Consider the following 205128-nt stretch of genomic DNA (forward strand, 5'->3'; position numbering starts at 1 on the left):
GGGATGTAAGAGGTGGAAAGGGATGAGAGGATGAGAGAAGAGACTCATTCTAGGGCACTATAATGAACTTAGTGGTTAGTGTCCGCCCTGATGTTGGAAGGTTGGGAGTTCGATCCCAAACCGAGCCATACCTGTAAAAAATAGGACCTGATGAATCCTCTACTTGGCACTCAGCATTAAGGGGATTGGGGGTAAGGCCCTGCGATAGACTAGCGTCCTGTCCAGGGAATGTACTTGTACATCAAGCTGCCTCACGCTACAGAAACAGGAGATAGGCTCCTGCTCCTATGAGCCATTCTGACTCTACATATTACTTCCTTATATAGGGCACTATATATTGAATAGGGTGCTATGGGATGTATCGCTAATCTCCTCTCTGTCTCTGGCACGTAGGACCTGGCCATGGGTACAGACGCTGAGGGGGAGAAGATCAAGGACCCCATGAGGGCCATCGTGCCCATCCTGCTGGATGCCAATGTCACCACGCACGACAAGATCCGTATCATCCTCCTTTACATCTTCCTCAAGAACGGTGAGATTGAGAGACGCTTGACCTTTAACCCTAACATTTACCCTAACCCTAGCTTCATGTCCACATCCCAGTTCAACCCTAGCCTCAAACACAACCTTAACCCTAACAACTGATCTAGGATCAGATTTTCTTGTTTATTCCTGAAGCTTATTTTAAACCCTACATACAAACGTAATGCAAGCTGTGCAAATTGGCAGTAGTTGCGTATCAATATACAAATTGGCAGTAGTTGCGTATCAATATACAAATTGGCAGTAGTTGCGTATCAATATACAAATTGGCAGTAGTTGCGTATCAATATACAAATTGGCAGTAGTTGCGTATCAATATACAAATGTGTGCAGCGGCGCAATTTGTAATTCATCCAACGATGCAGGATCTCCATTTTGCGTGGTAAACAAAGGGTATAAATGATGGTTTAATGGTAACCTATAAGAGCTTAACAACCTGTGGTGTGTTGTGGGGTAGGCATCACGGAGGAGAATCTGAACAAGCTCATCCAGCATGCTCAGATCCCACCTGAGGACAGTGAGATCATCACCAACATGGCCCACCTGGGTGTGCCCATCATCACAGATGTGAGTCAGCACTTCCACATTCTGTCTATCCAGCCTCCTCTTCCGTCCCTCCTGGAGCTGCAATCAAGGGCATAGATTCACCAACACCTTTTCAACACCTACTACATACCATATCTCTCCCCTGCCCATACTCTCTCTCTCTCTCTTTTTCTGCCTCTCTCTCTATCCCTTTGTTCTCTTCACCCCATGTTCCTCCTCCCTCCTCTAGTCCACCCTTCGCAGAGGAAAGAAGCTGGACAGGAAGGAACGTGTGAGTGCGCAGACCTATCAGCTGTCTCGCTGGACACCACTGGTCAAGGACATCATGGAGGTCAGTTACTGGACATTCACATAGTCTGTGTGTGTGTGTTTGTGTGTGTGGGTTTCTGGCCATCCCAGCTTGTCTTTAGTGTGTATTTTCTAACCGTTCTCTTGCTCTGCCTCTCTCCTTGTCATCCCTATAGGATGTTATTGAAGATAAGCTGGACACCAAGCACTACCCCTACATCTCTACCCGCTCCTCTGCCTCCTTCAGCAGCACTGCAGTCAGGTACACACACACACACACACACACACACACACACACACACACACACACACACACACACACACACACACACACACACACACACACACACACACACACACACACACACACACACACACACACACACACACACACACACACATCATTCTCTACCAACTGCATTGTTGATAAGCTCAATAAAAATGTTAATTGTATAGTGCTTTATGTAAGCAGAGCAGACATTGGCAGGGAAAAGAGCATCATTCTCTAGCCAACTGCATTGTTGATAAGCTCAGTTTTATAGAAGATAGTTATCATGCACACTACCTAGCTTACCACAGTTGTGGTACTGGGAGTTTGAATGTATTGCAGTATAGTCACTGCAATGTATTGCAGTATAGTCACTGGAATGTATTGCAGTATAGTAGCACTATTGAGATTACAAACAATGGAGGGTCGTAGATTAATAGTAATTTGAGCTCCGAGGGGGAGGGGAGATCAATACTCTGATTGGCTGTAGAAGAGAAAAAGGGCGGGACTAAGAGCAGTGAAACTAAACACATATTCTGTTACAGAGAAGAGGGCATTTAATGAAACAAACAGTACTGCAACAGAGGGCTCTGTTCAAATGTAATGCACAAAATAAGGAATAAGGTGCCATTTGGGACACAGCCAAGGTATCTGACCCTCACACTACTACCACAGGGAGAGAGGATTGATGGTGTTGTGGGCACTGGGGAATGATGAGAGGGTGCTGACACATTGACCCCTGCATCCTGCATATCCCTATCCCCTCTTGACCTTCATTGTGTGCGCATTGATCAGATCTGTGCTGCTGAGAATGTGAGCCACATCCACCAGTCATTTCCCCCTCCAATGTTATTGACTTATTGGGAAAGAAGCTCTGGGAATCCAAAGGCAGGCTCAGTTACATGAGCACATCCATGTGCGAGGTGTGGTGAAACACAGCCAAACACGCTCACACACACTGGTTGCAATCCAGACTGACTACATTACAGACGTTAGACTGTGCAGGGAGGCATCAGATTGCTATATCATATGATGTGGTTTGCTGATACATTATAACACTTGCGCATGACTCCCCCCTAGCTATTTTAAGATGAATGCACTAACTGTAAGTCACTCAGGATAAGAGGCTCTCCTAAATGACGAAATTGTAAATGTAATCCAGGCGTTGTGAGATCTGGCATATGTCTGCAATGTATTCGGCCTGGAAGGTGGCGGTGTGTGTTATTGACTCAGTTGGAGACAGACCCTGGAACAAAGACAGGTGGGTCAGATTAGCCAGGTCTCTCCAACTCTCTTCCTAGTTAGATAGACTCATTCCTAACCCAGTACAGCAGTGTTGAAATAGTAAGACTGTGATATTCCACCCTTGTGATTGTGCTTCTCCCTCCCTGGCAGTGCCCGTTATGGCCACTGGCACAAGAATAAGACCCCAGGCGAGTACCGCACCGGGCCGCGCGTCATGGTCTTCATCATCGGAGGCGCGTCCTTCAGCGAGATGCGCTCTGCCTACGAGGTCACGCAGGCCAACGGGAAGTGGGAGGCTATCATTGGTGAGTCTGACACCGGGGGGCGCCACTGGGCGCAGGCCGAGGGGGGATACGAGGGACTCCTCCGTAGGGAGTGTGACATTAGTGGTACATTAACACACGGATTCCTTTCATTTATGCAAGAATGAGGATTCATTTCAAATGGACACATAGCCCCTCCCTCTGGGTACTTGTAGGTCTGAAAAGTCTGGATAGGTAGCCACAATATGGTAATATGTCCACAATGCCCTCTGATAGGCTAGGTGGAATGGCTGATATCTAAACAATTCTTTTCAAGATCTACACAAGGTGCTTTAGGGATGGGGGCTAGGACGTAGATTGTGAAATGGGAGTCCTTCACTAACTGACTGACTCTCGTACATTAGCTACTTCTGTTTTGTCCTCATTCATTGTGGTCAGCACAGCAGAACATGAATACACATGTGTCTGCCATCATCAGTGCCAATGTAACTGTATTCTGTTCCCACTGTGTTGACCACAAGTGAATAAAGAAGAACGAAGCAGAGAAGTCATCCGGATAATCTTTCTCTCTTTTGAGCGTCTACCGCACTCGACCGTACTTCATGAACATTTTGACTCATCCACACACCAACATAGTTGACCTCAATTCGCTTTCTAACTCCCATACACCCACACCATGAATCCCAGTCAGTAAAGGTTAATTAAGCGTAAGCTTATGTCATGACCCTAGTTTGCCTATTGAAGCAATCAACACTTTTTTTTAGTGCTAGACTTAGTGCTAGACTTAGTGCTAGACTTAGTGCTAGACTTAGTGCTAGACTTAGTGCTAGACTTAGTGCTATATCTAGCAACTTAGATGGAGGAAAACGTTATGTTTCTGATGAACAATTACCTGGAATGCCACCTGTGATATGTTTAAACCCCTTTTGGGTGACATGTGTTCCCTGTTCATTGAATGTTGTCTGTCGAGTCAGCCAGTCCTAAGGGAGGGGGTGTCTCCTATGTTGTTTTTGCTGTGCTATGCTTTTGCTTTTGGATTCAGTCTTGTTCTGTCTAAAAACACTGTTGTCTTTGAATTGCAGCTACACCCTGTCTTTTTCTGTGCATCTGGGTTTCGTGTGTGTGTGCGTGTGCGTGTGTGTGTGTGTGTATGTCCAGTATGTGGGTGGTACTGTGCAGTGGTGTGTTTAACCCCTTCTTTTGGAGATGGCAAGGAAGGGGCAGAAGAGAGAAAGTGGCATGGGAGGCATGGCATGTGATGAGAAATGAGCGTGAAGCGCCCTCTGTTCCTCCACAGGTTCCACCCACACCATCACCCCCATCAAATTCTTAACGGACCTGCAGCACCCTGACTTCCGAGAGTCCACTAGGGTGTCCTTTGAGGAGCCAGACGCAGGCTCAGACGAGTGAGACAGACAGAGAGAGGGAGGGAGGGAGAGAGAAATCACACTCTGACAAAGTAAAGGCAGCTGCGCAAAGAAGCCCTTTCTGAACCCCCACAGCACAAGGGCTTTTTTCCCCTCCGTACTCCTCTTACTACACTCAGTACTGTTTAAACTCCGCCCCCCTACCCTCAGGGATGGCTGTCTGGTCCCTGGCTCACTGCATTTCCCAGTTACCTCAAGCTCCACCTCCTGCAGGCCAACACCCAATCACAGCGTGATACAGTGTGATACAGTGTGATTGGTGACCCCCACAGCCAATAGCGATTGGCCATGCCATGCTGCTGACCGATAGAATCGGCATGTGTTGCAGTATCTGTCTGTTGGGCCTTCAGGTAGTGAAGCCTGTGTGAGCTGGCCTTGCTACAGGGGTCCTGACCTCATCCCTGCTGCCCCTCTCCACCTCCACATCATCTCAGCTGGGTGGATTAAATCGCCCTCTCTGCCCTCAGGGCCCTCTCAGCCTGTTTCATACCCTACTTCCCAGAATTAATCCTTTTTTGGCGCAGATTTAATCTACCCCCGAGATCCATCTTTTTCTACTTTATTATTACGATCTAATTATTTTTTATAATTAACACCTTCAAGACAATCAACTTGATTTAGTGGTTTCTTACAGGATAGGTCCTTGAGTTGATGTTGGATTTCAAGAAAGGATTCTCGTTCTTTTCGTTCTCTCTTTTTTTCAACTTTCTCCCCCTCTCCTCCACTTCACGCTCTCTCAGTCCACCAGACATCACATGCATGCTTACATGGCCCACGAGTCATCTGCAGAGAACACCAATGTATGTCCCTACTGCTATCTCCACTCCCTCAGACACTGTGCTTCTCTGCAGACACTGACACTGGGAATGTAGCGATGTTCACTCGATATGCTTTAGCACCTAGAAAAGATGCCACACATCATAAAAAGACTTCACAATTTCCCCCCTCACTTTCTTTCGCATATAGCTCCATATTTCCCCCTAGCAACACCATATGTTGCCCATACAGCATAGTCAACCAATAGTAGACCAATATGGGTTTTGGGACATAAAGACAGGAATATAAAAGCACATCATAGGTCTACTTTTCGAACACCAATATGATCAATTACCACATCACTGCCTAATTTTGGGATTTTGTTTAATTAAGTAAGTAAGATTTTCCCCACACTGTCAAAGATATTTTCCTGCACACTTTGTTAAAGGGATAGTGTGAGATTCTGACAATGAAGTCATTTCTTTCTACTTCCCCAGAGTCAAATGAACTAGTGGATAGAATTTTTATGTCTTTGTGTCCAGTATGAAGGAAGTTAGAGGTAGTTTCGCAAGCCAATGCTAACTAATGTTAGCACAACGACTGGAAGTCAACAGGTACGCTAGCGGTATCCACAAGTTCATCTGACTCTGGGTAAGTAGAAAAACGGCTTAATTGCCAGTCTCGCACTGTCCCTTTAAGCTGTCTCCTGAGTGAGTTTTCCTCAACACATTAGCAAAGGACATCCATTTCGTTCTTGCTTATCTGCTAAAGCTATATCCTTTTCAAACAACTTTTGGTTTTATGGTTTTGGTGTTTTCTTAGTATCGATCACTGTGCAGTATGGACTCTTTACCACATACTGCCACATTCAATACTTCCAGCACAAAATGACCATTGTTTATTTACAAAAAAACAGTTTGTTTCTGTTATCTGGTATTTGGATATGTAGTGAGTGCAACATGTATCAAAGTGTTGTGTTTCTGGCCAGAGGCCTGCAAAGCTGTGTGTTTCAGACGCTGAGAGACAGGAGAGAACCAGGCAAGGCCAGTCCAAAGTTGATCTGTGACTAGTGCTCACCCCAACCCCACCCCACCCCACACTCCCTTACACCCATGATGCCTGCATCCCCATGGTGACCCAACTTAAGATGGACTTGCCTCTTCCTCTCCTGTCTCTGTCTATGCCTATTGATGCTGGGATAAACCACTCCTGATTGGCTGTCATGCCACAGCTAGAAAGGCCTAACTGCCAGGGCCAATTAGATTTACTGAACTTTAATTGAATTCTACCTAGCAACAGGTAAACCTATGCGTCTTCCTTGTTGAGCCAATATGACAGAAACATGCAGCTTTCCTTTAGAAACAAACCGATGAAGAATAACAATACTACTGATTAAACTGTTGAGTAGGTATGGGGAGTAAATCAAAACTTTGGTCCAGCGGTCTGCTTTATGAAGACCTTGGTTTGTCCAAGATGGAGGGTAAGCCATTGACACACTCAACATCTTAGTGACAAAGTGATAAACTAGATGGACAAATGTTTGGTTGACTCCAATCCTATACCTCCTGAGTTATACTGTGTCCGAAATGTGTCTTCAGCTATGAAAAAGTCAGCTCATTCATATTTTGGTGGTGCTGTTGTGTTTAGCTTTCAATTTCACATTTTCATTCACAAGCATAGGCAAAATTACTTCCCTGATGTCATCCAATCAGAGAACGGTTGGACTGAAATCTGCTTTTCTTTTTTTTGCAGCGTTTTGACCAGGTTTTTCATATTGCTGATGTTTGCATGCACTGTGATAAAAGCTTCTTAGGTCACATGCACAAGCTTACAGCTGGTTGGCTGCACTCTCCAATAGGTGTGGTCACAGGGTTCTACCACCAGTGCTTTGCAGCTCACAGAATCCTGCCTGCTCTGTGATGTCTGTGCATGTGCGTTTTTGGCAGGCAGTCCATTACCCCACCAATCTTCTTTCAAACTCTAAAAGGTGTGAATAGCCCACACATCGTATGATAACCAATAATGATAACCAATACATTCTCCAAATGCTGACTATCGACTATGATTTCAAGTTTTTTGGTTGTACGTATATGTTTATCTTATTTCCAACATTTTTTTTTTCTCAAGAATACAGTGGTTTCATCTAAGCATTCAGAGCAAGAGCTGAAAACACATTTTCCTAGCAGGCTTATGTTTGGGCAGCTCTAATATAATGCTCTGTCTGTGTGCTTCCTCTGCTGCGTATCTGTCCACCTCTCTAGGATCAACCCATGTCTTCACCCCCACCGCCCTCCTGGAACAGCTCAAGACCATGAACAAACCAGATGAGGAACCAGCAAGCTAAAACCACCCGACCCCATCTATCTCCTTTCCTCTACCCTACACATCCCCCAGTCATCCTCCCAGTCATCCTCCCAGTCATCCTTCATGAATTGTGGAAACATCTCATCTTGCACGAGAAGAATAAGAATATAAAACAATGATAGCATTGGTGAAAAAAATATATGTTGAAACAGAAGTAAAATCATGTTGCAAGTATTCTCATGTTTTACAATGGATGCAAATAGCAGAACCTACTTAAAAAATGTTTAAATATCAACTAAGGTCATTTGAAACTGAAAGTACCAAATGTAATATTGTATGCTATGAAACCTGCTAGAATGTGTAAAACGTAGAGGTTCTCTCTGTTTGTTCCCTCAGTTTATCTTATTGGTGTGATTTTTATTGGTAGTGGGTGGAGGAGGGATGCCTTACTGGAGTTGGTTGGCACTAGGAAAGTCAATGCAGTAAGATCATATCACTCAACATGCAATATAACTCATCCCTGTCCTATTAGGGGGAAGAATCCTAGCTGGTCAAGACATTTGTATCAGTAGCATACAGGGATGGAACCTAAGGATTTTGGGCACTGACCAGCCAGGCTAGAAGACCGCAATTTTTTACTAGTCCAAAATCTGTGCCATGCGATATTTGAAAATACAACATTTCACTAGCCGTTGGACTAGTTGGGCACATTTTCTACTAGCCCGGTCTGAAAAGTACTAGCCATAGGCTAGCAGGCTAGCTTAATTTCCATCCCTGGTAGCATGCCTGAACATTGTGTGGACTGTTACTGTATATCCTTTAGTATGGCAATACTGAGAACAAGCAACCCAAGAGATCCTTCAGTGCTACCTGTGAGTTAGACTAACAAACAGCCAAACTGACCCTAGGTCTGATGATAGAGAAAAACGGGACTCTGTAAATAGCTACAGAATGGTAGAAGCATCCTTCCTCCAGCCATAAGACTGGAACTATTTACTCACCACATCCTTTTCCTTTTCTCTGGAGAGATTTCACGGTTGAGTGTCAAAAGGCCATTGCTTGCAGATGTTTAAAGAATAATCATAAAGGGCCGATTTGTATTTCAGTATTGTATCCTGTCACATTGTAAGTCTTATCATTGGTTAGTATCAAAATGTTTAACCGGGTCATGCACTGAGTAGTGTGTTGTGTATATGCCATATGTTGATGTTTTAGTGTCCCACTGTTGACTGGTGATGTTTCTGACTGTGAAGTAGTAAAAGATTTCCTTTAAAAAATGCCAATGTGAAGTCACGTGTTTGTGATGTTTTAGCTGTAGCTGTAGTGGTCAACAGGGAAAATAATGAATATCTATATTTTGTTTGTCTGTCCGTTTTATCTTCTGGTACATTTGAACTCTTCCAATGGTGAATGGCTTTGCAAAGAAAATGTAACCCCAATATTTCTATCATTTTATTTCTCCATTTTTCCTCTCTATTGCCTGGCAAAACAGATTGTATATTGATAGCACTATGCGTTTTCTGTTATGCCAACAATTAATTTCATTTTTTCTATTATCAGTTGCTGTTGTAAAGGTTTCACTGTCTATTCAATTAATTTATATCCAAGTTATTTGTCAGAGGGAAGAAATATTAATAAATGAAACATAAGTCTGTCCTAAACCGGTTTAACTTATTGGGATTCTATATTTGCAAGTGTTGAAGCACAAACAAAAGTATACTTCATGTGTACCAATGTACTAAGGCTGTCTAATAAATTGGCTTCCATTACAAGGACAAAAGACTCATCACATTCTTTAGGCCAGGTAGCCATTTGATTATCTGTTCAGGAGTCTTATGGCTTGGGGGTAAAAAACTGTTGAGAAGCCTTTTTGTCCTAGATTTGGCACTCCGGTACCGCTTGCCATGCGGTAGTAGGGAGAACAATCTATGACTGGGGTGGCTGGGGTCTTTCACCATTTTTAGGGCCTTCCTCTGACACTGCCTGGTGTAGAGGTCCTGGATGGCAGGCAGCTTAGCCCCAGTGATGTGCTGGGCCGTACGCACTACCCTCTGTAGTGCCTTGCGGTCGGAGGCCGAGCAGTTGCCGTACCAGGCAGTGATGCAACCAGTCTGGATGCTCTCGATGTTGCAGCTGGAGAACCTTTTGAGGATCTCAGGACCCATTCCAAATCTTTTTAGTTTCCTGAGGGGGAATAGGCTTTGTCGTGTCCTCTTCACGACTGTCTTGGTGTGTTTGGACCATTCTAGTTTGTTGTTGATGTGGATACCAAGGAACTTGAAGCTCTCAACCTGCTCCACTACAGACCTGTCGTGGAGAATGGGGGCGTGCTCGGTCTTCCTTTTCCTGTAGTCCGCAATAATCTCATTAGTCTTGGTTACGTTGAGGGATAGGTTGTTATTCTGGCACCACCCGGCCAGGTCTCTGACTTCCTCCCTATAGGCTGTCTCATCCTTGTCTGTGATCAGGCCTACCACTGTTGTGTCGTCTGCAAACTTAATGATGGTGTTGAAGTCGTGCCTGGCCATGCATTCGTGGGTGAACAGGGAGTACAGGAGGGGACTGAGCATGCACCCCTGGGGAGCTCCAGTGTTATGGATCAGCGTGGCAGATGTGTTGCGACCTACCCTCACCATCTGGGCCGTCAGGAAGTCCAGGATCCAGTTGCAGAGGGTGTTCAGTCCCAGGATCCTTAGCTTAGTGATGAGCTTTGAGGGCACTATGGTGTAGAATGCTGAGCTGTAGTCAATGAATAGAATTCTCACGTAGGTGTTCCTTTTGTCCAGGTGGGAAAGGGCAGTGTGGAGTGCAATAGAGATTGCATCATCTGTGGACGGTATGCAAATTGGAGTGGGTCTAGGGTTTCTGGGATAATGGTGTTGATGTGAGCCATTACCAACCTTTCAAAGCACTTCATGGCTACAGACGTGAATGCTACACTTCTGTAGTCATTTAGACAGGTTGCCTTTGTGTTCTTGGGCACAGGGACTATGGTGGTCTGCTTGAAACATGTTGGTATTACAGACTTAATCAGGGACATGTTGAAAATGTCAGTGAAGACACCTGCCAGTTGGTCAGCACATGCCCAGAGCACACGTCCTGGTAATCCATCTGGGCCCACAGCCTTGTGTATGTTGACCTGTTTAACCTTTCTATGGTATATGGGACGCTAGCGTCCCATCTGGCCAACATCCACTGAGATTGCAGAGTGCCAAATTCAAATACAGAAATACTCATTATAAAAATTCAGAAAACAAAACATATTTTACATAGGTTTAAAGATGAACTTCTTGTGAATCCAACCACGGTGTCAGATTTAAAAAATGCTTTAAGGCGAAAGCATACCTTACGATTATTTGAGAACATAGCCCAGTTGACAAATTATTACAAACAGTAATAATTTTTGTTGTTTTTAGCCTAAATGATCTATAATATTACCAAATGGAGAGCGAGGGAGAGCTTTGTACGTGTATTTGTGTGTGGAGAACAGGTGATCTAGAATTTTTTTCCCTCTGGTTGCACATTTAACATGTTGATGGAAATTTGGTAGAACTGGTTTAAGTTTCCCTGCATTAAAGTCTCCGGCCACTAGGAGCGCCGCCTCTGGGTGAGTGGTTTCCTGTTTGCTTATTTCCTTTTACAGCTGACTGAGTGCGGTCTTAGTGCCAGCATCTGTCTGTGGTGGTAAATAAACAGCCACAAAAACGTATAGCCGGCTCCTGGCAAGTGTGTTAACTGAATTTATCACAATATACTCTTGTTTGGCGTAGAAAATCTGAGACTTCTGATTTCGTGACCAGCTGTTGGTACAAATATGCACAGACCGCCCCCCTCGTTTGTTCTATCTTGCAGCGTGTAGTCCCGCTGCTGAATATCCATGTCGCTCTTTCAGGCAATTCCGATGAAACGCTGGATATTACAGTTTTTAATGTCCCGTTGGTAGGATATTCGTGTCCTGATATCCAGAAGTTTATTGTCCAATGATTGCACGTTGGCGAGTAGTATTGACTGTCCGGCAGCTTCCAGTCGCTCTTTGGGTCCTGACCAGGCATCCGGCTCTTTGTCCTCTGTATCCAGAAGCTCTTCCTTTGTCAAATAACGTGTGATGTCGCTGTCCTGTCAGGTGTTTGGAGAATGTCTTGTGCGTCTTGTTTGTTGTAGAAAAAATCTGTCTAATCTGATGTGAGTGATCACTGTCCTGGTATCCAGAAGCTCTTTGTCTAATCCGAGGTGAGTGATCGCTGTCCTGATATCCAGAAGCTCTTTGTCTAATCCGATGTGAGTGATCGCTGTCCTGATATCCAGAAGCTCTTTGTCTAATCCGATGTGAGTGATCGCTGTCCTGATATCCAGAAGCTCTTTGTCTAATCCGAGGTGAGTGATCGCTGTCCTGATATCCAGAAGCTCTTTTCTGCCATAAGATACGGTTGCAGAAACATTGTGTACAAAATAAATGACAAATAACGCGAAAAAACCCACATAATAGCGCAATTGGTTGGGCGCCCGTAAAACTGCTGCCATTTCTTCCTGCGCCATTTCTTCCGGCGCCACGTTGTTTGTGATACAAATGATATTTTTGTGATACAACAGAGTTGTGCGGTGTCTCCACAACCCGTGTGTAATTGTTTTTGAACAGAAAAACTCTGCTTTGTATCAAAAGGGTTGTGTCAAATGCATAATACGTCAGCTGTACAACTTCAGTGTGTATGGGTCTCTGACAGTGTGACACTCAGGTGACTCATCCGTACCTGCAGTTCATGGCCAAGAGTAACAAGCTGGTTATAACCAACATCAGCCTTACTTAATAACAACTATTAGTACAACTTTTCAAACCATTAGAGACAGGTGCATACTGTAATGTACTCAGTATTACAAGAGAAATATAGAAAACGGTTTCAAGAATGTGACGCTATAAAGTGTTCTGTGTTCTGTCTTAACATCAACATTTATTTGGCTTCAAATCGGAACTACAAATGTTTTACTACAAAATATTTGAACAAAAATCATTTGATAATCAATCACAGTACAAAGGTACACCAGATACCAGAATCTAGATTTCCAAATCTGCATTTCTGAAATCCTATTGATGTGTATTTCTGAAATCTTATTTTTGTGTTCAATTTTTGGATAAAATATTTTCCTGATGTGTACAAGTTTACACTACAGTAACACTGACACCGATTAGTAACCTTATTAACTAAATATTACACACAATACACAAATGATCAAGAACAAAATACAAAACAAATAATTTAGAATCAATAAATTAGGGTAAACAAATGGAAGAAATCAATGTGTGAATAGTTCATCTCCTCACCTGAAGATCCATACCAGTCATTGCTCAAATGTAACACAACAAATGTAAAAAGAATATTCCAGGTTTCAAAGCAAATTAAACAAACAATGAGCATATGTCCGTTATTTTGAAACCTAAATCATTCATATATAAATTATTCAGATTCTAGTGCATTTCATGTGTAAGAGATGAATTTGTGTTGTTTCTATATGATACTTGAGATTGCAATATTGGCACTCCACCTTTGATCTAAAGCTAAAAAAGTAACCTGTAACCTGTATAAAGTAGAGTGTGTGTAGACCCTACCTTACTATCAGTGCTGAGCCACTGGGTGACGATCAAATAGTTCCAAAGAAGCCAGCGGCTTAATGACTGGGTTGAGGTCCTAGTATCGGTACCCAGGCTTCATGTTACTCCACATATCAAACTCTTACACCGAATATTAAGCGTACAGTACATAACGCCACATTTAGAGACATCTGTGTCCTCACAGTGGTTAGTCCAAAGACTTGCCTGGTTGTATTCATTAGTGCAAACCATAACAAAATGTTTTGCAACGGAAAACGGAAACAAGCATTTCTTATTGGACAAATCCAGGAAGTTCCTCCCCGTTTCAGTCAGTTTTCTTCTGCTTGGTGCCTAATAAATACGACCCTGGTGTATTTCTGGTCTGATCCATCTGTGCATGCAGGACTGTGACAGCGCCTTCTGGTGGAGAGCGCAGGTCAGCAGATGGAACGGCCAGATCCACCTCTGACCTGCTCACGACCCCAGAACCCAGAGGCCACACCCCCACTCAGAGACACATAGATGAACTGGGGGTGGGATTGAGCTGCCTTTATCACTTGGCTGGAGTAGTACCTGCAGGGAACAGGACAGATTCAGAACTACACTTACTTACTACTGCTCTTACTACATAGGGGGAGAAAGTGGAATGTTAAACAATGACGAAATCACGACAGAGACTTATGTGTGATTCAAATATTCACACTAATAAAACTATTAGAGGATTAATGCAAAACGTATGCACCTCCAGGATTACTCGTGTTGTCACCACTTAAGTGGTGTGTGTTGTGTGTGTGTGTGTGTGTGTGTGTGTGTGTGTGTGTGTGTGTGTGTGTGTGTGTGTGTGTGTGTGTGTGTGTGTGTGTGTGTGTGTGTGTGTGTGTGTGTGTGTGTGTGTGAGAGTGAGTGAAGGGTACTCACAGAACTGGTGGGCACACTGGCACACACTGGACCAGCGGCACACTGCCCAGCATGGAGGGGGCGGCGCTACAAAGAACATGCCTCTCACATCTCTGTGGGGATGTGGCCGGGTGCCTCTGTCTCTCTCTCTGTCCTTCGGTCTGCAAGTCAGAAATCAACACTGTTGTCAATTAAAATGACAAAGCGTTTATACACAACAGAAAACAGGAATTGAATAAAATCAAATACAATTGTATTTGTCACGCTTTGTAAACAACAGTTGTAGACTAACAGTGAAATGCTTACATACGGGCCATCCTACAATGCAAAGAAAAGAGAAATAGTAGAAAAAAACTTTTACATATTTGCCACATTACAGCCTTATTCTAAAATGGATTAAACAAAATGTCCCTCAGCAATCTACACACAATACCCATAATGACAAAGGAAAACACTTTTTTTTTTTGCTAATTTAATACTTTTTAAAACTGAAACATCACATTTACATAAGTACTCAGACCCTTTACTCAGTGCTTTGCTGAAGCACCTTTGGCAGTGATTACAGCCTTGAGTCTTATTGGGTATGACGCTACAAGTTTGGAACACCTGTATTTGGGGAGTTTCTCCCATTCTTCTCTGCAGATCCTCTCAGCTCTGTCAGGTTGGATGGGGAGCGTTGCTGCACAGCTATTTTCAGGTCTCTACAGAGATGTTCGATCAGGTTCAAGTCCGGGCTCTGGCTGGGCCACTCAAGGACATTCAGGCTCTGACTGGGCCACTCAAGGACATCCTGCGTTGTCTTAGCTGTGTGCTTAGGGGTTGTCCTGTTCGAGGTCCTGAGCACTCTGGAGCAGATTTTCATCAAGGATCTCTCTGTACTTTGCACTGTTCATCTTTCCCTAGATCATCTTTCCATAGATCTTCCCCTTGATCCTGTTTCCCAGTCCCTGCCGCTGAAAAACATCCCCACAGCATGATGCTGCCTCCCCATGCCTCACCGTAGGGATGGTGCCAGGTTTCCTCCAGATGTGACACTTGGCATTCAGGCCAAAGATATCAATCTTGGTTTCATCAGACCAGAGAATCTTGTTACTCATGGTCTGAGAGATCTTTAGGTGCCTTTTGGCAATCTCCAAGCAGGCTGTCATGTGCCTTTTACTGAAGAATGGCTTCCGTCTGGCCTGGTGGGTGGAGTGCTGCAGAGATGTATGGATTTCTGGAAGTTTCTCCCATCTCCAAAGAGAAACTCTGGAGCTCTTTCAGAGTGACCATTGGTTTCTTGGTCACCTCCCTGACCATGGCCCTTCTCCCCCGATGGCTCAGTTTGGCCAGGAGACCAGTTCTAGGAAGAGTCTTGATGGTTCCAAACTTGTTCCATTTAAGAATGATGGAGGCCACTGTGTTCCTGGTGACCTTCAATGCTGCAGACATTTTTTGGTACCCTTCCCCAGATCTGTGCCTCGACACAATCCTGTTTCATAGCAAAGGGTCTGAATACTGATGTAAATAAGGTATTTCTGTTGTTTATTTTTTATACATTTGCAGAAGATTCTAAAAACCTCTTTTCACTTTGTCATTATGGGTATGTAGATTTATAAGGGAATAATTGATTTAGTCTATTTTAGAATAAGGCTAACGTAACAAAATATGGAAAGGGGTCTGAATACTTTCCGAAAGCACTAGCTTGGGGGTAGAAGCTGTTCAGGGCCTTGTTGGTTCCAGACTTGGTGCATTGATACCGCTTGCCGTGCAGTAGCAGAGAGAACAGTTGATGACTTGGGTGGCTGGAGTCTTTAAACATTTTTAGGGCCTTCTTCTTCTGACACCGCCTGGTATAGAGGTCCTGGATGGCTGGGAGCTCGGCCCCAGTAATGTACAGGGCCATACACATTACCCTCTGTAGCGCCTTGTGGTCGGATGCCAAACAGTTGTCATACCAAGGGTTGATGCAGCCAGTCAAGATGCTCTCAATGGTGCCACTGTATAACGTTTTGAGGATCTTATGGCCCATGCCAAATCTTTTCAGCCTCCTGAGTTGGAAGAGGCATTGTCGTGCCCTCTTCACGACTGTGTTGATGTGTGTGGATCATGATAGTTCCTTAGTAATGTGAACCCTTAGGAACTTGCAGCTCTCGACCTGTTCCATAACAGCCCCGTTGATTTGGATGGAAGTGTACAAAGGCCCTCCATTTTGTGTAGTCCACGATCAGTTCCTTTGTCTTGCTGATGTTAAGGGAGAGGTTGTTATGCTGGCACCACACTGTCGGTGATCAGGCCTACCACCGTCGAGACGTCTGCAAACCTAATGATGGTGTTGAAATCATGCACAGTCACGCAGTCGTGGGTGAACAGGGAGTACAGCGTGGCGGTTGTGTTGTTGCCCTCCCTCACCACCTGGGGGCGGCCCATCAGGAAGTCCAGGATCCAGTTGCAGAGAGAGGTGTTTAATCCTAGGATCCTTAGCTTAGTGATGAGCTTGGAGGGCACTATGGTGTTGAATGCTGAGCTGAAGTCAATGAACAGCATTCTCATGTAGGTGATCCTTTTATGATGTTGGGAAAGGGAAGAGTGGAGAGCAATAGAGATTGCCTCATCTGTGGATCTGTTGGGGCGGTATGCGAATTGGAGTGGGTCCAGGGTGTCTGGGATGATGGTGCTGATGTGAGCCATGACCAGCCTTTCCAAGCATTTAATGGCTACAGATGTGGGTACTACAGTGTGTTCTTTGGCACAGTGACTATGGTGGTCTGCTTGAAACATGTAGGATTTACAGACTGGGTCAGGGAGAGGTTGAAAATGTCAGTGAATACACTTTCCAGCCGGTCAGCGTATGCTCTGAGTATGATTCGATCTTAGTCCTGTATTTGCCTGTTTGATGCTTTGTCAGAGGGCGTAGCAGGATTTATTGTCCCGCTCATTGAAAGCTCTAGACTTTAGCTCAGTGTGGATGTTGCCTGTAATCCATAGCTTCTGGTTGGGATATGTAGAGTTGAAGTCAGAAGTTAACATTCACTTAGGTTGGAGTCATTTAAAACTTGTTTTTCAACCACTCCACACATTTCTTGTTAACAAACTATAGCAAGTCGGTTAGGACATCTACTTTGTGCATGACACAAGTAATTTTTCCAACAATTGTTTACAGACAGACTATTTCACTTTTAATTCACAGTACCACAATTCCAGTGGGTCAGAAGTTTACATACACTAAGTTGACTGTGCCTTTAAACAGCTTGGAAAATTTATGAAAATGGTGTCATGGCTTTAGAAGCTTCTGATAGGCTAATTTACATAATTTGAGTCAATTGGAGGTGTATCTGTGGATGAATTTCAAGGTCTACCTTCAAACTCAGTGCCTCTTTGCTTGACTTCATGGGAAAAACAAAATAAATCAGCTAAGACCTCAGAAAAAAATGTGGACCTCCACTAGTCTGGTTCATCCTTGGGAGCAATTTCCAAACGCCTGAAGGTACCACGTTTATCTGTACAAGCAATAGTATGGAAGTATAAACACCATGGGACCACGCAGCCATTATACCGCTCAGGAAGGGGACACGTTCTGTCTCCTATAGATGAATGTACTTTGGTGCGAAAAGTGCAAATCAATCCCAGAACAACAGCAAAGGACCTTGTGAAGATGCTGGAGGAAACAGGTACAAAAGTATCTATATCCACAGTAAAACGTGTCCTATATCGACATAACCTGAAATGCCTCTCAACAAGGAAGAAGCCACTGCTCCAAAACCACCATAAAAAAACAGACTATGGTTTGCAACTGCACAACGATCGTACTTTTGTAGAAATGTCCTCTGGTCTGATGAAACTAAAATAGAACTGTTCGGCCATAATGACCATTGCTATGTTTGGAGGAAAAAGGGGGAGGCTTGCAAGCCAAAGAACACCATCCCAACAGTGAAGCATGGGGGTGGCAGCATCATGTTGTGGGGGTTCTTTGCTGCAGGAGGGACTGGTGCACTTCACAAAATAGATGGCCTCATGAGGGAGGAAAATTATGTGGATATATTGAAGCAACATCTCAATACGTCAGTCAGGAAGTTAAAGCTTGGTCACAAATGGGTCTTTCAAATGGACAATGACCTCAAGCATATTTCCAAAGTTGTGACAAAATGGCTCAAGGACAACAAAGTTAAGGTATTGGAGTGGCCATCACAAAGCCCTGACCTCAATCCTATAGAACATTTGTGGGCAAAACTTAAAAAGCGTGTGCGAGAAAGGAGGCCTACAAACCTGACTCAGTTACACCAGCTCTGTCAGGAGGAATGGGTCAAAATTCACCCAACTTAGCCCCTCTTCCTCTCTCTATCACCATCGCTCCTTCGCTGAGCAGAACTGAGAGAGGAGAGAAATCCAAAGGAACATTATAAAATCAATTAAAGAAGACAATGGGACCCTATTCCTTATATAGTATACTACTTTTGACCAGAGCCCTAAGGGACAGTAGAAATGGCAATGAACCTGTTTCAACAGTAACATGTGTATGATGAAATCTCACTTAAAAAACAAACAAATGGCCAACCTAATGCAATGTGTTGAGCTGAGGGGGTGTGTGTGGTCGTTCTGGGCTGAGGGGGAGCTCTGACAAGACTGGGAGGGTTGGTCTGTCTCAGACTGCCCTCTAGTCACACTTTCAGTCTGCTCACTTCCACTTTTAGAGACTGGATGGCTTCACTGGGACACATGTGCACACATGCACACACAAACAAACAAACACACACACACGAAGACAAAATTAAGACAAAGACTTCATCCAACTACCTATCACACACACACACACACACACACACACACACACACACACACACACACACACACACACACACACACACACACACACACACACACACACACACAGAGTAGAATGAGTACATATAAAGTGGGGATGCTCTGTCTACCTCACAACTCTGTTCAAACTCGATCAGTAATGGTACTTGTTCCAAATACTGTAGTTAGTAATATTGAAGTAATATCGACCACAAGTGTGTTATAGGTGTTAAAACGTATAATTGGCCCAGCTAACCAAATTGATTTGATATTCCAAGCCATACCATATGTGAGTCAACAAGCAGGGTCCACTCATGCAGTGTCACACCATGAGTCAACATTGGGTATGTATTTACCCCCGAGTCTCCACATTTACTAGCTTTCAAGTCTATAAAGAAATCAAATCACACATAATGTATAAATGACTCAGGTTGGTTGGCATTTCACTTGATGTATCAAACTCTACCTGCCCGTGGGAGGCCACACATTAGAAACACCAGCCAACACTGAATGATCCAGATATTTAGAATAAATATAAATATATAATACGTAATAAATATATGGCTCTGGTAGGATCCAATGCAATAACCCCTTTTCCCAGATAGAAGCAAGACGCCAACCAGCCAACACTCTCAGCATAAAAGGAAATTAAAAATCAAACGTCTAATAATTCCCCCTCCTAGATTCTGTTGGGAATTGGAAGAGCTGTCCCCATGGCAGTTTCGATAGATAGATAGATAGATAGAGAGAGCGAGAGAGAGAGAGAGAGAGAGAGAGAGAGAGAGAGACTCACTTGCGATTAGTCAACTGACCAGAGCTCAGGGCCCGAGGGGGATCGCCATGGTGATAGGGTGCAGTGGTGGAGTGGCTTGGCTGGTAGCAGTGCTGGGGATTGGGTGTTCAGGTGGAACGGTCACTCTGTCCCTTATCCTCCCCTGACACAGTGTGGACTGAGTAAAGATGGAGGAGAGATGGAGGAGAGAAGGAGGAGAGATGGTTTTAAAGGAGGGCAGGGGAGAGGTGGAGGATGAAATAAACAGACACTGATAAAGAAACAGCCAAACAGCTAGCGGCCTCCTTGCTTGATCTCAGGAGGGTACATGCTTCTGACACAGAGTAGACTGTGTAGTTACTAGACAGACAGATATTAGTGCCTCATTACACAATGTTTTCATGTGTTCTTAAGTAGGGTTAGAACCGGTTCAGGGAACAGAATCGAAAACCAGAAAATAACAAAATTATTTGAGGGATCTGAAGTGATCTATACTGTTCTAGAACAGAACCTTTCTTTTAAAAGAATGGGAATTGGTTAATAGCTTTATTTTATGTTTCAGGCATTTGTTTCCAGTCCCACAAAAATCCTAACAAAGCGCCTATGCAAAGCCCTCACTCCGTCACTCAAACTTATTCCAGCTGGATATCTTTGCCACTGGGTGTGTGTGTGTGTGTGTGTGTGTGTGTGTGTGTGTGTGTGTGTGTGTGTGTGTGTGTGTGTGTGTGTGTGTGTGTGTGTGTGTGTGTGTGTGTGTGTGTGTGTGTGTGTGTGTGTGTGTGTGTGTAGGCTACCTGCCCCTCCACACTGAAGCATAGGTTACTGTAGCCTCTTGAGAACGTTACATAGATTACTGTAGCCTCCTGACAACGTTACATAGATTACTGTAGCCTCTTGACAACGTTACATAGATTACTGTAGCCTCCTGACAACGTTACATAGATTACTGTAGCCTCCTGACAACGTTACATAGATTACTGTAGCCTCCTGACAACGTTACATAGATTACTGTAGCCTCCTGACAACGTTACATAGATTACTGTAGCCTCCTGACAACGTTACATAGATTATTGTAGCCTCCTGACAACGTTACATAGATTACTGTAGCCTCCTGACAACGTTACATAGATTACTGTAGCCTCTTGACAACGTTACGTAGATTACTGTAACCTCCTGACAACGTTACATAGATTACTGTAGCCTCCTGACAACGTTACAAGCATGATTCCGAAATTAGGGAGAAATGTTTAAAATAATGTATTAAGGATACCATAGTTATCACGTTTCACATTGGATTTATGAACTTTAACGTTTCACATTGGATTTATGAGCTACAAAAAGGTAAGACATGTTTTTAATTCTACTGCTCATCTGCACTACGGTCCAACGTTAAACCAACTCTGAAGTTCAAAGACATTCAAAGTTCCTCCATAGAAGCCCCTCCTCCGTAGGTATAATTCTGTGGGCCTAATTCAGATAATGCATGTCATAACAAGATGCCCAGCACTTCCTGGCAAGCTTCCTCCATCCTCTCTCGCTCTCTCGCTCTCCCGCAAAATGTCAGTTGCATCTTGCTACCTACACTGTGACTGGCAGCACAGTGTGTGTTTGTCTTTCATTATGATTAAAGTGCTGTTACGGCAAAATAAAATGTGCTCTTAACGGCTTTTCTATACAGATTCAATCGCTTACCAGCTCCATTGCAAGCTACTCTATCCACACTGATTGGTGAAGCAATTTTTAAAATGTTTTTTTAAATATATATTTATACATTTTTTTTATCCCCTTTTCTCTCAAATTTCGATCTTGTCTCATCGCTGCAACTCCCCAACGGGCTCGGTAGAGGAGAAGGACAAGTCATGAGTCCTCCAAAACATGACCGGCCAAACCGTGCTTCTTAACACCCACTCGCTTAACCCAGAAGCCAGCTGCACCAACGTGTTGGAGGAAACACTGTTCAACTGATGACCGAAGTCAGCCTGCAGGCGCCCGGCCCGCCACAAGGTGTTGCTAGAGCGTGATGAGCCAAGTAAAGCCCCCAAGGCCAAACCCTCCCCTAACCCGGATGACGCTGGGCCAATTGTGCGCCACTCTATGGGACTACCGGGCACTGCCTGGGAACGAACCGGGGGCTGTAGTGACGCGTCAAGCACCGCGATGCAGTGCCTTAGACTGCTGCGCCACTCGGGAGCCCATGGTTAAGTAATTTAATGTTGAGCTAAATGTAAAATGTTGATTTGCCAGTGGAATGAATGTAGCGTCCTTCTGACCTAGCATTGGCTATCTGAAAACACATAATAGAATTTAGAGTATTAAAAAAAGAATACAATTCAGGAGCTGGTAAGAGTTTATGATCAGCATTTAGAGGCAAAAGGTTGAAAAGGAACACAAAGGCACAATATAAACCAGAGCTTTTTCTTTGGTTCGAACCGGTTCAGAACTTTATTTCGCTGGTCGGAAAAGTGAAACTGAACAAAAAAAACAATGGTTCTGTTCAGAACAACACCATCGGGAAACAATTTGGGTTTCAACCACTGGTTCTAAGTCACTTCATGTAAGAACACATTTTGCAACATAACATATATATGATGGTTATAGACAGAACAGCATGGACTATGGTCATTGCCTTGTCCAAACTCACTGGTACCACTGCCAGCCCAGGGCTGGGGGAATATTGATGCTGAGGTTCTCAGTCCAGGTCTGGGGGAAGCTGGATGCTGAGGCCCCCCCTCCCCTAGTTCTCCCTGAAGACTCTCGTACCCACCTTGTGGTGCTGAGAGGAGAGCCTCCACTGTGCTCCAGCGAGGCGGGTCTCGGAGGTCTTTGTGAGGGGGAGGAGGAGGGGAGAGGGGGTGTGTGTTGGGGCTTCCCTGAGTTCTGCTCCTCTGGAACTGACAGGCTACACAGACTGGAGGGAGGAAGGGAACACAAAGACAGGAACACAAACTGATAAGATTACAAGGGAACCCATAAGCTGTCTGTTTAAAAGTAATGGCACAGGAGTAGATGGCTGCCATTTTACGGGTTCCTAACCAATTGTGCTATTGTGTGTGTTTTTCTGTGTTATTTGTAACTTATTTTGTACATAATGTTTCTGCCACCGTCTCTTATGACCGAAAAGAGCTTCTGAATATCAGGACAGTGACTACTCACCTCGTACTAGACAAAGATTCTTTCTTTACAGAGTCGGACGCGAAGGATTTACTTCAGACACCGGATAAGGCCCAAATCCCCGTCATTCGCTTGAAGAAGAGACAGAGATATCGGGGACATAGGTTGGGTTGCCTTGTAAGGATTCGCCTCTACCATCAGTCCTATTATCCAACGTGCAATCATTGGATAATAAAATGGATGAGGTTCGATCAAGACTAATCTACCAACAGGACATTAAAAACTGTAATATCTTATGTTTCACAGAGTTGTGGCTGAACGACGACATGGATAACATACAGCTGGTTGGGTTTTCTGTGCATCGACAAGATAGAACAGCTGCCTCCGGTAAGACAAGGGGTGGCTGTCTGTGTCTATTTGTAAATAACAGCTGGTGCACGGAATCGAATGTTTAGGAAGTCTCAAGGTTTTGCTCGTCTGAGGTAGAGCCTCCAGCCTCCAGTATTTATGCTGCAGTAGTTTGTGTCGGGGGGCTGGGGTCAGTTTGTTATATCTGGAGTACTTCTCCTGTCCTATTCGGTGTCCTGTGTGAATCTAAGTGTGCGTTCTCTAATTCTCTTCTTCTCTCTTTCTTTCTCTCTCTCGGAGGACCTGAGCCCTAGGACCATGCCCCAGGACTACCTGACATGATGACTCCTTGCTGTCCCCAGTCCACCTGGCCATGCTGCTGTTCCAGTTTCAACTGACCTGAGCCCTAGGACCATGCCCCAGGACTACCTGACATGATGACTCCTTGCTGTCCCCAGTCCACCTGGCCATGCTGCTGCTCCAGTTTCAACTTCCACACCTGACTGTGCTGCTGCTCCAGTTTCAACTGTTCTGCCTTATTATTATTCGACCATGCTGGTCATTTATGAACATTTGAACATCTTGGCCATGTTCTGTTATAATCTCCACCCGGCACAGTCAGAAGAGGACTGGCCACCCCACATAGCCTGGTTCCTCTCTAGGTTTCTTCCTAGGTTTTGGCCTTTCTAGGGAGTTTTTCCTAGCCACCGTGCTTCTACACCTGCATTGCTTGCTGTTTGGGGTTTTAGGCTGGGTTTCTGTACAGCACTTTCAGATATCAGCTGATGTACGAAGGGCTATATAAATACATTTGATTTGATTTGATTTGATTTAGAGTATCTCATGATAAGCTGTAGACCACACTATTTACCAAGAGAGTTTTCTATATTTTTCGTAGCTGTCTATTTACCACCACAAACCGATGCTGGCACTAAGACCACAGTCAATGAGCTGTATACATTCACAAGGCCAGACGGATTACTAGGACGTGTACTGACGTGTACGCACTGACCAACTGGCAAGTGTCTTCACTGACATTTTCAACCTGCCCCTGACCGAGTCTGTAATGTTTCAAGCAGACCACTATAGCCCCTACGCCCAAGAACACCAAAGCAACCTGCCTAAATGACTACCGACCCGTAACACTCACGTCTGTAGCCATGAAGTGCTTTAAAAAGCTGGCCATGGCTCACATCAACACTCTAATTTGCATACCGCCCCAACATGTCCACAGATGATGCAATCTCTATTGCACTCCAAACCGCCCTTTCCCACATGGATGAAAGGAACACCTACGTGAGAATGCTATTCATTGTCTACAGCTCAGCGTTCTACACCATAGTGCCCTCAAAGAACCATGGGACTAAACACCTCCTTCTGCAACTGGATCCTGGACTACCTGACGGGCCACACCTAGACACAACAATCCTCAAAACACAGGGGCCCCTCAGGGGTGCGTGCTCAGTCCCCTCCTGTACTCCCTGTTCAACCATGACTGCATGGTCAAGCACGACTCCAACACCATTATTAAGTTTGCCGATGACACAACAGTGGTAGGACAGCCTATAGGGAGGAGGTCAGAGACCTGGCAGTGCGGTGCCAGGATATCAACCTCTCCCTCAACCTGATCAAGACAAAGGAGATTATTGCGGACTACAGGAAAAGGATGGCTGAGCACGTGCCCATTCTCATCGACGGGGCTATACTGGAGCAGGTTGAGAGCTTCAAGTTCCTTGGGGTCCACAACACCAACGAACTATCATGGTCCAAACACATCAAGACAGTCGTGAAGAGGGCACGATAACGCCTATTCCCCCTCAGGAGAGTGAAAAGATTTGGCATGGGTCCTTAGATCTTCAAAATGTTCTACTGCTGCACCATCGAGAGCATCCTGGCTGGTTGCATCACCGCCTGGCATGGCAACTGCCCGGCCTCCGACCGCAAGGCACTACAAAGGGTTATGCGTACGGCCCAGTACATCACTGGGGCCAAGCTTCTTGCCATCCAGGAACTCTATACCAGGCTAGATGTTAGATGAATGCCCTAAAAATTGCCAAAGACTCCAGCCACCCTATTCATAGACTGTTTCCTCTGCTAGCACACGGAAAGTGGTACGCGCCATGTCTAGGTCCAAAAGGTATCTTAAAAGGTTTTACACCCAAGACTCCTGAACAGCTAATTAAATGGCTACCTGGACTATTTGCATTGACCCCCCTCATGTACCTACATGTACATATTACCTCAATTACCTGGACTAACCTGTGCCCCCTCACATTGACTCTGTACTGGTACCCCCTGTATATAGCCTCCACATTGACTCTGTACTGGTACCCCCTGTATATAGCCTCCACATTGACTCTGTACTGGTACCCCCTGTATATAGCCTCCACATTGACTCTGTACTGGTACCCTCTGTATATAGCCTCCACATTGACTCTGTACTGGTACCCCCTGTATATAGCCTCCACATTGACTCTGTACTGGTACCCCCTGTATATAGCCTGGTTAATGTTATTTTATTGTTGCCCTTTAATTATGAATTTTTTTTTATACTTCATTTTATTTTTGTATGTACTTTCTTAACACTTATTTTTCTTAAAACTGCATTGTTGGTTAAGGGCATGTAAGTGTGTGAGAGAGAGAGTGAGGAATGTGATGTGAGGTTCGGTGAGAATTACAGCCAAGTCACTGACTGGAGAGAGAGGGAAGGAGTAGGAGAGTAGCTCACCTCGCTGTGGCCATCTGGTGGAAGGGACTGGGTGCTGCAGGAGTCAGGTGACCCCTCTCAGAGCACACATCTCGGGTGAGATGATCCTATCCTATCCTATCACGCAGAGGGTTTGAGAGACAATTTACTGCTGGTTTAGAAGATATTGCTGAATTGTCAAGATAAATGAACATCATTCTTATTATTCAACATGATTTTTCATATGCATAGACCTATACACTTTTTCCTCACTTACTAGCTCTGACTTTACTGATTGATAGCTACTTTGAGGAAAAGTGTACTTACTATGCCTATGATATGTGGTTGTCCCACCTAGCTATGGATAAGAGTGTCAGTTAAATTACTAAAAAGTACAAATTCAGATATTTGTTGGTTGAACATGTTTTGGAAACAAGTTAGATGCAATTACATTGTGTTTTCAGTCATGAACAGGATATGGGTGGATAGTGTGCAAAAAGTAATGACATTTTTTCTTTCACAGCAGACACCAGGTAGGTGAATAAGTAGTCAAAAATGTAATGGAAGCTTGATCCAGTCTCTCAAGTAATTGACCTGAGATTACACTCTCCTGGTCCCAGGCTGCAGTTTGGAGCCCCTCCTCTCTGACGCAGTACTCTCCCCCAGACTGGTGAGCCTGCTGCCTCGAGACTTCCTGACCTCTGACCTCTTGCTGTCACTGGCAGACGAGCCATGAAATGCAGGGGATTGGCTGAGGTCTTTAGGGGAACAAAGAACTGATTTGCTGGTCCTTGGTCTTGCCAGTGGAATGAATGTAGCGTCCTTCTGACCTAGCATTGGCTATCTGAAAACACATAATAGAATTTAGAATATTAAAAAAAGAATACAATTCAGGAGCTGGTAAGAGTTTATGATCAGCATTTAGAGGCATTGATGTCCTGGGTCAAATTCATTTGTGCACAGTCAGCACACCGTAGCAAAAGGTTTGGAACGTAAAACGACAACAAGTTCAGATAGTCACTCTCTGTTTCAGCCAGTTTGCTTCCGTTTGGTTCAGTTTGGTTCCTAGTGAATACAACCCCAGTGCAGTGAGTTCAGACTCACCTCTGAGGGAGACATGTGTGGCCCTCCTCCCTCCTGGTCCCTGGGTGTGGTCCCTCTCTTGTCCCCTCACCGCCTGCATGTGTGGCTTCTTCTCCTGCATCAGGAAAGTCATGGTCTCCCTCTGTCAGATCCAGGTCTAGCAGTCTGTGCACCTCCCTGAAACTCTGGTAGCTGGAAGAGACAGAGCCTTTGGATGTGGTATTTACAAGCAAACTGATATTGACATTACTACTACATTGATCAATTGGCTGCTTTTGAATAGTTCTGTACTTCATATACAGACTAGACTTCTTTAAAGGATTCACCCAAATTACAAAATGACATATTTCCTTGCTCTGTAAGTGGTCTATGGACAAGGTAAGACAGCAATCCATGCTTTGGTTTTGTTTACCTCTGGCCACTGTCTCCAAATGGTAATTTTTTATAATTTTTGTCCATAAACAAATGCAAGTCCATATCCCAAATGTTTTGTTTTCCGAATCTCAAAGTGTCTAAAATTGATGGAGTCTTACTGGTACATCAGCAAGCTGAAGTCTCTCTCTACATGTTTGTGTTTGTGACTTAAAGGATCCCTCCACTCCCTCGCTCTCTCCGCTAGCCGAGCTAACCTCCACCCCCCAGACTCCCCAGGCAGAGGTAACACTGGTCTTTGGAGAGAGAGAGAAAGAGAGAGATAGTGAGAGAGAGAGAGAGAGAAAGAGAGATAGTGAGAGAAAGACAGAGAGATAGCGAGAAAGAGAAAGAGAGAGTAAGCAAGACAGAGGTTAACACTCTTTGAAAGGCAGGCCTCCATTCTGTAAGATAGTATAGTATAGAATAGTGAATAATCTAATGTAGTTTATTCAGTAGCTGTGTTGTCATGGTACCTCAGGGAGTGGCATGTGCTCACTGCACCCTTCTGGCATGGAGTAGGGGGTGGGGTAAGGCGGTAGAGTGGGAGGGGCCTCTGAGGTGGGTCGGTCCTGTTCAGTCTGCTCCACCTGCTCTTTGAGCTCCTCCAAGCGCATCCCACACTGGAATATACAGCCCTCCAACTCCCTATCACACACACACACAAAGACAAAACACATCCCACACTGGAATATACAGCCCTCCAACTCCCTATCACACACACACACAAAGACAAAACACATCCCACACTGGAATATACAGCCCTCCAACTCCCTATCACACACACACACAAAGACAAAACACATCCCACACTGGAATATACAGCCCTCCAACTCCCTATCACACACACACACAAAGACAAAACACATCCCACACTGGAATATACAGCCCTCCAACTCCCTATCACACACACACACAAAGACAAAACACATCCCACACTGGAATATACAGCCCTCCAACTCCCTATCACACACACACACAAAGACAAAACACATCCCACCATGGAATATACAGCCCTCCAACTCCCTATCACACACACACACAAAGACAAAACACATCCCACACTGGAATATACAGCCCTCCAACTCCCTATCACACACACACACAAAGACAAAACACATCCCACACTGGAATATACAGCCCTCCAACTCCCTATCACACACACACACAAAGACAAAACACAACGCACACTGGAATGTTCTCATTCCTACCATATGGAACAGCATGTTCTAATAGACCCTTTCTATAACAGTTTAAACACAGTATTGTAGATATCCTGCAGTGTGGTCTCACCTACCTGGGTCAGAGGGGCTCAGCCACTCTCTGCAGTTGGACTCTGTGTTCATCTTGTGCTGCTAGAAGCTAGGGGCAGAAAAGCTAAGGGATACATCACATCATTACTAATACAAAATGGTGGCTATTTAGCACTGGGAGATGCTCCTCTATTTGCAAGACTCAAGGGAGATAAATATCAGAACAATACCTTCATCTGCTCAAACGGTTTGAGTTTCCCTCTCCTCAGGAGCTCTTCAAATGTCTGCACCTGGTGGAGGAATGTGTCAGTCTGCTTTGAGAGAGCCCTCTCCAACTCCAGGGCCCAGGCTTCTCGAGGAAGAGGAGGCCGTTGAGGAGGGACGGACAGGGGAGATTCCACCAGGTCCTTTAGTGTGGAGAGAAAATAGGTTTGCACTAAAGGACAATTGAAACGTGTGAATTGTTGAATGATTTATTTATTAGGATCCCCATTAGCTGTTGCTCATGCAGCAGCTACTCTTGCTTGGATCCACACATGAGAGGCAGAATCAGCTGTCAATGGAGTGTAAGAACATATTTAGACAAAGCAATATCTGTGTCCCAAATTTTATTTGTGTCCCCAATGTTAGCCTTTTACCCATAGGGCTCTTTTCAAAAGTAGTACACTATAAAGGGATTAGGGTGCCATTTGGGATGCAGAGATCATTCAAAGATGACTGTTAGTACCTTGGTGGGCAGCCTGTTTTACCCAAATTACAAAATGACATATTTCCTTGCTCTGTAAGTGGTCTATGGACATTTTAGACACCTGTTTTCCTTCACTGTGTCATGAGGGGAAAAATCAATGCATGCGATTGTTCTATTGTGAACCGCAGAGTCACTTGACTGTATCCCACATGACAGGATGGGTCTATTTAGTGTTGGTCTAGTATTGGGGTTAGAGAGAAATGAAGATTCCTTGGGTTCTACCACCACAAACTCTGTTTGTTACTGTCTAATTCTTTCATTTGACCTACAATACCAATGTGGCTCTTCAGAGGTGCTGAGAATAGTCCAACAACAACAGAGGCTGGTGTTTCTTTTCAGTAGGTAGTGTATTGTGCATGCAGGGTGCCCTCTGAAATAAGCTGTGTACCAAATGGTATCCTATATCCTATAGTGCACCACTTTTGACCAGAGCCCTGAATGGGAATAGGGTGCATTTAGGATGTTTAAACAGACTATAATCATACAGTCCACTGGAGTAATCATAATCATACAGTCCACTTGACTGGCTGCATCACTGTTTGGTATAGAAACTGCCTGGCATTCGACCGCAATGCGCCGCGGCGGGTCATGCACACGGCCTAGTACATCACCCTTTTAGCACAAACTTTTGGACTCATCACATATGTTGCTACTTTTTACTATCTGTTACTTTATTCATAGTTACATGTGTATATCTACCTCAATTACCTCATACATCTGCACATCGACTCGGTACTAGTACTCCGTGTATAGTTATCATTACTCAATGTCTTTTAATATTAATTGTATGTTTACGTTTTACTTTTCTATTATTTCCTTTCTCTCTGCATTGTCGGGAAGGGCCCGTAAGCAAAGATTTCACTGTTAGTCTACATCTGTTGTTTATGAAGCATGTGACCAATACAATGTGATTTCATTTGAGGACTAAATATAACCCCTCTGTCTGCCAGACACAACACACACTACAGAGGGGATGGAGGGAGTGTTCAGTGTTACACTGATCTCAAGCTTAGCATTGGTCAGGGGCTGTGTGAATCAAGCGTCTGAGTAGCAGTGTCCCACCGTCCATGTCATCTTTTCATTGAGATCTAAAAGGCAGAACTGATCCTAGATCAGCACTGGGATGCTTGATCCATACAGCCCCTGGACCTTGAACAGAAAACTCTGTCTTTGTCCAATTGCTCAATGGAAGTTTTGTAGCACATACAGGTATTGTGACGACACATCTGTGTGCTGACAACTTGTAGACTTGTTTACGTGCTGCTGTGTGTTTTGTTGCTAACCTTACTTTGCTACCTGCCAACTTTACGGTTTTTACTTTTTAATTACAGTTTATATTTTTGTTTTTTCCCTTGGTCTACTTTTTTTCATTCAAATTTTTCACTCTGGATGCTTTATCTGGACGTGGTTTGTCAGGACCTCCACCAGCCGATGCTAAGTAGTAACATTAACATGATGCCTTCTAATTGCAGCCGCTGTACTCTGTTCTGGAGAACGATCGCCTTACGGCGAGGATAGCTGTGCTGCAAGCCCAACTTCAGACAGAATCGTTAGGCAAGGGTCATTTACGTGTAGGAAAGGATGAAATACCATCTGTGCCACCAGTAAGTACAGATAGTAGTAAAAATCCCCTCGCACAGTCCCCGCAGCCAGACAACTTTCTCATGGCTTCTGGAAGGAAATGCTATAGGAATGCTCAACCAGTGTCGCTCATTCAGCCGACAGAAACTTTGAACCGGTTCTCCCCATTAAGCAGCGAGTCGGAGTCAGAGGCCGAGCCTTCTCCTGTCTCTACTCCTCCCGTTACGGGGTCTGAGATGTCGGAGACTCCCACCATTAGCTGTGACAAATTGAAAACCCTAGTCATTGGCTACTCCATTACCCGCAGTATCAGACTTGAAACGAATCATCCAGCGATCATACACTATGTACCAGGAGGCAGGGCTACCGACGTTAAGGCTAATCTGAAGATGGTGCTGGCTAAAGCTAAAACTGGCGAGTGTAGAGAGTATAGAGATATTGTTATCCACGTCGGCACCAACGATGTCAGGATGAAACAGTCAGAGGTCACCAAGCACAACATAGCTTCAGCGTGTAAATCAGCTAGAAAGATGTGTCGGCATCGAGTAATTGTCTCTGGCCCCCTCTCAGTTAGGGGGAGTGATGAGCTCTACAGCAGTCTCACAACTCAATCGCTGGTTGAAAACTGTTTTCTGCCCCTCCCAAATTATAGAATTTGTAGATAATTGGCCCTCTTTCTGGGACTCACCCACTAACAGGACCAAGCCTGGCCTGTTGAGGAGTAACGGACTCCATCCTAGCTGGAGGGGTGCTCTCAGCTTATCTACGAACATAGACAGGGCTCTAACTCCCCTAGCTCCACAATGGAATAGGGTGCAAGCCTGCCAGCTTAGTGGAGTCTGCCACTAGCACAGTCAGTGTAGTCAGCTCAGCTATCCCCATTGAGACCATGTCTGTGCCTCGACCTAAGTTGGGCAAAACTAAACATGGCGGTGTTCGCCTTAGCAATTTCACTGGAATAAAGACCTCCTCCATTCCTGCCATTATTGAAAGAGATTCTGATACCTCACATCTCAAAATAGTGCCACTTAATGTTAGATCCCTCACTTCCAAGGCAGTTATAGTCAATGAACTAATCACTGATCATAATCTTGGGCGATTGGCCTGACTGGAACATGGCTTAAGCCTGATGAATTTACTGTGTTCAATGAGGCCTCACCTCCTGGTTACACTAGTGACCATATCCCCCGCGCATCCCACAAAGGCGGAGGTGTTGCAAACATTTATGATAGCAAATTTCAATTCGCCCCGATGTTTTCGTCTTTTGAGCTTCTAGTCATGAAATCTAAGCAGCCTACTCAATCACTTTCTATAGGTACTGTTTACAGGCCTCCTGGGCCATATACAGCGTTCCTCACTGAGTTTCCTGAATTCCTATCGGACCATGTAGTCATAGAAGATAATATTCACATTTTTGGTGACTTTAATATTCAATGGAAAAGTCCACAGACCCACTCCAAAAGGCTTTCGGAGCCATCATCGACTCAGTGGGTTTTGTCCAACATGTCTCCGGACCTACTCACTGCCACAGTCATACTCTGGACCTAGTTTTGTCCCATGGAAAACATTTTGTGGATCTTAATGTTTTTCCTCATAATCATAAACTATCAGACCACCATTTTATTACGTTTGCAATCGCAACAAATAATCTGCTCAGACCACAACCAAGGATCCCCAAAAGTTGTGCTATAAATTCTCGGACAACCCAAAGATTCCTTGATGCCCATCCAGACTCCTTCTGCCTACCCAAGGACATCAGAGTACAAAAATCAGTTAACCACCTAACCGAGGAACTCAATTTAACCTTGCGCAATACCCTAGATGCAGTCTCACCCTTAAAAACAAAAAACATCTGTCATAAGACACTAGCTCCCTGGTATACAGAAAATACCAGAGGCTCCGGACTGGAGACCGACGCTGGAGGCCCCGGCCTGGAGACCGTCGCTGGAGCCTTCGGACTGGAGACAGATTCATTTTCTACCCATCTTATTCTTTAATGCTGTGGGATAAATCAGGTGTTTCTTGGTGGGCTTAAACAAATCTACTGTGAAACAAAAGTGTAAGCCCACCAAGAAACACCTGATTTATCCCACAGCATTAATGAATAAGATGGGTAGAAAATGAATCTGTTTAAGTCATAAGTAAAGGCCTTTCAAAAAGAGGCTGTCATGATTGACAGTGGCACATATTTAACACGTATTGCTTGTTACAGAAGACTACTGTTGTACATTGAATATCCACTAGCAGATTTGTGTAGTATCTCCACTATATCTGTCATGTTACTGTGGTCTTTGTAAAAGTCAATGAACATGTGTGTAGATTATACACTTTTGATCCCCCCGGTGTACATGCACCGAACATCCATAGGCTGGAGCCACCTGGAAGCTCGGTGCATGTACATATAAAGACAACTAAATAGGAAACTCAACAGTGTGTTAGGCCGAGAAACATTATTTAGATGGTTGTTTTATTGGTTGTTGAAAGCTTGAAATGTACACAATGCGAAGGGACCTCAGTCAGAGACATACATACACACATTCCTGCTTCATAGATAACAACCCTAAGGGCAATAAAATAGGGGGTGTGGGGCCATTCTCTTTCAAATGTTCAAACACAGACCCGCCCCAGTTCAACCAGGTCCCTACACATCAATCATCATGACTACTTCAAAGGAATATACATCATTTCACACACCCTCTAAGGCGTGAGAACAGGAACAGGATGCCCTGACCGGATGCCCAAATATGGGCACTCCCTAGAGCACGTGATCACTTCCCGGAAATATATACATAATTTCACACTCCCTCTAAGGCGTAAGAACAGGAACAGGATGTCCTGCCCGGATGGCCAAATATGGGCATGCACACGTCATCCTGACATAGGGTCATAAATCATACGTTTGACGTGTGCCGTCTACTTTATTCTCTCTTGTGCGGGGTGCAGGCACAGGACGCACTGGGCTGTGCAGATGCACCAGAGACACATTGCGCAGAGCAGGCGCAGGATATCCTGGGGCGTAGAGACGTACTGCCGGCCAAATGCACTGAGCCGGCACCCTCCGACCTGGCTGGATGCCCACTCTAGCCCGGCCGATTCAGGAAGCTGGAAGGTAAGCGCACCGGGCTGGAGACACTGTGCACTCCACCGCATAACCGCATAACACGGTGCCTGACCAGCGCATAACACGGTGCCTGACCAGTATGACGCTCGCCACGGTAAGCTTGGGGAGTTGGCTCAGGTCTCCAACCTGACTCAACCAAACTCCCCGCTGCCTCTCGTGCCTGCTCTGTTGCCATGACTCCTGGTAGCGAAGTCATTCCTCCCTCGCTACTTCAGCCCATTTCCATGGCAGGGTCTTGTCCCCTGCCATAACCTCCTCCCATGTCCAAGATGTCCTCCATTCTCTCTTCTCCCGGGCCCAGGATCCCTGCTCCTCCTGGCCACGCTGCTTGGTCCTTTGGTGGTGGGTAGTTCTGTCACGGCCGTCAAAAGAAGTCGACCAAAGCGCAGCGTGGTGAGCGTACATTTTCCTTTTATTTAAAATGTTGCCAACAAAACAACAAACAACCAACCATGAAGCTTACAGAGTTATAGTTCCACTATCAAAAGTCAACTACCGAAACTGAAACGAGGGAAAAAGGGCTACCTAAGTATGATTCCCAATCAGAGACAACGATAGACAGCTATCCCTGATTGAGAACCATACCCGGCCAAAACATAGAAATAAAGAAACATAGAAAACAAAACATAGAATGCCCACCCAAATCACACCCTGACCAAATCAAAATAGAGACAAAAAAGGCTCTCTAAGGTCAGGGCATGACAGTCTCAAATAAAACTGTGAAGGACCTCTGCGTTACTCTGGACCCCGATCTCTCTTTTGGCGGACATATCAAGACTGTTTCAAGGACAGCTTTTTTCCGTCTACGTAACATTGCAAAAATCAGAAACCTTCTGTCCAAAAATGATGCAGGGATTTTAGGTTAGACTACTGCAATGCTCTTCTTTCCGGCTACCCAGGTAAAGCATTAAATAAACTTCAGTTAGTGCTAAACACGGCTGCTAGAATCTTGACTAGAACCCAAAAAGTGTATCAGTGCTATTACTCCAGTGCTAGCCTCTCTACACTGGCTTCCTTTTAAGGAAGGGGCTGATTTCACAGTTTTACTGATAACCTACAAAGCATTACATGGGCTTGCTGGTGCTCTTCCATGCTGTCCCTAGGAGGGGTGCGTCACTTGAGTGGGTTGAGTCACTGACGTGATCTTCCTGTCCGGGTTGGCACCCCGCCTTGGGTTGTGCCGTGGCGGAGATCTTTGTGGGCTATACTCAGCCTTGTCTCAGGATGGTAAGTTGGTGGTTGAAGATATCCCTCTAGTGGTGTGGGGGCTGTGCTTTGGCAAAGTGAGTGGGGCTATATCCTGCCTGTTTGGCCCTATCCGGGGGTATCGTCGGACGGGACCACAGTGTCTCCCGACCCCTCCTGCCTCCAGTATTTATGCTGCAGTAGTTTATGTGTCGGGGGGCTAGGCTCAGTCTGTTATATCTGGATTATTTCTCCTGTCTTATCCGGTGTCCGGTGTGAATTTAAGTATGCTCTTTCATTCTTTCTTTCTTTCTTTCTTTCTTTCTTTCTTTCTTTCTTTCTTTCTTTCTTTCTTTCTTTCTTTCTTTCTTTCTTTCTTTCTCTCTCTCTCTCTCTCCCTAGGACCATGCCTCAGGACTACCTGGCCTGATGACTCCTTGCTGTCCCCAGTCCACCTGGCCGTGCTGCTGCTCCAGTTTCAACTGTTCTGCCTGTGGCTATGGAACCTGACCTGTTCACCGGACGTGCTACCTGTCCCAGACCTGCTGTTTTCAACTCTCTAGAGACAGCAGGAGAGGTACGTGCTGACTCCTGAGGTGCTGACCTGTTGCACCCTTGACAACCTCTGTGATTATTATTATTTGACACTGCTGGTTATCTATGAACATTTTGGCCATGTTGTGTTATAATCTCCACCCGGCACAGCCAGAAGAGGACGGCCACCCCTCATAGCCTGGTTCCTCTCTAGGTTTCTTCCTAGGTTCTGGCATTTCTAGGGAGTTTTTCCTAGCCACCATGCTTCTACACCTGCATTGCTTGCTGTTTGGGGTTTTAGGCTGGGTTTCTGTACAGCACTTTGTGACATCAGCTGATGTAAGAAGGGCTTTATAAATATATTTGATTGATTGACACACACACACACACACACACACACACACACACACACACACTTATATAGACTGCCTTGGCTTCCAGGCGCATCTGATCAATTGTGTTCTCTGCCTCAGCATACTTGGTCAGCAGCCTGTTGTAGTCCTCCTAGAGAAAAGAGGGGGCAGGAAAGAGAGAGGAGGGAGGATAATAGTCAAGGCCGTGAGCTGGATAGAAAGTAGAGAAGCACTATTCTGAGCTAGACAATTGGAGTGTCAGCGTGTCAGCGTGTGGAAGGCACGGAAAGTTGTTTAGCCTTTGCGTCTGAGTATGTCAGAGTGCTTAGGAATCAGACTTAGTCTGAGTCTGTCAGAACGCTAAGGAATCAGAGTAAGTCTGAGCGTGTGAGAATGCTAAGGAATCAGAGTTAGTCTGAACGTGTGCCTGTGGTGTGGTCCTACTCTCTGTGTATGTACCTGCAGCTGCTGTACCAGAGTGCTGGCCTGTTGTGGGCATCTGAAGTCCTCTGGCACCGTGGAGTTTAGGGGCCTGTGGGGTCCATTGGGGGGTGAGGGGGTCCGTCTGTACTGCTCAGCAGCACCTCTCTCACTATGTCAGCAGTGGACTTGAAAACAAGTGCGGGCTCGACTGACAGAGACCTCTTTCTGGGGGAGTTTTTGCTCTTGGGGGGTGGAGGGTGTAGCCGCTTATGGGGAAGCGGACCCTGGGCTCTACCTTGGAGAAGTCTGGGGTGGGTCCCTCTCCTGGGGTGGGGTGGGCTGTCTCATCTTCCTCGGAGAGTGAGAGGCGGGTTGCCAGTAGTTAGTGCCTGACTCATCCTGTAGGCTCTCTTCACCCCCCTTGTTTCTCTATCTGAGTCGGTAAGATATCCCATGCTCAGGAAAGATGGCTGCTGGTTAAGGGGAGGTCCTAGGCTTGAGCTCCTCTCCCCCTGCCAATGAGGCCTGGGGGCATGGCTCATTTGGCTGCTGCGGGATTCCGGAAGGCTCTCTGTAAAGGTGGGTTCCTCCGGGAATGTCTCAGCTTCAATCCCGGGAGCATTAGCCAACTCCTCAGAGGAGAAGTGGAGGAGGTAAAGAAAGGTACAACCTCTGGGAGGGGAGGAGGGATACATGGGGGATGGACTGAGCAGGTCAGGTGGGAAAAGGGAGGAGAGGTCTTCAGACACACTCTCTACCAATCGTGTCCTCCCTCTGTTGTCACTCTCTACCAACCGTGTCCTCCCTCTGTTGTCACTCTCTACTAACCGTGTCCCCCCTCTGTTGTCGCTCTCTACCAATCGTGTCCTCCCTCTGTGGTCATTCTCTACAAACCGTGTCCTCCCTCTGTTGTCACTCTCTACTAACCGTGTCCCCCCTCTGTTGTCACCCTCTACCAATCGTGTCCCCTCTCTGTTGTCACTCTCTACCAATCGTGTCCTCCCTCTGTTGTCACTCTCTACCAACCGTGTCCCCCCTCTGTTTTCACTCTCTACCAATCGTGTCCTCCCTATGTTGTCACTTTGTTGTCACTCCCTCTGGGTCCAAGGCTCCAGAGTACCAGGGCAGATCATCCTCTCCATTCTCCACTCCCTCCTCTTCTCCCTCCTCCTCTTCTTCCCCCAGACCCACATTATGCAAGGCGTTCTCCAGTCCTATAATCCCATTCTCATCCATCTGGCTGTGGAAGTCCTCTTCTTCCTCTTCTTTCCTGTCCCCACCTTCCTTCTCATCCCCATCCCACCAGTCCACATCTGAGTCTATGGAGCTGTAGGGAGAGGGGTGTTGAGGAGCAGGGGTCCAGAACAGAACCCCTGCCCTGGTACTGCGCCCTCTGGTCTCCATCCTCTCTCTCTCTGGTTCTCTCTCTCAAGTCTGACCTCTAGCCATAGGCTGCTCTGGTGCTCCTCTGAAGCCCACCTCCCACAGCCATGGCTCAGAATCTAGCCTTCTGGACCTGGCTGTAGGTCTGTTCTTATGGAAAGCTTTGTCATGGGGGCACTGGATACCCTGAAGCCAAATGCAGTAATATTACAGGATTAGTGAGGGAAGCCTAACTCACTTTGCCCAGTACAACACATTTCAAATGCAAGCACACACATATTCACAGGTTGCATTATAAATGTCACCCTTTCCCCTACATTGGGCACTACTTTTGACCAAGGACTTTAGGGAATAGGGTGCCATTTGGGATGCTCCCACAGACACACGGTAATGCTGCGTACACACCAACATCTGGGGAAAGTCAAATGCAGCATTATACCACTGCATCCCTACTTCTCTGAAGACAGATGTGACTTCACTACACTGAAAACTGCAGGCCATCTTTGAGGCAGTAAGGCCGTCATTCAATCATTTGATGCAGAACACAGAGCTAATGAACTGTGATTAAAGAGCAAGGAAATGAACAGTCTGTCTTCATCCTCATACACAGCTGCTCCCTACTGTTAACATGGAAGCATCTTAATTAACAGATAATCATGTGTCACTCCTTCAGTATGCCCAATATTTCATGCTTACGTAGGAGGGCTTTTTCTCTCTCTCTCTTTTTAAACATTTTTTGGGGGTTAATGTTTGCTTTATTCAGAGACAGACTATAATATGGGGAGACAGATTAGAGAGAGACAAAGGGTGGGAACAGGGATTGAACCCCGGTCTCCCAAGTCTGTGTTTAGACCCCCAGACCATGTGGCCTGCACAAAAGAAGGGCTTTCATACAGGAGAGGGGAATGGGGATATTAATTCCTAAAGGTAATCTTAGAAGAAATAAAGATCCATGTTTCAGTTAAACTATGCAAATTATGAAGATCAATTGACTTATCAAATTTAATTGCTCAGTTATGAGAGATATTGCATAGGGCTATTTAGGCTAGCAATGGGAACACATCTGGGGTTTATATCAAGATAAAATTATTTTTTGATGTCATGGAGTCTTTGACTGTCACCATAGCAACAGACAACACCAAACCCTGCCTTACTGAGCTCGGAGAACAACAGGCCTCAAAGCTGCACTTCTTATCTCTACCTTCAGCCAATCAGCATTCACACAGCATTGACTCATGGACAACAAAAAAAGCATGGAGAGAAGACAAATGAGAAGTTTCTGGGGGTTTGAGTGTGAAGCAGCTATAGACTCATCTGTATGAGTGACACGTACCTCCTCACCATACTGGAGTGCACTTTCATGCACTTCAAAATACCTCACACAAGAATATAAACATTCTACCTGTGAATGTGTTGTAGGACAAAGAATGGAACAGAATCTATTAGGATAACAAATCAGTTTTGCAAGACACAAAGATCCAGAAGTGTTTGAAGAATATATTGTTACAAACAATATGTCTAACAATAAGCAACATCTAAAAGTGTAGTTTAGAGATATGAATATTCAGATGTTGTATGTTGAATAAATGTGAAAATGTGCATTTCAGAATCTAGACATACTCCATATTTGAGAAAACACTATAATAGGGTCTTACAGGAGGCATGTATAGGTCTAAAAATGGCCTAAAATGGCCAATTTCATCATGATTTAAAAAAAATGGTTTGTGATACCAATGTAAAAAGCATGTTAAGCATCCTTCCTCTCAATGAAATTGCTATGTGAGATTTGCCAGAACAATCTGAGATGCCAGCAGACTCATATAGCCCCTCTGGCCTCATTTCATAAGCATATGTATGGAGAGTCTCTCTCCACAGAGGAGAAGAGGCAGCTGGGCTGACGCAGCATGAGACAACTGAGACAACTGGGAAAACACAAGCACTTCAGGCAGATAAACAACTTCGGGGCATTTTTCAATGCTAATTTCAGATCCGGGACATAGTTCATTAGTGAATATCAGACTTATTTTGATGTAGCCTAGATCGGATGCATACAAAATAAACAGCTTATCTTAAGTAGGACTATAAATTGAAACTGTAGGATCATATCTTTGATACATTGATTAGGCTAGTCTGCACATCTTCATTCGTCAATAGAGCAATATAGCCATTCTGTTGATTGTAAAGCATAAAGAATGTGGACTCACCTGTGGCTTAAATCCAAGCGACGTGTCCATACGGCCCTGAAACCATACTCCAAGATTTTATGTGGTCAGGCTGGGGTATTAAACCATGCAAGGTTTACCTACAGCTCACAGACAGACAGGGCTGATCTGTTGAGCACACCCACTAGTACCTCTCCACAAGAGCCGCATAGAGCCACACTGACATCTAGGCCACTCCTTGGGGTGCCAGGGGAGCTGTCTCTCTTTGAGACTGGGATGACGGGAGCTGCCAAGCTAGGCTAATTAACACCCCTGCCAGCTAGGCTCTCCGCGATGACAGACTCCCAGCCCTCCCTCCCAAAGCTGACAGACATCAACGGAGCCAAAAGCAACACATTTCAGTTTTGTTAGGCTGAAGACGAGAATTCTGATGATTCTATGAATCTATTTGAAGCCTCAGGATATCACTCAAGCTGAGAGAGAGCCCAGTCCAGTGAATATTAGCTAAGATGACCTGCTAAATATCTAAGCAACATAGGCTAATCTTCTTACGAGGCAAGGGGGAGAGATAAGGATGTGCAGACAGTCACAGAGCAGAATTTGTTGGGTGCTCATGCTAGGAGAATGACAAACAGGCCTGGGCCTAGTGCTGTGAATAATGCTCAAAGTTTTAACTTAGCAAAACCAAAGTTAGGGGACCACAGTAGTTTAGGTGACTAATACCAGGTCAACTTATTACAAAATTCCCAAGTCTCCAAACTGCCTACCCACAAGATTTTCCATCCTGACAACATGCTATATCAGTTAGTCAAGGTTGATCAATGTTTAGTGAGACGAGGACAACAGTCCCACTGATGCAGTGAAATTAGGAGAAACATTACAGGGTGTCAGTGGTTCCTTGACTCCACTGGGGTAAAGCACACAGAGGCCGCCCAAGAGAGCCCATCAGACTTGTCAATTGTTCACACTTGTGTAGTAACATTGTAAAATGACTATGTAACAACAAAGTAATATATAGATACTACTAATGTACAGTATGACATTTTTACATAACATTTTAGGAATAGCTTTGCATAGCACAATGGAGTTGGGAGGTTTTATCACACAAACACACACACACACACACACACACACACACACACACACACACACACACACACACACACACACACACACACACACACACACACACACACACACACACACACACACACACACACACACACACACACACACACACACACACACATGAACACTACAGATTCTAAACTTACCTTGTGCTTCTTAGGTTATATCATCCAAGGCAGTCATAGCAGGAATTCAGAGAGACAGTGAAATTGCAGCATCGGCAGACTTAAAAGTAGCAGGCCTTAGTTGCCTTGAGAACTGCATACAAAAAAAGACTCACCCCAATGTCACCAAGCGACCATGCGGTGCATGGCAAAACATGACTTCACTCAATGCCACCTGAGTAAACAAAAAGACTGAGCTATAGCTAGGTTCAGTTTCAATTCAGTCAGTGACCATAGCAAAGAGTATACATTTTTATCTTAAAACCTGTGCTATAATATCTACATCTATTCTGCCTATTTATCTATTCTTTCTCGGGCATGAACGCACTCTCCAAGTCGCTCCAAGTCCCGAAAAATCACTATTTGAATTCCCATCACTCTCTATTTTAAATGTCTAGTCATAACTTATTAAAAGTAGATTACAGATAATTCATGGTTAACGCAAATGAACTGGGTTGTAAATACCTGATCGTGGACAATAATGTAAATCTATCAGGAAAAAGGTGAAAGAGTATTGTTGGATAATTCTTCCGTTCTCGTGGCATGGCACAGATTTTCAAAGCTAAATGTTAGCAAGAAACCAAACAATAGAGAGAAGTACCGATTGGTTCGCTAGGGGGCAGGACTTTCTGACTGGTTTTTCCCAAAATAAAAATGTGCAGTAAATGCATATGAAAATGTAGACATAATAATATAAGTGCTCCTCCTGTGAGTCAGAGATCAAATGCTTCTCTCTATAGCCTCCCGGATAGATATAATCAGTATATTATAATAATTATCAGAATTATGTATCAACACCAATGATGTGTATGGGTTAATACATATCATTCATTGATTATGACTCAAATGATAAAGGGGGAAATAAAACTGTTCAGTATCACTTCATCAACATGAGGTCGGCATTTTCTTATATTTTCAATGCCATGTATTATTGTTCCTCTAGATGGCACCCTTAGATGAATTACTGCAGAAACGTTCTGTGTCTGTTGTGTCTCTTATTCTACATATAAAACATTAGCAATTATTTTCCACATGAATGAAAACACCCATTATTCCCACACATTATGTGTATTAGTAAGGTTTGACTCCAAAAGACTGCTGATCTAAGATCAGGACCCGTAATCATAAAGCATCTCAGAGTGGGAGTGCTGATCTAAGATCAGGACCCGTAATCATAAAGCATCTCAGAGTGGGACTGCTGATCTAAGATCAGGACCCGTAATCATAAAGCATCTCAGAGTGGGACTGCTGATCTAAGATCATGACCCGTAATCATAAAGCATCTCAGAGTGGGACTGCTGATCTAAGATCAGGACCCGTAATCATAAAGCATCTCAGAGTGGGACGGCTGATCTAAGATCAGGACCCGTAATCATAAAGCGTCTGTCTCAGAGTTGGAGAGCTGATCTAAGATCAGGACCCGTACTCATAAAGCTTTATCTTGGCCAGGTCGCAGTTTCAAATGAGAACTTGTTCTCAACTAGCCTACCTGGTTAAATAAAGGGGAAATAAATAATAACAATTCAGAGTAGGAGTGATACTGAATGCTAAGGGGAGCTGGGGGTCTCCTTGCCCCCCAGCAGCCAAATTGAACGCTATTGTGACGTTTTATTGATAACAACCTGTAAGTAGCACAGGTTCATGTGTTTACTACATGGCCAAAAGTATGTGGACATCCCTTAAAATTAGTGTATCCGGCTATTTCAGCCACACCTGTTGCTGACAGGTGTATAAAATTGAGCACACAGCCATGCATTCTCCATACACAAACACTGGCAGTAGAATGGCCCGTAAATGAAGAGCTCAGTGACATTGAATGTGGAACCGCCATAGGATGCCACCTTTTCAGCAAGTCAGTTCGTCAAATTTCTGCCATGCTAGAGCTGTCCCGGTCAACTGTAACTGCTGTTATTGTGATGTGGAAACATCTAGCAGCAACAACAGTTCAGCCTCGAAGTGGTAGGCCACACAAGCTCACAGACCGGGACTGCCAAGTGCTGAAGCACGTAGCACGTAGCACGTAAAAATGGTCTGTCCTCAGTTGCAACACTCACTACCGAGTTCTAAACTGCCTCTGGACACAACATCAGCACAAGAACTATTCGACGGGAGATTCATTAAATAAGTTTCCATGTCCAAGCAGCCAAACACAAGTCTAAAATCACCATGCGCAATGCCAAGTGTCTGCTGGAGTGGTGTAAAGCTCACCGTTCTCGCCTAGAATGTGTGTATGTGATAAATCACACTCCACCATCTGGCAGTCTGACGAACAAATCTGGGTTTTGTGGATGCTAGGAGAACGCTGCCTGCCCGAATGCATAGTGCCAACTGTAAAGTTTGGTGGAGGAGGAATAATGGTCTGGGGCTTGGTTCAGGTTAGGCCCCTTAGTTCCAGTGAAGGAAAAACCTTAAAGCTGCAGCATACAATGACGTTCTAGACAATTCTATGTTTTCAACTTTGTGACAACAGTTTGGGGAAGGCCCTTTCCTGTTTCAGCATGACAATGCCCTTGTGCTCAAAGCAAGGTCCATACAGAAATGGTTTGTTGAGATCAGTGTGGAAGAACTTGACTGCTATACACAGTACCCTGACCTCAACCCCATCGAACACCTTCGGGATGAATTGGAACACTGACTGCAAGCCAGGCCTAATCACCCAACATCAGGGCTTGACCTCACTAATGCTCTTGTGGTTGAATGGAACCAAGTCCCCGCAGCAATGTTCCAACATCTACTGGAAAGCCTTCCCAGAAGAGAGGAGGCTGTTATAGCAGCAAAGGGGGGACCAATTTCATAATAACCCCATGATTTTGGAATGAGATGTTCATCTAGCAGGTGTCCACATAATTTTGACCATGTAGTGAATGAGCAGAGGGGAGAGATACATTAGAATGACCAGTCTACGGCTGCATCCAAAATGACAACCTATTCCCTACACAGTGCATTCGGAAAGAATTTAGATGCCTTCCCCACATTTTGTTATGTTACATTCTTATTCTAAAATGGATTAAATACTGTTTTTTCCTCATCCATCTACACACAATACCCCATAATGACAAAGCGAAAACAGGTTTTAAGAAATGTGTGAAAATGTATAAAAAATAAATAACAGAAATACCTTATTTACATAAGTATTTAGACCCTTTGCTATGAGACTCGAAATTGAGCTCAGGTGCATCCGGTTTCCATTGATCATCCCTGAGATGTTTCTACAATTTGATTGGAGTCCACCTGTGGTAAATTCAATTGATTGGACATGATTTGGAAAGGCACACACCTGTCTATATAAAGGTCCCACAGTTGACAGTGAATGTCAGAGTTAAACCAAGTCATGAGATCGAAGGAATTGTCCGTAGAGCTCCGAGACAGGATTGTGTCGAGGAACAGATCTGGGGAAGGGTACCAAAAAATCTATTCAACACTGAAGGTCCCCAAGAACACAGTGGCCTCCATCATTCTTAAATGGAAGAAGTTTGGAACCACCAAGACTCTTCCTAAAGCTGGCCGCCCAGCCAAACTGAGCAATCGGGTGAAAAGGGCCTTGGTCAGGGAGGTGACCAAGAACCCGATGGTCACTCTGACAGAGCTCCAAAGTTCCTCTGTGGAGATGGGAGAACCTTCCAGAAGGACAACCATCTCTGCAGCACTCCACCAATCAGGATCAGGAGTGGCCAGATGGAAGTCACTCCTCAGTAAAAGGCACATAACAGCCCGCTTGGTGTTTGCCAAAAGGCACCTACAGGACCCTCAGACCATGAGAAACAAGATTTTCTGGTCTGATTGAAACCAATATTGAACTCTTTGGCCTGAATGCCAAGCGTCACATCTGGAGGAAACCTGGCACCATCCCTACGGTGAGGCATGGTGTTGGCAGGATCATGCTGCAGGGATGTTTTTCAGCGGCAGAGACTGGGAGACTAGTTAGGATCGAGTGAAAGATGAACGGAGCAAAGTACAGAGAGATCCTTGATGAATACCTGCTCCAGAGCGCTCAGGACCTCAAACTTGGGTGAAGGTTCAACGACCCTAAGCACGCATCCAAGACAACTCAGGAGTGGCTTCGGGATAAGTGTCCTTTGTTGGCCCAGCCAGAGCCAGGACTAGAACCAGATCGAACATCTCTGGAGAGACCTGAAAATCGCTTTGCAGCAACGCTCCTCAACCAACCTGACAGAGTGTGAGAGGATCTGCAGAGAAGAATGGGAGAAACTTTCCAAATACAGGTGTGCCAAGCTTGTAGCATCATACCCAAGGAGACTCAAGGCTGTAATCGCTGCCAATGGTGCCTCAACAAAGTACTGAGTAAAGGGTCTGAATACTTATGTAAATGTGATATTTCCAAATTGCAAAAAATGTCTAAACCTGTATGTTTTGTCATTATGTGTTATTGTGTGTAAATTGATGAGAGGAAAAAACGATTTAATACATTTTAGAATAAGGCTATAGCGTAACAAAATGTGGGAAAAGTCAAAGGGTCTGAATACTTTCTGAATGCACTGTATATAGTGCACTGATTTTGACCAGCACCTTACAGGCCCTGGTCAGAAGTAGTGCACTATATAGTGAGCAGGGTGCCATTTGGGACAGAGCCCACATCTGTGTTGTTTCCAAGTCCATGCCACAAGACAGGACACCTGCCTCTCCATCATATTCGCTGATTAATCACCCTGTCATTGGATTGGACTGATTCCTTTCATCATCTCTTCCCCTCTGAATTACTCTGTAATATGGGTTAAAGAGAAAGCCAGACTGTTATTAACATCAGATCCAGGGGCAGTAATAATAAGTAATCCCAATACATTTTTTTTTTTTAACTTTATTGAATTCCTCAAAGCCTGATATGACGTGGGGAGACAATTACGTTGGATGCTTGGGCATGGTTGAATGGCTTGGCATCAGAGTAGACAACTGACTGTATGTCTATAATATAATCACATTTATGTGGTGTAGTTAATGTGTTACTAAGATTGTTTGGGACATTTCAAGACATGTTATCAGTGTTTGAAAGAGTCCCTGTGTGTGGAGTCATGCCTGAGTCAGTGTGTGTGGAGTCATGCCTGAGTCAGTGTGTGTGGAGTCATGCCTGAGTCAGTGTGTGTGGAGTCATGCCTGAGTCAGTGTGTGCAAAAAGAAAGTTCACTGTAGACATTACGCAACGTCTCAGAGCATGTTAGAAGCAGAACGTGGATTGACCAGTGTGTGAGTATTTGTTTTTGTGTAATGTGTGTGTGTGCCTTTCCCTCTCTCCTGCATCGGGTCAACCTGTGTAATGTGTGTGTGTGTGTGTGCCTTTCCCTCCCCCCTGCATCAGGTCAACCTCTTTTGCTCTCTGATCCTTGCTCTGCATTCTCTGCCTATCTCCAGTGCAACAACGTAGAAACAACGTTAGACACAGTACACCTTCCTCTCATCCCTCTCTCTGAAAGGCTGTCTGTGTCATATGCACAGTGTAAAGATACGGCTCAGAGAACAAAGCCACCATTTCTGAAGCTATGTAATTCCTCCCAGATAGCAGTGTTTAATAGTGACTGCCTTGTGGATAGGAGTAGGACACACTCACACACTCCCACACACACACTGAATGTTAAGCATTTGAGGTGGCATTGGCAGGGAAAAGGGCAGTCTTCTCATGATTGTGTCTCATACCCTAAGTATGCATACAGAATACTATTGCATCCCAAATGGCACCCTATTCTCTATATAGTGCACTTCATTTTACCAGAGCCCTATCGGTCCTGGTCAAAAGTAGTGCACCATAAGAAAAGGGTGTCATTTGGGATGCTGCATAAATATACAATGATTGAAATGATGGAAAATCTCTATTATCTGAATGGGGTGAACAAAGCACTTGTATGTTAATGGGCATCAAGAGAAACCTGACTTAAACTTGATGGTTATTGTTGCTACATCAATAACTTCTATCTGTCCCTTTCTCTGTCTGTCGTTCTCTCTCTCTCTCTGTCTCTCTCTCTCTGTCCGCTATAATGCTAAAACTCCCCTGAATGGCACATGTACCGCTTCACTCTCTCTCCCCCTCCCTCGCACACCCCCTCTCCCCCCAGAGAGGAAACAAATAATCCCCCACTACTGCACTTCTCAGTTCTTTCATTGGTCTCTCTCTCGCTCGTGCTCTCTCTGTGTCTCTCTGTGTCTCTCTGTCTGTCTCTCTGTCTCTCTGTGTCTCTGTGTCTCTCTGTCTGTCTCTCTGTCTCTCTGTGTCTCTCTGTCTGTCTGTCTCTCTGTGTCTCTCTGTGTCTCTCTGTCTCTCTGTGTCTCTCTGTCTGTCTGTGTCTCTCTGTCTGTCTCTCTGTCTCTCTGTGTCTCTCTGTCTGTCTCTCTGTCTCTCTGTCTCTCTGTCTGTCTCTCTGTCTCTCTGTGTCTCTCTGTCTGTCTCTCTGTCTCTCTGTGTCTCTCTGTCTGTCTTTCTCTCTGTGTCTCTCTGTGTCTCTGTGTCTCTCTGTCTGTCTCTCTGTCTGTGTCTCTCTGTGTCTCTCTGTCTGTCTTTCTCTCTGTGTCTCTCTGTGTCTCTCTGTCTCTCTGTGTCTCTCTGTCTGTCTTTCTCTCTGTGTCTCTCTGTGTCTCTCCGCCTCTCTCTATTTCTCTTTTCCTCTTCCTGATTGCCATGACTTGCTCCTCATTCCTGTTCAATTATTGGATAAAGTGCTTCTTCAAGTTCTTAGCATCATCTCTCCATCAATCCACAGTGACTTCTGCCTGTTTGTGTGCTTGTGTGGTAAGATGGCATGCCTGTGTGTGTGTGTGCTGGGCCACATGTGTTCTGGGAGTGTGTATCGGAGAGAGCTTCTGCAGCAGTTTCCTTTCCCAAATGCCTCATTACTACCTCTCAGTAATTACTATGTGACGCAGGCCCCTGCAAGCCCCTTGTGTAAACACAAATAGTACGGCTGACTAGCACTGCCAGAGAGGGCAATTAAAACACAATCATCTCCATTACTCTTCACTTGGGGACACATTTGCAGAAAAGGGACCTAACAGTACACTTTGAAGAATTCTACTTTTTAAGCATGTAAGATAGTAGGTTTCTATAATTCATAGATTTTCTTTATGTATATATTGTATAGTATCTATATTTGTACATTTACAAAAACAAACTGTCATTGGAAAATGGTGTTTCCTCCTGCCTCTTCCATCTGCTGGATGGAAGGCTGGCTTGCGTCCCACCTTATTCCCTATTTAGTGCACTACTATTTACCAGGGCACATAGGGTTCTGGTCAAAGGTAGTGCGCTATATTGGAATAGGGTGCTATTTGCGACACAGCCTGTGTCTCTTGCGTGTGCTGTTAGTCTCTCAGACTGACGCAGGTTAGTAGACACTGACCGCTAACTGACCACTAACGGACCGCTTCAGGAGCATATCTTCTGCCAGAGCTCTAGTGCTGATGGAGTCATTGTCCAATTGTCCATTTGAGATCCACAGGATGAAGCCACTAGCCAACACAGAAAGAGTGACAGTACATGAGATTGCCATAAACACATAAAATAAGGTGTCCAGAGAGATGACTGCTGCAGGGAGTATCCTAAAAACCAAGGTCACAAGGATGGTGAAAGTCCATGAAAATCAGAACTTCTCAACTTAGAGTGCAACTGTGTCCGTGTCTTGTTTTGGGGCTAAAGCTGGAGGATGTTGAGGATGGTGAGGCCAGATAAAGGTTGGTAGATGAACCCATGTACAGAACAGTGTGTAGGACTATGCCGCTTTGCCCCCACAGCCACCCCCTGTCCTCTCCAGCTCTGTAGCCCCTGTCCCTCCTTCCTCCATGATAAGAGTCTCTCTCTCCTTCACTTCTTCCTTTCCTTCCTCCTACAGTGCCACGTTGAACTCTGTGACCAGGAAGTCCACGTGTTCTCTCTCTTTGGTCTTGAAAGCCTCAGCGATGAGGCGCGCTGCGTCCCTGTGCTCCCGGCCCCTCAGGGAAACCCCGTTTACCTCCAGGATTACCTGACCCACCTGCAGCTGCCCGCAGTTGTGTGCCGAACCGCCCCTCTGAGAGAGAGAGGGAGAGAGAGAGAGAGAGACCTAGAACATTTATTTGTGATAAAGAGAGCACAAACAGACGACAAACACTCGTTGGCACATCGTCACTGTTACAATTACTAATAAACCAGGAAGCAAAAGGACCTTTGTGATCTCATCTCTCACCACTGTTCCAGTCCCTCAGCTCAAATCAAATCAAATTGTATTTGTCACATGTTTTGTAAACAACAGGTGTAGACTAACAGTGAAATGTTTACTTACGGGTCCTTCCCAACAATGCACAGAGAAAAATAGAAGAAAAAAACTCGAAAAAATTATAACACGATGAATAAATACACAATGAGTAACAATAACTTGGCAATATACACGGGGTACCAGTACTGTGTTGATGTGCAGGGGTACGAATGTATGGGGGTAGATATATACATATAGGTAGCCATCTCATTTGGAACGTTCACATGGACTGTGATGACCTGAGACTAAAGATACTACAAGAGTAAAACCAAAGATACTGGTAACTAACCCAAGATATATCACCGGCATCGTTTCCAATGAGAGCAAATTAAGCATAGTGGGCAAAACAAGCGAGCAGGTGGGCAAAGCCAAGCACGAGCTAGCAAGATCCTAGCTAGCAAGATCCTAGATGCTATCCTAGCCTTATTTTAGCATGTATTTGCATATTTCCGTTAGGGAACGCCTTCTCTGTGAAGGCCTTCTCCTTCTTAACAACACCATTTTTTGCAATTTTGGCAAAGGGTCAAGCCTACAAAACTTTGACTCTATTCGTAACAGACTGTAGTTTTGGGAACTGAAAACTGTATTGAGATCGAATGTTTCATTGATGAGAAGAATGTCAGCCAAGTTTCATCTAGCTCCATCTTCTCCCAGTTTTATTTTATTAATTTTTTATATCAAAAGTCAAAAGGCCTCCTGCGGGGCTGGGATTCATTTTTATTTTGTACAAAATATATATAAATATAGGACAAAACACACATCACGACAAGAGAGACAACACTACATAAAGAGAGATCTAAGACAGCAACACATGACAACACAGCATGGTAGCAACACAACATAACAACAACATGGTAGCAACACAACATGGTAGCAGCACAAAACATGGTACAGACATTATTGGGCACAGACAACAGCACAAAGGGCAAGAAGGTAGTGACAACAATACATCTGGCAAAGCAGCCACAACTGTCCGTAAGAGTGTCCATGATTGAGTCTTTGAATGAAGAGATTGAGATAAAACTGTCCAGTTTGAGTGTTTGTTGCAGCTCATTCCAGTCGCTAACTGAAAAGAGGAGAGACCCAGGGATGTGTGTACTTTGGGGACCTATAACAGAATGTGACTGGCAGAACGGGTGTTGTATGTGGAGGGTGAAGGCTGCAGTAGGTATCTCAGATAGGGGGGAGTGAGGCCTAAGAGGGTTTTTATAAATAATCATCAACCAGTGGGCCTTGCGACGGGTATACAGAGATGACCAGTTTACAGGAGTATAGAGTGCAGGGATGTGTCCTATAAGGAGCATTGGTGGCAAATCTGATGGCCGAATGGTAAAGAACATCTAGCCGCACGAGAGCACTCTTACCTGTCGATCGATAAATTACGTCTCCGTAATTTAGCATGGGTAGGATGCTCATCTGAATCAGGGTTAGTTGGCAACTGGGGTGAAAGAGGAGCGATTACGATAGAGGAAACCTTATCTAGATTTAACTTTAGTCTTCAGCTTTGATATGTGCTGAGAGAAGGACAGTGTACCGTCTAACCATACTCCCAAGTACTTGTATGAGCTCTAAACCCTCAGAGGTAGTAATCACACTTGTGGGGAGAAGGGCATTCTTCTTACCAAACCACATGACCTTTGTTTTTGGAGGTTTTCAGAACAAGGTTAAGGGTAGAGAAAGCTTGTTGGACACTAAGAAAGCTTTGTTGTAGAGCATTTAACACAAATGAGCCAGCTGAGTATAAGATTGTATCATCTGTATAAATGGATGAGAGAGCTTCCTTTTGCCCGAGCTATGTTGTTGATGCACTATATTTGGTTCTAAACGGATGCTTCAGATTTCTACATCTTGACAGACATCAAGCTAAACTAAATTTACTACTTACTATAAGACTATGTTGGTGCTGTTTAGACCCAGGGAGCATCTATTGAAGATTTGATGCAAAAGTATATGATCCTGAATTAAATGAATCTGTTAGGAATTGTGAATGGTTGTGAATACTTTATTTGTGTATTAGTGTGAGTATGGTGTGAGTAAGTAATCATTCAGGAAGAGCCAGAAACATAGGGCTCTATTTTAACAAACCTAATGCAATGGTAAATCTAAGCGCAGGAGGTAGCGTTATAGGTTGAGGATCATGTCAGAAATATTTATGCTATTTTCACTATCACAATTATCGGCAAAAAACTTGGTGGCATTGAGCAAAAGGTCAGGGTTCTGATGAATAAAAAAGTTGTGTGTGTGTAGAGGCTTGGCCCCTCACTGGCCAATCAAAACATGCACAATGGTGAAATATGTGGTTGCTTCAAGTTGTGTATTTATTGCCTTGGAATCAACTCCAATTCCGATGTTAGTCCGTTAGAGTTTGTTAAATGGCTTACTGGAACGTAATAACAAAATGTAGACCTGTCTTTGCTAAATTTGTTGCCCCATTTGCAGTCCACATTGTTCTAACTAATTGTATGGCTTTAACAGCACTCACACTGATACAGGGGCTAGGCCTAATGTACATTGTATTATAGCTGAGCATGGACATGGCAAATATTGAAAATAAGCTAGATTAAATGAATTATTGATGAGGTGTAAAAATAGAACAAATAATTCTAATCAAATACTAAACGAAACAACTTGTTTTAAATAGGCTATGTCACACTTACTGGCACCATCATTTCTCCCCGCGGGCATATAGTATTAAAACAATGTAAACAATGTAGCTGGATAAAGATCCACTATAAAGAGAAAGGGAGAATGTCCACTCACTGTCATACTGCTCCCAAATAGGCCTGTGTTTTCAGAACATAATCGGAACTATTTTACAGATCAGATCGTATTCACACATCTTCAGAAGTTGCATTCCAAGCGCACCACAGACGTTGTCACGATAAAACCAGGAAGGTGAATCATTCTATGTTTGGTTATAATAGAACTAAACGGAAAAATAAGCAATCTATTCTTAAAAACCCCCAGCAATAAATAAATGTAAAATGTAATGAATGATATCATGAAATCACCAACATTAAAAAGACACACATTGCTGTTGAACCAACCTTCATTATAGTAGGCCTAAGGGAAGGCTTCGGTTTTCAACATATGAAACGGAAAACTAGCCATTTTTACAGGTTGCAGATAACTTCTAATTACGAGGTTCCCCGGTATCTTTCGTTTCATGATGGGCATGGACATGTAGCCTACATCATGGCGGGGGTTTAACGTACATCAAAAACGGGACCTGTATGGCTAAAATAATGTGGGCCTGCCTACAATGCATAGATAACAAGAGAACACAGCTTTGGTGATGATATTTTAACAAAGCTTTGGTGATGACATTTTAAAAACCCTTTGGTGATGACATTTTAATAAAGTTTTGGTGATGACATTTTAAAAACGCTTTGGTGATGACATTTTAAAAACGCTTTGGTGATGATATTTTAATAAAGCTTTGGTGATGACATTTTAAAAACCCTTTGGTGATGACATTTTAATAAAGTTTTGGTGATGACATTTTAAAAACGCTTTGGTGATGACATTTTAAAAACGCTTTGGTGATGATATTTTAATAAAGCTTTGGTGATGACATTTTAAAAACCCTTTGGTGATGACATTTTAATAAAGTTTTGGTGATGACATTTTAAAAACGCTTTGGTGATGACATTTTAAAAACGCTTTGGTGATGATATTTTAATAAAGCTTTGGTGATTAAGATTTACTTCCAAGCGGTCTCAGGAGGCAAACCCTTTATCAACAGTATTGACTACTCCGCGATTGCATTGGGCATCAAAAGCCTTCATTGAAATTGAAACCTCCCATGCCTGTCTGTCACTCGCTCGATTGCCTGTCTCTCTCTCTCTCTCTCTCTCTTCCTCCCCTACCTCCCCTTCTCTGCAAACTTTCTCAGTCTAAATCCCCTTTATTATTATGTACCATCTTCTCTTCCATCTCTCTGTATATCTCTCTCCCCTTCCTAGCTCCCTATCTCCCTCCCTCCATTGCTCTCTTTGATTTTGAATATGCTGATTTCACGGTCAGAGCCTTTGTCGCTCCGCTCGCAATCAGCGGCTCTTTTATTTTTCATTAGCCTCTCACCAAAGCATATTTTGAGCGGGAGGGCTTTCAGTGGTTCTCTGAACTCCACAGAACAGCACAGCTCCCTTCCCAGCCCTCCTCTCTCCTCACTCTTTAGGTTAATCAAAAGAGACACAAACAGACCTGAACAGAGCAGAGCTACAGCCAGGTACGGTGGTATTACCCTCAGTTCAGCCAACCCTTTATTTCACATAACAGTCACTGCTCTCAGTGGATGTACTCCTTCAGGTAAAGGGAGAGAACATGATCAACTCTTATCCTCTTGATTAAACAAATGAAAGGGTGCTTGGAACCCAAAAAACACATTTAATGTACTCTTACAGTTAGACATTCATGTAAAGCACCTGGCAAGGGTAAAGGGCAATATTTACCTGAGCTGGACTTGAACTAGCCACACCCACGGACGTCTAACCTTAGTCACGACATCACAGGGTTGATTTTTGACCCTATTGCCATGGCTACTGTAATATTTAAATGTAAACCCCTAATTGTTTGCAGGGGTTTTTCACAAGCATACCATTAAAACACGGAACATGCTGCATAAATAATGGGGCCGGGGGAGATGGCTGCCGGGGGAGATGGCTGCCGTTTTACGGGCTCCTAACCAATTGTGTGTGTTTTTTTGTATTATTTGTAAATGATTTTGTACCTAATGTTGCTGCCACTGTCTCTTTTGACAGAAAAGAGGCTCTGAAAAGTCAGAACAGCGATTGCTCACCTCATACTGGACAAAGATTTGTATTTAACAAGTCGGACGCAATGTCATTGGCATGAAGAAGAGACGGCGATAATATATCGGGTAGATAGAACAGCTGCCTCCGGTAAGTCTGTGTCTATTTGTTACTAACAGCTGATGCACAAACTCTAATATTAAGGAAGTCTCAAGGTTTTGCTCGCCTGAGTATCTCATGATAAGCTGTAGACCACACTATTTACCAAGAGAGTTTTCATCTATATTTTTCGTAGCTGTCTATTTACCACCACAAACCTATGCTGGCATTAAGACTGCACTCAACGAGCTGTATAAGGCCATAAGCAAACAAAAAAATGCTCATCCAGAGACGGTGCTCCTAGTGGCCGGGGACTTTAATGCAAGGAAACTTAAATCTGTTTTACCTAGTTTCTACCAGCATGTGCAACCAGAGGGAAAAACTCTAGACCACCTTTACTCCATACACAGACACGAGTACAAAGCTCTCCCTCGCCCTCCATTTGGCAAATCTGACCATAACTATATCCTCCTGATTCCTCTTACAAGCAAAAGTTAAAGCAGGAAGTACCAGTGACTCGTTCATTACGGAAGTGGTCAGATGACGCAGATACTAAGCTACAGGACTGTTTTGCTAGCACAGACTGGAATATGTTCCGCAATTCTTCCGATGGCATTGAGGGGTACACCACATCAGTCACAGGTTTCATCAATAAGTGCATCGATGACCTCGTCCCCATAGTGACCGTACGTACATACCTCAACCAGAAGCCATGGATTACAGGCAACATCCGCACAGAGCTAAATGATAGAGCTGCCGCATTCAAGGAGCGGGACTCTAATCAGGAAGCTTTTAAGAAATCCCGCTATGCAATCAGACGAACATCAAACAGGTAAAGCGTCAATAATGAGATTGAATCCTACGTTCGCCTGATGTGGCAGGGCTTGCAAACTATTACAGACTAAAAAGGGAAGCACAGCCGTGAGCTGCCCAGTGACACAAACCTACCAGATGAGCTAAATGACTTCTATGCACGCTTTGAGGAAAGCAACACTGAAGCATGAGAGCACCAGCTGTACTTGATGACTGTGTGATCACGCTCTCCATAGACAATGTGAGTAAGACCTTTAAACAGGTCAACATTCACAAAGCTGCAGGGCCAGACAGATTACCAGGACATGTACTCTGGGCATGCGCTGACCAACTGGCAAGTGTCTTCACTGACATTTTCAACCTGTCCCTGACCGAGTCTGTAATACCAACATGTTTCAAGCAGGCCACCATAGTCCCTGCCCAAGAACACCAAGGTAACCTGCCTAAATGACTACCGACCCATAGCATTCACGTCTGTAGCCATGAAGTGGTTTGAAAGGCTGGTCATGGCTCACATCAACACCATTATCCCAGAAACCCTAGACCCACTCCAATTTGCTTACCGCCCCAACAGATCCACAGATGACGCAATCTCTATTGCACTCCACATTGCCCTTTTCCACATGGACAAAAGGAACACCTATATGAGAATGCTATTCATTGACTACAGCTCAGCGTTCAACACCATAGAGCCTTCAAAGATCATCACTAAGCTAAGGACCCTGGGACTAAATACCTCCCTCTGCAACTGGATCCTGGACTTCCTAGCGGGCTACCCCCGGTAGTAAGGGTAGGTAACAACACATCTGCCACACTGATGCTCAACACGGGGGCCCCCCAGGGGTTTATGCTCAGTCCCATCCTGTATTCCCTGTTCACCCATGACTGCATTGCCATGCATGACTCCAACACCTTCCTTAAGTTTGCCGATGACACAACAGTGGTAGGCCTGATCACTGGCAATGATGACACAGCCTATAGGGAGGAGGTCAGAGACCTGGCAGTGTGGTGCCAGGACAACAACCTCTCCCTCAACGTGATCAAGACAAAGGAGATGATCGTGGACTACATCGACGGGGCTGTAGTGGAGCAGGTTGAGAGCTTCAAGTTCCTTGGTGTCCACATCACCAATGAACTATCATGGTCCAAACACACCAAGACAGTCGTGAAGAGGGCATGACAACACCTATTCCCCTCAGGAGAGTGAAAAGATTTGGCATGGGTCCTCAGACCCTCAAAAAGTTCCACAGCTGCATCATTGAGAGCATCTGGTTGCATCACCGCCTAGTATGGCGCATGTACGCGGCGCATGTGACAAATAAAATGTATAATTGCTTAGCATTGTCTCATTGTCTCAGGCCCTCTGAGTGTCAGAGCCCTGCTATAGAGTCTATTCTGAAGGTTATAATCATCCCTGGTAAATCTGCCAGTCCTCTGGAGTGGAGGAACAATGGCATGGCAGCCAGGGATCTCAGTTTGAGTTCTCTTCCAGTGTGAAACCACAGACTTATCTGACAGAGGCTGTGTTGTGTAGCCATGTGTGGAAGAGGAGGCGGCACGGGCCAATGACAGTGCAGAGTTGCAGAACACAGAGTACCATGGCTAGATCAATTCTGACAGGTGCAGGATATTGTCTGGCAAGCTGTCATTTCGGAGATGACTTGAAAAGGGAGGGGTGAGAGGGGTGAGGGGCATGAGGGTTTATTCTAGGCTGTTTGAGACCCACCTGTATTGTGACGATACGTGGCAGGGGCTGGCGAGTGTTGGCACCCCCTTCGATGGCGATGCCCAGGGTGCTGGCACTCTTTGCCACCCTCACCAGTGTGGAGGTACGCTCCAAGAGACCCGGCTGCAGAGAGAGAGAGATAGAGAAGAGAGGGGGCATAATATAACTCAGCTTTTTACTCAAATATTCACCCTGGAGACCCATGAGCTCTTTTCTTTTGCACCTTTGTTACACATTGGTCCACCCATAAAGGTAGGAACCAATCAACAATTTTCCCACCACCTAACCACTAATCAGCAATAAGCATAAAGGGACAGGCAGAGGAAACAAGAGACCTCTAGCGCAGTATGAGATGAGATGGAAGTGATTGAATAGATGAGAAATCATTGAAAAGACAAAAATGTATCAATGAGCAAAGAAAGAAAACTGTGTGTACATAAAGAAAGAATAAAACAGAAAGAAGTTAGGACAGTTAGGATTGAGAACAAGCTTCAGATAGAGTGAGCAGTGACAGAGGACAACCCAGCTCTGTTTGTCTGTTTCTCTTCTTGTAATCCCTCCCTTTCAGCTCCATCCATCCATTCATCCATCCATACATCTCCCTCTTTCTGTGTCGTCTTTCTCCCCGCTGGTGTGTCCTCCTCACCGGTTTGGCGGTGCTGTCCCCACGTGCCCCCTTGGGGTCTCGTGGGGGGCGTGTGTGGGGACTGCTTTCCCTGCTGAGTCGCCCCGACTCGCTAATGTCCACCCCGCTGTCCTCGCTCAGTGTCTGTCCACTGTCTGACAGCTGGGACAGGGTGGCACCTTGGAGGGGATGGGTGCAGAAGGTTAGAGACTGGCACAGGGACACACTCAGGCAGAAATACATACACCCATGATTACACATAAACATGCACTTCCTCTTATTTGTGTAACCAATCCTTCACGTCCAAATCTGGTCTCGTGGTTTTCGGAGTCCAACTCTAGCTTTTCCTCCAACCTACTCCCTCCATGCCTCTTACCTCGTGACTGGGGCAGGGACCGCACCTTGTTGACGTCAGACTCTGCATTGGGCCTGTGGACCTCCACCATGACAAAGTGCTGTTTGTTGGAGCCAGAGGAGGCCTTGTCCGGGCTGTGTGGAAGGAGAGGGGGTGTGGATGGGGCAGGGAGTGGAGGGGGAGGGGGTAGATATGGGGAGGGGGTGGCAGGTTTGGTGGTCTTAATAGATGACTGGACTCTAGGGAAGGGGCCTATGGCGTGCTTGTTGACCATGGAACACTTGGAAGTTGCCATCTCCTTCTTAAGGGGGACAGAGGGGTCCCTCTTATGGGGGACGGAGGGGTCCCTCTTATGGGGGACGGAGAAATCCTTTTGGAGGTGGACCTTGGGTGAGCAGGGGGACCCTTGGTTCCCCCTCTGGTCCTTGGGTGGGTTATGGGCAGGGGCGGTGAAGTAGAGTCCAGAATAGGAGGATTCGGAGGAAGGGCGTTTTTTGACCTGGTCTCGTCTGCTGAGATGCCTCTGCAGCCCTGGGGGGGGTGGGGGGTTGAAGGTGGGGGGAGATTCGGATGTGGAATGCACCTCATCCTAAGATAAGAGGAGAACAAACAGATCACATTCCTTTCATCCCACAAAACACTCATATACTACAGCACATCTCTGGAATCTCCTCATTCCACACACACACACACACACACTACCAATTATCACGCCTCAGAATTCAACACAACTCATTCAGTTAGGCCAGGATTCAGTTGAGCCCCACAGCTAAACATGGTCTTTGTGTAACCTCAGGTTACACCTTCCCAGTCCGCTGTGTCCCCGGCAACAAGCTCTCCCCTCCAACCAAAACCAACTGAGAAATGAACAATGAAAACAGCAACAGGAGCGGGGAGAGAATGAATGAAGTGATTCATGGGTTTAAAAATAGCAAGAGAAAGCAATCAAAACCAACACAAATATGTTCTGGCTGAATGGAGTTGAGGTGTTTTTAAGACTCTTCAGGTCTTTGCTTTCTGTGTCCCACATTACATCGCCTTGGAACCAACACAGCCTCCTGTCGACATCGGTTACCGTTGCTCTGGTAACTGTGGTAGGTATTCTTGTTTGTGTTTGTGTGTTTCTGATTAGAGCTTTTACCTCAGGTGTCAGACAGAGAGCAAGTTCCTCCTTAGTAAGGAGGGAGGAGGAGGAAGAGGAAGCGGAGGAAAAATGTATGCTATCCTCTAACTCTAAACAGACTCCTCCACAGGAAAGAAAGAAATAGGCTATAAGAGTTCAAACTGCATATTCGTTGCTTCCTCTTCTTGTCGCTCTTTCATTTCCAGCTTGTTGTTTTTTCCCTCCATCCCTTCCTCCAACCTCTGCTCTGTCCATCTTTATGAGGTTATGGTTCTGGGCCTGACTGCGGGGCTCACCAGAGAGACGTCAGACAGTACATCCAGACTCTCTTGAGACTCCTCCCCATTACTGTCCACCATACTGTCATTCTGAGAGAGAGAGAGAGAGAGAGAGAGAGAGGAGGGAAAATAGGGGGGAGACGAGGGTAGAAAGAGAAGAGAGAGAGAGAGGAGGGAGAGAGAGAGAGACAGCGAGAGAGAGGGAGGTTACGTGAACAGCTGCTTATTTATCCTAAAGCAAATGTGGAGTCCAAATTGCATTTCATAGGAGTTGTTTCATCTCTAAGAGGGAGGAAAAATAACTCAATATCGTTCTAAATATACTAATCATTCTAAATAAATGTAAATCTACATTGTAATCTCAACGTTTGGAATGCAATACTACAGGTGGGTACTCGTCACACACACACAAACACAAATGCACACACAAACATTTCTCTATACACACTCACACACACTTTCACTCTCACTCTAAAAACACACACAAGCACTCACTCCATAATTTTATAACCACTCACACATAATATGCACATACATTTATATTGACTCTACACACCCACACACCCACTCACATGCAAGCTGCTGTTCTCTGTATTGGAACGGACTTTTAAAATATTTCCTGCATATAGTATGCTTACTTACTTACTTACTTTATTGTCTATTTCATATTTCTTATTCTTATTTCTTGTGTGTTTTTTCTAGTAATACATTGTCATTGATGAATGCATTGTTGGGTTTTGAGTTTGCAAGAAAGGCATTTCACTGTACTTGTGCATTTGACATCAAAACTTAAAATCTGAAACTTGAACACACACCTCTAAATCTCTATATTACACCTTTCAATCTCAAAGTTTGGAATGCAATACTACAGTGGGTACTCAGCACTCACACAAGGTGCACAGAAACCCAATATATCTGCATGGTGCAGGATGAACTGTTGTTCACTGTTGATTGTTTAGTGAGTTCAGACCCTTCATTAAACTCTGCCTGTACCAAAACAAAAGCCCCATAATTTCAGTCTAATTAAACGCTCACTGACAGCACGGGGAGTACTTACGGGCAATTCATTTACTGCAATACAGGGGCACAACTTTCACTGGGAATGGCGGGGACATGACCAAATGACAAATTGCATTTTTGTCTCCCCTGGTTTTATCATTGCACTGTGATAACAAAAGCGGCAATGGTGTGCTTTAGGACCATGCGGACGCCTCAGAGTCCGCATGGCAATTCCAGCCAGCTGGATTTAGGACCGCGTGGACACCACAGAGCGTGCAGACAGGCTGTGTGAAGGCAAAGCTTCTGAAAGGCACAGTGCTGCTGTCTCTGTGTGTGTTACGCTTTTTCTCAGAGAAGTAAAAACAAGCAGAGCAGAAACTGGATACTCTTTATTTGACTGATGTAGCTGGCAAGGTAACTGCTATTTTAAATATTTATTCCCAGTGTTGAGCTAGTAGTGTAACTGACATGTAACGTTAGCTACAGTAATAATTCATCCCCCTCAAATGAAGTTCTGTCTGAAGAGAATGAACTAGCTAGCTAGTAGCAACCACAGCCAGTTCAGCTCTAGTCTCTAGCTATTTGTCAGGTAGCTGTATCTAACAGCTGTTGAGTGTATGAAATGTTTTATCGACTTTTTGTCCAGTTTCAACAGAAGTAAATTAACTTGGCTAGTTTTCATCAGTTGATGTACCATTACTATTAGAGATTGCCAAAAGTTGGTTAGCGTTAACTAACTAACTCAATAACTTTAGCTATTATTTTGCCTCAATCACACTAGACCTGAATCAAACAATGACACCAGTGGCCAAATGATTAAAGTCCGATATTCTGAAGTTTTTTGCCAGCACAATGTGAGTTTTTATTAGAGTCAGTTTAGCAATGTAAGGTTATTGATCTGCCAGTGTCCCTAGCTAATTCTCTACTTTTCACACTGACATGGTATAAGAAGTTGGTATAATACTATGCTCATCATGTCTTAGCAGGATCAGATGGTGACAGGTTCAGACAGCCAGGGAAGACCAGTCTGTGGTGGTGCTGAGGTGATCTTTTGCAGATGCAACACTTTATTCACTCTGTGCAGCAAACACTGGACAAGCCAGAAGCTTCAAAGATTGAAACAATTTTAAGACAGTCTGACAAACCTCAAATTGATTTCCAAACGGTATCAAAGGTTGATAAATTTAATCCCAGTAAAACTTCCCTGTTTTTCATCACATTCCCAGTGGGTCACAAGTTTACATAGACTCTACTATTTGGTAGCATTGCCTTTAAATTGTTTGACTTGGGTCAAAAGTTTCGGGTAGCCTTCCACAAGCTTCCCACAATAAGTTGGGGGAATTTTGCCCCATTCCTTTGGACAGAGCTGGTGTAACTGAGTTAGGTTTGTAGGCTTCCTTGCTCGCACACGCTTTTTCAGTTCTGCCCACAAATCTTCTATGGTATTGAGGTCAGGGCTTTGTGATGGCCACTCCAATACCTTGACTTTGTTGTCCTTAAGCCATATTGACACAACTTTAGAAGTATGCTTGAGGTCATTGTCCATTTGGAAGACCCATTTGCGACCAAGCTTTAACTTCCTGACTGATGTCTTGAGATGTTGCTTCAATATATCCACATCGTTTTCCACCCTCATGATGCCATCTATTTGTGAAGTGCACCAGTCCCTCCTACAGAAAAGCACCCTCACAACATGATGCTGCCACTCCCGTGCTTCACGGTTGGGATGGTGTTCTTCGGCTTGCAAGCCTCCCCCTTTTCCTCCAAACATAACAATTCATCATTATGGCAAAACAGCTCTATTTTTGTTTCATCAGACCAGAGGACATTTCTCCAAAATGTACGATCTTTGTCCCCTTGTGCAGTTGCAAACCGCAGTCTGGCTTTTTTATGGTGGCTTTGGAGCAGTGGCTTTTTCCTTGCTAAGCAGCCTTTCAGGTTATGTCGATATAGGACTCATTTTACTGTGGATATAGATAATTTTGTACCTGTGTCCTCCAGCATCTTCACAAGGTCTTCTGCTGTTATTCTGGGATTGATTTGCAGTTTTTGCACACAAAGTACGTTCAAATCAAAATCAAATCAAATCAAATTTTATTTGTCACATACACATGGTTAGCAGATGTTAATGCGAGTGTAGCGAAATGCTTGTGCTTCTAGTTCCGACAATGCAGTAATAACGAGCAAGTAATCTAACTAACAATTCCAAAAAAAAAAAAAACTACTGTCTTATACACAGTGTAAGGGGATAAAGAATATGTACATAAGGATATATGAATGAGTGATGGTACAGAGCAGCATAGGCAAGATACAGTAGATGATATCGAGTACAGTATATACATATGAGATAAGTATGTAAACCAAGTGGCATAGTTAAAGTGGCTAGTGATACATGTATTACATAAGGATGCAGTCGATGATATAGAGTACAGTATCAACGTATGCATATGAGATGAACAATGTAGGGTAAGTAACATTATATAAGGTAGCATTGTTTAAAGTGGCTAGTGATATATTTACATAATTTCCCATCAATTCCCATGATTAAAGTGGCTGGAGTAGAGTCAGTGTCATTGACAGTATGTTGGCAGTAGCCACTCAATGTTAGTGGTGGCTGTTTAACAGTCTGATGGCCTTGAGATAGAAGCTGTTTTTCAGTCTCTCGGTCCCAGCTTTGATGCACCTGTACTGACCTCGCCTTCTGGATGACAGCGGGGTGAACAGGCAGTGGCTCGGGTGGTTGATGTCCTTGATGATCTTTATGGCCTTCCTGTAGCATCGGGTGGTGTAGGTGTCCTGGAGGGCAGGTAGTTTGCCCCGGTGATGCGTTGTGCAGACCTCACTACCCTCTGGAGAGCCTTACGGTTGAGGGCGGTGCAGTTGCCATACCAGGCGGTGATACAGCCCGCCAGGATGCTCTCGATTGTGCATCTGTAGAAGTTTGTGAGTGCTTTTGGTGACAAGCCGAATTTCTTCAGCCTCCTGAGGTTGAAGAGGCGCTGCTGCGCCTTCCTCACGATGCTGTCTGTGTGAGTGGACCAATTCAGTTTGTCTGTGATGTGTATGCCGAGGAACTTAAAACTTGCTACCCTCTCCACTACTGTTCCATCGATGTGGATGGGGGTGTTCCCTCTGCTGTTTCCTGAAGTCCACAATCATCTCCTTAGTTTTGTTGACGTTGAGTGTGAGGTTATTTTCCTGACACCACACTCCGAGGGCCCTCACCTCCTCTCTGTAGGCCGTCTCATTGTTGGTAATCAAGCCTACCACTGTTGTGTCGTCCGCAAACTTGATGATTGAGTTGGAGGCGTGCATGGCCACGCAGTCGTGGGTGAACAGGGAGTACAGGAGGGGGCTCAGAACGCACCCTTGTGGGGCCCCAGTGTTGAGGATCAGCGGGGAGGAGATGTTGTTGCCTACCCTCACCACCTGGGGGCGGCCCGTCAGGAAGTCCAGTACCCAGTTGCACAGGGCGGGGTCGAGACCCAGGGTCTCGAGCTTGATGACGAGCTTGGAGGGTACTATGGTGTTGAATGCCGAGCTGTAGTCGATGAACAGCATTCTCACATAGGTATTCCTCTTGTCCAGATGGGTTAGGGCAGTGTGCAGTGTGGTTGAGATTGCATCGTCTGTGGACCTATTTGGGCGGTAAGCAAATTGGAGTGGGTCAAGGGTGTCAGGTAGGGTGGAGGTGATATGGTCCTTGACTAGTCTCTCAAAGCACTTCATGATGACGGATGTGAGTGCTACGGGCGGTAGTCGTTTAGCTCAGTTACCTTAGCTTTCTTGGGAACAGGAACAATGGTGGCCCTCTTGAAGCATGTGGGAACAGCAGACTGGTATAGGGATTGGTTGAATATGTCCGTAAACACACCGGCCAGCTGGTCTGCGCATGCTCTGAGGGCGCGGCTGGGGATGCCGTCTGGGCCTGCAGCCTTGCGAGGGTTAACACGTTTAAATGTCTTACTCACTTCGGCTGCAGTGAAGGAGAGACCGCATGATTCCGTTGCAGGCCGTGTCAGTGGCACTGTATTGTCCTCAAAGCGGGCAAAAAGTTATTTAGTCTGCCTGGGAGCAAGACATCCTGGTCCGTGACTGGGCTGGGTTTCTTCCTGTAGTCCGTGATTGACTGTAGACCCTGCCACATACCTCTTGTGTCTGAGCCGTTGAATTGAGATTCTACTTTGTCTCTGTACTGGCGCTTAGCTTGTTTGATAGCCTTGCGGAGGGAATAGCTGCACTGTTTGTATTCAGTCATGTTACCAGACACCTTGCCCTGATTAAAAGCAGTGGTTCGTGCCTTCAGTTTCACACGTTCATCTCTAGGAGACAGAACGCGTCTCCTTCCTGAGCGGTATGACGGCTGCGTGGTCCCATGGTGGATATACTTGCGTACTATTGTTTGCACAGATGAACGTGGTACTTTCAGGCGTTTGGAAATTGCTCACAAGGATGAACCAGACTTTTGGAAGTCTACAATTTTTTTTCAAAGTTCTTGCTGATATCTTTTGATCTCCCATGATTTCAAGCAAAGAGGCACTGAGTTTGAAGGTAGTCCTTGAAATACATCCACAGGTACACCTCCAATTGACTCAAATTCTGTCAATTAGCCTATCAGAAGGATTCTAAAGCCATGACATCATTTTCTGGAATTTTCCAAGCTGTTTAAAGGCACAGTCAACTTAGTGTATGTAAACTTCTGACCCACTGGAAAAGTGATACAGTGAATTATAAGTGAAATAATCTGTCTGTAAACAATTGCTGGAAAACTTACTTGTGTCATGCAGAAAGTAGATGTCCTGACCGATTTGCCAAAACTATAGTTTGTTAAGAAGAAATTTGTGGAGTGGTTGAAAAGCAAATTTGAATGACTCCAACCTAAGTGTATGTCATCTTCCGACTTCAACTGTATTTGCATGTTATGATTTTGTGAAGGCTGGCTGAATTCTGTCAGTGTGTTCTTTTATCTCAGCATGTCTATAGATTGTTATGATTTTGTGAAGGCTGGCTGAATTCTGTCAGTGTGTTGTTTTATCTCAGCATGTCTATAGATTGTTATGATTTTGTGAAGGCTGGCTGAATTCTGTCAGTGTGTTATTTTATCTCAGCATGTCTATAGATTGTTATGATTTTGTGAAGGCTGGCTGAATTCTGTCAGTGTGTTATTTTATCTCAGCATGTCTATAGATTGTTATGATTTTGTGAAGGCTGGCTGAATTCTGTCAGTGTGTTATTTTATCTTGTCTATCTGGCTGAATTCTGTCAGTGTGTTATTTTATCTCATGTCTATAGATTGTTATGATTTTGTGAAGGCTGGCTGAATTCTGTCAGTGTGTTATTTTATCTCAGCATGTCTATAGATTGTTATGATTTTGTGAAGGCTGGCTGAATTCTGTCAGTGTGTTATTTTATCTCATGTCTATAGATTCTCCCTTCTCCTTGTTTTTGTTTGCTTGGAAATATTGATACTGAAGAACGTTTTCAGAAGAAACTGTGTAACTTAGCGGCTAAGAAATGCATTGCCATTATCCTCCCTCAATGTCTCAATGGATGACAGAATTATCAAGTTATCTATCACTAGATTTGATTTATTACGAGATTAAAGGGATACTGTGTAACTTTCAAAAGGTCTGGGTGCCTTATATGGAATACTGTATTACAAAAGGGGTCAGGTTCAGACAGTCTAGCAGCCACAAATATATGTTTTTTTTTTCATGGCATACGAGACACCTGTCTGATTTATGCCTGTCTCAGTGGACTAATCCAATAAGAAGGCCACATGGTCTAAGAATATGGGGATTGTGGCTCAGATGCACAAGACACGTCTCTCTCCAGAATGCGTTATCTCCCTCCATTTTGTGGGTATTCATTGTTTCATAACTTTATTGTGTGCATTGTTTGCTGTGTCTATTAATTCCCCATTACATAAGGAACCAGTTTGGACACACCTACTCATTCAAGTTTTTTTTTGTTTTTACTATTTTGTGAAGACATCAATACTATAAAATAACACGTATGGAATCATGTAGTAACCAAAAAAGTGTTAAACAAATCCAAATATATTTAATATTTGAGATTCTTCAATGTAGCAACCCTTTGCCTTGATGACAGCTTTGCACACTCTTGGCATTCTCTCAACCAGCTCCACCTGGAATGCTTTTCCAACAGTCTTGAAGGAGTCTTGAAGGAGTTCCCACATATGCTGAGCACTTGTTGGCTGCTTATCCCAAACCATCTCAATTGGTTTGAGGTCAGGGGATTGTGGAGGCCAGGTCATCTGATGCTGCACTCAATCACTCTCCTTCTTGGTCAAATAGCCCTTATACAGCCTGTAGGTGTGTTGGGTCAATGACCGGTTGAAAAACAAATTATAGTCCCACTAAGCGCCAGATGGGATGTCGTATCGCTGCAGAATGCTGTGGTAGCCATGCTGGTTAAGTGTGCCTTGAATTCTAAATATATCACAGACACTCACAAGTAATAGCCTAAATTTAATATGAATTCCCATAATTTCTCATCTGAAATGTGTGTTGCTGTAGGTTACGATATTTTCTGTTAATGCATTCAATATATTATTACAGTTATTTACCGTTCTCCTTGTCAAATTGGACATGTGTTTAGCAGAACTCACAATCTATGATACACTTTTGAGAAATACGTTTTTGTTTATTTCATTCCATTTCTATGTTTGTCAATTTATTGGTCGTCTTTTGTTTGAAATGCTCCTGTCAATGTTGAGTCAGGACGCACACCTGATTACGCATTTAGTAGTGAACTAGTCAACCTGGCCTGCACGCAAATATAGGCCTACAAATGTGCCCATTTTGGGATGTCTGATAGTATTTCTGATTGCCGTTACTCACCAACACTAATGAGCTGTGGAGCTTCTCAAAGTATTTTTTCTTCACCACAAACAACAAGTAAACAAAGTATGGTTTTAGAATCAATTGAGAATGACAATAGTTCCTCAAAGTATTATAACAATATTTCCAGCTCTCTCCTTTTCGATAACCACTTGGCGTGAAAGGGAAAAATGTAATGCTCTGATCCAATGGAAACGTCATAAAATACCTGATTACTTCTTATCCCTTGCACAAATAGCCTACAGTGGTGTCTGTCCTGAGCTCACTGGTGCGCAAAACTCTGAGGATGCAGACTGGGTTCTGAGGATGCAGAGCCTGGGTTCGAGCCCAGGCTCTGTCGCAGCCGGCCGTGACCGGGAGGTCCATGTGGCGACGCACCATTATCCTAGCGTCGTCCGGGATAGGGAGGGTTTGGCCGGTTGGGATATCCTTGTCTCAACATGCAATAGCGACTCCTGTGGTGGGCCAGGTGCAGTGCGCGCTGACCAGGTCGCTCGGCGTACTGTGTTTCCTCTGACACATTGGTGCAGCTGGCTTCCGGGTTGGATGCGTGCTGTGTTAAGAAGTAGTGTGGCTTGGTTGGGTTGTGTTTCAGAGGACGCATGACTCTCGACCTTCATCTCTCCGAGCCCGTACAGGAGTTGTAGTGATGAGACAAGACAGTAACGACCGACAATTGGATCCCACGAAATTGGGGAGAAAAAGGGGGTAAAAAAAGGTAAGGATAAATTGGCACTCCAAATAAAAAAGATTGCAGATTACCGGCAACTTCAGGAGCGTAAAGGCAGAATCTGCAAAGGCCAGCAGCAGGAGCATCGGGAACAGGTTTTTTTCTTCTGGTCAGGCTATCTTTCTCTCTGGCTCCCTCTTGAGTCATTTGTGTGTCTTAAATATTTAATAAAACAGCATGCTTAAAGCCTCAGACAAGTTCAGTACATATACTCAAGATGATTTTATCAGAACACATAGGGTTTGTCTATATATAGAAAAATACAAGTTTTCAAATTTCGACTGATTGATTGTTCGAAAGAAAAGACTACTCTTGGTCGACCAAGATGTTTTTTATATGTCGTCGACAGCCCTAGTAGAAATGCAGGAAATTAGCTTTAAATGGCCCAAAACATTCTGAGGGACCCCCAGACCCACCACCAGATTATATCCACCCCACTTCTGAAACCAAAGTTGCGCCCCAGCTGCAATAGTTGTTACTTAGTATGTGTGTGTACTGAGAGGAAGCTGTTTATTTGTGTGTGTGTGTGTGTGTGTGTGTGTGTGTGTGTGTGTGTGTGTGTGTGTGTGTGTGTGTGTGTGTGTGTGTGTGTGTGTGACAGAGAGAGAGAGAGAGAAATTACATTTTAATGGCATCGGACCGAGGCTCTGCATCTGTCCTCGTGCTCCTAGACCTTAGTGCTGCTTTTGATACCATCGATCACCACATTCTTTTGGAGAGATTGGAAACCCAAATTGGTCTACACGGACAAGTTCTGGCCTGGTTTAGATCTTATCTGTCGGAAAGATATCAGTTTGTCTGATCTCTCTTTTGAAGAACATATCAAGACCATTTCAAGGACAGCTTTTTTCCATCTACGTAATATTGCAAAAATCAGAAACTTTCTGTCCAAAAATGATGCAGAAAAATTAATCCATGCTTTTGTCACTTCTAGGTTAGACTACTGCAATGCTCTACTTTCCGGCTACCCGGATAAAGCACTAAATAATCTTCAGTTAGTACTAAATACGGCTGCTCGAATTCTGACTAGAACCAAAAAATTTGATCATATTACTCCAGTGCTAGCCTCTCTACACTGGCTTCCTGTCAAAGCAAGGGCTGATTTCAAGGTTTTACTGCTAACCTACAAAGCATTACATGGGCTTGCTCCTACCTATCTCTCTGATTTGGTCCTGCCGTACATACCTACACATACGCTACGGTCACAAGACGCAGGCCTCCTAATTGTCCCTAGAATTTCTAAGCAAACAGCTGGAGGCAGGGCTTTCTCCTATAGAGCTCCATTTTTATGGAACGGTCTGCCTACCCGTGTCAGAGACGCAAACTTGGTCTCAACCTTTAAGTCCTTACTGAAGACTTATCTCTTTAGTGGGTCATATGATTGAGTGTAGTCTGGCCCAGGAGTGGGAAGGTGAACGGAAAGGCTCTGGAGCAACGAACCGCCCTTGCTGTCTCTGCCTGGCCGGTTCCCCTCTTCCCACTGGGATTCTCTGCCTCTAACCCTATTACAGGGGCTGAGTCACTGGCTTACTGGGGCTCTCTCTTGCCGTCCCTGGAAGGGGTGTGTCACCTGAGTGGGTTGATTCACTGATGTGGTCATCCTGTCTGGGATGGCGCCCCCCCTTGGGTTGTGCCATGGCGGAGTTCTTTGTGGGCTATACTCAGCCTTGTCTCAGGATGGTAAGTTGGTGGTTGAAGATATCCCTCTAGTGGTGTGGGGGCTGTGCTTTGGCAAAGTGGGTGGGGTTATATCCTTCCTGTTTGGCCCTGTCTGGGGTGTCCTCGGATGGGGCCACAGTGTCTCCTGACCCCTCCTGTCTCAGCCTCCAGTATTTATGCTGCAGTAGTTAATGTGTCGGGGGCTAGGGTCAGTTTGTTATATCTGGAGTACCTCTCCTGTCCTATTCGGTGTCCTGTGTGAATCTAAGTGTGCGTTCTCTAATTCTCTCTTTCTCTCTCTCTCTCTCTCTCTCTCTCTCGGAGGACCTGAGCCCTAGGACCATGCCCCAGGACTACCTGACATGATGACTCCTTGCTGTCCCCAGTCCACCTGACCATGCTGCTGCTCCAGTTTGAACTGTTCTGCCTTATTATTATACGACCATACTGGTCATTTATGAACATTTGAACATCTTGGCCATGTTCTGTTATAATCTCCACCCGGCACAGCCAGAAGAGGACTGGCCACCCCACATAGCCTGGTTCCTCTCTAGGTTTCTTCCTAGGTTTTGGCCTTTCTAGGGAGTTTTTCCTAGCCACCGTGCTTCTACACCTGCATTGCTTGCTGTTTGAGGTTTTAGGCTGGGTTTCTGTACAGCACTTTGAGATATCAGCTGATGTACGAAGGGCTATATAAATAAATTTGATTTGATTTGAGAGAGAGAGAGAGAGAGAGAGAGAGAGGTAGAGAGTGAGTGTGTGTGTGTGTGTGTGTGTGTGTGCATGTGTGACAGAGAGAGAGGTAGAGAGAGAGAGTGTTTGTGTGTGCACACATGTAATCAGCTGTAAGTGTGTCTGTGTTTGCATGTGTTTGGGTATGTGACTGTACACCATACTGTGTCTAGTTGATAAATCCACATTTTCTGATCCCCAACTAAAACCATCCCACCTCTCTAATCTCTCCAAAACAGCGGCATTCAACTGTGACTCCAAAACAACAACAACTATAAGCAGGGGCACAGCCCAGACCCCCCCACCACCAAGACACACACACACACTCACACACACACACACCTGGTCATACCATCCAGGGGCCATGCTGAGACAGAGATAGAGATGTGACTTGTGAGTGTGTGAAGGTCTGGCATGGTCCATCGTGTACTATGTATGGTAAGCCTGCTGCAGCTTTTCTCAACTGTCAGCTTGTTCTCTGAGTCAGAGAATATTGAGTGTGTGTGTGCATGTGTTTACGTGTGCCTCTGAGTGTGTGTGTGTAACGTCAACGTAAGTGTACGTAAGTCTCCTCCTCCAGGAGGAGACACATCAATAGTGGACAGGACAGCAGCAGCTAAGTCTGGCTGTCTGAAATTACTCCTGTTGAAACAACAGCCACTACCAAGCACCAGCACACATTTTAGGACAGAAGACACTAGTGATGCACAGGTCGATTCATAACCCGCAGTACACTCACTTATACAGTGGCTTGCAAAAGTATTCACCCCCCGCATTTTTCCTATTTTGTTGCCTTACAATCTGGAATTAAAATATACTTTTCTGAGGTTGTGTATCATTTGGTTTACACAACATGCAAAATATTTTTTCTTATGAAACAAACTAGAAATAAGACAAAAACAACAGAAAACTTGAGCGTGCATAACTATTCACCCAAACAAAGTCAATACTTTGTAGAGCCACCTTTTGCAGCAATTACAGCTGCAAGTCTCTTGGGGTATGTCTCTATCAGCATGGCACATCTAGACACTGGGATTTTTGTCCATTATTCAAGGCAAAACTGCTCCAGCTCCTTCAAGTAGGATGGGTTCCGCTGGTGTACAGCATTCTTTAAGTCATACCACAGATTCTCAATTGGATTGAGGTCTGGGCTTTGACTAGGCCATTCCAAGACATTTATACGTTTCCCCTTAAACCACTCGAGTGTTGCTTAAGCAGTATGCTTAGGGTCATTGTCCTGCTGGAAGGTGAACCTCCGTCCCAGTCTCAAATCTCTGGAAGATTGAAACAGGTTTCCCTCAAGAATTTCCCTGTATTTAGCTCCATCCATCATTCCTTTAATTCTGACCAGTTTCCCAGTCCCTGCCGATGGACAAACATCCCCACAGCATGATGCTGCCACCACCATGCTTCACTGTGGGGATGTTATTCTTGGGGTGATGAGAGGTGTTGGGTTTTTGCCAGACATAGCATTTTCCTTGATGGCCAAAAAGCTCAATTTTAGTCTCATCTGACCAGAGTACTTTCTTCCATATGTTTGGGGAGTCTCCAACATGCCTTTTGGCAAACACCAAATGTGTTTGCTTATTTTTTTCTTTAAGCAATGGCTTTTTTCTGGCCACTCTTCCGTAAAGCCCAGCTCTGTGGAATGTACGGCTTAAACTGGTCCTATGGACATATACTCCCCTCTCCACTGTGGAGCTTTGCAGCTCATTCAGGGTTATCTTTGGTCTCTTTGTTGCCTCTCTGAACTTCTTGATGCACCCATCCCGTTAGCAGGATCATTTTCGTCAACATCCGCTGAATTGCAGAGCGCCAAATTCAAATTAAATTACTAAAAATATTTAATTTTCATGAAATCACAAGTGCAACATAGCAAAACACAGCTTAGCTTGTTGTTAACCCACCTGGCGTGTCAGATTTCCAAAAAGCTTTTCGGCGAAAGCATACCAAGCGTATATGTAAGGACATCTCTCTCAGCAGACAAAACATTACAAACAGCTAGCAGCCAAGTTGATTGGTCACGAAAGTCAGAAAAGCAATAAAATGAATCAATTACCTTTGATGATCTTTGGATGTTTGCACTCACGAGGCTCACAATTACACAATAAATGTTCCTTTTGTTCCATAAAGATGATTTTTATATCCAAAATACATCCATTTGGTTGGTGCGTTATGTTCAGAAATCCACAAGCTCGAGCGGTCATGACCAGGCAGACGAAAATTCCAAATAGTATCCGTAAGGTTTGTAGAAACATGTCAAACATTTTTATAATCGAACCTCAGGTTGTTTTTACAATATACACTGCTCAAAAAAATAAAGGGAACACTTAAACAACACAATGTAACTCCAAGTCAATCACACTTCTGTGAAATCAAACTGTCCACTTAGGAAGCAACACTGATTGACAATACATTTCACATGCTGTTGGGCAAATGGAATTAGCAAGACACCCCAAATAAAGGAGTGGTTCTGCAGGTGGTGACCACAGACCACTTCTCAGTTCCTATGCTTCCTGGCTGATGTTGTGGTCACTTTTGAATGCTGGTGGTGCTTTCACTCTAGTGGTAGCATGAGATGTAGTCTACAACCCACACAAGTGGCTCAGGTAGTGCAGCTCATCCAGGATGGCACATCAATGCCAGCTATGGCAGGAAGGTTTGCTGTGTCTGTCAGTGTAGTGTCCAGAGCATGGAGGCGCTACCAGGAGACAGGCCAGTACATCAGGATACGTGGAGGAGGCCGTAGGTTGGCAACAACCCAGCAGCAGGACCGCTACCTCTGCCTTTGTGCAAGGAGGAGCAGGAGGAGCACTGCCAGAGCCCTGCAAAATGACCTCCAGAAGGCCACAAATGTGTATGTGTCTGCTCAAACGGTCAGAAACAGACTCCATGAAGGTGGTATGAGGGCCCGACGTCCACAGATGGGGGTTGTGCTTACAGCCCAACATCGTGCAGGACGTTTGACATTTGCCAGAGAACACCAAGATTGACAAATTCGCCACTGGCGCCCTGTGCTCTTCACAGATGAAAGCAGGTTCACAATGAGCACATGTGACAGACGTGACAGAGTCTGGAGACGCCGTGGAGAACGTTCTGCAACATCCTCCAGCATGACCGGTTTGGTGGTGGGTCAGTCATGGTATGGGGTGGCATTTCTTTGGGGGGCCGCACAGGCCTCCATGTGCTCGCCAGAGGTAGCCTGACTGCCATTAGGTACCGAGATGAGATCCTCAGACCCCTTGTGAGACCATATGTTGGTGCGGTTGGCCCTGGGTTCCTCCTAAGGCAAGACAATGCTAGACCTCATGTAGCTGGAGTGTGTCAGCAGTTCCTGCAAGAGGAAGGCATTGATGCTATGGACTGGCCTGCCCGTTCCCCAGACCTGAATCCAATTGAGCACATCTGGGACATCATGTCTCGCTCCATCCACCAACGCTCCATTGCACCACAGACTGTCCAGGAGTTGGCAGATGCTTTAGTCCAGGTCTGGGAGGAGATCCCTCAGGAGACCATCCGCCACCTCATCAGGAGCATGCCCAGGCGTTGTAGCGAGGTCATACAGGCACGTGGAGGCCACACACACTTACTGAGCCTCATTTTGACTTGTTTTAAGGACATTACATACAAGTTGGATCAGCCTGTAGTGGTTTTCCACTTTAATTTTGAGTGTGACTCCAATTCCAGACCTCCATGGGTTGATAAATTTGATTTCCATTGATCATTTTTGTGTGATTTTGTTGTCAGCACATTCAACTATGTAAAGAAAAAAGTATTTAATAAGAATATTTCATTCATTCAGATCTAGGATGTGTTATTTTAGTGTTCCCTTTAGTTTTTTGAGCAGTGTATTATCGATAATATTTCAACCGGACTGTACCTTCTTCAATAGGAGAGTGAGATAAAATGTCTGCTCCAAACTGTTGCGCATGCAAAACGCTGCTGGCACCCAGCCATACAATGACGTCATCTTTCTCGCTCATTTTTCAAAACAAAAGCCTAAAACTATGTCTAAAGACTGTTCACAAGATATGGAAGCCATAGTAAAAGGAATCTGGTTCAAATCAAATCAAATCAAATTTTATTTGTCACATACACATGGTTAGCAGATGTTAATGCGAGTGTAGCGAAATGCTTGTGCTTCTAGTTCCGACAATGCAGTAATAACGAGCAAGTAATCTAACTAACAATTCCAAAAAAACTACTGTCTTATACACAGTGTAAGGGGATAAAGAATATGTACATAAGGATATATGAATGAGTGATGGTACAGAGCAGCATAGGCAAGATACAGTAGATGATATCGAGTACAGTATATACATATAAGATAAGTATGTAAACCAAGTGGCATAGTTAAAGTGGCTAGTGATACATGTATTACATAAGGATGCAGTCGATGATATAGAGTACAGTATCAACGTATGCATATGAGATGAACAATGTAGGGTAAGTAACATTATATAAGGTAGCATTGTTTAAAGTGGCTAGTGATATATTTACATCATTTCCCATCAATTCCCATGATTAAAGTGGCTGGAGTAGAGTCAGTGTCATTGACAGTGTGTTGGCAGTAGCCACTCAATGTTAGTGGTGGCTGTTTAACAGTCTGATGGCCTTGAGATAGAAGCTGTTTTTCAGTCTCTCGGTCCCAGCTTTGATGCACCTGTACTGACCTCGCCTTCTGGATGACAGCGGGGTGAACAGGCAGTGGCTCGGGTGGTTGATGTCCTTGATGATCTTTATGGCCTTCCTGTAGCATCGGGTGGTGTAGGTGTCCTGGAGGGCAGGTAGTTTGCCCCCGGTGATGCGTTGTGCAGACCTCACTACCCTCTGGAGAGCCTTACGGTTGAGGGCGGTGCAGTTGCCATACCAGGCGGTGATACAGCCCGCCAGGATGCTCTCGATTGTGCATCTGTAGAAGTTTGTGAGTGCTTTTGGTGACAAGCCGAATTTCTTCAGCCTCCTGAGGTTGAAGAGGCGCTGCTGCGCCTTCCTCACGATGCTGTCTGTGTGAGTGGACCAATTCAGTTTGTCTGTGATGTGTATGCCGAGGAACTTAAAATTTGCTACCCTCTCCACTACTGTTCCATCGATGTGGATGGGGGGGTGTTCCCTCTGCTGTTTCCTGAAGTCCACAATCATCTCCTTAGTTTTGTTGACGTTGAGTGTGAGGTTATTTTCCTGACACCACACCCCGAGGGCCCTCACCTCCTCCCTGTAGGCCGTCTCGTCGTTGTTGGTAATCAAGCCTACCACTGTTGTGTCGTCCGCAAACTTGATGATTGAGTTGGAGGCGTGCATGGCCACGCAGTCGTGGGTGAACAGGGAGTACAGGAGAGGGCTCAGAACGCACCCTTGTGGGGCCCCAGTGTTGAGGATCAGCGGGGAGGAGATGTTGTTGCCTACCCTCACCACCTGGGGCGGCCCGTCAGGAAGTCCAGTACCCAGTTGCACAGGGCGGGGTCGAGACCCAGGGTCTCGAGCTTGATGACGAGCTTGGAGGGTACTATGGTGTTGAATGCCGAGCTGTAGTCGATGAACAGCATTCTCACATAGGTATTCCTCTTGTCCAGATGAGTTAGGGCAGTGTGCAGTGTGGTTGAGATTGCATCGTCTGTGGACCTATTTGGGCGGTAAGCAAATTGGAGTGGGTCAAGGGTGTCAGGTAGGGTGGAGGTGATATGGTCCTTGACTAGTCTCTCAAAGCACTTCATGATGACGGATGTGAGTGCTACGGGGCGGTAGTCGTTTAGCTCAGTTACCTTAGCTTTCTTGGGAACAGGAACAATGGTGGCCCTCTTGAAGCATGTGGGAACAGCAGACTGGTATAGGGATTGATTGAATATGTCCGTAAACACACCGGCCAGCTGGTCTGCGCATGCTCTGAGGGCGCGGCTGGGGATGCCGTCTGGGCCTGCAGCCTTGCGAGGGTTAACACGTTTAAATGTCTTACTCACTTCGGCTGCAGTGAAGGAGAGACCGCATGTTTCCGTTGCAGGCCGTGTCAGTGGCACTGTATTGTCCTCAAAGCGGGCAAAAAAGTTATTTAGTCTGCCTGGGAGCAAGACATCCTGGTCCGTGACTGGGCTGGGTTAATATCCCTTTAAATGGAGCGAAGGCAGGCAATGGAACAGAGAGCTTTAAGGAAAAACAGCACTTCCGGGTGGAGTTTCCTCAGGTTTTCGCCTGCAATATCAGTTCTGTTATACAATATTTTGACAGTTTTGGAAACTTTAGAGTGTTTTCTATCCTAATTATATGCATATTCTAGATTCTGGGCCTGAGAAATAGGCAGTTTCATTTGGGTACGTGTTTCATCCAAACATCAAAATACTGCCCCCTACACTCAACAGGTTAATGCCCTCCTTGCCTGGTCTGTAAGTTTTGGTGGGTGGCCCTCTCTTTGCAGGTTTGTCGTGGTGCCATATTCTTTCAATTTTTTAATAATGGATTTAATGGTGCTCCGTGGGATGTTCAAAGTTTCTGATATTTTTTTATAACCCAACCCTGGTCTGTCCTTCACCAGAACTTTGTCCCTGACCTGTTTGGAGTGCTCCTTGGTCTTCATGGTGTCGCTTCCTTGGTGGTGCCCCTTGTTTATTGGTGTTGCATACTCTGGGGCCTTTCAGAACAGGTGTCTATATACTGAGATCATGTGACAGATTGCACAAAGGTGGACTTTAGTTAACTAATTGTGTGACTTCTGAAGATAATTGGTCGCACCAGATATTATTTAGGGGCTTCATAGCAAAGGGGGTGAATGCATATTCACGCACAACTTTTCCGTAATTTTTTTTCATTTCATTTCACCAATTTGGACAATTTTGTGTATGTCCATTACATGAAATCCAAATAAAAATCCATTAAATTACAGATTGTAATGCAACAAAATAGGATAAACGCCAAGGGGGATGAATACTTTTGCAAGGCACTGTATCTGCGGGGCGGGCGGGTTTAGTGTCATGATATATTGTGTGGATGAAGGGCAGCTGGGTGGCTTATCATTCTTGTCCAATTTCTAGGCTACGTCGAGGTTTACCGTTCATTATTTTTAAGCTATCTGGCATTATTTGTGCGGAACTGTATGTGCACGAAATAGTCTACACGCCAAAGGCTTTAGGGAATGTGCAGAAACAATAAGGACAATCTCTTAGTTCAATTCAATAAGAGAAAAGTTGCAGAATGGAGAGTTGAAAATAAAGAGAAGGGAAGGACAGAGAAGTAATGTTTGGGAAAGATTTAGTGAAGTGTTAAAAGAGGGTGATGGCAGTGCTGGCTATGTTATTTGTGATTAGGGTAACCACATTTAAAATACCCAATTGTGGCACAACAGGATGATTTTGCGTAACATTTGCAGGACAGCGTAGCCTACATGAAAAAAATAATTTGGCATAACATTTGGTTGTTATGTAGAATACTATTTAATAATTATGTGATCTTCCAAGACTTTGACTCATCTTTGATCTAACTTTAGCCTACTAAAGGAGCACGACTGTGAGATGTGGAGGAGCTACTCTCAAAGCACTCCGGACTTCTGATGTTGGCTGCACCGAATTGAACTGCACTCAGCATACTCTTTTTGCCTCACACAAAAGTTGGTGATGCACAAACGAGAGACGTGTGACCATTTTATGAAAATCTGGGAATATTCTGGGTGGTCTCTGGGAATGTAAAAACAGCTAGGAAGGGAGACTTTTCAAACGGGATTGAGTGAAGTAGCAGCAAATATTTTAAATGAGCACCCGATGAATATGGAGAGCCCCACAAGTTTGACGAAATGACCTTTCAGTCTGATAGGGATATTTACTTACATTTCTAGCTCTTCATCAGAAGCATTTTTTTTATTTTTACCAGTTTTTTCACACCAATTTTGTGATATCCAATTGGAAGTTACAGTCTTGTCCCATCCCTGCAACTCCCGTACGGACTTGGGAGAGGCGAAGGTCGAGAGCCATGTGTCCTCCGAAACACGACCCTGCCAAGCCGCACTGCTTCTTGACACACTGCTCGCTTAACCCAAAAGTCAGCCGCATCAATGTGTCTGAAGAAACACAGTACAACTGCTGACCGAAGTCTCCCGGTCGCGGCCGGCTGCGCCTCAGCCTGGGATTGAACCCGGGTCTGTAGTGACGCCGCTAGTTCTGCGATGCTGTGCCTTAGACTGCTCCGCCACTCGCGGCCACTGTTTGGCCTACTGTCCTCTTCAAATGTTAGTGGAATTCTGGCCGAAAGGAGCGGGATACAGAATGATCATAGGGGAAGTAACACGTGAGGTAAATGAGATTTGAGGGTGAGGAGGAGGGGAAGGGGGGACTAGTCTTTCAGTTTTTGCGATGACCTGTACTGCCTGCGTCTGAGTGATTGAAGCGGGGAGAACAGGACATGGTTTGGGTGGATGGGGTCCCTGATGATATTCTTGGCCTTCCTGCAACACCCGGCAGACAGTGTGCAACCAATGGTGCATTCGGCTGCACATATCACACTCTGTCAGGCTGCATCACAGTCTGGTACGGCAACTCCACCGCGGCGGTGGAGTTGCCGTACCAGACTGTGATGCAGCCTGACAGTACGCTCTCAATGGTGCACCTGTAGAACACTGTGAGGGCCCCTGTGGACAGGCCGCATTTCTTCAGCCTCCTGAGTTTGAAGACTCACTGGTTCTTCCTGAAGTCCACAATCGGCTCTTTTGTTTTGCTAATGTTGAGGAACAGGTTGTTTACCTGGCATCAGGCCGTCAGAGTGCCTACCTCCTCCTTGTAGGCTGTCTTGTCATTGTTGGTGATCAGACCTACTATTGGCGTGTCATCAGCAAACTTGATGGTGGAGTTGGAACTGTGTGAGGCCACACAGTCGTGGGTATATAGGAAATACAGGAAAGGACTGAGGCGCACCCTTGTGGGGCACTTGTGTTGATAATTCGTGTTGAGGAGGTAATGTTGCCTACCTTCATTACCTGGGGGCTGCCCATCAGGAAGTTTAGGACCCAGTTGCATAGGGAGGAGTTCTGACCCAGGGCTGTGAGCTTTGTGATGACTTTGTAGGGCACTATGGTATTGAAGGCCGAGCTGTAGTCAATGAACAGTATCCTCACATATGCATTTCTTTTGTCCGGGTGGGTAAGGACAGTGTGCAGTGCAATGGCGATTGCGTCGTCTGTGGATCTGTCAGGGCGGTAGGTGAATTGGAGAGGGTCTAGTGTGTCGGGGAGGGAGGAGGTGATATGGTCTTTGACTAGCCTCTCAAAGTATTTCATGATGACGGAAGTGAGTTCTACTGGTCGGCATTCATTCAGTTCAGTTATTTCCCTTTCTTGGGTACAGGGATGATAGTGGACATCTTCAAACAGTTGTATAGAGGCCTGAGAGGCCTGTATAGAGGCCTGTATAGAGGTATAGAGGCCTGAGCTAGGGAGAGATGAAAAACGTTAGAGAACACGACAGCCAGCTGGTCTGCACATGCTCTGAGTGTACAGCTCAAGATGCCACTTGGGCCAGCAAACATTAACACGTTTGAATAACTTATATACGTCCTCAGTGGAGACTGAGTGTGTAGCTCACGTTGTAACGGGGCTTTCCTCTGCAGCGCAGGGTCATTGTTCACGAATCTTGAGAAAAAGGTATTTAGCTCGTCCGGTATGGTGGCGTTGGTGACAGTGATGTGGCTGGCTTTCTTTTTGTAATCTGTGATCGTTAGGAGCCCCTGCCACACATGCCTTTTGTCCGACCCGCTGAATTGCTCCTCCACTTTGTCTCTATACTTGTGTTTCGACATCTTGATTGATCTGCGTAAGTCATATTTGTACTGTTTAACCAAATTATTGTCCCCAGTCACCTTGCCCTGTTCATAAGCAGCATCTTTCTCTTTCAGTTTTCCTACAAGGCTCCTATCAATCTACGGTTTTTGATTTGGGTACGTTTTGAAAGATACTATCTTTATCACGTCATCTATGCATTTTTTTATGAATCCAGTGACTGTCGGCGTATTCATTGAGATTATCTCCAGAGGCAACCTGGAACATATTCCAGTCCACGTGATCAAAGCAGTCTTGGAGCGTGAATTCCGATTGGTTGAACCAATGCTGTATAGACCTAACCACCGGAACTTCCCTCGAGTCTTTGTTTGTAGGTGGGGAGAAGCAAGATGGAGTCATGGTTGGATTTTCCAAAAGGAGGATGGGAGTGGGCCTTATACCCATATCGAAAAGGTGTGTAGCAGTTGTCAAGAGTTGAATTTCTGCAAGTTAGACAGTCAATGTGTTGGTAATAATTTGGGAGCACTGTTCTCAAATTACTTTTCTTAAAGTACCCTGGGAATGCGGTCTCCAGTTTGTTCAGTGTCCAATGAAGATCTTTGAGAATCTTTTTGGTGTTGGTTTGGGGTGGGATGTACACAGCGATAATCCCAGTGAACTCCCTCGGAAGGTGAAAAGGATGACATTTTATGACCAAGTATTCCAAGTTCGCGGAGCAGAAACCTGTAAGTTCCTGTATGTTTCCGCCGTCGCACCATGTGTTGTTGGTCATAACTCAGAGTCCCCAACCCTTGCACTTGCCAGAGAGCTCCCGCTTCCTATCTGCTTGAAAAACTGTAAAACCCACTGGTTGTATATAATCCATCTGGATGTCGGAGGAAAGCCAAGTCTCAGAAAAATAGAGTATGTTGCAGAACCTGATGTCCCTCTTGAAGGGGATCATCGCGAGTTCATAAAGTTTTGTCATTAATGACTGAACATTAACGAGTAGTATGCTCGTTAATGGAGGGCGGGATGCCCAGTGTCTTATTCTCACTAAGACCTTGCCACGTCTGCCTCTCCGTAAGCATCTTCGCAACCTAAACTCTCCGATAGGACTCCCAAGCAGATCGGCTCCTTGCCGAAGAAGCTAGTCCATTGTTCTGCATTCTCAGGGAATTCGGGAAGGTAGGATAGATGGTGAGTACCCATACACTTTTAGACGTCACTGCAGAATACCCACCACATGCATATGAACACATACTCAGCTGAGTTCTTACAAGACCTGAATTTATTATAATATTCAAGACATCAATAAAGCAGTAGAACAAATATCACAATATCGGAAGATAACCTCAACTAAAATAAATCAATGTAGGCTAAAGCAGAAAACATATGAGAATATATAGTCCTTCTTCCTATGTGAAAATATGAAGTACATATTCAGATTAACTTCACAGTACAGAACAAGTTTATAAAGGAAAAATAAGTTCCTAACTTAGTTTTCAAAACCTCCCACAATGACTCTCCCCATGTCAAGTCCATTTAACTCCTGACAGTCAATGTCTTGCTCAAAGCAATAAGCGGGCCTGTGGCTGTGACGTTTAGCCTCCTTCTAACTGTTCTGAAGACTCTGGCTGTAGTGCTTATTTTTCACTTTATCCACTTTAGCCTTGTCTACAATGCTTACTGCCACTAAATGTGCCTTTGTTCGGGCATCTTCAAAAACCTTTTTGTTGTTGTTGTTTTTTATGTTGGAGGCAGAGGATGTTATTGTACATTCCACCCACTCGTTTGCTAGTTTAATCCATCCAGTCTTTTCTAGACCCAAGCTCCCTGCATTTTTTCATGTTGTAGAGCCCAGCTTTGGATTTTGCATGACATGCCAGGGGTTAATAGGTTTGCTTGTTCTTGAACTGAGCCTCCGTCCGGTGGATGCAAAAGTACATTTTGATTCTGAAACAGGAGTGGAGAAATAGGATTCATTTCTTTCAGCATCTTGAGCAAATACGTATGTGCAGTTAGAACCTCTACAGACGGCATCCCCAGCCGCGCCCTTAGAGCATGCGCAGACCAGCTGGCCGGTGTGTTTACGGACATATTCAATCAATCCCTATACCAGTCTGCTGTTCCCACATGCTTCAAGAGGGCCACCATTGTTCCTGTTCCCAAGAAAGCTAAGGTAACTGAGCTAAACGACTACCGCCCCGTAGCACTCACTTCCGTCATCATGAAGTGCTTTGAGAGACTAGTCAAGGACCATATCACCTCCACCCTACCTGACACCCTAGACCCACTCCAATTTGCTTACCGCCCAAATAGGTCCACAGACGATGCAATCTCAACCACACTGCACACTGCCCTAACCCATCTGGACAAGAGGAATACCTATGTGAGAATGCTGTTCATCGACTACAGCTCGGCATTCAACACCATAGTACCCTCCAAGCTCGTCATCAAGCTCGAGACCCTGGGTCTCGACCCTGCCCTGTGCAACTGGGTACTGGACTTCCTGACGGGCCGCCCCCAGGTGGTGAGGGTAGGCAACAACATCTCCACCCCGCTGATCCTCAACACTGGGGCCCCACAAGGGTGCGTTCTGAGCCCTCTCCTGTACTCCCTGTTCACCCACGACTGCGTGGCCACGCACGCCTCCAACCCAATCATCAAGTTTGCGGACGACACAACAGTGGTAGGCTTGATTACCTACAACGACGAGACGGCCTACAGGGAGGAGGTGAGGGCCCTCGGAGTGTGGTGTCAGGAAAATAACCTCACACTCAACGTCAACAAAACTAAGGAGATGATTGTGGACTTCAGGAAACAGCAGAGGGAACACCCCCCTATCCACATCGATGGAACAGTAGTGGAGAGGGTAGGAAGTTTTAAGTTCCTCGGCATACACATCACAGACAAACTGAATTGGTCCACTCACACAGACAGCATCGTGAAGAAGGCGCAGCAGCGCCTCTTCAACCTCAGGAGGCTGAAGAAATTCGGCTTGTCACCAAAAGCACTCACAAACTTCTACAGATGCACAATCGAGAGCATCCTGGCGGGCTGTATCACCGCCTGGTACGGCAACTGCTCCGCCCACAACCGTAAGGCTCTCCAGAGGGTAGTGAGGTCTGCACAACGCATCACCGGGGCAAACTACCTGCCCTCCAGGACACCTACACCACCCGATGCTACAGGAAGGCCATAAAGATCATCAAGGACAACAACCACCCGAGCCACTGCCTGTTCACCCCGCTATCATCCAGAAGGCGAGGTCAGTACAGGTGCATCAAAGCTGGGACCGAGAGACTGAAAAACAGCTTTTATCTCAAGGCCATCAGACTGTTAAACAGCCACCACTAACATTGAGTGGCTGCTGCCAACACACTGACACTGACTCAACTCCAGCCATTTTAATAATGGGAATTGATGGGAAATGATGTAAAATATATCCCTAGCCACTTTAAACAATGCTACCTAATATAATGTTACATACCCTACATTATTCATCTCATATGCATACGTATATACTGTACTCTATATCATCTACTGCATCCTTATGTAATACATGTATCACTAGCCACTTTAACTATGCCACTTTGTTTACATACTCATCTCATATGTATATACTGTACTCGATACCATCTACTGTATCTTGCCTATGCTGCTCTGTACCATCACTCATTCATATATCTTTATGTACATATTCTTTATCCCCTTACACTGCGTATAAGACAGTAGTTTTGAAATTGTTAGTTAGATTACTTGTTGGTTATTACTGCATTGTCGGAACTAGAAGCACAAGCATTTCGCTACACTCGCATTAACATCTGCTAACCATGTGTATGTGACAAATAAAATTTGATTTGATTTGATTTGATTTATCTTTATCAGCATCATAAAAGATTATAGTATTTCAACCATATAAAATATGCATCCAAGCTGAACTGAAATCATATCAGAAACATATTGGATCATTTTCACAGCTTTCTATTTCCTTACAACTGGTCAAACATTCTTTCCCTTTTTTTGGTCCCTAAAGGTCTTTACTCCATGAAGGAAGCAGAAACAGAGACAACTTTACAGATGTCAACTATATTGAAGCATTTATTTCATTCTAGCCATTTATGACATTATTCTGGTGAACAAGGGTTTATTTAGTCTTCCTGGGCAACATATAGCCTAGAAGCTTCATGTATCTAATTATAGACAATGTGACTAACAAATTAAGGTCGGGAATAGGAGAGTCACCAGGCCACTAGCACACTGCATGACAATGTGTGTGTATGCACTGTGAATAGGGAAACACACACACATGCATGCAAGCACACACCCACATGCAGGCTCATGTACACCGAATGCACACACACACACACACACACACACACACACACACACACACACACACACACACACACACACACACACACACACACACACACACACAAATACACACACACAAATACATAGAAATGTTCAAAAAGACAGTCACACTTGGATATAAGTACAAGACACAAACCAGCAGAGGAAATTACTTGCATTGGCTTTATGCAACCTGATAAGTGAATGCGGACTAAAGCACTCCAAACAGTATTGACTTCAAACATAAAAGCAGAACATCACTGCAAACGGATGCAAAAGAAGAGTATTGGCAACAACTTCTACCTCCATCATATCTATCAACCACAGCAGTCTTTCCTGTGGGGTTGAAAAGGGAGGGGGAGTCGGGTTAAACGGAAGAAGTTCCTAGATAAATAAGTCTCTTTCATCTGTAGTGGAGGATTTACACCCTTTCCAACTCAGCAGGGACACAATGCTCTTATCCCTGTCTACATCCCAAATGGCACTCTATTCCCTATTTAGTGCACTACTTTTGACCAGGATCCTTATGGCTCTTGTCAAAAGTAGTGCGCTATATAGGGAATAGAGTGGTATTTGGGACGTAGCCCCTCTGTCCTCACAATCCCCTGTCCTTGCCCCATGCAGGGCTGGTCATTCTGAGGAACGTCGTCTTTAACGGCTCTATTCTCTACAACTCATCAAACAGGGACAACTTCCAAGAGGTCTGCTTCGAGGCATCAGTGACAACTGGGAAAGATGAATGACTCAGACTTTCACAGAAAGTCATACAGACAGGTAGGCAGACAAGACAGACAGACAGACATAGAGATAGAGAGCGAGAGAGACAGACAGACAGAGAGTGGGTCCACTCCAACCCAGTCGCCCTACCCGTGCAGAACTGAGGGTGGTGGAGGTCATGTAGCTCGTTGACGAGGAGGCCAGGGTATCTGGGTAGGAGACCATAGAGATGGAGTCTGAGTGGAGAGCGGCCGCACAGGCACTCCCCTGCCGAGCCTCCAAAGCCTGGATCTCGTGGCGCAGCACCATCCCATCGAAACGCTCCAGATCCTGGGGAGTTACCAGGCCACGCACCTCTGATAGCAGGGCGAACTGAGAGGAAGGGTGGGGAAGGGGAGGGAGACAGGGTTCAAGAGTTATATGGAGCTATAACAGGCATCAGTCTAAAACATGCATTAGGAGACTATGGGGAATGCAGAATGCAACCGAAGAACACTGTAAAGCACTTTGTGAATTGTGAATTCAATACATTTGATAAATCATTGCTTTATATGAGGTGGAGGGCTATGGCATAGACAGAAAGACAAGCAGCTTTATAATATAATGGGTAAAAACAGAAGTCTGAACATCCACAAAAGCCTTAACATAAATCATCGAAAGTCTCACAAAACTTGTCATCCAAGTGATGGATGTACAGAGAAAAGGCAAATAATCACCATAAGCACTACGAAGTGAGAGAACACAAGAACCCAATACATAATGCACCTCACACCAACTAATACACACACACGCACGCACACACACACACGCGCACACACACACACGCACGCACGCACGCACACACACATCCTCCTCCCACATCTCCCCATACACACTTTCACTCCTCACCTTGGCATGTGTGTTGAGCAGTTCAAACAGGGCCAAGACCAGCTGCTCCACCCCTATATGTCCGTCTTGGTACTCCTCCACGTAGTAGCCCATGGTCTGCCTCTCTGTCTCTGTCAGCAGGTGGCGGGCCTGTTCCTCCAGCATGGCTCTGCTCTGGTTCACCAGGCTGGACAGGGTCACCTGGGAGCCAGCCATACCCTTATAGAACACCATCTGGAGGGGGAGAGGGGGGGAGAAAGAAGGGACAAGGGAAAGGGGTTAAGGAGGAGGGTTGAAAAAGCAAGAGGAAAATGTGTGTGTGTGTGTGAGGAGGAGGGTCAGAAGGTGGTGAGAAGTTGGTGACACAGAGGTGAGGGGGAGGAGTGTGTCAGGAAGGAAATTATAAATGAGAAACAAAGGGACAGAAAAAGAACAGAGAGAGAGAGAGAGAGAGAGAGAGAGAGAGAAATCATATGTACATGTACATGCCCATGCATTAGCCATTCCTCATCATTCATCCATCCAACCCACAGCTGGCATGGAGGGCCCTTAGGCTCTTGGCTCTCATCACAAACACAGAACCACGGCCCACTGTGTGACAGCCCTTTTCTGTGCCAGCTCAGCCAATCCAAACAATTTACAGAGTGATGGCATCACGGCACTTGAGAAACAGATGAGAATTGTACTCTGCGTTCACACACACACACACACACACACACACACACACACACACACACACACACACACACACACACACACACACACACACACACACACACACACACTCTCTCCTCACTCTTCCTTGCCCTCTCTTTCCCCCGCTCTGTGCTCCTCTCTTTCTTTCTCTCTTTATCTCCTCGCTAGCAGCTTTCCTTGAATTAGCTCCATATTTAAAGACACTTCAAAGTCACCAGCCACGAGGCTGTTTAAGAGAGAAGGAGAAAAAGAGAGCGAGATAGAGGTAAAGAAAGAGAAAGAGACAGAGAGAGGCGGTACGGAAGGAAAGAAAGAGAGAGGAGGGAAGGAGAGAGAGAGGAGCACCACAACCTCCTCACCTCAGCCTCCTCATCCTAAACTCTTAAACACTCTCATTAGTCTGTGTTAGCCATCAGGTCTGGGGAACGAGGTGTTGCAGCCTGCGCCAAACATAAGTCCCTACCCCAAGGTGAATCTGCACACTAATCAACTCTATTACATGCATTTAGATGAAGAATCCTACGGACAAGGGCACATTTATGTATCCCAAATAGCACCCTATTCCCTATAGAGCCGTGGTCAAAAGTAGTGCACTATATAGGGAATAGGGTGTCGTTTGAGAGGGTGTGATTTGAGTTCAAAACTACAAGGTGTAAGAAAAACCAATCCATGTGATAGACGTTAGGACACTGCTGGTGCCAACGATAATTTAATTACTTAATTCAGATAAATTAATTACAGCACTAAAGTATGCTCTCTAGAGATTAGCTTCTGAGACCCGGGGTCTAGCCTGTAGCTCATGTTAAAATCTCTAAAAGTCTAGATCATTTAGCTATTTGATTTTGAATTTTCGGACCCCTGTAGGTATCCCCCTCAAAAATGTATTATAAGGAATAAGGCTTGGAAGTGTCTGCCGCTGTCCTATTTTTGGCACACGTATTTAACTCCCTTTTTTTGTTGGCACAAAACTACCGTCTTACCTCCATTCATTTTTTTAACCCGTACCAGGTTACATTTAGACGAGTCCAATGACACTTGTGGGGGTCGTAGCATGTTTGTGAGAGTCTCATCTTTTCATAGAATGGTTATATTAGTTAGTAGGCAGATGTTAGTTAGTAACCAATTTTCGGGATGTCTGCTGGTCTGACAAACACCGCTGTAGCTCTGCCACTTTACACCGCAGGTGCAGAAGGCCGATGTAGGCAGATGTGGTGGGTGGAGACGCAGCCCATGCAAAAAGATATCTCTAACTTAAACTGCCATTTTTTATGAGGATTTTTTTATGATGTTAATAAGATAGACGCATGGGCGCATCAAAAGAGTCTTATTTAAACTAAGACCCATTTATAGTCCTATCCACTATTACAATGGCCAGTGTGCTGCTGGATTCTGTCTGTGCCTGCATCTTAAATGGGACACAGCCTGGGTCTTTGGCAATTCTAAGTGTGCACTCTGCCAGATAAGATGACTGTACACTTTATCAAAGGCACCAACTACAAGCACCACTGACCACATTCCAATCAATACACAGAGAAAGGGATAGGATCAAAACAAAACAAGACAAGACAAGACAAAGAGATGGACACCACACAAGACAAGAGAGATATGCTCTCATCTCCTCACTGCTTACGGGTCAAATTCACACCACACTGCACTGTCTGGCACTCTGTTGTAAATCAATGTTAAAGATCAGTGTAGATCAATCCACTTTGATAGTAGGATCAAAGTTCCTACATACTAAAACTTCATGACACTTCTACGAAAAGTACTGGATGGGGGAAAGCAATATACCGGTAGTGGAGTCCTGTGTCCACCAAATTAATTTGACCTTTCACCTGGCAGATCAGTGAGAACTAAGAAATGGACTTAGAAAAAAGGGTTCCAAACGGGTTCTTCGGCTGTCCCCATAGTAGAATCCATTTTGGTTCCAGGTAGAACCCTTTTTGGATCCTCTGGGGAAAGGGTTCTACATGGAACCCAGTAGGGTTCTACCTGGAACCAAAAAGGGTTCTTTAAAGGGTTCTCCTATGGGGACAGCCGAAGAACCCTTTAAGGTTCTAGATAGCGCTTTTTTTTTCTAAAAGTGTAACATTAGAACACGGGAATTATTTATCATTAGGAAACCAGTGTGAAGGATGCATCATTAAAAAACCTGTGTGAAGGATGCATCATTAAGAAACCCGTGTGAAGGATGCATCATTAAGAAACCAGTGTGAAGGATGCATCATTAGGAAACCTGTGTGAAGGATGCATCATTAGGAAACCAGTGTGCTTGGTGTATTTTTCTGCCTGTCCTAGCCTAGCCACTAGCCAGTCTGTCACAGTACAAAGTGTGTGAGGGCACACACAGCCACCACCTTGCCACCAGTCCCTAGTGAGAATTACAAATCTCTCTGTTTCCTCCTCTCTCTCTTTCTCTGTTTTTAGAGAAAAGGATAACATTATCTTCCACAGGGGAAAGAAAACAAGACAAGGTCGCAGCTCAGGTACTGAGAAAGACAGAGGTAGAGGATGAGGAGGAAGAGTAGTGGATAGTGGAGTGATTTCACCAGCGTAAGAAAGATGAGGTGGGCAAGATTGGTTGTGAGTGACCTTGGAAGACCTATATCCAGGTATTAAACCCATCCCTACAGAGAGTGGGACCCAGCAGACACGTATGTAGTGGAATGGCATCAGGCCCAGGGAAACATATTCCTTAGTCTAGCCTCGTTAAACCACACTATATGTTTCCACCTCTTCCAATTTCACCAAATGTCGTTGAGAAGCCGAAACAGTTGATGTACAGTAAAAGCCTCTGAAAATGATATTATTTTTTATTGCGGCTGACAGTCTACAGCTAGAGCTAGGCAGTTATCACATTCATAACACTAGGCATTTTAGCTGTTAGGAGGCCATTAGTGGATTGAATGACATCCATCTTTCCCACAGCATGCTGCCTGCTGATTGAATCACATTACCGGACCGCAGTGCTCCTTATTCAGATGGAGAAATTAATGAACAATAGTTTCATAACAATAACCATCAAGCTAATGTACTGGACTGGAGAGTCTCGGACCCTCTGCTAAACCATGCAGAAGCAAACTCTTCTGCATCCCAAATGGCACCCTATTCCTTCTGTAGAACACTACTTTTGATCAGGGGCCATAGGGCTCTGGTCAAAAGTAGTGCACTATTTAGTGAATAAGGTGTTATTTGGAACACATCCCATCTCACTCTTCATCCACCTACACACATCACTGACCACCACAGACAGCCTGGTCTCATAGACTAGACGTAACATAGTAAATGTGGGATGCTCAAATTAGTATGATATGTTACGTTTGGTATGGTTGCATAAGACAGAAGGTTACTTATTGCAAAAATGTAGGGTGGTTAGTCGGGGTGGATGGGTAGGCATATAACGCAAACATCTAGCAACCCAAAGGTTGCTCATTCGCATTTCATCATGGACAACTTTAGCATTTTAGCTAATTAGTTACTTTGCAACAAAAAATACAAATTATATTGTCACATACACTGGATAGGTGAGGTGAAAGGGTAGCCATAGTAGTAGAGCGCTCCTGGAGCAAATTAGGGTTAAGTGCCTTGCTCAAGGGCACATCAGCAGGTTTTTCACCTTGTTGGCTTGGGTATTCAAACCAGTGACCTTTTGGTTACAGGCCAAACACCCTTCCCTTTACCCTAACCCTTTAACCTTTACCCTAACCTTAACCTATAACCCTAACCCCTAGCCTAGCTAAAATTAGCCACCTAGATAATGTTGGCCACGGCAAATTGAATTCTTAACCTACAGTAGCAAATGTATGATGTGGCCAGGATGTACTTTTACTATGTTACATCTACCCCTGAGTCTGGGTTGCCACAGAAGTAAATCGACCTCCAGCATACAGCAATTAAGCCGTAGATTCTACTTCAGGGGAGGGATGAGCTCTTACCTAGCTATATAGAGAGGCAACTTATCTGTGTGACTGTCTGTGGAGGAGCAGTGAGGGAAAGGGCCATCAGAGGCTGGGGCCCTGGAGCCACACAATGTTTACATCCTGGTACTAAACACACAGGGACTTGTGACCGCTATTGAATCCTGGGGGATGGTGGGGGTTTGGGGGTGGGGGGTCTGGGAGTGGGTGTGTGTTTGTGTTTGCGTGTGTCCCACTATTCCATGAAAATGGAAAAATCCATTGAGCCCTCCTCTCCACTGATTGTGTGAGGTTCTCCGATCGATGGAAACGGAGAGAATAGCGTTTAAATGTGTATCCACCTCTATAACCTCATTGTGAAACCAGATTTATTTGTTATTCTTTAGACAAGGTTTCTTTGGGGGGAAAGCTATTAGCCAATAATAGCCCTGTCAAAATCAATTAGAGTCTATGCATAGCCACTGATTGGGCTATCTCTTCCATTCACCATTAAAATGAAAGTAGTCGTATGTTAGATCCTTTGCTATGAGACGTTTGTTGTGCTGAACACACATTTTTACTCGATGTCATGGTGCAAGTGGGGTCACGTCACAAACTATTTCATTCTGCAGTGCGACCAACTCATAATTAATTAGCTTATCGGCCCATTCTGGCCTTTGGCTGTAATTAAAAAGAGTGTGACTGCTGTGATGGACTAAATCAAGATGAAGGACAGAGAATGGCTAGCAGCCATAGCCATAGCTAGTCTTGTTAAATATAATCATCTGGCTGTATTTTCACAGCTGAAATGAGTTGGGAGCTGAGAACAGTTGATACTGTGCGAGTGTTCCTCTCTGTTCATATTGAACATTTTTGAAGCTGTTGCACAGTGTATTAAGAGCGTCTTCCCAGCTGACTCAGCCAACAACTCTCAGTCTGCAGCTCTATTCTGCCTTGCATCTATTACAGCCAGCTCTGGGGCTTGGCAGCTCGCTTGGGTAAACTTTAAAGACTTTTTGAAACTCTTCCTTCGCCAGAATTGCTACTAACTCTCCTTTTAATCTCTTTCTCTCATTCCCTCTTTCTCCCTCTCCCCCCCTCTCTCTGTGGAGAGTTCCCTGTTTTTGTTAACTTCAAAAGAAAGATTTTTCAAATGCATTGAGGAACTATTGTAATTCTCAATGGTTGTAAAAACAGACTTTGTTCCTTGCTGTTCGAGGTGAAGAAAAAATTATTTTGAGAAGCTCCACAGGTCATTAGTGGTGGTGCGTTAAGCCAATCAGAAATACTATCAGATCTCCAAGTGGGCACATTTATATGCCTACATTTGCGCAGGCCAGGTAGCCTATAGGACTACTTCTATGCGTGCGGGTCCTGACTCAGCATTAACAGGAGCACTCCAAACAAAAGACAATCACCAAATTGACAAATCTCGTAAATGGAAGGAAATAAACCAAAATTTGTTTCTCACAAGTGTAGCATAGGTTGTGCACTCTGCTAACAATGTGCCCACTCCAACAATGAGAACAGGAAGACTGGAATAATAATATTGAATGCATTAAAATAAATTACTGTAACCAAAGTAACAAACATTGTAGATTAGAAATTATAGGAATTTACGGTAAATGTGCTACTGGTGATATACAGTGCATTCAGGAAAGTATTCAGACCCCTTGACTTTTTCCACATGTTGTTACATTACAGCCTTATCCTAAAATTGATTAAATCGTTTTTCCCCCCTAATCAATCTACACACAATACCCCATAATGACAAATCAAAAACTGTTTTTTAGACATTTTTGCAAATGTATTTTTTTTAACAACCTGAAATATCACATTTACATAAGTAGTCAGACCCTTTACTCAGTACTTTGTTGAAGCACCTCTGGCAGCTATAACAGGCTTGAGGCTTCTTGGGTATGACGCTACAAGCTTGACACACCTGTATTAGGGGAGTCTCTCCCATTTTTCTCTGCAGATCCTCTCAAGCTCTGTCAGGTTGGATGTGGAGTGTCACTGCACAGCTATCTCCAGACATGTATGATCGGGTTCAGGTCTGGGCTCTGGCTGGGCCACTCAAGGACTTTCAGAGACGTGCCCTTCTCCCCCGATTGCTCAGTTTGGCCAGGCGGCCAATCTTGGTGGTTCCAAACTTCTTCCATTTAAGAGTAATGGAGGCCACTGTGTTCTTGGGGACCTTCAATGCTGCAGAAATGTTTTGGTACCCTTCTCCAGATCTATGTCTCGACACAATCCTGTCTCAGAGCTCTACGAACAATTCCTTCGACCTCATGGCTTGGTTTTTGCTCTGACATGCACTGTCAACTGTGGGACCTTATATAGACAGGTGTGTGCCTCGGCCATGGAAGCCACACACAAGCTTGAGATCACCATGCATAATACCAAGCTTCGGCTGGAGTGGTGTAAAGCTCGGCGACATTGGAGTCTAGAGCAGTGGAAACGCCTTCTCTGGACAGCTGGTAGTCCAAATCTGGGTTTGGCGGATGCCCGGAAAACGCTACCTGCCCCAATACATAGTGCCAACTATAAAGTTTGGTGAAGGAGGAATAATTGTCTGGGGCTTTTTTTCGCTGTTCAGGCTAGGCCCCTTATTTCCAGTGAAGGGAAATCTTAATGCTACAGCATACAATGACATTCTAGACGATTCTATGCTTCCAACTTTGTGGCAACAGTTTGGGGAAGGCTTTCCTGTTTCAGCATGACAATGCCCCCATGCACAAAGCGAAGTCCATAAAGAAATGGATTGTCAAGATCGTTGTGGATGAACTTGACTGGTCTGCACAGAGCCCTGACCTCAACCCCATCGAACACCTTTGAGATGAATTGAAACGCAGACTGCAAGCCAGGCCTAATTGCCCAACATCAGTACTCGACCTCACTAATGCTCTTGTGGCTGAATGGAAGCAAGTCCCTGCATGTTCCAACTCCTACAGTAGTGAAAAGCCTTCCCAGAAGAGTAGAGGCTGTTACAGCAGCAAAGGAGGGGACCAAATCCATATTAATGCCCATGATTTTGGAATAAGATGTCGACGAGCAGGTGTCCACATACTTTTGGTCATGTAGTGTATTTATTCCAGGCCAGTTTAAATTCCATCTAACTTTGTAATAAAATAAATGGCCTGCTCTCCAACTTTATTTGGAATGTAAATACCTCAATAATCTAATTGACTGTTTTACACTTCCCCTATCAAGCTGGAGGTGTTAGACTGCCTCATTTGAAGATGTATTACTGGGCTGCAAAACTGCATTCACCTTAACAATGGACAGCAGACTATCCTTGTGCATCAAGGAGTATCAAAGCCAGAAATGTAATATCTTATGATACCTTATGATCTCAAATATATTCACTACTTCGGGTCCAAGGTGTTGAGTTATAGAACAGACAATCCATTGATTCTCAATTACATTCATATTTGGGAAAATGTACATCAATTCATGCAGTGGAAAGAACCATTATCGCACCCCTATTTGGAATAACCCCATTTTACCTCCAAGTCCTGGTTCCAAAGTGGCAGCATGAATTTTGAGCATGTGTACTATGATGGCTCTCTACTGTCATTCGATCATTTACAAGAAAGATTTGGATTATCCAAGGCCGATCTCTTTAAGTTCTTACAGCTCAGAAATTCAATCATATTCAATCGCTTCAACAGAATCTAGATGAATCAAAGGCGTCTAGCATAGAACAAATACTGAAAGACGCTGCTAAGTTATTTGCCAAGTTATATCAAGGGCTGATTGAAGTACCTGATAGTTCAGAACCTATGAGGAAAAGATAGGAGACAGATCTAAAGGAAGGAATTATTCTCTAAAGGAGAACCCTTGGTCACAGATACAGTGCCTTGCGAAAGTATTCGGCCCCCTTGAACTTTGCGACCTTTTGCCACATTTCAGGCTTCAAACATAAAGATATAAAACTGTATTTTTTTGTGAAGAATCAACAACAAGTGGGACACAATCATGAAGTGGAACGACATTTATTGGATATTTCAAACTTTTTTAACAAATCAAAAACTGAAAAATTGTGCGTGCAAAATTATTCAGCCCCTTTACTTTCAGTGCAGCAAACTCTCTCCAGAAGTTCAGTGAGGATCTCTGAATGATCCAATGTTGACCTAAATGACTAATGATGATAAATACAATCCACCTGTGTGTAATCAAGTCTCCATATAAATGCACCTGCACTGTGATAGTCTCAGAGGTCCGTTAAAAGCGCAGAGAGCATCATGAAGAACAAGGAACACACCAGGCAGGTCCGAGATACTGTTGTGAAGAAGTTTAAAGCCGGATTTGGATACAAAAAGATTTCCCAAGCTTTAAACATCCCAAGGAGCACTGTGCAAGCGATAATATTGAAATGGAAGGAGTATCAGACCACTGCAAATCTACCAAGACCTGGTCGTACCTCTAAACTTTCAGCTCATACAAGGAGAAGACTGATCAGAGATGCAGCCAAGAGGCCCATGATCACTCTGGATGAACTGCAGAGATCTACAGCTGAGGTGGGAGACTCTGTCCATAGGACAACAATCAGTCGTATATTGCACAAATCTGGCCTTTATGGAAGAGTGGCAAGAAGAAAGCCATTTCTTAAAGATATCCATAAAAAGTGTCGTTTAAAGTTTGCCACGAGCCACCTGGGAGACACACCAAACATGTGGAAGAAGGTGCTCTGGTCAGATGAAACCAAAATTGAACTTTTTGGCAACAATGCAAAACGTTATGTTTGGCGTAAAAGCAACACAGCTCATCACCCTGAATACACCATCCCCACTGTCAAACATGGTGGTGGCAACATCATGGTTTGGGCCTGCTTTTCTTCAGCAGGGACAGGGAAGATGGTTAAAATTGATGGGAAGATGGATGGAGCCAAATACAGGACCATTCTGGACCATTCTGATGGAGTCTGCAAAAGACCTGAGACTGGGACGGAGATTTGTCTTCCAACAAGACAATGATCCAAAACATAAAGCAAAATCTACAATGGAAATGGTTCAGAAATAAACATATCCAGGTGTTAGAATGGCCAAGTCAAAGTCCAGACCTGAATCCAATCGAGAATCTGTGGAAAGAACTGAAAACTGCTGTTCACAAATGCTCTCCATCCAACCTTACTGAGCTCGAGCTGTTTTGCAAGGAGGAATGGGAAACAATTTCGGTCTCTCGATGTGCAAAACTGATAGAGACATACCCCAAGCGACTTACAGCTGTAATCGCAGCAAAAGGTGGCGCTACAAAGTATTAACTTAAGGGGGCTGAATAATTTTGCACGCCCAATTTTTCAGTTTTTGATTTGTTAAAAAAGTTTGAAATATCCAATAAATGTCGTTCCACTTCATGATTGTGTCCCACTTGTTGTTGATTCTTCACAAAAAAATACAGTTTTATATCTTTATGTTTGAAGCCTGAAATGTGGCAAAGGGTCGCAAAGTTCAAGGGGACCGAATACTTTCGCAAGGCACTGTATGTGAAAAATGCTTACACCTACTCCTACAACCTAAACGACTGCAATTTAAGATAACTCATAGGACTTACTACACTCCTGTCAGAAAGCATGTAATACTTATTTGACAGAATTTGTAAACCATACAATATGTGGACCATCTCAAAGAATGTATACTGTATGATTGTGGCCAAGTTCGGGCATGTTATTGTATGTTCTGTATTGTTGTATACATGTCTTGTTTCTGTGTTTTATTGTTTCTGTTTGTGAATGTCTGTTAAATTTGGATACATTTAAAAAAAAAATGTTAAAGAATGATTGTTTTATAAACCAATTCAGTAATCCTCACAAAATCTCATCAGGTTGATGAGTAATTCGTTTGGATTGTTTATAGGGATCTAGGAAATCAAAGGAAATACACCCAGTGATGCCTTTTTCAAGAGATAGTAGCCTCTCCTCTCCTCTCCTCTCCTCTCCTCTCCTCTCTCTCCTCTCCTCTCCTCTCCTCTCCTCTCCTCTCCTCTCCTCTATTTTCCTTTCTCCTTCTTCTAAGCGATTATAAAGGACTGTCCTGTCCCAGTATCTGGCTGCTCATGCAGGGTATCACTTTAATGGAAGGGTCTTCTTGTGCATATTAACATAAAGGGATTGCACAGCAGCTCATAAAGCTCATTGATCCGCTAAGTCACCTTGTGAAGGAACGTGTTCGTCCTACAAGATCACTCTGGCACAAGCACTTGTGTGCGCACACACATATACACACACACACACAATTCAGTCCCATTCAAAATCCTATTTTAGCTAACCTCTAACCCTAACCTGTACCCTTGGCCTAAAACACACACACACACACACACACACACACACACACACACACACACACACACACACACACACACACACACACACACACACACACACACACACACACACACACACACACACACAGCACACCCACACAACCCCTAACCCTAACCCTAACCCTTTGGGGCTAAAGACACATAGTTCTCTACAAAGATAGCTGTATAAGAGCTCTACAAGGTGAGATGACTGACTTTGCACACACAAGGATTGTGTCATGGTTTATCAGTGTAGACACAGTAACACCTTTTTGGAAGTCTACCCAATGCCCCGCTCCTCTACATCTCCCTGTGGACCCAAAGACACGACCTAGCTATGTCAATGGCGAGGAGCAGCACGTCAAGAGATGTGTAAACGATGGGGATCTCTACCTGTCGCTTCCTCCCCTCTTCTTTCCTTGCTGTCCTTCTTTTTGGCAGATTTTGTCTCTCCCAACTCTCCACCTGTCTCCTTTCCATCTAAAAAAAAACTTCCGCTGCACTGAAGACAGGGCCAAAGTCAAAACCAAAGGCAAAATGAGCATCAGTGAGAGAAGACCTTGTAACTAAAGACTCTCTCTACAGTACAAGCATACTGGGACATCATCTTCAGATAAAGCAATGTGGGCTAGGTCTACATGAGGGTGCTAATTTAAAAAACTCACAAGAGCTCTGACCGATACATAAAGCTTATCAAAGAACAGTTATACTATCAAGAGCAGTGTTTTAAAAAAAATGTATTTCCTTTATTTCACCAGGTAGGACAGTTGAGAACAAGTTCTCATATAAAACTGCGACCTGGCCAAGATAAAGCAAAGCAGTGCGACAAAAAACAACAACACAGAGTTACATGTGGGATAAACAAACATACAGTCAATAACACAATAGAAAAATCTATATACAGTGTGTGCAAATGGGGTAAGGAGGTAAGGAATAAATAGGCCGTAGTAGCAAAGTAATTACAATTTAGCAAATTAACACTGGGGTGATAGACGTGCAGATGATGATGTGCAAGTAGAAATAGTGGTGTGCAAAAGAGCAAAAAAAAAGTAAACAAAAACAATATGGGGATGAGGTAGGTATTTTCAATGCATTTGCAAACATTTCTAAAAAAACGTTTTGCTTAAGTAGATTGAGAACATCTTTTTTTAAAAGAATTTAAAATAAGGCTAACGTAAGAAAATGTGGAAAAAGTCATGGGGTTTGAATAATTTCTGAATGCACATAGTTAGTTGGATGGGCTATTTACAGATGGGCTGTGTACAGCTGCAGTGATCGGTAAGCTGCTCAGATAGCTGATGATTAAAGTTAGTGAGGAAGATATAAGTCTCCAACTTCAGCGATTTTTGCAATCCGTTCCAGTCATTGGCAGCAGAGAACTGGAAGGAAAGGAGGTGTTGGCTCTGGGGATGACCAGTGAGATATACCTGCTGGAGCGTGTGCTACGGGTGGCTGTTGCTATGCTGACCAGTGAGCTGAGATAAGGCAGAGCTTTACCTAGCAAAGACTTATGGATGACCTGGAGCCAGTGGGTTTGGCGACGAATATGTAGCAAGGGCCAGCCGATGAGAGCATACAGGTCGCAGTGGTGGGTGGTATATGGGGCTTTGGTGACAAAACGGATGGCACTGTGATCAAAACAGATGGCACTAGGGTGGCAGGGTAGCCTAGTGGTTCGAGCGTTGGACTAGTAACTGGAAGCTTGCAAGTTCAAATCCCCGAGCTGACAAGGTACAAATCTGTTCTGCCCCTGAACAAGCAGTTAACCCATTGTTCCTAGGCCATCATTGAAAATAAGAATTTGTTCTTTAACTGACTTGCCTAGTTAAATAAAGGTAAAATAAAATAAGTAAAACTGCTCCAGTTTGCTGAATAGAGTGTTGGAGGCTATTTTGTAAATGACATCGCCGAAGTCAAGGATCAGTAGGATAGTCAGTTTTACGAGGGTATGTTTGGCAGCGTGAGTGAAGGAGGTTTTGTCGCGCAATAGGAAGCCGATTCTATATTTAATTTTGGATTGGAGATGCTTAATATGAGTCTGCCAGGACAGTTTACAGTCTAGCCAGACACCTAGGTATTTGTAATTGTTCACATATTCTAAGTCAGAACCGTCCAGAGTAGTGATGCTAGTTGGGTGGGCGGGTGCGGGCAGCGATCCGGTGAAGAGCATGCATTTAGTTTTACAAGCATTTAAGAGCAGTTGGAGGTCATGTAAGGAGTGTTGTATGGCATTGAAGCTCGTTTGGGGGTTTGTTAACACAGTGTCAAAAGAAGGGCCAGATGTATACAGAATGGTATTGTCTGCATAGAGGTGAATCACCCGCAGCAAGAGCGACATCATTGAGATAAACAGAGAAAATAGTCTGCCCGAGAATTGAACCCTGTGGTACCCCCATAGAGACTGCCAGAGGTCTGGACAAGGCAGACCTCAGGCAAGGCAGTTATTTCAGTCATTTGAGAAATCAAAGCTGTTGAGTCTGCCGATAAGAATACGGTGATAAACAGAGTCAGAAGCCTTGGCCAGATCGATGAAGACGGCTGCACAGTGCTGTCTTTTATCGATGATGGTTATGATACCGTTTAGTACCTTGGGCATGGCTGAGGTGCACCCGTTACCAGCTCGGAAGCCGGATTGCACAGCGGAGAAGGAACGGTGGGATTCGAAATGGCCAGTGATCTTTGTTATCTTGGCTTTCGAAGACTTTAGAAAGGCAGAGCAGGATGGATATAGGTCTGTAACAGTTTGGGTCTAGAGTGTCACCGGCTTTGAAGAGGGGGATGACCGCGGCAGCTTTCCAATCTTTAGGACTCTCGGACCATACGAAAGAGAGGTTGAACAGACGAGTAATAGGGGTTGCAACAACGGATGGTGTTAGAAAGAGAGGGTCCAGATTATCTAGCCCAGCTAATTTGTACGGGTCCAGGTTTTGCAGCTCTTTCAGAACATCAGCTATCTGGATTTGGGTGAAGGAGAAGCTGGGGAGGCTTCGGCAAGTAGCTGCGGGGGGTGCAGAGCTGTTGGTCAGGGTTGGGGTAGCAAGGAGGAAAGCATGGCCAGCCGTTGAGAAATGCTTATTGAAATTCTCGATTATCGTGGATTTATCGATGGTGACAGTGTTTCCTAGCCTCAGTGCAGTGGGCAGCTGGGAGGTGCTGCTCTTATTCTTCATGGGCTTTACAGTGTCCCAGAACTTTTTGGAGTTAGAGCAACCGGATGCAAATGTCTGTTTGAAAAAGCTAGCCTTTTCTTTACAAACTAGCAGTGTGTATTGGTTCCTGACTTCCCTGAAAAGTCGCATATCACAGGGACTATTCGATGCTAGTGCAGTACGCCACAGGATGTTTTTGTGCTGGTCGAGGGCAGTCAGGTCTGGAGTGAACCAAGGGCTATATCTGTTCTTAGTTCTTTTTGAAAGGGGCATGCTTATTTAATATGGTGAGGAAATTACTTTTAAAGAACAACCAGGCATCCTCTACTGACGGGATGAGGTCAATATCCTTCCAGGATATCCGGGCCAGGTCAATTAGAAAGGCCTGCTTGCAGAAGTGTATCAGGGAGTTTTTGACAGTGATGAGGGGTGGTCGTTTGACCGCAGACCCATAACGGATGCAGGCAGTGATTGCTGAGATCCTGATTGAAAAGAGCAGAGGTGTATTTGGAGGGCAAGTTGGTCAGGATAATATCTATGAAGGTGCCCATGTTTACGGATTTAGGGTTGTACCTGGTGGGTTCCTTGATAATTTGTGGGAGATTGAGGGCATCTAGTTTAGATTGTAGGACGGCCAGGGTGTTAAGCATATCCCAGTTTAGGTCACCTAACAGAACAAACTCTGAAGATAGATGGGGGGCAATCAATTCACATATGGTGTCCAGGGCACAGCTGGGGGCTGAGAGGGGTCTGTAAGAGGTGGCAACAGAGAGAGACTTATTTCTGGAGAGATTAATTTTTTTAATTAGAAGCTCGAACTGTGTGGGGATAGACCTAGGAAGTATGACAGAACTTTGCAGGCTATCTCTGCAGTAGATTGCAACTCCTCCCCCTTTGGCAGTTCTATCTTGACGGAAAATGTTGTAGTTGGGGATGGAAATTTCAGATTTTTTGGTGGCCTTCCTAAAACAGGATTCAGACACGGTAAGGACATCAGGGTTGGTGGAGTGTGCTAAAGCAGTGAGTAAAACAAACTTAGGGAGGAGGCTTCTGATGTTAACATGCATGAAACCAAGGCTTTTACAGTTGCAGAAGTCAACAAATGAGAGCGCCTGGGGACACACAGGGCCTGGGTTAACACTACATCACCCGATACACAGAGGAGGAATAGGATGAGGGTACGGCTAAAGACTATCAGAACTGGTCATCTAGTGTGTTGGGAACAGAGAATAAAAGGAGCAGATTTCTGTGCGTGGTAGGATAGATTTGGGTCATAATGTACAGACAATGGGTATGGTAGGGTGCAGGTACAGTGGAGGTAAACCTAGGCATTGAGTGACGATAAGAGAGGTTGCATCTCTGGAGGCACTAGTTATGCTAGGCGAGGACACCACATGTGTGGGAGGTGGGACAAAATAGCTATCTAAGGCATGTTTTGTTGGGACTAGGGGCTCCGCAGTCAAATAAAACAATGATAACTACCCTAAACAACAGTATACAAGGCATATTGACATTAGAGAGGGACATTAAGCGAGGCAGAAAGCAATCACAGGTGTTGATTGGGAGAGCTAGCTAAGACAACAATGGGTCGACAACAACAGCTAAACAGCTAAGACAACAACAACAGGTAAAAAGGTGATGAATGGGCAGAGAGGGTCAGTTAACTACACACAGGGCCTGAGTTCAAGGCTGGGGCTGACAGATAAACAAAATAAACAAAATGGAGTATTGTGATTAATGAACAGTGCAGCAGGCATCAGCTATGTAGCAAAGTGATCATAGATAGTCGTTACTACGCTAGCTGGGAGATGCGCCTGGCTTGAGGCTAACTGGTGCTAGCTTTGGGACAAGGGCGTCACCGTCGGCAGACCAGTCGTGATGGATCGGCGGGGCTTCGTGTCGACAAAGGGTCCAGGCAAAAGAGGTGTTGTAGCTGGCGTAAGTTTGTTTGCTAGCAGGGATATGCGCCTGGCTTGAGGCTAACTGGTGCTAGCTTCGGGACAAGGGCGTTAGTCACTATAGCCACTCCGGTGCGTCCGGTGCAAAGGTCCAGAGCTTATGGCAGGAATCCGGTGATGTAGTGGCTTCTAGTCGTGTTAGGGAAGAGTCCGGGAGGCATCAGCTGTGTTGCTAAGTGATCATAGGGTCCACTGAGCAAGCCGGGAGATGGGCCTGGCTCAAGGCTAGCATTGAGGCTGGGCCACTCGGTAGCAGCTAGCTAGCTGCGATGATCCGGAGTAATGGTCCAGAGCTTACGGCAGGAATCCGGTGATGTAGTGGAGAAAAGCAGTCCGATATGCTCAGGGTTGATATCGCGCTGTGCAGACTGGCAGGTATTATACAGGCTAAAAGAGGCTGGTGTCTGAGCTAAAGGTAAAGGCCGCTAGCAGTGGCTAACAATGACTAAATAGCTAGTAGCTAATTAGCTGGTTAGCTGCTGATAGCTAGCTTCTGATGGGGGATCTAGCTATAAGGTCTAAAAATAGCAGATCCTTATCACATTGGGTGAGGTGGGTTGCCGGAAGGTATATTTAATTTAAAAATGGGGAAAGATATTTAAATAAATTTAAATATATACATATTTTTTATTTTATTTTAAATAACATTTACACGGGACAACAACAAACACGTCCGCATTGGCTACGCTATCTTGTGCGGGTTCCTTCTTTTTTTCTCAAGTGGGTGAAGTAAAATACCCTCATTTGTCTTCATGATGACCACTAAATAGGGTATAATATATTATAAAATGGGTAGTTTTGGTCCTGGATACTGATTGGCTGAAAGGTGTGGTATATCAGACATTATAAACTTGTTGGTTCGAGCCCTGAATGCTGATTGGCTGACAGCCGTGGTATATCAGACCGTATACCACGAGTATGACAAAACATGTATTTATACTGCTCTAATTATGCTGGTAACCAGTTTATTATAGCAATAAGGCACCTCGGGGGTTTCTGGTATGTGGCCGAAATACCACGGCTAAGGCCTGTATCCAGGCACTCCGCGTTGCATCGTGCGTAAGAACAGCCCTTAGCCGTGGTATGTTGGCCATATACCACACCCCCCAGGCCTTATTGCTTACATTTAACACAGGTATGATGCAAAAATGCTTGTTTACTGTTCTATTAGAGTTAAACACCAGTTTATAATGGCAATAAGGCACCTCAGGGGTTTGTGATCTAAGGCTAATATATCACGGCTAAGGGATGTACTGTATCTAGGCTGTACTCCGCTTTGCGTTGTGTCTAAGAACAGTTGTTAGCCATCGTATATTGACCAATGTACCGCACCCCCCCAGGCCTTATTGCTTAAATATGAGTTTATATTACAAGTAAAAGTACAATCTCTGCATGTTCCTGTAAAGTTTAGCTCAGGTCCAGGGCATTGTGTGTGGTTTACTAACGTTGACAAGTATCCACAAGATGCAGTTAAGGCCTTGCACCAGAGCTATGTAAAGTTCAGCTCCATCTCCTCAGGCCAAGTTCTCTGTAATTGTCAATAACAGCAAACTGGGGGTTCTGGGGGTTCTCCCAGCCTGACCTAAGCCTGGCCTCTCGCCCTGCTGATGCCCTCACACCCAATAACACCGGTGGCGACCGCATGACATGGACGACATGCCAGCGTCCCTCTGCTTCTCTACATGCTGGCATGATGCAGCGCTGTCACAGATGTGGATAGGGATGACGAGAGAGTTGGAGAGAGCAGATATGATCACAGCACATACAAATGCAAATAGAGACATACGCACACAGTCTTTTACAGCTAACCTTGTGGGGACACACAATTCAGTCCCATTTAAAATCCTATTATCCCTAACCCTAAACCTAAACCTAACCCTAACCCATACTCTTACACTAACCTTAACCCATACGCTAACCTGTTAGGGATCCCAAGTAGCGCAGCGGTCTAAGGCACTGCATCACAGTGCTAGAGGCGTCCCTACAGACACAGGTTCGATCCCAGGCTGTATCACAACCGGCCGTGATCGGGAGTCCCTTAGGGTGGCACACAATTGGCCCAGCGTCGTCCGGGTTAGGGGAGGGTTTGGCAGGGGTAGGCCGTCATTGTAAATAAGAATTAGTTCTTAACTAATTTAAATAAAAGTTAAATAACCTGAACCCAAACCCCAAAACTAACCCTAGCTCCTGACACTTAACGTAATTCTAACTTTAACCCTAAACCACCTCGAAATAGCATTTTACCTTGTGGGGACTAACAAAATGTCCCCAGTTGGTCAAATTTTTGTTCATTTACTATTCTTGTGGGGACTTCTGGTCACCATAAGAATAGTTAAACATGTCCACTGGCAGGCCAGGGACACACGTATAAGACTGATGATGTCATAGGCAGATCTCTGTGTGGAGGTTGGCCTTACCCTTCCTGACGCTCCTTGGTCCATGGACAAGCTGTAGGATAAACAGATAAACAGAACACATTATTACACTGTCCTCATGACAGCTCCCTCCAGACACACACGTGTCACTGGTAGCATGTTGTCATTACCTCTCCGCTCTGACAATATGTGGACACACACACACACAGGCAGGCAGACCGCCAGATGTTAGAGTGATGTACTGTCCTGGTATAAAAACAGCTACCTTGCAGTTATTTTTCTCTCTCTGTGGTGTGTGACCAGCTCTCCAAAGCTCTCTTAATCAGGCGTACTGCATTACAGCTAATGACACTGAGCTGGAGCAGAACACCACACGCACGCGCACACACTCACGTATCTCATTGCCCCGGAGTGACACTAAATAAACTGGCACGCCTGGAAAAGCATTTGAAATGGAAATGTATGGAAACCTTGTATGTGGGTCATTCATCTATTCAACTGCACACATGCATACAGATTACATCTACAGAGCAGACAGAACAGATGAAGAAGTATCTATCCTCACAATGGAGAGAAGGCCAATATCTCTGTCTTTATGAGAGTAATTCTAGCTTCTCGTAGCAATCTAAGCAGCCAACAACATAATTACTGATTCAAAGCATGTCGTTGGGGTCAGTAAAGGGAGAGATGTGGTAAAATCAAAGATGCCCTCTTGAAATGAAACATTAAATCAGGCACAAATTCAATTAGCGAGCTTTACTTTTAAACACCATCACCATCTCCCTCACCATCTCTCACCCCTCCCTCATCCTCAACCCACCCCCTCCCTCATCCCAACCCTCACTCTCCCTCTCCCTCACCCTCTCCCACCCCTTCCCTCTCCTTCCCCCTCTCTCTCTCTTACCCAGCCACACTGCCGCTGGCAGAGCTCTCAGCGATTTGGGAGCTGGCAATCCACTTGGTCTCCCCCACTACTGTCCTGGCATGTGGCAAGCGCCCCACGTCCTTCACAGTCATTATCAGGTGGCGCGATGACTTGAGCACGCGCACCGCCTCGTCATGGGGGATACCCAGGAAGCTGCACCCGTTCACCTCCAGGATCTGGTCGCCCACCTGGGGTGCGGGGAGGGCACAGAGAGGAAGGAATGGTGGGCGGACTGGCATGGGCATGGGCAGACACTGGGTCACAGTACATGAGTCAGAGGTCACACAGTAGGGGCCAGAGAGGTAGAGATGAGGTAGAGTACAGACGAGAGTGAAAGTAACAAACACAGTTGGGGTTAGATTGGTAGATTGATCCGTGCTGAGTTCCAGTGGGAGGTAGATCCTGTTTAGATGTGAGGTCACAGGGTCAGAGGTATTTCTTACTCCTGGTAAGACTGAGAGGTACTCCCTCTATTGAGAGTGCTTCTAGATGCTAATGCAGACAACTCTGCCTATGGATGTGTATCTCCATCTGTAGGGCTCCATAACCATAACCCTAGGTCTTTCTGCACTCCCCTTGTGGACTCTTACAGTATCTTACCTTGGACCTTAGCAATATGGATCACTAGGCTGACCTCTGATCATCTACAATATTATTATGTGTTAACTGATATAGCACTGTGAACTGTATAGATAAATCACATATGCAGCAGCTAGTGACAGACTACATTAAACAGAGACCAGACAGACTGGCCTTTCAGGGATGGCTAACACTGACCTTTATAAAGTTAGCTAGCTGCAACAAGACCAGGGCCTGTATTCATTAAATGTATCACTAACACAGAGAGGCTGCTGCCTACATACAGACTTGAAAGAATTGGCAACTCTAATAAATGGATCACTAGTCACTTTATAAATGCCACTTTAATAATGATATTTACATATTTGTATTACTCCCACATACTGTATTTTATACCATGTATTGAATCTTGCCTATGCCGCTCGGTCACTGCTCATCCATATATTTATATGTCACACCCTGATCTGTTTCACCTGCCTTTGTGATTGTCTTCACCCCCCTCCAGGTGTCGCCCATCTTCCCCATTATCCCCTGTGTATTTATACCTGTGTTCTCTGTTTGTCTGTTGCCAGTTCGTTTTGTTCATTCAGACCGACCAGCGGTTTCCCCCTTGCTTCTGTCCTATCTATAGTGCCTGTTTCCTAGTTTTCCCAGTTTTGACCTTCCTGCTTAACCTGACCCTGAGCCTGCCTGTCGTCCTGTAACTTTGCATGCCCGTGTTCGATTTAATAAACCTTTGTTACTTCGACATTGTCTGCACCTGGGTCTTACCTTCAAACCTGAAATTATGTACATATTCTTATTCCATCCCTTTAGTATTTGTATGTATTAGTTAGTTGTTGTGGAATTGTTCGATTACTTGTTGATATTGCTGCACTGTCAGAATTAGAAGCACAAGCATTTCGCTACACTCGCAATAACATCTGCTAACCATGTGTACGTGACAAATAACATTTTATTTGAGAAGGAGCGCTGATCTAGGATCAGTTTAGCCTTTTAGAACATAATGCATAAGATTATATGGACAGGGGGACCTGATCCTAGATGGGCACTTCTACTCTGAGATGCTTTATGAATATGGGCCCAGTACTGTTCCTGCCAGAGATTAAGCCAATTTCATCCCCATTCTTTCAAAGCATGTCGTTGGGGTCAATAAAGGGAGCGGTGTGGTAAAATCAAAGACTTGTGCACCCCCACACCCCCTCACACCCTCCTTCACCATTAGTTTTGCATTTAGAGTTTAATTTGGTGTTTAGCAATTCATCATTATTTCCAGATGTCAGCTGTTCTCACATGGGTTGTTATAATTTATTTCACTGAGCTTAGTCAACCAAATCGCACCAACAACAACTTCAGTAATCCCTCAAAAGATATTTAGTGTATTCAGTGACTGGTATTGAGGTATTATGGGAGTGAGAGTCCCTTGCCATTTGTCCTCTCTATTTCTCTCATACACTCACACACACCCAGAAGAGTCTCTGATCATGCTGAGTCACCACAGAGGCGCCAACTGACAGTGATGGTGTGCTGCATCTCCTGCTGTTGTCATAAAGTTGGCACTGAGTTGGCACCCCCCCACCCCTCCTCTCCTCCATCCCTCCTTCCTTATTATAATTTCATTAGGGGGCTTAGAGAAGCTGGCAAAGAAGGTACTGCTTCCTCATAGCACATGCGCGCGAGTGCACACACATGCACACACACAGATCAATGCGCTGCGTCAAATCCAAGTGTGGGCAAGCCGCCAGGGAGCATCCTGGGTAATTAACCAGCAGCGACGCTGGCTGGACCAATGATAATTATATTTACAAATGAGAGGCCAATCAATGTGGAGATGAATAATAAGCGACTGTGTTTTCTGGAAATTCGACTCAGGCTACAGATGAGTACAACTGGATCGATGAAACACAGCCCATTGTTTTCCCCACACACCTTTCTATCGCAACTCTCACATATCCATTGATTCCTCATCTCGCTCTATGTCTTCATTGTTCTCTTTCTTTCTCTCTGTCTCACTTTCTCAGCTTGTGTGCCAACACCTCCACAAGAAAGCAACAACTCAAATCACAACTACAGAAACAGCCTTGGAAGCCAATCAGATCCCAACCAGATCTACAGTTCAGGGGGGAATGGAGCCTGTAAAGCTTTTGGGGTACTGCAGTGGTGGCTATTGGACTGAATGGAAAGCTATCAAACACATACCATTTCTTTATTCCATTGTAGCCACTACAATGAAATGTTCCTCCTATATCTCCACCCACCATCCACCACTAGATAACTGTTATATCACAGTGGCTCTCTGACCAATACACAACCTGTATGATCTAAATCAGGATCTTGATGAAGGCATGGCATGTTAAGTGAATCAGATGGGAGAGAGAGTTGAAAGCTGACCAGAGCTGATCTCATAGCAGTAAGAACAGGTTGAGCTACAATATAAAAAACACACCCAACACAGTGACTCTGTGGGGTTAGAGAGCATGTCTCAGGTGAGGAGAGCTGAACAGACATCGTATTAGATCCCCTTTTAAGTGTCTTTCTTCCCTACACTGTGTGCATGTCACAAAAGGCACGCTATTCCCTATATAGTGCACTACTTTTGACCAGGGCTGACCAGTAGTGCACTATAGAAGTAATAGTGTTGCTTTTGGAGAGCATCCTGTATTAGTTTGATCTGGCCCACTGTCTTGAATCCCATTGACATTACACTGGTTGGGGTGGGTCAGTAATGTACTATGTGGCGAAGGGGAGCGGTATTCAAACATTTTCAGCAGTGACCCAATTTTTTACGCCAGATCTTCTGGGGACGCCACTTTTTCTTGTGACAGCAGCCCACCACAAATCTTTTGACACAACCTTAACATCTGTACAATTAGATTTTTAAATCAACAAATGACCTTCAAAATAAATGTGTAAAGAAAACGTTGGTAAAAAAATCAATATATGTATATATACAGTAAAACTAAATTCCTGACATTTAATCAGAGTAAAAATTCCCTGTCTTAGGTCAGTTAGGATCACCACTTTATTTTAATTGTGCAACATTTGCCAATTATTCTCTTCAGAATTCTTCAAGCTCAGTCAAATTGGATGTTGATCATGACTAGACAACCATTTTCAGGTCTTGCCATAGATTTTCAAGTAGATTTAAGAAAAAAATGTTACTCGTCACTCAGGAACATTCACTGTCTTCTTGGTAAGCAACCCCAGTGTAGATTTGGCCTTGTGTTTTAGGTTGTTGTCCTGTTGAAAAGTGAATTAATCTCCCTGTCTGGTGGAAAGCAGACTGAACTAGGTTTTCCTCTAGGAATTTGACTGTGCTTAGCTCCATTCCATTTTTTTTAAAATCCTGGAAAACAGCCATCCTGAACATGATTTTTGAATGACTACACTACCGGTCCAAAGTTTTAGAACACCTACTCATTCAAGAGTTTTTCTTTATTTAACAGGCACACCTGTTAATTGAAATGCATTTCAGGTGACTACCTCATGATGCTGGTTGAGAGAATGCCAAGAGTGTGCAAAAGTGTCATCAAGGCAAAGGGTGGCTATTTGAAGAATCTCAAATATAAAATATATTTTGATTTGTGTAACACTTTTTGGGTTAGTTCAATACTCCATGTGTTATTTCATAGTGTTGATGTCTTCACTATTATTCTACAATGTAGAAAATAGTAAAAATAAAGAAAAACCCTTGAATGAGTAGGTGTTCTAAAACTTTGGACCGGTGGTGTACCTCATCTCTGTACCCCACACATGCAATTATCTGTAAGGTCCCTCAGTCGAGCAGTGAATTTCAACTACAGATTCAACCATAAAGACCAGGCAGGTTTTCCAATGCCTTGCAAGGAAGGGCACCTATTAGTAGATGGGTAAAAATGAATTAGAAGACATTGAATATCCCTTTGAGCATGGTGAAGTTATTAATTACACTTTGGATGGTGTATCAATACACTCAGTCACTACAAAGATAAAGTTACCGGGGAGGAAGGAACATTTCCCCTTGAGGCCAATGGTGGCTTTAAAACAGTTAGAGTTTAGGCTTTGACAGGGGCAAACTGAGGATGGATCAACAACATTGTAGTTAGTCCACAATACTTACCTAAATTACAAAGTGAAAAGAAGGAAGCCTGTACAGAATATCACATATTCCAAAACATGCATCCTGTTTGCAACAAGGCAATAAAGTAATTCTGCAAAAAATGTGGTCAGGCAATTACCTTTTTGTCCTGAATACAAAGTGTTATGTTTGGAGAAAATCCAATCCAATACGTTACTGAGTACCACTTTCCATATTTTTAAGCATAGTGGTAGCTGCATCATGTTATGGGTATGTTTATAATCGCTAAGCAGTATTATTACAAACGGAGTGAGTCCATGCAACTTATTATGTGACACATTTTTACTGCTGAACTTGCCATTGACTCAAGATATTTCAGCTTTTCATTGTGTATTAATTTATAAATATTTCGAAAAAACATAATTCCACTTTGACATTATGGGGTATTGTGTGTAGGCCAGTGACAGAAAATCTCAATTGAATCCATTTTAAATTCAAGTTGTAAATTACAACAAAATGTGGAAAAAGTCAAGGGGTGTGAATACTTTCTGAAGGCATGGTAAATTTAACATTTTGGCAAGCCCACTGTAGTTCCGGTGTCACGACTTCCACCGAAGTCGGCCCTCTCCTTGTTCGGGCGGCGTTTGGCGGTCGACGTCACCGGCTTTCTAGCCATCGCCGCTCCATTTTTCATTTATCCATTTGTTTTGTCTTGTTTCCTGCACACCTGGTTTTCATTCCCCAATCACACTACATGTATTTATTCCTCTGTTCCCCCTCATGTCTTTGTGTGAGATTGTTTTGTGTTATGTATGTGTTGAAGCGCTTTACTGGTATGCATTTATTCTGTGTTTTATTTCACGGGGTATGTTATTGTGTTTATACTATATTATTGTGACTGTTTGCGCGTTTGCACTTTTGCATTGGCTGGAGGTTTTGACACAGTGCGTCCGTCTCTTGGTTTCTCCTGCCTCAATAAAGTGTGCGCCTGTTCACAACTCTCTTCTCTCTTGCACCTGACTCCGCTCCCAGTACGCACGCCATTGACATCCGGGTCATTGACATCCCGACTTTGAATACCACTGGTGTAAGGGGAAGATTGCTTTACTGTGAGATGGGAGAAGGGGATGAGGAGATGTGAGATAAAATGATCCCAAGACAGTGATCCCTATACAGTCAGACACTCTCTATTCCCATTTTGTGGATTGAAGTGTCTTCACTTCGTTGTGCCTCTCTGGGCCTCAGTGTTGCTGTCTTTTTCGGTATCAACTCGCTCTTTTTATGTCTCTTTTACTGTATCTCTCTCTCTCTCATTGCCTTCATCTGTCTCTGTCTCTCCCTCTCTATCTCCTTCTCTCATCCCTCTACAGTACAGTAGAAGGGTCCAGGCTGTGACAGAGAAGCGTTTGGCATTTGGCCACCCACCTCTGTTCCTCTACACTCGGACAGCCGTGACATTTCGCTCTTGTCTGTTCTCCACTGAAGGGAAAAGAAGAATAGGGAAAAGATTAGATATAGACTGGCGCCGTGCCCATTTGTCCAACTCTGCTCTATGAAATGTAGCATTTGTCTTTTAAAACAGGATTCCCTAAGTGAAGAAAGGCAGCATTTGTCTTTTAAAACAGGATTCCCTAAGTGAAGAAATGTAGCATTTGTCTTTTAAAACAGGATTCCCTAAGTGAAGAAATGCAGCATTTGTCTTTTAAAACAGGATTCCCTAAGTGAAGGAAGGCAGCATTTGTCTTTTAAAACAGGATTCCCTAAGTGAAGGAAGGCAGCAGGGGGGTTGTGGAAATAGGGAGGTGTATGTCTGTTCCAAAAAGAGAGAGAGATGCCTAGATCGTGCCAGACTCCTGAGAAAAGACAACTGAGATGTCAGACTTTTACTGGATGGTGTTAAACTTTTATAAAGTATCTCTCTCTCTCTCTCTCTCTCTCTCTCTCTCTGACACCACTCTCCTCCCTCTATCTTCTGTCCCTCCTCATTATAATTCCATTTGAGGGCTCAGTAGTGCTGAGCGATTACAGCTTTTTGAAGTATTACAAAATAATCACGGTTTTCGATTTCGGTTTTTATAAAATATTTTTACATTAAATGCACTATGCATTATGTGATTTGAATGATTTCCATGATAGTAGTGACTGCTCATTACTGCTTATCACTAATTTACCATAATTTATTCACATTACTTTACTTTAATACACTATTTCAGTTATTGTGTATGTTACATTTGTTTTACGCCTATATAGGGCTACTGCCTATGCTGTCTGACAAAATCACTATTTTAGTAATTCTTGAAAGTAAATAAGGCATACTTTTATGGCTGCTGAATACCAATTATCAATCTTAGACCATGTATTTTCAGATAGAGATACCTCACGAAGCAACTGCTCTCTATCCCTCTTGATCGCGCGTTCTTCGGCCTCTTCTCTCAGTCTCAGAATGGACAAATAGGTGTGCTTTGGATTATGGTAATTGTAGTTAATTACTATGTTTTCTGCGCTAAATTATGTGGAGTATTGGCCTGTTGGAAACTACAACTCCTTACTACATCGCACAGTTCGGGCTTGATCTGATTTATCTGTAGAGATTTATCAGTCAATTAGATGTTTAAAAAACGGAAAATAACTAACAAATTTCTGTTAAGTATTCAGCACTAGGGCTCAGAGAAGCTGGCATGGGAAGTTAGTACTGCTTCGTGTACACACACACAGGGCTCAGAGAAGCTGGCATGGGAAGTTAGTACTGCTTCGTGTACACACACACAGGGCTCAGAGAAGCTGGCATGGGAAGTTAGTACTGCTTCGTGTACACACACACAGGGCTCAGAGAAGCTGGCATGGGAAGTTAGTACTGCTTCGTGTACACACACACACACACACACACACACACACACACACACACACACACACACACACACAATGTGCTGAGTTTGATCAGAGCGTGGCCAAGCCGTCAGGGAGCATCCTGAGTAATTAACCAGCAGCGACGCTGGACCAATGACAATGTTATTTACAAACGAGAGGCTAAGTTTCAATGTCACAAGCACAAGTACAGTGAAATGCCTTTCTTGCTAGCTCTAACCTCAACAATGCAGTAATCAATAACAATGTAATACTAAAAATAACAAGGTAGAACAAAAACACACAAGATATAAAAATAAGAACAACACAAAGTAAGTGGGCATACTACATACAGGGTCAGTTCCAGTACCATATATATATATAATGTGCAGGAATACTGGATCGATAGAGGTAGATATGTACAGGGGAAAGGTGACTAGGCAACAGGATATGATAAACAGAGTAGTAGCAGCGTATCTGATGATTGTATGTGAGTGGGTGTGTGTAGAGTTAGTATACATTTATGTGCATATGTGTGTGTGATAAAGTGATGTGATGGAGTGTTTGTGTGTTGGAGTGTCAGTGTGCATAATGTGAAGGGCCCTGTAAGTGTGCCTAGAGACAGTGAAAAAATAACAATAAAATACAAAGGTCAACTCAGATAGTCCTGTAACCATTTTGTTAGCCATTTAGTAGTCTTATGGCATGGAGATATAGGCTGTTCAGGAGCCTGTTGGTGTCAGACTTGATGCACCGGTACCCCTTGCCAATCAAAAGCAGAGAGAACATTCAATGGCTTGAGTCTTTAACAATTTTCCGGGCCTTCCTTTCACACCGCTTGATATAGAGGTCCTGGATGGCAGGGAGCTCGGCCCCAGTGATGTACTGGGCTGTACGCCCCATCAATTGTAGCACCATGCGATCGAGGGCAGTGCTATTGCCATACCACGCAGTGATGCAGCCAGTCAAGATGCTCTCAATGGTACAGCTGTATAACTTTTTGAAGATTTGAAGGCCGATGCCAAACCTTTTCAACCTCCTGAGGGGGAAGAGGCACTATCGCACCTTCTTCACGATTGAATGGAGGTGTGTGGACCATTTAAATTCTTAGTGATTTGGACACCGAGGAACTTGTAGCTCTTGACCCGCTCCACTGCAGCCCCGTCGATGTGGATGGGGGAGTGTTCAGCCCCCCATTTCCTGCAGTCCACGATCAGCTCCTTGGTCTTACTAACGTTGAAGGAGAAGTTGTTGTTCCGCCCCACAATGCCACGTCACTGATCTCCTCCCTGCAGGAGGGGACTAAATCCCTGTGGGGCCCCTGTGTTGAGGGTCAGCATGGTGGATGTGATGTTGCCTACCCTCACCACCTGGGGTCGGACCATCAGGAAGTCCAGGATCCAGCTGCAGAGGGAGGTGTTCAGACCAAGGCTCCTAAGCTTGGTGACGAGCTTGGAGGGGACAATGGTGTTGAAAGCTGAGCTGTAGTCAATGAACAGCATTCTTACATAGGTATTCCTCTTATTTGGGTGGGTGAGGGCAGTGTGGGGTGCAATTCAGATTGCGTCGTCTTTGGATCTGCTGTGGCGGTATGCAAAATGGAGTGGGTCTAGAGTGTCTGGGATGATGGAGTTGATGTGTTTTTTATTTAACCTTTATTTAACCAGGCAAGTCAGTTAAGAACAAATTCTTATTTTCAATGACAGGGTTAACTGCCTGTTCAGGGGCAGAACGACAGATTTGTACCTTGTCAGCTGGGGGGTTTGAACTTGCAACCTTCCGGTTACTAGTCCAATGCTATAACCACTAGGCTACCCTGCCGATGTGTGCCATAATCAGCCTCTCAAAGGACTTAATGATTACCACAGATGTGAGTGCTACAGTGTGGTGGTCACTGTGATATGAAGCCATACATGCTGACCATACCACCCGGGTTGTGTGATTGAGCATTGCAAAATAGATTTACATACACTATATATACACAAAAGTATGTGGCCACCCCTTCAAATTAGTGGATTCGGCTATTTCAGCCACACCGTTGCTGACAGGTGTGTACATTTGAGCACACAGCCATACATTTGAGCACACAGCCATACAATCTACATAAACATACATTGGCAGTAGAATGGCTGTATTGAAGAGCTCCGTGACTTTCAACGTGGCACCGTCATAGGATGCCACCTTTCCAACAAGTCAGTTTGTCATATTTCTGCCCTGCTAGAGCTGTCCCGGTCAACCGTAAGTGCTGTTATTGTGAAGTGGAAACGTCTAGGAGCAACAAAGGCTCAGCCGTGAAGTGGTAGGCCACACAAGCTCACAGAACGGGACTGCCGAGTGCTGAAATCGTCTGTCCTCGGTTGCAACACTTACCGAGTTCTAAACTGCCTCTGGAAGCAACATCAGCACAAGAACTGTTTGTCGGGAGCTTCATGAAATGGGTTTCCATGGCTGAGCAGCCACACACAAGCCTAGCTCACCATGCGCAATGCCAAGTGTAGGCTGGAGTGGTGTAAAGCCTGCCGCCATTAGACTCTGGAGCAGTGGAAATGCGTTCTTTGGAGTGATGACTCAAGCATCGCCAACTGGCAATCTGAGGGACAAATCGTGGTTTGGTGGATGTCAGGGGAACGCTATTTAACCCAATGCATAGTGGCAACTGTAAAGTTTGGTGGAGGAGGAATAATGTCTGAGGCTGTATTTCATGGTTTGGCCTAGGACCCTTAGCCTTCCCAGAAGAGTGGATGCTGTTATAGCAGCAAAGGAGGGACCAACTCCATATTAATGCCCATGATTTTGGAATGAGATGTTCAACGAGCAGGTGTCCACATACATTTTATCCAAACTACTCGAGAGTGTCTGCATAGCCAGGCTCTAAAACATAACTTGGTTCTAGTCCCTCCTCTCCCATCTCCTCATTGGTTTTTAGGAGCAATTACTGTACCCAGGTGGGTGATGAAAGATGAACTGAGGTCCACACTCCAGTCCAGTTGGTGGCGGTAATGCACCTTACAGTTGGTTGCCAACAGCCATATAAAGTCCACAGAAGAAGAAGAAGCAGACTGAAGGAGGAGAGATCACTAGAAAGAAACAAGGTTTCTGCTTTTATCTGTGGATTAATTGTCGGAGTAGAGAACACATGATTGTGTAAAATGTGTACTTATTGTACATGTTCCTGACCTCAGCCGTAGCCTCAGGATTGTTTGCAATAGCTCTGTGTGTGATGGCCCTGTCCTTTAGTTTAGCACCAACCTCAGTGTTCATCCAGGGCTTTTGATTGGGGAAGCAGAGAACCTTCACCGCGGGGACAACGTCCCCGATGCATTTGCAAATGAAGTCAGTGACGGAGGTGGTTAGCTCGTCGATGTTATCCGCAGTCCTGAAAGTCCTGAAACATATTCCAATCAGCGCTAGCAAAGCAGTCCTGTAGCATAATCTCTGATTCTGGAGACCATTTCTCAACAGAGCGAGTCACGGGTAATTCCTGTTTGAGCTTCTGCTTGTAAACAGGAAGCATTTGTACAGAGTCATGATTTGATTTGCCGAATGGAGGATGAGGGAGGGCCTTGTATTCCAATTGGCTCCTTCATCCCCTCTCCTCCCCCTGTAACTATTCCCTAGGTCATTGCTGTAATTGAAAATGTGTTCTCGGTCAATTTACCTAGTAAAATGATTAAGTTTTCCTGCTTGGTTATCTTGTACAGTTTGTTAAGTGCCAGCTTGTTATTTTACTTGTCCTGGGGTTGAATGTATAGAACAGTCACTATAATAGCTGAAAATTCACTCGGGAGGTAAGAGTTGGCATTTAACCATCAGGTATTCCGACACTTCCACCACGCTCAAGTCAGCACACCAGTTATTGTTGATGAACAGGCAAACCTCCTCCCCCCTCTATTTCCTCGACTCCACTGTCGGCTCAGTGAATGGAGAATCCATCGAGTTGGATAGTCATGGGGGGTATCTTGTCCGAGTGCCATGTTTCAGAAAAATAGAGAATATTGCAGTTTCGACAGTCCCATTGGTAGTTAATCTGCGATCGGAGATCATCCATCTTATCATCAAGTGGCCAGTAGAATGGAGTAAAGAGGTGTCCGGGTCTCCCTTCGCCTTAATCTTAGCAGGATCTCCCCTCGCCTTAATCTTAGCAGGATCTCACCTCGCCTTAATCTTACCAGGATCTCCCCTCGCCTTAATCTTACCAGGATCTCCCCTCGCCTTAATCTTACCAGGATCTCCCCTCGCCTTAATCTTACCAGGATCTCCCCTCGCCTTAATCTTACCAGGATCTCACCTAGCCTTAATCTTACCAGGATCTCACCTAGCCTTAATCTTACCAGGATCTCCCCTCGCCTTAATCTTACCAGGATCTCCCCTCGCCTTAATCTTACCAGGATCTCCCTCGCCTTAATCTTACCAGGATCTCCCCTCGCCTTAATCTTACCAGGATCTCACCTAGCCTTAATCTTACCAGGATCTCACCTAGCCTTAATCTTACCAGGATCTCCCCTCGCCTTAATCTTACCAGGATCTCCCCTTGCCTTAATCTTACCAGGATCTCCCCTCGCCTTAATCTTACCAGGATCTCCCCTCGCCTTAATCTTACCAGGATCTCCCCTCGCCTTAATCTTACCAGGATCTCCCCTTAATCTTACCAGGATCTCCCCTCGCCTTAATCTTACCAGGATCTCCCCGCCTTAATCTTACCAGGATCTCCCCTTAATCTTACCAGGATCTCCCCTCGCCTTAATCTTACCAGGATCTCCCCTCGCCTTAATCTTACCAGGATCTCCCCTTGCCTTAATATTACCAGGATCTCCCCTTGCCTTAATCTTACCAGGATCTCCCCTCGCCTTAATATTACCAGGATCTCCCCTCACCTTAATCTTACCAGGATCTCCCCTCGCCTTAATCTTCCGAGGATCTCTCCTCTTGCCTCTGTAATGTCAGTGTTTCCATTTGGGTAGCCCAAAAATTGGGTTGAAATGACAAAAAGAGCTCAGGGAAGATGAGTCGAGGTCGAAGCCAGAATTGAGGTAATTAACTGACGATCTGATGTTCAAAAGTTCTTGATAGCAGATATAGTGAGAAAAAAATGTAGAATAAACGATAAAAGAATCACAAAATATCCATCCAGTACGGTGCCATCTTTCGGCCAATCAATGTGGAGATGAATAATAAGCGACTGTGTTTTCTGAAATATGACTAAGGCTACAAATGAGTACAACTGGATCGCCATTCATAGCCATGAAACACAGCCCATCGATTCCTCATCTCTCTCCATGTCTTTCTTGTTCTCTTTCTTTCTCTTTGTCTCACTTTCTCAGCTTGTGTGACAACACAAGCGAGTAAACTCCCAATGCCTTCCATTCCTCTTGCTAACGTGCAATCATTAGAAAATAAAATTGATGACCTACTATTAAGATTATGCTACCAAAGGGTAGATAAAAACTGTAACATCTTCACCAAGACGTGGCTGAACGAAGAAACAGACAATATAGAGCTTCCATGCACCAGCAGAACAGAGACGCTGCCTCTGGTAAGACGAGGGGTGGGGGTGTGTGTATTTCTGTCAATAACAGCTGGTGTGCAATGTCTAATATTAAAGAAGTCTTGAGGTATTGCTCGCCTGAGGTAGAGAACCTTAAGATAAGCTGTTGTCCACACTATCTACAAAGCGAGTTCTCATCTGTATTATTCATAGCCGTCTATTTACCACCACAAAGCAAAGCTGGCACTAAGACCACCCTCAACCAACTCTATGAGGTCATAAGCAAAGAAGAAAATGCTCACCCTGAAGCGGCTCTCCTAGTGGCCGGGGACTTTAATGCAGGCAAACTTAAATCAGTTTTACTAAATTTTTACCAGCATGTCTACTAGCTATTTGTTTGTTACCTACAGTTGAAGTCGGAAGTATACATACACTTAAGTTGGAGTCCACAAATTTCTTGTTAACAAACTATAGTTTTGGCAAGTCAGTTAGGACATCTACTTTGTGCATGACACTATTAATTTTTCCAACAATTGTTTACAGACAGATTATTTCACTTATAATTCACTGTATCACAATTCCAGTGGGTCAGAAGTTTAAATACACTAAGTTGACTGTGACTTTAAACAGCTTGGAAAATTCCAGAAAATGATGTCATGGCTTTAGAAGCTTCTGATGGGCTAATTGACATCATTTTAGTCAATTGGAGGTGTACCTGTGGATGTATTTCAAGGCCTACCTTCAAACTCAGTGCCTCTTTGCTTGACATCATGGGAAAATCAAAAGAAATCAGCCAAGACCTCAGATTTTTTTTAAATCTCCACAAGTTTGGTTCATCCTTGGGAGCAATTTCCAAACCCCTGAAGGTACCACGTTCATCTGTACAAACAATAGTAAACAAGTATAAACACCATGGGACCAAGCAGCCGTCATACCGCTCAGGAAGGAGACGCATTCTGTCTCCTAGAGATGAACATACTTCGGTGTGAAAAGTGCAAATCTATCCCAGAACAACAGCAAAGGACCTTGTGAAGATGCTGGAGGAAACAGGTACAAAAGTATCTATATCCACAGTAAAACGAGTCCTATATCGACATAACCTGAAAGGCTCCTCAGCAAGGTTGAAGCCACTGCTCCAAAACCACCATACAAAAGCCAGACTACGGTTTGCAACTGCACATGGGGACAAAGATCGTACTTTTGTAACTGCACATGGGGACAAAGATTGTACTTCTTGGTGAAATTTTCTCTGGTCTGATGAAACAAAAATAGAACTGTTTGGCCATAATGACCATCGTTATGTTTGGAGGAAAAAGGGGTAGGCTGCAAAGCCGAAGAACACCATCCCAACCGTGAAGCACGGGGTGGCAGCATCATATTGTGAGGGTTCTTTGCTGCAGGAGGGACGAGTGCACTTCACAAAATAGATGGCATCATGAGGGAGGAAAATTACATGGGTAAATTGAAGCAACATCTCAAGACATCAGTCAGGAAGTCAAAGCTTGGTCGCAAATGGGTCTTCCAAATGGACAATGACCCCAAGCATTCTTCCAAAGTTGTGGCAAAATGGCTTAAGGACAACAAAGTCAAGGTATTGGAGTGGCCATCACAACTCCCTGACCTCACACCTATAGACAATTTGTGGGCAGAACTAAAAAAGCGTGTGTGAGCAAGGAGGCCTACAAACCTGACTCAGTTACACCAGCTCTGTCATGAGGAATGAGCCAAAATTCACCCAACTTATTGTGGGAAGCTTGTGGAAGGCTACCTGAAACGTTTGACCCAAGTTAAACAAATTAAACACAATGCTACCAAATACTATTTGAGTGTATATAAACTTCTGACCCACTGGGAATGTGATGAAAGAAATACAAGCTGAAATAACTATTATTCTGACATTTCATATTCTTAAAATAAAGTGGTGATCCTAACTGACCTAAGGCGGGGAATTTTTATTAGGATTAAATGTCAGGAATTGTGAAAAACTGAGTTTAAATGTATTTGGCTAAGGTGTATGTAAACTTACGACTTCAACTGTAAGTATTCACACCCCGAAGTAAATACTTTGTAGGAGCACCTTTGGCAGCAATTACAGCTGTGTCTTTCTGGGTAAATTGCTAAGATTTTCCACACCTGGATTGTGCAACATTTGCAACATTTTTCAAATTCTGTCAAATTGGTTATTGATCATTGCTAGACAACCTTTTTCAGGTCTTGCCAAAGATTTTCAAGTAGATTTGAGTCAAAACTGTAACTCGGCCATTCAGGAACACTCACTGTGTTCTTGGTAAGCAACTTCAGTGTAGATTTAGCCTTGTGTTTTAGGTTATTGTCCTGCTAAAAGGTGAATTAATCTCCCTGTCTGGTGTAAAGCAGACTGCATTAAATTTTCCTCTAAGATTTTGTCTGTGCTTAGCTCCATTATGTTTATTTTTTATCCTGAAAAACACTCCAATCCTTACCGATAACAGGCATACCCATAACATGATGCAGCCACCATTATGCTTGAAAATATGGAGAGTGGTACTCGGTAATTTGTTATATTGGACTTGCTCCAAACATAACACTTTGTATTCAGGACAGAAAGGTAATTGCTTTGTCAAATGTTTTGCAGTATTACTTTATTGCCTTTTTGCAAACAGTATGCATGTTTTGGAATATTTGTATTCTGTACAGGCTTCATTCTTTTCACTCTGTTAATTAGTTTAATATTGTGGAGTAAATACAATGTTGTTGATCCATCCTCAGTTTTCTCCTATTACAGACAGGCCTTTAAACTCTGTAACTGTTTTAAAGTCACTATTGGCCTCGTGATGAAATCCCTGAGTGGTTTCCTTCCTCGCCAGCAACTGAGTTAGGAAGGAAGACTGTATCTTTGTAGTAACTGGGTGTATTGATACACCATCCAAAGTGTAATGAATAACTAGCTTTTACATTTTTTACCCATGTACCAATAGGTGCCCTTCTTTGCGAGGCATTGGAAAACCTCCATGGTCTTTGTGGTTGAATCTGTGTTTGAAATCCACTGCTCGACTGATGGACCTTGCAGTACATATAATTGTATGTGTGGGGTACAAAGATGAGGTAGTCGTTCAAAGATCATGTTAAACACTATTATTGCACACAGAGTCCATGCTACTTAGTATGTGACTTGTTAAGCACATTTTTACTCCTAAACATATTTACAGTAGGCTTGCTATAACAAAGGGGTTGAATACTTATTGACTCAAGACATTTCAGCTTTTCATTTTAAAATATTTTGGAGAAAAAAAAAAAAACATAATTCCACTAAAATTATGGGCTATAGTGTGTAGGCCAGTGACAAAACATCTCGTTGTAATCCATTTTAAATTCAGGCTGTAACCCAACAAAATGTAGAAAAAGTCAAGGGGTGTGAATTGTTTCTGAAGGCACCATCAGCAAAATTGTATTTACACATAAAATAAATTTTTATTCAAAGCAACTTAGTCATGCGGGCATACATTTTACATATGTGTGGTCCTGGGAATCGAATCCAATACCCTGACAGTACAAGAGCCATGCTCTACCAACTGAGCTACAAAGGACCACAAAGGACTTTCTGTGTATGCATTCTTGTTGACTCACAGATGAACAAAAGTGTTTTGATTGATTACTGCTCGTGATAAAGTGGCGTTCTACAAACTAAAATGGTTCCAACAGGGCTTTTGCTCCCTTGCACACAGTGCTTTATATTTGGATGGATTAAGGAACAAAATTTCAATTTGGTTGTTGGGAGGCTTTCCATCCGTCGTGATAATTGATCGTTCTGCTGAATGGTCGGGAAAAAAATTAGTGTGTTCAGCTTGGCTCTCAGTCCGACTCCGCACTCTGTTTTAGTACACTAGTTCCTCTTAAATGGCCTCTGTGGAAGTCTATAGCATTGTTTGTGTGACTCATCTAAGGAAAGGTTTAATTTAGTCATTTATGTTGAGTCAGCCTTTGTTGATTATGTTGAATCTCTTTTGTCTAATTTGTTAAGTAGTGGTGATCTCCTTTGTATGATCGGCAGTGCATTTGTTCAATTCAGTTTAACACCATCCAGTAAAAGTCTGACATCTCAGTTGTCTTTTCTCAGGAGTCTGGCACGATCTAGGCATCCCTCTCTCTCTCTTTTTGGAACAGACATACACCTCCCTATTTCCCCAAACCCCCTGCTGCCTTCCTTCACTTAGGGAATCCTGTTTTAAAAGACAAATGCTGCCTTTCTTCACTTAGGGAATCCTGTTTTAAAAGACAAATGCTGCCTTCCTTCACTTAGGGAATCCTGTTTTAAAAGACAAATGCTGCAATTCATAGAGCAGAGTGGGCACGGCGCCAGTCTATATCTAATCTTTCCCTATTCTTCTTTTCCCTTCAGTGGAGAACAGACGAGAGCAAAATGTCACGGCTGTCCGAGTGTAGAGGAACAGAGGTGGGTGGCCAAATGCCAAACGCTTCTCTGTCACAGCCTGAACCCTTCTACTGTACTGTAGAGGGATGAGAGAGGGAGATAGAGAGGGAGAGACAGATGAAGGCAATGAGAGAGAGAGATACAGTAAAAGAGACATAAAAAGAGCGAGTTGATACCGAAAAAGACAGCAACACTGAGACCCAGAGAGGCACAACGAAGTGAAGACACTTCAATCCACAAGATGGGAATAGAGAGTGTCTGACTGTATAGGGATCACTGTCTTGGGATCATTTCATCTCACATCTCCTCATCCCCCTCTCACAGTAAAGCAATGAGTAAACCTACACCGTACAGTACATCACTGTCCCACTCCCACCACTGTATAATCAATGAGATTCATGACAGTGGGCCAGATAAAACAAATACAGGTGCGTCCCAAAATGGCACACTATTCCCTATACAGTGCACTAGTACTATATAGTGCACTACTTTTGACCAAAGCTCTATAGCCCCTGGTCAGCACTGGTCAAATGTAGTGCACTATATAGGGAATAGTGTGCATTTTGTGACATACACACAGTGCAGGGAAAAAATACACTTCAAAGGAGATCTAATAGGATGTCTGTTCAGCTCTCCTCACCTGAGATATGTGCTCTCTAACCCCACAGAGTCACTGTGTTGGGTGTGTTTTTTATATTGGAGCTCAACCTTTTCTTACTGCTATGAGATCAGCTCTGGTCAGCTTTCAACTTAACATGCCATGCCTTCATCAAGATCCTGATTTAGATCATACTGTTTGTGTATTGGTCAGAGAGCCACTGTGATATACCATTAATCCAGTGGTGGGTGGAGATATAGAAGGAACATCAAATTGAATGGCTGGAATGGAATAAAGGAATGGTAGGTGTTTGTAGGTGTTTCACTCCATTCCAGCCATTAAAACGAGTTGTCCTCCTATATATCCACCCACCAATTTTCCAAGCTGTTTAAAGGCACAGTCAACTTAGTGTATGTAAACTTCTGACCCACTGGAATTGTGATACAGTGAATTATAAGTGAAATAATCTGTCTGTAAACAATTGTTGGAAAAATGACTTGTGTCATGCACAAAGTAGATGTCCCAACCAACTTGCCAAAACTATAGTTTGCTAACAAGAAATTTGTGGAGTGGTTGAAAAACAAGTTTTTATGACTCCAACCTAACTTCTGACTTCAACTGTATATAAAGGAGATATTTCTGTATTCCATTTCCAAAACATTTAAAAAAATGTTTAAAACATGTTTGCATTATGGGATAATGTGTGTAAATGGGTGAGAAAAAAATGTTATATTAAAAAAATATTTTATCCATTTTGAATTCAGGCTGTACAATGTGGAATAAGTCGAGAGGTATGAATACTTTCTGAAGGCACTCTAGTCTCCACTCTGGTTGGTGTTAGTAGTCAACTGCACTGAGACATTGTTGTCCATAATAGTTTGTCTGCACATACAATGTTCATCAGAGGCGTCAAACCCATATGTCCTGTTAAAAAAAAGTATGTTGTTGTTGTTTCTCAGTGTTACCTCTAGCCACATAGCAGTTTTATGAATTTGGCTTTAGCTAGACCAGATAGGTTCAGAGTAGCTAGTTTGTTTAACTACCTTAGCTGTCATGCCTGCTGGCAATGTTGGTAGCCTTTAAAAAAGCAAGCAAAAACGAAATGTACTGAATAAGACTCTTTTACCCAGATTTTTGCAGAGTAGCATATTTAGTTTCTTTAAAAAAAGAATCACCAGTCAGGAGGATACAGACAGCTCAAGAGGTATGCAGACAGCTTAGGTATGCAGAAAAAGCTGTTTTAGGTGTTCGAAAAATGCGAACCACCTCCCAGCCATCCTCACATACTTTGTGCCTCTTTAGAGTTTTGGGGTGTTTGATGCCCCTGGAGTTCATTAAAGGACAGCCTTAGTGTCAGCAGGAGTTGTTTCATCCGCAGCTCTGACACTGTGTTATTGTATTAATGCTGGTGCGCTTGGCATGACCTTTCTCAAGACATTGAATTCAATTAGACTGAAGCAGCCAGGTGTCATGAAAAGGGCAAACGACTGTCAGTAGCCTTTTCCACCATGGAGAAAGCTGTCTCTGGGCAGAGCACTTTACCAGCAAAGACCCATACTATGTCCCAAATGGAACCCTATTCTCTATTTAGTGCACTACTTTAAACCAGAGCCCATGGGGAATCCATGGGGAACCCATGGGTGCCATTTGGGAAACTAGCTAGCTGTTATAAACACCCCAACACTTTACAACAACACTTACAACACTTACATGGCCTCTGGAGAGTAGAGCCATAAGGCTGGAGAGTAAAGCCATAAGGAAGCTTTTACAAACCCCAGTCATTTGGTGTGCAGAGAGAAAGGGAGAGAGAGAGAGACAGACCGAGACAGTGCTGCCACCATGGCTGGTTGGGATGTTTTTATACAAGCCTGGCAGGGATTGAACTGAGCAAATCCATCATCCCAATGCTAGATGACACACAGTAACCGTACAGTCATCCCCTGGTTAATATGACTACAGTTAGAAGGACTTTCATTCCTGTCGGGGGCTGTGGACACTGTGTACAATAATATTCCAAAGTATATTTTAGAATTTAGACATAAATGGATTGAAGGCCACCTCCAGAGTGCATTACAGAGCTATAATCAACATGTTGTTCATTTACAGAGGGATAACAACAGGAATAAACCCACAAGATGACTTACATACTCAATGATGCAGAGTCACATCCCAACAGGGATTTAAAGACACCCTATGTGTCCCAAATGGCACCCTATTCCCTATTTGGTGCACTACTTTTGACCAGGGCCCATGGCACTGTGAAGTTTAATGTATCATTATTTAAAAGTTCGCCGCATAAGCTTAAAAACAAATAACAACCATCATTGTCTACAGTCAATCACGGACTACAGGAAGAAACCCAGCCCAGTCACGGACCAGGATGTCTTGCTCCCAGGCAGACTAAATAACTTTTTTGCCCGCTTTGAGGACAATACAGTGCCACTGACACGGCCTGCAATGAAAACATGCGGACTCTCCTTCACTGCAGCCAAAGTGAGTAAGACATTTAGACGTGTTAACCCTCGCAAGGCTGCAGGCCCAGACGGCATCCCCAGCCGCGCCCTCAGAGCATGCGCAGACCAGCTGGCCGGTGTGTTTACGGACATATTCAATCAATCCCTATACCAGTCTGCTGTTCCCACATGCTTCAAGAGGGCCACCATTGTTCCTGTTCCCAAGAAAGCTAAGATAACTGAGCTAAACGACTACCGCCCGTAGCACTCACATCCGTCATCATGAAGTGCTTTGAGAGACTAGTCAAGGACCATATCACCTCCACCCTACCTGACACCCTTGACCCACTCCAATTTGCTTACCGCCCAAATAGGTCCACAGACGATGCAATCTCAACCACACTGCACACTGCCCTAACCCATCTGGACAAGAGGAATACCTATGTGAGAATGCTGTTCATCGACTACAGCTCGGCATTCAACACCATAGTACCCTCCAAGCTCGTCATCAAGCTCGAGACCCTGGGTCTCGACCCCGCCCTGTGCAACTGGGTACTGGACTTCCTGACGGGCCGCCCCCAGGTGGTGAGGGTAGGCAACAACATCTCCTCCCCGCTGATCCTCAACACTGGGGCCCCACAAGGGTGCGTTCTGAGCCCTCTCCTGTACTCCCTGTTCACCCACGACTGCGTGGCCATGCACGCCTCCAACTCAATCATCAAGTTTGCGGACCACACAACAGTGGTAGGCTTGATTACCAATAACGACGAGACGGCCTACAGGGAGGAGGTGAGGGCCCTCGGAGTGTGGTGTCAGGAAAATAACCTCACACTCAACATCAACAAAACTAAGGAGATGATTGTGGACTTCAGGAAACAGCAGAGGGAACACCCCCCCATCCACATCGATGGAACAGTAGTGGAGAGGGTAGCAAGTTTTAAGTTCCTCGGCATACACATCACAGACAAACTGAATTGGTCCACTCACACAGACAGCATCGTGAGGAAGGCGCAGCAGTGCCTCTTCAACCTCAGGAGGCTGAAGAAATTCGGCTTGTCACCAAAAGCACTCACAAACTTCTACAGATGCACAATCGAGAGCATCCTGGCGGGCTGTATCACCGCCTGGTATGGCAACTGCACCGCCCTCAACCGTAAGGCTCTCCAGAGGGTAGTGAGGTCTGCACAATGCATCACCGGGGGCAAACTACCTGCCCTCCAGGACACCTACACCACCCGATGCTACAGGAAGGCCATAAAGATCATCAAGGACATCAACCACCCGAGCCACTGCCTGTTCACCCCGCTGTCATCCAGAAGGCGAGGTCAGTACAGGTGCATCAAAGCTGGGACCGAGAGACTGAAAAACAGCTTCTATCTCAAGGCCATCAGACTGTTAAACAGCCACCACTAACATTGAGTGGCTACTGCCAACACACTGTCAATAACACTGACTCTACTCCAGCCACTTTAATCATGGGAATTGATGGGAAATGATGTAAATATATCACTAGCCACTTTAAACAATGCTACCTTATATAATGTTACTTACCCTACATTATTCATCTCATATGCATACGTAGATACTGTACTCTATATCATCGACTGCATCCTTATGTAATACATGTATCACTAGCCACTTTAACTACGCCACTTGGTTTACATACTCATCTCATCATGTCTCATAATACTGTACTCGATATCATCTATTGTATCTTGCCTATGCTGCTCTGTACCATCACTCATTCATATATCCTTATGTACATATTCTTTATCCCCTTACACTGTGTATAAGACAGTAGTTTTTTTGGAATTGTTAGTTAGATTACTTGTTCGTTATTACTGCATTGTCGGAACTAGAAGCACAAGCATTTCGCTACACTCGCATTAACATCTCCTAACCATGTGTATGTGACAAATAAAATTTGATTTGATTTGATTTGATTGCTAGCTGTAAGCATCTCTGGCTGACCCCATCTTGGTGAATGAGGTGCTACTTCTGAACATGACCAGTGGGTCGTAGCTGTGTGTTACCCTGTTAGTGTTACCTTCCATGCTATCCCACTGTCCTAGGGCTCTATTTTCGGCTGATGGTAAGGAGGCACAAGTGTCAAAAGCACGTTAGTTTGCAATTTCATTGTGTGAAAACTGGTACACTGGCATTTTCTAGCCCTAACACCAGGTTCGGCAATTTACTTGTCCAACATCAGCTGAGGTTGGAGGGGTGGCTATATTTGAGGCGTGTCCTTAAAAACACACGCCAAGGTGACAATTTCATGCAGCGCTAATGGGACATTTTCAGATCCACACAAACATGTTGTTAAAGGTAACACAGTTGATAATGTCATGGATTTAGAGAGCAGAAGTGTAGCCTATCCAGCCAGTGTCCATGGATGAGAGATGTGCATTTTCTGTTGGTGAATCTCATTTTTAGAAACATAAAAAAACTTTGGTTTTCCCCCCATTTTGTTTAATTTGATTAAAAACCAAGCATAGCTTACCCTCCACTTAATCAATGCTGGTTTAGCATAAAGGGGTTTTAAATGGTCTACTGAGAGTGCTTTGAAATAATTTGGAGGTTTTTGCCCTCATGATTATTTACTCCTGTCTGTCCTGTGAGCGCCCCGGTGGCCCTTAAATTAAAATGAGGAAACCCTGGTGTCCATCGAGTCAACTGTCAGTTGGGCCTGGGCTTTGATCTGTGGCCCTCCAGGCTGCAATTAACCATCCATCACAATTCACATACCTGCATACTTCATTTCGATTGTTCGAGTAGGCTATCCACACTCTTAGAATTTTTTTCTCCCTTATAGAACCGAAAAAGGTTCTATTGCTTGCTTCATATATGGTACCCCAAAAAGTTATATGCAGAACCCTTTTATAGGATTTGAACAGAACCCATGAGGTTCTTCTTCACTTAACCAAAATGGTTCCATATAGAACTCTGCATGGTGCCATTTATGAATTATTTAATAAACAGTAAAGTTATGGACAAAAGAATACCAGCATAGTTTTTAGAAAGTGTCATTATATGCATAGTTTGGAAATATGCACTGGTAGCCAGAGAGGCATCTCTTTGTTTGAATGACATGCCCAGATGACTATAGCCCCGTCGCGCTCACTTCGGTCATCATGAAGTGCTTTGAGAGGCTGATCATGGCCACATCAAGGCTGGCATGCCAGGCACACTGGACCCACTCCAATGTGCTTACTGCTCCAACACAACAGATTCATGGAAGATGCCATTTCCACCGCTATTCACACGGTCGTAACACATCTGGACAAGAGGATTACCTATGTGAGAATGCTGTTCATTGACTACAGTTCCGCACCACCCTCTGCAAATGGATCCTGGACTTCCTGACGGGCAGACACCTCATCCACACTGACTCTTAACACAGGGCACCCCAGTCCTCTGCTGTACTCCCTGTTCACCCACGACTGCATGGCTTTGCACGACATCAACGCCATCATCATGTTTGCTGTCGACACCACGGTTGTAGGCCTGATAACCAACAACCACAAGTCAGCTTATAGGGAGGAAGTGAACTAGCATTGTGGTGTCATGACAATATCAGCAAAACAAAGGAATTAATTTTTGACTTCAGGAAGCAGAGTAGGGAACATGCCCTGATCCACATCAATGGGGCTGTACTAGAGAGAGTCATGAGTTTTAAGTTATTCGGCGTCCACACATCACCGAGGACCATGGACCAACAACACCACCATTCTTGTCAAGAGGGTGCAACAGTGTCTTTACTTCCTAAGGTGGCTGAAGAAATTCGGCACGCCTCTCCATAAACTACCGCTGCACCATTGAGTGTCCTGACCGGTTGCATCACGGTGTGATACGGAAATTGTTCCATCCACGACCGCAAAGCCCTGCAGCGGGTGGTGAAGATCACTGGTACCATGCTTCCAACCAACCAGGACATCTACTCAAAACAGGGCCTGAGCATGAGGCATCATCAAAGACCCCACACACCCCAGCCATGTGCTGTTCTCTCCTTTACTGTTGAGAAGAACATTCTGGACTAATATTGAGGGTTATAATGTGTTCAGAGCTGACAAACAGGGTAGAGATGGTGGAGTAGCCATTCTTATTAAAGTCCTTTCTCTGTCTCTTTACTGAAATCCATTTCTCTTGCCAAATAACTTTAGCTGCTATCTTTATGCCTTTGTCTTGGGAAAAATGTTTCTGTTATAGGGGTATATCGTCCTCTCTCAGCTAACCGTTGTGCACTAGAGGAGTTAACTAGTTTGTCTTCTTTTACTAAATCAGAAATTATTATTCTGGGTGACCTAAATTATAATTGGAAATTGCAAGCTTTAGACAATCTAAAAGGTGTGTAATGATCTCAACCAAACTCAGCTGGTGACTAAGCCTACACAGTTCAACCCCAAAGATCCTTCAAAGTTGACTCTGATTGATTTTATTTTACCGAATACACCAAAGAAATATGCTTCTACTGGTGTCTTTGCCCAAGACATTAGTGACCTTTGCCCAGTTGTTTGTGGTAGAGATGTGAGAATACAAAAATTGAAGCCTTGTATCATCACAACGTGGAACTTTAAAAACTTCAGTGAAAAGGCTTTTTTTCATGATCTTTATTTTAGTGACCTTGATTGTGTTTCAGCTATCCCTTTACCTGATATAGCTTTGAGCCTTTTTGATGAGGTCTTCAATACTATTATGGATAATCGTGCTCCATAAAAAAATGAAGTGTTAAAGGTAGATCGAATGCCTGGTACACTCCGGAATTATCAGATGTCATTCATAAAAGAGATGATGCTTGGGTCAATGCCAGGAACACAGGCTTAGGCCCGGACTGGTAAGATTTTAAGCAACTGAGGAAACATTGTGTAAAACAAATCAGAAAGGCTAAATCTGATTATTATGTAACGTCTTTTTCGGATTGTAATGGGAACCTGGCTAAATTCTGGAGAACTGTCAAATCCCTGAAGGGTTCTACTTCCTCCTCTGCAACAACAAATTAATTCAGACACTGGCTTCATTACGGGAAAAAATTACATTATTGATGCATTTAATCACCATTTTATATCAGCGAGCTCTGTCTTTGAAATAACATCTAAGCCTATTCACAATGATATTGGGCTCCATCCTGATAGTGGAAACTTACTGAATGAAAATAGTCAAAGATTTTCTTTTAGGCTATTTACAGAAAAATAAGCCCTAAGCTTTGCTAGCAATAAACAACATGAAATCAACAGAGGCCAACCAATTGGATCCTGGTCTGCTTAAGTGTGCATCGCCCATTATTGTTGGCTCCATAACACACATTTTTTATTTGCAGTTTTTTTATGGTAGGCAAGATAGATGTGTTTGCTTTCTACTCAATGTATTGGTAAGTCATGTATTTAACAAACCTCAAGGTGCTTTTCTTAGGAGCGAATGGTCTGCCTGCAGGCAGCAGGAAGACAGACTGCACGCAGGCAGCTCGAGATCATTTGATTGACAGTTCTGGTTGCCTTGTGAAGTGTTTCGATGTTTTCAATGAGAGCACAAATGCCATTGAGGTTGGCGTTTGAATGCTGTCAGCTGCCACAGTAGACAGGACTTGTCGCCTGAGTCAAATTATTTAAACGTTTGCCATCTGCCGTGCTGTTATATATCTACCGCATGTTGATTTTCACTGATTGTTTACTGAAATCACCATAGCAATTCATACCGTCATACTGGCTTGCTTTTGCCATCACCCTCTTTCTTGCTTTCATGTCCCTCTATGGCGACTGGTATGATGTTTTTTAGTTCTGCTTCAGAAGTGGCATTACTTTACAGACAAGATAAATGCCAGTTCAGTGGCGCTTCAAAACTATCTTTAGAGAAGGTGTTGTGGTGCCTTTTAAAAAGCCGTAGTGTACCCTTTCAGACAAACCATATCTGAAAGGGGTACAAGAGTCTGCGGAGCTCCTCCTTTTCCTCACCACTCTATAGAGCGCTAACACACAGCTGGAAAAATGAAATATTTCACCGGATGTATAAATGTGAAGCATCCGGTTGACGTTTCCGCTCATACCAGGTCACAGTTGTAAATGAGAACTTGTTCTCAACTTGCCTACCTGGTTAAATAAAGGTGAAATAAAAATAAATAAAAAATACCAAATATGGTGATGAGAGGAAGCCCAGTGGGAGAAGATGGTGCGAGATGGATTTTGGCCGACATTCTGAAAATTTTCTCATCGATGAAACATTTTATTTACATACAGTTTTCTGTTTCCAAAACTATATAGAATCTGTAACAAACCGTTTGAACTGTGTTTTGTTGATTTGACCTTTTGCCAAAGTCTGTAAGTTGTTGTTTTGTTTGTATTCAGATTTGGTTAGAATTATACAGTCTTTTAAGACCTTATCAATAACCTACTAAATTGCATCTTGCTTCTTAACTATGTTTGGCATGTCTATCCCCAGCCTCTATATCAATGTGAATGCCGTAGTTATATTGATGCAATGCAATTAGAACAATATGGACTGCAAACATGTTCAACATATTTTGCAAATGGGGCAGGCTAATTAACGGACTAGGCTATAATGGACTAACATTCCAATTGGAGTTGATGACAACACAATACATAAAATGCCTTAAATACACAACTTGAAGCAACCACGTATTTAACCATGGAGCACATTCTGATTGGCCAGGGAGGGAGCAAGCCTCGACACACCCACAACTTGTTTGTTCAGAAAAACCCAGCCCTTTCACGCCCCTGCCAGCAACTGCAAACCATAATTGTGGCAAAAATCTTTCTGACACACCCCCAAACCTACAGAGCTACCGCTATTCACTTAGCTTACCCATTCCATTAGATTAGTTAAAATAGAGCCCCTTGTCTGCATCCCACATGGCACCCTTTTCCCTATCTAGTACACTACCTTTACCAGGGCCCATAGGGCTCTCGTCAAAGGTAGTGTTAAGGGGTGTCAAACTCATTTTACCCCGGGGGCCGCAAAAAGGTCTTCAACGAGGTCCGGAGGGCCAGGTCCGTTCCATAGAGGGGCAAGGGAGGAGATGGACGGCCCCTGGCCTGCCTGCTACGCCTGTAATAACCCCATCAGTCAAAGTGTCAGCCCAGCTGGCTCCAGCTGGGAGCTGGGTCTCCCACCCCACTGTCCCTCATAACAGTACACAGGGGGCCAGTACAGAGCACAGGGGGCCAGTACAGAGCACAGGGGGCCAGTACAGAGCACAGGGGGCCAGTACAGAGCACAGGGCTGGAACATTACAGAAAAACACCAAAATTGACAAAACTATACACTGGAATAGACTATTGTAAAACTTGAATTAATAGCAATGGCTTTTATTTGCTGAAATGTGTGCCATTGGCCAGCTGTTAAAAGGGACAGGCGGCTATTTGAGACTCAGCATTTAATTGAAGTTTTACGGTAATAACGCACATTAAGGTTGCAGCATACTGTATGGATGCATGTTGAATCCATTGTGTGTGGGAGTGTGTGCGTGTCCGTGTTTTGACCTATGCTCCCTGAAAGTTGTCAAAAGCGTGTGTCTCGGCACCAGGATACCAGGTGTCCATTGAAGCGTTGTTCATTCTCCCCCCTGTCAAAAAAAGGTATGGGCCCAACCCATCAGAGACGGGGCTATATTTAGATCCTGCTCCAATGCCTCCCCTTTCTTTTTCCTCATGGCCTAAAGTGAAATGTCTACATGCTGCTCACTAGAACAGAGGACATAACTGGTCCATAGCCATGTCCCCATTTCAATATATTCAGATGACAACATTGCCTTCCCTATCAAATCACATCAAACCACCATGCATCAAAACTCAGAGATGTAAAAAATAAAAAAATAAATTACTAGTTGAAGATTTCAGAAAAAACAGAACCAAAACAATCCCCTCCACTCAACAAGCACACACAGGCAAATTGTCTTTTAAGATGACAATGAAGCATAAGGAGAAAGCAAGAGAGAGATGGAGTGAGGGAGCAAGATGGACAGAGGTAAAAAGACAAGAGTCTGGAACACAGCAAAGAGAGGTGGATGGAGAGAAAGAAACAGACATCTTTTCCCTTGAAGCCCCTCTCGAATGTAATGATGATGTTGAGCCTTTGAGCCTCCTTCTCCATCTTTGTCTACCTCTGTCTCTCGCCCTCCCTCTCTCCTGCTCTCGCTTTCTCTCACCCTAAATTTCCCTTGGGAGGTCTTGTCAGTCGCTACTAACACGGAGGATCAATATCCTGCCATGAGTGTGAGCCATTGATGGGAGTCTGATCCTTCAGCAGTGGCCACACTTCAACTGTCCCCTAATGACCTAATGTGTGATAAACTAGAGAGAGAGAGAGAGAGAGAGAGAGAGAGAGAGAGAGAGAGAGAGAGAGAGAGAGAGAGAGAGAGAGAGAGAGAGAGAGAGAGAGAGAGAGAGAGAGAGAGAGAGAGAGAGAGAGAGAGAGAGAGAGAGAGAGAGAGAGAGAGAGAGAGAGAGAGAGAGAGAGAGAGAGAGAGAGAGAGAGAGAGAGAGAGAGAGAGAGAGAGAGAGAGAGAGAATGATATTCAGCATTATGGACAGTTCTGGTGACCTTCTTAATTAACATGCCTGTCTTATCATATGTCGCAAGAGGTTCAAAAGAAGTGCACTATGTAGGGAAAAGGTGCCATTTGGGACGCAGGCCATGTCGGTGGTTACCTTAAGTCCACCACACTCTGCGGCAGAACCCCGGTCCACTCCGGTGATGTAGATCCCCAAGGCATACTCTGCCCCACCCCGGATCATCAGACCTAGTGAACGGCCATCGTCCAATACCAGGTTCACCTGACAGAGAAGTGGAGGGAGGGGGAGAGAGACATTTGACAGAAAAAAAAGCATTCAAAAAGCATCCCGCATTGTCTAAGATTCTGAATGCCCTGTCTTTTTTTACAACAAATTGAGCAGCTATTTGTAAGTGAGTTATTGTTGGCTAAGAAGAGTGAAGTGGACTAATTTGTCGAGACCATAAAACATTATGATTTATGTGAAATCCCTGAACAGCTGAATCTGGAAACGCCCAACACTAAATGACATTCTTAAATGCTAAACTAAGCCGTTTCAGAGGCCAGTGGTAATGTGAATGCTCAGTCTGAGTGGGCACCTGTGTTCAGTGACCTGTCACCCTAACAACCAACCAGCTGTAGGATCAAACCATGCACGTCACAGCAGACCCTACAGATCTAGAGTGCTAGTATATGTGTATTTGTGTGTGTGCGCGTGTGTCTACATATGTATGTAAACAGGCTCACCTTCTTCTCATCTCCCTCCTGCAGTATCTGCATGGTGCTGCGTCGTTGGCTGTCGGTGCGTCTCAGGGTGGCACTGCGGTGCTCTGGGAGGTCAGGGGGAGGGGGGACACTGTGACCCTGAGGGTCCACCCAGGTGTACACATGGTTAGTGACATAACCCCCTGGGATTCGCCCCACCGACTGCACCGACAGGGACAGCTTCTTACTGCCCTTCAACACCTAGAGAGAGGAGAGGAGAGGAGAAGGTGGATGAGATGAGAGGGGGGAGTAGGGGAGGAGAAGAGAACAGGGGAAAGAGATGAGTCAATATTTCACAAATCATCCAAATCATCTATTCATACATGAGCAAGCACTTCAAAGCACGGAGTACATACAGATCATTCTGGCAATCAATCATACATTCACACATGCAAGCATGCACCTATACACACACACACACACACACACACACACACACACACACACTTGATATGCTGAGGCAACACACTCAGGGTTGTGCCTCATTGATTTCTGATAGTCTGCTGTAACTGCAATCATGTTTGTGCAATGTGTTGCGTTGAATGCATCCATGTGTGAAAAAATCATACTATTCCTTTATTGTACTGTCAAACAGTCAGATTCTAAAAAAGCCTGTCTTCCAGACTGTTCTCCTAGCGCTGTAAGCATCACGCGTCTCGGAGTAGGAGTGCTGATCTAGGATCAGGTCCCCACTGTCCATGTAATCTTATTCATAAATAAACAACTTATAAAGCCCAACACATACAAATAATATAAATAACTTATAAAGCCCAACACATACAAATAATATAAATAACTTATAAAGCCCCACACATACAAATAATATAAACAACCTATAAAGCCCCACACATACAAATAATATAAATAACCTATAAAGACCCACATATACAAATAAAATAAATAACCTATAAAGCCCCACACATACAATAATATAAATAACATATAAAGCCCCACACATACAAATAATATAAATAACCTATAAAGCCCAACACATACAATAATATCAATAACCTATAAAGCCCCACATATACAAATAATATAAATAACCTATAAAGCCAGACACATACAATAATATAAATAACCTATAAAGCCCAACACATACAAATAATATAAATAACCTATAAAGCCCCACATATACAAATAATATAAATAACCTATAAAGCCCAACACATACAATAATATAAATAACCTATAAAGCCCCACACATAGAATAATATAAACAACCTATAAAGCCCCACACATACAATAATATAAATAACCTATAAAGCCCCACACATACAATAATATAAATAACCTATAAAGCCCAACACATAGAATAATATAAATAGCCTATAAAGCCCCACACATACAATAATATAAACAACCTATAAAGCCCAACACATACAATAATATAAATAACCTATAAAGCCCAACACATACAATAATATAAATAGCCTATAAAGCCCCACACATAGAATAATATAAACAACCTATAAAGCCCCACACATACAATAATATAAATAGCCTATAAAGCCCCACACATAGAATAATATAAACAACTTATAAAGCACAACACGTACTGTACAAATAATATAAGCCTATGGGGAAAGGGTGGTATGGGGAGGTTTTTCTCTGGTCGCCGAGAGGCAGGGCAGGATGGTGCATGTAAAAGTATCTCGCTTGTTTATGAGGGTGGGGGGTTATGGGATAAGTGGTGGGGGTGGGCAGATAGAGATATGGGGGGCTGACAACTACCTGTGTTGATAGGCGGGGTGGGAAGGGGTGGAAACATTTGTTTATTTTTCTTTAAATGTCCATTTTATTAATACAAAATCCTGTGTGATCAATATGATCATTTCTTTGTATGTATTTCTTTTGTTTTTCTTTTGAGTGTCAGCCCACGGGTACATGTTATGTAAACTGAATATATGAATTTAAAATGAATACTGGACCTGTTACCCACCCCAACAAAAAAATGCCATAACAAATTAAAGCATCTTTATTGTTAAAACCAACACATTTCAGACACAGCCTTCATCAGGGTTTGACACCTGGCTCAGAGGACTAGTTACACTAGTTACAGTTACAGTTCACATTACAATCACAGATGCATAATGAAAGTGCCATTACAAACACTTCTAAATTGATCAATCTCACCTAATAATCTTGGGACCCAAATCTTATGTCAGCTAGCTGGCTACCTCCATTCTGTCAGCAGAGATTACACCTGAAAAGCCTATTGTGGCACTAACATCATCAGTATTCTAGAGGAGGAGATGCAGATAAAGGAACAGACTTCATATTCTAGTGAGTCTGACAGTAAGGGACTAGATGTGCGTCTTTGCCAAGCAGCCTCTGAGTCTGTACTGCTGTGATTTATGTGATCCAACAGGCTCTCTCCCTCTGGTACGTGTCGCCTTGCTGGGCCCAGAAACGTTCCTTTGCATTTAGGGGAAAGAGAATAGGAAGCCCGGAAAATTAACGGTTTAGATTAAATGGAAACTGAAAGGGCAGATACAGTTTGGTAGAGTAGTAAGGAAGGAAGGGGGGATGTGAGGAGAGGCAGAAGTGGGGAAGGTCGAAGGGAAAGAGAGGGAAAAGGAGAAGAGGGGGGAACAACAGTAATTTAGAGCAGAGCTTCTCTACAGTGGCAGCAGCAGCAGTCCTAATGTGGTGTGTCCCAGCAGGAAAGTACGGACTGGGACAGCGCCTGATGGAGTGCATCGGTAAGGCCCACACCAACGACACATAATGGGTGGTAATGGGAAATAAAGGGAAATAAGAAGAAATGGTAAAGCCAAGTAATATACAGTGGCAATCAGGCAAGACCGTACAAAACAAGTTCCCTAATGAAAATCCAGACACACCCATATATGCTACAGGACCAGTACTATGCATGCGTGTGTGTGTGTGTGTGTGTGTGTCTCAGATAAAAGGGTTGTGGTAGGGACAGTTGAAGACCCACATTGAGCCTCTAGAAGGACCAATGGATTTATGCCACCCAGAGAAAAGGCTCTTTCCTTGTATCCTGGTAAAACTGTTTATGGGGCTACGTGGACGTCTTGGCTCCTATAGTGGAAACACTCAAGGCTAATTGTTCCCGGTAATTGGCATCGCTTGGCCGGTTTATTTAACTGGCATGCACACATGAATGCACACACATTGACACACGTGCACACACACACTGCCACTCCCTGTGTATTTACCGCTGTGTCCGAAGGGAATTATAAAACATCTGAGAGATGAACAGGGACGAGGGAAACAGCTCAGTGCTCAGTGAGAAAGAGGGGAATGTGTGTGTGTGGTAACGTTAGCATCGACAGGGGAACAGAAACACAGACGTACTAAACAGAGCATGTGTAAACATTAGCTTAACAAAAGAGGGCCAATTAGGGGATCATAAGAAGTAATTGAGTCTTTCCTGGCAGTGGCATGTGTTTAGAATGTTCAGAATGTGATTATATGATTACAAAGTCAACAAATGAGAGGGGGAAAAACAGTTGGGCCAGAAAGGACATTTGCATTGGTTTGGTATGTTGTATTTATTTAAAAGCAGCAGCTACTCTTCCTGAGGTCCACATGAAACATGACATCATACATAGTACAGAACATGATTAGTCAAGGACTGAACTACATACATTTACAACGTCACACATAGCCTACATATCAGTACATACACATTATATTTAGGTCTAATACATAGCACAGTGCAAATTACATTACAAGATACATAAAATGGCTGTGTCTCTTCACAGTCCTCTTGGTTTTATTGCTCTTGGTTTTAACTGGTTTTATTGCTAGCTTGAGTTACAGACAGTTCCCTGTAGTCATGGCTCTATTTAATACTATGCGTTTTCCAGTCTCTGTTCTGGACCTAAAGACAACAGGTCGCATGTCTTTGCATACCGATGAGTGTCCGAACTGTGCCAGCTGCTTGATCAGACAGTTCGGTACCTTCAACACATCAATACCTCACACAAAGGCCAATAGTGATGCAATCAATCCTCCTCAACTTTGAGCCAGGAGAGATTGAAATGCATGGTACTGACACTTTCCCTCCACATCTAACTGTGATACGTGTTGCTTTGTTCTAGACCAACTGTCGTTCTTTGCCGCACATGACCACACAGCTGGGCAGTAGTCCTGTAGGGCCTGTAGGACCTGTCTTGTCGACTGAGATGTCAAGAAGGCAGAGCAACGCCCTATCATGGACAGACCTCTTCCCATTTTAGTAACCATTGAGTCTATATATGTTTTGACCATGAAAGCTTGCTATCTAGGGTTACACCGAGCAGTTTAGTCTCCTCAACTTGCTCAATAGCCACATAATTCAATAATAGATCTAAATGAAGTTTAGCGTTGAGAGAGGGATTTGTCAGAAAAATTATGCTTTTAAGTTGAGATATTTAGCACCAGCGTATTGCTAGTTACTATTGCTAGTTTCTTGATGGGTGCATGCCTATCAGTAACCGAAAGAAGCAGTTTCATAAATGCTTCAAGTGCAGCGTCCAGATGTTCCTCATTACACACATCAGACCAACAAATATATTTCACATCTTCAACATAGGAATCATATCAAAACCTCTTGTATGAGCATTTATACACAATTTTAGGTGCAATTTTTGGAACTATTAAATTATGATCACTACATCCAATGGGTGTGGATCCTGCTTTAGAGCAGATTTCTCCAACATTCGTAAAGTTTTTTGATCAATAAATGTGGCTGATTTATTTCCAGTTATTTTTGTAAATACCCTGGTAGGTTAACTAATGACTTGAACCAGATCATAGTCACTGGTTACAGCTTGGAGCTTCTTTTTCAGTGGGCAGTGTTACGGTTTTCTAGGTGTGGTGAAGGAGAGTCGGACCAAAACGCAGCGTGTAGATTGCGATCCATGTTTAATCAAACAAACGTAAACACTAAATAACACAAACACTACAAAAACAATAAACGTAACGAAAACCGAAACAGCCTATACTTGTCAACTAACACAGCGACAGGAACAAAGACACTAAGGACAATCACCCACACCAAACTCAAAGAATATGGCTGCCTAATTATGGTTCCCAATCAGAGACAACGATAAACACCTGCCTCTGATTGAGAACCACTTCAGACAGCCATAGACTTATCTAGAACACCCCACTAGCTACAATCCCCCATATATACACACCACATACAAAAACCCATGCCACACCCTGGCCTGACCAAATAAATAAAGATAAACACAAAATACTTCGACCAGGGCGTGTCAGGCAGTTTGATGACAACCAGTCAATATTTAGGTCAACCAGAAAATATACCTCTCTTGATATCACATACATTTTACACATATAGTCCAAATACTGACTTTTAGCACTTGGTGGTCTATTGCAACTTCCTACGAGAATAGGCTTCAGGTGAGGCAGATTAACCTGTAGCCATATTAGTTCCACATCATCTGACATGAGATACTCTCTCAGCTTAACAGGAATATGACTCTGGAGATGCATGGCAACACCTCCTCCATTTGCATTTCTATATTTCCTATATATTCTATAACCTTGTATAGTTACTATTGCATCAAATTAGCTACAGTGCCTTTGGAAAGTATTCCGACCCCTAGACTTTTTCCACATTTTGTTAAGTTAAAGCTTTACAATCTACACACAATACCCCATAATGACAAAGTCAAAACAGTCTCCGCTCCGAGACAGGATTGTGTCGAGGCACAGATCTGGGGAAGGGTACCATAACATTTCTGCAGCATTGAAGGTCCCCAAGAACACACATCATTCTTAAATGGAATAAGTTTGGAACCACCAAGACTCTTCCGAGAGCCAGCCGCCTGGCCAAACTAAGCAATCGAGTGAGAAGGGCTTGGTCAGGAAGTTGACCAAGAACCCGATGGTCACTCAGACAGAGCTCCAGAGTTCCTCTGTGGAGATGGGAGAACCTTCCAGAAGGACAGCCATCTCTGCAGCTCTCCTCCAATCAGGCCTTTTTGGTAGTTTCCAGATGGAAGCTACTCAGTAAAAGGCACAAGAAAGCCTGCTTGGAGTTTGCCAAAAGGAACTTAAATACTCTCAGACCATGAGAAACCAGATTCGCTGGTCTGATGAAACCAAGAATGAACTCTTTGGCCTGAATGCCAGAGCGTCAGGTATGGAGGAAACCTGGCAACATGCTTAAGGTGAAGCATGGTGGTGGCAGCATCATGCTGTGGGGATGTTTTTCAGCAGCAGGGACAGGGAGACTAGTTGGGATCGAGGCAAAGATGAATGGATCAACATGAACCCGACTGAACATCTCTGGAGAGACCTAAAAATAGCTGTGGAGCAATACACACCATCCAACCTGACATAACTTGAGAGGATCTGCAGAGAAGAATGGGAGAAACTCCCAAAATAGTGGTGTGCCAATCTTGTAGCGTCATACCCAAGAAGACTCAAGGCTGTAATAGCTGCCAAAGGTGCTGAGTAAAGGGTCTGAATACATACAGTTGCAGTCGGAAGTTTACATACACTTAGTTTGGAGTCATAAAAACTTGGTTTTTCAACCACTCCGCAAATTCCTTGTTAACAAACTATAGTTTTGGCAAGTTTTGACACCTGAAGTGCTATGAATCACCTTCACTGCTGCGTGAAAACTACCACAGCAATCTGTTTTGCCATGGATCCCAAAAACTATTAATTAATCACTAGCCAAATGGATGTGCTCCTTTTCTTAGAAATGTGAGTGCAGATTTGGGGTCTCAGGTGGGCCCGGTGCCTGGCGGTTTCTCCTATCATCAGCAACAGAGGATCAATTACAGTTCATATTCTCATAGACACATTAATGTACTGCCACACTTTAACAATGTGCTCTCCACCTCCCCCCGCCGGCATTGGAAAGGCGTCTGAAATATAAAATGCAATGCTTTCAGAGTAATTATCAGCACGTTGCTCCAAACGCAGGAAAGTAAGAACAATTTGATTCATTCTGCCATTGGTTCCACCCTATAACTGTCTCATTCCAGGAAATGCAGATCTACAATCTTTACAAATAAGCTGCTTATGAGGTGAAATGTTGATGAGGGCCAGTCTATTCTCTCATTAGACATACAGTACATACTTAACCTGGACACTATCATGTATTTCTCATTTCTCCTCCCTCATTGCAAGAATTGGCATTTCTGGAAAAGACAGAATATTATATGTTCCATTGCTGGTGTTTAACTTACCATGTATGAATGGTACAGTATATGAATGACGTATCACAGGTATATGAATGGTATATTGATGGTGTATGAATGGCCTAATACATGGCATTTTCATACAGCGCTAAATGCTGTCATGACTTGGCCTCCTGGATGGAAATCAAAGGTGCCGGCTAACAAAAGATTTCAAGACACCCCCCCCACTCCTGGGGGAGTTGGCCAGTTTTATTATGGTCATAAATACCTTGCAGGAACTCTCTCCCAATCTGCAGAAATGGAAGTTAAAAATCCCTTCGTTACAACAGAAAGAGATTTTGCAGTACTGTAACATCAAAAGGTTGGACATTGAAACAATATTTCTAAAGTAAATATTGTGGGAAATGGTTGGTGGGACTTAAACAATAATCATATCAAATCAGTTGTTGTTATGTGATATCATTAAGGACAGTATAACTAATCAACTGTATCTCTGAAAGTGTATGCATTCAAAGTGTCAGGTTTACATCTAAATGTTGTAAAACTTATATGAGTAAATATTAAACTATTTGTGAGAAGATTAAATGTGATTTTAGCCTCCTAAATGAGACAATGGTTTTTCATATAGACTTTTGCCAAGTCAGTAACCACGTCCCCGTGAGCACAGAAATTGTGGCAACGGGATGGAACCGCCCTCTTTGGGCTAGGGGGCAGTATTTTGACGTCCGAATGAAAAGCGTGCCCAAAGTAAACTGCCTGTTACTCAGGCCCAGAAGCTAGGAAATGCATATAATTAGTAGATTTCAATAGGAAATACTCTAGTTTCTAAAACTGTTAAAATAATGTCTGTGAGTATAACATAACTGAAATGACAGGCAAAACCCAGAGGACAAACCATCCCAAAAAAAAAACATTTTCAGCCTACCACTATTTTCAATGACTGTCACTTTTATTAAAAGGCGAAATCCTCCCAGATTGCAGTTCCTAGGGCTTCCACTACATGTCAACGGTCTTTAGAAAGAGTTTCAGGCTGGTTTTTGTCAAAATGAGGTAGAAGTTGTAGTTCTTCTATGTGGCTCTCATTTTGGCTGTAGTGTTTCCATGTCTTTATCTCTGGTAAAGACAATAACGATTCTCCGTCTTGAATTTTATCATTTATTTACGTATTAGGGTACCTAAGGTTTGATTATAAACGTTGTTTGACTTGTTTAGATAAGTTTATTAGTAACGTTTGGGATTCATTTTATGTGCATTTTGATGTAGGGAAACCGGTGGATTATTGGCTGAAGAACGCCAGCTAAACTGAGTTTTTATGGATATAAAGAAAGACTTTAGCGAACAAAATGACCATTTGTGATGTAACTGGGACCTTTTGGAGTGCCAATAGAAGATCTTCAAAGGTAAGGCATTTATTATATCACTATTTCTGACTTTCGTGTCGCAACTGCCTGGTTGAAAAATGATTTTCATGCATTTGTATGCGGGGCACTGTCCTCAGATAATCACATGGTGTGCTTTCGCTGTAAAGCCTTTTTGAAAGCTGACACTGCGGCTGGATAAACAAGAAGTTAAGCATTATTTTGAATTATTTTAGAATTACACAAATATAAATTTTCACAAAATCTGCTGCCTCAGTGTGTATGATGGAAATTTGCATATACTCCAGAATGTTATGAAGAGTGATTTGATGAATGACAATTAATTGCAAAGTCCCTCTTTGCCATGCAAATGAACTGAACCCCCCCCAAAAAAAAAAAAAAAAAATTCCACTGCATTTCAGCCCTGCCACAAAAGGACCAGCTGACATCATGTCAGTGATTCTCTCATTAACACAGGTGTGAGTGTTGACGAGGACAAGGCTGGAGATCACTCTGTCATGCTGATTGAGTTTGAATAACAGACTGGAAGCTTCAAAAGGAGGGTGGTGCTTGGAATCATTGTTCTTCCTCTGTCAACCATGGTTAGCTGCAAGGAAACACGTGCTGTCATCATTGCTTTGCACAAAAAGGGCTTCACAGTCAAGGATATTGCTGCCAGTAAGATTGCACCTAAATCAACCATTTTATCGGATCATCAAGAACTTCAAGGAGAGCGGTTCAATTGTTGTGAAGAAGGCTTCAGGCCACCCAAGAAAGTCCAGCAAGCACCAGGACCTTCTCCTAAATTTGATTCAGCTGCGCGATTGGGGCACCACCAGTACAGAGCTTGCTCAGGAATGGCAGCAGGCAGGTGTGAGTGCATCTGCACGCACAGTTAGGCGAAGACTTTTGGAGGATGGCCTGGTGTCAAGAAGGGCAGCAAAGAAGCCACTTCTCTCCAGGAAAAACATCAGGGACAGACTTATATTCTGCAAGAGGTACAGGGATTGGACTGCTGAGGACTGGGGTAAAGTCATTTTCTCTGATGAATCCCATTTCCGATTGTTTGGGTCATCTGAAAAAAATCTTGTCCGAAGAAGACAAGGTGAGCGCTACCATCAGTCCTGTGTCATGCCAACAGTCAAGCATCCCGAGACCATTTATATGTGGGGTTGCTTCTCAGCCAAGGGAGTGGGCTCACTCACAATTTTGCCTAAGAACACAGCGATGAATAAAGAATGGTACCAACACATCCTCCGAAAGCAACATCTAACCATCCAGGAACAGTTTGGTGATGAACAACGCCTTTTCCAGCATGGTGGAGCACCTTGCCATAAGGAAAAAGTGAAAACTAAGTGGCACGGGGAACAAAACATCTATATTTTTGGTCCATGGCCAGGAAACTCCCCAGACCTTAATCCCATTGAGAACTTGTGGTCAATCCTCAAAAGGCAGGTGGACATACAAAACCCCACAAATTCTGACAAACTCTAAGCATTGATTATGCAAGAATGGGCTGCCATCAGTCAGGATGTGGCCCAGAAGTTAATTGACAGCATACCAGGGCAGATTGCAGAGGTCTTGAAAAAGAAGGGTTAACACTGCAAATAATGACTCTTTGCATCAACTTCATGTAATTGTCAATAAAAGTCTTTGACACTTATGAAATGCTTGTAATTATACTTTAGTATTCCATAGTAACATCTGACAAAAATATCTAAAGACACTGAAACAGCAAACTTTGTGGAAAATAATATTGGTGTCATTCTCAAAACTTTTGGCCACGGCTGTAGGTTTCTCTATCTATTCTAAGCAAACAGAGCGACGGACAAGGGCCACTGAACACCGCGTGGTACACCTCTGGAAGATCTGTTCTTACAGACACTCCGAGACCAAGAAGCTACGACTACTGAGGACATGGTGGCCTCTGGTGGACAACCAGAGACTTACATAACCAGAGACTTTCTGTGGAACTATTCCACAGACTGATCGAGGGATTTCAACATAGCGAGACGACAAAGACATACATGCGTAAATATGTACTTTGTGTTTCAAAATCCGAATGAGCGGTTGTTAGGGTGCTAAATATCCACATTTACGATGAGCGTATTACTCAACTGTATGTACGATAATTGAATTCCTTTGTTTCTCCTCCTCCCGCTCTTTTGCACCCCCCCCTTTCATTGTGTAACCTGTCGTCATATCGGGTTAGTCCACTAGGGACTTTCATTGCATTATGTAGTAATCAATGTATAATCTATCCTTTGTGTGTGTTTATGTATTTCTGTGTGATTATTTAGTTGGTTAGTAAATCAATAATTAAGCCAATTGGTGTAAGATGATTCATCATGGAGACCTGGGTTCGTGCAGATTTATAGGATATTACGATGTTCAGAATGAGACTGAAATAGGAGCAAATGATTGATGGATGATGGATAGTATCTAGAGATATTCTGATATTTTTTTATTAACTCGGGAAACAGTAACTCATTAAATAAACTTTTCCCGTGGTGCCCCAGATTACTATTTAATTAATTGTTATATGTTTAAATTAATTGCATAATAATTGAACGTGGTATGTAATTATTATATAACTATTCACATTCATCGCATTAATGGTAGCAACTTCACGACAATGCTATTGTGTGGATATCTTAGAATAGACAGTTGAAAATGCTGTTCAGAAAGTAAAGTGCTTCCATCAGGTAAAGTCAGTGTGATGTTGATATTGTGCAGCTGCCTGCCTGCCAGCCATACAGAGAGAACATAGGAAACACACCCTCTGCTTGTTTAGCAACCTGCTAACCATCAACCATCTATTCAGGCCGACCACAGCCTGTAGGGTTTCTCCGGATCCAAACGCACTGAAAGATAACAATACAACACACACACACACACACACAGAGAGAGAGAGAGATCACTGAGCTGAACTGTAATATTGTCTTATCACATGTGTATCACATGATACACACCAATAGCACAACAAACAATTTCCAATATGGCCTAATCCAAGCCGCTGAACAATTAAATAACCAAATACCTATTAAAATATCTCTATATTTACACATGCTGTTAAAGCACTACTGAATCTGTACGATAATGTAAATGTCATACGGGTGTCATTGCATTCAGATAATGTTGCACTAGAGATGCAGGGAGGGAGGAGGTTGGATAGGGAGGGAAGGAAAGATATTAAGTGATGATGATTGCTTATTCTCTTTAATCAGGACAGTGCTATTGGTGTAAAATCTATGTGACAAGCTGTGTTTTACACATATTCTCTTTCTATTGATGATAAAAGACTTGCTTCTCATACTGGCGAACTGCATTAGCTTGAGGATATGAGGATGTAAGAACATCCTTAGTTTCCTTCATTTTAGTCCTTACTTATAGCCTATATACTAATAGCAGACGGTTTCATCCAAAGCCACTTACTGTAGCGTGTGTATACATTTTCACATGGACGGTCCCAGTGGGAATCGAACACGACTGTAAGCACCATGCTCTACCAACTGAGCCACACAAAACCAGACGTCTTACATTTATGAGTTGCAGCAATTCATTGTCTTGTACCAAGTCCAATAAAAGACATATAGACAGACAGACAGATAGGTATACCAAAGGCCACATAATAAGTGAATCCACACGGTTGACTGACGGGATATTGAAAGCCTCGGCCTCATCCCCAGACTCATCCATCTTTTCCCACATATCTATCTATCCACCCCCCTCCCGCTGGACTCCCAGAGAATGGAGAGTGCTTTTGTGATTAAAGAGTGAGCGTTCAGTGTTCAGTCCAAACCACATCCCTGCAGGGAGAAGAGATGAGAGGCAGGTGAACGTTGGCTTGACATGCAGGCAATGAACAACAGATAACATTCCACAGAAAACCACGGGAAAATGACAAACAAGTCAAATTGAGGCCTTAGACAATACTCTCTGCTGAGCAAACTATTACACAGGAGAAAGGGCTGAGGTAACGAACATAGCTCTGAGGCTTCCACATAGAATACAGTGGGATGTGAACTGAGCTATAAGGAACTCTTAAAAGCTCTATATCGCCCCTCCACCCTGCCAGTTAAAAGCCAGTTAAGGCTTTTATTTCCTGTCCGTTTATGAATATATTGAAGATATTGATGGAGTTTTCATGGGCTTGCTGGCCCAACAGTGCTGCACTCAGAATTCTGCTGTCAGCAATTAAATACATCACAGCATCTCAGAACAGAACTGAAGTTACTGTAGTGCTGGAGAAGGATAGGACTCTTACTCCCTCAAACTAGACAGGCCGGTCTGTGATGAGACACTATGTCCCGACCCCTGAACTATAGCCTGAAGATGATTGGTTTCGATGGTTTGCTGCTGTATGTTACAGTGTTTCCATTTGGCCCATCAGGCTGGTGTTGCATCAGAGTCTTCTGGGCTGCCACGGTGCTGTCAGACAGTGCTGCTGGCGCACTGAGATGATGCATTGTCCCATGAGCGGCTCTTCGCTGCCACAAGCGACTGTTTTTCATAGTTTCAGTGCTCAGTTATGCGGAAAATGTACTCCCAAGAGCCAGGGTGAGTCCACTTCCAAAGGGGGAAGTATTAACAAACACACACACACACACACACACACACACACACACACACACACACACACACACACACACACACACACACACACACACACACACACACACACACACACACACACACACACACACACACACACACACACACACACACACACACACACACACACACACACACACACACGCACACACACACGGGCAATAGGCTACACAGACTCCCACACCATCATATAAACAATCTGATATACATCTGACAGTACATCTGATCTCACATCAGCAGTGACGATGAGCTGGGCAGCTTTTCATTACATATGACAACCTTATGACATCGTATGTACCTCTCATATAACAGTGTATCAATTCCAATAATCTCTATCATTACTTCACTGGCACAACATTCAGGAAGGGTTGTGTCAAGATCTGATTCATGTGCCAGACAATGTGTGTCAGTGATAAGGGTGTGACAGAGGTGGAAAGTACCCTGATGCTGTCACCAGACACTCCTCCACCCACCAGGTCAGAACCAGGGACAGGGGAGACAGGCACATCTGGGGCTACCAGTGCCAGCAGTCCTTTGGAAAGGAGGGGACAAGGAGAATACTAAACAACTTACCTGATAAATAGAGGCACAGAAGAAGAGATTTGACGCTAAAACCAAATTGGTTCATTGTTATGTACTACGAACACTAGCGACCATGTATCAAGCATCTCAGAGTAGGATTGCTGATCTAGGACCAGGTTTCTCCTCTCCACAAAATGTTATTCATTGTGATTGAAAAGACAACTGATTCTAAATCAGCACTCCTACTCTGACACATAGTTGAAATACACTCTACACTGTACATCCCTGTAGTTGGTATACACTCTACACTGTACATCCCTGTAGTTGGTATACACTCTACACTGTACATCCCTGTAGTTGGTATACACTCTACACTGTACATCCCTATAGTTGGTATACACTATACACTGTACATCCCTGTAGTTGGTATACACTCTACACTGTACATCCCTGTAGTTGGTATACACTCTACACTGTACATCCCTATAGTTGGTATACACTATACACTCTACATCTCTATAGTTGGTATACACTCTACACTGTACATCCCTGTAGTTGGTATACACTCTACACTGTACATCCCTATAGTTGCTATACACTCTACACTGTACATCCCTGTAGTTGGTATACACTCTACACTGTACATCCCTGTAGTTGGTATACACTACACTGTACATCCCTGTAGTTGCTATACACTCTACACTGTACATCCCTGTAGTTGGTATACACTCTACACTGTACATCCCTATAGTTGCTATACACTCTACACTGTACATAACTGTAGTTGGTATACACTCCACACTGTACATCCCTGTAGTTGGTATACACTCTACACTGTACATCTCTATAGTTGGTATACACTCTACACTGTACATCCCTGTAGTTGGTATACACTCTACACTGTACATCCCTATAGTTGGTATACACTATACACTATACATCTCTATAGTTGGTATACACTCTACACTGTACATCCCTGTAGTTGGTATACACTGTACACTGTACATCCCTGTAGTTGGTATACACTCTACACTGTACATCCCTGTAGTTGGTATACACTATACCGTACATCTCTGTAGTTGGTATACACTCTACACTGTACACCCCAGTAGTTGGTATACAACTCTACATCTCTGTAGTTGGTATACACTCTACACTGTACATCCCTGTAGTTGGTGTACACTCTACATCTCTGTAGTTGGTATACACTCTACACTGTACATCCCTGTAGTTGATATACACTCTACACTGTACATCCCTGTAGTTGCCATACACTCTACATCTCTATAGTTGGTATACACTACACTGTACATCCCTGTAGTTGCTATACACTCTACACTTTACATCTCTGTAGTTGGTATACACTCTACACTGTACATCCCTGTAGTTGCCATACACTCTACATCTATATAGTTGGTATACACTACACTGTACATCCCTGTAGTTGCTATACAATCTACACTTTACATCTCTGTAGTTGGTATACACTCTACACTGTACATCCCTATAGTTGGTATACACTATACACTCTACATCTCTATAGTTGGTATACACTACACTGTACATCCCTGTAGTTGGTATACACTCTACACTGTACATCCCTGTAGTTGCTATACACTCTACACTGTACATCCCTGTAGTTGGTATACACTCTACACTGTACATCCCTGTAGTTGGTATACACTCTACACTGTACATCCCTGTAGTTGGTATACACTGTACACTGTACATCCCTGTAGTTGGTATACACTCTACACTGTACATCCCTGTAGTTGCCATACACTCTACATCTCTATAGTTGGTATACACTACACTGTACATCCCTGTAGTTGCTATACACTCTACACTGTACATCCCTGTAGTTGGTATACACTCTACACTGTACATCTCTATAGTTGGTATACACTCTACACTGTACATCTCTATAGTTGCTATACACTCTACACTGTACATCCCTGTAGTTGGTATACACTCTACACTGTACATCCCTGTAGTTGGTATACAGTCTACACTGTACATCCCTGTAGTTGGTATACACTATACACTGTACATCCCTATAGTTGGTATACACTATACACTATACATCTCTATAGTTGGTATACACTCTACACTGTACATCCCTGTAGTTGGTATACACTCTACACTGTACATCTCTGTAGTTGGTATACACTCTACACTGTACATCCCTGTAGTTGGTATACAACTCTACATCTCTGTAGTTGGTATACACTCTACACTGTACATCCCTGTAGTTGGTGTACACTCTACATCTCTGTAGTTGGTATACACTCTACACTGTACATCCCTGTAGTTGGTATACACTCTACACTGTACATCCCTGTAGTTGCCATACACTCTACATCTCTATAGTTGGTATACACTACACTGTACATCCCTGTAGTTGCTATACACTCTACACTTTACATCTCTGTAGTTGGTATACACTCTACACTGTACATCCCTGTAGTTGCCATACACTCTACATCTCTATAGTTGGTATACACTACACTGTACATCCCTGTAGTTGCTATACACTCTACACTTTACATCCCTGTAGTTGGTATACACTCTACATCTCTGTAGTTGCTATACACTCTACACTTTACATCTCTGTAGTTGGTATACACTATACACTGTACATCCCTGTAGTTGGTATACACTATCCACTGTACATCCCTGTAGTTGGTATACACTCTACACTGTACATCCCTATAGTTGGTATACACTATACACTGTACATCCCTGTAGATGGTATACACTCTACACTGTACATCCCTGTAGTTGGTATACACTCTACACTGTACATCCCTATAGTTGGTATACACTATACACTCTACATCTCTATAGTTGGTATACACTCTACACTGTACATCCCTGTAGTTGGTATACACTCTACACTGTACATCCCTGTAGTTGCCATACACTCTACATCTCTATAGTTGGTATACACTACACTGTACATCCCTGTAGTTGCTATACACTCTACACTGTACATCCCTGTAGTTGCCATACACTCTACATCTCTATAGTTGGTATACACTACACTGTACATCCCTGTAGTTGCTATACACTCTACACTGTACATCCCTGTAGTTGGTATACACTCTACACTGTACATCCCTGTAGTTGGTATACACTCTACACTGTACATCCCTGTAGTTGGTATACACTCTACATCTCTGTAGTTGGTATACAACTCTACATCTCTGTAGTTGGTATACACTCTACACTGTACATCCCTGTAGTTGGTGTACACTCTACATCTCTGTAGTTGGTATACAACTCTACATCCCTGTAGTTGGTATACACTCTACACTGTACATCCCTGTAGTTGCTATACACTCTACATCTCTGTAGTTGGTATACACTACACTGTACATCCCTGTAGTTGGTATACACTCTACACTGTACATCCCTGTAGTTGGTATACACTCTACACTGTACATCCCTGTAGTTGCCATACACTCTACATCTCTATAGTTGGTATACACTACACTGTACATCCCTGTAGTTGCTATACACTCTACACTTTACATCTCTGTAGTTGGTATACACTCTACACTTTACATCCCTGTAGTTGGTATACACTCTACATCTCTGTAGTTGGTATACACTCTACACTGTACATCCCTGTAGTTGGTATACACTCTACACTGTACATCCCTGTAGTTGCCATACACTCTACATCTCTATAGTTGGTATACACTACACTGTACATCCCTGTAGTTGCTATACACTCTACACTGTACATCCCTGTAGTTGGTATACACTCTACACTGTACATCCCTATAGTTGCTATACACTCTACACTGTACATCCCTGTAGTTGGTATACACTCTACACTGTACATCTCTATAGTTGGTATACACTCTACACTGTACATCTCTATAGTTGCTATACACTCTACACTGTACATCCCTGTAGTTGGTATACACTCTACACTGTACATCCCTGTAGTTGGTATACAGTCTACACTGTACATCCCTGTAGTTGGTATACACTCTACACTGTACATCCCTGTAGTTGGTATACACTCTACACTGTACATCCCTGTAGTTGGTATACACTCTACACTGTACATCTCTATAGTTGGTATACACTCTACACTGTACATCTCTATAGTTGTTATACACTCTACACTGTACATCCCTGTAGTTGGTATACACTCTACACTGTACATCCCTGTAGTTGGTGTACACTCTACATCTCTGTAGTTGGTATACAACTCTACATCTCTGTAGTTGGTATACACTCTACACTGTACATCCCTGTAGTTGGTATACACTCTACACTGTACATCCCTGTAGTTGGTATACACTCTACACTGTACATCCCTGTAGTTGCTATACACTCTACATCTCTATAGTTGGTATACACTACACTGTACATCCCTGTAGTTGCTATACACTCTACACTGTACATCCCTGTAGTTGCCATACACTCTACATCTCTATAGTTGGTATACACTCAACACTCCCTGTAGTTGGTGTACACTCTACATCTCTGTAGTTGGTATACAACTCTACATCTCTGTAGTTGGTATACACTCTACACTGTACATCCCTGTAGTTGGTATACACTCTACACTGTACATCCCTGTAGTTGGTGTACACTCTACAACTCTGTGGTTGGTATACACTCTACACTGTACATCCCTATAGTTGGTATACACTACACTCTACATTCCTGTAGATGATATACACTACATTCTACATCCCTGTAGTTGGTATACACTCTACACTGTACATCTCTGTAGTTCGTATACACTCTGCACCCCGGTTAGTTTGAATAGAACTCTATATCCCTGTAGTTGGTATACACTCTGCACCCCGGTAGTTGGAATACAACTCTACATCCCTGTAGTTGGTATACATTTTAGATCGTCTAGTTGAATTAGCCCAGCTTCAAGCCTTATGCACAGAAATAATTTTGTCCACATGCTGGTTTTTAGTTCAAATCTCACTTCGAGAGAAGGCTAATGAACAGCGATTTCACTTAGGAGTGGAGCACACTCAGAAAACATTTCGTACATTGATTCTGTCAGTAGCTAGACCATAATGACGATGAAGAGTCCAAGTCCTTCATTATTCTCAGGTAGCATACGCTAATAGCTTTCATTAAAGTTCATTAACAGGTCTGTTGAATCAAACCATTTTGTAGATGTTGGGTTGAAATACAATTAATTGTGTATGTGATAGTTATTCATGATAATGTGCTTGCATGACTGAGTGTCCAAAATAATGTGCTCAATTATTATACATTGTGGTGCACTTTTGAGTCCAGACTGCCTCATATAATGAGACATTATAGAACCCAAACATCCCCTGCCTACACCAATTCATTGCACTAGGAAACAGACTAGTTATGTCCCAAATTGCACCCTATTCCCTACATAGAGCACTAATTCTGGTCAAAAGTACTGCACTATTAGGGAATAGATTGCCATCTGGGATGTACCAATTCGCACTTCTATACAAAGACCATTCATTAAACAGGCCTCACTGTCACTGATGGCCTTTGTAAAGGAGATGAGACCCAGTGTACCTGGTGACCTGGCATGTCACCCAATATCTCCACATCACACCCAACCAAATCACCGATACTGTCTGCAACATCAGCGCAATTACACTGCAAGCAATCTGCTAAATTTAAGTCTGAACACACACACACACACACACACACACACACACACACACACACACACACACACACACACACACACACACACACACACACACACACACACAAAGATACACATACTAGGACATGTAGTCATACACAAAAACAACCCCAAAGCCAATACACACAAAGAACACACTACAATCCACTTTCCTCCAAAGCTTAATCAGTAGCACTTTAACATCTACATTCAGTTACACAAGGTAATCTCTTAAAGTTGTGTTTAACACTCACACCCACACACATACATTCCACCCCCCCCACCCCCCCCCCCAGACGCACACACACACACACACACAAAATACACACACACCCCACAAACTACTCCCAGCATCACAAAAGCTAATTGAGGTGAGTCACCTCTAGATCAATCCAGCTCTCAACGTGTTCCTCTCAATCCTCACAGAAGAGGGGTTTAAAAAACTGAAAGTGGACTTTTTTGTCATCTTAGCCCCACTATTACACCTCTCCTTCCCCTGGCAGGCAGACAGGCAGGTCTGGCTGTTTTCTGTGTTGAAGCCTCTGGTCCTGACACTAGCATCATAGTGGCCTTCATGATAGGTATAATAGCTACAGAGGCACTGCCTGCTTAGCCATCACACACATACACACATCATGCTTGTCACATGCACACCGGAAGTTCGTCTGCACACATGCACACATGCACACGCACAGTTTTCCTGTATATCTGAAGCTGATTTTAATTACACAGCATACACACACCCACATAACAACAGCAACCAACCAAATGCACTACCCTTTCCGACACTGCCAAAACATTTATATTCTAAATTGAATTTCACAGAAGTATATTTGTTATTGCTTCAAATAGTCTGCTGTTTACAAAACAATACAGGAGAAAAATGTGAAATGGGAGATGGTATTTCTCCTCCTGTGAACCCTGCCACAGACACAGCATCTCAACAGCCAGAACACAAACTAACATGACAACCCAGATGAAGCAGGCTGCTCTGTTTGATCACTGTCTATCAGCACAGTTGCTGCAGTATTTCTCATTGCCTTCTCTCTCTGCATTGTTAAATCGAAACAAATGACATTTCCTCTTTCACGCAGCTATAGGCTTTCTCTCTTTCTGGACCCAGAGTGCAGTGATTAGCTGGTCTGTTCCGTTTTGGTGCACTGGGCTGTATATGGACCTGCTGTTACTGTACAGGGCACTGAATGGAGTGGGGCTGCTAGCTACCAGACATGGACTGGGAGTGGAAGAGTCATGCATAGTTGGAAATAGAGGAGTAAGAGAAAAAGAGGGAGTGCGAGAGACAGACGGGCAGACAAACGAACGGACAGACTGGTTTATGGTGTTTGTGATTGGAGGTCTGGGAGACGAGGCAGCCGTCTGCAGCATTTAAAGGAGCGTTGATCTGGGTTAAACTGCCTTTCTAGGGTGATGAGAAAGCAGAGGAAAGAAAACACACACAGCTGCATATCAGAGGACTACAAAATGTTAGATCCCTGGGATCTACAAGGATTTTTCATCCCTTTCAACATTTGTCACTTTTCTATTAATGCATTTCAAAAGAAGGATACACTCATGGCCTCCAGAGTGGCTCAGTGGTCTCAGGCACTACATCGCAGTGCTAGCTGTGCCACTAGAGATCCTGGTTCGAGTCCAGGCTCTGTCGCAGCTGGCCACGGCCGGGATTCATTGGGCGGCGCACAATTGTCCAAGCGTCTTCTGGGTTAGGGGAGGGTTTGGCTGGCAGGGATGTCCTTGTCCCATTGTGCTCTAGTGACTCAAAATCAAAACAAATCAAATGTATTTGTCACATACACATGGTTAGCAGATGTTAATGCGAGTGTAGCGAAATGCTTGTGCTTCTAGTTCCGACAATGCAGTAATAACCAACGAGTAATCTAACCTAACAATTTCAAAACTACTACCTTATACACACAAGTGTAAAGGGATAAAGGGATAAAGAATATGTACATAATGATATATGAATGAGTGATAGTACAGAACGGCATAGGCAAATGCAGTAGATGGTATTGAGTACAGTATATAGATATGAGATGAGTAATGTAGGGTATGTAAACAAAGTGGCATAGTTTAACGTGGCTAGTGATACATGTATTACATAAAGATGCAGTAGATGATAGAGTACAGTATATACATATACATATGAGATGAGTAATGTAGGGTATGTAAACATTATATTAAGTGGCATTGTTTAAAGTGTCTAATGATATATTTTAAATCAATTTCCATAAATTCCCATTATTAAAGTGGCTGGAGTTGAGTCAGTGTGTTGGCAGCAGCCACTCAATGTTAGTGGTGGCTGTTTAACTGTCTGATGGCCTTGGGATAGAAGCTGCTTTTCAGTCTCTCGGTCCCTGCTTTTATGCACCTGTACTGACCTCGCCTTCTGGATGATAGCGGGGTGAACAGGCAGTGGCCCGGGTGGTTGTTGTCCTTGATGATCTTTATGGCCTTCCTGTGATATCGGGTGGTGTAGGTGTCCTGGAGGGCAGGTAGTTTGCCCCCGGTGATGCGTTGTGCAGACCTCACTACCCTCTGGAGAGCCTTACGGTTGTGGGCGGAGCAGTTGCCGTACCAGGCGGTGATGCAGCCCGACAGGATGCTCTCGATTGTGCATCTGTAGAAGTTTGTGAGTGCTTTTGGCGGCATGCCAAATTTCTTCAGCCTCCTGAGGTTGAAGAGGCGCTTCTGCGCCTTCTTCACGACGCTGTCTGTGTGGGTGGACCAATTCAGTTTGTCCGTGATGTGTACGCAGAGGAACTTAAAACTTACTACCCTCTCGACTACTGTCCCATCGATGTGGATAGGGGGGTGCTCCCTCTGCTGTTTCCTGTAGTCCACAATCATCTCCTTTGTTTTGTTGACGTTGAGTGTGAGGTTGTTTTCCTGACACCACACTCCGAGGGCCCTCACCTCCTCCCTGTAGGCCGTCTCGTCGTTGTTGGTAATCAAGCCTACCACTGTAGTGTCGTCCGCACACTTGATGATTGAGTTGGAGGCGTGCGTGGCCACGCAGTCGTGGGTGAACAGGGAGTACAGGAGAGGGCTCAGAACGCACCCTTGTGGGGCCCCAGTGTTGAGGATCAGCGGGGTGGAGATGTTGTTACCTACCCTCACCACCTGGGGGTGGCCCCTCAGGAAGTCCAGTACCCAGTTGCACAGGGCGGGGTCGAGACCCAGGGTCTCGAGCTTGATGACGAGTTTGGAGGGTACTATGGTGTTAAATGCTGAGCTGTAGTCGATGAACAGCATTCTCACATAGGTATTCCTCTTGTCCAGATGGGTTAGGGCAGTGTGCAGTGTGGTTGAGATGGCGTCGTCTGTGGGCCTATTTGGGCGGTAAGCAAATTGGAGTGGGTCTAGGGTGTCAGGTAGGGTGGAGGTGATATGGTCCTTGACTAGTCTCTCAAAGCACTTCATGATGACGGAAGTGAGTGCTACGGGGCGGTAGTCGTTTAGCTCAGTTACCTTAGCTTTCTTGGGAACAGGGACAATGGTGGCCTTCTTGAAGCATGTGGGAAAAGCAGACTGGGATAGGGATTGATTGAATATGTCCGTAAACACACCAGACAGCTGGACTCCTGTGGCGGACCGGGGCAGTGTACACTGACATGGTCGCCAGGTGCACAGTGTTTCCTCCGACACATTGGTGCGGCTGGCTTCTGTGTTAAGCAGGCATTGTGTCAGGAAGCAGTGTGGCTTCGTTGGGTTGTGTTTTCAAGGGACGCATGGCTCTCGACCTTCGCCACTCCCGAAAGGCATTTCACTGTACTTGTGCACGTGACAATAACAACTTGAAACTTGAGATCACCTGACAGTCACAGAGCCACTTCACCAACAACCTCTAGAGAGAAACTCTGCTCACTTTCGCTGAACCTCAACATTACTTGAAGACTACTTCGTTGCTATAACTACAAATGTGGAGACCACTGGCCCTTTCAGTAAGTAAATCAATATCAGTTTAGAGGCTATTTTGCTCTCTCTCTCTGCTGGTTTGCTGACACATGGACTCAGGGAGAGTTGAGATGGTGCCATTACTCAAGACCTCCCAGCTTAGCTCCTCTTCAGCTGAATGGAGGCAAATGGAGGCAGATTGTGGAGGCACGACACAGTGTTCTTAGAGAGGGAAAGGAAACACTATGGTAATGTTCCAAAATGCAGCCTATTCTCTATAGAGTGCACTACTCTTGACCAGGGCCCATTGGGAATACGGTGCCATTTGGAACTCAGGCATTGATCTAACACGCAAAGTGTTGAAAAACAAGTGCTAGCATCATCATGCCACAGACAATGCTCCACATGATGTTTGATTGACTATATGACAACGAGGTTTCTGTGTGTGTGCCTACTACCAGTGATCATCAATTAATGATGTGTTTACCATGCTCCAGTGATTGGTGCCTGTAGAGGAACCAATAAAAAGCCTTGTTAGGTTGAGCTCTACAGGGACTACAGGGGCTCGGTGTTGGGCTATTTAGAGAGCAGGGTTGAGAGGAGAGGGCGAGGGAGGATTTTATAGCCCCTATCGCCCCTCCTTATCCATTACCTAAATGCCTACTACTATACCTTTTGTCAAAATATCGTCGGATACACATATTACTCAAATGTATACTTGCATACTTGCTAGGTCTCGACCGCTGCCTCTGGAGCGTAGACATTAACCTTTTACTGCAGTGGGCTAAATCAGGGTCACACAGAGTTCATCTTAAACAAATCTACTTTGAAACAAAAGAATACACCTCACACACAAAAGACACCTGTACCATGTCAGAGTTGAAATGTATTACATTTTGAGTTTGCATCCCAATATTACACTTTATATACTTCACAGATGACTGAAACACCTGATCTGCTGCATTTAAAAAACCCATGTGGCCACTACCTCATTTGACTGCAGGAAAGGGCTACAACCAGTAGATAGAGAGAGATTCCTATGGAATGTCACTGTTAAGAACATTTTGTTCTCAATGTTCATAAACTGAACTTCAATTAACTACTCAGTCTGTAACCCAGAATTTGTAAGATACTGGTTGAAATGAAAACAGACAGAGGACCAGCCTACAATAGTCAAATGTTTATTCACGAGAACGTTCTGAAGTCCACAATACAAAGACATCCATTTTATAGCGGTGCACATACTTCCACACAAACATTAGGTATCCTGCGCACACACAAACATTAGGTATCCTACGCACAAACTGTCCTACTACCCAGCCGACAAAGATTAGAGGAGGCCGTGAGAATCCCTCCCCGTTCTCCCTCAAGATAGGGAGACCGTGGGAAGTACATCCCATTCTTTCCCCGATCTCTCAGACGCCCTAGCCAGGTCGGCACCGAATGCTGCTACGACAGTCTGTGTTTAAGATACTGTAGAGACATATTTGTACAGATATATTGTTTGACTGACTAAAACTACACCCATCATTAATGAATTATGATTCATACAATTATATGGTTTCAGGGTGGAGTATTCTAATCATTCATTTAAACCTATAAATTCCATCAACAGTCACGTATTCCTATGGAAAACTCCCGATGGTGCATAAAGCCGGAAGAATTTACATTTAAAGAGTGCCATATTGTTGACTGGGACTGATGGCTCCAAAAAAAATCACTAAGGATCAAGTGGCAGTAACTAGCAAAGGAACATAGTCAATCTAGCCGTCTTCATCCTGCCTGAGAGAGTTAACCCAGCGCTGCTAGATGACATCGGATACCGGAAGCCTTGGACATAAACAGTCGAGAACCCACCTTCTATGTTGAGAACGCGCAAACAGATGTTACCTGCATTAACATTAATAAAAACATCTAGCTACATCCTATGTTGTCTCTCGTGTTTTTAGTTTTTTTGTGTATAGGACCTCAGTTAACGATAGTATGTTCTCATGCATCCTCTAATATTAAACTAGTCCTAATACTCTTATGTACCTAATTCCTTATCATTTAGAACTCAATGGCTCTTTCCTGCAAATTGTTGCTGTATAGATCATTTGGATAAAATGTATTACCGTCCTTTTCGTATAATGTCTGGCGATAATAATAGCAATCTGGTCCAGTTTTGTCTAGTAGCTTAATAGACCATTCGTCTACTCAGCTAACTTAATGCATCATGTTCATTTGATCTATTTATAGAGTAAACACTTTTGAAAAGACCAATACCAATGCAAATGACAACGGGGTTCCTGCAATGCCATGCAATGTGGAGTATAGAGCTAATAGACAACAGTGCTTTAACCACGCAAAATTGGATGATAAAAGATTGAGACGAAGAACACTGACATATGCATAATTCAATAGTCTTTATTACAATATTCAGTCTGTAACGAAAGGTTACAATAAAAATACATTTACAGCAGATGTGTGTGTCTGTCTGTGTGTCTGTGTGTGTGTGGGGGGGGGTTACATTATTGTATTGCCAATGTTTGCCTATTTAAAATGATGTGCGGCAGAGTGTGTGTGAGAGTGTGTTTGAGAGTGTGTGTGCAAGAGAGAGAGAGAGAGCATGTGTGTTACAGCTGAGAAGGGGGCCAGAGAACAGTATATTTTCAGTCCCAGGTGGATGGCATTCAGAGAGATTGCAGAGTGGCAGTGAGATGAACACCATCCCTCAGAAATGGCTGTGGGTGACTGTGTTTAATGTCTGTGTGCTTTATTGCTGCTCCCCCCCAATCCCCTGAAGCAGACTGTCATCACATTGCTGACCCAGATCCATGCCCTGTTGATCTTCACTGGATGAGCATTCCTCCAATGCACGCGTTGAATGATACAGGACTAGAGGACCTTCCTCGAGGGGAACTCTGCACGCCGACTCTGCATGTCTCTTCAAACCAGCTCCACACTTTTAAACCTTCCTAAATCACAGTCCCCTGCATGCACGACCAGGATGTCAGGAGCAGGACACCACTCCGACACATGCCTCCTTGTCCAAACCAGGATGCTGTGGCATTCAGCCTGAGGTCACTCCCTAAAGTTTCGATAGCCCTCTGTTCAGCTCAGTGCACTAGACTGGAACCCACAATCCAAATCCTTTTCTCTGTAATGAAAGTTCACTTCACTTGCCTCTTTCTTGGGTACATTGTATATAAATCCTTTTTTGGGCATGAAATGGTCCTAAAATAATGCCCTCAGCCTATCACAGCTTGTCATAAAAACGTAAGGAGCAAATGAAGTTATAGCTAAATCGAACCGGTATGCCCATAACCTGCATAATCATGAAATAACCTGATGCTGGCCTACTGTTAAACCTTTGCAGCAGAAGGTTAATTTGAAAGCTCAGCATTACCTAGAACCCAGCCAGGTCAACATTGGAAAACAAAACGGACAGCAAGTATTAACTATGATAATCAGAATTACAAGATAAAAAAATGAAGATGAGACTCTTTTGAGTGATGATTAGTACAGTTAAATACAGAACATGTCGGCATGCTGACTCTCTTTGTTTTGGGTTGGTGTGTGTAGTGTGTGTGTAAAGGTTTCAAAGAGCAGGTTTGAAATAGAGAGTCAGACGGAGAGATAGAGAGAGACTGTAAGAGTTTTTTTTCTTCTCCTAATTATGTCTACATCATACTGTCAAATCAAATCAAATGTTATTTGTCACATGCGCCGAATACAACGGGTGTCGACCTTACAGTGAGGCGCTTACTTACAAGCCCTTAAACAACAATGCCGTTTTAAGAAAATAGAGTTAAGAAAATATTTATTAAGTAAACTAAAGTAAAAAATAAAATAAATAAGTAACATAATAAAATAACAATAACGAGGCTATATACAGGGGGTACCGGTACTGAGTCAATGTGTGGGGGTAAAGGTTAGTCACGATAGCATGGTTAGATTATCAAACATGTTAGCAACCAAGTTTATATAGCCAACAATGAATGAGTCCATGTTGTCACGACTCCTACCGAAGGTGACGCCCCTTCCTGTTCGGGTGGCGGTCGGCGGTCGGCGTCACCGGCCTACTAGCTGCCACTGATCCTTTTTTCCCCCTTGTCTGTTTATTAGTTACACCTGTGTTTAATTAGGTTTATTGGTGGGGCTTTATTATCCAGCCGGCCCACCTACTGGGCGTGCGGGATTATTCTCTATTCTCTGTGTACATTTCTGCACGACTGTAGGTCACGGTTGTCCGTGTATGTCGTTATTTTCTGGACTGTTTAGTTCCCCGTGTTTTGGGGCATTTGTTTGGGTTGGCGTCGGTTTCACCTGTGTGGTGAATTAAAAGTAGCGCTATTCTGAACTCTCTGTTTCCTGTGCCTGACTTCCTCCACTACACCCCGGGCATTACACATGTGGGGAGAAATGGAGGGATATGTTGCATGTGACAATGGCTCACAGGCTTGTTGTCAAACAACCATACAATCTCTATCATAGAGAAATAACAGTATATAATATGTTCGAAACAACTTAATGTTACTTTCATTAGAGATCTGTGACTTCCTCCCAAATGGCACCCTATGAGTGCAGAAGATCCCTGGTTAAAAGTAGTGCAGTAGGGAATAGGGTGCCATTTGGAACTAATCCTGTCTGCATGATGTGTATCAATCAGTCCAGGATGTGGAGTATCTCTCTGTAAACAATCCCCTGAGGTGTGGGCCAGGGTTCAGGGTGTAGGTCACTGATAGTCAATACAGTCAATATCGCAGTAGGAGAAACAAACCCCTCCCTGCCCTCTGTTGTCTCCTGGCCCCATGTTGAGCTATTAAGAGCCACCACCAGCATGTTAGAGTCGATTCCAACTACGAGATATAGACTGAGGAGAGGGGTGGCAAAAGAGAATTCTACTTTTCAATTCACATTACGTTCTTGATTTACCTTTCGCTGTGGCTGGCAACACAACATTATTGGCCAGCAGTTAAAATTGACCGTAAATATCATAGTAGCCCCTAGCCAGTAAGCAAACTATTCAACAATGGCAAACTTTTTTTCTAAAACACATTAGACTATTGAATAATGCAACCAAACCATATTACACTCTTGAATAATGCAACAATTCACAAGCATGTACAGTATGTGCAGAAAATTAAAGGGTTAGTTTCTTGTCTGTAGGCTACACTCATTACGTTTTAACTTCAAGACAAGAGCACAGAGTTGTGGGCTCCCAAGTGGGGCAGCAGTCTAAGGCACTGTATCACAGTGCTAGACGTGTCACTACAGACCCGGGTTTGATCCTAGGCTGTGTCACAGCTGGCCGTGACCGGGAGACCCATGAGGCAGTGCACAATTGCCCCAGGGTCGTCCGAGTTAGGGGAGGGTTTGGCCGGCCGGGATATCATTGTCCCATCGTACTCTAGCGACTCCTTGTGGCGGGCTGGGCACCTGCAAGCTGAATACGGGTGCCTGCAAGCTGACTTCAGTCGCCAGTTGTACGGTGTTCCCTCTGATACATTGGTGCGGCTGGCTTCCGGGTTAAGCGAGCAGTGTGTCAAGAAGCAGTGCAGCTTGGCAGGGTCGTATTTCGGAGGACGCATGACTATCAACCTTTGCCTCTCACGAGTCCGTATGGGAGTTGCAGCGATGGGACAAGACTGTAACTACCAATTTGGATATCACAAAAATAGGTAAAATTAAAAAATAACAACAAAATAGTAACATCCACTGCCATGCTTCAAAGACTTCTTGGTTCCTGCCGCCGACTCTATCCTATGGTTGTTCTATTTCTCTGGTTGTCTCCCACTCTATCCTATGGTTGTTCTATTTCTCTGGTTGTCTCCCACTCTATCCTATGGTTGTTCTATTTCTCTGGTTGTCTCCCACTCTATCCTATAGAGAATTAGTTCATGCTGGTCCACAGTGAAGAGCCAGTGAGAAAATAGACCACTCTGACAACAGCTAGAATGAAGCATGGGTTTCAAGGGCTATTGTGCTCCAACAGCAGCACACGACTCTCATCTGGCAGACACACTGAAGTGGCGTGGGTTGAAATTTGCGTTCTCCTACATGGTGTGTGTACGTGTTTGTTTGTGTGAGCGTGTGTGTCATGTACAGTAGATGACAGAAGTGGATATTTATAGGGAGAGGAAGAGGGTGAAAGCAGAGAGAGAGAACACCACTTCTGACTTCAGATCAGGTTCTCTTCTCACCTCGTCCCACAATGAAAGCAAGTAGAGTACTAAAGAGGACCAAAGACTTAGGCCCTGTTTCGAATACTATGGAAATGCATCCTTTCCTTGATGTACAGTACGCACAGATCTATATATGATTTATAGCTTTGAGAGGCTAGTTAAGGATCATATCACCTCCACCTTCCCCGACACCCTAGACCCACTACAATTTGCAAACTGCCCCGGGATTTCCGAGTGGCGCAGCGGTCTAAGGCACTCCATTTCAGTGCTAGAGGCATCACTACAGACCCTGGTTCGATCCCGGGCTGTATCACAACCGGCCGTGATCGTGAGTCCGATAGGGCGGCGCACAATTGGAGTAGCGTTGTCCGGGTTAGGGGAAGGTTTGGCTGGGGTAGAATTTCATTATAAAATAAGAATTTGTTCTTAACTGACTTGCCTAGTTAAATAAAAAAGGAACTGATCCACGGATGATGTAATCGCCATCACTGCACACAGCCCTACCCCATCTGGACAAGAGGAACACCTACGTAAGAATGCTGTTCATTGACTACAGCTCAGCCTTCAACACCATAGTGCCATCTAAGGTCATCACTAAGCTTGGGGCCCTGGGTCTGTACCCCGCTCTGTGCAACTGGGTCCTAGACGTCCTGATGGGCTGACCCCAGGTCGCGAAGGTAGGCAACAACACCACCGCTATGCTGATCCTTAACATGGGGGCCTACAATGGGGTGTTCCCCCTCCTGTACTCCCTGTTCACCATTGACTGCGTGGCCACGCACGTCTCCAACTCAGTCATCAAGTTTCCAGACGACACAACATTTGTAGGCCTGATTACCAACAACAACAAGGAGACAGCCTACAGCAGGGGTCTCCAACATTTTCTAGCATGAGATCTATCCATTTTTTCTATCATTCAAATAGGCACATTCTTCTCTTCTCCGCTCCCCTGCAACTCTTCCCCAGGTCCTTGGTGTATCGTCTGAGATCCCCAAGGATTGGAAAGCTGCCGCAGTCATCCCCCTCTTCAAAGGGGGAGACACCCTGGACCCAAACTGTTACAGACCTATATCCATCCTGCCCTGCCTATCTAAGGTCTTCGAAAGCCAAGTCAACAAACAGGTCACTGACCATCTCGAATCCCACCGTACCTTCTCCGCTGTGCAATCTGGTGTCCGAGCCAGTCACGGGTGCACCTCAGCCACGCTCAAGGTACTAAACGATATCATAACCGCCATCGATAAAAGACAGTACTGTGCAGCCGTCTTCATCGACCTTGCCAAGGCTTTCGACTCTGTCAATCACCATATTCTTATCGGCAGACTCAGTAGCCTCGGTTTTTCGGATGTCTGCCTTGCCTGGTTCACCAATTACTTTGCAGACAGAGTTCAGTGTGTCAAATCGGAGGGCATGCTGTCCGGTCCTCTGGCAGTCTCTATGGGGGTGCCACAGGGTTCAATCCTCGGGCCAACTCTTTTCTCTGTATATATCAATGATGTTGCTCTTGCTGCGGGCGATTCCCTGATCCACCTCTACGCAGACGACACCATTCTGTATACTTCCGGCCCGTCCTTGGACACTGTGCTATCTAACCTCCAAACGAGCTTCAATGCCATACAGCACTCCTTCCGTGGCCTCCAACTGCTCTTAAAACGCTAGTAAAACCAAATGCATGCTTTTCAACTGTTCGCTGCCTGCACCCGCACGCCTGACCAGCATCACCACTCTGGATGGTTCCGACCTTGAATATGTGGACATCTATAAGTACCTAGGTGTCTGGCTAGACTGTAAACTCTCCTTCCAGACTCATATCAAACATCTCCAATCGAAAATGAAATCAAGAGTCGGCTTTCTATTCCGCAACAAAGCCTCCTTCACTCACGCCGCCAAACTTACCCTAGTAAAACTGACTATCCTACCGATCCTCGACTTTGGCGATGTCATCTACAAAATTGCTTCCAACACTCTACTCAGCAAACTGGATGCAGTTTATCACAGTGCCATCCGTTTTGTCACTAAAGCACCTTATACCACCCACCACTGCGACTTGTATGCTCTAGTCGGCTGGCCCTCGCTACATATTCGTCGCTAGACCCACTGGCTCCAGGTCATCTACAAGTCCATGCTAGGTAAAGCTCCGCCTTATCTCAGTTCACTGGTCACGATGGCAACACCCATCCGTAGCACGCGCTCCAGCAGGTGTATCTCACTGATCATCCCTAAATCCAACACCTCATTTGGCCACCTTTTGTTCCAGTTCTCTGCTGCCTGTGACTGGAATGAATTGCAAAAATCGCTGAAGTTGGAGACTTTTATCTCCCTCACCAACTTCAAACAACTTCTGCTATCTGAGCAGCTAACCGATCGCTGCAGCTGTACATAGTCTATCGGTAAATAGCCCACCCATTTTTACCTACCTCATCCCCATACTGTTTTTATTTATTTATTTACTTTTCTGCTCTTTTGCACACCAATATCTCTACCTGTACATGACCATCTGATCATTTATCACTCCAGTGTTAATCTGCAAAATTGTAATTATTCGCCTACCTCCTCATGCCTTTTGCACACAATGTATATAGACTCCCCTTTTTTTTCTACTGTGTTATTGACTTGTTAATTGTTTACTCCATGTGTAACTCTGTGTTGTCTGTTCACACTGCTATGCTTTATCTTGGCCAGGTCGCAGTTGCAAATGAGAACTTGTTCTCAACTAGCCTACCTGGTTAAATAAAGGTGAAATAAAAAAATATTAAAAAATATTAAAAAATTAAAACAAGAGAAAGTAGTGCATGATGTTTTCTGTCAATATACCTGCTAAAATAATGGTTCATAAACAACTCTAACAGGGGCCCTATAAAACATTTTCTATAGAGATTTTTTTTCCCAAAAATGTTTCCTGATTCTGTTTTCTCAGATGTATTATTTCTGGATTTAGATTATTATTTTTTACTCTCAACATTTCAATTGTTCATTGAGAATGTTTTTATTGGATGTTCTGAGTCCATGTCAATGCTTAAAACTCATCAGAAGACCATTTTTTTTAGGTATGGAAGAAAAATATATATATTGGGGTGTAATTTCCCTTCAATTGCGCATCTGACCCTTTATGCATCTAGCAACTAAGGAATGTGCTGTCTAATGTGTGCTGCTGCTGCTCATTCTATGGCCAAGTTTGCAAATAACAAATTATAGATACAAATGATATACTTACTCATGATATGCTTCTGCCAGGTAAGCCTAAATTGCAGTTAACATTTAACTGAGAAGGTTATGGGGAAAGTATTTCTGTCAACCCACAAGAAAGTTACCGTATCAACTGGTAACACACGGACGGAGTGATAGACTGTTATGTTTTTTTTCCGTCGAAAGAGAGTTTATTCGTAAGAAGAGAGGGCTCTACACCCCAACCCGAGCACTCTGGTCTCTTGGCACGTCCAGCAGCTCCCACACAGCCCAGTCCAAGCTCTTCTCTGTCCTGAAGCTAGGAAAACAGAGTCCCTGCCCATCTTATGATAACATCTGAACCCCCCACACACACACACACTAGCTCTGACTTTGCTGATAGCTACTTTATTGAGGAAAAATGTACTTTATTGAGGAAAAATTAATGATATGTGGTTGTCCCACCTGGCTATCTTAAGAAAAATGCACTAACCGTAAGTCGCTCTGGTTAAGAGCATCTGCTAAATGACTAAAATGTAGGTTAGGGAGTTGTGGAGCCAGATAAAGAGAGAGATGGAGAGGTAGAAAGGTGGAAGAGATGGAGGTACAAATGAACAGGCTGATCCGAGTAGCTCCTAATCCCCTTTAATTAACTCCAAAATCCTTGGCCGTTTCATCAAAGACAGCCAGGGGGGAGAGAAAATATTACAGATTGTGTGGGATGTCATTTTAAAATCCTCCCTCCTCTTCTCCATCTCCTCCCCCACTATGTGTGTGTGTGTGTGTGATTGTTCCACAGGTCCTTCAGTGTTTCCGCCACGCTGCTCTGAGTGCCTATTAACCAGACGCCACGACACGCCACACGGCAAGCCAAGCCCTCCCAGAATGCACGGGGGCACAGCTTTTGTTACGGCGAGTTCCGTTATCCTAGCAACCAGACAGACATTCCCGCCTCTGTTGTATGTCCACTTATGAATTGATTTTCTCAGTGCCACTGCCTACAAATAAACAGTATTGTGACAGCTTGGTTTACATGGAGATATGCTGTCACTCAGACAAAGACAGTTTCTCTTGTCTATAACAGTGTCAAGAAAAAGTATGTGAACCCTTTGGAATTACCTGGATTTCTGCATAAATTGGTCATAAAATTTGATCTGACCTTTATCTAAGTCACAACAAAAGACAAACACAGTCTGCTTAAACTAATAACACATAAATTATGTTATTTCTCTTGTCTATATTGAGTACATCATTTAGACATTCACAGTGTAGGTTGGAAAAAGTATGTGAACCCCTAGGCTAAGGACTTCTCCAAAAGCTAATTGGAGTCAGGAGTCAGCTAACCTGGAGCCCAATCAATGAGATGAGATTGGAGATGTTGTTTAGAGCTGCCCTGCCCTATAAAAAACAATCACAAAGTTTGAGTTTGCTATTCACAAGAAGCATTGCCTGATGTGAACCATGCCTCCAACATAAGAGATCTCAGAAGACCTAAGATTAAGAATTGTTAACTTGCATAAAGCTGGAAAGGGTTTACAATAGTATCTCTAAAAGCCTTGATGTTCATCAGTCCACGATAAGACAAATAGTCTATAAATGGAAAAAGTTCAGCACTGTTGCTACTCTCCCTATGAGTGGCCGTCCTGCAAAGATAACTGCAAGAACACAATGCAGAATGCTAAATGAGGTTAAGAAGAATCCTAGTGTCAGCTAAAGACTTACAGAAATCTCTGGAACATGCTAACATCTCTGTTGATGAGTCTACAAAACATAAAACACTAAACAAGAATGGTGTTCATGGGAGGACACCACGGAAGAAGCCACTGCTGTCCAAAAAAAACTATTGCTGCATGTATGAAGATTGCAAAAGAGCACCTGGATGTTCCACAGCGCTACTGGCAAAATATTCTTGGTACAGATTAAACTAAAGTTGAGTTGTTTGGAAGGAAGGAACACACAAAACTATGCGTGGAGAAAAAAAGGCACAGCACACCATCATCAAAACCTCATCCCAACTGTAAAGTATGGTGGAGGAAGCGTCATGGTTTGGGGCTGCTTTGATGCCTCTGGGACTGGACAGCTTGCTATCATCAATGGAAAAATGATTTCTCAAGTTTATTTGCAGGAGAATGTAAGGCTATCTGTCCGCCAATTTCATCTCAACAGAAGTTTGGGGATGCAACAGGAGAACGACCCAAAACACAGAAGTAAATCAACAACAGGATGGCTTCAACAGAATAAAGTCCGCCTTCTGGAGTGGCCCCGTCAGAGTCCTGACCTCAACCCAATTGAGATGCTGTGGCATGACCTCAAGAGACCGGTTCACACCAGACATCCCAAGAATATTGCTGAACTGAAACAGTTTGTAAAGAGGAATGTTCCAAAATTCCTCCTGAACGTTGTGCAGGTCTGATCCGCAACTACAGGAAAATTGGGTTGAGATTATTGCTGCCAAAGGAGGGTCAAACAGTTATTCAATCCAAGGGTTCACATGCTTTTTCCACTATGCACTGTGAATGTTTACACAATGTTTTCAATAAAGACATGAAAATGTATAATTGTTTGTTTGTTAATAGTTTAAGCAGACGAAGATCAGATCAAATTTTATGACCAATTTATGCAGAAATCCAGATAATTCCAAAGGGTTCACATACTTTTTCTTGCCACTGTATGTGTGAGCTGTGCAGAGAAGCTAGACTAAACTAGATAAATATAGTCACTGAAATTGCCAACTGACATTTTGACAGATGCTTTCCAAATTAACATTTGAATTCTTCTAAGAATAGGCCATGTTGGTGTGTGGTGAAGTAGGCTTAGAGCCAAACCAGTGGCTGGGATCTCAGAGGGAGGGGGAGAGAAGGAGGGAGGTCACTTGTCTGTGAGAAATAGATTCAGGAGTGGCTCCCTAAATTAACTGTCACCACTAATCTCCTGGCCAACTCCAACACCCCTCTCCCATTACCTACCTTACCCCTTTCCATCAATCTGCTCTCATCCCTCATCCCGCTCTCATCAGCACTGTCACACCGCCTACAACCCTCCTTCTGAATCATCCTCCTCTCCTCCCATCGAGTGTGTGTATGCTCCCTCCACCCCCCCCCCCTCTCTCTCCCTTTGCATCTCATCCATCACTTCCTCCTTAGCTTATCGTCGGCTTTGTAATGTTTACGTGTGAAAGGTGTGTCTGTGAGTCACGTGTCTATCCCCTCTTACATGTGTGTGTATGCTTATGTGAGTGTGTTTGTTAGTCTGTCTGTGTCGTGCCAGGTTTGGGGATTCAGTAATTCAGTCATATCAGGAAGTAAACTGAAATTCTAATTCTAATTTTCCCTCATATCTTCTCTATAAGAAAAACATATCGTGTTCAGGGCCATCCAGGCAACGGTGTTATAGAATGCAGATGGAGAGATCAACATCTGTCGAGGTAAAAATGCAAAATGCCATGCAGCCTCCCAGACTAATGTATCTGCTATGTGTCGTGTTCGTCATTCCATCTTTCTCCTTGAGGCATCATTTACAGGACCCCAGAAGCCGGTACGACCACCCACACAAGCCGACCGCCTACTCCCCTGCTCTCCAGCTGTCTGCGGTCCCCCAGGATCCTTCTCAATGGAAGCAAACTCTATGACAGATAACAACCTATCCAGAACATTCTAAAGGTTAGCTGCGTACATCGGACCAAGTTAGAGAAAAGCATTTGGATGAAATAATATGCCTGCGGTATAGTAGGCATAACTGAGAAATACTGAGAGATGTTTTTCAGCCTTTTACAACTTAGAGAAATGTCATAGGTTGCATCCCAAATGGCACCCTATTCCCTATACAGTGCACTACTTTTCATCAGAGCCCTATGGGCACACACACATAGGGAATGGAGGGACATTTGGGATAGATCCAACTCCTCTATTTGGCATTTGGTCAAAGTGCCACTCAATGGAGAGTCCCTATTTCACCTTGAGTTGAAACAACAGTCCACAAGTGTTTCTCTTACCTTCTACAGAGCTGAGAGGAAGACTGACACAGAGGTGAGCAGCCTTATGTCTACATTGATCCACAGCTTCTATCATTAAATAACAAGTACTGTGATTCTGGGGATGTGTGTGTGTGTGTGTGTGTGTGTGTGTGTGTGTGTGTGTGTGTGTGTGTGTGTGTGTGTGTGTGTGTGTGTGTGTGTGTGTGTGTGTGTGTGTGTGTGCGGTCTATGGTTAAGGGGGTGGGGGCGGTGATGGGTTTAATTGCATCATGGGAGAAGCCAATGAATGGAATGAGGCAAACTGAGCACTTATCATAGAGCCCTATGGGAGCAATTACTTCCTCCACGCCTCCACTCCCCCTTAGAGACAGAAAGAATGCGCCCCAAATGACACCCTATTCCCTGTATAGTTCACTAGTTTTGACCAAAGCCCAAGTGTGGCCAGGATGTCATTTGGGGTGCAGACAGAAAGTGAAAAAACTGCCCTGGAGGTTCAGCCTCACTCACAGCTGGAGTCTCCACAGTGGGCAGTTCAGACGGAAGTTACTCAAACTAAGTGGTAGAGATTAGAGAGATTATTTTTCTGCTCCAAAAAGAATAATGACTAGATTGAGAGAAGACAGATTCCTTCTAGCCCCACATTGTGCGTGAGGGTTGTATGTGAGCTCTGGCTATGTTCCAAAATGTACCATATTCCCTTTATAGTGCACTACTTTTGACCAGATCCCTAGTGCACTATATCGGGAATAGTGTGCCATTGAGATGCAGTCTGTGTCAGGTCTGGGCTATAGGGTCCAGTTTTTCCCCTATGTCTTTTTTTCAGCAGCGGACACAACGTTTGTGTCTGGGGGAGGGGTGTGGTAGTGGGCGTGGCCATCGGCACCATCTCTGACCACACATTTTGGAGGACCTACTCTTGGCCACAGAGACAACATTTAGCTGTTTTAAAGCTAATATCTTGATATTAGCCACATCTTCACATGGCTTATGCTGTGTTCCATTGCTATCTGAGTGACTCAAACATTATAACAAAATCATTTGGAGTCCCATGCCATTTTTGGAATTTTAGTATTTAGGTGATTGTTAGTTCTCAAAGATGGTCTTATTTAAAAACATATATAGCTCCCTTTTCTTGTCTATATACTTTAAATCTGATTTCACAAAAAATTAGGGCAAATCCCCTTTTGTGAAGTGGAGCCTCTAGGGAGCGGTTTGTCTCCCCAATGCTCAACCTGTCCTTAACCTGTCTGTCCACACTGAACTTCAGAATATGTCATACACTGCTGACTAAGCAAAACACCCATACACACACAAACACACCCACAGAGACCTATGTGCACACATTCACACAGGCATTACCTAAGTTACAGTGGTGTAAAGTACTTAAGTAAAAATACTTTAAACTACTACCTTTTGGGGTATCTGTACTTTACTATCTATATTTTAGACTTTTACATCACTACATTCCTAATCAAAACAATGTACTTTTTACTCCATACATTTTCCCTGACACCAAAAAGTACTGGTTAGAATTTGAATGCTTAGCAGGACAGGAAAATGGTCCAATTCACACACTTGTCAAGATAGCATCCCTGGTCATCCCTACTGCCTCTGGTCTGGCAGATTCACTAAACACACATGCGCAATTTGTAAATTATGTCTGAGTGTTGGAGTGTGCCCCTGGCTATCTGTAAATAACAAAAACAAAAGGATTAAGATATTATTTATACTTTTAATTTTGATACTTAAGTATGTTTTAGCAATTGCATTTACTTTTGATACTTAAGTATATTTAAAACCAAATACTATTAGACTTTTACTCAATTAGTATTTTACTGGGTGACTTTCACTTTTACTTGTCATTTTCTATTAATGTATATTTACTATTACTCAAGTATGACAATTGGGTACTTTTTCCACCTCTGCTAAGTTAGAACACAGCTGTGCAAGAAACAAAACACCTCTACATCCTCCAGTCACTAAGCCCCTCAGGCCTACAGTATAGTCACCACATGCCCACACACCAGCACAAACACGAAGAGTGACTATATTCTCGCCCCACCTACCCTCCATTTTGGTTCCAGGTAGAGCCCTTTTGGGTCCAGGTAGAACCATTTTGGTTTCCATCTAGAACCCTTTCCACCAAGGGTTCAACATGGAACCCAAAAGGGTTCTACATGGAACCCAAAAGGGTTCTACATGGCACCCAAAAAGGATTCTTCAAAGGATTCTCCTATGAGGACAGCCAAAAAAGCCTTTTAGGTTCTACATTTTTTTCTAAGAGCGTAGTCGTCATGTCTGTGATTGATCGAGAGTCTTTCATAAAGAAATAATGTTACAGATTATCTGCTTTGATGCAGCAGCACTGAGGAATAGATAATAATAGGAATAGCAATGGGACAAAGCCAGCTCAATCACTCATTTAACTGTTCCTCCCAATCGCTGTGTTCACCGGTCTCTGTGGAACCATCTGTTTCATAATCAAGTACGTGCAGATTCAGGAAACAATCGCAATGAAAAATAATCTGTCTTGAAACCGATTCAATTATCCAGCATGGTGGTGGGGTTGGCTGCTGGTTAAGTCTTAGAACATGGCTCCTCATATCACCTCAAACTCTTCTAATCCACCCATCTCGCTCTGCTACAACTCATAATGAAACACTATGCCCTATGCTGACCTGTCCTTAATCTCTGGTGAATTTACTCTCCCCATATTTCTCCTAGGTGGTGTCATGACGTTGGCCTGGGGAGTAGGTTTATGACAGTCATAAATATCTCTTCCCCCCTTTTTCCTCTCTCTACCCTACTGAGGTTACATTTGCAAAACCCTTGGTTAACATAGAGATTCTGGGAACTTCAGTAGGTGGGGGGAAATTAACTATATTCTGGTAATCCAAACAATTGAACATATGCGGTGGAACTTAATTAATATGATGTCAGTTCGGATGTCATCTGAGACATTCTCATCAATGATAAGATGACATAAACTCTACAGTGGAAAGTCTACACATCAGAGTTATCGGATTCACATGGAATTGTTGTTCAATTTAAATGTTTGAATATGAAATGATTTGCGATGGGATGAAATGTGATTTTAGCTTCTAAAATGTGAGATTTGAGTTTTAATAAGATATGGCTCTGCTCAATCAGTGGCCCACCCCTGTAAAGGGACATGGGCTATAAAACTTTTCAAACACGCCCTCCTCTCCCTTCCTATAGAATCCCTTGACGACAATATAACTTCCTGTTCTGATGATGTGAGGACGACGGTTCTATGTCAGAATGGTTCAGATAATAATTACAGAACGAAGCCAACATCAGCGTGAGCTTTGGTTGCAAATGGTATGAACTTTGAACTCTTATTCACTACAGAAGTGATACCTCCTAGCCGTTGAGTTAGCAACAGCAGATGCAAACGAGGGTTAGGAAGGAACAGACAGAGTATCCCGTCTATCACACAACGACGTTACTACAACGTATCCAATTGACCATCAGAGACATTCTTCAAAGGACTCGGTTGGGCAACACGGCCTTCCATCTACCACCAACCTACCGAAGCGTAGCTCAGAGTAAATATTTATTGCATTTTCCTTTTCCAAATGGGCGGTAATTTAGAATGCATAAGATACTGTATTTACGATAGCACAGCTTCTTCCCTTTGTTCCTCAGTCTTCCCGCTCTTTCACTCAAACCCAGCCCTTTTCTTTTGTGTAACAAGCTGTCATATCTGTTCCGCCCGCTAGGGACGTTTTCCTTTATGACGTAATGTGTAATCAAGTTATGATTTAAATATGTGTATGTGTAATTCTGTGTGATTAGTTAGGTATTTAGTAAATAAATAAACCCAATTTTGTATTGCTGATTCAAATTGTTAGCCAGGGTTCGTGCAGATAACCAATCATTTACAACTTTCAGATGAGACTGAATTAAGATGAAGATTAATATTGACTGCTATTGATGTAAAATATTACTAGGTCTTTAAGAGTTTATTCGGAAGATAACAGCTCTGTAAATATTATTTTGTGGTGCCCGACTCTCTAGTTAATTACATTTACATGATTAGCTCAATCAGGTGATATTAATTACGGAGAAATTATTTTATAGAATAGCATGTCATATCACTTAATCCGGCATAGCCAAAGACACGACAGTGGTGTCCTAAACGGCACCCTATTCCCTATATAGTGCACTACGTTTGACCAGAGCTCGACCAGGGCTCTGGTCAAAAGTCGCTCACTATATAGGGAATATGGTGCTATTTGGGATGCAAGCCTACTCTTGTGTATCAATCTCTCTGACTCGGTCCTCTAGTGTCTGATAGGCTGATCGTCCCAGATAGGGGACATGTTAGTAATATTGGATCCAGTCCACTTCAGAACCTATTAGGAGAAGGAGATTTTAATCCGTGTCTATGGCATCCCAATCATCCTTCAGTTTCCCATCGCTCTCCAGTGCTTTAAAAAAATAAAACAGGCATTACTGTATGTTCTAATTTTAAAAGGAAATTGCTTTTTCATTGGACCAAAATTGGTGATAGGAAAACCGTAACTGTAAATGTGCTTCCCTGATGTAATAAAATTAGGAATTCAAAACAGTAGGAGGAAAATAATGTGCCCAGTATTGGCCCCAAAAGGAGTCCATTACTTCAGGCTACCAGAATGGCATTGTCGTGGAAATTCTTACACAGGGCCACTCATAGTCAATCTTAAATGAATCATTGTTTATTTGGCAGCGCCCTGAAGAGGGTCCAACCAACTCAATGCACCATAGCAAACATGTCAATCAGGAGCTCTCCCTGGGGAGACCCAGTAGTTGTCTTATATACGGCTATACTCAGACAAGTTATATTTGCATGATTTAGCATAATTAATTAATCATTACCGGTTTGTTCTATTCATGTGACGACCAATACTGTTTCATAACATGTGACAGACCATCATCTCACAAGGTTTCTACTCTCTAAGCTGAGACCTTGAAACTGAGATCTTTCGTTTGTTCACAAAACATGTTAATTTGTTCTCAAAACACGATCTGCCAAATTGCAGCTACTTATAGGTGGGATTTGTACAGTCAGCCATTTGCATGGGCACAGAATTTGGTTATTAGAACCGCACATGAACAGAACACAGAAATTAGTCATAGGACAAACATAAACATTTCCCTTGCAGCAAAATAGATAACTGCATTTGGAGGACAATGAAACATAAGAAGCCAACAACGTTTCAGTGCATACAAAAAGTATTCAGACTCCTTGACTTTTTCCACATTTTGATTAGGGATGCACGATATATCGGTGAGCATATCGGAATTTGCAGATATTAGCTTAAAATGCCAACATTGGCATCGGCCCGATGTCTAGTTTAAAGCCGATGTGCAAAACCGATGTCATTACGTACCTTACGTACCTATATAATCAGATCTTTGCCTCAAAACAATCCGGTCTCGGGACTCTATGGAAAATTCCTTCGAACTCATGGCTTGGTTTTTTCTCTGACATGCACTGTCATCTGTGGGACCTTATATAGACATGTGTGTGCCTTTCCAAATCATGTCCAATCAAATGAATTTACCACAGGTGGACACCAATCAAATTGTAGAAACATCTCAAGGATGATTATTGGAATCAGGATGCAATAGAAACAGGATGCAAAGGGAAACCCAGCCGCAGGCTGCCCAGTGACGCGAGCCTACCAGATGGGCTAAATGCCTTTAATGCTCGCTTCGAGGCAAGCAACACTGAAGCATACATGAGAGTAACTGCTGTTCGAGACGACTGTGTGATCACGCTCTCTTTAGCCAATGTGAGAAAGACCATTAAACAGGTCAACATTCAAAAGGCCACAGGACGGATTACCAGGACGTGTGCTGAGAGCATGCGCGGACCAACTGGCAAGTGTCTTCACTGACATTTTAATACCTACATGTTTCAAGCAGATCATCATTTACATTTTACATTTTTTTTACTTTAGTTTATTTAGTAAATATTTTTTAAACTCTATTTTCTTAAAACTGTATTGTTGGTTAAGGGCTTCTAAGTAAGCATTTCATGGTAATGTTTACACCTGTGGAAAAATAGAAGGGGTCTGAATACTTTCCGAATGCACTGTATCATTGTGGCCAAAATGTCACCCTATTCCTTATGTAATGGCGCATAAGGCTCTTGTCAAAGGGTAGTGCATTATATGGACTAGGGTGCCAGTTCGGAAGCCAACAGAGGGACCATATATCTGGCTTTAATGGCTATGCTGTGGCTGTGACCCGGTACTCTGAATGACACCTGGGTCAGTTGTGTGACCGTCATGATCTAACACAGATTCCCACATACATGCAAACATGCAAGCACACATATGCACGGCATTGCATGCCCATATGAAAACACATGCCCACAGTCCAGATCCGATCGGACTCTCCAGTGGCCATATAGAGGTCGGGTCACCGATATGTGTGTGAAGCAGGGTGGGGGTCAATTTGAATTGAAGTTAGTCAATTCCGTGAAGTAAACGAAAATTCCAATAATTAATCAAATGACTTCTCAATAAACTGAGAAGTGGAAGCTACTTATTTCAAATGTTTTTTCTACCATTTGAATTGACCCCAACCCTGGTGTGAAGGTCTATGGCCATGGTAAGCTAGGTGCAGCTAGACAACGGTTGCAAAAGTACAGTAACTTTCCCAAAATTGCTAGGTATTCCAGAAGTGTTCACACTGGAATTTGTGTGACCCTACACCAGACTGGTTTGCACATTATGGATTGGCCCTGTAGCGCTTGTCCCGTGCCAGAGCATTGATTAGAGTGTGTGACAACAACGACACAGACTCAAAACCAGAAGGACAATGTAGCACAAATAACAACAGATGCTATTAAATGCTGTGTGGGGAATGCACACCCAGAGTACACAGAGAAAAACCCACTGGATCAGTTATCAATACTAGAGCAAGCCAGCAGCTATTGGCAGTCTCTAATATAGTCTAGAGCTGAGAGTTTCTGGCTGGGAGTGTTGTGTTGTTAAGAGCTGACACTGTTCCAGGAGCAATATGAAAAATACAAATCACAGAGGACAAATTCATCCAATGACCCCCAAAGCTTAATGGTTTGTACTCTCTCTATCACTCCCTTTCTCTTTCCCTCTTTTATAGACACGGATAATGAGGTACGGGTTAGCTCTTGTTCAATAATTCAGACCCAGGTAACCCTGAGCAGAGGACACAGCCAATCAGACCTCCAAGGAGAGGGGACTGGGCACCCAGGCTCTCCCGTACGCTTTAAATGGATACTTTCCCAGATCACTCATTATCAATGCAAATGCAAACAGCTAGCAGTGGTACACAGAGCTCTTCAGCACAGTACAAGAAGGGCACATGTTCACTGTGTCTCTGTCTCCTTGCCTTCTCAAATATGAGTGTGTGTGTGTGTGTGTGTGTGTGTGTGTGTGTGTGTGTGTGTGTGTGTGTGTGTGTGTGTGTGTGTGTGTGTGTGTGTGTGTGTGTGTGTGTGTGTGTGTGTGTGTGTGTGTGTGTAGACTGAGTGTCCAGGGTCATGTGATGTGGGGGAGAGGAGGCTCGAGGCTGACGTGTATCAGATGACCCAGAGAGAGACAGAGCTCCTCCCAGGGGAACTTGGAGATAATGAAGTTATCTGGATCTCCCAGATACAAGTGTCCCGGCACCATATATCCCTACAACTGCAGCAACAGGAAATGTAAATTATTGTGTGGAATATAATAAATTGACATTTTTGTAGGGGTTGATCCATTTTTAGCAAATCAAGTCTAACATTTGAAAGTGGAAATTAATAACTTTAGAAGTGTTATTCAAACTTTAAATACAAGTTTGCATTTCCTGCTGTGCAGGACATTTCCTGAAACAACAGGGTGTTCAAATTGTGATCCTACATCTGTAGGGCAATGACCTATGAGCCCTGGTCAAAGTAGTGCACTATATATCAAATAGGGTGGCACTTGGGATGCATACAAAGACAAAGTTTTCATACTATCATGCTCTGTAGATAGATCCTTGTTGTAGCTATAGGACAAATCATTATCTATTGACCCCATGACACAGTTTGATGATTGGATTAGTAGAATCGACTAGACCAATTAGCGCACTATGTCATGCCAGACTCAACAATGCATGCAGTTGAACATAGGTGTTCCTTTTGTCCAGGTGGGAAAGGGCAGTGTGGAGTGCAATAGAGATTGCATCATTTGTGGATCTGTGCGGTTTGCAAATTGGAGTGGGTCTAGGGTTTATGGGAGAATAGTGTTGATGTGAGTGATAATTTCATGGCTACAGACATGAGTGCTACAGGTTGGTAGTCATTTAGGCAGGTTATCTTAGTGTTCTTGGGCACAGGGACTATGGTGGTCTGCTTGAAATACGTTGGTATTACAGACTCGGTCAGGGAGAGGTTACAAATGTCAGTGAAGACACTTGCCAGTTGGTCTGCGCATGCTTTCAGTACACGTCCTGGTAATCCATCTGGCCCAGCTGCCTTGTGAATGTTGACTTGTTTAAAGGTCTTACTCACATTGGCTGCAGAGAGCGTGATCACACAATCATCCGAAACAGCTGACGCTCCTGCATGTTTCAGTGTTCCTTGTCTCGAAGCGAGCATAGAAGTTATTTAGCTTGTCTGGTAGGTTTGTGTCACAGCTCCTGCATGTTTCAGTGTTATTTGTCTCGAAGCGAGCATAGAAGTTATTTAGCTTGTCTAGTAGGTTTGTGTCACTGGACAGCTCTCGGCTGTGCTTCCCTTTGTAGTCTGTTATAGGTTGCAAGCCCTGCCACATCCGACGAGCGTCGGAGCTGGTGTAGTACGATTCGATCTTAGTCCTGTATTGATACTTTGCCTGTTTGATGGTTCGTCGGAGGGCATAGTGGGATTTCTTATAAGCTTCCGGGGTTAGAGTCCCGCTCCTTGAAAGTGGCAGCTCTACCCTTTAGCTCAGTGCGAATGTTACCTGTTGAGGTATGTACGTACAGTCACTGTGGGGACGACGTCCTCAATGCACTTATTGATAACTATCTAACTACCTTAGCTGGCATGCCTGCTGGCAATGTGGGTAGACTTTAGAAAAGCAACAATTACTAAATGTACTAAATAAGACATTCATTTTAATCTTTTACACGGATTTTAGCAGAGATGCAGAGAAGCATATTTAGTTTCCCCCCCCAAGAAGATGGATACAGGCACCTCGAGGTATGCAAAAATATAAACACTTTTTTAAATAGAATTAAGCATAATGATTATGGCTCGAGATTGCAGGAAATTTATTTTTGCAAGTGTTTGAAAAATTCTAAATTCTCCAACTTTCTGACGGGGAATAAAGGAAAAATAATAAGCAATATATTGTAATAACTTGATATTCCTAAACGGACTTCCTACAGTCACTGACACCTTTCATTCAATGGGCATCGCACATAGGCTTAATGAGTCCAAAACTTTTCAGAGAAGCTGCATGGACAAAAATAATGTCCAAAAAACTGCTGCTCGTGATATTTAATAAAACATTGGTTAGGCTACTGATTAGGCTACTGATTAGGCTACTGATTAGGCTACTGATTAGGCTACTGATTAGGCTACTGATTAGGCTACTGGTTAGGCTACTGATTAGGCTACTGGTTAGGCTACTGGTTAGGCTACTGATTAGGCTACTGGTTAGGCTACTGGTTAGGCTACTGATTAGGCTACTGATTAGGCTACTGGTTAGGCTACTGATTAGGCTACTGATTAGGCTACTGGTTAGGCTACTGGTTAGGCTACTGATTAGGCTACTGATTAGGCTACTGGTTAGGCTACTGATTAGGCTACTGATTAGGCTACTGGTTAGGCTACTGATTAGGATACTGATTAGGCTACTGGTTAGGCTACTGGTTAGGCTACTGATTAGGCTACTGGTTAGGCTACTGATTAGGCTACTGGTTAGGCTACTGATTAGGCTACTGGTTAGGCTACTGATTAGGCTACTGTGCGCCTCCGCTGGCAAAATCGATGCCATAACCAATTGCATTACCGCTATAACCAGCTTTCTGTGAGTCTTAAATATCACCAGTAGCACTGCTTGAAATTGGCACATTAGCACTCGTGTTTTAAGGACACACCCAGAGTTGGAAAATACCAAAGCGCTGGCTTTTACAAGTCGAATTTTCCAAAGAGTGTACATTCGACACTAGCAACGCATTAACGCCAGCCAATAGAGACCTGGGTCCTGTAACTAGGGCCCTGGGGCTTTTTCTGTTCATGTCTTGTGGTTAGGAACACTTCTGGTCCTGAACATGAGTATACCACAGTGAAACATCAGAGAACTTTCCAGGAAGTCATATCCCTTGACATTCTTCCATTCATATACCATTCTGCAACTCTATCAAACCCCACCCCCCCTCTCTTTCTATCTCTCTCTCTACATTGGAGGGAAATTGTTCGCTGGCGGCACACATCAGGCTATGAGCAGCAGCAGTGACTGTGTGTGTGACAGAGTGAGAGGGAGAGAGAGAAAGAGGGAGATACTGTATGTTTGTTTGAACTTCTCAAACCAAAAATATTTTCTCTCGGCATGTTTCAGTGTGATACTCTTGAAAAGCCCCTGATGCGCTCCTCTTTCTTCCTCTCTCATCCTCAAAGAGAAAAAACGGATCATCAACACACCAGCCAAGGTGGTCTTCCTTTCCTCTGCAGGATAACTAAGGCACTAAGTGTGTGTGTGTGTACACCTGTGTCAGCACGCCTGTGTAAATCCCAATCCTATATCAAACAAACATCTGCCAAAAGCCACTGAACTAAAAAATGGGCCCTGGTCAGATGTAGTGCACTAAATAGGGAATAGGGTCCCATTTGGGATGCAGATAAAGCAATAAAGCTGCAAGTCCCAGACCAGTGTTTCCTTTGTCTGAGTTTAGCCCTAAATTTTCATGGTGTCAACTAAACCATGTACCACCCAGACAACTTAACTGTCACTTTAATCGTGCTCCTAATACAGTATCCATTGAAATCAATGTCAGTACTGTATAAGTGAACCGACCCGGACACTAATAGTGTGAGTGATATTTCTGCACATATCTGACCACAGCTCTGGGCAGTGAATATAGGATATTATTGGCTAGTTAAGCGACACTCTGCCAGCAGAGAACAAGTGAGAACAGGTGATGGATTAGAGACATGTTGGTCATGAACCAAACCTTCCCTGCAGTCCATTGTAAAACAATTACACAGACACAATGGAGTCCCTTTAGCAGGGCAGGTGTGGAAGACCCCAGGAGCGAATGGGGTGAACACAAACAGTGCTTTGAGACAGACAGGGGGTGAAAAAAGTTGACAGAGAGAAGCCCAGTCTGACAGTGTTCTTTTTGTGTGTGTGTGGGTGAGTGTGAGTGCGTACGTGACCGATATATGCCCAGGGAGAATGTATACTAAGCATAACGCAGCAGCATAAAAGGGGAAAAAAACATATCATATCAACAAAGACAGTACCATTGCCAGAAAGAGACACTGTGTTTTCTGTTCATCATAATGAAATATAGAAAGATGAGTTTGAGTATGAGCGCCAACAAAAAGAGTGGAAGGATGATGGCTTAAAGATTGTGTGAAGGATAGCCTCATCTTCTCCCCTGGCTGTCAAGGCATACATTGTGGTCAGTGAGACGGATGTGACTTTCTGCATCCCAAATGCCACCCTATTCCCAATAGAGCCATGGTCAAAAGTAGTGCACTACATAGGGAATAGGGTACCATTTGGGATGAAATCTTCATTCTACTCTCCTTGTTCTTCATCTACACCGGTAAACATTTCAATATTAATCACATCGGAGCACAGTCAATCTGAGGCAAGAGGAATTAGTCTCCGCTTGCATAATTAAAGCATTTGATAAATAATTCGCTTCATAATTAAAAAAGGGAATGGAATCAAGAGAACACAGCAGACCCCACCTGGCCTCAGCACTTAGTACAGGCCTCTGTTTTCTTCCTGAGCCATCTGTGTGGAGAGGACAACACAAATCAGACCCCCTTGTCATTACAAACGTGGGTTGGCCCTACTTTTAAACAACAAATGGTGAGCCAAAAAAACCTGGCCCGGACCACAACTATTTCGGGCAGAAAACATAGGGGTGTCACGGCTGTTTGAAGGAGAGGACCGAGGTGCAGCGTGGTGAGCGTACATGATCTTTTAATGGTCAAAAATTAGGCCGACAAAACAATAAACAATACAAAAACAAACCGTGAAGCTCAAAGGCAACGTGCCATAAACAAAGTCCACTTCCCACCAAGACAGGTGGGAAAATACTTATTTTCCACCATAATTTGCAAATAAATTCATAAAAAATCATACAAGGTTATTTTCTGTTTTTTTTTTCTCATTTCGTCTGTCATAGTTGAAGTGTACCTATGATGAAAATTACAGGCCTCTCTCATCTTTTTAAGTGGGAGAACTTGCACAATTGGTGGCTGACTAAATACTTTTTTGCCCCACTGTAGCTATTACAGCGAAAAATGCCATGCAATTGTCTGAGGATGGCACCCCCAATCAAAATATTTTTCCACCGGCACAGGTTTCATACATTCACATATAATGATAAAATATTCACTTACTTTTTGAAAATCTTCCTCTGATTTGTCATCCAAAGATTCCCAGCTATAACATGTTGTGTCATTTTGTTAGATAAAGTCCTATCCCAAAAAGTCTGTTTAGTTGGTGCCATCGATTTGAGTAATCCACTTGTTCAATTTACAGAGAAAGGAATCCAAAAATCTACCCCTAAACTTTGTTTCAACAAGTCAAAATCTGTTTCTATTTACTCCTCAGATACCCTAAAATGTAATCAAACAATAATATTTCTTTCTGAAAATAGTATGTTCAATAGGAAACTGATTTTAGCAGGTGCGTAATGTCTTCATGGCGCGTGCAAACACACATTTCCAAGACTGTGTCCCTTTACTAAAACTGGTATTTCTTATTCATTTTTGAAGTTACAAGCCTGAAACCTTGAACATAGACTGCTGACACCCTGTGGAAGCCATAAGAATTCCAGGGAGCTAATTTTTAATATGACCTTTCTCTTGCCTTTCTAAGAGGATGATCTCTCTCAAAAACATTCTGGTTGGTTTATCTTTGTATGTTCTCCTACCATATCTATTGTGTTATATTCTCCTACATTATTTTAACATTTCTACAAACTCCAAAGTGTTATCTTTCCAATGGTACCAATTATATGCATATCCTGGCTTCAGGGCCTGAGCTACAGACGGTTTACTTTGGGCACGTCATTCAGGCAGGAAGTGGAGAAAAAAAGAGGCCTAGCCCTAAGAAGTTAAGCTATGACCACTCAGTATGACCCTATAGTGTAGCCTGAGCTATGAGGAATAGTCAACAGAAGTACTCTAAAAGTCTCATAAGAAATACATAGTCAACATGTTGCTCTTTGAACCTCTGGACACAGAAAGAAGAAGGAAGAGAAATACAGGAGTGCTTCCCCCAGCCATCCACACACAGGCAGCTCAGACAGCAGCACAAGTCCTAGTGGAGTTTGTTTTTCAGCTGCAAGATCCCAATAGCATATCATGCTCAGTGACTGGTATGAACTCAATTTACCGAGTCAGATAGCTACCTGTTCATTCCTAAACAGCAAAAGAGTGAGATGCCTTTGGACCCTCTGCTTAGGCCTCTTCTCAATCTCTATTCTTCTGGCCATTCCTCTGCTCAGCCCAACCCAGAGAGCCTGCACTCAATTCTCTCCATATTGTAATCCTCAAGGAGCTGTCAGCCTTGCAGGGACCAGCTGCCCATCACAAGCTGTGTTGGCACCAAGAGAGGGAGAGGGAGAAAAGAGAGAGGGAGAAAAGAGAGAGAGAGGGAGAGAGAGAGAGACTGTAGAGAGGGAGAGAGGGAGAGACTGTAGAGAGGGAGAGGGAGAAAAGAGAGAGGGAGAGAGGGAGAAAGGAGAGAGGGAGAAAAGAGACAGGGAGAGAGAGAGAGAGAGAGAGAGAGAGAGAGAGAGAGAGAGAGAGGGAGAGAGGGAGAGAGAGAGAGACTGTAGAGAGGGAGAGGGAGAAAAGAGAGAGGGAGAGAGAGAGAGAGAGAGAGAGAGAGGGGGAGGGAGAGACTGTAGAGAGAGAGAGAGAGAGGGAGAGACTGTAGAGAGAGAGAGAGAGAGAGAGGGAGAGACTGTAGAGAGGGAGAGACTAGCAAAACCAAAGGGAAGGTAATTTAATCTCCTGCCTCCTCTGTTTCACAGACTCAGAGACTCAGATCAATCTGATTAAGCGGTAGGTAGACAGACGTCTCTCTCTGCTGCAACCGATTGGACGTGGCCCCAGGAGGGCAGGATTTATGACCCTGTTCCCGTCACGGTGCTGGTCCTCGCCGCCAAGCATGTCATGGAAAAGATTATCCTAAAAAAGCTCTAAGCGCTGACTGTGGGGCACACCCTGGCACAGGATGCAGGAAGAAGAGCCAAGACAGGCTCTTAGGAGACTGGTCAGCTAAAGAGCTTCAGGGGAAGTTTCAAACAAAGTGGAGCATGGGAGAGCTGGTAGAGGTAGGATGTACAGTGGGAGTAAACATATTGTAAACGAGCAATGCTGCTGTAAATCTATGAAGTTCTGCTTGAAAGTATTTCCTCTCTGTCTGTCTGTCTGTCTGTCTGTCTGTCTGTCTGTCTGTCTGTCTGTCTGTCTGTCTGTCTGTCTGTCTGTCTGTCTGTCTGTCTGTCTGTCTGTCTGTCTGTCTGTCTGTCTGTCTGTCTGTCTGTCAAAGAGAGGAGAGGGAGAAAGAGGCCACCGTAGGCCGACCTGGCTCTCAAGAGAAGACAGGCAATGTGCACACTGCCCAACATTGCACTTCCTAATCTCCTGCCAAATGTATGACCATATTAGAGACATATATTTGCCTCAGACTACACAGACCCACAAAGAAAATTAAAAACAAATCCAATTTTGTTAAACTCCCATATATTTTGGGTGAAATACCACAGTGTGTCAACACAGCAGCAAGATTTGTGACCTGTTGCCACCCACAAGAAAATGGCAACCAGTGAAGAACAAACACCACTGTAAATACAATCCATATTTATGTTTATTTATTTTCACTTTTGTACTTTAACCATTTGCATATCATTAAAAACACTGTACATAGCCATAATATAACATTTGAAATGTCTCTATTCCTTTACAACTTTTGTTAGTGTAATGTTTACTGTTTATTTTTGATTGTTTATTTAACTTTTGTTTATTATCTATTTCACCTGCCCTTTGAATTGGAGACCGAGACAGAGAGACCGAGAGAGAGTTACCATAGAGGACTTACGATTCAGCACCATGGACAGCACAACTAGCACCATTAGTCGCGGTAGATGCGATCCATACTATTCAACACCATGGACAGCGCTCAATACCTCATCAACACGGTACTCTTTTCAATTGACACAAAAAAATACTACTGATTATGGGAGACATGAGTCGACCATGGACAGCCTAGTTGACAGTGTTCAATTACAAGGTTCCGGTGCTACACCAGGCGGCACAATAACCGGGCTGTGACTACAAGTCAACCGCTACAGGGCTTACATGAACCAATTCCTCTCGATAACGAAAGTTATAAATCATCGCCTGTTTGCTCCAAGGGTCAATTTCAGCCACCGTGGCCAAATACATGATTAACCACGGATAGGGGGCCTGATTACATCAGGGAGATGGGGATTTGGGGTCAGAGGCGCAGGCCAGTGTAATCGACGCACATCATTCTGCCATTGGCACATTTGAAGCCACTGGCCCCGGATCAATGCGTTGGTTGCATGGCCTTGGCTTGCCCATGGGCGCATTATATTTCTCTACGTGTAGGCTAGCGACCCTGGCGACTGGTGAGGGAAGTTACTTCTTGTAGGCCTGTGTATTAACTCTATACTGTGCTATCTTAAGTGCCATACATTGCTTGGCTGAAACGTGACAGCCAATAAACAAACACACACACACACACACTTACCTTCACCGCTTCAGCGTGCGTGACTTTATCGAACACTGTGCTGTTGACTTTCATAATCTGATCCCCAATCCTCAGTCCCTCTTTCTCGGCCAGGGATCCTGGCTCCACCAGAGACACATAGATTCCGACCCCGTGCTCTGAGCCGCCGCGGATACTGAAACCCAAGCCCTCGTTGCTCTTGTGCCGTTTCAGGGTCACCTGTCGGACCTCTCCTGGAGGCTCGTGCAGGAAGCTTCTCCCGAGCAGCGGTACGAGGGGAGCTGTCCCATCACTGCAGGTGCTGAAACTATCCGGAGAGCTGCGCAGCGCAACCTGAGATCCGGGGGGAGTTGGACTCGCACTGGAACCTTCGCCCACCGCTTCGGCGCTCCCATTTCTGGCAAGTAAATCCGATTTCAAGTAAAGGCCCTCCGAGGTGTACTGGTCAAACAAAAGCTGGTCGGAGCGGGGAATGACCAGCCGTAGCATGGGCAGAAGTTGGCGTTTGCTGGGCGCATTGAGAATGACTTTGAGGGTTTGAACCAGGTCGTAGACATTACGCTTGGAGTGGTACACGTTGAGGCAGTGAATGAACTGCTCCCGCTCCAAGTCGTTAAGCAGCAGGTTGAGCGCGTTGTGCAGCTTCTTGACGTTGGCTGACAGCGTGCGGGCACTCGAGGCCACAGAGTTGGCCGAGGAGGAGTTGAGCGACATGTGCTCTAGATCCGTGCTCATCCTAGACGTGTGACTGGGTCACAGAGCCACGCTGGAGCAGGGAGACATTAGTCATTAGGCCGAGAGCGCTGGGCTGTGCTCCTTTAAAACGGAGCCTGGCATAGCGTTTTGTGCAGGACGTCCACTCCACTAATATACATATTGGCTAGGTCTGAGGCTGAGGGCTGAATTACAACAGTCTTTGATCGCATCCTCGAGCAATAACTAAAACAACGTTTCAATGTTAGAATTTCAAACACAAATTATATAACATTTTCATACGATTTTCAGTTTAATAATAGCCTATGATATGAACTTCAGTACTCCTTTTTGGCTAATCAACCGTCAAAAAGGCACATGAAATAGACTAAAGCACATAGAAGAAACATAGAAGAAACAAGGTCGCGAGCTGCTTCTCAGGTATCCACATATATCACCTCGTCAACAGGCACAAGAAGCTCGAGCGCCAAAAGAATAGGGCTACTACAAATTAATATCAAGTGATAAACGGACTACTATATGAACACAAGATTAGGAAAATAATACCCAAGACGTTCTAGATAGAAGTTGGTATTTTGCTTGGTTCCTTTACCGGAGACCGAAGTTCATATTGTGGAGTTGTTTTATCCCTTGCAAATATATCCAGCCCGAGCTTTAAACGTGTTCCAAATAACGCAAAGATAATTAAGCCATTTTCAAGTAAAGTTAATGTTTCCCCTGGTAGCTTTTGGTTTATATAACTATTTACTTGATTCCAGCCGTGCGTTGACAGTCGGCAGTTGTCTCCGCAAGATTCCCGACCAGCTGCTAAATGCTGCTGTACTGTCTGGGGTCTCGCTCCCTCCCTCCAATCGCTTGTCAGAAGGAAATGACGCAGCCGATCGTGTGGAACGAATACGTTGCTTGGTAACCAACAACACACCCTCGTGGGAACCACCAAGTGCAGCAATAACTCTAATTTGCAAAAACCTGCGTGAGGTTATTTTTAGTTTGATTGAAAATGTTAACATTCGAAGCTCACTACAGAATCACGCAACCGTTATGCACGCACACTCAGGTGCATGCATAATAATAAGGACGAAAATATACATGGCATCAATATCCAGTGAGTGAGAAAATTCTGCTTCAATTGGCTTTACCACAGAGATCATATGTAATTATATAGCCTTTAGTACACAGACAATGTATTCCATTCCCCTGTGAATAGACCTATTCTAAAAGTCTAAGAATGACACAGTCTAACACTTGCCAAGGTAAACATTTTAACCAAGAACCCCAAAAAACGGTGATAGTAGAGAGATAACAATATTACTAATTATAGTCAGAGATTGTTATCATTGAGTGGGTAGCATGGCAGATTGCACACATCTACACATGACTTATCTCACTGGAAACATGATATCACATCTAGCAGTCTAATTGTAGACTATCTGTGATACTGGATTATCATTGGTCAGAATTATCCTGCCAGTCCACTGTGTCCACTGACCGATTGATGGATGGGAGTTAAATAGTAAATAAACACAGAAGTGAACCACATGACAGAAGAGCAGGGCAATGTTCAGTAGGCAAGCGTTGCAGATAGAAATATCACAAAGAGCCAAGGTTGGGGAGTAACGGATTACAAAACAAAACAGTAAGGATAATCCCTTACTTTACCAGCAAAAATATTGTAACAAATTACCAATACTTTTGAAAAACTAGATGATTACTTCGAGGATTACTTTTAAATTCAGAAAGTGTGTTTGCGAAAACAAAATCTTTGACACTTCTCAGAAGTTTACATACTCAATTACTATTTGGTAGCATTGCCTTTCAATTGTTTAACTTGGGTCAAACGTTTCATGCAGCCTTCCACAAGCTTCCCACAATAAATTGGGTGAAATTTGGCCCATTCCTCTGGACAGAGCTGGTGTAACTGAGTCAGGTTTGTAGGCCTCCTTGCTCGCACATGATTTTTCAGTTTTGCCCACACATTTTCTATAGGATTGAGGTCAGGGCTTTGTGATGGCCACTCCAATACCTTGACTTTGTTGTCCTTAAGCCATTTTGCCACAACTTTGGAAGAATGCTTGGGGTCATTGTCCGTTTGGAAGACCCATTTGCGACCAAGCTTTAACTTCCTGACTGATGTCTTGAGATGTTGCTTTAATATAACCACATACTTTTCCTGCCCCATGATGCCATCTATTTTGGGAAGTGCACCAGTCCCTCCTGCAGCAAAGCACCCACACATCATGATGCTGCCACCATGATGCTGCTTCACGGTTGGGATGGTGTTCTTCGGCTTGCAAGCCTCCCCCTTTTCCCTCCAAACATAATGATGGTCATTATGGCCAAACAGCTCTATTTTTTTTCATCAGACCAGAGGACATTTCTCCAAAAAGTACGATTTTTGTCCTCATGTGCAGTTGCAAACCGTAGTCTGGCTTTTTTGTCAGTTTTGGAGCAGTGGCTTCTTCCTTGCTAAGTGGCCTTTCAGGTTATGTCGATGTAGAACTCGTTTTACTGTGGATATAGATACTTTTGTACCTGTTTCCTCCATCATCTTCACAAGGTCCTTTGCTGTTATTCTGGGATTGACTTGCACTTTTCTCACCAAAGTACGTTCATTTCTAGGAGGCAGAACACGTCTCCTTCCTGAGCGGTATGAAGGTTGCCTGGTCCCATGGTGTTTATACCTGTGTACTATTGTTTTACAGATGAATGTGGTACCTTCAGGCGTTTAGAAATTGCTCCCAAGGATGAACCAGACTTGTGGAGGCCTACAATTTTCTTTCTGAGGTATTGGCTGATTTCTTTTGATTTTATAATTATGTCAAGCAAAGAAGCACTGAGTTTGAGGGTAGGTCTTGAAATACATCCACAGGTACACCTCCAATTGACTCAAATTATGTCAATTAGCCTATCAGAAGCTTCTAAAGCCATTATATAATTTTCTGGAATTTTCCAAGCTGTTTAAAGGCACAGTCAACTTAGTGTATGTAAACGTCTGACCCACTGGAATTGTGATACAGGGAATCATAAGTGAAATAATCTGTCTGTAAACAATTGTTGGAAAAATTACTTGTGTCATGCTCAAAGTAGATGTCCTAACCGACTTGCCAAAACTATAGTTTGTTAACAAGACATTTGTGGAGTGGTTGAAAAACGAGTTTTAATGATTCCAACCTAAGTGTATGTAAACTTCTGACTTCAACTGTATATATGTAACGAATCCCGCCGAAGATGGTGCCTCTTCCTGTTCGGGCAGCGCTCGGCGGTCGTCGTCGCTGGCCTACTGGCTGCCACCGATCCCCTTTTCTGTTTAATTTAGTTGTGTCTGATTTGTTGCACCTGTTTCGTGTTTAGGTTTGGTTGTGGGCTATTTAAACCCAGTAGGCCCACCGTCTTTTGTGCGGGCTTGTTTTTCTGTTTATGGTGTTTGATTATTCTTGTGGTTTCTTTTTTCCGATCAGTTTCGTCCTGTTTGTTTGGACTGGGACTTTAAGCGCCCTTGTGTGTGTGGCGTGACCGTCTCTCAGGTTTTGTTGGAATATTAAAGATCCACATCTTTTTGAACCACCCTGCTCTCTGCCCCTGACTCCTGCACTCTACTTATTGAAGCCGTGACAATATATTAGATATATATGCATTGATTCTTGAGGAATATAACTTGTAAATGCCTCATGAGCTTAGTTCAACTGTCACACTCCATGAGAACACAAAATATAAGCTTGTTTTACTCCAATGTTTGTAAACAGTGTAAATGTAAACAAACACTGTATAGCCTCATAACGTGGTTAAAACAATACTTTTTATATCATGGATGGTCAATCATAGCATACATAGCTCTGTCTATTAATCTGAGAGTGGTTACATTTCTCTAGGCACATCCCTCAGCTTTTACCAAAACAGAGGCAGGGTGCCCATTTTGTTATTGTTTCATCTGTGGATTTTCCCTTTAAACAGCTGCATATTATCAAGATATCAAAGTGTCACCAACAAAAAGGTAAACAATAGGCCTATAGCAAATGCAGCATATGACATTCATTTTTCACATGTACTATAAATAGAACTTTTCAGTAGTGCTCAAAGCATGCCATTCCATGAGCGCAGCATTTATTTTTCATCTCCAATCAATAAGCCCATTCAGTCCTCCATAAACAAGAGTAGGGCTGGCTAAAAAGTCCTTTGTTTTGGGGTCACGCTAACGTAAAACCATTTGGCTAATTTATACTTCCATATTTCCAAGTCCTATTCTTGAAGATCAAGGAGTATAACATTTATTGGAATGACTGGAATTCTGATAGACTTTGGTTTTTAATGTAAAGACATCATTTAATCGTATTATTATATGTAGTAGAAAGCGATGGGTTAGAAGAATCCTACATAACCAACCGATAAAGTAAAATTTAACATCCATATGTGACCAGCTATGTAAACTTCAACATTGTTTTATCCTGCAATAGCTGTTGTTCAAATGGTTACATACATGTTTGTCTTTTTCTAATGCCTCTTAAGGGGAAAGTCATCTAAAATTAATGGAATGTAATAGTTTGGGTAATCCAAAAGTTATGTTACTGATTACAATTTTGGACAGGTAACTAGTAACTGATTACTTTTAGAAAATAACCTAACCAACCCTGCAAAGAGCTGACGTGATTCTACATGTCAGACTCAGAGAGGCATGTTTGTTCTAAATCATTATTCTTTTTTGAATGTTCCACAATGCTGTACCCTGCTGAACGTGTCCCGGTTTGCCAGTTTCCCAGAGGAATCTTTTTAAAACAATGTCAATTGAACTGTGTTTTACACCATGCACAATGCATCACGCCATTAGCATGTTAAACCTCCTAGAGTCGATGTCTGCGTCACTGTGGAAATCTAATCAGAATAATACAAAAATCCCCATCAAAATATGTCTGTTTAAGCTAGAGATATCCTAACATTCTAAATCAAATAGCTAATTGATCCTTGGTATGACCATCTTAAAACAATTCCATATATTAGCTTAGTAGTACACCCCCCCCCCTTTCCAAAGGTTCCCTATGATATCTGTTTATGACACAGAAGCACAGGCATGTTCAATTATGCTAATCTGAGAGACATCCAGGGGGCTCTGTGAGATGCGGTCCAATCGTCTCTGTAAAGGATAACCTCTGAAGAATAATGAGGAATGGAGTCCTTGTCTTCAGTGAGCTGAGCTGTGGGTATGGGAGAAAAGTAGAGGGAGAGAGAGGGAGGGAGGGAGAGAGATGGAGGAGTGATTTATAGGACTAATTAAAGGAGTTAGGGGGCAATTGCCAAGGGAAAGCAAAAGTAAACACTATTATAAAGCAGAGCATCCTCAATCGGACGGAGATAGAATGACAAAAAAGCTACATTCCACTACAATATGCACAGTAGAGAGAGAGAGGCAATTAACTGACTCTCTTCCCTCACAGCACCAGCACAACTTCGGCTATCAGCTTGATTTTCAATTTCTACTGCAGACTGTTGCAGCTCCTCATTGCGATTGCAGAAACAGACAAATCCTAATCCTTATAGTTCATAGTGGCAGACAATTAAAGTATAATTGAGGCACCGACCACTGTATGCCATCACCAACAGAGCCATCTGAATGGTCTTAGGTGTGTGTGTGTGTGTGTGTGTGTGTGTGTGTGTGTGTGTGTGTGTGTGTGTGTGTGCGTGTGTGTGAGAGAGAGCGCTGCAGTATGGAGATAACATTGAGCACCTTGAACAGTGTTTGTGTGTGTGTTTCAAGTGTTTTACCTATCAGCAGTTGTGAATGACATAGATAATGAAAAATTATATGAATAGTAAACACATCTGAATTATCACTTGAACTGTTCCCGATTATTTTAATCATTTTGTACAGAGAAAGAGACTTAAGCACTTTATATAATAGGCTTAGCTGAATCTGACTCAGTCCTATCCCGTCATCGGTTTTGTGCAAATGGAAACTGTTTATGCCCTCCACGCTGCTGGAATGGACTCAATCAAACATCAGAAACTTGAAAAACAAAACAAAATCCATATAAACTGAACAAAAATCAAAACGCAACATAAAACTATTTAAAATATTTTGCTGAGTTACAGCTCATATAAGGAAATCAGTCAATTGAAATAAATAATTAACTTCTCTAGGGTAGGTAGCAGCATTCTGAATTTTGGATGAAAAACATGCCCAAATTAAACGGCCTGCTACTCGGGCCAAGAAGATATGATGTGTGTAACTGGTAGATTTGGATAGAAAACACTTTAAAGTTTCCAAAACTGTTAAAATAGAGTCTGAGTATAACAGAACTGATTTGGCAGGTGAAATGCTGAGAAAAATCCATTAAGGATTTTTTTTGTTGGTTTGGTTGGTTTTGTAGTTTTCTATTCAATGACATTACAGTATCCATTGACTTAGGACTCAATTTGCAGTTCCTATGCCTTCCACTAGATGTCAACAGTATTTAGAAATTGTTTCAGGCTTGTATTCTTATGAATGAGGGAGTAAGACCAGTCGGAATGAGTGGACCCTGACGTGTCACAGAGCTTTTTCATGCACAATCCCGAGAGAGTGCATTTCTTGTTTACCTTTTATATTGGCGACGTTATTGTCCGGTTGAAATATTATAGTTCATTTAGGCTAAAACAACCTGAGGGTTGAATATAAACATCATCTGACATGTTTCTATGAACTTTATGGAAACAATTTAGATTTTTTGTCTGCCTGTTTTGACTGCGTTTGAGCCTGTGGATTACTGAAGAAAACGCGCAAACAAAACTGAGGTTTTTGGATATAAAGAGACTTTATCGAACAAAAGGAACATTTATTGAGTAAATTAATGTCTTCTGAGTGCAACCATATGAAGACCATCAAAGGTAAGGAATTAATCTTATGTCTATTTCTGAGTTTTGTAATGCTTCTGCTTGGCTGGTTACTGTTTGTAATAATTTGTCAACTGGGCTATGTTCTCAAATAATCGTAAGGTATGCTTTCGCCATAAAGCATTTTTTAAATCTGACACCGTGGTTGGATTCACAAGAAGTTAATCTTTAAACCTATGTAAAATATGGTTTGTCTTCTGAATTTTTTAATTTGTATTTCTGTATTTGAATTTGGCGCTCTGCAATCTCACTGAATGTTGGCCAGATGGGACGCTAGCGTTCCACATACCCTAGAGGGGTTTTAAGCCCTAATCTATGGATTTCATATGACTGGGCAGGTGACTGACAATCCCGCAGGTGAAGAAGCCGGATGTGGATGTCCTGGGCTGGGCTGGCGTGGTTACACATGGTCTGCAGTTGTAAGGCCGGTTGGATGTACTGCCAAATTTTCTAAAACGACGTTGGAGGCGGCTTATGGTAGAGAAATTAACATCATCTGGCAACAGCTCTGGTGGAGATTCCTTCAGTCAGCATGCCAATTGCACATTCCCTCAAAACTTGAGACATCTGTGGCATTGTGTTGTGTGACAAAACTGCACATTTTAGAGTGGCCTTTTATTGTCCCCCGGCACAAGGTGCACCTATGTAATGACCATGATGTTTAATCAGCTTGTTGATATGCCACACCTGTCAGGTGGATGGATTATTTTGGCAAAGGAGAAATGCTCACTAACAGGGATGTAAATAAATTTGTGGACAAAATTTGAGAGATAAATTATATTTTTTATTAAATGAAGGTTATATAAATAAAATGGAACATTTCTGCGATCTTTTATTTCAGCTCATGAAACATGGCACCAACACTCCACATGTCAAGTTTAGATTTTTGTTCAGTGTATCATTATTACAATGTCCTATTGCCACTCCTAGTAGAAAGAGCCATTTTTGTAGTTAGCTCATTACAGAAAAATATGCTGTATTCATAGATGGGTTAATAACTGTTAATAACAAACACTGTAATAACAAACCTTCTGATACAGATAACAGTATGATATTCCTGAACTGGGATAGTGACTTTGGTAAGCAATTTCACTGAGAGCTTAGTGCATTAATTGAGTTTAAATGGAGTAAAAAAAGGCTGTTGAACTGGAAGAAAGAGTTCCTTGGGGATTAGCAATAATGCTTATATTTCATGCATGCCTTTATTTATTTTGGTCCATTGCACAGCAGCAGGAAGTTAATTTGTATTGCGTGTTATCCAGAATGAGTAAAGGTGATCTGTCCCTAGATTCATATACATACTTAGGCAATAATGCCCAAGGAGATGTGGTATATGGCCAATATACCACAGGTAAGGGCTGTTCTTAAAGCGGAGTGCCTGCATACAGCTCGTAGCCGTGGTATATTGGCCATATACCACAAACCTCTGAGGTGCCTTATTGCTCATTTAAACCGGTTACCATTGTAATTAGAACATACCCATGGTATACATCTGATATACCATGGCTGTCAGCCAATCAGCATTCAGGGCTCGAACCACCCAGTTTAAAAATATAATTAAAAACTGGGTGGTTCGAGGCCTGAATGCTGATTGATATACCGGTACCACACCTCCTCTGGCCATATTGCTTAAATATACACTGCTCAAAAAAATAAAGGGAACACTTAAACAACACAATGTAACTCCAAGTCAATCACACTTCTGTGAAATCAAACTGTCCACTTAGGAAGCAACACTGATTGACAATACATTTCACATGCTGTTGTTCAAATGGAATAGACAACAGGTGGAAATTATAGGCAATTAGCAAGACACCCCCAATAAAGGAGTGGTTCTGCAGGTGATAACCACAGGCCACTTCTCAGTTCCTATGCTTCCTGGCTAATGTTTTGGTCACTTTTGAATGCTGGTGGTGCTTTCACTCTAGTGGTAGCATGAGTTGGAGTCTACAACCCACACAAGTGGCTCAGGTAGTGCAGCTCATCCAGGATGGCACATCAATGCGAGCTGTGGCAAGAAGGTTTGCTGTGTCTGTCAGCGTAGTGTCCATAGCATGGAGGCGCTACCAGGAGACAGGCCAGTACATCAGGAGACGTGGAGGAGGCCGTAGGAGGGCAACAACCCAGCAGCAGGACCGCTACCTCCACCTTTGTGCAAGGAGGAGCAGGAGGAGCACTGCCAGACCCCTTCAAAATGACCTCCAGCAGGCCACAAATGTGCATGTGTCTGCTCAAACGGTCAGAAACAGACTCCATGAGGGTGGTATGAGGGCCCGGCGTCCACAGGTGGGGGTTGTGCTTACAGCCCAACACCGTGCAGGACATTTGGCATTAGCCAGAGATCCCTAAGATTGGCAAATTCGCCACTGGCGCCCTGTGCTCTTCACAGATGAAAGCAGGTTCACACTGAGCACATGTGAAAGACGTGACAGTCTGGAGACGCCGTGGAGAACGTTCTGCTGCCTGCAACATCCTCCAGCAAGACCGGTTTGGCGGTGGGTCAGTCATGGTGTGGGGTGTCATTCCTTTGGGGGGCCGCACAGCCCTCCAGAGGTAGCCTGACTGCCATTAGGTACCGAGATGAGATCCTCAGACCCCTTGTGAGACCATATACTGGTGTGGTTGGCCCTGGGTTCCTCCTAATGCAATACAATGGTAGACCTCATGTGGCTGGAGTGTGTTAGCAGTTCCTGCAAGAGGAAGGCATTGATGCTATGGACTGGCCCGCCCATTCCCCAGACCTGAATCCAATTGAGCACATCTGGGACATCATGTCTCGCTCCATCCTCCAACGCCACGTTGCACCACAGACTGTCCAGGAGTTGGCGGATGCTTTAGTCCAGGTCTGGGAGGAGATCCCTCAGGAGCCATCCAACACCTCATCAGGTGCATGCCCAGGCGTTGTAGGGAGGTCATACAGGCACGTGGAGGCCACACACATTACTGAGCCTCATTTTGACTTGTTTTAAGGACATTACATCAAAGTTGGATCAGCCTGTAGTGTGGTTTTCCACTTTAATTTTGAGTGTGACTCCAAATCCAGACCTCCATGGGTTGATAAAGTTGATTTCCATTGATCATTTTTGTGTGATTTTGTTGTCAGCACATTCAACTATGTAAAGAAAAAAGTATTTAATAAGTATATTTCATTCATTCAGATCTAGGATGTGTTATTTTTGTGTTCCCTTTATTTTTTTGAGCAGTGTATACCTCTAGCCCCCCCCATTCCCGAACATTCTCTATTTTGATTTGTATCCTTGTTAAAGCCAAGCACTTGTCAAGTAATGCTCGCTACACCATTGAATTGCAGGAATAATTTACTTCAGCTATCCACTCCCATTCCTCTAAGGCTGTATGAAAATGGAAACCGACCAGGGCTGTCATGGTAGTTTGCTACTATGCTAGTTTTACTATAAATGGTACACTCTCAACTGTGGGATGTTTAAATAAAGATAGCTCAGTCCTATGATACAAATATGGGTCCTGATCATGTTGTATCTCATCATTATTTCCCATCATAGGCCTATGTGAGACCATTTACTTACAAATGACAAAACAACTTGGGACTAAATTTAATTGAGTTTTTAATGGATTTTAACCTCTTCAGCCTTGGACTACAGGGAGAGACACAACCATCTCAAACAATCAATAGGTGTTTTCGAACAAGCTCTACTATTTACTATGAGAGTTGTTCGATGAGGCAGCAGGAGCAAAAGTTGGGAGACACAGAGACTGTATCCCCACGAAATTGTCAGCATTTTAAGTTGAGATACTTAACCATGTACACTTAACACATAAACAACCCAATGCAAGTAGAGTAGCCAGCAAGAAAATGAACTGGGTTTGCCCAATGTGCTCGATCATACTCACAGCATAACGATAACGGGTAAATCCAAGGTGAGTATCTATGCAGAAGACTGTGGTGCATATTGCAGGTTTCTACCCTTATCCAGTTGATTTCTCTAAACATATCAGGGTGATGAAAAAGGTAATTCTACAGCGTCCACTACACAAAGTAAGCAATTTTCCAGCTGATTAGCTCACAGTCTATGGTAGCTCCCCTGTTATGTACAGGTAACTATCAATAACTATCAAAGGAAACACTTGAGGGATACCAAGTATGTTGAAAGCAGGTGCTTCCACACAGGTGTAGTTCCAGAGTTAATTAAGCAATTAACATCCCATCATGCTTAGGGTCATGTATCTTGGTCTTCAACCAAGATCTCAGCGATCACTGCCTCATTGCCTGCATCCGTAATGGGTCAGCGGTCAAACGACCTCCACTCATCACTGTCAAACGCTCCCTGAAACACTTCAGCGAGCGGGCCTTTCTAATCAACCTGGCCGGGGTATCCTGGAAGGATATTGATCTCATCCCGTCAGTAGAGGATGCCTGGTTATTTAAAAAATGCCTTCCTAACCATCTTAAATAAATAAGCATGCCCCATTCAAGAAATTTAGAACCAGGAACAGATATAGCCCTTGGTTCTCCCCAGACCTGACTGCTGTTAACCAACACAAAAACATCCTATGGTGTTCTGCATTAGCATCGAACAGCCCCCATGATATGCAGCTTTTCAGGGAAGCTAGAAACCATTATACACAGACAGTTAGAAAAGCCAAGGCTAGCTTTTTCTAGCAGAAATTAGCTTCCTGCAACACTAATTCAAAAAAGTTCTGGGACACTGTAAAGTCCATGGACAATAAGAACACCTCCTCCCAGCTGCCCACTGCACTGAAGATAGGAAACACTGTCACCACTGATAAATCCACCATAATTGAGAATTTCAATAAGCATTTTTCTACGGCTGGCCATGCTTTCCACCTGGCTACCCCTACCCCGGTCAACAGCACTGCACCCCCCAAAGCAACTCGCCCAAGCCTTCCCCATTTCTTCTTCTCCCAAATCCAGTCAGCTGATGTTCTGAAAGAGCTGCAAAATCTGGACCCCTACAAATCAACCGGGCTAGACAATCTGGACCCTTTCTTTCTAAAATTATCTGCCGAAATTGTTGCCACCCCTATTACTAGCCTGTTCAACTTCTCTTTCGTGTCGTCTGAGATTCCCAAAGATTGGAAAGCAGCTGCGGTCATCCCCCTCTTCAAAGGGGAGGACATTCTTGACCCAAACTGCTACAGACCTATATCTATCCTACCCTGCCTTTCTAAGGTCTTCGAAAGCCAAGTCAACAAACAGATTACCGACCATTTCAAATATCACCATACCCTCTCTGCTATGCAATCTGGTTTCAGAGCTGGTCATGGGTGCACCTCAGCCACGCTCAAGGTCCTAAACGATATCTTAACCGCCATCGATAAGAAACATTACTGTGCAGCCGTATTCATTGATCTGGCCAAGGCTTTCGACTCTGTCAATCACCACATCCTCATAGGCAGACTCGACAGCCTTGGTTTCTGAAATGATTGCCTCGCCTGGTTCACCAACTACTTCTCTGATAGAGTTCAGTGTGACAAATCGGAGGGTCTGTTGTCCGGACCTCTGGCAGTCTCTATGGGGGTGCCACAGGGTTAAATTCTTGGACCGACTCTCTTCTCTGTATACATCAATGATGTCGCTCTTGCTGCTGTTGAGTCTCTACGCAGACGACACCAATCTGTGTACTACTGGCCCTTCTTTGGACACTGTGTTAACAACCCGCCAGGCAAGCTTCAATGCCATACAACTCTCCTTCCATGGCCTCCGATTGCTCTTAAATACAAGTAAAACTAAATGCATGCTCTTCAACCGATCGCTGCCTGCACCTGCCCGCCTGTCCAACATCACTACTCTGGACGGCTCTGACTTAGAATACGTGGACAACTACAAATACCTAGGTGTCTGGTTAGACTGTAAACTCTCCTTCCAGACCCACATCAAACATCTCCAATCCAAAGTTAAATCTATTTCACAACAAAGCATCCTTCACTCATGCTGCCAAACATACGCTTTTAAAACTGACCATCCTACCAATCCTCGAATTCGGCGATGTCATTTACAAAATAGCCTCCAATACCCTACTCAACAAATTGGATGCAGTCTATCACAGTGCCATCCGTTTTGTCACCAAAGCCCCATATACTACCCACCATTGCGACCTGTACACTCTCGTTGGCTGGCCCTTGCTTCATACTCGTCGCCAAACCCACTGGCTCCATGTCATCTACAAGACCCTGCTAGGTAAAGTCCCCCCCTTTTTTGTAAATTGAAATTTGCTATCGTAAATGTTAGCAACACCTCCGCCTTTGCGGGATGCATGGGGGATATGGTCACTTGTGTAACCAGGAGGTGAGGCCTCCTTTAACACAGTAAATTCATCAGGCTTAAGCCATGTTTCAGTCAGGCCAATCACATCAAGATTATGATCAGCGATTAGTTCATTGACTATAACTGCCTTTGAAGTGAGGGATCTAACATTAAGTAGCCATATTTTGAGATGTGAGACAACACAATCTCTTTCAATAATGTCAGGAATGGAGGAGGTCTTTATTCTAGTGAGATTGCTAAGGCGAACACTGCCATGTTAAGTTCTGCCAAACCTAGGTCGAGGCACAGACACAGTCTCAATGGGGATAGCTGAGCTGACTACACTGACTGTGCTACTGGCAGACTCCACTAAGCTGGCAGGCTGGCTAACAGCCTGCTACCTGGCCTGCACCCTATTTTATTGTGGAGATAGGGGAGTTAGAGCCCTGTCTATGTTCGTAGATAAGATGAGAGCACCCCTCCAGCTAGGATGAAGTCCGTCACTCCTCAACAGGCCAGGCTTGATCCTGTTTGTGGGTGAGTCCCACCCCAATTTGCATACCGCACAAACAGATCCACAGTTGATGCAATCTCTATTGCATTCCATACTGCCCAATCCCACCTGGACAAAAGGAACACCTATGTGAGAATGCTATTCATTGACTACAGCTCAGCGTTCAACACCATAGTACCCTCAAAGCTCATCACTAAGCTAAGGAATTTGGGACTAAATACCTCCCTCTGCAACTTGATCCTGGACTTCCTGACGGGCCGCCCCCAGGTGGTGAGGGTTGGGTAGCAACACATCTGCCACGCTGATCCTCAACACTGGAGCTCCCCAGGGGTGCGTGCTCAGTCCCTTCCTGTACTCCCTGTTCACCCATGACTGCATGGCTGAGCACGACTCAAACACCATCATTAACCTCTCTTGGATAGGGGGCAGGTATTTTGATGTCTGGATGAAAAGCGTGCCCAAAGTAAACTGCCTGCTACTCAGGCCCAAAAGCTAGGATATGCATATAATTGGTAGATTTGGATAGAAAACACTCTAAAGTTTCTAAAACTGTTAAAATGTCTGAGTATAACAAACTGATATGGCAGGCGAAACCAGAGGACAAACCACACACCCCCAATAAAAATGTCAGCTTACCACTGTCTTCAATGGCTGTCACTTTTATTATAAGGGAAAATCCTCCCAGATTGCAGTTCCTAGGGCTTCCACTAGATTTCAACAGTCTTTAGAAAGAGTTTCCTGTTGGTTGTTGGAAAAATGAGTTTTTCTAGTCGTGGAAGAGAGCGCCTTTGGTATTTTTCTCCGGTAAAGACAATCACAATACTCCGTCTTTAATTTTATCGTTTATTTACGTATTAGGGTACCTAAGGTTTGATTATAAATGTTGTTGGACTTGTTTGGAAAAGTTTATTACTAACGTTCGGGATTCATATTGTATCACATGGTGTCTCCCGGAGAAAATCTTGCGTAAAATACAGAGGTAGCCATTTTTCCAATCGCTTCTTATGAGAAACCAATTGCCTCGACGGATATATTATCGAATATATATGTTAAAAACACCTTGAGGATGGATCCTAAACAATGTTTGCCGTGTTTCTGTCGATATTATGGAGCACATTTTGAAAAAGTTTGGCGTTATAGTTGTAGCATTTTCCGGTCGATTTCTCAGCCAAGCATGATGAAGAAACGGGAGCTTTTTCGCCTACAAAAATATTATTTTTGGAAAAAAGGAACATTCGCTATCTAACTGGGAGTCTCCTGAGTGAAAGCATCTGAAGTTCTTCAAAGGTAAATGATTTAATTTGGTTGCTTTTATTTTTGTGAAAATGTTGCCTGCTGCCAGCAGAGCCTAGCATAGCATTATGCCATGATAAACTTACACAAATGCTTGTCTAGCGTTGGCTGTAATGCATATTTTGAAAATCTGAGATGACAGTGTTGTTAACAAAAGGCTAAGCTTGTGTTTGAATATATTTATTTCATTTCATTTGCAATGTTCATGAATAGGAAAAGTTGCGTTATGCTAATGCATTTGAGGCTATGATTATGCTCCCAGATGCGGGTTTGCTCGTCGCAAGAGGTCCATACCTACATGTACATACTACCTCAATAAGTCTGACTAACCGGTGTCTGTATATAGCCTTGCTACTGTTATTTTCAAATGTCTTTTTACTTCTTTACTTACCCACACACACACACACACCTTTTTTTCGCACTATTGGTTAGAGCCTGTAAGTAAGCATTTCACTGTAAGGTCTACACCTGTTGTATTCGGCGCACTTGACAAATAAACTCTGATTTGAGTTGATATGTAAATGCCAACAAAATAACTTTTTGGTCAGTGTAGTGTGGGGTAAATCCTGCCTCTTTGGCCGGATGGGTGGCCCCATCATCGGATGGGGCCACAGTGTCTCCTGACCCCTCCGGTCTCAGCCTCCAGTATTTATGCTGCAGTAGTTTATGTGTCGGCGGGCTAGGGTCGGTCTGTTGTATCTGGAGTATTTCTCCTGTCTTATCCGGTGTCCTGTGTGAATTTAAGTATGCTCTCTCTAATTCTCTCTTTATTTATCTCTCTTGGAGGACCTGAGCCCTAGGACCATGCCTCAGGACTACCTGGCATGATGACTCCTTGCTGTCCCCAGTCCACCTGGCCGTGCTGCTACTCCAGTTTCAAATGTTCTGCCTGCGGCTATGGCTGACCTGTTCACCGGACGTGCTACCTGTCAACACTCTAGAGACAGCAGGTGCGGTAGAGATACTCTCAATGATCGACTATGAAAAGCCAACTGACATTTACTCCTGAGGTGCTGACCTGTTGCACCCCTGAAAACCTCAGTGATTATTATTATTTGACCCTGCTGGTCATTTATGAACATTTGAAGATCTTGGCAATGTTCTGTTATAATCTCCACCCGGCACCGCCAGAAGAGGACTGGCCACCCCTCATAGCCTGGTTCCTCTCTAGGTTTCTTCCTAGGTTTTGGCCTTTCTATGGAGTTTTTCCTAGCCACTGTGCTTCTACACCTGCATTGCTTGCTGTTTGGGGTTTTAGGCTGGGTTTCTGTACAGCACTTTGATATATCAGCTGATGTAAGAAGGGCTATATAAATACATTTGATTTGATTTAGTGTGGTGTGTGTGTAACCTTTTATTTAACTAGGCAAGTCAGTTAAGAACAAATTCTTACTTACAATGACTGCCTACCCTGGCCAAACCCGAACGATGCTGGGCCAATTGTGCGCCGCCCTATGGGACTCCCAATCACGGCCGGGTGTGATACAGCCTGGATTCGAACCAGGGACTGTAGTGACGCCTCTTGAACTGTGCCTTAGACCGCTGTGTCCATGTGTGTGTTAACTATATAACTGTACTAGAATGCTTAAAAGGCCGCTAACATTTTAAAAATTGGTTATAGGTATCGTTTTTAATTTGGCAAGGAAAATATTGAGTAATGGTCATGCTGTTTAATCAGGTTCTTGATATGCCACACCTGTTAGGTAGATGGATTATCTTGGCAGGTGAAAAATGTTCACTAACAGGGAAGTAAACACATTTGTGCACCAAATTTCAGAGATATTAACATTTTTGTGCATATGGAATATTTATTTTATTTCAGTTCAACTGTACTTGCACTTTGAAACTCAGAGCACCACTTTTAGCAAGGGGAAGTATTTGACTTTTTCAGTGGGTATGTGGAAAAGGGGCTGGATATTCTTGGAGGGTAACTTATTTCTGTGGGTGTCTTCATAGATCTTTCAGAGCCCAATTTCCTAGCAAGGGGCTTACTGACAGCTTGTGGAGACTCCCGAATTCCCTTCCAGGCAACAATTAGAAGCTTCCAGA

The 205128-nt window shown here is 43.8% G+C and overlaps 2 protein-coding genes and 1 long non-coding RNA gene across 4 annotated transcripts in view; 1 reads left to right on the forward strand and 2 right to left on the reverse strand.

Moving 5' to 3' along the window:
• Positions 1–9420, forward strand: part of LOC112219942 (syntaxin-binding protein 1) — a 46566-nt gene extending 37146 nt beyond the window's left edge. The window contains exons 14-20 of one of the 2 annotated variants that reach the window (XM_042302399.1): positions 394–532; positions 1001–1110; positions 1319–1420; positions 1554–1639; positions 3041–3195; positions 4451–4612; positions 7598–9420. In XM_042302399.1, the coding sequence (XP_042158333.1) occupies positions 394–532; positions 1001–1110; positions 1319–1420; positions 1554–1639; positions 3041–3195; positions 4451–4563 (705 nt within the window). In that variant the 3' untranslated portion in view covers positions 4564–4612; positions 7598–9420. The remainder of the gene's footprint in view (positions 1–393; positions 533–1000; positions 1111–1318; positions 1421–1553; positions 1640–3040; positions 3196–4450; positions 4613–7597) is intronic. The other variant, XM_042302400.1, reaches the window with a different exon arrangement.
• Positions 9421–25745: 16325 nt separating this feature from the next.
• LOC112219817 lies at positions 25746–27556 on the reverse strand. The gene is made up of 3 exons (XR_002948794.2): positions 27434–27556; positions 26922–27092; positions 25746–26661 (listed from the first exon to the last, which is right to left on the reverse strand). It is a non-coding gene; the product is annotated as an uncharacterized LOC112219817 (long non-coding RNA).
• A 20328-nt stretch (positions 27557–47884) lies between these two features.
• LOC112220333 (whirlin-like) lies at positions 47885–188979 on the reverse strand. The gene is made up of 12 exons (XM_024382152.2): positions 187475–188979; positions 134983–135201; positions 134393–134518; positions 105288–105496; positions 104426–104456; positions 86028–86240; positions 85290–85511; positions 59369–59440; positions 57971–58538; positions 57616–57773; positions 56970–57092; positions 47885–49352 (listed from the first exon to the last, which is right to left on the reverse strand). The coding sequence occupies exons 1-12, from the start codon at positions 188186–188188 to the stop codon at positions 49170–49172; spliced, it is 2838 nt and encodes a 945-aa protein (XP_024237920.1). The 5' UTR covers positions 188189–188979; the 3' UTR covers positions 47885–49169.
• Between the last annotated feature and the right edge of the window lie 16149 nt (positions 188980–205128).

The sequence above is a fragment of the Oncorhynchus tshawytscha genome, linkage group LG20, assembly GCF_018296145.1.
Source record: "Oncorhynchus tshawytscha isolate Ot180627B linkage group LG20, Otsh_v2.0, whole genome shotgun sequence".
NCBI lineage: Eukaryota > Metazoa > Chordata > Actinopteri > Salmoniformes > Salmonidae > Oncorhynchus > Oncorhynchus tshawytscha.

Excerpts from the sequence above, each read along its gene's own strand:
- LOC112220333 (XM_024382152.2), bottom strand. The coding sequence starts at position 188,188 with ATGAGCACGGATCTAGAGCACATGTCGCTCAACTCCTCCTCGGCCAAC. Across the intron at positions 57,774-57,970 it reads GTCCCTGCCCCAGTCACGAG|GTGCCACCCTGTCCCAGCTG; the intron begins GTAAGAGGCATG and ends ATCCCCTCCAAG. Across the intron at positions 57,093-57,615 it reads GGGACAGCACCGCCAAACCG|CCGGGTCTCTTGGAGCGTAC; the intron begins GTGAGGAGGACA and ends CTCTCTCTGCAG.